The 243,793-nt window shown below is 42.4% G+C and overlaps 2 protein-coding genes across 2 annotated transcripts; one reads left to right on the top strand and one right to left on the bottom strand.

Annotated features, from left to right (window-relative positions):
- The first annotated feature begins 1,336 nt into the window (after positions 1-1,336).
- Positions 1,337-124,927, top strand: KCNK10 (potassium two pore domain channel subfamily K member 10). Its single transcript, XM_063091092.1, has 7 exons — positions 1,337-1,388; positions 52,021-52,355; positions 71,706-71,823; positions 80,228-80,388; positions 118,286-118,472; positions 122,247-122,389; positions 124,307-124,927. The coding sequence occupies exons 1-7, from the start codon at positions 1,337-1,339 to the stop codon at positions 124,925-124,927; spliced, it is 1,617 nt and encodes a 538-aa protein (XP_062947162.1).
- A 42,818-nt stretch (positions 124,928-167,745) lies between these two features.
- LOC134372791 (patched domain-containing protein 3) lies at positions 167,746-177,382 on the bottom strand. The gene is given in 6 exon segments (XM_063090154.1): positions 167,746-167,760; positions 168,938-169,026; positions 169,029-169,625; positions 170,454-170,852; positions 171,796-171,868; positions 177,254-177,382. Coding segments are annotated over 6 exon segments (1,302 nt in total).
- Between the last annotated feature and the right edge of the window lie 66,411 nt (positions 177,383-243,793).

Raw genomic sequence — 243,793 nt, 5'->3', positions numbered from 1 at the left:
GGAGAGGGGTGCTCCAGGTTTAGCCTCTTTCGGGGAACATGGCTGGGATCCCTTCGCACTTGCCCGTGCTGGGTCCCCGGGCTCCCAGGGCCGCCGCTTCCCGGAGTCGCCGGATCTTGGCAACTCCGCTTTCCTGCGCCTCTCTCCAGCCTCCAAGCAGCGTCCCCAGTAGGGCTGCAGGTAGCTGGGGAAGGGACCAGGCTGTGCCTGGGGAGCGAGCTTCCCCGGGCTAGGAGAGCGCAGCCGACGCGGAGCGGTCCCAGAACAAAAGGCTCATGGCTGGCACCGGCCTCCTCGGGGTGCGGTGCAGACGTGGGTTCGGGGCTCAGGCGGGAGAGCCAGGCGCGGGAGGGGACTGTAGAGAAAAAATGAAGTGAGTAAAGAAGGGGAGGGGGCGCGCAGGGTGGGCGCGGTGAGAAGAGGTCACCCCCGAGGCAGAGGTCTGCGGCGGGGCCGCAGCGGCCCTTCCTCCGCCTCCTGCAGCGCCTTCCAGGCAGCCAAGCGTGTCTCCGGCTGCAACTCCACGGAGCGCGCCGCGGCCGCCTCCACGCCGGCCGCCCGAACCAGTAAGTAGCGGCGCGCCCGCCGCTCGCTCCTCCGCCCCGCCTTGGCTTCCCTGCCGCCGCGCCCACCGCCGCCGCCGCCCGCTGCCCGGGGGCTCAGCGCGCCTCCCCGGCCGGGAGGCTCGGTCCGCAGCGCGCCCTGCGCGGGGCGTCTGCGGCGCGCGGCGGGGAGGGAAGCCCTAGCCGCGCGCTCCCCGGGCGCCGCGCCACCCCTACGTCCAATGGCTTTCGGGGGGTGGGGAGTTGGGGGGCGTCGCCCGGGGGCCAGGCACCGCGGCCGGGGTGGGGCGTGTGCGCCCTGCGCGGCCGAGCGAGGCTGACGTGCCAGCCCAAGCGCGCGCCCGGGAGTGTGTGTGCGGGAGTGTGTGCGCACACGCCTTAGGGGGCCGGAGGGACACCGCAGTGGGCTTCTCCCTAGCCCCGGCCTTCGGGCTGCTCAGACCCCAACCTGCCGGCAGCGCCTTTGGGAAGCAGCCTACCTCTCCATCCTTTCATCCACCCCTCGCCGCCGGTCATACTTTTCCTTTCACCTACCGGGCCGCGGCCGGCCACCCCCCCCCCAACCGGTGCAAACACCCAAACCGTCTCCAGTGCTCTCCTAAGCCAGCATTTTCCCATCTGTCTTTCCTTGGGGCTCCTCCACGAGCCAGTCTAAGGCTTCCCCCCATCCTTGGAAATTGTTTTGTTGGACTGCTGTACCGAGGCGTGTAAAGCTTGAGGACTTTATTATCATTTTATTCTTTTCATTTCCTCCCCTTCTGGGCAACGGAGCAATGAAATTTCCAATCGAGACGCCAAGAAAACAGGTGAACTGGGATCCTAAAGGTTGGTATCTCCGACTTTCGGCCGCCCCCGCCCTGCCTCCGTCTCCGTCTCCGTCTGCTGGTGTGCGCGCTTCCTGGAGGAAGCACTCTTGCTCCCGGCAGCGTGTGTCCTGAGGCTGGGGAAGGCGCCTGGGGACTGCAGCGCGGGTGGGACGAGGGTGGAGGCAGTGTGGGTTCCGAACCCAGATAGTGCCTGCCATTATCATGTAATCATTGTCCCTCCTGGATTGTTTCTAAATCTATTTAAAGATATGATACACCAAGCCGGCTGTTGGGCTTGAAATTGCATCAAGTGTCGGCGTTTGCTTTTGACTTTGTGTGTGCGAGTGTGTCTATATGTGTGTGTCCTTTGTTTCTGGTGATCTTTGTCTCTCTGGCAGATGGGTGGGGTGCCTCCCCCTGGACCCGGAGCTGCGCCACATGCCCAAGGTGTCCTCAGTGGGAAAGGTTTCCTGGCAGCAAGTGTGGCTGGGATCTGCAGCAACGGTCCCTAGGGGTGGCCCTTCTCATAGGGCATGCAGAATAATGGAGCCCACAGGGCCTCCCAGTCTTCTTTCAATCTTATTACCAAACCAGGGAGCTAGTTTGGCTCAGGTCAGAGTAGAAGCGGGAGTGGGGAATGGTTTGTAAGAAGGGTGGGGCTGGCAAGGGCCCAGGGAGGGGGCACACTGTGTGTCTGCCAGAGTAGTGCTGGTTCACATGCATTTTTGAATGTTGAGTGATGTTCCCTTGGTGCAGAAGGGTGTGATTAAGACAGATTTCTGTGTGCCTACATAGGCCACCAGTGTCTGTAATTAGCATACAGATGTTAAGGCTGCTCTAGAGTGATCAGTATAGGAGCAGAACAAGTTAAAACAGGGTGTCCAGTTGTGACAAGAATGTTCTTTAGCATTTCTCTTAGCTCATCCAAAGGCTGAGTCTGGCTAGGCAACGCCTCTGTTTAAGTACTGGTGTTGAAATTTATTTGGTGTGTGTATGTGTGTGAAATGTTCTTTATAAGCACATTTCTTTTTCTCCAGACTGGAAAGAGGAAACTCATTCATTTGTTGAGTAAATGTTTTATGAATTACCTGGCTGTTGAAGAGTGAGTGAAAGGGTCTTGCCCTTTTTAGACTGAGGTGTTTTTAAACACCTTAAATACAACCCGAACTGCCTATTTTGTCTCTAAATCTCTGGAAATATGAAAGGGTGCCTTGCTTTTTTTTTTTTTTTTTTTTTTGTATTCCTGCAAAACATATTTATCTAATACCTGCTACATACCAAGCACTGTCCTAGGCACTGGAGGTACAGTCATAACAGGAAGACAAAAATCCCTGCCTTCTTGGAGTTTACAGTGAGGGAAATAGATCTAAATCAATTAGTGCTTGGAGGAGTGCATAATTAGAAGCTTATGTATGTTCCATGGAGGAGAGCATCAGGGTTTTAAGAAAATATCTGATAGAAGATATTGACAAGGACCAGGGAAGGAGGGTGGTCAGGGAAGGCTTCCTTGAGGAGGTGACACTTGTACTGAGACCTGGAGGATGTGTAGGAGTTAACTGGCTAAGGAGGAGGGGAACTGCTGCAGAAGAGGGAACAGCAAGTGCAAAGGTCCTGAGGCAGAAGAAACCTGTGTCTTTGAGGAACTGAAAGAAGGTTCCCATGGCTAGAGCAAAGAGCAAGGGAGCTTGTGTTTTGAGAAGTGACTGGAGGATCCAAAGGATAGAGACCCCAAAGCCCTATGTTGGAGGTGGGGTAGGGTTGTGGGATGGGAAAAGGAGGGTAGTCTTTACCTTAAGCCACTGAAGAGTTTCAAGCTGAGGACTGACATGATCTGAACTGTTTCAAAACAAGTGCTTTGTGGCTCTTGTGGATGTGGGGGGCCAGATATGATGGTGGCATGGACCAGGGGTGTTGCTGTGGGCATGGAGAAGTAGGTGGAGTAGAGAGCTATGGGGGATGTGAAATCCACAGACTTGGCGTGAATAATGTGTGGATGTAGAAGAACTGGAATGGCTGGGATGGCAGCCAGAGCAGCACCAGTCTTGAGGGAAAGCTCCTGAGTTCAGTCTAGGACTTGTTGAATGGGAGATGTTCTTTAGACATCCAAAGGGTGTGTCAAGTGGGCAGTTGTCTAAAGGCTGGGGCTGGGATCTTCAAGGAACTCTGTCAGAGAAAGACTCCTACCAGACTGATTTTGTGCAGCTGGCCATGGCTTTTAAAATACATTTCTATATGATTGTCATTCTGTATATTCATGTCACAGTGATAAACACAATGAATTTTACACAGTGAAGAAAAGCATGCAAGTAGCATCTACAATTACAACCAATGCTGCTAAAAAATGTAAAGACCTCAATAAAAATAATAACATTTAACAAGCAATCAATGCATGCCAGGAATTTTATGTACATTATTTTATACCTTTATTTACACATTATTTTTCTGATGGTATAAGTGTTCTTATCACACTTGACACTTGATTGCCATCATGACACCACTAAGCTGTCTTCTGGTGAGGTGCTCTGACTTCATGCACGGTTTTCTCTAAAGGTGGGAGTGATAATAATCTTCCTTAGCCAGGGGGTTGGAGGTAGGAGGAGAGTGGGGAGCGAGGGTGGCATATGTCACATCTGTATAGGATTATATGCCAAGCACTGGTCTAATGCTTTAAGTAAATTAATTATTTTTTTGATGGTTGGCTGGCATGGGGAATACATATATTAATTTAACTTTCACAAAAACCTTAGGAGGAAAGTATTGTGCTAATTCTACAGATGAGGGGAATAAGGAACAGAGAGGTTTAGTAACTTGCCCCAGGTTGCACAGCTAGTGGGTGGTGGGACTGGACTAGAATCTGGGCTCTTAAGCACTCTTCCAGGCTGTGTCTCTTGTCACTGGGACCTCTCTGGCTCTTGCCTGGTGAGACTCCCAAAGTTCAAGGACTGGAGAAGCCTGTTGGGAAGAGGAAGAGGAGAAGAGAGAGGATGAGGAGGAAGAGGGATTGGAAGAGAAGGAGGAATGAGAAAGAGTGAGGCAGTGAATCAGCCTTTCCCCACTCGTTCCTTTCTCCTCTAACCCATCTCACATCTTGACTTCTTGTGACTGGTGGATAAGTCACTGGCCACTGGACAGACTTTGGGTCTGTTTTTTGAAGTTCAGGTTTATGCAGACCAAGTGTGTTTAGGAGGGCAAAGAGGAACATGAAAGATGAAGGGGACCTTAGTGTTCTAATGGAAAAGTGGAGGGACAGTTCATGTTACGTGGACTGTAGGATTTGGCTGTTAACAACAGACTTGAGCCTTCAGGCAGAAGTGCTCGTGAGTTGCGGAAGGAGGTTGTAATTATGATGTTTTGCTGACAGCCCCATTACCTACAATTTAATAACACAAAATGAAGGTGGTTTGAGAATAGATTGGTTTTGATTGCACTTGGGTGAGTTAAGCAAAGCACTGTGAAGAGGTGGACGTGCAAAAATAAGATCTAGATGTAAAATGATTAGTTTCTGGTCAGCTGTGGCCTTCCTCTATATTCACAGAACAGAGCCTTCTGCAAAGGGAGTTACTGTTTGTGTAGGACCTACACAGCATTAGATTGGCACTACGTATTAGCTTTCATAGCAGACTTTATGTGCATTTTAAATCACCAGGATTACTTGTTGATGATTCTCTGCCTAAAATTGAGATTAGCTTGCTGCTTATGTATGTTAAAAGCTTTTAAAAACTAGTAAGAAAAGCAAACAGTATTCCAATGGCTTGAGGCAAGTAGATCAATATGGTGTAAAAAATTTTGGATTTTGGGTCAAAAGAACTAGGTTTTAGAATCAGCCACACAGCAATAATTAGCTGTGTGGCTTTGGGCTGCTCTTTTAGCCTCTCTGGGCTTCACTTTCCTCCCATGAGGAAAGGGCCCATTGACATTGCCTCTGTCTACCTCTTTGACTTTATTTCTACAGCTCCCCCCTTGATCTGATCTTTGGGCCACTTGGCTTCTTTTTTTTTCTCAAATAGATCACACTTGGTCCTGTCTCAGGGCCTTTGTACTTGTGGTTTCCACTGCTTATAATGCAGAAGGTTGGCTTTTTTCCATCATTTGGATCTCAGTTCAGATGTCTCCTTGTTAGCAAGGGCTTCCCTGTCCCATCTGAAGACCTCTCCTCCTGTTCCCCAGGCTTGTCACTATTATGTCATCTCTCATTGTCTTCCTGGCACTTCTCATGATCTGAAATCATCTTACTCATGTGCCACCTTTGATGCCAGCCTCTGAGCTCCATGAGCAGGGACTTTCCCCATCTTGTTCATTGTCACCCCCCCAGTGCCCTGGGAAATGCCTGACACATGGGAGACACTCATTAACCTTTTGTTGAATGAATGGGTGGGTGGTGGGATGGATCAGAGAGGATCAAAGGCTTTATGCATCACAGAAATTCCAGGACTCCTCTAAACTACAAACGGTGAGATACAAATAAGGAGAAAAGAAGATATCCTCAAATAATGGGATATCAGAAATGACACTGACATTCTCACTTCCTTGCAGGCTCCCAGCTCTCTAAAGCCTCCAGCAACTGTTTTCCTTCTTTTCTTCCCTTTCATTAGGAGCAAAAAGGCTGAATGGGAGTGGGGTGGGTGTGGGTAGGTGGGCTGATCTAGCCTGGCAAATATATGGTCAGTGTCTAATTAATAATTTGGCTCATATTAGGTATCAAAGAGTGGCTATCTGCAAAACTGGAGCTGGATTTTTTTAATAAAAGCTTCACTTTTACTGCATACTTTAGTGCAAAATTCCTGAGAGGCCCGTACCGTACGTGTGTAGCACCTTTCAGTTTACAGAACACTTTTTGCAAATGATTTCATATGTTCTTTAAACAACACTATTTTTGTAGATATAAGAGTCTCAGATTTACCGATGGGTAAACAAAGATGTAGAAAAGATAAATGATTTATTTGGGGACCCAAAGCTGCAGGCAGGCAGAGCTGGGGCCAACACAGGCCTTTCAGTGCTTACATCCAGGGCAATTTCTCTCAAACTTTTCTTCCTTCTAGGGTTTTTGTTCAGTCCACACTCTCCTACTCCTTCATCTTTAAAAGTGTATTTAAAGGTTTCACTGAGTTGTTTAGAGGACACAGTCTCTGCATTGATGAGTGAGTCCTTGGTCAATGGCTGTTTTCAGCAGGTCATACTTACTTGCTCAGGCCAAAACTTTTTGTTCTCCCACGCATGCAGGTGAAGACCCTTGTATCCCACTTCTGCTGTCCTGGCTAAAAGGAGATTCTGGTCTCTTGTAAATGAATTTCTATCTCATATTCCACTTGCTAGGTCACTTAAGTGCTGTCTTTATTAATGTGTTTCCAAACACACATTTGCATAGCTTAGATTTTCTGGAAAGAAATAATCCATTTTTGATTTAATATCCAACTTTCAGGAGATCAGCATTCCAAATGGGATTAATAACGTGCCAAAATCACCACAATTATACTAGAAAGTACAGAGCAATGATGTTCCAATGCCTGGGCCAACATTTGCTTCAACTTCTTTTCTGGCAATGTCTAAGGAAGGTTTATCATCCTTTTGCCAATCCCAGTGATCACTGGGTAAGAATTAAGACTGCATAGGTTGACTTTGCTACTCTTTCCTGTTTCCAAAGTATCTGTGCTTTGGTTTCATAGGAGCCTCACCTTAAATCAGAAGTATTTAAAAATATAACATGGTCTTGCCCCAAGTTGGGAGCAAGTCTAGGTTAAATGGCCATAACATGCATTTAATCTTCTATCAGGTTATTGAAAGAATGTATATGCTGAACCAGATCTACCATAACTACTTCCCATATGACCTCAAATTCCATCATGAGAAACAAATACCTTGGCCTAAAGAACATTCTCAACTGGTAGAATCCAGGAGCTGACCCAGGTTGTTCCATGGTTAAATTGAGTAACGATGGACTGTCCCCAATTTTCAGAGAAAAAAATAAATTAATGAATATACTCTTTTCATCTCTAAGCTTCTGTCTTATCAATTTTTCTTAAACATTTGGTGCCTGACTTCTTGTCTCATGTGACAAAGTGAGTGAATGTTTCATTGTCAAATATCACACCTGATATGGAGCATATCTATTCAGCCTGTCAGGCTCACATCACATTAAATTCAGTAAGTTATACTATTTCTCTTTATTCTGCTAAAATATTCGATGTGTTATTTATTTTGGGGACCTCCGAGTCTGCTTTCACACAAGAAACTCATTTTCCTGGTAGTAAAATTGTTGCTAACTTGTATGTCAGAATGACAAATATTGTCATTTTAGGCCTATCTGCAAAGGTCACTGTGACTTCTAGTGACTTCAAATCTTCATTGTTTCTTCAAGCATCTCTTTTTAAACTGCAAACACCACTGCCTTCTCTCCCCAAGTCCCCCTACATTGAGTAGTTGAATAAGAAAAATGAGGGTCCTTTGCAGAACAGATAGCAGTTGAGATCAGAAGTCTGTAGGAGTGAGGGGGTGGAGAGAAATGAAGGGAGAAAGGAAGGAAAGGAGAAATGAAGGAGGAATTCCCTGTGATTACCTGGTTTACATAGGGCAGCAAATCCTGTTTCCCTCTTGCCAATCCTATGTTTTCCCAACCATTCACTCTGCTTCACATTGACCTCTATGGAAAGGGGAAGTGACGGGATGGAAAGTTATTAGTAGTATGAAAACTAGAATCCCCTGAAATTCTACCCAGCCCCACCCCACTCTGATGCCCATCCCTCCCCTCCTCCCCAGCTCTGGGAATGGCAGAGGATGAGGATGTAATTCCCCTCTTGACCTGTCTTGCCAATGGTTCTGGCGCTCACCTCCCACCCAACCTTAAAAGGAGGATTAGAAAGTCAGGTTTCATTTTCAGTTCATAGTACTCAGTCCCAGACACTTAGAAAGGAGAGAAAAAAAAAAAAAAAAACAAAAAACTCAAAGTGTGTCCGCAAACCACAAATGAATGTTCTAGGCAGTAAATATGAGGTCTTCATTTCCCTTTTCTGGATGACAGTGATCAGCCTGACACTGATAAACTGTCCACTGACAGTACCCCTAGGACCAGAGCCCGTCAGCGGATGGCCCCTTTGACCTCCGTAATGCTTATGGAGGGACATCTGCCAGGTGGGTGGAACCAACACGATGACCTCACTTCTGGTGCCACATTTAAGTAGATTCCATAACCAAGCCATGCAGAGCTGACCTCCTAACCAACTCTAACCTTCTCTGGGTCATCCAGTAAGTGCCCTTCATAACAGCATCTGAGCACAGAAAGAGACGGTCACTTTCATTCACCTTTCTGCTTCAGCCAAGGGAGCTGTTGGTAAAAACAGCTTCTTTCTGTTTTATCATTAAACTCTTTCTCTAATTCCCTACGGGCTAAACGTAAAAAGGAATCCAGTAGCTCACTGTGCCAGTGTTAAACATACTTCACGCCATATCTCAGTTGTGGTTGAAGTTTCCCAATTTGGGACAAGACTGTATTGTATTTTTTAAATGCTTCTGAATTAAAGTGAGGCTGATATGGAGCCAAAGCACAGATGTTTTGGAAATAGAGTGAAATAGCAAAGTCAACCTGCTCAGTCTTAATTCCACACAGTCATAACTGAGATTGGCAAAAGGATGATAAAGCTCCCTTAGACACTGCTGGAAAAGACGTCACCCACCGTACAGTGTAGGAGCTTGGGGCAGGGGTTGGGGGAGGACCGGGGTTCTGGGGCTGGCTCTGCCACTTTCATGGAGAGGGAGGGAGTTGGGTTGCTGATTGTTAAGATTCCTTCCATCCCTCACAGTCTTAGATCGCCTGGGTCCTTATTTGAGCTACACCATTTGATAGTGGCTGATTTGGGCAAGTTGCTTCATTTCTCTGTGACTTAGTCTCCTCATCTGTAAGACAGAGATCATTATAGCCAATACTTCTTGGCTTGTTATGCAGATTAAATAAAGTGATTCATACAAAGCTCTTAGAAGAGAGCTAGAGCATCATAAGGGCTCTGTGAGTGGTACCTGCATCATGCTGTTATCGTGGTTGCAGGGGACAACCTGTGAGGTCAGGTAGGCTTTAGCTTAGCCTCTTGAGAAGCATCTGGTTCACTATCCAGATTATCTGGGCAGCTGGCCCGTAGCAGAGCCCACTCATCCTGGGAGTCTCTTAGGTTTCCAGTACTCTCAGTCTATGTTTTAAAAAACCTAAGCGGTTCTGGTTAAACCAGAGAAAATGCCAGGGGAAGAACATGGTTTGAAATCTCAATAGGTGAGTCTGAGTTATTGTTCTACTAATTTTATTAGCTGTGTAGGTGTCTTAGTCCATTTGGACTGCTATAACAAAATGCCATAATCTTGGTAGCTTATAAGCAACAGAAATTTATTTCCCACTGTCTGGAGGCTGGGAAGTACAAGATCAAGGCACTGGTAGATTCAGCATCTGGTGAGGACCCATTTCCAGCTCATACATGACATCTTCTTGCTGTGTCCTCATATGGCAGAAGGAGCGAGGGGTCTCTCATGGGCTTCTTTCATAAGGGCACTAATCCCAATCATGAGGGCTGCACCCCCATGACCTAACCACTTCCCAAAGGCCCCACCTCCTAATACCATTATCACTTTTGGGGTAGGATTTCAGCATATGGATTTGTGACTTGGTCTCCTCAACTGTAAGACAGAGATCATTGCAGCCAGTACTTCCTTGGTACACAGACATTCAGATCAAAGCACTGTGTAAACTCGGGCAGGTCATTTAACCATTCTGAGCCCTAGTTTTCACAGTAACACCTACTTCACAGTTGCTGAGATGATCAGATGAGATAAATGTGAACAAGCTTTATAAACTGTTAAAATTCTGGACCAGCATTTCCCAAGGTGTGTTCTATGAGACACAGACTAGTAACAGATGCTTTGAGAAAAAAAAAAAAAAAGTTCCATGGTCAAGTCAGTTTGCAGGAGGATGGGTCTGAGTCCTTCCTGGAGAGTCATCATGCACATTAGCTTGTTCCTGTATTACTGTGTAACAAATAACACCAACATGTAGTGGCTTAAACCACTGACAAATGTTTATTATCTCATAGGTTCTGTGGCTCAGGAATTGGGGAGAATTGAGCTGGGTGGCCTGGCTAAAGGCTCCACCTGGTATGCCTCCCCTGATAAACCTGCAGCACAGAAATCTGTTTAATTTTATTTAATGCTGCTATTTCTCAGTTAACCAGAGAATCATGATTCATTTAATTCTGTTTATCCTTTCCTTCACCCACTGCTTGAAACATTTGAGAAAGACAAGGAGCATGATGATGATTTACAGACAATATATGGTTTTATAATTGATCCCAATACCTACCAGTCCAAACTTTTTGTATTATTCAGATACAAAAAACATCTATCTTGTGTGGGCACCATGCTAGGTGTCAATATGTAAAACATTACCAAAAAATGACCACATGATATACTCTATTTTTTCTCACTGCGAAACCAGATGTTAAGTGTGAAAACTCATGGTCCCAACGTCTCTTACACGTTCCTCTTCTTTACAACCTCCCTTCTTTGTATAGATTCAGTGGCTGAAAACCTAACCTCCTTGGACAAAGCCGGAAAAAAGCAGGATGGCCTCCAGGCTGAGCAGTAGAAACGCTGGAGAATAGGGTGTCTGCTGTGTGTCTGGTGTGTGCCTGCAATGACCGCAGGCCACGTGTCCGTATGGTGTGATGGAAACGCCAGTCAGAATCTAGCCAAGAGGGCAGGGACAGTGTGCCTGGGGTGACGGGCACACATGCAGATAAAAGCCACTGATAGAGGGAGGGCTGTGAGCTCTCCCTGTCATATTTTGAGTCAACATTTTTTTGATGATGTTTTTCTGTACATTCTTGAGAAAATAAATTTCAGGAAGCGGGATGCATTCGATGCTGTAGAGGTCCCCCGTTTTCCAAACACTCTGCGCCTGGCTTTTTCCTGAGGCGACTTTATATTCTGAAAAAAGTTTTGGAGCTTCTGTGTTCTGAGCAGAGGAGAGTGAATATGGTTTCTTTTGAGTACTGCTGTGAACTGGAGAATGGTCAGGAGCTAGACATTGTTGAATATGTCACTTCTCACACAAATACAGGGCCTAGGACAGGGTGAGAGTGGGTTGAATGAGGCTGCCTGAGACCCCAGTCACGTTCAGGAGCCAGTGCTTGTGGCGTCTGTAACCATAGTAACCAAGGACTGAAAAGTCTCAGTGCACTAGTATGCCATTGTGCCCACCTTCTGGTTCTGTTGCTTCCTCTGTTCCTTCCAGGAACTCCCCCTGTCCCTCCCCCCACATAGCAACTGACTTTTGGTTGGTTTCCACACTGGTGAGTTTAACTTTGAACTAACTATACTTCCTGTGGACCCGTTGTTAATTCCTGGATCTGCAATGGATTCATTATGACCTAGACTAAGCCACATGCACGTAATTTCCTCAGCTTTTCCATTTTTACTATGAAAAAATTGCCATAATTCATACTGTAGATTTACTTGCAACTCTGCATAACAGTAGTGGCTCCTGGTGCTCCCAGTAATGTTCCTGTACTCACGGTCTGGCTTAGATCTTGCAATTTTGGGGTGTGTTCTAAAAGAGCAGAGAAAGCCAGTGAGTGAGGCGTGGTAAAGAGAAGCCTGGCTCTGGTCAGGAGGTGTGGATTTTGGTAGTGGCTGCAGAGAGGTGTGGCGTGGCACATGACGGTGGGGAGGTGGGTGGTGGGGTTACCCTGATGATGCGGGGTGTAGAAGGTCCCAGTAAGGAGTTTTGTTTTTTCCTGAGAATAACGGGAAGGCCTTGAATGATGTGAATCAGGAAGATGACACAATCAGATTTCCGTTTTAAAGATTATTTAAATTATTTACAAATCAGATGATTAATTCAGTGAATATTTATGGGGGACACTGTGTGCCAGGCATGGTGCTGAGTGCCGGACTTATCTGTGTCTTCTTGTAGAAATCACAGGAATTGGTGAAAAAAATTGGGGCAGGGAAAAGCTTTTCTTGACATCTTTGTTTTATGACAACTTATTTCAAACTTCCAGTTGCAAATGGGGGGTGTAACTTAAAGCAATGTCTATTGCCTTTTCAATTTTCCGTTAATTAAAATAATCTTTTCACGGCTTTGTTACATAGCCCTTGATTCTGTGCTAATTTACATATCTGGAGTCCACGAATCAATAAACCAGACGCTATGGTGCCCCCATATTCTCTTGTACTTCAAACGCCTTTTGGAAGCATGTGGCTATCAGTTTAGCACAATGGGCCTAGTAAAAATGGCCAGTGTCCCCTGCTTACCCGCTATCACTTTGTTCCTGGTATGTCTGGAGGTATTGTGACATTGGGGTATTTCTCCCTTGACTACAATGGGACCGCCTGCTAGTTGTGCCCTTGTAGCCTCAGCTGGGAAGGCCTCCCAAAAGCCTGAATTAATGAGAGGCTATGATGTGCTGATCCCTTTCTCTGGCAGGGTGAGAACACAGTTTCTAAAGGAGCATGAATGCCTACTTGTCAGGCAGTAATCTCCTCATTCAGCCTCAGTTCTAAAGCCAGGCGGATCGGATAGCCATAGGGGGGTGGGATTCGAGGAGCCCTATAAGTCCTTCTCTACAACCGACTCGTGTCACTCTTTCCCATGACACTTGGGATGCCCACAGTCTATCAGGTGCTTTATTCATCAGCTCCTGTCACTCATCCATCTGTTTATTTCATAAACATTTATTGAGTGAGTGCTCACAGAAATGGGACTAGGCACTAGACACAGAAAGAGGAAAAAGACCTGAGACTGTGCACCCAGAGAAGCCATAGTCTGGCCACTGAGACAGGTGCATAATCATGTAATTATGATATACCATGATGAATGCATTGATGGAGATAGGATTAAAACATCATCTCCAGAACACATCTTGTTAAAATGCAAATATAGTTCCTCAGGGTAACATATTAACTCTCAATTACCCACTGGTACAGCCAAGTTAATTGTTTCCGTGAGAAAGTTGGGCCAAGAGGAAATGGAACAGGACCCACATGTATGGATGGGTTGGCATAAAGTCAGGGAGGGAAAAGTCAGAAGCATGGATGACAGGCTTTGGGGAGGTGCCTGGTAGGGAGCAGACGGATGGCCCTGGAGGGCAGAAGGACACTGAAGGCACCTTCCACTTGCATGAATGTTGCTCACATTAAACTCACTTGAGGAAGTAGAAGGGTTTGAAGACATTTAAGCCCACTGAGGCTTCTCAGAGGCCAGTTCCGAGACTGGTCAAGAATCTTGCCCTTGCCCACACAGCAGAGGGGACAAAGCACTGTTTGAACCCTTGTCTGCTAACCTGCATTATTCCACAGGGCCTTTTGTGGCAATGCCAACAGCTGCTGGGCCTTTTTTCTCTTCCCCCTCCTTTGGGAAAAATAATTAATAGGGCTCCACTGTAGCCTGGGGCATATTGGTTCTGAGATTTTGAACTAAATTCTCTGTAAGTCTATAGCAAATACTAATGAGTGTGTACCCAGCCTCTTGGAGAAGACATCCATTCATTTATTCAGTGAGTATTTATTGAGTGCTTTCTTGGTGCAGGGCACTGTTCTAGGCCCTGGAGGTGCAGCAATGACCAAGACAAAGTTTCTGCCCTCAAGAGACTTACCATCCAGCCAAGGCTTAGCCCTGCTTACAGATACTCAGGTCAACTTCTGCGTTTCAGAAATCTGTTTCAGACACACATTCGACAAGTAAAGTGGTTCAAAACATTATACCAAGGATGAAAATGAGGCCATTCTGATCTTACCATCCTCTGGAAAAAATATTTAGTTTGATAATTTAGCAAGGAATGAGTGTTGATCCTGCCAAAGGCAGCAATACTCTGTTAGAAAATTCAGTGATTTCACAGAAGGCTTCAGAACTTCCTAGTTTGTATTCAAGTTTTAAGAACTTTTGTTAATTAGGACTCCGTGTCTTGTGCGTGTATACTGGGGTGAGAGGAGAGTTTGAGTCTCCTCCGTGATGACGGCCTTAAATTAATCTATGAGGAATTGCAAGAGGCCAAAATGTGAGGCGCTTAAACACACACACGTGCACACACACACACGCACACTCACACTGTTGGATGGGAACTTTTTGCTATGCGTGATTTCCAAAGTGTTTTAATTTACATGTCTTCTGAATCAGGGGATACTTGGGGCTTCTGATTGTTATGTGCCTGCCAGTCTCTTGGAGCTGCATCTGGGCTTCAGGGGCAGACTGAGGCACAACAGGAAGTCAAGGATGCCAGCCTGAGTTGCTGGAGCTTAAGGAGGCAGCAGACAGTTCGACTGGGTAGGGGTCCACTAGGAATCCAGGGGTAGGGAGAGTCTTAACTGGAGTTTGAGGCAGGTTGGCTGGGGCCACGCTTCCACTGCTAGGACTCTCAGCTGAGGCGCAGAAGAGACCTGTAGGGGCCATCCTGCCAGTAAATACAGAGATTGCTGCTGTATTTCAAACCGGTCTTAGTGATCCAGGGAACCCTGTCTGGTGGTACTGATGGTGATAACAGTGGCCGTACTGCTACAGCTGCCACTGGAGAGGAGGCAGCTCTCCAGTGTGATGGGAAGGCATATAGATGTGTCCCCAGCCATGCCATTCCCATGCTGCTGGTCTTAGGTGACAACTTACCTCTCTTTTCCTAAGTTTCCCCTCCTGAGAACCAGAACTGATAACAGTCCCCACCCCCTAGAGGTGGTAAACTCAAAGGAAACCTAGAGGAAACTATGCACACAAAGAGCAGAGCACAGTGTCTGGCACACAGCAGGCACCTGATAAACATGATGATGTTACTGTAGCACTCAGTAACTGAGGGTCTTCTGTGCATCAGACACTGTGCTCAGTGCTTAACACATAAGATACAATTTACTCTTCACAACAGCCAGAGTCATTTTGCTTGTTTTTCCAGTTAATATCCTCATGTTTAGCCAACCCACCTAGATGCTCATGGCTTCTAAGGAACTTACACGTGGTGAGGGCTTCACACCTATCTTAAAAAATATCACAGCTTTATTAAGATATAATTTATATACCATAAAACTTAACTATTTAAAATGTACAATCCAGTGGTTTTTGGTATATTCACAGTATTGTGCAACCATCATCAGTATCTAATTTTAGAAAATCTTCATGACTCCTGAAAGCAACCCCATTAGCTGTCACTCCCTGTTTTTGCCCAGTCTCTCCCAGTCCCAGGCAACCACTCATCTACTTTCTGTCTCTACAGATTTGCCTATTCTGGACATTTCATATACATGGAAATATCCAATGTGTGGCTTTTTGTGATTGACTTCTTTCATTTAGCATACTGTTTTCAAGGTTTATTCACATTGCAGCATTCCTACGTTTTAAATGAAGAAATGGACAATCATTGGAGACAGTAGTATTAGTTCCATTTTGAAGACATGGAAACTGAGGCTGAGAGTGTATGTGGAAACTGAGGCTGAGAGTGTGTATGTAACTTGCTTAGGGCCACCCCACTTGAAAGCTCTTGAGTTCTGATTTGCACCCAGGTCTGCCGTGGCTCTTTTCATGTACTTACTGGTCTCTGGCAAGACCTCTGCAGTGGATCCCCCTAGGTGTGGATGCCCTGGGCTTTAGGCCCAACCCCTCCTCATTGCTGTGGTTGTGGGGGTTCCTCCTCACAGGACTCTGATGTTTTCCATCCACCTCACGGAGGATGTGGTTTCATGGCTGTATACCATGTGCTGGCCTCTGAGACATGTGTTGGCCAGTCTAGTTCTTTTGTCCATTTCCCAAGAGTTATGATGTGAACTGGGAAAGTTATAGAAATACAAACAATGGGAGAAATATACTTTCTGGGTTCAAAGCCCAGCAATCCGGTCACCCAGTGTGATGGAGGAAATGTCATCTTTTTTGCCTTGTCTTCAACAGTAGGTTATGATGAAACACTGCAGAGGGTAAGGTGGCTCCCTTCCTCCCCCCAAGCCCCAGGACTTTTCTTGAGACATGAGACAGAGTGTCCTTTCCTCAGTTGCTGTGACATCAGTGGGCACAGGTGTTTGTGAAAGGAACAGGCCTACGACCAGCAGGCTCTTGGGCAGGGATGTGTGTCTTTGTTGACCTTGGGAGAACTAACTAGCCTATGGGGGTGAGACAGCACGTCCTATAAAGTCTTGTCTTCCTCCATGTTTTCCAAAAGCTGCTTCTTCCTGCTCTGTCCCCTTACATCCTATTCTTTGGAAAAGGCCCCTTTTGATTATTAAAAAGGCAAATGATTACATTGTATAATGTTGATTGTACTAATTATCCTGAATTGAGTATCACATATTGCACACAGGTATTGATATTCAACTCTGTGCCCCACAGATATGTACTACAATCAATGATGTTACAGTAAAAAAAACCCTAAAAAACCTAAAAGTGCAAATGAGCTTTGCATCCTGCTTCTGCCAAAGAAGGAAAATAACCTTGTGTACTTCCAGATTCTTCTAAAAACACTATGAAATCTTACTTTGACTTAACACTAGTGGGAATTGGATTAGCTAATTAGCTGAAAGCACATCAGGACTCCAGGACTTTGGTAGCAGGTGTGTGCTTGTCGTATAGGAATTTCATCAATTGTAGATTTCTCATGGAAGGGGCCCCCTTCTTGGTCTCAGTTTATGTCAGATTTTCAGCATCAGTCCTGTATAACACAGCAGATGTGATGGTGTCTGTCCTCATCCACTCATTCTTGCCACTTCAGTGCACGCTGGCTGACTTCTGACTGCCAATTCTTGCACTTTTTTTCTTCTTTTCTTTTTTGCCTTTTTCTTGATGAAGCCTACTTTGCTGCTCCCATGGGAGGCAGGAAGTGCTGGGGAGTTAGTGCAGCCAAGAGCAGTGCTCAACCAGTGATCGATGGGAGATGGTGCAGAAATGCCCTAGTTCCCTCAGCCTTGCTAGGAGAACTCAGGAATAAGTTTTGCATGGGGTCCTAGTTTCCCCGGTAGGAAATACTGCATATTTTATTGGATTTCTTGGCTGCCTTCCTTCTCCAACCCCCTACTGGTGCTTTCTTCACCTCCCAAACAAACTTCTTATGCTCATCCTTATTGTAGGATCAGCTTCTGGGGGAACCCAAATTAAGACATATGGCAAAGCTTCACGCTTCCCTTGTTTCTCTGCCTTATGCCCCAGCCAGCTAGCTTTGATGGTGGGAGTAAGGAGATAGGGTACAATGCCCCAAGATGCTTGACTTCTCAGGCAGGCCACATGGCTCTCAGGGGATATAATCTGCAGCTAATCAGCAGCTCTCTCCCCAAGACATCTTTAGTACAAATCCTGGTGCTGGTGAGTGATCCATAAAGCATGAAAAGAGAGATTAAGGCTTGATGAGGCATGTCCCAGCCTCATTAAACCATTTTGTTTTCATAATTCTCCTTCTCAGAAGAGGGCAAAATGAAGTACAGTTGATTCTCATTATTGACGATAATTATTATGTTCCATAAAGTTGCTGCAAATACTGAATTAGCAAATTTTGAACCATCGCTTCTAAGGGAAATGCAGGGTTAGGTTCCTGCGAGCCTCTGGTTACAACATGTCGCATCAGCTGATCGGTACATAAACTTGTTTTATGTGTGTTTCTGTTTAAAGACATCTTATTTAATATATATTGTTGATTCATTGACATTGAACTCATGCTTGAACAAAGCTTATTAATGCATGCATTTTCTCTGTAATGCACCCTCACATCTTCTTGCACTTAGGAACAGTAGACAGCTCTTCAGCACTGCCCTTGGGGGCGACTTTAAATACTGAGATCACTAACAAAAAGCACAGATATGTGAAAAATGTGGCAAAAATAGATCATGGAAAGGACACTTGTCTATATTATGAGAACTGACACAGAAGGATAGCACATCCCCTTGTTCAACCTCAGCTGGGGACGTGCATGTCAGGTGACTCAGAGTTTTTTTGCTGCTGTGTGCATGCCTGTGAATGACTGCAAAAGTGCCCTGAATATTGATTTTGGAGATACAAATACATTTTATCAAGTAGAAGAATTTGAAAATATGGAATCTGGGGATAATGAGAATCAACTGTCTTTCTTACCCTACCACAGTAAGACTCTATTTTAATTCGGTATGTTTATTAGACATGAGTGCCAATCTCTGTGGTAGATACTGAGATGCTAATCACATGGTCTCTGCTTGCCGTGAGGCCCCCTCCTACAAGAAATGCACTTACACGCCACTCGTGCAGAAAAGGGCAGTTTATTCACTCCAGCTGGCCAGCGTCCGTCTCCCAAGGAGCAACCAAGGAAGAGTGGCCTCGGGCCTTGGTCTTGTGGGGTTTTTAAAGGCAAAAACTACATCCCATTGGCACATGGGTTTGTCCAGGTGCACAAAGCAAGCTGGGAGCTAGGTCACGGAGGCTGAGAATGAGCCATTCGAGCAGTCAAGTATACAAGTTTTCATTGTGTATGGTTCCTGTTCCCATGTAATAGTTCACTGTGTATGGCTCCTGTTTCTATGCAATTGTTTTTTGTTTCTATGAGAAGGTCAGCGGTTTCTCATGCAGAAGATGAGGCAGTCTGCAGGCCAGACAGGGGGCAAAATGGAGTCACTTAGGTTAAGCAAGCAATTCGACAGAAGCAGACAGCGTACGTTATGAGGGTGTAGGGAGCTCTATTTCATGCTCTTAAGGAATATCCATTCTGGTGGCTCAGGAGACTGAAATTATGACACAAGACACAATGAACACTCCAGAGGAGAGAGAACCAGTTCTGTGGGAGTTTGCAGAAGGGAACGACTTCACACTGGAGGGAGAGTTTTGAACAGATCTGGAGAAACATTTTACATTTTGAGCACCTCATACACCATTGGGAAAAAGGAAGCGATTGGTCAGAACGACCTCATTCCTCCGTTGAGGCTGCCAGGCTGGGTGCCTGTTCCCACCAGTCCTGCCCTGTTCCTCTTTGGGTGAAGTGTTTCTGCTCCTCTCTGAGGCCACTGCCTTGCTTATGCTGGGCTCCTCTTTGCTGCTACAGACATCCTCTCTTGTCCTGAGCCACCCCTCCCTCCCCCACTACTTTGACATTCCCACTAGTGTATAAGCAGGTCTCAGTATCTCCCCGCATCCCCCGTGACCTCACATCTCCTGCAGCCACCACCTAATTCCTTTATGCCCTTCACAGCAAAACTGCTGAGAAAAGTGGCCTGACATCGCCGTCTCCACTTCCTCACTGCACATTCGTTCTAAGCCACCACCACGTCTCAGGGCTGTTCTTATCGAGGTCACCAGTGGCCCTTGCATCACCTTTCTCTTCTTTTGTCTTAAGTATCAGTCAGGATGCTTTCAGCTGCATGTTGCAGAATGCCCTGCAAAAAGTGGCTTATGCAATACAGATGTTGACTGTTGAGAGAGTTACTTCTCACTGAACAGGGCTGTTCCAGGGCGCTCAGCTGTTCTGAATGCCATCGAAGACCTGGGCTTGTCCCAATGCCTGCCCTGCCTTCCTCCATCATGTGGGCAAAGGCTCTGGAGGCTGGCGAGAGGCTCCAGCAGCTGTAGCACCTGCGGCACGTGAAGTGGCTTTCTTCCTTACGTGTCTCTTTTTATCGTGGAGGACTTTTTTCCTGGAAGCCCCATGCATCCTTCTTACATATCAACCCCTAAGACAATCCCTAGAAAAGGGGAATGGTATTATCCTTCTTGCCTTGAACCAATTCAGATTCATTCCCCAAGTCTGTGAGTGGGGCCCACTTTCTTTGAAATTTCGCCATTTAACCAACATTTAAGTAACACAATTTAAGTAATATTGGGTCTGTTAGTAAGGAGGGGGAGGGGCGACAGTGAGAGCCCCAGGCAGCATCTGCCCTTCTCCCTTGACATGTTGCAGCAGTTGTGGCAGGGGACCACCCCGGCCTTCTGGAAGCACTTCACTTCCGTCGCTTGCTTTGTGACATTATTTCCTCTGTGTTTCCTTCAACCTTCCAGGCCACTCCTCAGCTTCCTGTTGGCTCTTCCCTGTTGCTCTGCCTCTACTTGGTTGCATGCCCAAGCGCTTAGCCCGAGGCCCTTATTGTCTCTGTCTGCAGGTTCTCCCTAGGTGTTCTCAGCAGCCCCTCAGTACCACGTCTGTGCCATGACTTCTAGGGGTGGATCCCCAGCTGCCTCCTGACGTTTGCGCTTGGGCGTCTCATGGCCCTCTCTCTCTACAAAGACTGAAGCCAAGCTGTGGGTTTTCCATCCCAAACCTGCTCCTCCCCAAGATTTCCTCATCTCAGTGAATGACACCATCGTACGTATATACAGTTGCTTAAACTAAAATCTGGGCATGATGCGTGAGTCCCCTCTTTCCTGCCCCTTGCCATTTCACACTCCATTCACCAGCGAGTCTTGTCCACTATGACCTCTAAACCATATACAGCATCTGTTTGTTTCTATCCCTTTCTGCTCTCACCACCCTGGTTCCAAGCATCTTCCTAGTTGGATGGCTGCCATAGACTATTGATCTTGTTACTTCTACTCCTGCTCCTAGTAATTGACTCTCCATGGAGAAGCCAAAATGATCTCTTAAAAATAAAAATAAGAATTCTGTCAGGCTCTCAGCTTAAGAGTCTGTCATGGTGCCTCTGTCCACTTGGCAGAAATCTGTTTTTGGTGCTGGTCTGAAGTTGCTCACCTCCTTTCCAAACCTTATCTTGTGCTACCTTCTCCCAGCCCTGTCTGGACTTCTTTCTGTTCCCTGGATAATCCAAACTCCTTCTTATCTGAGAGTCTTTGCAGGACCTGTTTTTTCCCTTCTGGAATTCTCTTCTACCCAATCTTCATATGATTGTCTCATCTTCACCTCTGAAATCTCAGCCCAAATGCCATGTTCTCGGAGGAGCATTTTCTAACCACCCAGTCCTGTTGGATACCCTCTGTCATAGCACACTGTTATGCCTGTAACTCCCTGAAAAAAATTTCTATTTGTTAATTTAATGAACAAAAACTAAAAAGCTAATAAACTAAAAACACTACAATGATATCTCCGTGAAGTCAAGGGAGGAGAGAGTTTTAAGAAGGGGAACTTAATTAGCAGCATTAAATGCTCTGTAAAGACTGAAGATGATGATGATAGTGACAGCTAACGTTTATTTGTACTGTGAACCTGGAAGAGTGCCAGGCATGTTGCATACATTGTTATCTTGCTTAAATCGGACAGTGTCTCTTTTGCCAGGGAATGCTATCATTCCCATCTTACAGAGGACAGCAATGAGACAGGGAGGTCAGGCACAGTGCCTGGCACATGGTAGCTTTTGGTTAATGTTTGCTGTGTGAGCAAATGAATTTCCCAAGGTTCTGGAGCTGGTGAATGGTAGAGTTGAGAGTCCAGCTTAGGTCTGGGTTAATCTAAAGTTCATTTTTATAACCACTGGTATATGATTGCTCAGATGAGGACTGAAAAACTCTTAACAAATTGGAAAAGAGAAATGTAATACAGGAAAAGTGATTTCCTATTTATTTAAAAAATATGATAAATAAAATTAATTTTCAAGCCCGAACTGTCTGAAACTTTGGCATTTTGGACTACATCTAATTCATTTGAAAGCATAATTGAGTTCTGTAAAAATATTAGGGATGAATCCAGATTGAATGATTTCCTTATTAAAATACCCTGAAGATGCACTCTTCTGATGAGCCCAGGTGTGCTGTGCAGGGAAACTATTAAAACTCAGACGTTGTGATGTGTGCAGTGAGAGTCCCACTTGGGTGATGTAGTGACTGGGTGCATCCTAAACCGAGTGCCATGTGTGACAAGTTAGCGGGGCACCCAGTGTTAGATCTTTTCTGATATGTTGGCTTTTGGTTTATTTTATTATGAGGCATATATTTAGTGCTTGTGGTATGCTCAGCACTCTTGTAGGCTGATCGAGACCTCGCACAACATTGAGGACTTAGTCTTTGCCCTTGCTGAGTTCATAGACTAATTGGGGTGATGAAACATCCATGTGGATAAATGGAACATCACAAGTAAAAACTGTTGATGTAATTGATGAAGAGCATGTGGTACAAGATGGACAAGAATGAGAAGTGAAAGACGTGGGTGGTTTTGAACTTCCATTGCTCAGAGGAAGGAATGTATGTGGACTGGTGGAGAAGAAAGGGGCGGGAGAATGGTTTAAGCACAGGCAAGACGGTGCACATTTGCAAGATTTGCCCAAGGGACAGAAAGGACTGAGACCCACCGGGGAGGAATCAGAGGGGAGTCTGGAAAAGAGGATTAGGGAAATGAGAACTGTCACTAGAATAAGAGAGATTAGGCTGGTTGGGGAGCTCTTTGGGGTTTCTGAGACCTGATGTGAATGAATATTTGTGAAGAATAAATCTTGCAGTGGGTACATTTGGGAGCAAAACCAGATTCAAACTGGAAATACTAGTTAGGGCAGGTTTTCTTAAACTTTAGCCTTTTCTATACCTCCTTCCCTTTTTAACTTTTTGGAGACCATATTTAAATATCTCCTGTACCACTGTTTACTTAATATTTTTCTTTTAGTTGGTTTCACTTTTAAAAACTTAAATACATTTAGCTTTGCCCTAAGGAATCATATCTACCACTACTTAATACTTTAAAAAAATATTTATTCTCCATTAGTAAAACTTAAATAAATGTGGCCTTACCCCAAATCATAGGTATTCTGTGCTAGTTCTATTTTTAACTAGTGCACGTTAAAATAAACCCATGGCCATTAAAAAAGGTTTGCATCTCTGTGTCACTTGATGTTATCTTGTATACCACCAATGAGTTCGCCTGCTGCACTTTTGGGAACAGTCAAGGCACTGTTACAACTCTCTAGTTGTGACATGATAGAATTGAATGACTAGGATTCAGCCTACATTAATTAGATACTTATTATGTACAAACCACTATGCTGGAGGAAGTAAAAGTATGAATTAGATGCGGTCTTTACTCTTCATGGTTTTGGAGCAAAGCAGGGAGAAAATCACACACCAATAAGAAGGTGAGATGTTGACTGGATGAGCCTAATCCCAACCTTGTGGGGCAGTTTCTAACTATGCCATCTGACATCAGCTCTGCCAGCTGAGCAGCTGAGTGAGCTCCCATTATGGAACCAGGGATGGGTAAGCTCTCCTCAAATTCAATTCACTTCAGCAAGTATTTGCCAGACACCATATGATGCTTTTGCAAATTTGAGGCAGATTACAGTGTTTTAGGAAGTGATAAATCAGAAACCAAAGATGAACAGGGAGGAAGAGTGGGATAAAGACCACAAGAGAAGACCAATGGGTGCATGCTTACGGCTTATGAGAGGAAGAGTTCATAGCCAGCTCAGGACCAGTAAGGCTCCCTAGAAGACGTGACATTTCAGATGAACTTTGAAGGATGACATGATGTAAAAGGCAGTGATGGGGGGTGTTCAGCAGAGGCAAGGACATCAACAAGACACTAAAGGGGGAAACTGAGGCACCTGTTTGGGGACGAGCAGGTCTCCAGTCATTTGGAAGGGATATGGGGAGATGAAGGTGCAAAGGAAAGTTGAGGTCTTGCAGGCACCTTAGACGCTAGGTTGAGCATGGATTTATTTTTATGGGAGATCAGGAGCCACGGACGGCTATGACATGGTGCAAGCTGCACGTCAAGAAACAACTGGGCGGGTGTACATAATATGAATCAGAGAGAGGAATAACTGCAAGCTGGAGACTCTTAGAAACTGCAGCCATCTGGGTGAGAAATAATGAGGTTGTGAATGGTCACCACCACAGAAGTCTGAGCTAGAGGGACCACTAGGAGGGTGGAGAAGAAAGGTCTAAATCACCAGTGCAGAGGGCTGGGGACCAACTGGCTGCCAGCACAGTGAAGTCAATTATTTCTCTTGAATTACAAGAAGGAGAGTGGTGCCATCCATGAGGCATGGAAGAGCAGAGAGTGTTGATTGTGTGGTAATGGAAAGAAGCTACTGATTGTAGTTCAAGTGCATGATGGGTGAGAAGGCGGAGGTGAAAATTAGGGAGAAGATTATTTTTCGCTGTGAAAGAATGGAGGCAGTCCATTCTGAATTTAGTTCCTTCTATTGTGCCTTTAAGTACACTCGAGGATAAATAGCCATATAATTTCTGTGTGGGTTTCATGCCCGTGAGGCATGGAGATCGCACTGAAAATGGACATTATTGCTCTTGACTTGTGCAAGGGTAATGTGTCCCAGGAAAATGGCCCACAATCTTCTGTGAAAAGTCATTTGAGTGACTCATTTTTATCCTTAAAGTAGATATTTCTTCCTCAATTTCCTTATATTTAGAGATGCTCACATGACAGGGTTTTTCTATTTCATTCCTTTTGTTTTCCACCTGAAAAGATTATGGTTGGTGTCTGTGGACGCAGTTCTCCCTTGACACAGAAAGGACTCAAATGTGAATATGTTTAAATAAAGAGCAGACAAAGGCTTAACAAGAGCGGGGTCTGGGATTTGATATTCCCACTGCAGAACACACAGAAGCATGGGCCACTGGAAATTTCCCCAGAGGACCATTTAAATTTATGAATCTCCAAAATCCATCCATTTTCATTTATCATTCTTTCACCTATAGTTCTTGTTCTTTGATCTATTTTATATAGTGCCTATCTCTGTAGTACCTGGGATGAATAGCACCAATTTTAATTGCAGAGAATAGGGTAAAGCAACTCTCGGGAGCCACTTTGGGCAGGAAGCGGAGGCAGAATTCTTCTAACTTCTTTGGGGACCGTGACTTACTGGCTTTCACCCCCATCCCTGAGTTGAGTTCCAGGCAATGGCTGGACGTCTACAGCCAATTTAGTGGTACGAAAGAAAGGAGAAGGCACTGTTAGACAGGTCTGTATTCTCAGCTATCAAAGACGCCAACGCTGTCTCCTAGCTAATAGGAACTCAAAGTGTGCCCTGAGGATGCTGCCTGATACTTCTGAAGAGGCACCTTTCATTTTATGGTCCCAGATACTGCACACTTAAAAATAGTGTCTACTTTGAAAGTGGCTATTAAGTAGACGCCAAACTTTTGGAATGTATTACTGGATCTGTGTCTCCAACCTAGCGGCAACAAACTGAAGTGAAGTTTGTTTATTTTTGTAAATGAATTTTTAATAAGAGGTTTGGTGAAATGATGAGTATTTAACTTTAATTTTTAGCATGATTTTCCTCTTGCATCAAATTTTCTTTTTAAATGATGGAAACTCATTATAATGTAGCTGATAGGAAATTCGTTTATTCATGCATATATTTATTCATCTAACAACTATTTATTTACTGTCTGCCAGGCTCTGTGCAGGACTGTGAGAAATAAGTATAAGAATACATATTCTGTACTTTCTGTTTCTACGAGCAAAATGTTCTATTGCACTACATTAATTCTAAGATGAATTTTTTATTATTTAATACTTCTAAAATCGGAATATCTTACTAACAATGATATGTCATACTTTAATTGGCAATTTAAATATTTTAGAGGTATACAAAATAATGATGCATCTTGCAATTGATGGTGTACTAAGTTTGATAGGAGATATTTGCACAAAACTACAGTGATGCAATGCTTTGACCAATATAATGGCCCCACTTGGAGTGCAGCACTAATGTTAAGTCTCTAGTTTTAGGCATTGAGATTGGTCCAGAGATGCCAGGACTGAGATGTTCATATGTCCAGGGCTAGGAGAGAAGCAGAAGGTGAATGAAGAGCCAGTGGGTTCAAGCTTTTGTAGGCAGTAACAGCAAAGTGGAGAGAAATTCGAAGCATCTTCTCTCCCTTCCTGGCCTGCTGCATAAATTCATTGCAGTGTGACTCTGCCAGGTAACAGAATAGAGCAGGAGGAATGAGAAATGGCACTGAGAGCTGTAGTATGGGAGAGGGGGACTCACACCAAGAGAGATTAGGGTCTATGTGTGTACCTCATGATGGTAAAGTGAATAATGAAGTCATGATGATAGCAGCGATATCCACTTATCGATGTTGCTGTCCTACCATTGCCCATTTCAAATACACCTTTAATAATAACAATCCTGTAAGATATGTATTCATCGAGCAGCATTATTATCCTTGTTTCATGTGTAAAACTGGAGTAAGTGACTTGCCCAATCTCTTACAGTCAGTAAGTGGTAGAACCAGGATCCAGGCTTTGGTCTCTGGGGCATCAAAGTCTGCTCCACCTCCACCATGCTGCTCAGTATCCCCAAATCTCAGAACATGCATTAATGTTATGTCCCGTCATATGAGGTGTCAGAATCCAAGCAGGATCAGAATATGGAGAGTTACACAAAGTAGCCTCAGAATCTAAAAGTAGGGCCACTGAGCAAGATTCTACCAATGTCTTGTGTAACTTCCCTGTATATTGTAGCCCAGATGCATGGACTGGACCAGACTGGGAGGAAGCAGATGTCCAGCAGTCCCAGGGAAGTACTTAGTAGTCTGGTGAGTTAAGTGCTGAGGTCCAAGAATTTGTTACTTTAATCAGCCCTCCAAAGAGCAGACGTGTTGTAGCTAAGATTCCAGAACTCAATGATAGGATATTTTAATAAAGCCCATCATCCCAAGAGGAGTGGGTGTAGGGATGAACTCACATTCCATAGTTGGGAGCTGATGGACAATTTTAATTATGCTTCTAGTATTTGTGGAGATTTTCTCCTGTCAATGGATTCCCTTTAGATTTTGATTCCATTTAGATTTCAGGGGAATGCAGAATGTTTTGGTTCCTTATTTAAAATCACTATGTTGTTTGCTCAGAGCCAAGAAGAATTATACAAATTACAAGAAAGAGTCCAAGCTTTCAAATACCAAAGGTCGCTGTTCAAATCTGGAAACTAGGAAGAATTCTAGGTTGTTCATGTAAGCCTATTTCTAATTTCTTCTCATGGGGGTGACAGAACAAAGTAGATTTTATTAATCTAGAGGAAATTTCTCCAATGAATGGTCAGGACAATCGTCTTTTAATGATGCATGCAACAGGACCACTATTACCATAGTCACTGCTGTCTTTGTCATCAATAAGCATTTGTTAAGTACGTAACTACTTGTTGCCTTGCTGGAGGTGTCTCACAAAGGGGCTTAAAGTCCTGTTTCCTGTCTTTTAGAGTTTCCCATAAAGGAACAAATAGATGAAGAAATACGGATAAGAAATACATTTAAGAGGATTAGAATATTCCAAATTAGAATATTAGTGAATATGCAGTGAAACATTTATAACTTATACAAGGGTCTCCAGCTAAGTGTTTTCTAAGGGTAGAAAGCAACATAATTAGAGTACATGAGAGGGGAAGGTTGGGACAGTATCCTTGAAGTTGCATGTGAAATTTAAGTGGGGAAGGAGAAAGCTGGCAATGTTTCAGGCTAGGAATTGATCGTGAAGGCAATGCTTTGCTGCTGGAACTGGTGCTCTGAAGACTAATCACTGTATCTTGTGGGAATTGCCCATGCAGCCCTATGAGGACGTTTTGTGTTTGGACTAATTGAGACCTGAGCCTCATGGACATAAACACAGTCACCGGATCCGCCAATGTATCTATTGCAAGTGACCGAGAACTTTATTATTATTATTATTTATTACTATTAATTTTATTTTATTTTGTCAATATACAATGTGGCTGATTATTGTGGCCCATTACCGAAACCTCCGTCCCACCTCCGTCTCCCCGCGCCCTCCCAACAACCTCATATCTGTTCGCTTGTCGTATCAACGTCAAGGAATTGTGATTGTTGTGTCTTCTTCCCTCCCCCATTATTATTTTTAAGCCAGTTGAGCTGTTCTGGCTTGTGGGATTTGAGAAGCTTGCTCAATATCTGAGTGGAAATTTCAATGAGGCAGTTGGAGATGGGAGTATAGAACTTAGAGGGTAGGAAATATATACTCACGAACACGAGTACACATCCATAAAAAGACAGGGATGGCAGCAGCAGTTTTTACTTATTTTTAAAGCCGTGTAACTGTTTTGTTAAACCAGCTGGGCTTGCTGAGAGTCCCAACAGAAAAAGGCTTCACTATCTTCACCTGCTACCTTCACTCTTGCTCTGTTAGGCCAATCCTGGATGATATCCCAGAAATCTCTCTCAGCTTTCCCAGGCACTTTAAAAGTAAAATAAAATAGAAATAAAGCTTTACTTTTTATGTTCGGGTATTCAAAAGTCCAGTTCTGTCTAAAGCAAAACATCAACGTTCCATTCAATTCAAAGCTCTCCTTCCCCGTAGGTCAGGCCGGGCCTGAGATGTCACAGATCAGTAGTGGAAAAGGGGGACATGTCTGTTCTCTTTCCCACCTTGTCCAGACTCCTCTCCTGCTTCCTGTGCTGCTCTGGCTCCTCCAGAGTCACGTGGCATGGACAGGATTGCAAAGACGTTTTACTTGGCTGGTGCCCTTTGTAGTTCTAGACGCTAGCCATGGAAAACCCTCTGTCTTGCAGGTGGTTAGCTTTTTTGAGTTCTTGGTGACCCCTGGTGAATGAATGCCTGGCACAGAGCAAGCGCCCAGAACATGTCACTGATGGTATCAGTTTCTTGCTGCTGCTGTCACAAGTTACCATGGACTGGATGGCTTATAATAATACAAATTTATCACCACATTGTTTTGCAGGTTAGACTTCCAAAGTGGGTCTTACAGGGCTAAAATCAAAGTGTCCATAGGGCTCTGTTCCTTCTGGAGGATCTCAGGAAGATCCCTTTCTTTGCCTTATCCAGTGTCTCAAGGCCACCCATATTTCTTGGCTTGTGGCTCCATCACTTCAACCTTTGCTTTCATCCTCCCATCCTCTTCACCGCCTCTGGCCCTCCTGTGTCCCTCTGATAGAGATCCTTGTGATTACATGGGGCTCACTCAGATAGTCCAGAATAACACCCCCATCTCCAGATCCTTAACTCGTGGGAGGTAACATATTCTCAGGTTCCAGGGATTAGAACAAGGACATCTTTTATCTTTTGGGGGCCATTATTCTACCTGCCATCTCAATTCTTTAAAAAATTATCTTTTAAGTGTCTACAGTGTGTGAGACACTCTGCTTTGTGCTGGGCATACAGAGTAAATAAGATACAACGCTTGTGTGTAAATAGATACATGATGATGATGATATTAGTAATAATCATAGTAGTTGACATTTATTGAGTGTTTACCATATGCTGGGTATTGTTTCAGGCACTTTGAGTGAATTAGCTTGCTGAAGTCTCCCCATGGCACTAAGACAAAGGTATTGTTTCCCTTTTGAGGATAAGAACACTGAGGCTTAGAGAGCTTATGTTTTTTTCTGAAGGCTACATAGCTAATGACATGAGCTCAAGTCTGATTCTAAGCTTCTGCAATAAATCACTACACTACATACTGCCCCTTAAAGGATGGGTGAGTATACCTCGGATTCTCTTCTTAACAGTGTGTGTACATAAAGACTGACCAGCTTCAATAGAGTAGATCACACAATGGCCATGATTGAGGGGCAGTGAGCAGAGCTCTGAATGCTGCATTGCTCCCATCTCTGTGGTCCAAAGCTGCAAGTTCATGGCAAATATTGCCTTGTCTTCATGTGAATCTAATAGAACGTGTTCATCATTCCACCCAACTGGATTCTCCCCAAGATCATTTATCATTGTGCTAATGGGGCCATGCTTCAACCCAAGGGAGTGTGTGAACAAAAGAAGAGCCCAGTGAAATTTCTTTCATGATTAATATGAAACCAACTGGTGATTTAAAAAGGCAATAAACAAGGAACATGAGGTGCCGGAAGGGAAAGGCAGCATTTGAATCCTAAAGGCCACATTTCTTTGGATCTTTATCAGGATTCCTTTAATGAAGATGGAAATTTCACATGGAGGGCAAAGGTTGGACTATAGACTGAGTGGTGTTAAAATGAGGCTCACCCAGCTGCTGGGTGCAGGGGGCTGGCCAGCTCCAGCTCACCCGGGGAATGTTAGATGCTGGTAGGACCAGGTGAGGAGCGGGAGGGCTACAGAGGGACTCTGCCCAGAGTGTGCAATGGGGCTGGTGAAGTGGAGGGAGAAATGCTGAATGGGGCAGGCTGTTTGCAGGGTGGGGTTTGGATTTGTACTTTCTCGGTTTCTTCTGGGACTGCCTCTCTCTCCATTCCTTTCGTTACACCCACCCTTAGGAAACATTGCATTTTAGACATGGTCACAAACCATCTACTAGAAAAATATTGTTAAATTATGGCACATGTTATTAGGGTGTTCATACATCCTGGACATTTTAGGATAGCCTTGATTTTGAGTCATTAATTTTTCAATAACGAAAAAAATTTTTTCAATAATGATGATTGATTAAATGCATAATAGGTGTAATTTAATTTTAGATATTCTTAAGACTTTACATCTATAAAATCCACAAATCAGAAAAATTCAGCAGCACACCATGGCTGTCTTTCTTTGCTTCCTTTCTCTCTCCCTCCCTCAACCTTCTCTTCCTTCCCTCCTTCCCTCTTTCTTTCACTTTCTTTGTATCTTTCTTTCTTTCTATCTCTCTCTTTCTTTCTGCTTGTCACTCTCCCTTACTTTTTCTTTCTCTCTTTCTTTCTTTTACTAGTTACGATGGTATAGATATTGGGCTCAGAATTTGGGATATAAAGATGAGAAATTACTAGTCCCTGACTGAGGGATTTGTAGTCTAGGAAGAGGATTCATTAATTTTACTCGACAGATGTTTATTGAGCATCTATTATGTAGCAGGCGTTAATCTACATGCTGGGATGCAGCAATGAGCCAAACAGATCAAATCTGGTACTCTTTGTGAGAAGTTTATATGCTAATGGGGGGTGACACACAGTCAACAAGCAAGTAGGCATCGAATACAATTTCAGCTGGTGATAAGTTGTGGTGAGGAAAATCAAGCCAGGCAACGAGCTAGGGAGTGACTAGGGGGGAGAGTGGCCTTTTTGCCATGGGATGGTAAGGAAGGAAGGCCACTCTGAGAGGTCACATTGAGCAGAGCCCTGAGCATTGAGAAGGAGCTACCCTGCAAGGATCTGGGCACCAGGTAGAGGGAACAACAAATGTGAAATCCCAGAAATTGGAGCTAACATGGACAAGCGGGAAGATCGGTGTGGCTGAAGGGTGTTGAGGGACAGATGGAGGGAGACTAAGGTGGAGAGGTAGGCAGTGGCCAGCATGTGGGGAGCTAGGGCAGCAGCTTGGATGCTCTTTAGAGTGTAACAGGAATCCTTTGAAGGGTTCTCAGCAATGCAGTGGAGGGGCTGAATTTACATTTTGGCTGGCTGGTTAGGATGCTGTTGTGCAGAAACAGCAATGGCTTAGGTGGGGGCGGGTGAGGTGAAATTGGAAGGAAGTGGTGGAAATCACGACATATTTGGAAGGCGGAGTTGGCTGGATGGGCTGTGGGGGTCAGGGCAGAGTGGAATCCCAGGAAACTCCACACTTCTTGGCTGAACCCCTGGATGAACGGCAGTACCGTCAGCAGAGATGCACAAGGCTAGGGGAAGAGGCAGATTTGGGTGTGTGTACGTATGAGTGAAAACAAGATTTCTCTTTAAGTCATGTTCAGTGTGAGCAGCTAATTGGACGTCTAAGTGGATTTATTGTATAGACAGTGAACAATGAGTGAAACAAAATGTTAGAGGTATACGTTTTGCTTTAGGAATGGCCTACTTTTTGCTTTAGAAATTGTGGCAGTTTAAATTATAATGTCACTATTAGGGAAGGAAAGAAACAATATTCACTGAGTATTGACCCCGTGCCAAGCACTGAGCTAGCTGCTTCACATGTGTTATTTTTCACGGGGCATAAGGCTTGAGAAGCATCCTGGTGTACTGTGTCAGGTTACCCACTCTGGAGCCAGATTGCTAGGTTCAAATCCCAGCCCTGCCTCTTACTAGTGGCATGTTCAAAATGGGGTACTAATGGTACCTACCACATGAAGTTATTTTGGCACTTAAATGAACTGAGTATGTAAAGAACTTGGAATAGTGCCTGGCGTATAATAAGCACTCACTAAATGATAGCAATTTTAATGCTACTATTATATGTGCTCCATGTGGTACACCTCAGTAGATGGAAGAGTGAAGTGTGTTATAACAAGAGTGTTTCTTTAGAACACTCACATTCTTGGGCTCTGTTCCTGGTTTTTGTCATGATTCAATTTTATGAGCAATTCCTATTATTATAATATAGATTAAAGCCTGTTTTGTTCCTATTGCTGCGTAGCAAACCACCCCAACTTACTGGCATAAAATAAGCATTTTATTATGCTCCTAGATTCTGTGCTTCAGGAATTTAGGCAAGACACAGAGAGGTTGCCTTGTCTCTCTTCTGTGATGTCGGGGGCCTCGCCTGTGAAGGTTTGAAAGCTACCAGCGTTGATGGTGTGCGGGGTGGGGGGTGGGGATGGAATCAACTGTAGGCATCTTGGCTCATGTGACTGGTGGTTGATGCTGGCTCTCAGCTGTCTCAGCTGGGCTGTTGGCTGGAACATCTACACGTGGATCATTTAATTGGATCTGTCCACATGAGCTAGTTTGGGCTTCCTTACAGCATGGCAGCTGGATTCCAAGAATGAGTGTCCCAAGGGAACCTGGCAGAAGCGGTGTGGTCTTTTGCAGTTTAGCTTTGGAGGTCACATAGTGTTGCTTCTGCCTTAGCCAAGTCCTGTCCAGCTTCAAGGACAGGGGGCGTAGACTCCACATTCTCATGGGAAGAGTATCAAAATCATGTAGTAAGAAGAGAATGTGTGATGGGAGATATTGTTGTGGTCAGTTTTGGAAAAATACAGTCTATCAGGAGGATTAACCAGGAGGTCATTTATGAGGCTAAGTGGCTTAAAGGATCCAATATACTTTTAAATTTTGGACATGCTCTGAAATCAGGGTCTCTTTTATGTATTAAAGGGCTTGAATGCTCTTAACCTAGGTCATATTAGAATTCAAAGACTGACTTATTAGAACTTTTTATTCATTTAATGAACATCAGTTAAATACTGACTCTGTGCCAGTCCTGTGCTAATTGCTGTGGGGGTGTATTGAGATGCTGCAAGAAGTCAACAAGCAAAAAGGTAAAGACAAATACAATTGGCTTTAAATGAACTGGTCTCTGGAGAGACAGAGGCCACTGACAATCCCTAATGATAGTTAGAATAAAACTGGTCAAAACAAGATACAAAATAAATTTAATGTAAATTTATTCAGTTAGCATTGCATTCAATGTTCAGAACAAATTTCCCATACTATAGACTTTATCTATGAGTTCATCATTATTACAGCTAGCAATTGTCAAGTTCTTACTATAGCTGTTCAAGATACTGAGATCCTATGAGTATTACATATTTAACTTGCAGCATAATTCAGTGAGGCAGATACTTTATTGTGCCCATTTCATAGGTATAGAAGTGAGCAGTAGAGAGGTGAAGTCACACAGGCTGGCATTCATACCCAGGTCTTCTGGTCCCACAGTGTGTGCTGAAGGGGACAAAGCAGGGATTAGAATCCAAGTCCTGGAGTTTTTCTTTGGGGTTCTTTCCTCCAGACTTGAGGTTTCTAACTGCATTCCTTGAATGTTGTGGATCCCAGGGAGGTCTTGGAACATGGTGCAGGGGTTGAGAAGGAGACAAAGCTCACTGGACCAGAATCAGACAAAGACTCTGGGCCCCTACCCTAAATTCCAACCATGTTGCTGACTTTCAGATATATTAATTATATTATATTATGGTCAATATATGATATAATGCAATATATGATATATAAATATATATTTAACATATTTGTTATATATACTATACAATATCCAAGACCAGTTTAGAACACCAAAATTTGTTCAGACTTTTAGAACAAAACCCTTTCTTCAAATGGAATTTTATGTCTATATCTATAGTTTCTGCTTAAAGTTTGCATTTTGTTCAATTCAATTGAATTTCCACTTAAAATGAAAACTTAAAATCCATTGAAGGAAGCATTTTTTTTCTCAAAAGTCTGAACCCCTCTGATCTATTTCACATTGCTCTTGGGTACTTTTAGTTTAAAGATTTGGCCTGTAAAGCAATGTCAGTGTCATTATTCTAACTTCAGTCTCAAGTTCTCAGTAGCTAGCTAATGTCTCTTCTAGTGACAAAACCTGCACTGCCATCTACTGTAACCTTTAAAGTGCCCATGCAAACATAAATCCATAAAACGAAAAGTCATAGAAAAAGGAGAAAGTTCATTTAATTTTTCAGAAATCCAGTTTGATTTAAATCCTATGTCTGTTAGCTTTTCCTGACTGATTTTGTACGTAAATACATCCTAGCAAGAGTGATCATATTGTGATCTTTGTTTTCAGTTTTCCTTTTTCATTTGAAGTTTTCTTGATGGAAAGTGATTAAAAAGTAACCTTAAGTGTGATAATCACTCTCTTCTTTAGTAGACAGTGGAGTTTGATAGATACATACAGCAGTTGTTCACTTGAAATAAAATGTGAATTTTCTGGTACAAGGACATTTCTAGCTCATGCCCAAGTTGTAGAGAGATCAAAAACCTGACATAGGGCTAAATCAGGCCTTAAGAGGTAGGGGTGGCAAGGATGACTGTGCAGGTTGTGCACTGTGCAACTGTAAATGGCATCTCCTGGAGTTCTGTTGATTCATAAGCATGAGAGGGTTCGATACCAAGCCTCGAGGTATTGAGAACAAAAAGGCACTACATGCTGTTATTTCCAAGGCAGTGCCATTCTGTACTTACTTTGCTTTTAGTTTAGGGCATTTCTTCTGGAATCTTTGGTGGGTGCCTAGGAATAAAAAGTAGTTGGTTTGAGACAGTGTGCAGTTGTTCTGAAATGCAAGATCTTGAGGATAGATGTAGTTCCCCTTTATGCCAGTAGCTAACTGGTTTAGCTTGCTGATTTGTTCTGGGATATTCCCCCAAAGTACGTGTCTTTTAAGACTAAGCTTTTGGGCTTTGAGGTGTGGCATGGCTACCTTCTTTCTGCTCCCACTGAGCTAAATAGGGTCCTGAATGCCAAAGATTGAGATTTGGGATTTTTAGTACCAAATTGAGATACTCAAGATAAATTTGCAGATTAATACAAAATCATGGCTTGAGCTTCTCTTTCAAAGAATTTCTTATAACAGAACTTGAAGGTGGCAGGATGTCTTGATCGAGCATGGACTTTAGAGCTGGATGGACGGACACTGAGCTTGTATCCTGATTCCAGCATTTGCCTTGGGCAAGTTACTTATAGCCTCTGGCTGAGGGGGTTGGACTAGTTGGTATCCAGGACCTTGTTTAAGTAAATAATTATATTATTAGTTTTTTGGTATAATATAATGATTATACAATAATTCTCTTCTTTTTTGGTTTCATTCATTCACTTAAAGTATTTATTGAATGTCCAGCTTATGCCAGGTGCCATGCTAGGCACTGGGTGTGTAAGAGTGAACAAATAGCCAAGGTCACTGCCCTCGGGGACTTGATAGTCTAGTGGGGAAGGTGTTGGGGATGATGACTAACCAATGGTAAACCAGCAAATAATATAATTACAATCATAATACCTACTCTGGAAGAGAATAATGGGTCAGATCTATATATTAGTCTGGGTTCTCCAGAGAAACAGAACCAATAGGATATATAAATATACTGACAATATTTGTCATATATAAATATACTGACAATATTTGTCTCTTAATATATATTAAGAGATTTGTATATGTACAAAGAGATTTATTATAAGGAATTGGCTCACACAATTATAGAGGTGGGCTGGTCCCAAGATCTGTAGGGTGAATCAGCAGGCTCGAGACCCATGAAGAACTGATGTTTTGAGTCCAAAGGTAGGAAGAATTCTCTCTTTCTTGGGGGAGGGTCAGCCTTTTTGTTCTACTTAGGTCTCCAATTGATTGGATGTTGGCCACGCACTTTATGGAGGGCAATCTGCTTTACTCAGTCTACTGATTTAAATGTTAATCTCATCCAAAAGCAACCTCACAGAAACACTCAGAATAATGTTTGACCAACCTTCTGGGCATCCTGTGGCCTAGTCAAGTTGACACATAAAATTAACCATAGTGGGCTATTTGAGAGTGGTCAGAAAAGACCTCTTGAGGTGGTAACTTTTAAATTGAGACCCAAAGGATGGGAAGGTGGTAGTCATGAAAAACTAGGGGCAGGGCCTTCCAGACAGTAAGAAACTGAATGGAAACTGAATGGGAACAGAGTGAAGGCTGGAATGTGCAGGGTAAGGGGGCATATTGTGAGATGAATTTAGAGAGGTGGGCAGAGGCCCTGTTATCAGACATTAGAAGCCATGGTAAGGGGCTTGCATTTTTTTCTAGATGCAATGGTGGGAGGCACTGAAAGGTTTGAGCAGGGAGGGATGTGAGATGATTTTATGTTTTGGAAAGATTTTTTTTTTTACTGCAGTGTGGAGAATGTATGGGGAGGGAGTGAGAGTGAAAGTAAGGGGACTCGTGAGGACACGATGGCTGAGGACTAGGAGAGAGATGGTGACCTGGACCTAGGGTGAGAGTAGGGAGATAAGGGGAAGTTTCTAGATCTATTTTGGAGGTAGAAATAACAGAACTGTCAGGGAGGAAAAGGGGAGGGACACCAGAAAGTAAGGCCGCCTCTCAGGATCGTGCCTTTTGGGCTTGAGTAAATTGGGTGCATTTAACATCATTCTGGGAGATGAGCCTTCTTTGTTGGTTGGGCTGGTCATCAAGTACAATTTAGACTGACTGAACTTGAGATACAATTGAGATATCCAAATGAAACCGAACACTAGGGTATGGGAAATTGGGTATGGGAAACTGGAGGTCCGAGGACATTTTAGGTCTGGGCATCTAGATCTGAGCATCACCAGTAAGGGGGAGGTATCTCTAACTATGGCCCAGGAAGAGATGACCCAGGGAGAGAATACAGAGCCAAAGGGGTCCAGGAAGGAACCCATGAAAGTCCAATATTTAGGTAGAAAAAGAAGAATTTGCAGAGTGGATTTAAAAGGCCCAACCAGAAAGGGTAGGGGAAAATCTTGAGAGTGTGATGTCACAGAGGTCATAAGTGTGGAGCATTTTAAGAAGGAGCAAGGTCTTCTGTGTTTCCACTTATGTGTTGCTGAGAGGGGAAGAAATGGGTGGCCGTGATGGTGTCCCTGGATGTGGCAATGTGGGGTAGCGAAGATCCTGAGAAGAGCAGTTTTGGTGGAGTGACAGGGTGGGAGCCTGGTGGTGGTTCTACAGTTTTAGAATTGGTGTAACCCAAGGGCCAGCCCATGGCTCACTCGGGAGAGTGTGGTGCTGATAACACCAAGGCCACGGGTTCGGATCCCTATATAGGGATGGCCGGTTAGCTCACTTGGGAGAGCGTGGTGCTGACAACACCAAGTCAAGGGTTAAGATCCCCTTACTGGTCATCTTTAACAACAACAACAAAAGAATTGGCATAACCCCATTTAGTACTTCACTACAGTTTTGCCTGGTTGTCTTGAGTGAGTGATGGTTGTGTTCTTCCTTTCCCTAACTTAGGGTTAAAATAAAATAGCAGATAACTAGTTAAATTTGAATTTTAGGGAAAAAAAATTGTTTTAAAGTATATCTCCAATATTGCATGGGATATGTTTATCCTAAAAATTTTGTTTTGTTGTTTTTTAATCAGAAATTCAAATTTAACTAGGTGTGCTATATTTTTGTTTGCTGAATCTGGCAGCCCACATTGAATTATACACTTTAAAATGGTTAAAATGGTGAATTTTATGTTATGTGAACTTTACTACGCATAAACATCTGAGAACTCTAACTAGACTACCATGTAGAAGCTACCATACGGTCTACTGCTGGGTTTAGCCACCTGGGTCAATAAGGAAAGCCAACCTTGTTATTTCTGGTGATATTAATTAATGCCTCCACTAAATTCCCTTGGAGCACTTCAAATGCTGATTTGATAGAAACTGCATTATGTGCTGTGTGGACAGTTAGCTGATAATATCTGAATGGAAAGAAACTACCCCTGTACCCATGGTACAACTTAGAGAATGTCATGGAATGGGCCTCCCATGGAAGTTCTCAATGAATTGAGTGAGGTAGCACTTTGGCTATGTTTGTAAAACCAGTTATTTACCCCATGTGCCTGTGGTCCAAAAGGCTTTGCTTATATCGGTGCCTCTCAGTTATGGCAGCATAAGTGCAACTGGCTTCCTAGGGACCATTAAAAATCTTTAAGTGGCAGGGAACTCTTGGAAATACCCACAAATTTCAAGACAGCTGGACTGAGTCATTCACTATTTTAATTGTTCATACCAATTTCTATGCCTTTCTTTCTACTCTGTTCTATGAATTGGAGGAGATGTAACCACAAGACTATTTCAAATGACCTCTTCAGAGGCAATTTCAAAGCAATTAAGTATGGGTTGAATCCAAACTGTATGATGAATTAGATATCAGCTAGGATTTTCTATGAAGATTCTGATCCTTGGCTAAAACCTGAGAACCCAAAGGTTAGATTTAACTGTCTATTAAAATGTTTTTTTCTCTTGTGGTTTCCCCCAAGCTTTCCTATTTACAAGAATCTTGCATCAATAGTTAATCATTTACATGGCAAGCTGAGTGTTGTATTTTCCTTCTACACTAATTTATGGAACTTTACTATGTGCCAGTATTCAATATCTAATTTGTCTTAGATATTCCAATAATGTCTCATGGTTCTTATAACTGGGGAGTTCTTTGAAAGGAAATATGTTGCAACTAGCCCATCACATAGAGATTTTGTCTGGCTAACAGATTTGGGTCTGAGGGTCTATGAGAAGGGACCGTTCTGATAGTGGGGAAGAGGGGTTTAACCCTTGAAAATGATGCTCAAGCAAATTTCTGTACAGCCCTGCTTTATGTTCTGTCACTTGGGGAGCAGCTTAAAGACCCGCATAGCAGCTCAGCAGACTTCCATAAGATCCGTGCAAGGATCTGTTTGCTTTCTGAAATTTTGGATGCCCTTTTTAGACCTTGAGTGCTGGGCCTTTCCTGAATTACGTGGAGGTGGAAGTGAAGGTCCCATCCCCTCTCCCCCACACCCAATCCATACATTCTTTTACCTTGGTTAGCTCCTGGACATCAGGAATTCTGCTTGTCACCTTTGTGCCCCCTGGTGCCCAAAGCCCAGTAGGCACTCAGCAAACATTTGTTGAATTCATTCTATGAACATTAATTGAGCCCTTATTATAAACTGTGCACTGGGATTGGGACTATGGAAGATTCAGAGATGAAAGGGTCCACCTCCAAGTGGCATCTGGAGGAAACTACTCTCAAGTGGGAGGAATAGTTAGCAAGAAAGAATATTTTGGGGTGGAGTGAGGTGTTGGTCTAGCTAGCAAGCCCAGCCTGGCTCAGCAGCTCTCTGGTGTGGAAAGTTCCCCAAGATGCTGGCTCAGCCCTGAGATTTTCCCTGGCAATGCTGACTTGCCTTCATCAGATCCTATTTTATACCCCAAACTAGGTGTTGCTAGGAACATACCAAGCTGTTTTATTGAAGGGAATCCACTTTCCCAATTTTTGAGTGAGTCTTTTGGTTACTTGAAGACTTCATTAATCAGAGCTATTAATATTTCCAAACTCTGAGTTGTCAGATGAATGGATTTGTACTTTTACTACATTGCTGTCTTCTTAGGCTCTTGAAGGATAGTGTGGCTATTCTTTTCCCTTTTAGGTTTCTCTCTTCCTCTACCCCACTCCCACTCCCAACCTTCTATAGCTGCATTTGCAGTCAATCACAGAAATGTTGCTGATGTCATCAGTACTGGTATGCATTAGAGGAGCCAGTTTAGAGAAAATTACCCAGAGGGTGATGCTGAAATGCAAAGCTGTTTTGTTGGGTATTTTGTAGAAATGGTTTTTGCCCTTTGACAGATCTTGTTCATTTTTGCTACTTAGTAGGCACAGTGAAGGAAGAACCATCTAAAATTTTTATTCCACTTAAGTTTTTTTTTTGTAGGAGATTTTAGTGACTATGAAATGAGCCAGGAGCACTGAGCAGCTACGTTGGCAAATAGAGAAGCTGAGGCTGCTTGCAAAGCAGAATGTGCTGGGGTGCTGAGCCTCTGTCCCAGTGACCTGGGGACAGGAGCAAAGAGAGGTCACACCTCATTCTACAGGAATGTTTTTCCTTAAAAATATGCAAATATAAACGAAAGCCCATTTCAGATGCACGCTGAGTGTGCTGTTTAGATGCTTTCTGCAGAAAATCCTTTTGCAAAGTGAATACCTATCTTGCAGAGTAGGATTTCTATATAGGATCCGCTGCTTCCTTCCATGGTGGAAGGGATGAGGGATCTCTCTGGTTTCTATTTTATAAGGGCACTAATCCCTTTCATGGGGGCTCACCTTTATGGCCAAATCACTCCCCAAAAGCCCCATCTCCTAATACCACCATGTTAGTGATTTGATATCAATATATGAATTTTGGAGGGGACAGAAACATTCAGATGATAGCAGTCACGGTCTCCTTAATTGAGTATTTCTGAGACAGGGGCATTTCTTGTGATGACGAGGTTCAGGACATGGTCATAGGGGGAGGCAGTTGTGGTGGATGCTGTTGGTGCTGCACGGGGATCCCCCCAGATCTGTTTTGCTTTGTGCACCCCTTCTGCAGCTTCCATGGGCTTCTGCCCTTCTAGCTTGCACTTACCTTTTCAGAGGACTTTCCTTGGATATCTTTTCAGGATGCTGTAAGGAGTTTATATATCCTCCAGGGGTTTTCTGTAGTCAATGACTGGTTGAGTAGGACTGTGAAAGCCTAGCTCACTTGTGTCAAGGTGAGACAAACTCTGAGATGGAATTTATGCTCCAGAGCTCCTTGTGTGCTCAGGTAGAGCCTGAGACTTCACCTGGAATTGCTTCCTTGCTTGGTTTCTTGCCCTTGCCTGCTTCCCCCATTCCTTATGGGTTTCTCCTGGAAGCACCCCTAAATGAATCACTTGCAAACCAATCTTCATCTCAGGATCTGCTTCTGGGGAACCCAACCTAAGTCAATGGTTGAAATGTATTGAACACGATGGTAGTGGTAATGGTGATGAATTCAAGGAAATGGGAGGCTCAGGCGTTGGTTGCAGTGTATGTGGGATGCTGAAATCATTCAGGAGGAAAGCAGGACCTGGATGGAAGGCTCTGGGGAATCAGGGGGAGAAGTCAGGTCTACCATTGATGGGCACAAGGAAGAGCAGGCAGTAGAGGTGCCAGAGGGCTTGAGTCTTAAAGGAACAGGTGTTTGACACAAGACTGTGGAGTGCTGGTTCTCTGGGGCAGTGTGGCCATGACATTGTGGGTGAGGGAGATTGAACAGCCTCTGTCTGAGAGCCACACTGAGAGCACAGTGTCCTCAGGGAGAGCCCAGATGTCAGGGAAAAAGGTGCAGGAAGGTGCCCTGAAGAGGCCGAGGAGGAGGGGGAGGTTGTTAGTTCTGCAGCGGGGATTCCTGAGGCTTCTCTGGACTGGTTTGGGATAGGAAGCATGGGGAAGGTTGGATGAGAGAAGAAGAGAGCAGAAAAGAGATCAGAGGTACATCTAGTGTCTTCACTGGCCTCGTACTTCTCAGAAGAATTGTTCCCTTCAGTCTCTTGGTGAATGGTGGCCTGGACATGGGGTGTAGAGTTTGGTTCTATTCCTGGCATATAGTAGGCATGCATTGATTGAACAAGTGAATGAATGAATAAGTGAAGTTTCTAGATGCCCCCTCCTTTTCATCATTGTAGACCGTTAATGCACTTGTCACTTCAATGTATTTTATGCTCTGATAAATACGGAATTTATCAAAGTTCCTCTAGCCACTTGTATCACTATTATTGGAGGGAGGGGATGCAATGGACAGATTTCCTAAGGTTAGGGAATTAGGCAAGAGGATGGGTGATGAACATAAGTTATAGGATCTTTCTAGTAGGTTAAAAAATATTTTTCAGTTTTGCCTTCTACTGTGCATCTGTAAGAAGAATTGAGATCAGTATGATTACTTGTGATCTATTTGTCTGTGATTACAGAGACTGAAGGGAGTTTGTTGGTGGGGAAGGACAGTGTGTGCAGAGGAGGGAGGGTTGGAGAAGTAAGACAGGTTCAGCACATGGGACATTGGAGTAGCCATGTGAGTAGCTGAGGGGTTTTAAGCAGAAACAAGATGGGTGTTTTATAAGAACCACCTGGCTGCTGTGTGGAGCCGGGTGGGAGGAGACCACTGCAGAAGTCCAGTGAGGAGAGGTAACTGCTTTTGACAAGATGCTTGGGAAAGGCAAAGTTCTATGTTGAAGGAATGGCCCTGATAATAGGAGTAAAACACTTGGCCCCAGGGGAAAAGAAATATTTTTGCAACTGCATATATTATTTTTAATCCCAAAGGAAATGAAAAGATCTTTCCTTCTAAAAGTGCTCTTTAGTTGATTTAAATTGTGGAGGAAATGGGCCAGCCCATGGCTCACTCAGGAGAGTGTGGTGCTGATAACACCAAGGCCACGGGTTTGGATCCCGTATAGGGATGGCTGGTTATCTCACTGGGTGAGCGTGGTGCTGACAACACCAAGACAAGGGTTAAAATCCCCTTACTGGCCATCTTTTAAAACAAACAAACAAACAAACAAACAAGCAAACAAATTGTGGAGGAAAAAACCTTAGGGCAGGAAACAAAATATGTTATTCAGGAAGCATTTTGGAAGAAGACACAAGAACCCCAGCTGTGGCTGTTTGCCTTTAGGGCCTTGACCAGGGAATCAGAACAAGTGAGTCCATCTCGCCAACATGGTGGAGTCTGGGGTGTACTGGGAGAACCACGGGGTAGGCAGCCCCAGGTCCTGAGAGACAAGTGGTGCAGTGGGAGATAGCTGGGCTGTGCTGACCAGCTCAGCACACACAAGGAAAGCTCTGGCCTGCCCTTTTTGTGCCCTGGGTGGAAGGGTGAGGTTTTAATTCATTTCACCTGCTGCCCGGAGCAACCTATGATGCCCATAAGTTCTAGAATAGGGATTCTGTTGAAAAGGGTTTCCTGGCAGCCAGAGAGAGAAAATGCTGAAGGCCACAAAATGATACTGTAGGACAGTAATGGATTCATCAAGGACACACTGGGACCTCCTGTGGGCCAGGCCTTGTGAATGGTGCTGGAGACAGAGACTGGAATAAGAGCTCCCATCTCTGACTCCCAGGAAGCCACATCCTGGTTCTCCTCTTTTCCTCTCTAGTTCTTTCTTGTTCTCCTTTGTGCATTCGGTCCCACGTTCCCCCCCGCCCACGTTCGTTGTCCCTTAAATGTTGCTCCCTTGGGGTCCATCTTTCCCTCTCTTCTCCTTTTACATCTCCCTCCCGACGACTTCATCCAGTCCTGTGACTTCAATACCACTTACATACGCATCACTGTCAAACCTAGGGACCCAGATCCATTTTCCCCCTGAGTTCCAGTCCCTTATGCCTAATGTCTACTAGATAGCTCCACCTGGATGTGCTACAGGAACTGCACACCTAAGTCTCCTGCATTTTTTGTCTTGGAGAATACCAGGCTCTAACAAGCTAGTCACCTGGGAGTCATCCCAAACCCATCTCTCCACACTTCTCACTTCCCACAATCACTGAGACCTGTAGATTTTACTTCCTCCACACCCCTCTTCTCTGACCTCTGCTGTTCCTCCCCTCTGCTACCGCGTGAGTTGAGGTCCTCATAATCTGTTCTGGCAAACTCCTACCCACGCTCCCTGCTGACGGTCTCTCACTTTGCCAATCTCCTCTTTGCGCTGCTGCCAGAGTCAGCTTGCTAAACCCACATCTGATCCCACAGCTCCTCTCTCCGTGTTAGTCTTGATGGCTTCCCACATGGACTAATAAGACAAGACAGGCTGTCCCATGCCTGTTTCTCCAGCTTTATTTCAGTGAAGCCATTTACACACCCTCTAGTCCCAACACACAGCCGTGGTGTAATTTCCCAAATGCCCCAGGCTGATTCTTGGCTGAGTGTCTTTATACCCCTTGCCCCTCTCGCTGGTCTGCCTTCCTGTCTGCCCCCTTGCCTTCTGGCAGGCACCTACTTCTCCTTCTATGCCAGTGGGCATCTCGTCTTTGAAGTCTTTTCTGTTCTCCTTCTTGGCAGAATTGACCGCTTCCTCATCATGTCTCTCTGTACCCCGTACCTATCTCTAGCACTTTGCACTTTGCAAATACACTTTGCACTTCACAAACGCACTTTGCAAATGTGCTTTGTTGTATTTGTTTGCCTAGATCACATAATTCTGTCCACCTCCTAATAACAGGGATAGCTCATGTTGATTGAGTGCTTGATTTGAACTAAGCATTGAGCCACATGCCCTACATTACTGTGTTGAATCTTAACAACAGTGCTATTACTCCTGTACCTTTCCAGTCTGGAGCCCTTAGGGGTCCTGCCTAGTGTTTTCTGGGGCGGGTAGGGCTGCAATGGGACTTAAACCAGTGGTAGAGGGTAGCCCAGATGACCACTGAAGTCCTTCCCTTCTCCTGTTTTCCCCAATCCTAAGGTCCTAATTCTCTGGGCCCCCATCTGCTGGTAGAGAAGGCCCCTGGGACTTTGTGCCATCCCTTTGCTTTATAAATAACAGGAAGAGATTTGGGGAGAGATCAGGAGAAACCATTTGCTTACTAGTCCTGTGAAGGAAGTCGCTGGTCCTTTGAAATCCGAATGAGCCCAGCTCCCTTTGTATTTTCAGGTTGGGGCACACGTTAACGGGGCAGGGCAAGAAAAGCCCTTGTCTTTGGGGTCCTCAAATTCAAGTTTATGCAGTTTGGTCCTAGCCAGAGGGACCCCAGGAAGGCAGACAGGAGGGAAATTTTGCCGGTCTGGTACCTCAACAAGGGTGATTCATACAATTTAATAGATTTTTTTCTTTTATTACAAGTATTTTGTACCCATGAGTAAAACAGAACCTTCTAGCCCTCATGAAGAAAACAAGAAAGTCCAGAACTGAGTGTCTGGAGCACAGTGAAGCGAATTATTGCTCTGTTTTCTTTCTAATCCTTCCTAGCGATTGTACCAACCATAAAGAACTCTCCTTGGACCATTTGCCTTCTGAGAACTTTAACACCTTGACTTTGGATGTCTGTCTGTGGAACAGAACACAGTAGTACTGGAACTGCTTCTATCTGCTAGATTGACTGTGCAGTCAAATTTTCTTTGGGGGATGTGTGTGAACTTGTATCATGAATATTGTCCCTAGGTAAATTTCTGGATGAATGAGTAGATGAATTCAGGAATGGAACACTCTGTAATTAGAAATCTCCTAGTTGTAGGCAGTCTACTAATTTCTGCATTGAGACATAGAGGAAAGACATCTGCTCATACTAGGGCATGGGCAGGTGGGCAGTCAGGGAGGACTTCTTGGAGGTAGTGACACAGGAGGTGAGTTTTGAAGTAGGTGGAAGAGTTAGCTAAAAAAAGAGTCAGGAGGAGAAAGGAATCTGGGTCAAGACCTGTTTCTCTGGGACAGCCCAGAGGATGGCATCAGTGGGCAGCTCAGCCTGAACGAGCCTGAATGCTGCTGGGTGTGACTCGGGTAAAGGTAGCCATGGGGGCGTGGAAGCAGGTAAGGCTGGGGAGATAGGCAGGTGCCAGGTCCTGGAAAGGAGAGTCTTGGAGCAAGCCACGAGCCTGCACTTTACTCTGATCTCTGTGGTGCCTCCAGGGGCTCTTAAGCAGGGAGTCAATGTGATCAGATTCACACCTGACTGAGAGCTCCACGTGGTGGGATGTGGAGGATGGATTTAAGGGGGACAGGATTGGAAGCTGTCACAGTGATTCAGGTGAGAGAAGACGAGGGTCTGGACAAGTGAGAGAGGAGAGGACAGATGTGAGACAAGGTGGCAGCCTCTTCTAGCCTCCTCTTCATCCCCCTTCAGCCTTTTTTCTCTTTTCTGGGCTCCATAGGGTGCTAGTTGTCCATGATATGTTGGTGTCTTCCATCTGGAAGCAAAGCCTGAAGTTTTAAAGAGAGCTAGAGTGAGGGGGCACTGCTTACCCCAAAGGGAGAGCTTCTCCTCGGGTGGCACTTTGGGAATGTGGCTCCTCATTTGGTGTGTATGGACTGAGCGTTAGTGCCATTCTTATTGGAACTGGCTGATCGACTTTAAGGTATGGCTGTCCCATGGAGACAGGAAAAACAAGATGTGGCTATTGGGGTATCTGGAGTCAGAGGGAGCACACACACTTTCTCTGCTCTGACAGCTGCTGTGACAACTGCGGGCAGGTGTGGTTGGAGCACATGAGGTGGAATCTTGGCTTCTGATCTGTCCGAACCCCTTATTCCCCACCGGCCTGAAGTCTGCCTAGTCCAGGGAAACCTTTGAGGGACTCCAGGCTGAGCTTTGCCCTGGGGCTCTTTGAAAGCTCTGAGCTGTCAGTGTGGGTGGTGGCCCTGGAATGATTCCAGACCTGGGGGTGGGGGTGGGGGAAACGAGAGGAGGGTGTTCTCTGCCTCCCGCCAGTGCATCTGCAGTCACAGTCGTACTTTGCTTGGGTCAATAGGCAGAGTCATATTGCTGTGTGACAGTGGCACCTCTGAGGTGGCTGCATTTAGGTTTCCGAGAGACTCTGAATCCTTAGGATGCCATTTGTCTCAGGCAGTGTGGAGGAGTGGAGCCGCTCAGGGTTAGGAGTCTGAAGTCAGATTCAAGGATGTCACTGCATGCTAGCCTGTGATAGGCTGCTCAGTGTCACCTCTCTCGCCTCAGTTTCCTCATCTGTCAAGGAGGGCAGATAATGATCACTGCCCTTTACAGAAGGCTCTGTGAAGATAAAATAGTTTCACACATGCATAAGATCTTTGTCAATTCTCCCGTTAACTCTGAAGGCAGGGATATGTCTTATTCATTTATGTATCCCCAGTGCCAAGCATGGTGCCCAGCAAATTAGGATGTTTGTTGATTGAATGCATGAATGGATGATATGATAAAGTCTATGGGGCATGGGAGAGACTGAGAAATATAATATTACCAAGAACTTGCTCAACCGCGAAAAAACACATACCCCCGTATCCATCCACATTTAGGTAGAAATGAAATGTGCTAACGTTAGAGAGGAAACATTTAAAAATGAACATTAACTGAAGGGATGTTGTCTTCCAACATTTCCTTCTCATCAATTCTTGGTAGCATTTTTGCTGCCACACACTTTTCTCTTGGAGTCATGCAGTATGATATGTTGCTACTTTATATGATCCATCGTTATTGATACATTATATGGGAAAGAGCTCCAGCACTGCTAGGAGACTGAAGTAGTCAATCTCATAGACTGGGAAATAATTTTATGCCTGTCTGAAAAAAATGATTTTCCCATTTATGGATAAAAGCTCCCTTTCCACCTGGAATTGCTTTGTTTCCTATTTTCTTGTTCCTACGTTCCACAGGAGGAGCTGACTTTGAAGTCAGGTTATTCTAGTTTTAATCCTGGTTTCTTCACTTTCTGTCCACTTTACCTTAGCTTAGTCATTTTTGCCTGTCTGGGACTCTTTATCTGTGAAGTGGGGCCCTTGTGGGCCCTTAGCTGGGGGAGTGTAATTGGCCAAGAGCCCCAGCTGCTTCTCTGAATCCACTGCTGGGCTTGCAGTGCAGGCGCATTTCTCATGGGCTGCTTCCAGCCGGTGACTAAATGCGGCGAGGATGCGATGGCAGCATTGTTCCTGGGAGACACAGGACTCCTCCGATGGCTGGCTTTGGCTCAAGGACTCTGTGACTACCTTGCTGAACCTTCCTTAGACTGCAGGTTGTCTAGGATGCTTACATCCATCCTTCTTTCCTTCTCTCCTTCCCTCAGGGTCAGACTTACATAGCACCTGAGCTGTTCTGGTCCCCCTGACTCCCTCTCATTTTCCCTCGCACATGCGTATCCCCTAATAAAATCCATGCACCTCTCATCCTCTCTTGGCGTTTGCTTTTGGGAGGACCCAGACCCACACAGTGTGATAATTCCTCATAGTGGGGACCTAAGGCAACCATGCAAGCCAGTGTTTATCAGAGTGGCGGGCACAGTGTAAGTGCTCAGTGAGTGGTCGGGGCTCCTGTCACCTTTACCACCATCACTGCCAGCCACCATCATCAACACTATTTGGCCAGTTTTGCTTCTGTGCTGGCTCCAGGCCCAGAGACCTCTGGTGGCTCATCCCAGGTCACAAGGCAATTTTGTTAAAGTGAGAGCAACTGTATTAGTCCATTTCTGTTGCTTATAACAGAATACCTGAAACTGCGTAATTTATAAAAAACAGAGGTTTATTTGGCTCACGATTCTGGGACAGCTGCATCTGGCACGGGCCTCAGGCTGCTTCTACTAATGGTGGAGCAGGGCAGCCAGTGGGTGCACGATCACATGGCAAGAGGAAGCAAGAGAGAGAGAGCAAGACGGGATGTGCTAGGGTCCTTTAAACAACCAGCTCCCGCGGGATCTAATAGAGCGAGAACTCACTCACTACCCCCCTAACCCCCTCCCCCAGGGAGGGCATTAATCTATTCACGAGGGATCTGACCCCATGACCAAACACCTCCCAACTCTACCACATTGGAGGTTAGATTTCAACATGGGCTTTGAGGTGACAACATATCCAAACTCTATCAGCGACTATAGTTTTGGAGGAGAGGAAATGGATTAATTAAAACATCCTTTGGAAATGTATCCACCTTAAGGGAAAAGCACAGTCCAAATCCTTTTCCAACCATCCAAATGAGCAATCATATTACTAAAGCTACCAACTCCATTTTTAGTCAAATGCACGAAAGTTTTTGTAACATTCTGTGGTCCCTGCCAGTACTCCTGACATCTTCAAATATGCTCCAGTCAGCAAACCAGGGCCACTCATTTCCAATTCCTGAGAACCCTGTGGGGGGTTTTAAAAAGAGTGCTGTTATTATTCACATTTTACAGGTAAGCAAACAGAGAAACTAAGTGACAGTTTCAAGGTCACCCAGTCACTGACGGGTTTGGGACTGAAACTGGTTTTTGCTCTGGTGAGTTGGTGGATTCTGTTCAAACTCTGCTCCAGGTGACAGTCTCTTAGCAAACTGGCACCAAGAACTGGCCTGAAAAGACCTTTCTCAAGCCCAAGTCTGCCCAGCCTCAGGGATTCTAGCAGCTCTGTTATCATCCATGATGCAGGTCAGGGAAGGGGACCCAGCTCCCACTACCCTCTGTGCTCAGACCATCATTTGTCACCTGCTGGGGCTTTATCCTAATGCTAGTTACCTGGTGCTGTGGAGTATGTGACTTAAGTGGACTGTCAATCCCCCAGAGCTGGGAGGGACCATAGCACAGCCCCTCGTGCCCATTTAGTGTGAAATAAATGCTTGTTATTGAGGGTGGTATTGAGTCTGATAGGGCTTTTGTGTGTAGTCCGAAGGAATTATCAACATCAAGGGCTGGCTGGTTAGCTCAGCTGGTTAGAGTGTGGCATTATAACAGCAAGGTCAAGGGTTTGGATCCCTGTACCGGACAACTGCCAAAAAACAGCAACAGAAACCAACTGTTTGCTCTATGCCAGGCACTGTGCTAAGAAAGATCCAATGATTAAAAGATGAGCTTTCTGACTCCAAGAGATTTATGGGCTAGTGGTGGAGATCAGCATTCTGAGTCTGCCCAGAGTCCAGGAGGACTTCATGGAGGAGGCAGCTTGGGGCTGAGACTGAGGAGGATAGGAGTTTGTAGGCAGATGAAGGTGGGGACTGGCTGAGGAAACACCTGTGAAGGTATGGGGGCCTGAACAGAGCGTTGCCGTGTTTGAGCACCTGCTGTTCAGTATTGCTGGAATGTCAAGTTGTCCTCCATTTGGCACTGCTCATCCACGTTGTGTGTGTGGCTTGGATGTGCTAACATTCCCTCTGTCCTTCCATTCTTCATTCATCTGATCAGGAGAAGGGAAGAGGTGCTTCCAGAGGTGGTATTTAGCCTGAGATTCACGGGTCAGAAGCTGGGGGTAAACAGAAGCAGGGAGGTCACTTAGGAGGCTGCTGGATTGGTCCAGGCAAGACGTGATGGTGGCCTGGATGAGACTGGTGGCCACAGGGATGGTGAGAGGCACAAGGAATTGACACACCGAGGAGGCAGAATGAACGGGAAACACTGGCAGTGTTGAAAGAAAGCCGCCCTAGATCAGCCTCAGTTTCCCGGTATGAACAAGGGCAAGAAGGAACCTGAATGTCATGTCTTTAGGGAAGGGTTAGCAAGAACATAATGCCCAGGTGGCTGATTCTAATTTCTAGGTCTTTCAGTCAGAGATTCCAGAGAATATTGTGTTCATGTAAGTCCCAGGGAAATTTAACATTGAATGACTTTATTGGATAGAATAATATATCTCAAAAGGCTTGGTTTCCAAAGAGAAAAGCCGAATTCAAGGGTCTAGAAGGAGAGGCCAGTGTTTACAAACTTAGACTCAGAATCTAAGTGGCCACCCCTATGGCCAGGCATTGTCAGGGTCATCGGTATTTTGAACAAGGAATGACAGTCCCCCTCTTTGATCCACTTTGACTTTTCCAATGCAGCAATTGAGCAGTTTAGCCCCTAACTAGAGTGGGACTGTTTGCCCCGCTTAGGTAATTAGGTTTGTCATCTCCTAGTACCTTATTTACACAACATCCAGGCTGCACAGCTACAGAGGCCATAGTAAGAATTACAGTAATAAAGGGAGACAAAACTGAAGTGCAGTGGCCGTTCATTTCTGCAATGCATGATAGCATCAGATGTGCGATACTGCCTCAAACTTCCTGCTGTTGCAGAAGAGCCTTCACTTAATTTAGTTATTTCCAAGGTAATGAGACTGCCCTTATAGGGAACAGGGACCTTAGAGAATTCCATGTATTCCAAAAACCAGGGGAAATTTTCTTTCCAGTGGCTTTGTATTGCAATAAAATAAAAGAAAAATTCTATTACTAATAGATCAGAAGTGGTTACATCTAAGTTATCGCATTTTCTATTGAGAAACACATTTAAGATCTGTTTCATTATTATTTTTATTTTCAGGAAACTAGGCTAATTGGCATAAAACATCATTCACTGTTTTTTTCCCTCATAGCCACCTTTCTTTTTCTTTCTTTGTCTTTCCTGCTAATAGTCTTCAAGAACCCAAACCTTCTTTACTGTGTCTAATTTTTGACTCTTTTCCCCTTATAACAAGTGCATCCTTCTTTTCTTTGTTTTGTGTCCAGGGACTTTTTGCGTAGCTAGATGCTCATCTCTTCTCTGCTCTTGGTCTTACCTCGTCCTCAGTTCTCGGACAGGGTAGCTGGGTACCCCTCTCCGATTTATTTTCTCTCCACGTTGAACAGTATGTGAAACATGGTGATTTGTCGTGTTTCTTACACATCGTTTGAACAAGGAAACTAAGGGAGGAGATGAATTATAAATAACAGAGAGATGGCTTTCCAATTTGGACCCTTGTAGAAAAATACAGTCATTTCAACTCATTTAATACATTATTGTTCAAAAAGCTAGGAGTCCTGGTGCTCATTTTTTAGAATTCAAACAGGCACTTAGCAACTGATCAAATTCCCTATCAGCACAGGCTTGGTGAACCTATTTTTATTATTTATTTATTTATTTATTATTTTAACATTTGCTCGTGCATTTGGGGGACTGTGTTGTTTCAATATACGCTTATACTGCACAATGATTCACTGAGGGACGAACCCATTTTTAATCCTCGCATTTGAAAATTGGCTTAAGGAGGACATCTGTGCTTTGTTTTCTGACAAGTTTTGCGTTTTGCATTGATAAACAAACTCTCTTCTCTCTCCCCACCCTGACTCCTCAGTGGCTGTCCCCGCAGCATCGCCGGCGGTGTGTCAGCCCAAGAGCGCCACTAACGGGCACCCCCCGGCTCCACGCCTCTCCATTTCCTCCCGAGCCACGGTGGTAGCCAGGATGGAAGGTGCCTCCCAGGGGGGCCTGCAGACCGTCATGAAGTGGAAGACAGTGGTTGCCATCTTTGTGGTCGTGGTGGTCTACCTTGTCACCGGTGGGCTCGTCTTCCGGGCCTTGGAGCAGCCGTTTGAGAGCAGCCAGAAGAACACCATTGCCTTGGAGAAGGCGGAATTCCTGCGGGATCACATCTGCGTGAGCCCTCAAGAGCTGGAGACATTGATCCAGGTGAGCCAAGGCGAGTCAACCATAGACCAACCTGTGGGAAGGGACGACAGCATTGATTTTGTCTTTCTGGGTCAGGGAGATCTTCTCTGGGGAGCTGAGACCTCAAATAAGCCAGAGAGCGAGGCACGTGACGATGTGGGGGAAGAGGGATCATGAAGGCGATGGCCTTGACGTCAGGGCAGGCTGTGCTGTGCAGCACCTGGGTTTGGGTGTGGTGCTCAGAGGTGGCAGCAAGTTCTGAACTGTCTGTGGAACGCTGGGATAAGAAGGTGCCCGGGAAGCCAAAGAAAGAAGGAATTTTGAGCAAGATGGATGTATTAACCTGTCCAAGGTCAGTGAGCCTGGAATAGAGAAAAGCCACCAGATATGTGGGTGAAGAGGCTGTTGGTGGCTTCAGTGAGCTGTTTTAGTAAATTAGTGGGGATGAAATAATAGGATAATAATGATAGTAATAATCAAGATTACTGTTTTTGAACAATTAGACTATGTATCAGGCATTGTACTAAGGCCTTTACATACTCGGGATATTAATGAAAAAAGAGCCATGAAGGAAAGGAGGCACAGAACTTGGGATGCCACCTAAAGAAGCAAGACCACACAAGGCCAAGGGTGGTGGGCGTGGCAGGGCTGGACTGTGGCAGAAGGGCTGTAGGAGAGCGGAGAGTCACCTAAGGTGGAGTGATGGGAGGGTGTGGAACAGGAAGCTCGAGACACCTGGGGAGCCGGAGAGAGAGCCAAATCCCACGAGGAGGAAAGGGAAAGGGTTGAGAACCGAGGCGGAGGGCTTCGCCTTGGTGGTGATGGAGGAAGGCTACCTTCCTGTCCTAGACAAGCTCCTGAACCATGAAGAGGGGTCCTGGTGGAAGGCGGTGACATTTATGGAGCCTCATCTTTCTTAGGGTTCTAATGTTTGGAAGGCAGAGGGATGGAAAAGACGGCTCCTGCAATTCCTTCTGGCTCTGTAGTCACGTGCATTAAATTCTAATGGCTGCTACAGTCCAGGATTGAGTAGGATTCACAAGTACAGGCTGGCTTTTTATTTATTTATTTCAAATGACACGGATAGAGTGGGGGAATTCTGATGCTATTCATGATCTAGCACCTTCATAGTAATCACATTCTTTTAAATTTGTTTTGATAATCTGACTTGACTCTTAAATAAATAGAAATAGAAATCCCCCCTGAATAAATATGATTTTATAACTATGTCCTAAATTTTTTTTTATTGAAGCATACATATTTGTGGGATACAGAGTTGAGTATCAATACCTGTGTACAATGTTTCATGATCAAATCAGGATACTTAGTGTGTTCATTATTACAAAACGTCATCATTCCTTGTGTGCATTAACCAGTTTCTTGATAACCTCCCTCTCCCTTATCCCACCTCTAGTAACTGTCCGGTTCTCTCCTGCTGAAAATTCAACCTATTATTGTGATTGTTGTCTCTTTTATTTATTGTTTGTTTGTTTATTTATTTCTTAGCTCCCAGTCATGAGTGAGGACATGCAGTATTTCTCTTTCTATGCCTGGCTTGTTTCACTTAACATAATTTTCTCCAAGCTCAGCAATGTTGCTGCGAATGGCCGAATTTCATTCTTCTTTTGGCTGAGTAGTAGTTCATTGTGTGTATATACCACATTTTCCTTATCCAGTCATTTGTTGATGACTGGTTGCTTCCATATCTTGGCTATTGTAAATAGAGCTGCGATAAACACGAGAGTGCAGGTATCCTTTTGACATGATGATGCCTTACAATTTTTATTAAAAAAAATTTTTTTTAATGTTAAAATCCAAGGGCAGTATTTCATATTACTCTTTCATAAGAAGTCAATTCTTTAGATGGCCTTGTCTTTTTTTTTTAAATTTTAATTTTATGGGAAAATGCTACCAAATTTGTGATCATGAGAGTGTTGTACTAATCAGTGCCAGATATGAGTCCTAGCATGCCATAGAGAATGAAAGAAATAATTCTGGAGTAGTTTTAAGTAAGATTGTAATTGTATTTACACATGTTGTTCTAAAAAAATGTATGATCTTTTTTATTTAGTTGTAGTGTGTATAATAACCTAAAAGGTAATCTGCACTGAATCTAGCATCATGCTAGAATTTCCTTCCTTAGATGGTGAGATCTTGAGGGAAGGGACTATGTCTTACTGTCTTTGCATCCATGCCTACGCATTGCTTTGCATCTAATTATTGCCCAATAGATAAATGCTTTTGGAGCAAGATATCTAAGTTAATCTATACCATTGGTGATGCCATGATATCTGAGCTTATCCATGCATTTGTTGATTAATATTCCTTTATTGTCCGTTCTTTGACCCTCTCCTAAGAAGGGGTTCAGAGTCAGAGTGGAGGACAGCATGGAAGAGTATGTAGGTTCTAATTCTGGTGCTGCCATTAAGACCTGTCCCCTGTTTTCACTTCAAAAATTTCTCTGTGATATGAGGTGTGTGTGTGTGCACACGTGTGTTTGCACTTAAGATAATTGTATAACAATTGAAAAAGCTACCTTTTCTTAGGCACCTGTTGTGAGTGGGGCACCTTACAGCCATTATCTCATTTAATATGTCCAACAACACTCTAAGTTGATATCATGATCCCCATTGTACAGGTGAGGAAACTGATGCTAAAAGAGGTTGAGTAACTTTCCAACCACCACTGTGGCAGAGCTGGAATTCAAAGTGAGATCTGTCTGACTCTTCACTGCCTTGCGCAGTGAGTCTACAAGCCCTTTACGCAGGTCTTGCTTTATAATAAGCTCAACTCTCTCTTAAACATTTGCTTTATGTTTAACACTTTCCAGAATTTTAGCAGTCAAAAGTCACTGGAGTTTGTTACTCCCTAACAGGAAACATTTCTCTGTTTCTTCTCCCTATATCAATCCATTGAGTATCGGTCCTGAACCTGGGATGCTTCCAGATCTGCATCTACCATGATATAAAGATTTATACTTGTGTCTATCTACAGTTTTTCCCATAGTAGAAGTAAAGCAGGTTTAACTGCTGAATCTGCATCCCAAGAACTGAGTCATTATTTTTTGTTTTTCAGTTCACCGATACCTTCATGAGGATGGAAGGGTCCACACTTGTGGACCAGGGGAATATTCTCACAGATTATGCCTCTGAGCAGCACTGTATATAGTGCTCGTAGGAAACAGTATTTAAAAAATAGTTTGTCTTTGCACTTGGAAGAGTTTTCATTGTACTGTGTTCTAAGCTGGAAAAATAGTACTATGGTCTCTCGCCAAAGTCTGAAAGGAGTGATGAGTGGGTAGAGAATTAGATCAACGACATTTGATCATGTCTCTTGGCTAGGCTGAGTGAGCCCCTCATAAGGCTAGGCTGGAAGTTGTGATTTATATTATTAATAACAAAAACAAAGTACTGAGAACAGCATAACCCCCACGAAATGCCTGGATAGCTTAGAACAGCCATAAGTAGGGAGGGATTTTCTGACAGATTAAACTCCTTTATGGGGTACCGTGGGACTCCAGAGGAGACCAATTGGTCACTGTCCCTGAAAGGTGAAGAAAGATGGATTGCTGTTATGGAGGAGACTGTCTCAATGTTGATTCATCCATCTGTCCATCCATCCATCTATTCTTTACATTGCTATTGAACTCCTGTTGTATCAGGTCACATGCTGGGTGTTGGGGATAGAAAAGATGAGAGTAAGACACACCTCAAGCAAGTTCCTAACTGTGCTCCAGTTTCATTATCAATAAAATGTGACTAAAATCCCCTGCCCTGAGGGTGTTGAGAGGATTGAATGCAATAATTCATGAGAAGGTCTTTGAACTGGGCTCGGCGCTTGGCGAGTGCTCAGGAAGGGACAGCTATTGGTGCTGGGCTGCTGCTGTTAGTATTATTCAAGGAGCTCAGAGTTTCAAGTAGTGTCTCTTAATGGGGGGAGAAGTTTGCCTCCAGGGGGCGTTTGATAATGTCTGGAGACATTTTTGGTTGTCACCACTGGGGAAGTGCTACAGACATCTAGTGGGTAGAGGTCAGGGATGTTGCTAAACATCCTACAATACACAGCATAGCCCCCCATTGGGAAGAATTATCCCATCCAACATATCAATAGGTTGAGAAGCCCTGAAGAAACAGGCATGTCAACTGATAATTAGAATTTACTGCAACAGAACTATTGGGACTATGTGCCTAAATGGGAATCCCTTTTAGGCAAGCAGAGGTCGGGAAAGATTTTGTGGTTATTTATCCCCTTTAGTCTGCACAACTATTCTGTGAGGATGGTCTTTGGTGCTTGTTGACATAAGGGGGGGCAGCAGGAGGTAAAGTTACATGCTCAAGGTCACCTGGTTAGTAAGTGGAGGATCTCGGATTTACTGTCAGGCAATCTGACCACATGTCCCAGGCTCTTAACACCACACATTCGAACAGAAGCATGGAATATGGGAGGGGGTTCATTAGGTAGGCCACGGTTGAAGGGCATCCTGGTGGCTTGTGTGTGGTCCATTGAGGGAGCTGCAAATGGTCAGTGTGGCTTGAACTGAGAGTATGGGGAGAGGTGGTAGGAAATGAGTCTGGGAACTCAGGGGAGGGGGACTGGATTTGGGAGGTGCCTGGAGAGCCTTGCTGAGGAGTTGGGGTTTTGTGTTGTGGGATGTGGGGAGACACTGACAGATTTAAATAAGCTACTGACATCATGGGAATTTCCTGTTGGAAAATTAATCTTTTAGCATTGAGGAAGTTGGACTGGAAGAACAAGAAATTGGAAGAAGGGAGACCAGTTAGAAGAATATTGCAAGGTCATAGGTGAGACATGCTAAGAGACAGAGAAAAGGCTACATTTAAGAGAGTTGACAAAGAAAACTTGAAAATTTCTTGCTCCCATTCAGCAAAGATTCCTGGAGTGCCGGCCATGTGCTCTGTATCCCTGCTGGATTAAGCAGAGGCCGTGTAGGAAAGGCCTAGCCTGTCAATAAGCACCTGGACTCTGGAGTTAACCTTCTTGTGTTAAATCCTTTACCTCTTATGGGCTGTGTGACTTGGGTGGGTATCATAGTCACCCCGGGCCTCAGCACCCTTTCTGTAAAGTAGAGATGTGACAATAATGTCCATCTGTTAGACCAAAAAGCTCAGAAACTTTTAGCTATTGTTATTGCTACTACTTATTTGTTAGGGAAGGAAGAAAAAAAGAAACCAGAAAGCTCCTGGAGTTCTGCTAAGGGAAAAGAGAAGAAGGCTCCTGAAATACACTTTGGGGCTTTAAATCCTAAATTTTCTAGGTAACAAATTTTGCTCATTTGCTTCTCCTGTTCAAGTGCAAAGTCCCCTTCACAAAAGTTTCTCCCCCTCTGCTGGACTGGGCTGCTTACACAATGGTTCTCTGTCTTTGTGGCTTGAGCCCAGCAATTTTCTATTTCATTTAGAGCTTGCCTTAGCCACCTAGATAATCATCTTTATCTCAAACTCTGGTGGGAGACCCAGCCTCACATTCATTAAACAGATCCTAGGGCTGGCTTCCTTGATCTCTGTTCCCCCTGGTGGTTCTCTTTGTGGTTTCAGTCATAGTTTTAGAGAGCCTCAAAGACCCAGCAGGCTCAAGCAGCCCCAAGAGAGCAGGTCACCTGACCCATGGGGTGACCATCTATTCCAAGGTGTGATTGAATGCCAGGGCTTATAAGAATCCTCAATGCCTGATTGCTATTTAACCCCTACTGAGGCGTGTGGATCTTCTAGGGTCAGGCCCTTTTAAAATAAACCCTTATGGGAAAAGGAGACAATGACATTAATTCAAGTTCTACTAGGACCAAGTTTGGTGTCTGTATTAGTCTGTTTGTGTTGCTATAACAGAATACCTGAGACTGGGTAATTTATGAAGAACAGAGGTTTATTTGGCTTATGATTCTGGGACAGTTGCATCTGGTACGGGCCTCAGGCTGCTTCTACTCACAGCAGAAAGCAGCAGGCAGCCAGTGGGTACAAGATCACATGGCCAGAGGAAGCAAGAGAGAGAGAGAGTTGAGGTGCCAGGGTCTTTTAAACAACCAGCTCTTGCAGGAACTAATACAGCGAGATCTCACTCAGGTCTCCTTCCTCCAGGGAGAGCACTAATCCATTCACGAGGGATCTGCCCAGTAACTCAAACAGCTCCCAACGCTGCCACATTGGGGATCAGATTTCCATATGAGTTTTGGTGGTAACAACACATCCAAACTCTATCAGTGTCCTAGGGCAAGCCACTGAACCTGTGCTGGGGTCAGTGGTTCAGCCCACAGAGGATATACAAGATCCATCTACCTCTAGAATTTTACTTGTGAGACATGAGGGAGTGCAGATGACTGTAATAGGGAGACTTCTTGCAGAGCTGGTGTAATAATGAAAAATAGCTTCCACTTCTCAGTTGTTTACTTTCCTCTAGGCACTAAGTGCTTCTATCCTTTAACTCATTTAACTCTTGCAACTAGATTCTGTCATCATCATCCCATTTGATGGATGAGCAAATAAATTCCAAGAAATTAAGTAACTAGTCCAAGGCCACACAGAAAATAAGTGGTTAAACTGGGATTCAAGCCTTGGGAAGTTGGAGCCCATAGCCCAACCACGTGCCACACTGCTCACTTGTGTTTATGGTCAGCATCCCTTGCACGATGTTATGGCCTCTTCTTCCTCTTCTTAAAGCTTTTATTCCAAGGAAAAGACTGGAAGGAGAAGCAGAAATGATTTGGGGGAACTGGGCTGTCTGACATGGTGGTATAGCACTGTACGTGTGGAAAGTTGTATTTTCAAAGAATGGAGGAGTCAAGGATGGAAGAGCACAGGTGCCAGAGTCGGATGGTCTTGGTCCCTTATCCCCACTGATCCTAAGGTTCCTCCTCATGTTAAAGAGACTGGACAGTCCTTCTCATTCGGATCACTGGGAGGACTGGGTGAGTTAACCCACATGCAGTGTCTAGCAGAGTGCCTGGCGTGTCGCTAGCGTTCAGGAAATGCTGTTTCCTTCCCGGGTTCCTCTTTCTTTAAAGTGACTTGCAGGGAATGCAGTTGAATAGACACGGATGGGCATACCTGGAGCGCTTGCATTTCTTTGGCAGTGGAATAAAGTAAATTAAATGTATTTTTGAAGTTACAGCGTCCATGAACTTGATTTGACAGTCACTGTATTCCAAGAACTTCCTTATCCTCGATACTCTCTCATGTCACAACTGCTTATCTCCCTGTTCCCAGGACTGCTGTCTTAGTGCTTCTGTACTGACCAGTGTTGGAGAAAGCCATAAAACATTCATCTTCTGCGATCCTCCAAGAACACAATCGTGAGGAGGCTGCGCTGACTGACGGGGAAGGGAGGAATGCCTCAGCCTGCATGGGGATGATTTGTAACACTTTGGGGATGATTTGTGACACTCGTTTCTCAGGGCGTGAATTCTTGGACGTTTTAACACTTACAACGTCTCAGTGGAGCTCACGTGGTCACCTGGCTCTCGTTTCTCCCAGGACTAGCTTCGCTGAAGGAAGGGATGTTTCATGGGAGTGGGTTTAGTGTTGGGTGAGGACGTGGGGTTTTCCATTCTAAGTGTTTAGATATAAAGCAAGCAAGAAGGATTCGTTCCTCTCGCAGGAGAGCGTTTCTGGGGCAGCCTGGTCTGATCCCCTCAGAGTGAGCAGCTTCCCTCACTGCCTGGAAGGCTGACTTTTCCCCTGGCATACTTCAGTCCTTACCTCTAGCAAGTTACTTAGCTTCTCAGAAGACTCTTGACCTTGAAATGGGCACCTTCTGTTTGTGGGAGTCTCTCTGTCTGAAGAAAGTGCCCAAGCTTTCATCTGCCTGGCATGGGCTACTTCTGGAATGTCCTGGAGGATGAGCCTGGTTGGGGGAGGGAAGTCTCTGCTCACCCTCTGTGTCTCCCCCACCCTGACTGGTTCAGTTGGTGAACTGGAGCTTTGCCATTGGTTTTCACTTCCTGACCTCTTAAGGGTTTTATTCTTTCCATATGGAGTCTCAGGTAGTTTGCTCAGTACTTGGGCCATAGCTGAGTTTGATGAATACTCTTTGGCACCGTTTATTACGCTCTGACTGTGTGCAGGGTGGGTGCTAGGTAGTTTACACGTGTTACTGAGCCTCATTGGACTCTCCCCATTACAGCAAGAGGTGGCCATCGTTACTGCCCCATTTTATGGAGGCTAAAGTTCTTGCAGCTAGCTCGTGGCATAAGTAGGACATGAATCTAGCTAGAGCTCTCCAACTCCAGAGCCCATGCTGTCGTAATCATACTCTCTCCTTGGCTTGACACGATGGAGCTAGAGAGTGCCTCACTGGATCAAGACAGATTCCTCCCGACTATGGGAAAATCCACTCAAATGACATAATGGAAAGCTCCTTTGTGAGAGTTCCTGCTTGCCCTCTGACACAGAGACCCCGCCCCTTCCCTCCCTGGATTTGTAACCTTCCTGATGTACAGAGAGCATGCGTGAGAAGACCAGGGTGCTGGATTGTCAGCCTCTGGCATACTGACTCCTTTCATTGGCTGTGCTCATTGGGCCCAACTCCACCACGCTTTGGTCAAGGAGGATTTAATGCAAGATATGGACAGCTGTTTGTGAGGACTTGGTTCCATGCTGTGGTCCTGGTCTCATGGACCTTGGATGTTGTCATGGCAGCCAAAGCTGCCATTCTGCAATTAAGGAGAGGGCTAGAGATCATGAGCTGCCAGAAAGTTCTCTCCAGAAGCAGGAGAGGTTGGGTAATTTTCATGACCCATGAACGTTTCCCAAGGCTGTAGCTTTGCTCTCTGCCATGACCCAAATCAGTCACTCACTCATTCACTCACTCATTCATTCATTCAAAAAATTGAATGCACTTTTTTGTCCCCAGTGCTAGGTGCTGGGGACATAATGGTGAATAAAAGACAGATGTAGTCCCTGCAACATCCCAGTTTTCATGGTTTTGGAATTACTGTCAGTAGTGCGCCCTTCTCTCTTAAAGTGTCCTGGTTTGAAAGATAAATTATGTGGTGACCCCACTTATTGGTGGTGGCAGAGGCAAACCTTATGCATATAATCACACAGATAAATGTAAATAATACCAGGATGAAAACTGCAAAGGAGAGAGAGCTGCAGCTGTGGGACACCTGAGCAGGACAGCTGACACATGGCAGGATGGGGACTCCAGGCAGAGGGGGCTGTGTGCCAAGGCCCTGTGGTGGCAGGAGGCTACATGGAATGTCTGAGGACTTGAGAGAAGTGAATGGATGTGGCCAGAGGCCACAGCAGAGGGAACTTGGTAGGCAATTTGGCTGGAAACAGACAGGGGCCAAACCGTGTAGGGCCCGATTTTAGATTTTATCCAAGAGCACTGTGAAGCTACAGGTATGTTTTCAGCAGCAGGGTGACATGATCTGGCCAATCAGTACATTGCTGTTTTGGTCCCTCATGTACACCCAAAAGGTAGCAATGGTAGTTTTGAGCTGGTTTTAAGTTATTCATTCGTTCAACAACTGAACATTTATGTAGAGCCAGCTGTGATACCTTGCTACGTGTTTTGATTTCTGAACTGATTTATCCTTGGTGGTGCCAGCTGTCACCTCCTGGTGGAAGCCTTCGTGGGCTCACCATTTTGGGTCATGCCCTGCATGGCCCCATAGCACCAAGCACTCACATTTGCCACTACAGTCTTTAGATTCTACGGGGCTATTATCACTTTTCTGTTTTCTTCCCACTGCTGTGAACTGGGTTTTTTTTTGGCTGCTGGCTGGTACAGGGATCGAATCCTGGACCTTGGTGTTATACCACCATGCTCTAACCAACTGAGCTAACCAGCTAGCCTGACTGTGAGCTGTTTGAGGTTGAGTCCATGTCTTTTATATATCCTTCATGCCTGGCACAGTGTTTGGTCAAAGAAGGTGCTTAAAGTTGAGGAATGAAGGAATGGTGCTTTTTATTTCTGTTTTGGAGACTAAGAACCCTTCATTTATAACATTCACAGAAGCAAAGCAGAAAGTTCCTTTGTTTCTATGTAATACAAATCCTTTCTTTTTGGTCAGATTGTCAATAATCCTTCTCTCAAATCATCTTTTTGTCTTGTTTATGCATGAACTGATTCTCTTGACCATCCAAACTTTCCATATTTAGGAAAGCAAGGATTTTTAGGAAAGCAGTCTGCTGGAAAGCTTGGCACTTCAGTTGTTCATGCATCAGCCTATGGAAATCCTTGCTGTGAGCTCAGAGTGCAGAGCCAGATCAGCCTTCTCTCTCCCTGCCTGGCTATTCCAAGCAGACTTTTCTCCAGGAAGTTTAGGCAGCAGCCCAGGCAGCAGGTGACCTCTGGTGAGGGCAAGTTTGGGTTCTTTGTGCCCAAGGACACAGCTCCGAGGAGTTGAAGTGACTCTTGGCTTCTGCCCTGACGTCAGAGGCGCTGCCCTTTGACCAGTGAATTAGTCACACAGAAGGTTGTTTGATGCATGCAAGATCGGGCCAGCAGTGCCCAGCCTGTCTCTACAGGCCTTACTTCATTATTATTATTGCTTTTATCCCTGAGGCTGCTGATTCCATCACTGTTTAGTGAAGAAGATCTAAAGCTTTTAAGCCAGAAATTAAAGAGCTAACGAAAATTGGTATGCCTCTGGAAAAGGAATTTGCAAATGAACATTCAATGTTCCAAAAAAAGAAAACTCCCATAAAGATAAAACCAAAATCTAGAAATGAGAAAATTTTCCAAAGTGAAACAATGCAGGGACAGAAACAGAAATACGGCATGTTCTCACTCATAACTGGGAGCTGAATCCATGAATAAACAAATAAACAGTAAAGAGAGACAGAGAGAGAGAGAAAGAAAGAAACAATAATCACAGTAATACGTTGAACTTTTAGAAAGAGAGAAAAGAACCGTGGTGACTAGAGGTGGAAAAGGGAAGGTGGGGGAGTGGGAAGGGGGTTAACGAGAAATTAGTTAATGGACACAAAGAATGATTGCGTATTGTAATGATGAATAAGCTAACTATCCTGATCTAACCACCACAGATTGTACACGACTACAGAAAATCAACGTTGTACCCCACATGTATGTAAAATAAATTATCTTAAAAAACTAAAAAAAACCCCCAAAAAACCAAAACCTAGAAGCGAATGTGACTATGTCCACATTTCTAAGCAAACGTGTATGTGTTTGCTCTTGTTTAAAATGTTGTTGTATATGTTATGGAATAATGAGATTTTGATGGTATGTGGCTTGTACAAGTATAATCATTACTTATAATCAACTGTGTTCATGTAGGTAACTAATATTTACTGAATACCGTTTATGAAGCAGGTGCTGTGTTAGGTCTAGTGATTAAAAAAAATAACAAAGAATGCAAGATTCCCACGCCCTGTTCTCCAGCACCCTGTGCTTGCTGTCTAGTATTACTCATATCAGTAGCTAACACTTGCATGGTGCTTACTATGGCCAGACATTGCTCTAAATGCTTTATGTACTTATGAAACATTTAATCTGTACAGTGATTCTTTGAGGTAGGGTAAGCAACGGAGGAACAGAGAAGTTGAATAACTTGCCCAAGCTTAAGTGAAAGGTAGAACTGAGATCTGGACAGGGCAGTCTGGCTCGAGAACCCGTGCTTTTTAACAGTAATGCTCTACTCCTGGGTCAGGGAAGCCGACTTGACTTGGATAGTTACAGTCTGGTGACTGGTCCTAGAAAACGAGAAAGTACTCAGGCGCCTATCCACAGAGTCTCTGACTCAACCTATAGGACCCCTAAGAGGACCACTTTCACCTGTGAATAGACTACAGAGAGTAATGATTACCTTCTAGTTTGTCCTCTAGAGGGACATGGCTTCGTGTCCTAATATAAGGTATTGAGACTGGGTCAATATTTCTATCTAAAACCAAAGTATATGAGTTATTCAGGTCTATAATTAAGAGTAATTTATCAGATTATATAGAGAACATTTATTTTCCCTTCTTCTCAATGGAAATAGGCAAAGAGATGAAAAGCTTGCTGGTGCAGGTTAACTTTACTGGGTAAGTGGAGGACCTTTTGTCCTTTTTAAAATGAGGACCAGAAAATACAAATTCTGACTTCTCTATATTGCCCTTTTTCAGGTGGAAGAAGGTGAAATAATAAATGAGCTTTAGAAAAATGTTTACAAGCTGGACAGAGAGCTATCTGTGGTAGATAGAAGACCCGAGTTAAAAGAAAGGACTTTAACCAGTCTCGGCTCTGCTAGTTGTTGACTACTATAACCATGGGCAAGTTACTTCTGTTTTCTGTTGTCTCATTTATAAAGCTGGAATAGTAATAGGATCTACAGGGTTTTGAAGACTGAATAAGATAGTAAGGTAGAGTGTGGTACATTGTAAATGCTGGCTGCGATGATTATTTCTATGTGTATTCTAGAACATTCTACAGTTGTCTCCACTTCCTTGTCTGCTCCCTTATCAAACTGTGCTCATTAGAGACATGCTAGTAGTAGGTGGAGACTCATTCTCTAGGGGGCACAGGAAATGAAATATTAATTTGGGATTAATATTGAGCACTCAAGAGCAATAAGATGTGCTAAGTAAATAGCTACAATCAAAACAAGATAGCAGATAATAACCTCTTTTTTATGAGGTTATTAATCATTTATTAGATTTCAGGTGCTACAATGCAGTGACATGGAAGGAAAGTGATCTTTCATTTAGCTCACACTGCAATGAATCAGAATTCCTGAAGCTGCTTTTGTAGCCCAAGAAAAAAATTTTTTTGATAGAAATTGGACAGACTCTTCTTTGATGGGAATAATCTCAAGTACAGAGATAGCTGGATATACATCAAACATTCTCTTCAGGGCCAGGGTGGGTTTTCAATATCACTTGGCAAATTTGTTATTCGGTCTGTAAAGGCTGAGTCCAAACTGAGATGAAAGGATGACAGTTAGTGAGTCTGAAGGTTTATTGATCGTACCAAAGTATATACGTATATCCCGGCTTCTCTAGTGGACTTGATGCTTTCCTCATGGTTTAAAATGTATTTTATTTCATCCTTCCATATAGTCAAAGAGAGAGAAAATTAATTCTATGTTGTAAGGCACAATTTGGAAGGTAAAGACTCCCCCTCCAATATGACCTGGTCCCACATGACAGTATTTAGATCGATTAGTCATTAGTGTATACCCAAGGTGCTAATGAATTGAGCTTTAGAATACCTCTTTTGCCTCCTGCCAAGGACTAATTTATGGTAGTAAGGAAAGCTGGTTTGCCTCAGACTACAGGCTGTGGACATGCAGGCTGGCTCATCTCGGGTTTCTTTCTCTGAATTTCCAAACAGATTCCCCGCTCATCCTGTCCATTCTGCTGGTGGCCTTCGCTTTAGATTTATAAGCAGGTTGTTAACGTTCTGATGAAAGCCTGCGGCCTGGCTCCCTGGGAACCTGAGGAAAGGCTAATATTTGCACATAACTGGATACTTAGGGCAGCAGGAAAATAAACACCACTGTCATATTCCCATGGCACTGAAGGTGCCTCTCTCTCTTTGCCTTTTTATGGTCTGGCCTGGTTTTGTGGGCATCTATTCGTGGGAGATTTGGAGGTGGCAGTTAGGATAGCACAGGCCTGACTGCCACCTTGGCTGTACCTCAGTCCCCTCTTCCTTCCCCCTCGTCCCCTCGCAGACAGTTGAGGTGTCTGAGACTGGGAGAAAGCAGAATTTGGGGAGGAGAGAAGCCGCCTTTCCAGAGTTTAGCATGACGAGCTTCCTTTTGACAATTCTAGCACTGCTGGCTGGCTTTGCTTGTGCCAGGTGTGTGCCGGTGGACAACGTTCTTCACTATTCCAAGTCCCACGTGGTCCATGGGGACAGATGGTAGAGATGCCCATCGCATAAGGTCACCGTGAGGGCTGAGTTAATCTATGCTCTAGTAAGTGCTCAGAAAGGATTCTTAATATTATTTATATGACTTGATAAGAAACGACAGGGCTCAGTGCCCCAAGTCTTAGATGCATTTTTTAAAAATCCTGACAACAGCCCTGCGAGGAAGGGATTAATTCCTCATTTAGTCGATGAGGAAACTGCGGCTCAGAGAAGCTGAGGAGCTTGCACAGGCTGCACATTTTTCTGCTTTATCCGAGAACTTTCTCTGCTGTGGGAGGGAGGTCTGAGGGGCTTACACTCTCTAGCTCTGTGTGCTGAAGCAAGCACTTCTTTAAAGGGCCCGCAGAATTGCCTTGCTGGGTGTGGCTCCAGACGCCCTCTCCCACCCACACGTGAAATGTTGCCAAGTGGCCTTGAACTTGGAGTAGAGCTGCCCCTCCCCCAGCCCCCGCACGTTCACTTCCGTGGCCGTCAACTATTTATATGTGAAATCCTTCCGAGGCGGGAGAAAGGAAAAGCCATCCTGCCAAACAAATTAATGTCGTCTTTCCATTTTGCACCGGAAGCTCTTCTGCCACAAATTTGTGAGCAGGTGGAGAGGTGTTGCTATTCCGCTGTTGGGGTTTGGGAGGCATCATGAGGGGCATTTTTGATTTGTCATGAATGTGGGCTGCCATTGCCTTTCTCACGGGGTTTGTGGCTTCTGTCCTCTTACTGGCTGAAGGTGTGCTCACTTTAATACACTTATGAAGCCACTTTCCACATCCACGTACTTACCCAGCCTCAATTTCTGGCTAAATATCTAATTCATAAATCCCTTTGCTGACCATGCCCTCTATGGACTAAGAACGTGGTGGACACAGAGCCACCATTGTGCCTTCAGATGAAGTCCTTTCCTTTTGTCCCAGTGGTATAAGCTATTTGTAGAAAGGACTGTGTGTCCTGGGTTACACCTGTGCTGCGGTCCCGGCATCATTATTAATGGAGCCACCTTTCACCCTGCAAGTGTCCAGCTTTGGACAATACAGCAAATGGTCCGTAGGTATTAGTGTCCATGCACATGGCACGAATCGGTCGTTTTCTTCAGCCGATCTGAGACAAGCTGAGTAATTATTGCTCTGCCCGTGCTTGTCTTTCTTTTGGGGAAAGAGAGAAACAGATGATCTCACAGAGTACACAGATCATGGGAGAAAAGCCACAGGCAGTTAGTGGTCCCCTGTGGGCCGTCATTCATCCCGGTGTAGCACTAACGCTCACGATGGCATCTCACACTGTTGGAACGGTGATTTATGCAGCCTGGCATGGCCTTTGGGAGGAACCTGCTGGGGGTGTCCTGTGAGGGGAAGAATGACCTACCACCCCTCTCTTCCTTCAGGTCAGCCTCAGACCTCCCTCACTTTGTGAAAGGTGGTCCTAATGCATGGTGTGGGGGAGGGAGGAGGTGGGAGAGCGAAATACAGATTCTTGTAGATCTTATGCCCTTTTATTTTTTTTAAAATAAATGTCATTATATTTCTTTTTGTTGGGTTACTTTCTTGTGTTTGTTTGATATTCTGATTTTACAAAAAAGTGAAATGCTTTTCTCTCATATACCTCTGGGAAGATCATGTCCCTACATTGACTATTTTAGTTTATTCATTCATTTATTGTTTGACTTAAGCATTTACTCCTGAGTCATTTACTAGATAGCTGGGTGGGTGCTGAAAATTCTGACTTAGAGGCTAAAAAGGAAATTCAAGAAGGGGAGGAATTAAAATTGAAAGTAATGCTCTCTTATCTACAGTATGCTTCTATCTATCTGTCTGTCTCTCTGTCTGTCTTTTTTGATTCTCATAAGACCTCTCTGAACTTTATAATGGTGGAACTTGTAAGGAAACAAACGATGCTAGTGGAGTCTGAGATTGTGGCCTAAAATGATGCTGACGTTGGTTGATCCTCTCCCCAATAACACCTTTTGAGCTAAACTGTACATGGCTCGGTAGTGTCATTTCGTTATCTGTGTGCTCTGACCATGCTCACGGGCTGGCTTATCCTCACTTTTGCAGACTGAAGGCAGAGAAATAAAACTTCCAAACAAATGCATTTAATTTTTAAATGTTTTACTTGATTCAAACAATTAAGATCCTTAGAAAACACTTTCGAAAATTAATAGAAGTTAGAACTTTGAACTCAATTAGAATGATTATTGAGTTAACAATGATGCTACTCATTCAGGTGGTAACAGCCACTTGTAACGCGAGTTTGCTTGATTCATTTTAATTCTGGTTGTTTGCTAGAGTCTTGCTGATCCATAAGATCTAGATAGAATCAAACCTCATTCCAAGGACTGGGGTTTATCCAAAGCCTTACCAATAGTTTGGTGACTTGCTGGAGAGCGTATTTTTCTCCTTCTCTCTTCTAGTTCTAAGCCTTGCTCTCAGTGAATTAGTTCAGATCATCAGTGGTCCTGCTATTCCATAACAACCCTTATATTTAATTTCTGCAGAACTGCTTTCCCAAGGTGTTCAGCTGGGGAGAGAGGAGTTTGCATCACAGGTATAAGCCGGTTAAAATTGGGTACTAGAGGGAGCTGCTCTTTGAGAGTCCTGGGCGTTTCTGCTCCTGAGCTTCAACCTCCCATGGGTGTCAGTTCACATGCCTTTCTCTCTTTTTCTTTTTTTTCTTCTTTTATCTCTCTCTCAGGATATAAAATCAACCTTTTCCCATTTTAATTGATTTATTTTTAAATTTTCTTTTTAATGCGGAGCATTTAACAGCCAAATGAAGTTTGGTCTCTCCACTTGCATGTTCAAGGAAGTGGTCTAATTAGAAACGATCCCTTGTAAGATCCCTTCTGCCTAAATTGTTGGACAATGACCTCATCTCTGTCTAGAGGTGAGGACGGAGGTGGGGGAGGTGGAGTGTGTTCTGGGTACCATGTATAAAGGAAAGGGCAAAACCACCTGCTTTGTGCCAGATAGGGTTTGAGTCCTATCTTTTCCATTTCCTAGGACCTAGGGCAAAGTTACTTAATTTTCCTGAGCCTGTTTCCTCATCTCTAAAATGGGGATAATACCACTTTTTTGCAAGTTGTGGAAAGGATAAAACAGAATAACACTTCTAACACACCTGGCTAAATACAGGCACTTAACAAATGTTAGTTTTCTTTTCCTTTCAACTCATAAGCACTTTCCTTGAGAGTTATATATGTAAACATCAAATATTTATAAATTGCATAATTCAAGAAAAATGAAACTTGAAAGGGAAACTTACTTTGGATTTTTTGATGAAATGAACAATCATCTCCATTTGTCTTCCCTACAGATCTGTATTTTTATGTGCTTTGTTGGGTCTGCTGATGATATTTGTGTGCAGTTCTCAGCTCTGTGAGACTTAACCTAAACTCTCTACGCAGCCTCCTAGAAGTTGTAAATGTGTGATTTGAGGCAACTTAAGTGACTGAGGCCTAGAGCTGTCCTTGAGAAATTATTTCCAAGTGGGCCGATCAGAACTGAACACATAATGAAGATATAAACACTGGTTAAGGCTTTGTGGTTTGGTCTGATGTTGCTTACGCAGTACAGGGAAAATGGATATTTTACCATATTTGACCAGCGGAAAGGACTCACCATCTGTCTCCCTTCTAAAGCAGAGCAGAACATAGCCCCGATGAGCACGTGATTGTTGTCAATTATGCTGATTTAAACCATTGGCAAAGACAATCTGTATATATCCCATGCAGCCGATTTTAAATTCTCAACTACCAGAGTTTATGTTAGCAGCAGTAGCCGGCTTCAGCCTTGCGTAATATTTCATGTTCTTAGAGGCAGGAAAAGATAGACTAATGACTTAAACAAAAGATATTTTTTCTATCATCCAGTCAGTTGTCTACGGGTCTGCCAAATCTAGCCAACAGTCCATTTTTTTTTTTTTTAACAACTTGTGAGCTAAGAATAGTTTTTGCATATCTAAAGAGTTTTTCAAAAAGCAAAGAAAAAATTTGCAACAGAAACCAGCTGTGGCCAGCCAAGGCTAACATATTTACTACCTGGTCCTTTATGGAAAAGGCTGCTGATCTTTGGTTTAGATAGTTTGAAATATCTCAAATGAATGAAGGCAAAATGTAACAATGATTGACTTGTTCAGTTGTAATCTGATTTGTGACAACATTTTATGCCTGTTTTAACAAAGCCTAATGGGCATTACTTAGGATGATTTAATCACTTTTCAATATTTGTGTCTTGCTGTCTTTACATAGGGTTATTCCAAACTTGCCCAGTGAACGGAGTCTCTCTCTGTTGTTTTAGAAGTAGATCATATGTCTGTCACCTCCTCTCTGAAGCCTCCACCTGGCACTTCCTCGCCACAGCTCACCTGTGTGAACAGCATGCGTCTGAGCTGCTATGATAGTACTGTTTACCTTCTCCTTGGCCTGAAAGAGGATGGCAGGGGCCAGCCAGCTTAGGAAGGGCTGCTGGGGAGTTTTACCCCTTATTCTGCTCATCATGAAGCTAGGGAGGATTTTTGCAGTATATTTAACTGATGCAGAAGTATGATCCCAGGAAGGGGGCCATCGTGGGGCCGCAGTGCACACACTGAGTCTCCTGAAAGAATCCCGGCCTGAATTTGACCCTGAAGGATGGGTACAGTTTGTGGGAGGGCTTAAGCAAAGCTACAGGCCTATGAGGGAACATCTCATGGGATGTCTTGCCCAGAGTGGAGACTCCTCTAGTGGTGTTAGATGAGAATGGGTTATCATTGTGGCCAATTTATTGGAAGTATAAGGTGTATGGAATTCCAAACCCAGTAGTCATCAAGGAGTCATTGTAGTTTATTTAAAAAAAGAGCAATGTGTTGGGGGTGGAGGGGTGGGGAGGGGAGTTGGGGGAGTGAAATGACAATCATGAAATCGGTGACTATTTACTAAACCCTAACTGAGTGCTGGGACATTGGGCTAAGGGCATTACAGGGACCATCTCATTTAGTCCTCACAGCTACTTTGTAGGGGAAGGTATTGTCCCCAGTTTGCAAATGAGGAAACTAGGCATAGAGAGGCTAAAATAACTTGCCCAAGGTCCTGAAGTTAATAACAGGCAGAGCCAGGAGCCTGGGAGCCCAAGCTCTTAAATCCTGTGCTCTTGAAACAAGCCCAATGCAAAACATTCTAACAAGACAGGAAAGAGAAGAGAGAAAAACAGCGGCAATCCTGCCTTCCAGAAATGACCACTTTGGGGTGAACATCCTTCTGGACATCTTTCTGTGTAAATGTACAGCAACATGTGTTCATTTTGTATAACCGGGGCCGTCCTGTGCCTGCAACTTTTATCTAAATGGTACCATACTCTATATCCTAGTTTTGTTTTCCCTCATTTAAAACTAGTTTTCTAATTTTCATAAATGGGTGCCTAGTATTCACTTTATCACTGTACCCTCATCCACTTAACCAGTCCTTCTAGATCATTGCAGGTTCTTGAGTAGGAGAATAATTTCTTGGAAGCTTCCCCCCCCCCCCTAAAATTTTTAACTGAGTCTTGTGCTTTTTCCTTTTCTTTGCAGCATGCCCTTGATGCTGACAATGCAGGGGTCAGTCCCATAGGAAACTCTTCCAACAACAGCAGTCACTGGGACCTTGGAAGTGCCTTTTTCTTTGCTGGAACTGTCATCACCACCATAGGTATCCATTTGTTTGCTAATATATTTTCTGCTCTAGGCCATCCTGAGTAATGGCATTTATTCAGTGTTGTATCCTCATAGACTACATGGTAGTTTGAGGTTCAAAAGAGGCTTATGAAACACTGTTGAATTAAGGCAGTAATTGTGGTGGCTTTCAATAAAAGGCCAAGCAGAAAGAAGAATCCTTTTATCAGAATGAAAGGCTGGGGAGCCTTTACTTTGAAAGAACCTAATGAAAAGTTTAGAGTAGAAAATGTGAATTGGTCAGTTGTACTCAGATTGCTTATTTGAACTCAAATTCCTTTTTAAAGATTGTACTTCTTAAGATTATATATGAAAGACTCAAATACTCTATAAAGTTTGTTGTGAAAAACAGCAGTCTTTGCCCCTCTCCCCTTTTTTCATTTTCTTAGAAACAACCACTTTCATCTGTTTCCATTGATGATTTTAATATTCATCTCCTTGTCTTTAAATATCATGCTTGTGTGGCTACTTCTGGAATTTTCAGTTTTAGTAATTATTTCTTCCCATTGCGGAAGATGAGGAATTAGTTCTCTTTCTTTCTCCCACCCACTGCAGAAGGGCTCTCTTCCTGTCCTCCTATCTTCCCAATATGGCTTTATTAGATAAAAATTGAACATTTGCATTATTTGTGACTAGGTAAATGCTCCTTGCAGCTGATCCCGTGGTGAACTATGATTACTTTTCTCCTGCACCGATTTTTGTTTTATTTTATTTGTGTATCTATTTATTTATTTTTTTATACTTGGGGAGTTTTGTATTTTTGTCTTGGGATTAACTTTATAATTGTAATAGTATATAATAACCTTAGTGTTCTATTTGTTAACTAGTATGTATTAGATCCCTATTATGGGTGATGACATCTCTCTCTCTTCCATCACACAATTTTAGTTGACACGATCTTTTTAATGTTTACTCTTCAATGACTAAATATGCTTATGCTTCTCTTCTGTGATTTGCCAGCTTTAAATGGTAGCTCTTGGCTCTCAGCGATTACATGCAATGCTGTTAGTGAACTTATTCAGCATCTCAACCTCCTTCCCTCTTCCCCTATCAGCTGTTACTCATTGTATCATTCTATAAGTTACATCAGGTATATAATTTGCATTCTGTCCTGTTACCCTGATGCTCTCATTTGTTTTAGTGATGGCTCTGCAGTTAAATACCATCATTGTTCGTCTCTAGTCCTTTTTCTGTGGTTTTCCTCATTATCACTTGCTTGGCTGAAAGTCATCTTCAAGTAGTTGCCTTAAGAGTGGCTCAGGGGAGCGATATTCCCTGAGGTCGTGCACTGTGCAAAACGATAGCTTTACACTTGAAGCAGAGTTTGGCTGGAAATGAAATCTGTTTCACTGACTCACGTTTCTCTGTCATGGGTCTTGTAGCTGTTGCTCTTCTGATGTTTCTGCTGCTGCAGACAAACCTGATGCAAGCTCAGGTTTTCCCCCTTTCATAAGTGACCGGATCTATTTGTTCAGATACTTAAAAGACTATTTCTTTATTTTTCATTTGATATTACTGCTTGGTTGGGTCCCTTCTGTTTCAGGAAAGTCTTTTTGATTGTCATTTCTGAACATATTCTCTGCCATGTGGTTTTGGTTTTGTTCTTTGGGGGATTCCGACCTGTTGATTTCTCACTTTTTAACTCCTAAAATTTATTTGCATTTTGTTAGTTGTATCCTCTCTGTTTCTTCTTCGTATGTGTGTTTTTCACTGTGCCTCTGCTGCCATGTGCTCCTCTCAATTTGATTTTCATTTTTGTGGTCCTTAGGGGATTTCTTTTCCCTTCCTGTTTCTTTTCTGAATTTCATAGCTCACATTTCATCGTTGCTTGTTATCTCACCATCTCTTTCCTGATTTCTTGCATTTCTGCTTTGTGGTTTCTCTGTGAAGATTCTCTGAGGTGATTACCTCATGGTTGGTTCCAATTTTTGTGTGGTTTGAACAACATTTTTCTGGTGAGTGTTTTTCATTCATTGGTAACTTTTTGCTACCCTTTTCACATTTCTTTCCTTATGGAAGCTTCATATTTGTGCTGGGCCTTTAAAAATACTTAATATCAGTGTATATTAAAGAAGATAGAAAAAGGAAAATTCTAATTTTCTTGTTTAATGACATGGCTAAATTAGCGGTCTGTCTGATGCATTGAAAACACTATAGCTGCCTTGGACTGCACACTAATGTTATTTATTGTGTTGACTTGTTAGGAAACTGGGGATTTGGTTTATTGAACAACTGTCTTCATTGACCCACATGATCTCAGGTGGTTGAGAAATAGTGGCTCCATCTGCCTAATGAGAACATTGATATGTAGCATTTTTCTGCCCTTTTTTATGTGCGTACATTGGAATCTTTAGTTTGTGCAAATCACTTAGTCCTTGGTTTCTGCTGCCTGGCATCCATTCATTTATTCACCCTTGTCCTGATAACCATATCCCAATGGTCCCCTTCCTCTTTCTTGGCCCCCAGCCCTCAGGGGAAGAATCACCATATCTAGACTAAGAAATCCAGTGCCTGGCCACAGTCAGTGGTTCGGAGATGGCCATATATCTGGATTAGGCCAATAAGAAACTCCTGGACTTTTGCTTGAGTTTTGGAGTAAATGATTCCTCTCTTTCTTCCTGGAGAGTAATTTGGAAAGAGATAGGCCCAGGGCAGTGCCAGTCATTTTCTTCTTTTGATGGGCTGCTCTGCCTAGAATTCAGCTAATACTAAGAAGCAGGGTAAGAAAAAGTGGGTGGGAAATGCGTCCTGCTCATATCCTTTGAGCGCGGATTGGAGCTACCCCTGAAGTGTTGAGAAATAAAAATTAAATCTCCTGTTCACTGGAGTCAATGTATTTCCTTTTTTTGCTTAAGCCAGTCTGTGTTGGGTTTTCTATTACCTGCAACTGACAAAATCCTAACAAATACACACTATGGGTCAGAGCTCATGGAGGGCCAGTAAGTATCCTCTCACCTCTGCTGGCCACTGCAGCTGTCACCTCCTACCGTCTTTGGGCCACGTCTTGGGCAGTGCCATCCTACTGGGTGAACCTCTAGGTTCATGTGCTCATGTCTTGGCTACCTGGGAGGCTGTTGCCTCATACCAACTATGCACAGGATAGGAACCTTTTCCAAAAATCAGAAGGAAGATGGATGTCAACAGGAAACTACTATGAAACAAGCATGCAAACAAAAACAAATGAAAATAAACTCCAACCTAAAAAAGTCCACTTTAGTATCAAGGTGCCGTGTTAGCACTAGAGATTGGGTGCTTGTTCTATTCAGTTTAGAAAATGCTATTTTCTCTCTCACTTTCTTTTAGCTGAGAAATAATGTATTGCAAATTTAAGATCACTTAGCTGGCCAAATTTAACTCCAGAGTGGAGGGTCTTTGTGGAGTCATACATTTAGAGAATTCCAAAGAAAACCTCAATACAATGTTAAGTAAGAATAATGAGGTGCAGAATTACAGTTTTTCTAATTACTTAGTGGTAAATTCATTCATTGTGTGTATCAAGGCTTATAAGAAAACTCAGAACTCAATAATTCTTCCAGGTCTTCCCGAGAAATTCTTCCTTCCCATTATGTAGGAGTCAGGAAAAGAGAGCAGCTAGAGCTGAGGAGCTGTGTTTTCATTAATTATGAAATAGACAAACATTAGCCTGCTTGCTTGAGTTCATATAACTTGTGACATAGTATTGTACATATTTTCTCATATTATTAGTAATATTAGAACTTTAGAGTTCTTCGAGAAACATAATCTTTGATGGTTTCCTGTGGATCCACTATCTACATCATTATCCCATGTGTTGGACGCTTAAGCTGTTCTACTTTTTGTAATAGTGTTAACATCATGATGAAAATCTTTGTGCATGAAGTGGAGTCTTTATCTGTGGTTATTTCCTTGGAAAGATTCCCAAGGGATTGCTCTGTCAAAGGATATGGACCTTTTAAAAGCTCACCAAATTTCTTTCTGGAAAGACTCTCATGAGCAGCCTGAGGTTATGTACTTTTCATTATGTGCTCATTATTTAGAATGTGTATAGAGACAGCTTAGAAATAATAGTCTTTTTTGAAAAGCAAAGATACTACTCAGTGTCAGAGGTCCCTTTCATCTGAGGCTATCAAAGCACTTCCTTTTAAAAAAGATTTTCTCGTGCTGAGATGTACGGAAAGATTTACACAGGTATAGCAAAGAAAATACATTCAGGCACTTTTGCAAACCAGTAGCCACACCAAAAAGAAGTCCAGATTCTGCTCAATCTTTGTTGAGGCCCCCCCGCACCCTGTCTCCTTTCTCAGAACTAATTCTGATGTGAGAAAGTCCCACTTGTCTTTGATTATTGACTTTGCTGGTGGGCCCCCAGCAACTAGCTTTTGTAAGCTGGAGGAATGATGCTCACTCCTGCGTGCAGATGCTTTTCCACAAACCATGATTTGCAGAAGGGCAGCAAAGGATCACGTTCTTATCAACACCAATGAAATGCAATTAGATTTTAGTCATTGAGGCATTTTCAGACTGAGTCACCTGGCTCTACCGACATCAGAGAGAGCGCCCTTGCTCAGGTCCCAAGTTGTAGCCAGTGACTGTGTCATTAGCCTGGGTTCCTCAATTAAGGGCTGAACCTGCCAAGGTATGGAGGCAGCTGTTTGTACTTACCCAGCGCTTAGATTGGATGTTTAACCCAAGGCTTTGGAAACAGCAATCACTGTGGCTAACTTTTACTGAGTGCTTACTAGGTACCAGGCACTGTGCTCTACATATAATATTGTAATTAATCCTGCAGTAACCACATGAAGTAGGTACTGGAACCAGCTACATAATTTGTGAGCCCCAGTACAAAATGATAATGCAGTCCCTTGTTGAAAAATGATTAAGAACATCAAAATGGCAACAGCAGAGCATGAAACTAAGCATGGGGCCCTTCTTCGTGTGGGGTTCTGTGCTCCTGCCCAGGTTGCACATCCCAGAATCAGCCCTGCATGCATAAACAAGCTGGTTCTAGAATGCATACCACACTCTTAACCAAACAAGCAGGGCTGAACAACACACAGTGTGGAAAAGATTTGACTTTGGCACGTAAATAGCAAATGGAAGCTTATATGTGTGCTCCTTGGATGTAAGTCCTCTTTAAATGCCAGCTTTCTCTCCATAAAGGACTTGGACCTGTTTTCTAGCCAGGGGTGAACAGAGCTGAGCCCTTTGTCCTGCTCATTAATAACAGGTTTCTGTGTTTGTCTCTGCTGAGCTGGTCGTCTTCTGCTGAAAGTCACCAGAAGCCAGTGGATGGAGATGCTCCTTGGACTCCTTTTGCGACACTGAAATCCAGTTCTAGTGTTGTAGGCTAGTGCTACCAAACAATTGCTGCCCTAAGAGATACCCACACCTCAAATCCAGCATGGGCCCTCCCAAGTCGTTGAGTCAACCTAGTGCGAGGTACAGACATTTTGTCCCTTGTCCTGGTGCTGTGTGTAACAGTGGAGTTTCTGGATGGAAAATAGGAACCAACCATCTGTTTTCTCCTGGGACTTAGTATTCCTGGAGACGTATTGCTCAGAAGTGATTTCTTCCCACAGAAAAGCAAGGGCAAGATGATAATTGCTAATGCTTACTCAGTGCTGACTTTGCGTCATGCTTCACATGTAGTTAATCTTCAGTGTAACTCATGTTTCACATGGAATTCATTTAATCCTTAATAGCTATAAGGTGGGTGATTTAATAGCTCCACCTTTCAGTTGAAGAAAGTGAGAAGAGGTTAAGTAATGTGTTCAAAATCTGAGAGTTAGTAAGTAGAAGAATCAGAACAGGAATTTTTGAAGTCTCTAGTTCTAGAGCCTACCTACAACCATCACACCTTACTTTAAAGTTCTGTGAAGCCTTCTGGAAGGATACGCAGAGCAGTCTAACAGGCCTAGTATAAATAACCATGGCCCCAAATCCAGAAGTGTGGCCCTCCCATTGCCTCAGAGAAAACTTTCAAAGCTTAGGTGCTGGAATTTTCCTAGAGTAACAGGGTTGAGGGTCAGACAGTTCACCAGAGGCAGAGAACACAAACACACATGTGTCCATGCACAGGCTATAGCATTACTCAAGGATGGCGATTACTTTCTGTCCATTAGGAAGTGAGTCAGCAAAGAAAGATGGCCTTAAATATATTTAAAGACTTATTTGAATATTCCATCATGAATTCCCTTACTGTCAAACTTTGCTTTAATTTTATTTTAGTGATCTGATCAGAAAAACACTGAACAAAGAGGCCTTTGTAACAATGATGATGATGATGATGGTGATGGCGATAATACTTTGCATTGGTATAGTACTTTACAGTTCACTGATTTTTTAAAAAAAATATTTTCCTTGAATCCCTCCAACCCTAGAATTTGGAGAGGTACAGTGGGTCTAATAACCAAGTAGTATGAGGTAGAATTGGATCTGGAGCCTCCAGCTCCTCATTTCTCTCTGATGTTCCTTGGATGACACCAGAGATGTTCTGTGAGCACAGTACCTTACCTGGGTGGGGTGTGGGGGGGTCCTCTCTGAAAGCTGGAGGAAGGGTGTGCAGCACTTGTCCAGGCTAGTAAGATGCCTGTTCAGCAGGTGCAAAGCCTCTATACGTTTGCCTGTGCCTGCAATATGTTTCTTTTTGAGACACTCAGACTGAAAGAAAACCTATATTCCCTGAAATCAGGCAATTGTGAGAGAGTTGAGTGAATCTTCAATGTTTCTACAAGGTACTAGAATGTTTCCAAGAGTCATCATAAACCTGCATAAAGTGAAGCTGTAGAGGTAGATTTATTATGTCTTCAATAGGGCTATGTTAATGTAAATCAGATTATTCTAGAGGGGAATATTTGGAAAATTTTTTTTATCCAGGTTCCTGAAAGCATCTGAGAAAGTTCCCAGAGTTCTTTTGCACATTTAACCAAAATAGTAGTGAGTAACAGAAATACAAGATTAGGAAGGCTTGCCTGAATATTCTCGTAAGAAAGGGAAGCTGTAATTTAGATAATTCATGATAAGAGGTTTGAATGATTCTGAACAGAAAATTGAAAACAAAAATAGCCAAGTGATTCATCCCCAAAGGCAGAAATCAACACTGAGTTCTCCAGGCGCATAGGATGATGAACGATGGGCCAACCATCAACATATTCTTTACTGTGCTACCTTCCTGACGTGCGCATAACCCTGGACCCAACAACACACCCATTGCATGCATTCAGAAACAGGCCCACATGAGTTATTCGAATTTGGGTGAATGGTTAGGTGACCATCTAGACATCACTTAGCATAAGATTGTCATACTAACAGGCATGAAAATGAATATGAGCTCACTTGGACTCTCATCTCTATATAAATTGTGCTGATGCTATAAGCCTTTTTCTTCCAGCATTACTTTATATAGACTAGGCCCAATACTATACATAAGTTACTTATGTAATTGCAAAACTCTTAAGAATGTAGATGTTGGTGTTTTCAAAGCACTATGTAAGTACATATTAATAGATCTGACTACAAAAGGGCCCCCTTGTATTCAAACACCTGTTCCTCCGATAAATATTTATTTCTCACCTGATTATCCTTGGTGCAAGAGGTAGGGGGTAAGAGAGAAAGTACTCAGAGATGGTGTGTAGTTCCCAAGAAAGAGAAAAAGAGAGCCAGGCACTGCTAAACTTCACTGTCAGTGGGGGAAAGAGACACAAAGTCTTTCCTTTCCTGCTTTGTACTGTTTTCAGACTTCCCAACGTAGGGCTATAGTCATGGGTCCTTTCTGAATTTGTACTAGACCCCATTTCCTCTTCAATGTAGCTCACTCATCACCCACAAAGGCAAGTGATGAAGACAGCGGTAGTCTGTCCAGGTCCACCTGGGGATGGCCACAGATAAGACTGCATAGGAGAAGCTCTTGGCAAATCTACAAAAGGCAATGGTGGATCCTTCCCAGATATTCAGGGCTCCCTAAACAGACATGTCCATGATGTTTGGTATTTCTGAAAAGGAGAGTACCATTTTACATCAGAAATGTAATTCTGGGATGCTGGCCACTTAGCTCAGTTGGTTAGGGTGCAGTGTTAAAACACCAAGATCAAGGGTTCAAATCCCCTTACTGGCCAGCTGCAAAAAAAAAAGAAAAGAAAAAAGAAAAATGCAATTTGAGTGACTGCAGACTTCCTAAAGTATATTAAGATCCAGGAAACCTTAAAACTGTTAACAAGGAGAGAAGCAAGAGGAACAGTGGAGCAATGTTCTGAATTGTATAGAGCCTTTAAAACGAAGTTCTACTCCCTAAGGCTCATGAAGTAGGAGGAATGTACAAACCTTTCTAAAAGTCTGTGGATCCTTTGGTCAATGCTCTAATTTCTCTGCCACTCTCCCTTTCTCTTTTTAATATTTCTCACCAGGGTATGGGAATATTGCTCCAAGCACTGAAGGAGGAAAGATCTTTTGTATTTTATATGCCATCTTTGGAATTCCACTCTTTGGTTTTTTATTGGCTGGAATTGGAGACCAACTTGGAACCATCTTTGGGAAGAGCATTACAAGAGTGGAGAAAGTCTTTCGAGTGAGTACTGCGTCATATTTAAACCCTGACTGCTGTGATCCAGTCGGCGTTAGCCTGTCAGGATCCAGAGGCATTATCAGGGGCATCATCTGCTTTCAATGGAATGGTTAATGTTACGATCCTGTTTTCTATTTTGGCCAATGGCAGTCAGAGATATTGTGCCTAAACTCCCTTCTCTTGAATAGCTTCCTACTTTAGAGTGGTATTTCTGGAATCACAACACAAGAGGGTTAAGTACGTATGGATTTGCCAACACAGACTTTATGAAAAGGTGAGACAAACTGAGTTTCTCCTTAAAAATGGAAGATGAGTTCCTTATTGTGTTTGCAATGAAGTAGAAAATTGTGAATCCATCCATTTTGTTATTGAAATTCCTTCACTCCATTTTATTTCCTAACACAGTGTCTTCAGGCTGATCCTGGCTTCTTCTAGAATCCTACCTTCTGCAGACACTGCTCTGTATTTTGCACGTCTCCTAATGGCCCCTTCCTTTACCCCCTGCCATGCCAAGTGCTTTCTCAGCAGTAGTACCCTGATGTACTACTTCATACTAAGGTGTTGATGACTGATATTGCCTTAGTGGGTTTTTCCTTCTGGTTATATTTATCTTTAAACAAGGGACAAAAATCTCAACTTAAGGACTTTATTTACTAAAGTCGGCAATCCTGATATCACTGACAGGCATGTGAAGTAGATGCGTGATTGGACTGGGGCTCCCAATGCCCTTTATCTCACACCCATTTCTATGATTTAACAGAACACTTGTTTTGCTTAAGTGTAAGGTCATTTCTGCTGTTTTATTCAGTATTGACCTAATTCTTAAGTCTTTCAAACCTTTTTCAGAGACTTCTTTCTTTTGATGACTTTGTTTTTAAAAATGGCATATTGAGATCTTTTGCAGAATCTAGCAATAACAGGCAAAGAAAGATCAGTGGTAAGCTCTCCAGCTCCACTTTTCTCCCTCTAATATAAGAACTCTCAAATTGTGAGTCCAAGGCTCTCTGTTTCTGAGATCATGGCTTATACTTCTCTTTAGAAGAATGCAAGGGAGTGCCCCAGATGAGCAGTTTCAGGAGTTTACTTTATTTTTTTATTTCAAAAAATTTTTATACTATGGTGGGAGGAATAATAATGCACTACAGCACTGTAACTGGGTTAGGGCCACCATTTATTTATTTATTTATATTAGCATATTCATTATTACAAATTGTAATTATTCTTTATGCCCCTTACCCGACCAATCATTCCCCAATCCCCCTCCCTACCTCCCCCCATCTCTAGTATCCTAGGGTTTGTTCTCTCCTTCTGAAAGTTCAAAGTATTATTGTGATCCATTCTTCCTTCCTTCCTTCCTTCCTTCCCACTTATGAGTGAGGGCATACAGTATTTCTCTTTCTGTGTATGTCTTATTTCACTTAACATAATTTTCTCCAATTGAGAAACAATTGTTGCTGAGAACAGCAGAATTTCATTCTTTTTTATGGCTGAGTAGTATTACATTATGTATATATACCACATTTTCCTTATCCAGTTGTCTGTCGATGGACACTTAGGTTTGTTCCATATCTTGGCTATTGTAAACAGAGCTGTGATGAACATGGCAGTGCAGGTATCCCTTTGACATGATGATCTCCATTCCTTTGGGTGTATACCCAGTAGTGGGATTGCTGGATCGTATGGCCGTTCTATCTGTAGTTGTTTGAGAAACCTCTATACTGTTTTCCATGATGGCTGTACTAATTTACAGTCCCACCAACAGTGTAGAAGAATTCTCTTTTTCTTGCATCCTCACCAGTATTTTTTATTCTTGATCTTTCTAATAGTAGCCAGTCTAATTGGGTGAGATGATATCTCAGTGTGGTTTTGATTTGCATTTCTCTGATGATTAGTGATGTTGAGCACTTTTTCATGTACCTGTTGGCCATTTGTATGTCTGTCTTCCTTTGAAAAATGTCTTTATCTCCTTTGCCCATTTTAAAATTGGATTTTTTTTATTGTGTAGTTTTTTGAGTTCCTTATATATTCTGGATATTAATCCCTTGTCAAATGTACAGTTTGCAAATATTTTCTCCCATTCTATAGGTTGTCTTTCCACTCTGTTGATTGTTTCCTTTGCTGTGCAGAAGCTTTTTAGTTTGATATAATCTCATTTGTTTATTTTTTCTTTTGTTGCTTGTGCTTGTGGGGTTTATTCGTAAGGTCTTTGCCCAGTCCTACTTCCTGGAATGTTCCCCGTATGTTTTCTTTTAGTGATTTTATGGTTTCGGTCTTATATTTAAGTCTTTAATCCATTTTGAGTTGATTTTGATACACGGTGAAAGTTACAGGTCCACTTTCATTCTTCTGCATATGGGTGTCCAATTTTCCCAGCACCACTTACTGAAGAGGCTGTCTTTTCCCCAATGTATGTTCTTGTTGCCTTTGTCAAAGATCAGTTGGCTGTATGGGTTGATTCCTGGGTTTTCTATTCTGTTCCATTGGTCTGTGTGTCTGTTTTTATGCCAGTATCATGCTGTTTTGGTTATAATAGTTTTGTAATATAATTTGAAGTCAGGTAGTGTTATGCCTCTGTTAGAGCCAGCATTTATAAGCTCATTGATCTTGGGTAAGAGATGCCTCAGTTTACTCACTGGCAGTAGAGGATAGCACTTGAATTTACTTTATGAGGTTTAGGTTGTGACTAAATGAAACAATATGTGGAAAAGAACTTGGCACAGGGTAGACACATAGAGTTCAGAGCTACTGTGTGTCTGTCTCCAAGAAAAGCCCTCAATAGCAGGCTAGCCACTCATTCAGGTTTCATCTGAGCAGCTCCATGGTGTGTGAATTTTTCTGGAAAGTCCTACAACCTTTGTTCTATCATTGTTGGCTGGCCAGCACTCGTTAAAACATACACCTGGCTCCTCAGTGGTCACTGTGGAAACCATCGGTGCTCAGTGTCTCGGCTTCTCAGGTGTTTAGGTCCCCCTATACCAGCCCTGATGACCCTGACTCCCAGAGCTGTTTGAACTTTTCAGAGGTGCACTCTTAGCCATTGTCTGCTGGCACCTGAGTTAGAAAAAAAATGAATTTGGTGGTTTGAACACTCAGGCAAACAGAATTCAAGTGGAGAAATGATTGATCTGGGATTTTTATTTTTATGTAGCTTCTCTAGATCTCAGTTTCCTTATTTGTAGAAGGGAAGATTGGACTAAAAGCTTTTGGAATCCCCCTTTAGCAAAAAAAAAAATTCTTGTTATTGTATTCTAAATGAGGGAAGAGGTTGCAATCCTTTTGACTGCATCTGCAACTAAATTTGGGGGCTTAGTCTCCCCTAATCAATTTCAGACTCCCAGTAGAGTGTACTATTTTCCCTCCCCTTAAAGCTGCCTCTCAGACAGATCATTCAGCAGATTCTGGGGCAGAGCCTTAAAAATCTCACATTTCATTTTTATGCTGATTGCCCACTCAGTTCCTTGCAGCACCATCAAAGACCGGGAGTCTTTTTTTAGGAAGGCGAGACGGATGTATATCATTGAATTGGCAGCACATAATGGATGCATTTGCCGAATGTTGGAAGGTGCTACTGGGAGGGGTGACCAAACTCCAGGAGGAATATAAGCACACTTCCTGAGTATGCAAATAAATGATTCTGGAGCAGTTTGCTTGCTGCATGTAAAGTTTTGGTAGAAAATCTCAGAGCTCTGCCATTTATTTAAACTACATTTAAAAGGCCAGTTACTCTTAGGTTATTATTTGAGAAATGAAAATTGTTTAAACCAACAAAGCTTGTCACCTGCTCAGTGATTATTGAGCCTTTCTCTTTATCTGTTATGTTTTCTATCAGCTCTTAGGAAGAGAGGATTATTTGTGGAGTAGAAATAAAGTATAAAGTCAGCCTTCTAGGTGCCTGTATCCTGACGTGACTCTGGTTTGAGTAGCTGAGGACTGAGTACTAAGTATTGCTAAGTACTTTATTACTTAGGAAGGCTTTTGTCTGCAAAGTAATAAAATGCCTTACTGTTGGGGTTTTTATGGGGTGAGTAAATAAAAATGATTTCTTCCCCTCTGGAGTTCAGAACTAATTAAGAAATTGAGAAATCAGATGGAGATCAAAATGTTGGTTTTATTGCTGATCAACTGTCCAGAGAATGTAGCTTTAGTTCTGTTGAAGAAAGGACTTGCTAACCACTTCGTCTTGAATTAGGACTTTCCTGCTGTGTGAGTTTACCCTGGCTGTGTAACAAATCACCGTAAAGGTAGAAGCTTAAAACAACACCCGTTTTTTATGTCACAGTTTATGCAGGTCAGAGGTCTGGAGGGCTTGGCTGGTGGTGTGCTCAGAATACCACAAAGCCAAAATCAAGGTGTCTGCCGGACTGGGCTCTGGATCTGCGGGAGGATGTGCTTCTAAGCTATTCAGGTTCTGGCAAAAGACAGTTCCCTGTGGTTGTAGGACTGAGATGCCTGTTTCCCTGCTGGTTTTCAGCTGGGGACAATTCGCAGTCTCTGGAGGTTGGAGCATGGTCTTCTCTGTCTTCGAAGCCCTCAGTGGTGTGTCGAATGCATCTCATGCTTTGTGTCTCTCCGACTTCCCCCTGCCCCTCTGCTGCCGGCTGGAGAAAGCTCTCTGTTTTTAAGGGCTGATGTGGTTAGATCAGGCCCACAAGGACATTCTCCCTACCTTAAGGTCGATGGTTCCTTATCATGTAACATAGTCATGGCTGTGATAGCTCATCCTATCACAGGTTCTGGAGATTGGGTGGGACATCTTTGGGAGCCATTGAAAAAATTCTGTCTCCCACGTCCTCTCAGTCATAGAGTCGTAAGCAGCACAGGCCTCATTAACAAGGACAGAGTTTGCCCCGTTAACCTTGCTATGCCATGGAGAGCAAAACAGAGTGCACCTTTTTGCAGGCAGATGATTCCAAACAGCCAAAGAAAAGGGCTGAGTCGAAGGTGCCCAGATGCTTCTAAGTCCACCAGGTAAGTCACTTGTCTGGTTGAGCAGTGGGAATAGAGGCCCGGGGCGTTTCTGTAGATAAAGTTCCTCTATGTGGAACATGAAGTCAGGTAACCTATCAGATATGCCCAGATTTGTTTTCTCTTTCTGCTCTGTTCTCCTTGGCATGTTGGCTTTTCATTCCTCAGGCTGGTCACCTCATGGCTGCAAGATGGCTGCTTCATGGCCAAATATCACATTTTCACCCACCCTCATTTAAGGCAAGATAAAAGTGACATTTCAAAAAAAATTTTTTTAGATAATTTTACATTCACAGCAACACTGAGAGGAAAGTACAGAGATATCCCATATACCCCAGTCCCCATACTACATACATAGCCTCTCCCATTATCAACATCCCCTACCAGAGTAGTACATTTGTTACAATCAACAAATCTACATTGATACATGATTTATCACCCAGAGTCAATAACTTACATCAGGATTCACTCCTGGTATTGTACATTCTATGGGTTTGGACAAATTTATAATGACATGTATCTACCATTATAGTATCATGCAGAGTATTTCACTCTCCTAAAAATCCTCTGTGCTCCTTCTATTCATCTCTCCCTCTCCTCTAACCCTTGGCAAACACTGTTCTTTTTATTGTCTTTGCAGGTTTACCTTTTCTAGTGTATCGTATAGTTGGAATCATACTACATGTAGGCTTTCAGATTGTCTTCTTTCACTTAGTAATATGCATTTAAGTTTCCTCCGTGTCTTTTCATGGCTTGATAGCTCATTCATTTTTAGCACTGAATAATATTTCATTGTACCACAGTTTATTTATCTATTCATTTACTGGAGATCATCTTAGTTGCTTCCAGATTTTGGCAATTATGAACAAAGCTGCTACAAACATACATGTGCAGGTTTTTGTGTGGACATAAATTTTCAACTCCTTTGGTTAAATACCAAGGAGTGCGATTGTTGGATTATATGGTAACAATATGTTTAGTTTTGTAAGAAACTGCCACACTTTGTTCCAAAGGAGCTGCACCATTTTGCATTCCCACCAGCAATGAATGGAAGTTCCTGTTCCTCTGTATCCTCATCAGCATTTGCTGTTGTCAGTGTTCTAGACGTTGGCTATTTCTAAGTGTGCGGTTGTATCTGGTTGGTTTAATTTTCATTTCCCTGATGACATAGGACGTGAAGCATTTTTTCATATGCATATTGCCATCTGTATGTCTTCTTTTGTGAAGTGTCTAAATCTTTTGCCTATTTTTTAATTGGGTTGTTTGTTGTCTTACTGTTGAGTTTTAAGAGTTCTTTGTGTATTTTGAATAATAGTCCTTTATTAGATATATCTTTTGCAGGTATTTTCTCCCAGTCTGTTGATTGTCTTTTCATTCTCTTAACAGTGTCTTCAATAGAGCAGAAAAATTCAATTTTAATGAAGTCCAGCTTATCAGTTATTTTTTTCATGGATGATGCCTGTTGTCTTATCTAAAAAGTCATTGCCAAACCCAAGGTCATCTAGATTTTTCCCTATTTATATTCTAGGAGTTTCATTGTTTGGCATTTTACATTTAGGTCTGTGATCCATTTAAAATTAATTTCTGCGAAAGGTGTAAGATCTGTATCTACAGATACTTCTTCCATATGGATGTCTAGTTGTTCCAGCACCCTTTGTTGAAAAATCTATCTTTCCTCAATTGTGTTGCCTTTGCTCCATTGTCAAAGTTGACTATATTTATGTGGATATATTTGGGTGCTTTCTATTTCATTGATCTATTTGTCTATTCTTTCTCCAGTACTTCGCTGTCTTGATTACTTTAGCTTTATAGGAAGTCTTGAAGTCAGTTAGTGTCAGTCCTCTGACTTTGTTCTCTTTTGTGTTGACAGGGATTCCTTTTATGGGTGAAAAATCTTTGGCTACCGAGTTGACTGTCAATACTTGTGTATAATGTGATGATCAGATCAGGATAATTAGCATATTCATCATTACAAAACATAATCATTCTTTGTGTCCATTAACCAATTTTTCACTAACCTCCCCCCTTCCCACTTCTAGTAGCCACAGTTCTGTTCTCTCCTTCTGAAAGTTCAACATATTATTGTGATTTCTTTCCCTCCCTCTCTCTTTCTTTCTATTTTCATGTACCTGTTGGCCATTCGTATGTCTTCTTTTGAAAAATGTCTATTCATCTCCTTTGCCCATTTTTAAATTGGATTATTTGATTGTTTTCTTGTTGTTTGCATTCCTTGTATATTCTGGATAATAATCCCTTGGTGGACGTAGAGTTTACAAATATTTTCTCCTATTCTGTAGGTTGTCTTTTCACTCTATTGATTGTTTCCTTTGCTGTGCAGAAGCATTTTAGTTTGTTATAATTCCATTTGTTTGTTTTTTCTTTTGTTGCTTGTGCTTTGGGGTCTTATTTATAAAGTCTTTGCCCAGTACTACTTCCCGGAGTGTTTCTCTTATGTTTTCTTTGAGGAGTTTTATAATTTCAGGCCTTATATTAAGTCTCTAATCCATTTTGAATTGCTTTTGGTATATGGTGAGAGATATGGGTCTAGTTTCATTCTTCTACAGATGGATATCCAGTTTTCTCAGCACCATTTATTGAAGAGACTGTTTTTCTCCAGCATATGTTCTTGTTGCCTTTGTTAAAGATCAATTTGCTGTGAGTACTTGGATTAATTTCTGCATTCTCTATTCTGTTCTGTTGGTCCATGAGTCTGTTTTTATGCCAGTATCATGCTGTTTTGGTTAAGATAGTTTTGCAGTATAATTTGAAATCAGGTAGTACAATGCCTCTAGCTTTATTTATTTTTGTTCAGCATAGCATAAAAATAGCATTGGTTATTTGGGGTCTTTTGTTGTTCCACATGAATGCTAGGATTGTTTTTTCTATTTCTGTGAAGAATGTCATTGGTATTTTGATGGGGATTACATGGAATCTGTAAATCACTTTGGGAAGTAGGTACATTTTCACAATGTTAATTCTTCCAATCCAGGAACATGGGATGTTCTTCCATCTTTTTGTGTCCTTGTCAACTTCTTTCAGCAGTGATTTGTAGTTCTCATCATACAGATCTTTCACCTCCTAGGCATCTTATTTTTTTAGTGGCTATTGTAAATGGGCTTTCATTTTTTCCACAAACTTTTTATTTTAATATTTTATTTATTTTTTATTGTAACATAGTTGATTGTACATATCTGTGGGATACAGAGTTGAATACCAATACCTGTGTGCAATATGTGATGCTCAAATCAGAATAATTAGTATATTCAACATTATACAGTGTAACCATTTTTCATGTCCCTTCACCAATTCCTCCCTTACCCCTCCTTCCCTTCCCCCTTTCTCACCTCTGCTAACCTCAGTTCCATTCTCTCCTTTAGAAAGTTCAGTGTATTATTGTGATTATTGTATCTTTCTTTCTTGCTTCTTTTATTATTTGTTTATTTTTTAGCTCCCACTTATGAGTGAGGACATGCAGTATTTCTCTTTCTGTGCCTGGCTTATTTCGCTTAATATGATTTTGTCTAAGTTCATCCATGTTGCTGTGAATAGCAGTATTTCATTCTTTTTTATGGCAGAATAGTATTCCATTGTGTATATACCACATTTCTTTATCCCGTTGTCTGATGATGGACATTTAGGTTGGTTCCTACCCTTGACTATTGTAAATAGAGCTGCAATAAACATGTGAGTGCAGGTATCCCTTTGACGTGATGATTTCCATTCCTTTGGGTATATATCCAGTAGTGGAATTGCTGGATCATATGGCAGCTCTATCTGTAGTTGTTGAGGAAACTCCATACTGTTTCCATAATGGCTGCACCAATTTGCAGTCCCACGAACAGTGTAAGAGGGTTCCCCTTTCTCCACATTCTTGCCAGCATTTGTTATTCTCTGTCTTTTTGATAATAGCCAGTCAAACTGGGTGAGATGCTGTCTCAATGTAGTTTTGATTTGCATTTCCCTGATGCTTAGTGATGTTGAGTATTTTTTCATGTGTCTTTTTGCCATTCATTATCTTCCTTTGAGAAATGCCTATTCAGCTCCTTTGCCCATTTTTCAATTGGGTTATTTGTCTTTTTACTGCTAAGCTGTCTGAGTTCCTTGTATATTCTGGATATTAGTCCTTTGTCAGATGCATATTTTGCAAATATCTTTTCTCCCATTCTGTAAGTTGTCTTTTCACTCTGTTGTTTTTTATGCTGTGAAGAAGCTTTCTAGTTTGATATAATCCCATATATTTATTTTTCCTTTTGTAGCCTGTGCTTTTGGGATCATATTCATAAAGTCTTTGCTCATTCCTGTGTCCTGAAGTGTTTCCTTTATGTTTTCTTTTAGGAGTTTTATAGTTTCAGGACTTATATTTAAGTCTTTAATCCATTTTTAGTTGATTTTGGTATATGGCAAGAGGTACAGATCTAGTTTCATTCTTCTACATGAGGATGTCCAGTTTTCTCAGGACCATTTATTGAACAGGCAGTCTTTTCCCCAATGTATGTTATTGGTGCCTTTGTCAAAGATCAGTTAGTTGGCTGTAAGTTTGTGGGTTGATTTCTGGTTTTTCTCCTCTATTTCATTGGTCTAAGTGTCTGTTTTTATGCCAGTACTATGCTGTTTTGGTTAGCTTTGTAATATAATTTGGAGTCAAGTAGTGTTATGCTTCTGGCTTTATTTCTTTTGCTCGGGATTGTTTTGGCTATTTGGGGTCTTTTGTTCTTCCATATGAATTTTAAGATTGTTTTTTCTATTTCTGTGAAGAATGTCATTGGTATTTTGATGGGCATTGTATTGAATCTGTAGATCAGTTTGAGTAGTATGGATATTTTCACAATGTTAATTCTTCCAATCCAAGAGCATAGAACATCTTTCCATCTTTTTGTGTCCTCTTTAATTTCTTTCAGCAGTGATATGTATTTCTTGTTGTAGACATCTTTCACTTTCTTGGTTAAATTTAGTCCTAGGTATTTTACTTTTTTTGGTAACTATTGTAAATGGGCTAGCTTTTTTGATTTCATTTTCTGCTGGTTTGTTATTGGAGCATAAAAATGCTACTTATTTTTGCATATTGATTTTGTAACATGCAACTTTACCAAAATTGTTTATCAGCTCTAAGAATTTTTTTGTAGAGTCTTCAGATTTTTCTATATATAGAATCATGTCATCTGCAAACGGGGACAATTTGATTTTGTGTTTTCCAATCTGGATGCCCTTTATTTCTTTCTCTTGCCTGATTTTTCTGGCTAGTACTTTCAAAACTATGTTAAATAGGAGAGGTTAGAGTGGGCATGCTTGTCTTATTCTTGCTTTTAAAGGAGAAGCTTTCAGTTTTTCCCCATTCAGGATGATGTTGGTGGTGGGTTTGTCATGTATGCCTTTTATTGTGTTGAGATACTTTCCTTCTATACCTAATTTGTTGAGAGTTTTTATCATGAAGGGATGTGGAATTTTGTCAAACACTTTTTCTGTGTCTATATCTCAATATATGGTTTTTGTCTTTGATTTTGTTGATGTGGTGTATCACATTTGTTGACTTGCATATGTTGAACCATCCTTGCATCTCTGGGATGAATCCCACTTGATCATTATGTATAATCTTTTGGATGTGTTGCTGTATTCTGTTTGCTAATATTTTGTTAAATACTTTTGTGTCTATGTTCATCAAGGATATTGGCCTGTAATTTTCTTTTTTTGTTGCATCTTTCCTTCTCTGGTTTTGGTATCAGGGTGATGCTGGCCTCACAGAATGAGTTTGGGAGAATGGTCTCCATTTCAATTTTATGGAATAGCTTGAAAGGATTGGTTTTAATTCTTCTTCAAAGGTTTGGTAGAATTCAACAGTGAAGCCATGCTGTCCTGGGCTTTTCTTTGTTGGGAGACTGCTGATTACTCCTTCAATCTCATTGCTTTTTATTGGTGTGTTCAAGTTTTGTGTTTTCTCTTGGTTCAGTCTTGGTAATTTGAATGTGTCCAGAAACTTATCCATTCCCTCCAGATTTTCAAATTTATTGTTGTATAGTTGTTCATAATCATCTCTAAGGTGTTTCTGTGGTATCAGGTGTACTGTATCATTTTTCATTTCTGATTTTTATTTGGGTCTTCTCTCTTTTTTAGTTAGACTAGCTAATGGTTTGTCTATTTTGTTTATCTTCTCAAAAAAACCAACTTTTTGTTTCATTGATCTGTTGTATCTTTTTTTGGTCTCTATTTCATTTAGTTCTGTTCTGATCTTAATTATTTCTTTCTGTCTGCTAATTTTGGGATTGGATTGTTCTTGTTTTTCTAGTTCTTTTAAGTTGTTTATTTGGAGTCTTCCTATTCTTTTGATGTAAGCATTTATTGCAATAAACTCCCCTCTTAGTACTGCTTTTGCAATATCCTGTAGATTTTGGTATGATGAGTCTTTATTTTCATTTGTTTCAAGAAATTTTTTGAATTTCTGTTTAATTTCTTTTTTGAGCCATAGGTCATTCAGGAACATATTGTTTAATTTTTATGTATTTGTGTAGTTTTCAAAGTTTCACTTACTATTGATTTCTAGCTTTAATCCATTGTGGTCTGACGAGATACTTGAAATTATTTCAATTTTTGAAAATTTGTTGAGACTTCATTGGTGACCTAACATGTGTTCTATCTTGGAGAATGTTTCATGTGCTGATGAGAAGAATGTATATTCTGTAGTTGTTGGATGAAATGTTCTGTAGATGTCTACCAAATTTATGGAAGAAAAATCTTTTCCAGAATTTATGCTGCAGACTTCCCTTTCTGTCTCATGGACCAGAACTGGGTCACATGACAATTCCCACCTACAAAGGAGGTTAGGAAAGCAAGTATCTGACAAAGAACAATTATATTGCCATTGACTTAGAGCAGTGATTCTCAAAGATTGGTCCCTCAACCATCAGCATCAACATCCCCTGGACCGTCAGCATCAGTATCCCTTGGACCAACAGCATCATCCTCCTGTGGATTATCAACATCAGTATCCCCTGGATCAATAGCATCAGCATTCCTGGACTAACAGCACCAGTACCCCTTGTATTATCAGAACCAGTATCTTGTAGACTAACAGCATCGACCTCCCTTAGACCAACAGCATCACCATGCCATGGACCAGCAGCACCAGCATCCCCTGGACCCTCAGCATCAGCATCCCCTGGAAACTTGTTTGAGATGAAAATTCTTGGAGGGGTTGGAGCCCAGCAACCTGTGCTTACCAAGCTTTCCAGGTGATTCAGTGCTTGCTAAAGTTTGAGAACCCTTGGAGTATAGGAATTATGTTTCATTTCTTGGGGCTGTACACATTGCTGTGATGAACAGAATTAGAATTCTGTGGGTTAAGCAAATGACAGAATCTGCCACAGGTGTCAATTAACTGCTAGCCACAGAGACCACTCATAGGGAAGCTGTCTTCTCTCTCTCTTGTCATAAGTTAGGTGGCCTTTGGCATCCTTGAATCGGTCAGGAGAGGCTAGCTTAATCTATGGTAACAAATAAAGCACTCATTCTCACCCCTGGCAGGGCTGCTGCAGCTCAGGCAACTCTCCAGGCTCAACGGTTTGCTATGAGGAAAGGGGCAAGCTGTGTATAGCACGCTGGCTCTTCAGAGTTCTGGCTTGAACTAGTCACATGGTCCTCCAATGGCAAAGGGAGCCCAGAATGCATTCTTTGATCTCCAGGAAGTGGAGGGGATGGGAAAATTGGCGATTACTAGTATTGTCATGTGCATATTCCCTGAGATGTACCTCTGGGCCCTACTCTAGGGTGAGGGTGACAAGCATCCTGGGAATCTAGATGGCCTCTTCATAGCTCTTTGGAGAACACTACTATTGTGAGACTCATTTATTTCACATCTGAAAAAATGGATTTGTTAAGCAACTTGCATGGAGCTACATAGTGAGTTGGTGGCAGGGCCTGGATTAGAATCAGAAATCCTGCCTTAACTTCTTCCAGATGGGCTGAAAATATTTGATGTCAGATGTATTAATCCACAGCAGGAAACCAATGTGGTGTTTAGGATTCTTTTAACATACCATGCTAATTAAAGTAAAAATAATTCTTCCTAGGTTTCCAGGGGAAAATCTGGGCAGTTAGCAAGGAAAGATAATTATTTGGGATTAAGCAGGGTTGACACCAGATTCCAAAGCAGGTTTGGAAGTGGGCATCCTCTCTCCCCCCTGCTGGGGGCTGGCTGTTTTGTGGGGCCAGGCTGACTGTCATTTGATAGGATTCTGTAGGAAAACTGGCCAGATTTTGGACTGGATCCCATTTTCTTGCTCAGAGCTGGCCTTTGGTAGGAAGCAGTCATCTCTCTTTATCTGGCTGACCAGAAGGCTTTCTGATGTTTCCTCTGAAACCAAGGGACCTACTTTTTCTTTTTTGGCCTTTTCCCCCAAGGATATGGCAGAACTGTTTATTTGCCTTTGGAGCCAAAGGAGGCTGGATGTAGCTGACAAATAATAATGTATTACCTTAGACTTATCAGTGCCACGATTGCTTGGGGACTTTAGAGCCTGCCAAATGTTTAAGACGGGGCGATGCCAATCTCAATCTGCTAATGATGTTCAATTAGTGGGCTAATCAATCACTTTGGATTACAGGAAGGGACAGGTGGTGGAAGCCAAAGACTCCTGCAGGCCTCTGCCACATGTTTGGCATGGATCAAAGAAAGACTTTAAAGAACACACTTGGAAGGAGGCTTCCGTTTCTCAGAAGGTGTCTTTCAGCTAGCACCCAGAAGCAAAGGGGTTAACTTAAAATAATTATTATTTCAAGCAGATGAAAATCCCTAGTTTGGAAACTGGGTGTTATTTTCAGCTCTGTGGGTTCAACTACAATTCCAATTTCTATTAGTAGTGAAAATGTTCACTCAGTATTAGTTATGCACACCAGTATTGTACCCAAATAGGCACGGGAGGAGGCCAAGGTGGGAGGCTGAGTTTTTAGTCTAAGAAATGACTGCTTTTCAGTAGTGTGGAAAAGATGTAACATTGATGAAATTTAATTTACAACTTTGTGAGAGTACCCATGTATCTGGGTGGGTGTATGTGTGTCTGTCTGACTGTATAACATGCCTGTACTAGCGTATATCATATTATAAACTCCTGATAAATAACTCAGTGGGATTAATGTTACATGGATAATATGAGTTTATTTTTATCAGAGAAAACACCCTGATTTTAATGTAAACAATTGCTTCTTACTTTCCCTAAGGGGCTGGAGGGAAGTGGGAGATAATTGTTTTAAAATGCAAAAAGGCAAATAATTTCAAAGCTTTATCAACCAGATCTCTTCCACATTAGTTTAGGGATATTGTCTAGCTTTAATGATAGGCCCAGAACGTACATTTGGGATGATCTGCATAACTGACATCCACAAAACAGACTATAATCATCCATAGAACAGACTATAGCCATAAAACACCTCCTAATGACAACTTATGACGCAGTTTTCCCATGGATGCCCCTTTTCTCTTTCTGTAATGCAGGATTGCTCAGCTTTGGGACTATTGACATTTTGATCTGGATCATTCTTTGTCACGGGGTTGTCCTGTACATTGTAGGATATTTAGCAGTATCCCAGGCCTCTGCTCACTAATTCCTATCATCACAGCCCACAGTTATGGCAGCCAAAAATGTTTCCAGACATTTCTAAATGTCCCCTTGGAAGTGAAATTGCCCCAGGTAAGAACCACAGCTCCACTGGGAGGTAAGAGGTCAATTGCTCCACAAGCCCCAAGGTGCACGCCCTGGTCCCCTGCCTGAATCTTCCACATGAGCTATTGTCTCCACTAATGGTCCTAATCAGTTCTTCATGGCCAGCGCCATTCCTACCCAGAACTTGCCTCTCTCAGATGGGTCCTTAAAGAGGGCTTTGGAGATTTTATACTCTGGGAGTAAGACTATTTCTTGCCAGTAAGGGCAAATGCCTGGAGACTTGACTCTGATGAGTGCACATAAAGATGGATCGTTGTGCTGTTATTCTCCAGCTGGCCCTAGCTCTAGATGACCCAGCAGGGACTAATCTAGTGGATGATCCTTTCTTTTCCAGTTTAGCTTTCATAACTGTCTGGGGTCTCTTCGGTGTTTCTTGTTCTTTTCTAAAATCATGATAGAAGATTTTCATGGCCTTTAAAGTGTATCATTGCTCTTTCCTATAAACAGTAAAGTTATCAAACTTTGCCTAAAATATAACTACATCAAATACTGCCTGTATAGTGTTCAGCATTCAAACATTTTTCAGGTAGCTTTAACAGTTTCTCTTTTTAATTTCCGGCAGGTAACTTCTGGGAATCTGATTGTTACTTTGGGGTGGGAAATTACTCATGAACTTCTATGCATAGGGATCTTTGTAGAGAACCTTGGATGTATCTTTTGTTTAATAAGATTTTGTTGATGTGAGACTGAGTATTATGACACCTCAGGATCCAAGTCTAGAGATAAATTGCTAACCTGTTTTGAGGGTTTACTTCGTGCCAGTCACTGGGCTATTGGCCTTACCTAGCGTAAGGTGTACAGCAACCCTCTAAAGGACACCATTTTTGTTTTTTAATTTTATGAGATTGAAATGCTTCTGTGACCTGTCCCAGACTGGTTCTATGACCTGTCTAAGGTCACCCAGCATATAAGTGACAGCGCAGGGATTCTAGACCAGGTCTCCTTATCCCTGGGTGCATGCATAGACATAGTTATTCCGCTATCCTTCCTTCTTTCTCTTTTAATGTAGGAACAGCATCTGATGGTTCAGAAGAGTCTTCATAAAAGGTTTAGTAAGACCTGGGCACAGATAAAGATAGCCAGTTGAGAGTAAGTTGATATTAGCCCTGTCTTTATTTGCCTTCAAAAGGTTTTAGTCTTCCAACTTTGTACTTTGTATCAGTATGTTGAATAGGATCAGAGCCTCTGAATCTTCTTCATGTACCTGCTCTACTCCCTAATACCAGTGCATTATTAGCAAATATCTCTTTCTTGGTGTTCTCTATTCCTGGAGATTAATCTAGGATTTAGATGGCTCCTTGTTCAAGTTTAATACTACTATGTGATTAAAACAAAGGTGGGTTTATAGAAGAGGAGCCTATTCTGTCCCAACAGCTGGCTCGTTTTTGTCCACCTCTGCAAGAGCAGTTGTCAGGCAGTGTTACTCTCCATTCTCTGTCCTGCTACCCCATCGCTCCACTTTGTACTACCCACTCAACCTTGAAAACAAGAGGGAACACACAGCTCAGAGCTGAGCCTCCTGGTAAGTGGAAGCAGGTGGCCCTGCCCTCAACCGTTCTTCTTTCTCTGGATTCACTGGATTGCTTTGACACTGTGCTTCAGTGGCTTTGAGAACACGGAGCTTGAGGGCGTCAACAACAGGACTTTAGTTCTCATTGGGGATTTAACTCAGTCCTAAATTCAAAGTCTACTTTGGCAATAGTCTTGAATGTCTTTTCCTTTTGAAAACCATTTAGCTATTTCAGCTTGTCTTTCAGATTTTGCTAGTTTTCCCTGAGGCTTCTGAAATTCTTAAGACATCTCCATTCTCTAACAGCTGCTGCAGCCTTCTTTACCTTTTCTGAGAGAAAAGAGGGAGCATGTGGATGACGTGTTGGAAAAAGTGGCTGCAGTAGCGTGTTTTATAACAGGCAGTGGGTGACTGTGCTGTTTGTCCCTGTGGCCTTTAATCCCTGTGCCTTGGTCCTCATTCTTGGAATAGTGTTGTAAACTCCTTACCAACAGTTAATAGGTGTTGCAGACCATACAAAAACCATCAAACTCAAAGACTTTTTGGAATATTAAGGAGAGAACCTACTATGTCTGAAGTTTAATTTAGGTATTTCGGTATGCTGACTGGTATCAGCGATGATAACATCCATGTTAAGGGACCCACCAACACCGTCAGCAGAACATACGTGCCTGTTGGATACATAGGGCGCTTGGAGCGAGGTTTAATGTGCTTTCCTTTCCTGCTGACAGAGCACAGACTTGAGTCAGAGACATGAGTTTATATCCTGGCTGCTCTCCTTACAATCTATTTGACCTTGAGCAGGCTACTTACTCTCTCTCAACCACACCTTTGTGGTCTGGATAATAAGATAATAATGTCCTCCTCTCAGGAGAGTTGTGAAAGCACCTAGTACAATACCTAGCACACACTAAGTGCTCAATAAATACCAGTTTTCTTCTTCCTTTCTTCTTTTGTGTCTAGATTCAAATCCTTTACGAGTGAACCCAAGACAAGTCAAGGAACATTTCCCTTATTCAGTGAGAGAAGATGTGGAAGATCACAGCAAGGCCTTTTGTCTTTTTTTCATTTTCTCTGAAACAGTTTTCAGTAACTGTTCAGTTGCTTAATCCGGTTGAGAATTGTGTTGGAAGATAGCTACAAGCGAGGAGTGAGGGGAAATAGATTTGTGTAAGACAAAAAGGGCTAAAGCTCTGCTTTGTTTCAACAATGAAGAGTCACCAGTAACTATGCTCGAAAATAATAATAGCTAACATTTATTGAGCATTTACTATGGGCCAGGCCCTGTGATAACTGCTTTATATTGGGGATCCAATATCACCCCCCAAAACAGCCTTGTGAGGTGGGTCATACTATCATCCCATTCTACCTATGAAGAAATTGGGGTGCAGTGAGGTTAAGTAACTTGCCTATGGTCATGCCTCAAGAGCCCAATGGGAATTCTAACCCTCATGCTGTGCCTGTTTGCTCTAAAGCACCGTGCCACATGGCCTATTGGCTCTATAAAGTCTTCAAGCACTGTGTTCAATTTTTCATGATTTGTTACTAAATCTCACTGATTTAGGCCAGCTTTGTTTCCATGCTTTGATCCAAGTTCCCAAGCCATTTGGACAAAAGGAATTTGGTGACCTGATTCATTGATATATTTTTTCTTTCTCTGTGTTAGCCCAGCCCTAAAGGAAAGTTGTGGAAGAAGTTTTTCCTAAATTGTCATCCAATAGAGGAAACTACCTAGAAAATTTTATGGCTATTCATTATGTACTAGGTCTTGCCCACTGGAGAGATGATCATTTCCTAGAATCTCAAGGGTTTTATTTATTAGAACATTTTATATCTTTGTACTTTGAGGCTACCAAAAACCCAATGATGCTTTAGGTCTACCACATGGTAACTTGTATCTAAAACTTCCAGTTACAGTACTTTTGAATTATGAATTTAATGCACTTACATTTTTATTAGCATCATAAAATCAGCTTAATAGGTGGATGGTTTTTCATGGTCACCCTTTTATCACCAATTTTCACAGATTAGTTTGGTTCCTCTGGAAGGCACTGATTTAACAGAATAATAATCCTTTGTTCTTTTAGAGAACTCTTTACTTTTAAGTTATGTTTATCAATGTAAAAAATTCTTTTTTTTTTAACATTTTATCTTCATGCTAACTCTGTGAGCCAGCAACAGCAAGAAATAACCCACTCTAGTGTAGCTTCCAACAAATTAGGTTCCTGAAAATTGAGAGATGCCCTTGTTGAGTTAAGCCTGTCCATCACTGAGCTGGGCATATAATCTGTGTGTTTATACTAGGGTGGCACCGAGGACGATTTCTTCATCCTCAGTAGTCAGTAGACTGGCATGTCAGTAGTCATCAGAAAATTCTGGGTAGCTTTAGGACTTTTTGTTTCAGGGAAAGGAAAATGTTTAGAACACATGTCATTATTGAGAGGTGTGCCAATGTTCTGAACCACCACCCCAAAGATGCAACTCCAACTGTGGTAGAACAGAAGAGGGACAAGTCCCAGGGAGGCCACTCATAAATATTCAGACTAGATTGGCACTACCCACCTTGCCTGGCAGTTAATTGACCCCTAATGAGCTGACAATAGCTTAACCACTCTCCCAGTCAGCATGCTACATCTAGAACTTTGCAGATTACAAAAACTGCTGTACTTGTGCACTAGGAGGAACAAAACAGAAGACAACCACCATACAGCCTTCCACCTGTGAAGTTAGACCAGAAAGGACAAAGTTAAGAGAAAAATAACTCCAGTGCACATGATGAGAAACTTCAGAAACTCAGGGATGCATGACAGGCAGCTGATGCAATCTCGCATTGGCCTATTAGGCCTCGATTACCCTAGATCCTCCCCTATGACTGAGTATTTGTCCCCTTACTTAGGATAGAGAAACACCCCTGTCCCAGAACAACATATAAACCCTCCCCTTAGGAATCCGGAATCCATGATGTGCTTCACTTTTGAGGTCGCCCCCACACACTTCTGTGTGTACTTTCGCTGCACAATAAAGTTCTGTTGTTTGAATGTTCCATCTGTCTGTCCCCCTCTTCCTTTTTCTTTCCCTGCATGAGTGCTCACTGTGATGTGGACTCCACTCGGTCCCATGAAAGGTTCTCCTTCCTGGCTTGACCAAGAACCTGGAACTGCTGTCCAGTATCACTGTGGGAGGTGACAGCATGACACTCTTCAGTGGCTCTGATGGCTTCACATGGCGAGAGGCAGTGACAAACTGAACTCTCCTGAATTGAATCCAGCCTAGGAAATGTGCATTCCTGTTAGAGGAAATGCACTTTGCGTTTCTGGAGGGGGGAATGCATTGCTTTTTATTTTCTGAGAAAAGCTGCATCTGCGCATCATAGTTTGAATGGTTTTGCACTGTGTCTTGGAAGTTGACAGCTGAGTTCTAGGCTCCTGTTAATGTAGAGCTGTAGTTCTCACCCTGTGGGTGGTGGCTCCCCTGGGGTGTGAGGTGCTATTTTAAAGGATCAGAGAATCCTTTTGTACATCACGCATTGCTGGTAGACAAAATAAACAATATGTCTCCTTCACATCTGTGCTGCTCTTTTTCAAATGTGTGTAGAGGGGGTGTCATCAATAATTCATTTAAAGATATTTTAAAGGAAGATTCCCAAATTTATAGTATCTCTTTATATATGTATGTTTTTACCATCAGTTGATACCAAAAGTTCTACTGTTATGTGGGGATCGAGGAATTAACTTTTAATCTTCAAAAGGGATTCCTGTACTCTGAAAAGTTGAGTACACTGACTTTTCAGATTAGCACACAGTTTCCCTGTCATTCTGGGTTTCCTTTTTTCCATGGAATGAACACTCTGGCCATAGTCATTGTTACAAAGAGGTTCTCTTTTCCTGTAAGATAACCCAGGAGTTAGTTGGATACTTTAGAACTGCTCCAACTTTTTCTTTATGCCAGTTTTTTTTTTATTGTGGTAAAATATGCACAACACAGAGTATAACATCTTAACCATTTTTAAGTGTACAGTTCAGTGACTTTAAGTACATTTACATTGCTGTGCAGCCATCACCACCATTTGTCTCCAGAGCCTTTTCATCTTCCCAGCAGTTTTTGTAATCTGCAAAGCTGGTACCCGTTAAACAGTAACTCCCCTCCTCACCAGCCCCTGGCAACCACTATTCTATTTTCTGTCTATGCATTTGGCTGCTCTAGAAACCTCATGTCAGTGGAATCATAGAGTATTCGTCCTTTTATATCTGGCTTATTACACTCAGCATCATGTCTTTAAGGATTCATGCATGTTGTAACTTGTGTCAGAATTTCTTCCCTTTGCAAGGTTGAATAATGTTCCACTATATGTATATACCACATTTTATTTAGCTGTTCATCTGTTGATGTACATTTGGTTTTTTTCTACCTTTTGGCTATTGTGAATAATGCTGGTATGAACATGGGTGTATAACTGTCTGTTTCCTGTTCCTGTTTTCAATTGTTTTGGTTATATACCCAGCAGCAGGATTACTGAATCACATGGTAATTCTATTTTTAATTTTATGAGGTACTGCCATGCTGGTTTACGTAGTGGCTTCCCCATTTTATATTCCCACCAGCGATGCACAAGGGGTCCCATTTCTCCACTTTCTCGCCATCAACACTTATTATTTTCTGTTTTTTTTCCCCCCAGCTTCTATAAGCCGTAAAGAGAGTGTTTGGAAAATTGCTGTCTGACTGCCCCTAAGTCCTGGCTGCTCCAACAGCCGTTCTCTTTCATTGGGTGCAAAGTGGAGAGGCTGCGTCTTATGCCTGCCTCCCTCTTGCACCTGCCCTCCCGCCCTGCCCTCCCCTCCAGTTGTGTCCCTGTGCTTCTTCCCATCCCTGCTTCCTCAGCTCCTGCCCTGCAGCAGAGCTGGTGGGACGGTGGGCGCTTCCATGCTGGGCAGACTTGAGCCTCTGCATGCTGGTGACATTCATTTTCTACCAGGGCTTTTTTCTACTCCAAAATCCTTTTATTCACCTCTTAATGATTCAGTGTCTAGTTCCCCACTGTGGCTGCTCCTTCATACCTTCATCCACAGGTCAACTTGATATGCAATGATCAAATGGCACCTTCTGGATTCTCAATGACGTGGGGGTATGGGGCAACAAACAAGAGACAGTCCTTTCTCCCAAGGAGAAAACAGACATGTATAAAGACCAGCGTCTGTACTATTGTGCAGAATGATACCAGGGCGCTGAAGTCACACTGTCCGAAGGCTGAAGCCTTGATCTACTTCTTACCAGCCCTGGGACATGGGCTGTGCCTCAGTTTCCTCATCTGAAAAATGGGAAAAATGAAGAACCTGCCTCTTTTGGCACTTGGTTGATGCATGAGAGAAATGCCTGGCACATAGTTAGCACTTGGTAAGTGCCATTTCCTATTATTATAGCATGCTCTCAGCTATGAGAGCCCAGAGGAGGGACTCATGAATTCTAGCTGTGTATTTGACCTCTCATAAGCACTTGTCTATCTTGCTAATGGATTGTTCTGTTCAAGTAAAGCATAAGGGCCTTGAAGCTAAGTGCTACTGTGCCTTTCTTGTCCTGTGCCCTTGCAGCACCCACTCAGTGCTAAGCACTTTGGAGGTGTTCAGTACTTATCAATTGCAGATTGATTGGAGGGGAGAGAAACATGAACTGGCACTTTCTGCGCACCTGGAGTGTGTATGCTATGTGGCACCCCCGACACAGCTGAATGAAGAAGAGATGCTCACGGATGCCTCCTCTGTCCTGCCCTTCCTGGGCAAGGGCTGGGAGGAGGGTGGGGCTGGCGAATTCGGGGGGATCCACAGAGAGGGCAGGAACCTGTGAGCAGCAGGGCTTAGGCCTGGGACAGAACTTCAGTGATCAGTCATTGCCCTGGAGGAGAAGATGCGTGGGCCATGACTCAGTGAGCCCCTTTGAAAGTAAAAAAAAAAAAAAAAAAGAAGGGAAGAATACAGTACAGGTTGGTGGCTTCTGCGGGGCCACACTGAGCTGCCATTCTGTCTGCGCAAAGGCAGAAGGTTGTGCTCTGTCTCCATCCTCCACCCTTGGCTGCTCTTCACCAGCTGCAACTGTTTACACGGATATGTGCATAATATTCTCCCACGTAGGCAGATAAAAAAAGAAGAAAAAAATTCAAAGAATGAAAAGGAATGTATTTTAGATGCATGCTGACTGCCTGTCAGCTGGCCTGCACTCTACTAGATCTTGGACACAGAGACCAGTTCGTATTTTCATAAAGCATCAAATGTTAGTAAAAAGTACTAAAGGAAGACTCAAGTCTCCTCCCCTAAGATACCTGGCTCTTCAAATATCAACAGGGGCCTCTCAGAAGATGGACTTTGCTGAGCTCAAATGCTGTCTCTCTGTTTACATACGTGTTATTTCCACTACTTCTTCACTTAGATGGAGCAGTGTCAGTGTCCCCTCTGTTAGTTTTTTCATTCCTTGGCAGAAACGAATCTCACTGTGAACAACATCAATGGTCTTTCTACATAAGCCTGCGGGATGGTTGAAAGGACTCACACTAAATTACTTTTATTAATATTGGGCCATCTACCAATCCACCCCCCAGCCCCCAGGTCCCCTCTAACTATGGAGTAGGCACAAATGAAGACAATTGGGCATCTCCTAACAGTTGTCCGGACTTTCCCTTCTAATTCCGACACTGCTTTGCAGATTAGTTTGAGCAATTAGAAACAGGGATATATATCATGCAGTTAAAAAAAAGAAATTCACGTCTGATTTTAAGGATAGAGCTTCTGTGTGATTTTTTAAAAAATGAATTTTACTAAGTACTGTAACAGAATTGGCATCAGAGCCAACAAGAAAGCAAATATCAACATTTAAAATGAAATGCGACATATAAATGCCATATGGTGTTCTTGCAATGTTATTACCACTTTATTTTTGGCTCTCATCCTCTCCCTGACATTGCTGTTTGCTTCTTGCTGCTGCTGCTCTTTAAAAACATCTCAGTTGTCCTTAGCCCTTTGATTCTGTATTTATATTAGGTGCATCTCTCTCTTACCCACCCTTTGGAGGCCTGTCCAACCTTCTCCCCAAGGAAGCGGAGGAAGAGGACCTGTCCAGATGGTTGTTTAAATATGTGACACCTGCTTCTGTGAGCCACTATTGGAGGAGCATAAGAGTTGACGGGCTTGTCCCCTGCCTAGAAAATGGGCACACATTGCTTTCCATCTCCTTTCTACTTTTTTAAAAATCATGTTTTTAATTTTAGTGATATTTCTAGAAATGGCTTTAAAAAAAAAAAAAGATGACCAGTAAGGGGATCTCAACCCTTGACTTGGTGTTGTCAGCACCACACTCTTCCAAGTGAGCCACAGGCCAACCCTCTAGAAATGTCTTGAATTTAAAATCTCTCTTATCATTAAGGAAATAACAAAAATGAACCCACCTACCAGATTTTGTGGAAAGTTCATATTGATCAAAATTTTTAAAGTTTTTCACAGTTAACGTTCTTTCCTGGACTAAGATTCTCGACGATCATGTTTGGGGAGAAATCTCTGCTTCCCATGGGCAATTCAAAGGGCACGTGCATTTGCACCGAATGTGCTACACTCTTTCATCTCCAGACGTTTGTGTGTGGTATTAATGGTGCCTCAAACGATGTCCCCAGCCTCCTCCTGGTCGTGGCACAAATGTCACTTCCTCAGGGAGGTTTTGCTGACTTCTAAATGAGGTCAGCACCCTCATAGCTCTTTGTACACACCTAGAATAACATTCATCTCACAGTCTTGGAATTACGTGCCTGACGCCTGCCGTCCTCATCTGCCTAAGTGCAGTGTGAGATCGGTCCTGTCTGCCCATTCACCACTTACCTCCAGCCACTAGCACAGGGCCAGAGAGCACTTTAATCCAGACCTGATGAATGAATGAATGAACACTGCTAGACATAACCTCCTACATCTTGATAGAGAGAATGACCTTGAAACCAAAAGAAGTATCCTATGCAAATAAATGTCAATTTAAAAAAAAGGTCTCAACCTTTGAAGTGCAATTATTTTGATGAAAAGATGGTTTAGTAGGGGAACTGTCCCTGATAATGCTTATTGCAAATGGTATGTATGTGCAGGGACTTTTATCTCATCAGGCAACACCTAGAAATGTAATTTTACAGACTTCTCAAGTCAACCTTCTTAAATACAATATGCAATTTACTTTCACCCAGTGGTTCTGAACCTGTAATATCCAACACCTTCTCTTATAGCAAATATTTATTAATGCTCCTTTACTACATTGAAATGAATTTCATAGATAGTGCAACTTACCTACACATGTAATTTTGAAAAATGCGGTACTGTGTTTCTGGCCACAATATGAAAGAGAAAGAAAATGGGAATAATTTATAAAAAATAATTTACATTTCAATAATAGGAGCTTGGTCATGAAACCCTAGGAGACCTGCTGAAGCGGAGAGTCTTTGCATCTGTATGTAGACTGCAGTAGCTCCGAATGCAGACTGGTTTAGATGTGTTGAATTGGTGGCTAAGATGCCACCCACAAGGGACGTTTCCTCCAGTGATTGGTTTTCCAAAATAGAGAACAACTCTCAGCAAGGTTCCAACTAATCAATTTACGTTTGAGTCACAGTCTTGTAAAATTCAGTTTATATCGACATGCTGCAAAAATTTTTGTGTGTATTTATATGTAAAAGGGAGTTAGATTGTTGGCTCAGATAATTACAAACATGAATTTTTCTCAGTGGGATGTTCAAAACTCGCACTAAATGTGGGATAATTCTCTGATTTGTGGCACTCACTCTTGTATTTCAGGACATCTGAACATTCTTGCCCCCCCCCCCCCCCCACTACATGCCGGGAGAGTGCTTCAATTGTTGTGACAATTTGACACCCTGACAGATGTATAGATCACTTCCTAGGGTGTTATAATCTCAATGCAGTTATTGAAAACTTCCAAGAAGCGCCTGTGTAACTTTCAAGAATTCACGTATATAATTTCTGTTTTATGTAAATAGCCATGCTCAAGTCATTAAGCCTCTTCCCGTGAGGTAGCTTCAACACTAATAATATTTGACTCGGTTCAACAAATATTTATTATGTGTGTGCGTGTGTGCCTATGTCCATCTCCCTGTGCCCTTTATAATATATACTTTTACTAGCGTTCCATATTATAAAATCTTGACAATTTATCTCTTGCTGAATGAAGTTTTATTTCCCTCGTAGGATAGGTTACCTTAAACATTTACTCTCATATTTTCTCTAGGTGCTAAAATAGAGGGGGCAAGTGTAGGAAAACACACTATGCTGGGCACCCGAGATGCAAAATGAAGGAGTGTCCTGTGTGACAGGGAGACACACAGACGGACAGACAGTGATGCAGGTTGAGCTGCTCCATCGACAGGGGACCATGCAGAGAGGAAGAAAGATGGGAGGGCTTCCTGCAGGAGGTGATGGCAGAATTGTGTTCTGAGGGGCGAATAGGTGTTTGACAAGCATTAAAACTCAGGTAGAACATCCTAGCAGATGGGACAGCCTTTACGAAGTCCCAGAAGCTAAAAAGAAATGAGCCATCCGTCCATGAGAAGACATGGAGGAAACTTAAATGCACAGTACTAAGTGAAAGAAGCCAATCTGGTTCCAGCTATGTGATATTCTGGAAAAGGCAGAACTGGAGACAGTAGAAGGATCAGTGATTGCCAGGGGTTGGGGGAAGGGAGGGATGAGCAGGCGGAGCACGGAGGATGTTTAGGGCAGCAAAAGTACCCTGTATGATACTCCAGTGGTGGACACATGTCCTTAAGCATTTGTCCAACCCTGCAGAAAGTACACCACCAGGAGCAAACCGTAATGTAAACTATGGCCTTTGCCCGATACTGATGTGTCAACGAAGGTTCATCAGTTGTAAGAAATGCACCACTCTGACGGGGGATGTTGGTAGCGGGGGAGGCTTTGCATGTGTGGGGGCAGGGAGTATATGGGAAATCTCTGTACCTTCTGCTCAATTTTGCCATGAAGCTAAACCTGCTCTAAAACAATAAAGTCTTAAAAAAAAAAAAAAAGCATAGGAGCATGGAATGTCAATAAACAATCCAGTCCTTCCAGAGAGCAAACTGCAAAATAACTGGCATTCTGGACAAGAGAGCGAGGGACAGCCAGGGCTTGCCAGCAGCGGGGCTCAGGGAGGGGGTTACGGATTCTGCAGGAAGGTGGCGTGGGGCACAGGCAGGATGCAATTACTGAATTGGGACAAGGCCAGGTGCTCACGGCTTCTGCTGCCACCTTTGGCAAATGTTCCCCGGGATTCTGAAGGCTCAGACACGGCCCATCTCTCTTACTTGACCATGGGGAGTAGCTCCTCTTCCTTCTCTCTTCTAGTTTTCCCTCAAGAGCATGGTTGTCACCTCTTTTCCCAAGGAAAGAAAGACAAAGTGAATGATTTCCAAGGGCACCGCGATGTTCTCTCTCGAGGGAAGCACTGCAACATTCGTGAGCATGTTCGTCGTGCTCTCTCCCTTTTCTTCTTATCCCTCTCCCTCTTGCTCTCTCTTCCTCTCCCCTTTTGCTTTTCTTACATTACAAAGATTGCAAAGAGAGTACGTGCTCATTGTAGAAATTTTGGAAAATGCAGAGGAGCACAAAGAAGGAAATAAAATTACATGAATATCCATTGTCCAAAGAGATCCACTATAAACATATCGATCAATGAACTTCTGAGTCTTTTCTCTTTGCATCTACATCTACACTGAATGCCTCGTGCTCCACTGGCACCGCAGCATCCCCTGTCCCTGAACTCCCCTTTGCAAGAGTCTCTGCTATCTGGTACTTGCAGGGGTGGTCCCCCTGTGCTCCCATGTCTGTCCTGGACACAGCTTGTGCCTTCTCTGGTGTTATTCCATCAGATCCTTCTGGATTACCCATCTCTGCTCTAACCACTGACATTTCTCAGCAGGTGGAAGACCCTTCTGCATCAGAGGGTGGTGTTACTGCCCTGCTGGCCTCAGGGAGGAGACTGACACCGCTCTGTCCTGTAGTGCTAGATCCCAGGAACACATACAACCCCTTCCACACTGCAGTTGGGACCAGCTGTGCTTTTTAATAGGACTTCTTAAGATTTAGGAATGCTGGAGAGATATGCCCAGTTCTGGCTAACCTTGGAGCCCGGAATTCCAGGCCTGTCATCGGGGGGTCCAGTTGGGCTGTGTCCCTGTCCTGCCTCCAAGTGGCTGTAGCCAGCTTATCCTGACCTCCGGGAGAGGCTGTTGCCTGCAGACAGCTTAGCTCAAAATGAGAGAAACCAACCATAGATAATTTAAGCAGAAAAGAAAATTAAAACAAAAAAAGCATATTGGATAGCTACCGAATCCCCAGAATGGTTGGAGAACCAAACTTGGAAGGTACCCAGCTAAGAACAATGACCCCAGTCATGCCATAGACCTGGAAGAAGCCACTGCTGTGTCTACCTGGCACAGAGTGCTGCTGGCCCTGTGTGCTCCTGCTGGAGCCGCCCTTGTGATTGCCCCTGAAATAAATGGGATATGATACTGCCATTGCTGCCACCAGCTCCAGAATGGCATCCACATGGTCCCTGTATCTTTGTGTAACTCCAGTGGTGTGTCCACTGCTGCCCCCAACCCTCTCCTCTCATGGAAGTGCCTACAGGTGTTTTCAATACCACCTTTATCAAGAGTAAGGTTACGTTCCACGTCCACCCCACTCAGGTGTTCAAGTCTCTCACCCTCTGTTCAAGGGACCTACAAGGATGCAGGACTGTGCAGAGGTGAGCTATGCACAGGTGATGAATCATCTGGTGCCCACATTAGAAGAGAGCTCTGCCTCTGATTCCTGCCTCTTAGCCCTCTGGTCCTCTAGACTGGAGGTTGGCTAGTCCCACTGGAAGACCCTAGGAAGACCTCACCTCTGCCACCATCCTTCCTCACCAGGCTGAGTGGCCACTCAGCCTTCTCTGTCTCTGTCCTTGGAGGAAATGCTTTGCAAGTGTGCCTCTGAGAATCTTCACTCCTCACAGAGGAACAGTCCTTGGGGCATCCGTGAGAGAGGAGAGGAGGAGGAGATCACACAGAAAACCCCCCAACGCATGCTCTGATATCAAACCCTGTCCCATCAGCGTGTGTGTGGCCAAAAGTCTGGCTTGTGTCTTTCTGGCTGGGGGAGCCTGGGTCACGTGCTTGTGTCCTCAGAGCAAGAGAGGCTGGGAAAATGAGTAGCTAGTATTTTTCAGTTTTTATACTGGGAGGAGGTCTCTGTCTTTCACCAAAGTAAAGACAGGTGTTCAAATGATTGGTGGGAAAAAGAATCACCCATATCCTCTCACGTGGTCATGCCCTGGGTCACATTAGCAGGGTTCTATCACAATGTGGTAGGAGTGGCTTAGGTGACCTGTCACAGTGTCATTGATGGTCATTCGCAGGACACTCTGGCTGAGCATCAGCAAGGTTGGTCCAATTCCACTTTCTAATCTTTCTTCCAACATCAGGTGAACATCAGAAGGCCTGGATGTCATTTTTTTTGTCTTTAGGGTCTCAGTTTCTGGTCCTCTGTGAAGAGCAGTTCAAAGTAGATCATGCATAGTCTGCTAAACACCACAGGAACAATGCAATCTAAAACTAAAATTTAAGGGGATTACTTTTCTAGAGAAAATATTATTTGCAGAGACGCAACCCCACTACCTCAGGGTGTGTCATTGTTCACACTATATCTTATGGTGGCTGTGTCGCTGGGTCACAGCCTTGGGATGCTCATGCCTGCTTTCATTTGCATAGTTAAGCAGCCCAGTCACTTCATGAAAGGTAAGGATACTCTTTGTTCATTACATAAAGCTCCATTGAAGGGTTTGTATATAACTCAACCCTTTTAAAAGGAAAAAAATGTACTAATTAACTAAAAACAGTGACATCTATCATGTGTGTTTAGTAATCCAAATAGGTTTCTGTGTAATCAGGTTTCTGTGTAATCATTCTAACAAAATCCATTCTAATCAAATTCAAGACCAGTGATACTCTTTGATAATTGTAGTTTGAGTGATAGATGAATACACAGATGAATTGTGTACTCGTGTCCTTATTCACAATTTATGCAAATGTGGAAACTGGAACTTGCTTGAGGCATTTGTGTAAAACAAAGAGGACAAGTCTCTCAGGATGTCAAGGTACCCACCTTGGATGGTCCCACCCTGAGGCCGTCAATGGAAACTTCGTCAGGAGCAGAAAGCAGCCGATATACCTACAGTCCAAGTTCGTCAGAACCTCCTTGGCCCTGCTTGCAGGGTTACCTCTCTCCAGCTTTAATCCTCTGTTGTGACTCATTTGCAAATTTCCTTTACTACAATGGGGGAGTCTTGAGGTATGGATAATAAATATGGGGGACAGTGAGAGGCAGACATTTCAACAGTGTCATTAGGTCTGCTGTTATTCTCTCTCACTCTTCATAATGCATCTGACTTGTCAAAGCTGTGATTATGTATTTTCCTGTGTGATTGATCAATGTTTGTCTCGCCCCCGCTAGCTGTCTGAGACTGGGGGCCTTCTGTTTTGCTCACCAATGAAGTCAGCTCAGTACCTGACAGACAGCTGGTGCATGATAAATATTTATTGAAGGAAAGAGTAGAAAAGTTATAGACTTCAACTTCATTCATAGCTTGGAAAATATCCTGCTAAATTTTTTTCTCAGTTCTGGGTGTTTCCATTGAGTTCCCTTAATGCACTGCTTCCCAGTTTAGGATTTATTCCTGCATGACTTTCTACATAGCTCTATTCCTTTCTTATCTAACCTTTTCTGTTCGTGGTCTAACTGGAGAGTTCACACATACCTCTTTCTTCTCTCCATTTTTTTTCTGTTTTTGAAACAATTAGGTTCAAGCCCAGACAAGAAGACTTCTTATACCTCCAGGAAAATTCTAGATCCTTCAAATCATTGTTACATCTCTGCTTCCTATACCTCAAAGTCGTTTTCTCAATTATGTTCTTAAGTTATCCTTCTTAAAGACTTTCTGAATATTTCTTGCATCTCATTGCCTTTTTCGCTTTTAGTTTGCACATCTTTTCCCTATAAGATTTCTTAATGCTTATTTCATTATTCTCTTTCTTTCTTTTTTTTAAAATTTAATTTTATTTTGTCAATATACAATGTGGTTGATTATTTTGGCCCATTACCAAAACCTCCCTCCCTCCTTCCTCTCCCCTCTCCCTCCCAACAATCTCCTTTCTGTTCTCTGGTCGTATCAACTTCAAGGAACTGTAATTGTTGTGTCTTCTTCCCTCACCCCACCAGGTTATTTGTGTATTTATTTATTTATTTTTAGCTCCCACAAATAAGTGAGAAGATGTGATATTTATCTTTCCGTACCTGACTTGTTTCACTTAATTATAATTCTCTCTAGGTCCATCCATGTTGTTGCAAATGGCAGTATTTCATTCGTTTTTATAGCTGAGTAGTATTCTATTGTGTAGATATACCACATTTTCCATATCCACTCATCTGATGGTGGACATTTGGGCTGGTTCCAACTCTTAGCTGTTGTAAAGAGTGCTGCGATGAACATTGGAGAACAGGCATACCTTCGACTTGATGATTTCCATTCCTCTGGGTATATTCCCAGCAGTGGGATAGCTGGGTCATATGGTAGATCTATCTGCAATTGTTTGAGGAACCTCCATACCATTTTGCATAGAGGCTGCACCATTTTGCAGTCTCACCAACAATGTATGAAGGTTCCTTTTTCTCTGCAACTTCTCCAGCACTTATCATTTTCAGTCTTTTGGATATTAGCCATCATAACTGGATTGAGATGGTATCTCAGTGTGGTTTTGATTTGCAATTCCCGAATGCTGAGTGATGTTGAGCATTTTTTCATGTGTCTGTTGGCCATTTGTGTATCTTCCTTTGAGAAATGCCTATTTAGCTCTTTAGCCCATTTTTTAATTGGGTTACTTGTTTTTTTGTTGTAAAGTTGTTTCAGTTCCTTGTGTATTCTGGATATTAATTCTTTGTCAGATGTATATTTTGCAAATATTTTCTCCCACTCTGTTGGTTGTCTTTTAACTCTGTTAATTGTTTCTCTTGCTGTGCAGAAACTTTTTAATTTGATATAATCCCATTTGTTTATTTTTCCTTCGGTTGCCTGTGCTTTTGGGGTCATATTCATGAAGTCTGTGCCCAGTCCTACTTCCTAGAGTGCTTCTCCTATGTTTTCTTTAAGAAGTTTTATTGTTGCAGGGTGTATATTTAATTCTTTAATCCATTATGAGTTGGTTTTAGTATGTAGTGAGAGGTATGGGTCTAGTTTCATTCTCCTGCATATGGATATCCAGTTATCCCAGCACCATTTGCTGAGGAGGCAGTCTCTTCCCCAGTGTATAGGCTTGGTGCCTTTGTCAAAGATCAGATGGCTGTAGGTTTGTGGGTTGATTCTGGATTCTCTATTCTATTCCATTGATCAGTGTGTCTGCTTTTATGCCAGTACCATACTGTTTTGGGTATTATAGCTTTGTAGTATCATTTAAAATCAGGTAGTGTTATGCCTCCGGCTTTATTTTTTTTGCTCAGAATTGCTTTGTCTATGCATGGTCTTTTGTTATTCCATATAAATGTCTGGATAGTTTTTTCCATTTCTGAGAAAAATGTCATTGGAATTTTGATGGGGATTGCATTGAATTTGTATATCACTTTGGACTGTATGGACATTTTCACAATGTTGGTTCTTCTAATCCAAGAACATGGGATATCTTTCCATCTTCTTGTGTCCTCTCTAATTTCTCTCAGCAGTGGTTTGTAGTTCTCATTATAGAGATTTTTCACATCCTTGGTTAACTCTATTCCTAAGTATTTTATTTTTTTGGTGGCTATTGTAAATGGGCAAGCTTTCTTGATTTCTCTTTCCGCATGTTCACTATTGGAGAATAGAAATGCTACTGATTTTTGTGTGTTGATTTTGAATCCTGCAACTTTGCTGAAATCATTTATCAACTCCAAGAGTTTTTTTGTAGAGGCTTTAGGCTGTTCAATATATAGGATCATGTCATCTACAAACAGGGACAGTTTGACTTCATCTTTTCCAATCTGGATTTCATTATTCTTTATATGTGTTTGCATTAAAAGGTATTCACCTGAAAAGAAAGGAAAAAAGGAAGGAAGATAGGAAGAAAGGAACTTTCCTTCCTTCCTTCCTCTCTCTCTCTCTCTCTCATTCTCTTTCTTTTTTTCTTTCTTTCTTCTTTTCTGCCTTTCTCCCTCTCTGTCTCTTTTCTGCCAAATAGAACAGTCCCTAACATATAAACGTCCTTAATAATCATGTGCTGAATAAACGAACCAGTTGAACTTTGAATGCAAAATCTTGTGTTCCAATAGTGTATTATTTTCAAATCTTAGCAGCCACCCAATTTCAGACCAGAAAACTTTCAAAGATTTTAATTGAAGTCATCCTGGAGTGGAACAGCTAAAAGTCTTTATTATTTGTTAATTTTAATTTTTCTATTCCAGAGGCACCTACATTGTCAGTCCAGTGATAAAAACAATTTGTGTATACCAAAATCTTTTTCAAAAACTTTGCATGGTGAAACCAGCAAAGTACTGAATCGGCCAATTTCTTATATGTTACAATGTCACTCCAGAGTCAGATGCTGGATATAATTCTTTTTTTTGGTATAGATAGGATCCACTTGTGTATTCAGCTTTCGAGTAGGACATTTTCAGTAGGCTCATGGAGATTTTACTATGTCATTCTCACTAATGTGTGTTTAGACTATCTCTGCCATGAAGATTATATGCAAATGGTGTTTCAAAGCTCTCCTTGATGTTTGTAAAATTGTTGGTGCTATATGGCTATTTGTTGTGATGTTGAAACTATTAGTTATAAGTGGACCTTTTAAAATAAATCTTTGAAGAAAACTTAATAATATAGGAAAATAAAGTCCATCCTTTTGTAAGGCAGTTTCTATTAGCTTTCCTTTTTGAGAGATTCAGATTTTCAGTTCAATTGTATTACCATGGTGATGTGTTTGCATTTCAAAACCCAAACTATACTGAAGACTAGAGTTCTGCCTGTCTAGCTCCTGTCCTGGGATTTTTATTGCAGTATCTTTATTATTAAATAAAATCCCAGACATGCTGGCTAAAAATCACCACAAAGAAACAATTTCTCAGCCAGACAAAACAACCTGGATTGTTAATTTCAGAATTCTAAGAAAGTACATAAAGATGAAAAGAAAAATGTAGATTAGCAAGGGGTAAAAATCAAATGAAAAAATAGCCCACAAAGGAATAGAAATATATGTATTCTCTAAGTTAACATCGTGTGTAAACAAAAACAGGCAGGGAATTATGCTTAATGAGGACTGGACATGTGGCTTAGCCCTCTGAGATCTGAAACCAATAAACACTTCCAGAATTGCCGGCACACACGTCCCTTTCTTGAAGGAGAGCTTTTAGAGCTGGCTCCTCCTCTTGTTTATGAAGCTTATTTGCTCTTTGGAATAATTGCACATATAGTTCTGATAATTACACGAGCTCTACAGGAGATGGGTTTTGAGTCTTCAAAAATTCCTATAGTTAGTGCCAGCCAGATGCAGAAGATAGTTTTGCATAATACTGTTTTTATCAGGAGAAGGGAGAACGCATCATCTCTTCTAACCAATCACTAAAGTGTGAAAATAAGATTTGGACAGAAATTCACAGCCATCCTATCACTTTCATCCAAATATATCAAACCATCTCTTCCCAGGTAACAATTTTGTTAGCCTAAGGACACATTAGCTGTTAGATCTGGGTTCTCCCAAGGCTTTCTGTTAGCTTCTCAGCTTACTGGTACATAAGCAATGCGATTTTGCCTAGCAACTGGCCATGGAAACACAGCTCTATTCTGTTAAGTGGTGGGGACGTGGGGAGGAGGCAGGGAGAGCGAGGTTTCTGCCTCTTCGGGTCCCTCTGCAGCTGGTTCCTGACATCGCAGACGTTATTTGCAATTCTTGGCAGTTTCAAAAGGATGATGAAAAACGAGGGGGAAATTAACTGAAAGGCAGATAAAAAAGCTTCCAAGATTCTGAGCTGAAACTGTCTGAGAGCTTAACCTGGAGTTGGCACGGAAGAACCAAGAGAGAATGAGGACTTCTTTTCTCGTTGAAAATGAGGTAATTATATGAGAGAATGTACCCAGGAAGGGACAATCAACAGTGACTTCAGATCTTAAGCACATGAGAGGGAACATTTCTCAACAGCAAAGAGAAGCATTGAATCTGGAACTGTCTGCATCTAAGGAAAGACTGGAACATTTGCATTAAAAATTCCTGTTAATCATTGAGCACGCTGCTCAGCTTGTACACATTTATTTAATTTCCAAACAATCCTATGAGCAGGGCTTCTCTTATTTCCATTTTATAGAGGAAGAAACTAATGCACAGAGAGGTTGAGAAACTTGGCTGAGGTCACTCAGCTATTTAGCAGCAGGGATGAGATATGTCTCGTGCCGTCTGCCCTTAGACCCAATGTTCTCAAACACCATTTAACAGTAGTAGTGAACAGTTGCATGACTAATGGAGATAAGAAGCCTGCAGATCACCACATGACACGTGAGATGGTTTGTGGTCCCATCCTGAAAGCTACAGTTTAAAATGTTCAATTAAGGCAACCTTTTTTTTTTTTTTCTCTAATATCTAGAGGGCAGCAAAAACATGAATATCCAGAAAACAACTATTGCTAAAACCATACGCCCACACCTATTCTTTTTATAGTGAAGCATGGGTATACACATCTTTTCATACACCTACACACACACACACACACACACACACACACACACACACACACACACACACACACACACACACACACACACACACACGACACTTACTTCCTAAGTCACTAAAATACCCTGATAATTACATGCTCCAAGCATTCTCTGAGCATCACCCTTGGATGTTGGAGGGAAGCAGCCTGGGGACACACTGGTTGGCTTGGGCCGTCAGTAGTGGTGAAATGTTTCCCTGGCCGATAAACTCTCTAGTAGAGAATGCAATTAAGACATCACGATCTGGCCTCTGTGATACATCTCCTTCTCTGCCACCAAACAAATTGACTCCTTCCCTCTCCTCCTCTGCTCCTCTCCTGAAGCCCTGGAATGTCTCCAGCTTCCCACATCCTCGTAGCCCTCCTTTGGTACCCTGAGCCTCATTTAGATTGCAATAGAATTTGCATCCTAATTGATGATTTAACAAGCATCTCACAAACATTTAATTCACTTTAATTTCATTAGATACTTGAGGAGGACGATTTAGAGATGGGGAAATGACGTTCCCATTGCCAGCAGTCACATTAACTTCATGATTTCTGGGGAAGTCTCCTTTGGGGTTTTGGACTTTTCCTACATGTCTACAAACAAAACTAGGCCAAATAAGTTCCTGGATTCTCAGAGGGACGCAACTGCCGCCACAAATTCCTCTAAAATATCCAACATGGAAATTCATAAAATGGACAAGACCTCCCCTATATCTCGTTCTCAGGTCACTTATCTTGTCATGATACCTTTATGTGTGGAAAAAACTGGTATTTTCATACACAGTTTCAACAATATCAATAAGTTGTAATTTTCTTCATATAGCTTTTCTGAGGAGATGGGGAGGAGACTATTTAAGAGTATTGATCAAATTATGTCTCCCTGTTTCCACGTTATACTCTGACTACCTCTTAGGAGTAGATCACACAACTCCTTTTTATAAGGAAGGATGGTATTTCTTTAGCTTTTCTTATGAGTGTTGTTTAGGGAATATTTTGACCTGGGAATTGGGGTGTAGTCTGATCTCCATTTGTGCAAATAAATATTTTCCACCTGTTCTTAGTTATTCATTTAATTGCCCAACCCATTTTCCTGTATTGAACATACCTGGGACTTTCGATGCCAGTCAGGTGAGATTGATGGGGTTGAGGTATGATTATGGAGGGGAGAAATTTTTTTCAACTTGGAGCTTTCCAGTGAAGGATCAGCTGACGCTTCTCCCCACAAATGAGGGAAGAATAGAAGGAAAAGAAACAAGACCATGATCGACGTTGTATCTCTGAGACCTGGCCACTTTCCTGACCAGCATTTCCATGGCTGAGCCGAACGGATGGTTGTAGGAGGGAGAATTCTCTCTGGAGCACGTCTGTCCTGGGACACCTGGCCCAGATGTCACTACTATGGCTGAAGCTTTTGAATTCCTAGAGAGATCACCCAGTGACTATTTTTGATTCTCAGTCTTCTTTTCCAGAGGAACACAGGATAACCTATTCTTCAGTGGGGCTTAGTCTGGCTTCTTTTGTTAGGGAAAGACAACTTCATCTGACAACTTTGTTTGAGCTGCTAAATTGTTGAATAACTTGAAAAGCTGTTTCTAGCATTAGCCACTGGACTGAGAGTTCATTACATCAGAATTCTAATCTTGGCTCTGCCCCCAGTTAACTGCATCATTTTATGCAAGTCTCTTAACCCCTCTTGGCTTCTGTTTTGCATCTGTGAAATGAAGTACATGAATGCAAAGATATCTCTGTGTTTTGAGATTCTCTGACTTCTGACTCACCGGAGGGCAATGAAAGGAAGCAGACTGCACAGTGAAGATCTCCTGTACGGATTGCCGCAAATGTGGTGTCCTTTGGTGGGGAATCAGCATAGGCAATGAAGAAAGGCCATGCATTCTGGTGTTAAGCATATTTCATGTATTTATACCAGTATATGGAACCAAGGTCTCCTGATGATAATCTCCAGTACCAGTTGTGGGAGTTTTGAGAAGACCTAGAGGATTGTTTAGTTTAGAGGGGGCAATGCCGGGATTATCTTTTGTGCGTTCAAAGAAAATACCAGTGATGCTACCAGTTCACCTCTACACTCCGCTGGCAGGATTCCTTTGTCCTGATATCAGTCTAATTCTCAATGTATTTTTACTACCTAATTACCAACTCCTTCAGAACGAGCATGAGATGAAGCTCTTACTACCCGTATTACACAGTGACCCTGCCATTCTGATGCCTGTCCTGTCTCTTGTGGACAATAGAGCCAAACAAACCTGACAACCACAGCACTAGCTCACACAAGTGTGTTTAAATACCAAAGTATGTTGTAGATGTATAACCTTAGCAGGGGGAAGGGAGGTAAAGACCCAAATGGATACTTGGCAAGAGTCCATCACAAATGAGGATGGGGTGGCTAGGTTCTCCTTTTCATGCAAACATTTTGGCCTGACTCGGGTCATTTTTTTCCAGCATATTCCCTTTGACACAGGGAAACTAGGTGCAAAGCCCTCACTGGCATTCTGGAAAGAGTTCTAAGCCATGTCCCCTTCATGGAGAGGCAGTAATAGCACATGGAAAATGGCAGCAAGGCCTTCTTGGGAAAGAATTACATTTGCACTAGTGAGGAAGTTAGAATCAGAATTTGGGCTGCAGTCTCGGAACCAGGCCAAGGACATTCAAAGTTTGGGTGAAGGAGGGTTTTTTGACCTGGTGTCCGTGAACAGGTTCCAAGGGGTGTGGCAAACTCCTCAACCACCTAAAAACTTCCATATGTACATTTTCCCAGGAGAGAGTCCACAGCTTTCATCAGATTTCCACAAAGCAGTCTATGACCGAAGAAAGATGAAAAGCCATGGACCTAAGCCACATAGTACCCTTTTCCACGCATCTGTCTCTGAATCCAGGGTGATGCTGCTGACCTGCCTATCTTTCTTCTTTGCTCCTCCTAGAAAAAGCAAGTGAGTCAGACCAAAATCCGGGTCATCTCAACCATCCTGTTCATCTTGGCTGGCTGCATTGTGTTTGTGACGATCCCTGCTGTCATCTTTAAATACATCGAGGGATGGACAGCCTTGGAGTCTATTTACTTTGTGGTGGTCACTCTGACTACGGTGGGCTTTGGTGATTTTGTGGCAGGTAAGCACCCTGGATATCCCAGTCACCGGGCCCTGTTGGGAAGAATAATCCTTTAGCTGGGCTTTTCCAAATCACAATAAAAGACGTTGCGGGAGATGCAAATAAAAATGACTCACTGATGTGGCTGCTGTGCAGGGGCCCATTTCAAACCCTTGTCCTGTGTCATGTAAACAGCAGCAGGTTTTTGCCATGAAAGAAAATCCAGCTCCTTGTCCTGTGTCATGTAAACAGCAGCAGGTTTTTGCCATGAAAGAAAATCCAGCTCCTTGTCCTGTGTCATGTAAACAGCAGCAGGTTTTTGCCATGAAAGAAAATCCAGCTCCTTCCCCAACAGGATGCTTAATGCCCTTATCATCACACAAATTATGCAAGAGTGAAATAAATTTCTCATTGAATCCTGGACTTCTGAATTGTGTTAAGGCTCTTTGAATCAGCCAGTGAAGGCTGTATTGGCAGGTGGCAAGTATGAAACTTGGGGGAGATTAGGACAGAGGTTGACCTGCCGTGACTTGCAGGTTAAACTTACTGACACAGTACTGGCCCTGGAAAAGTTGTCCTGGACATGCCCAGATGTAAGACTTAGGACTCTGGTGACTCCTGGGAGCTGAGAACTGCCCAGAGGGAATATAATCTAATGGGTTCTGCATGAATGTATATAGAAGCAATAGTCTTTATTGTAAAATGAAATGTCAATGAGTTATGTTCAAGGAAATGAAAGAAAACCACTATCCACTTCATCTAGGGACAGGGAGCTTGAAAATGAAAGATTTGGCTTTATACCTATACTGCTTTCCCAGAGTGTGGCAGAAAGGCAGGGATGGGAGGAAGAGGCCATCCGTCTCTTTTCTTAATGGGATAGTTCGAGGGGTTCAGACAATTGATTATTTTCTACTCCAGGAAGTAAACACTTTAATCAAACTCTGATCTTAAGTTTGAAATGTTTGGGTGGATCGTGTGTGTGTGTGTGTGTGTGTGTGTGTGTGTTCATGTGTGCATGTAAGTGTGTGTGTGTTCACGTGTGCATGTGTATTTACGCGTGTGTGTGTTTGTGTGTTTCCCTGACCAGTTCCTGGTTAAGCAGGAGCCTGGACGTTACTGAGCTCCCAGGCAGACTGGTCTTTCTTTGGCCTGTTATCTATGGAGTATGGTGAACATTGGAGGATGGGGATCTGGTCTCTGGGAATCTGGTAAAAAGGAAATTCTGGAAGGCATGCTGAAGGCTCATCCACAGGAGCACGGCTGCCTCCATATTAATTCCAGAACACAGATAACTGGCAGAGTGGTTTTGTAGCTATTCCAACTGGGCAGATGAAGACTGAAGTTCACTGTGTAGGAATGGTAGTTTTTTCCCTTCTTCCTTTACCTTGACTAAGGACTGAGAATTGCAAAGTCAAATTGTTTGATTAAAAATTGTTTATAGAAAGCCTGGGGCCTAGGACCCCTCCGGTCTTTCCTTGTGCATGGTGCTCAACCGTGCTGTCTGATTAGAGGTCTCAAGCTCTGGTGAGAAACCACACAGAAAAACAGAGAAGTAAGAGGAATAACTGTAGATGTGTTCTGGTTAATCCCTTCATATCATCCACAGCTGATCTGTGAGTAAACTTAGCGGAGGTTCCAATCGAAGATGAATACGTGCAATAGCAGCTGGAGTTTAGAACTATTTCACAAACATCTTTAAGTGCCCCACAGGAAAATTTGCAGGGGGTTGTGCTAGCACTGGGCTGGCCTGAGAACTCTCTAGTATAAGACACTTGTGATGGACCCTGCTCTGTAACCGATTGCTCAGTTCAATCTGTTAATCTGTTCATCTGAGCCACCATGGGCCAAGCACTTATTACATACCAGTACTTTACCCTATCTTTTCTTACCCAGTAAAGCCATGACCTGCACAGTCCCAGGCATCCACACTGTTTAAATGTCCTTACTTACCAGTGATTACAGAGCCATATTTCCTTTGTCATTACGTTTCTGCAGACCAGGCTCTCTTATAATTCACAGTGCTGACTGCAGTTAGACCAGGCCCTTCTAAGCTCCAGTTTCCAGAGCTTACACAGATCAATCCGTAGAATGCGTGGCTTAAAAGATTGGAAGTTTGTCACTTCCCCTTGGTAATACTCGAAGAGTAATAAGGAAAGTTGATCAATCATAAAAAGAAACATTAACGAGTGCTGATGGTTGCTGTGATTTGACCTGGTATCAACTCTATTAGAAATGTAATCAGAACATGGATCAGACAGGATTGATTGCTGGTGTATTTTGTAGCTGACTCACTTTAGGACAGCCTAATGACATTACAGCATTTCACAACCCTGACTGGGAGCACATACAGAGCTCCAAACTCCAGACAAGTGGTTGATAAAGGGAGCCTCAGAAGGGTGTTCACTGTGTTGCTTGCTAGTGCACCCTAGTGGCAGTATTTGTTGGGTGACAAGTGACTTGCAAAAGTAGTGAATTATTTACTCTGTGCCAAAAGAGAAAGCTACAGAGTCCTCTGGCCTAGTACAGAAACGAAGTAAACCTCAAAATCCACATAATGTTGCAGGCACTCGAATTGTGTCCTAGACAAGGCTGCCTAAGGGGAAAAACAGAGGCAGCTGAACCACACTGAAGGGGGCTTGACACAGAGCAATGTTTGTAATCCTGACTTCAAGAAGTGGCAATAGCTGTCAAGACCTTGTGGGCTGCATTGCAAAGGGGGCTCAGGCATGCTGAGAAGAGCCACAGGCCACAGTGCCTGCCCAGCTACCCTTGGGAGGTATTAGTGATGCCATAGGAGCTTGTGGTGCTAGGTGTGGTTACAACCACCACCCGGTGGGAAAGTCTAGGAATCACTCATCATATGATACTGTAATTACCAATCCATTGCTAACGTCAGTGGTCTTAGAAACGGCCACTGCCTGCTTCATCGGGCAATGGCATCTCACAGAGTGAGAGCAAGGCTGATGTCCATTATCTTATGGAGCTTCCTCACTTCTTTAAGGGAGTGGGCTGAGCTTGGAAGCTGCTTTGCATTGGTGCCCTCAGCAGGGCCTGCAGGAAGGCTGGAATAAATAGGCTAATTATTCAGAATACACGTCCGGTCCTTTTAGTGGAACAGCCAGTCAATACAATCAGGCAACTGGACAATTTGCTTGGATGGATTTTTACTGTAATTCCTATTTATAAAATAGATGGATTGGACTACCTGGCCTCAAAGGTCCCTTTCAGTTCTAGCTTATGGTGATTCTAATTAGTCAGGCTAATTGACCCTTTGGATTAGCATCATGGAAACACCATCCCTCAGTTAGCATTAAACCACTATTCCATAGATCAAAGTCTCAGCAATGCCATTATGCCTAACTTTACTTGTACAAATTCACTCATCTCTTGGTAAATATCTGTGTGCTTAAGATGGACATGGTTTTAAGAATTCCAAACCATTTGGGATGATTTAAGAAAAAGAAATGACAGCTGGACCTGATCTGTTGTCCTCTAGCTCAAAGTCATTCACCGTCAGTGCTCAGGCTGACAATAGGTGGGTCGAAGTTTTTGTTATGGGTATTAAGGTTAAAGGTCAAGAATCAAAGTAAGTTGAGCCACAAGTCAGGCTCTTTTAGGGAAGGGACACATCTTTCTCTTGCCCTCCAACCTCTGTCACATCTTATATACAGCAAGCCTGACCGCCAAGTGTTAGATGAGGTTGGAATGACATCGCTGCTATATGGACCAGAATATGTTTGCTCTGCAAAGACTCTCTGCCAGATCATGGTTAAAGTAACGTTTGGTTGTTTTCAGGGGGAAACGCTGGCATCAATTACCGGGAGTGGTATAAGCCCCTAGTGTGGTTTTGGATCCTTGTTGGCCTTGCCTACTTTGCAGCTGTCCTCAGTATGATCGGAGATTGGCTACGGGTTCTGTCCAAAAAGACAAAAGAAGAGGTAGGACCCCTTCCAACTCTACGAATGTTCCTGAGATCAGATTAGCTCGTGGCGAAAACTGCCTGTCTCTGCTCTGTGGGATAGAGTGTTTCTGACTCTGTGGAGGGCTCATAAGATTTTCTCATTTTGAATCATGACCTCAAAGCCAAGTGGAATGCAATAGCAGTTATTTCTGGACCTTTTTTCCTAGCAGGTGAGAAAATATAGTGATACACTTACCAGCCCATAAACCCTGGAAAGACTAGTTACACAACAACCGATTTTAAAAAATGAAAAGAAAAAAATAAATAAATAGAAATAGTCCACAGAGGTAAACTATGGCTGAGGGAGGTGGCAATTGCCCCTTATCGGCAAATATGTGGGGAGGTTTAGAAATCTCGTAAAGAGCCCGGGAAACCTGGCCTGTCCTTCAGGTCTCATGGTCTGTATGGAAATGCAGTTGAACATCATGAGTCTTTCTAGATGCAGTATGAGACCGAAACCATGGAACCGTGGCCAGACACAGGGATGTGAACTCAAGGGGTCTCTTTCTGGGGGTCAGATCCATAGAGACAACTATGTCCCTGTGGCCAGGAGTACACAGCCTTTACTCCCTCATATAAATTTACATGAAGACCTACACGAAGGCAAGACAAAGATATAAGAAGGAAGGATAGATTTTTTGATTTAAAAAAATGTTCATATAGTTTTTCTAGGAAGAGAGGAAAAGAAATAAGAAATCAGGAGGGCAAGAGAAGGAGAAAGAAAGAGTTAAAGAAAGGAAAGGAGATAAGAAAAACAAATAAAGAAGGAGAGGGGAAGCCTCTTTAAGGGCAACTGTTTACTTTGTTCTCTATAAAAGGCCCCAGGAGAAAGTTGCTGAACGGAGAAATTTCCCATATCATTACTGGGCCTAAGAGTTAATTTTGTGGCTTACATTAGCAGTGCACGTGCAATTTCCAGTCTGATTCCCCAGATAGCTAAGTGAGCTGCTGAAAACCAGCTGTAACAAAAGAGAAAGGGGCAATATGAACACTGACATTCATAAATGCAAGAATTTGAGTTACTCATCTGTATAGGGAAGCACAGGACTCATGCCCTGTCAATTAAGAGCCAAGAAATTTGGTGCTGGTCCTCAGGCAAAACATCACTCTAAGCAAGTACGTTCTGTGGCTTTTGGCAGAATATGCCTTCTTCCTGCACCCTGACCAGGGACATTCAGTTACCAGATGCCTGTAGGGTCTTCTTAAATCAGGGCAAGCCTGATCGTACAGGACCATAGCATGGCCCAGATATAGTGTGAACAACTGTCTCAGTTTGCCCAGGATTGAAAAGATTCCTAGGACCTGGGACTTCCTGTTTTAAAAGCAGGACCACCCTAGGCAAACTGGGACAGGTTGGTCACCCTACCCAGATAAAGATATTAGGGGGACAGGGAAGGGCAAAGGGGCTGCTGAACATCTGTTTTGTGGCCAAGACTGAGCTAAGTGCATTTCCTCATCTCACATAATACTAGAAACTCCGTGAGCTGGATACGATCATCCCCATTTATGTCAGAGGAACGAGGCCCAGCAATTCAAAAAAGAGCGGAAACGTAACTGGAACCCAATCCTGTCCCATTCCAAATATTGATCTTTCCCCCAGAGTGCTGTCCGCCCCTCATTCAGTCACCATCCCCCAACCTCAGGCTTCCTTCGAGTTCTCCGGCATGTGTGCCTCCCCCGGCCACATTAGTCACTCGCCAATTTGAGCTGGGGATCCGGGCAGCTAGAAGGACTGGGGCAGAAGCAGTCTTGGGCCCCTCTCCCAGGGCATCTCCTCCACCACCCCCCTGAGCCAACCTCCCCCTGGGGACCCCCATGGGCTGTGGGTGCTGGGGGGGGCCCGAGGCAGAGAGGAATTCCTCAGCATGTCGTTGCTGTTCCATCTCCTGGCCAGGTTGGTGAGATCAAGGCCCACGCGGCCGAGTGGAAGGCCAATGTGACAGCCGAGTTCCGGGAGACGCGGCGGCGACTCAGCGTGGAGATCCACGACAAGCTGCAGCGGGCGGCCACCATCCGCAGCATGGAGCGCCGGCGCCTGGGCCTGGACCAGCGGGCCCACTCCCTCGACATGCTGTCCCCCGAGAAGCGCTCTGTCTTCGCGGCGCTGGACACGGGCCGCTGCAAGGCCTCGTCCCAGGACAGCATCAACAACCGGCCCAACAACCTGCGCCTGCAGGGGCCGGAGCAGCTGAGCAAGCACGGGCAGGGCGCCTCCGAGGACAACATCGTCAACAAGCTCGGGTCCACCTCCAGGCTCACCAAGAGGAAAAACAGGGACCTCAAGAAGACCTTGCCCGAGGACGTGCAGAAAATCTACAAGACGTTCCGGAATTACTCCCTGGATGAAGAGAAGAAGGAGGAGGAGACGGAAAAGATGTGTCACTCGGACAACTCCAGCACAGCCATGCTGACGGACTGTGGCCCGCAGCCCAGCGGGATGGAGAACGGGATGGTCCTCACCGACACCAAAGACAGGGACCTCGAGGACAACTCGTTACTCGAAGACAGAAACTAAATGGGAAGGACGTTGGACTAAGCGTCGTGGTTTTTTTATAGTCACACGGAGACACGTGCCTTAAACAGACTTCTTGTTCGTCCAAAATTACATAGCACCGAAGAATATGTTTCACTGTGCCATAAACGACTGAGCGCTTGCTCTGCCCGAAGGAGTCAGAGAATAAGAATGTCGCTTCAGAGAGCCACTGCAGGACACGCAGGGAGTGTTCGCACATGCAGCAGGTGGTGGCCGTCCACACGAGGGGTGTCGTGGGCAATGCTGTGCCACCGTGCAGGGCCGCCCTGGCTCGGCGTGTGGAAAAGGGCAGCTATTCCTTAGACCAGCCTGAGAGGAACAGGTGTGTCTTTTAAATGGAGTCTCGTTTCCCGCACATGCCATTAGTGATATGTGCACACACAGAAGGGGACCTGATTGGGGGTGAACTGGGAACTGTGACTGGGGTTAGGGTTGACTTTTTGGCAGGTGCTCTGAGCTTGAATTTTGATATAAACCATTCAGCGCATAACACCTTGTCTTTCTAAGCTCCGAAGGAATGGCCTGAGCGCACCTGGAATGTGTTGGGAGCAGATCAGAGCACATGTAAAAAAGGTGCAGTTGCTTTTCTCGTGACAAAAGAAAAAATAATCACAGACATATCTCACTGTGGATTTCACCGTGACCCATGACAGAAGCCTACTGGGTTTTGTCCTTCTCACAGCGGGAGGTAGTCCAAATGGACTTGGGAGCACTGGTGAAAACTCAACCTCAGCTGCTGCATGGTTAAAGGCAAATCATGCATTTTCCTTAGTGGGTGCGATGGTGAAAATAAACTGATTTCGAAATGTCCATGTTCACTTTTCTAGTGAGACCTCGGTTACAACCTGTTTTGATAAAAGTGGGAAAAATACCAAAACTATTGCCTTGCATGATGCCAGTGGCTTGCTGTTCTGTCTAGCTGATCCTATGTTTTTATAAAAATAGACATCCTGCATTTCTGAGACATACCGAGGAGGACCATGGCATCTTTCCATCTCAGGGCTTTCTGTCCCTTTGGGTGTCTTAGGGTAGACATAGTTATGAGACCCAATCTTGCTATCTCCAAACAAAAGGAAAATCAGTCCCTCAACCAACCCTTGTACAGTACAATTGAAATGTTTTAATTGCTTGCAGCTTAAGTGCCATTAATGCCATTTGAAAAATAGTACTTAAAAGAAATATTTAAATATTTTATTTTACTTTTATGTTTGGGCATTCCTTTATTCTGAAAGCCTCACTTTTTTAAATGGGTTTTTATTAGGAAGGGACAAATATATACTAGGCCATCATCATGTGTGTGCCTCCATCTTTGTCATAACTGGCTGGCCGTCATACTGGATCAAAGTTAGCAATTTGGGCCATGCACTTAAGCATTTGGGCCTGGCAACACCCAGAAGTTGCTGGTTATGGGCCTTCCAGGCTTTGTGACACCCTTTGGAGATTTTGTGGGATTTTATGCAACTAATCCACATAGCTGATTTACCAAAAAATCACAGCACTAGAGGAGACTTCCAGAAATGGTCTAGTCCTTTCTGATTTCTAGGGAAAATTATACCCACAACATCCTTGAACACTGGTACCATGGAAGACCTATCTTTGCCCATTTCTCAAAAATGCACAGCTTTCTCCTGCTGGGAGCACACGCAGTCTCCCTCCCCCCACCCCCAAACCTTTAGGCTCTAGTTAAAAGTTCTAGCATTGATTTAAAGAAGGAGCCAACTAAGAATCAACTTTGATGAGGCCCTTGTTGTCTAAGGAAGGTCTGGGTTAACTCCTCCACTGGGCTGGAGCTGTGGCTCACTGGTGACATCCTGTGTCAATAGAGTAATACTCAGACACCTGGGAAATGATGCTTATATAGGTGTGGATGTTGGTTTTTACTATGGGAATCGTTCCAGCCTGACAAAGTGTTTTAAGGAATTGGTAGTTAGCTGGGGCTTTCTCTCTTATTCTGACAAGTTAAAGTTTCCTGATTAAACTGTCTGTAGATCACACTCATTTGGGTTTCCTTGGGTACCTATTTACCTTGGTATTCTAGGCTCTACAGCCAAATCTGGCAAAGAGGTTTCCTTATCAGTTATCTGGGGTCTTCCATGAACCAGGCACTGGACTGGGCACTTCATGGACATTAGCTCACTGAAACCTCACAGCACTAAGTGGAAAACATTTGCAAACCTATTATGCAGATGAGGACGTGGAGGCTTAGGAAACTAAATAGCTTACCCAGTGGCACACAGCAAGAAAGTGGTGGAGCTGGTATTCAAAGTCTGACCAAAGTCTGCTTTCCACTCTGCTGCAGTGTCAGTGTCATACACCCTCCTGAGTGTGTGTGTGTATTTGTGTGCATATGTGTCTTTCTAGGTTCACAGACACAGCTTTCAGAGGTGGGGAGAAGATATGGAGGAATCTTTACCACCAAGAGGGCATGAGGTCTTTGTGCAAACATGGCCTAACAGGTTGCCTTTGCAGACACCTACTGTACATCTTTTCTGTTTTTGTTTTTGTTTTGGAAATGCTGTACCTGGCACCCTTTTCATATTGTTAAAACACCCTTTGTAGGCACTCTTTTGCACTTTACTTGATTAGTTTGCAGAAACTCTGCATACAGCAGGAATAAAACAGCTCAAAGCACTAAGCTGCATGGGTCTACCAAATAGAACAGGTGCATGGTGCTGTGTGCACGTAGACGCTTCCCCAAATGAATCAGATCACGGTAATATGGTGGGATTGCAAATAGCCTTGGCTGGGAGTGGAGAAATCTTTGACATTACTTGCTTCCTGAGTACAGTGCGGTCAAAGCCCTGACAAATAAAATCAAAGATGACCCTCTATGGAGGTTGATCCATTAAATATATGGGCCAAGGCTTTAGAAAACTATGAAGAACTCTCCAAAGGAGAAGTTGAGAGAGAAGTAAGAGGTTGGATTCCTCTTTGTATATGCTAAGATGTGGGGAGAGGCCAGTTGTTTTGAAGTTACTTGAATGTCACCTTTTTAGATGGGGCTATTGCATGTAGAATGCATGTGATAAGGCAAAGCTGCTCCTATGGTAGATATGCATCAGCACAGCCTTCTCCTTCCGATCTGCACTGCCACCCTCTGCCTCCATAAACCTGGATAAACATTTTGATTTTGCACACGCAAAGAGCACATGTTCAGTATCTTCAGTGGGCAGTGTCTTTTGCTTCACCTGGCAATTGGGTACTGAATTTTTCTTCCATAGCAAAGCTGGAGGTTTACTGGTGAGAGTTTAGGGACAGTTTGGAGCTACTACAGCTCAATAACCCAAAAATGATTCCAGGAATTTCCCACTTTTGGGGTAGGGCTGTAGAGTGTGTATAGGTGGGGTGTGGGGTGTGTGTGTGTGGGGTAGGTGTGTCCCTGCCCTGTAACTAAGGCAGCTGGGACTACCACCTGTGTTCCACCAGTCACAGCCTGTGATCGTGGGCCCATCGGTTCCTGGCCTAGACCTCTATTACCTCACGTGCACATCAAGGGAGTTAAGCACAGGTAATCAGCAAGGTCCCTTTTAGTTGTGCAGTTCTCTGATGAAATATTCTCCAGTCCATGAGTTGATTACAATTTTTAAGAAAGTTGTGTTGGATTTGAGACTACTGACTAATGGTTCCACCCGTTTTAGATTAGGGTGAAAGCTTAGTGTCCTGCCCTTTGGGATTTGTTTTCCAGGTGATTGATGGAGACCAGCTTTACTTGGGAGTCTGGTGTCCAAATTAGGATCCTGCCCTGTGTAGGCTCTCTCTAGCCTTCTTTACAGTTCTTTAGCACACTGTCACCCACAGGGCTTGTGCTATTTGGGCATTTTTTGCATGGTGTTAAGACTAGATAAAGCATTTTAAGCTGTTGCTATTTGCAGTCAATTGTACTAAAGGTTCCTTCCCTTTGATTACTTCATGAATTCTTGAACTATGTTCAGACAGACATCACGGACACACACACACACACACACACACACACACACACACACAGAGGAAATGGTTGCTTTGGGTTCTATGGGGACCATCCTGTGTTGAAAGTCCTAGTTGTGCTAAACATTAGCAGACCGCCCCCTTGCCTCCTTCTGAAATGATATCATTTCCTGGCTAAGTCAATGCTGCCCCTTTATTTGTATGTTTGGTTTAGGGGTTTAGTGAGAATATTGCCAGAGTTTGGGCAGAGCAGGTTTTTTACTCACTAGATGGATAAGAATGTGGACCATCCCATGTGTACCATGGCCTCTGAAACATAGGAAAGGCACAGGAAAATAAACAAACAAGCACAGCCTCTCCGAAATAAGGAAAATAAACCCAGCTAGTATTGCATTCCATATCTCTGCTTTCTGCACTCTGCTAATGTTTCAAGTGAGGGTTATTCTTTCTGTCTGTTATGATGTATGTAATCGTGTGAAGAGACAGTGGCTGAGTGAACAGAGGGAGCTTTTGGTGATAAAGTGTGAATTAATTAGAAAGGCCTTAAAGAAGAAAAATGGAAACTCTGAAACAGAGGTCACTTTAATTTGGCATTGTGGATGCTGGAAATTTTGGAATAGAGTGCTAATTACATGGCTATAAATAAGGCCCCGCACTCTATCCCTGCATGATAGCTGCGATAGCCGCATTGGACTTTGCCAACCTGCCCATACTCCATGTAAACCTCAGTCCTCCTGTGGCAGTCTGTAAGTCACAGGACATCAGCGCAGTGGCATTGAGGGGAAATGAGAGGTGTCTCTGATTTATTGAAAGTGATTATCATTTTCACAGGTGCCTGAGATTTGTGTTCTTGGTTCTTAAGTGAAAAATCTCAAATAGTTCCCTGTGCATTTAAAACCAGTTCCTTGAGAGGATGAGCGGTCCATCGACCTAGCAGACCTATGCTGCAGAGGATACCTGCAGAACCTCTCCTGTGCCACCAGGGTTCCGAGCTTGAAGGGAAAAAGTGCAGTGGTGCCCAGAAGCGATATGCAAACCACCCACATACCAGCTTCCGGCCTCTTTCCCATCCCAGAGTCACAGGCAGGGGACACAGTGACAATGATGATAAATCCATGTGTGGAGGTGTTTTACCTATTTTTCTCTCTGTAGGGTTTCTTGGTGCTTTTAAAAAAAAAGGCATTTTACAGAAAATAATGTGGGGGGGGGGATTTCATAATGTTCTTAGGAAAAGTACAAAAGCAAATTTGCTTGTAACATTTCAACATGCTGTGCTGCTATTGTCTTTATTTGATGATGTAATTTTTTTTTTCAATGATGGAGAAAATTGCAACAAAGACCTGGAAGATCCAATCCACTGTCTCTCATGTTTTCCTTTCTTTTGTGGGGTCTAAGTGTGGTGCACAGCAGCTGGGTTGGAAGCCCTGATGTGGACCACAGGATGGGCTCCTTTCCTGGCTTCCACCCACTGCTTGCAGGCACTCACCAGCACGGAGCTTGTGGCGACTCACTGTCCTGTAGGACGAGGAGCCCAATGATACCCAAGGAGAGGGAGCTTAAGTAATCCAGTATTACTGCTGCACATTAAATGTCATTTCCCTATTTTTACCTGACGATGATTGCATGTTGCTTGGGGTTGAACAGCATGATAAATCACATTTTCTAGGTGAAAAACTATGTTTGGACATTGTGACTTTGGGTGCCGACATTTCAAGCTGTGCTAGGTTTTGCCCTTGCTGTGCGTCTGCCATCCATGGGCTTGTGAATAACCAGATAAAATGGCAATCATTATTGAGCACTTATTATGTACCAGCTACTCTGCTGGGCAGTTTACAAACATCCCATTTCATCTTCCAAATGAAACCCTAAGTTGGGTGTCGTCATTCTGTAGATAAAATGTTGAGGCTTGGGGAGAGTCAGAAACCCCCAACCCAAGCTAATGCACTCCAAACCTGAGTCTCTCACCTGGTCATGCAGAAGCATGGGAAAGGTGCTCTGATCACCTTTCCAGTAAAGGTGACGTGGCTCTCTTGGACTTGTGTTCACTGTCTCTCCCCTCCTGTGTGTGAGGGAGGCATGCCATGATGTCCAAGGTTCATTCCTGACTATGGGACAGAGCAAGGCCAAGAGGCTGGCATGGTGGTTGAAGCCAAGACTTTAGCCCAGGCTAACCCATTGTGACTGCTAGTCATGGGCTGGGCAGGGACAGATATGACTCATAGTTTTATTGTTTTCCTGGGCCTGCCACAGTGGATGGCATATGGTAGGAGCTCAAAGTGGTCTTCCTAAAGTGCAAATAGGTCAGTGCATCTCCTCGGCCCCAATGCTGACAGCATTGGCCTATCAGGCCCTGCGTGCATTCCTCATCATGCACCAGTCTCTGCTGCCACCATTCTGAGTTACTAGCAAGCTCCCCCAGTGCTCCATGTGCTCTCCCTCTATCTCCAGGTCTGTGCACCTGCTGTCCCTTAAGGATGTCCTCCTCACTTATGAGCCCCCTCTCCCACTCTGCTACTGGGCTCATTCAAGTCCTTCAAATCAGTGGAAGAGGCACATCCAGGAAGCCTTTCCTTACTCCTCTCCACGCCCTCAGAGTGAGTTAGCCTTCAGCACAGCTTGAGTTCCCCTCGACCGTGGCGCTTGTTAGCACTGGCTTTTAACTGCTGGTTTCTTTGTCTGTTTCATGCAGATTATAAGCTTCTCAGGACAGGAGTTGTACATTTCATTTCCATCCTCAGCACGGAACGAGGTACCTGATACAATATAGACACTCAAATTGTTGGTGGAATAATTTTAATACCCTTGTTGATAGCACATTTGCATCCTTCAAGGCAGATTTACTTTTTTTCATGAGTTGGAAGTCATTTGGAGCCAAGATGGGTGGAATAAGTAATTGATCCAATTCCTAAGTACCATTTTGGCCGAAACCAAGTTTATTTGCAAAATAATGAGTTTGATTTGTATTTTGGGTTTACAAAGAGCTCCAAAATTTAAATCACAGTGATAGTTGTTGAAATAGCTAGATTCTGAAGATGACTACCTCATATGGAAGTTCTCATTTAGATGGACAGATGATGGAGTGTTTATTTCAAAACCAATCTTATTACTATAGATAGGGTTTGAATTTCTATGTACTTAGGAAATATGAGATTATGCTTTGTGGAGATGTTAAATACATAGAAGTGTGCTGCCACTGGCACGCCTGTGCCCAGGGCGGACATCATTTATCAATCACAGAATTCCTTCCCTATTAATCCAGACGCATTCTTAGAATCCATTTGAAGATTATACTCCAGGTTTAGTAGTTCTCAAAATATGGTTCAGTGACCTTGTATGTCCCTGAGTTTCTTTCAGGGGGTGCATGAGGTCAGAACAATACCAGGACATTATTTGCCTTTCTCTCTCTCTCTCGCTCTCTCTCTCTCTCTCATGAGGCTACAGCATTTAGAATTAAATAGCAGCCACTCAGAACAGAGGCAAGGTAATCTGATACCTTTTGTTGAATATCAAAAGTTTTCCAAAATGATAGTAAACGGGCCTGTATTTCTTAGAGAACTCAAAAGTACCTAGATCTAATAATTGTACTGGACAGGGCAGGAATGGGTCACAGCAATGGCCATAAAACTGTTTGTCTCTGGCCCTGCCCCCGCTGCTCTGGGGGGCTCCAGACCCTCCAGTTCCTCTCTGGTTATTCCCAGAGTCCTTCGAGTGGTCTCACATGTGCTCTCTCTCAGCCTCCATGCTGTGGGGACTGGATTTCTAGAAGCCTTTCTATCATTTCAGGATGTGATTAGATGGCCTTCCAATGATCCCCTGGGACAGCAGTCACCTGGGTTTTGGTATTGTCCATATCAAGAGCTCCTAGATTCCTAGCTCATGGCCTGGCAGTGTGCATGGCACACGTAAAAGCTCAAAAGGTATTTATTGAGTAAATAAAAATCCTAAAACCATGGTTATAAGCAAAGGAGAAGGGGAGCAGAAGAGAGCCCAGTTGGAGGTGAGCTGGAGGGGAGGTTGGAAGGATGCAGTGTGTGAGAGGAGCCCAGGACGAAGGGTAGTGAGCCAGGCAAAGTAACTCGGAAGATTTCTGGACACAGAACACTGACCACAATGACAGCTTTATACCTGGTCACTCCCATGAAATTGCATGAGCCAGAAGAGTCAGAGTGGTGCAAACACACTCAAGACAAAACTATCCCAGTTTTAAAAAGCTAGTGCATGCCTGGCTCTATGACTTTGAGATGGTATCAAGTCAGCCTCCATCTGTTGCCTCCATGTGAAATATTTCAAATTTTTGATGACTTGTTCTTAGAAATAAATTTAAAAAGACATTATAAGAGTCAAACTAAAAAAAAAGAAAATTCGCATGCAACCTATGTGGAAGAGTCATGTTGATTAAATGAATTTTAAAGGTCATTATTCATTATTTGGAGTCATTCAGGATAAATAAGCATTTTTCCTCACTTGGAATGTGATAATGTTAAAATATTTTCCAACCATACTCTATGTTGTTATCTATAAGCTGCCTGCATCAATGGCTCTTTTGAATTATTTACAAATGCCTGCGGCAAAGAACAACTACAGGACCTCCGTAAGACACGAATTTATTTTGAAATGAAGAACCTTGGAAAACTCTCTTTAACATGGAATCAACAGCATTAGTTGCAAATGTAAGAAATGGAAATACACGTAATGCTACTGTAATTCATGGATGTACATTTTCAATATTTTATGTAGAACATTAATTGTAGAACATTAATTTATGCCTTAAAGAACATTCTGTTCTTCAGTTGTTTAATTTCATAGGAAGAAGAAAAGTAATGGGCCATTTCATTATTTTCATGAGTGAATATTAATCTAAAACAATTTCTTCACTGAATTTTTGCTGAGGGGGTTAAAAAAAAAAGAAAAATAGCCAACGGCAATGGTAATCAGTTAAGACTGTACAACCTGTCCATTCATTGAACAAACATTTATGAAGCCCTACTATGTATGTATGAGGCCCTGGGAGAGTGATAGAGTCACCTGGGCCATGGTCCCTGCCCTTGACAATCTCACATTGTAGAGTTAGATAGCCCTGTGCAATGTGCTCTGGGTAGGTAAAAAGCTGGCAATAGGACAGTACGTGATTAGGCTCAAAAGCACAAAGAATCTTCACGAGAGTGAGGAATTAAGAAAGCGTGAGGATCAGGAGGTACCGCGGCAGTCAAGGCAGGCTTCCTGTAAGAGGGGACATCTTTAAGATGGTGTAGGACTTGTTAAGGATGCAGAGGAACTTGCATGGCTGCAGAGCATAATTCTGTGTTATAATATTTAAGACTGATCAGTTTGTGCTGAGAATACTGCAGGTACATACTCATTTGAAATTATCTTGTTGTGAGACATTTTCTGTGAAGGGAGGAATACTTTAAAATGACTGAAATGAATCACAAACTTCAAGCCAAACTTAAAAGATAAAAGATCAGCTCTATCGGTCACCAATCACAACAGGAATTGCAACTCCTTCTGAAAGCAGGTGTGATTGAATAACATACAGTATATTCTCTTTTCTCCCTTCTCCCTGTATTTTCCCCTTTCTCTTGTCTCGCATCAAGAAGATCCCAGGCTCTGGCTTCACTTCCTCCAGGGAGGAATACAGTGGCAGGGGTGTTCCTGGTTCTGGGTGTCTAAAGACAGCCCATAGGAGGACTTCATCTGACGGGGAGCAGAGTGACTTAGAATGTGCTGATGGGAAAGAGAGGCTTCCCCTTTAGGTTAGGGGCAGGGCAGAGAGAAGTCAGGGGTCCCACACAGAGGAGGGCCTGTGTGCAGCCCCCTGAAGAGAAAGGACAGCATGGGGGTGGTGGGCAGGGCGTCAGCAGAGGAGACCTGGGGCTGCCCTGCCCATGCAGTGTGGGCATGTGCAGGGCCCCAGGGTCTCCTCCAAAACCATCAGTAGAAGTAGAATTTCCTAGCCCCTGGTAGGATGGGTCTTGAAACTGAAGTCATGTTGATTTACAGAAAATAAAGAACTTCACCATTTCTTGCATACCTGAACATTTTTTTTTTTGTTCTTTTCTGTCCAAAATGGTTCTTCTTCTTGGCTTGAAACCGTATCTTCTTGTTTTGTAGGCAGGAACAGAAGATCATTTTTCTCCCTGATTTGTGGAACATTCATACCCTAGAAACATTTCCTATCCATGCATTTTGCCATGGACTGGACGATCTCTTTTTCGAATGGGGGTTTTTGAGGCAGTTTCCTGTAATTACAGTCCAGGAACACCCCCAGCTGAGCTCCTGCTTTCTAACCCCTTTCTGCTTTGGCTGGGTGGGTGTGGTGGTGGGGAGGTGGGCAGAGAAGAGAGTCTCCTGAATGCTGAGCAGAGTCTACCACTCTCTCTCAGGCAAAGAGGAGGGGGATGGGGACAGAATTGGGGGATCCTTGTGGCAGTGCATTGGGATCTAGTCAGCCCCAGGCCCAAATCAGGTCATAGACCCTGGCTCCAGACCCACCTGGGCCTGGATACCCTTTGGGAAGCCAGACACGTATCTGAGGCCTGCTCTTGGGCTAGCTCCCCACACCCGCTCAGCAGGGTGGGAGCTGGGAGGCAGGACCAATTTCCTGCCCACTTGTCGAAGGACCTAGTCCAGAAAATAGTCACTTGTGCCTCAGGGAGGGGAATGGAAAACTCCCTGCCTTCCCCTCCCTTCTCTCCCTCTTTCCTCCCCAGGCCTCACCTCGGAGGAGCTCTTGGAAGAAAAAACTTCCAGTTTATCACAATAATTTGACTGCACATTGTGAATGCGGCTAGATAATATTGTGAGGCATAAAATCTTTTCTCAGTCCTTGGACTTTCCTCTTTCCTTTCTTCATGGTCCCCACCGTCCTGTCCCCCGCCCCCACCCCAACTCAAGCACGGGAAGAATGTGTGACCTGGTGGAAAGCAGGAGTAGCCTAACATTTCTCTGGCTTTTTTTAAAAAAAATTTTCTCAGAAGTCAGACGCCTTGAGGGACTTCAGTAGAATAATGGAAAAAGGTAAAGAAACAAGATATGAGATAGAGGCCAAAATGTCTTCCGGAAACACAAAGGCACAGGAATTTAGTTGTGGGGGTGGGGAGGGGTGGTCCCCAGCCAGGGAGGAGGAAAGGGAAGTGGAAAGCCCCTGAGGGGGACACCTGCATGGGATATCTGAGCAGATGGGACCAGAGGCCCTGCTTGCCAGTCTGGGCACAGACACTGCAAGGAGCGGAGGGTCTTATTCCAGGGTGTCAGGGTGGGGGTTGGGTGAATTAAACCCACTGGAAAACAGGGTTAAGGGGATCCCCACACAAACAGCTCCATCCTGAGGCACGGAGGAGGCATGTCAGGAAACTAAAGGTGGGGGAGGGTCAGGCCCTGAGCAGGTGAGAAGTTTGGGAAAAAATGATTTCAGAGAAGAGGTGTCCTGAGGTGATTCAGGGCCAGAAAATGAACCTGGAGGGAACTGAGCTGAGTGGACGAGGGAAGGCCTTCAGGGAGAGAGTGGGCAGAGGGCACGGGATCCTGTGTGCTGGCTCCGGGAGGCTCCATTTCTTCCCAGGATTTCTGGCAGCTGCCCCTGTGCTGTGTGGTGCCACGAGAGGAAAAAAGGATTCTGGGACAGAGAGGGAGGCCTCTCTGGAGGGACCAGCCCCTCCAAGGGCCCAACCATGTGCTCAACACAAAACAATTCATGCATCGACATCTGAAAACATGTGCGATGCCCACTTGACTTTGACCAGGGGATCTTCGAAGATTTGAGGCCAGACACTTGAAGAAGCATGGCTTCAATCTCTCAAGCCAGCGTGAGGCCAGAGGGGGCCAGTTAGCGCTAAATCATATGCCAAGCCCAAGCAACACGTCAGGTTTTGTACTTCTGCACAAACGGCTCCTATCTGTTGAAAGTGAGGTGGACAGTTTTGTCCGCGGTTACCGAATGGGGGGTAAACGTATGAAAATGTCCCGTGACTTTGCTAAAGTTACCAAGCAGGCCCTCTGCCTCCTGTGCCTCCCTGGGAGGTAGTTTATTGTGTTCTAACATGTAGAGAACTGGCAGATAAATGGAGCAGGAGGTACAATGTGACTCCCATTAAATTAAAAACAACTCTCACTGCTCACGGTGGTGGGGGACTGCTCCTACTTCTGAACCTTTAAGCCCACGCTTCTGAGCCTTTTCTGACAGGAGACCCAGAAAGCGGCCCACAGTTATGGAACGCCAAAAGGTGGCCTCTTATAAAAGAAGATTAAAAAGAAAATCAAGAGGTTAGAATTTTCTGGGTTGGAATCCCCCAGAAATACTGTATATGAGAGCCCCTTAGTATGTACTCAAGGCACGTGCACACACACCCCCCCGTGATATTTCTATTACTTTTCTCATTATTATTTTTATCCTGTCCGATAATCTGTACAGAAGAATATAATTGATCCAGTGGAAAAATAGACGACTCATTACTTGACTACCGTAGACAAGTCTACTTCATCAGAGAGTACGCTTTACTTTTCAACTTGTTTTGTTTCCTGTTTTATTCACTTGTTTTAGCCCTAATAGAAACTGAAAAAGCCTTTCAGCAGTTACTGGCTTGTCAGACACATCGAGAAGTTCAAGCTCAATGGTCTCTCTTGTGCTTAAAAATAGAAGTGCGATTTATGTTTGCTGTGGGGGCATCCTAGGCACGAGGCAACTTCAGTGGCTTGCCCAAGGTCACACCCACCACCGTGAAGTCAAGACATGCTTAGCTCCAGATCTTGCATTCTTCCCGTTGGTGTTTCACTGCCGTGCAGCCTCTAATCCAAACACGACAACCCTACGTAGTAGAATAGAGACGCCACCTTTTGTTATCAATGGCACTAGATGGGCCAGGGTGTCTCATCTCTTCCCGAAGTCACTTGGATGAGTTTCTTATGACTGGCCAGGCTGTGGACCCCCCCGAGTCAGGAGTTCTTTACCCTCAGCTGGGAGATGAACAGTGAACCAGATACGCACCATGTGCAGGTGAGCCTCCTTCCAAGCTCCCCTTTCGCTTTGTCTCGGCTAAAACCCTGAATTAGCAGTAAGGCTCAAGCAGTAGTCATGCATTGTAGTGACTCATGCCCGAGTGCAAGCAGCACCCGCCCACCTTCCTGCCCTGTGCATCTCAGGTGAGCAAGGCGAAGCCCACAGAAGCAAAAAGAAAGGAAAAGTACACTTTTCCATAAAAGAAAAGTGCACTTTTTTCTGTCTCCCTCTGTGGTTCCCTAAGACCCATCATTTTAGAAGCAGCTAACAGTAAAGTTCTGGTGGAGGGAAGTGGGTGGACTTACCCCTTATAATGAGGTATAAAATACTGCCCCTAGGCTCCACAGAACCTCTCTACCCCGGATGGCATCTCTTCACCCCATGTGGCTTCTGGAGAGAGAAAAGGGAGGCTCCCTCTCCCCCGTCCTTGTTCTCCTAACTTGCATGTTCTGCCTGAGCTCTATGCTTACTCTCCAGCGTGCACAGTGACTGGCCTTTAGCACTCTTGCAGGGTCCCTCTCTTGCAGTCATGAGGGTTCAGCTGCAGTCAGTACTGCTGCATCTGTCCTTGTCATATGCTGCACATGCACCCTGGTAAGTATTGTATGGTTCTGTTCAAAAGTACCTCTTGGAGTTCAGAAATCATTTCACATTGGGAGAGCCTGCTTCCCTCTGGTGTTCAGGAGGTTGGGAAGGCCAGCTTGGGGGAGGTTTGGGAGCTGGGGATATTATTAGTATTTGTGTGTGCTTAGGAGTTCAGTCTCCCTCTGTTGTGAGAAGTTTCCAGTTTTTCTTTCTTTCTTGTTTTTTAAGGTCTATCCCATGGGCCTTGCAGGGTCTGGGAGGGGCGGGTGGTGACGACTATGCAGAAACGAGCATGACATAGGATGGGACTGGAGGGGGTACCCTTCTGTGGCCAGGGCTCTGATAAGCAGCCACACTGCATTGCATCACACCTTATACAGACCTGGCGCTGCCGCCGCCCCACCATTCCGGGTAAAGTACTCAGAGGTCCCCTATCCTGGGTCCAGGTGGGCCAGGAAAACCTTCCCTGCTAGCTGTTGGGCAATTACAATAAAAAATGGTTTGCTTCCCTCACCCCCACCGTTGTCATTTCCTTTGTCACTGCTGTCAAGCAGCAGGTTCCCCTTGGCTGCCCTGACATGCCAGCGAGAGCCCTACGTGCACAGCAGCAGGTGTCTGTTGCCACCTCTACTGAGTGGGTATCTTAGTGAATCCTGAATCCTCACTCCTCTTCCTTTTCAAACTCTTCCTCATGACTCTGCTGTCTTAGTCCAGTTGCTCTGAATGCAACAGAACTAGGTGGGGAGACCACCACTGTCACTGTAGGTGAGAATGGTCACAATGTCCACAAGACAGTATTTCTCTGGTGATGCCGCCTGCTGCTCTGAGGAGCTCCAGCCCCTCTGGTTCCTCTCCGATAGTCCTGAGAGTCCCCTGAGAGTGACTCCCTCAGGCAGTACTCATCAATGGACTCTTTGGCTGCTCGTCTGCTCATGTTCAAACTGACGGGCAGGCCATGGAAAATGCCAGAAGATTCTCTGGCTGGAGTTCACCTATGGGCGCCCACAGCAGTGCCGGAGCCAAAGGCATCGATCGGCAGCATCACCACGGAACTGTAGTGGCTGCTGTCCACATGCCCTGAGTAACCAAGGAGGTGACACTTATTTCATGCACGTGTGTAAGTGGGACCTAGGGGTGGATCTTTCTAGTCACTTAAGTTTTGGTAACTGTCTTTGACACTCTGATTTTCACTTTTCTTTTCCTAGGCTGGACCTTGGAAGAATCCAGGGGAGGAGAAGTCTCTACCCTTCCCTAGGGCAGGGCCGGGAGAAGGAATCTCCTGGTGTGGAGCCCTTGCAGTCCCTACTGGAGAGGGCAGGAGAGGGAGTGAGATCATTGGGTCTGAATCCCAGCCCTAGTCAAAAACTCACTGCCGTTTCTCCAAATTCAACTCAAAAGACCGAGACCTGTCAATACAGGGGCAGAGAATGTTGAGGTCACGTGTTTTAACCTTCCACAGAGGGCCCAAATTGCCTCTGTAGTCACACTGGTAGATGACCCCTCCAGCTGCCATGTCACATTTCCAGCATGAGTGGGGAAAGGTCCAGAAGAGAATACAATATTCCCAATGTGGCACCCATTCTTGCATGCCAGGGTCTCCTCAGTTTACTCCAGACAGAATCCATTGTCTCTGAGCACACACTTTGAGTCCCCAGAAACACATTTCAGGAAGTTCTCTACCGCACGAGTCCCCCCCCCCCCCCGCCCCAGCTAACCATGGCTATCTCTGGGAGTTGATACACTCTCATGGCATCACTAGTGCCAGGCTTCTGGCCTTCTCAGTGTGGGGGCTGGCATACCCTTAAAGTGACGAAGGGGAGTAAGAGGGTATGATAGAGGGCACAGGAGAAAAAGGTATGAAATATGCACCTTCCAAGAGGCAGGAGGAAGCGAGAGGCAAAGAGAGCGGTTTTAGTCTTCTAATGAACATCTGGGTTTCAAGTGCAGGGAGAAGATGATCATTCATTCATTCACATCTTCACCCAACAAGCATTTGCTGGACACCAACTATATACTGGGCATGGTGCTTCAAGGTGGCAATTCTGAAGCAGAAGTGAAATATTGTTTCTGCCCAAAGCACCTCACTGGCTAGTGGGGGTGAAACCATGATGCTGACCAGTGTCAAAGAACGTGGCCCGTGCAATGAAAGGCATGCTCAGGTTGTGGGGGGTCGCCTACACCACCCAGCTGCGGGGGGAAGGAGGCAGGGGCCACGGCAGGCTTCAGAAAAAGGCTGAGCAGCATCTGGCCTTGGAGTGGGGGTGGCTGAGCGTTCCAGGCAGAGCAGAACCATGAGCAAGGGAGGGCACAGAGATGCTCCAGGTTGGCCACGGGGTGCTGTTGGAATGGAAAGACCATGGCAGCCTCAAATACCATGTAGAGGAACTTGGACTTTATCATCCAGGCCATGGGGCAGCACCCAAAGTTTGTGAGCAAGGACAGGGCCCAAACCCAGAACCACGTGGAAAGTACCGCAAATGCACGAAGGCCTTCCAGTGCCATTGGGAGGGGAGGTAAAAGGGGCGTGTTTGCCCAGACAGAAAACAGCAGCACTGAGACCCAAACCTAGCCGTCTAGAACTTCGACTCAGTGGCTTGTCCTGTCTCAGAAACTAATTCCACAAAATTTTCTGGGGTTTTTTTTTTTCGGCTGTGGACTTGAGACAGGAGCAGCAAGTTCATTCCTGTTCTGGTAACCTCGGCTATGCCACAGCAGCCCTCTCTCTCTCTCCCTTCCTGCCTCTGGCCCTCCCTCCTTCCTCCCTACCCATCCCTCGCTCCTGCCCTCCCTTTCCATACTGATTGACTTCCCATTCATAAACTCAGTCAGAAGCTCACTGGTAATTGTCACTGTGGGGACCCCTGACCTGCATGCCTGTTGGTAAGGCACAGAGAAGTTTCCCTGCCCTACATCATTCATCCTTAGGCCAGGCCCACAATGCTAGACTGGAGCGAAGAGAAGAAATAAACCTGAAGTTGGGAGCTTGCCCTCCTCTTTACAGAATTAGGGTTTGGAGGGCTCCAGTGTGGGGAAAACGTGGAACAGGGCACTGCAGTGTAATCAAGTAGATACTCAGGAGGCAGACACTGAATCTTGGCTCTTCTCCCAACACAGTGTCCACCGCCATTAATCGGCAGAATGGTCTTTGGCAGAGAACACATCAGCTTGGTCCGCAGTAGCAGCCCTCCCCGCCGAACTGGACACTGAGTTTGATCCTCAAAGTCAAGCTTTCAGTTTGCCTCTCTCTACCCTCCAAATTGCAGTTGATCCTTCTCTGTTGTGTCAGGTCCATGCACGGGGGATCAGAGAGACTTGCCTGTCACAGGAGATCCTGAAAGGCACAGTCCCATAATGTCAGAGCTGGAAAGGGCCTTCGAGGTGAGCTTTGCAGTCATTCAGCATGTTATCAGGGGTTACCTGTTTGCCAGGCTCTGTGGTCATTTTTGTTCCTGGCCCTCAGAATAGGGTTCTGTGCCCCCTTCCTCAGGCTCGCCCTGTTTGTCTTGACCACAAGGGACATTGGAGACCTCTTCTCCACTGAGCTGAGCCCACTGAATTTTTCAGAAATTCGATAACATGTTCTGGGTCTTTCGGCTGTCTACTTGAGACAGGACCGGCTGCTCATTTAGTGCTTGTGTGATCGGCGTCTGTGTACACACCTTCCAGTTGCTCTTCTCTCCCTCCCTTTCCTCCCTCCCTCCGTCCCATATTCATTGACTGCCTACTCTGTGCCAGGCTCAGCTGGGGCACTGAGATAAATCAACTGGCGTATAATCAACTGGGAGATGAACAAGAAAATGAGTCGTGATTATGGACGAAGAGTCATGTGTTCACTTGGAATATGAGAGCAACGTCTGAAATCCCGGAAGCCAGTCCCCAAGGTTTGGGGGTTGCTGTGGTATCTTGCCTTTGCCAAGGTTCTATTCAGTTAAACTGCCCTTTGGGCTGTTGCTCTTAACACTTAGCACTTGTATCCCCTCAGAGACCCAGCACCAGTTTCTCTCTGTACGTGTCTGATGACACCTTGAATCTCATTTCTCCAACTCTCATCATTTTTTATTTTCTTTGTCTGTATGGGGTTTTCATGGAATTTGTTCCATCCTTCAGTGTGAATTTCATGATGACCTGAGGCCATAGGTTTTCCAGGGGGACAGGTGGCCTGTTCTCACATAACATTAAGTGGAAAGATGCTTTGAGGAGTTGGCACAAATGTGGATTTTCTAGGAAATTTGTGAGTGGCTGAGCAGAGCTTGGAGGGATACAGGAATCATAGTTCTTGCCCTGTATGTCGTCGAAAATCTTGAGGTGGAGTTGCATCCATTTATCAGGCAAGGAGAAAAACAGTGGGACATCAACATGGTGTGTCAGTGACATATTTTTTAAAACTGCTCTTGCACAGAAGTGTATCAAGTAGCTAACAGAAGCTACGTTTAGAAGTAAACTTTAAGCAATTGGACTAACATTTTGATTTTGATATTATTGGTCAGAATCACTTTCCCTTTCTCACTATAATATTTAAAGGAAGTACCTGGCTTCTTAGCTTTTAATTCTCCTAGGTGGAAGGTAGCCTTGGAGAAGTGAGTTTGCAGGGTTTGTTCTGTCAATGTACACACGACTTCAGCACAACCTCAATACACACACATACACACAAACCAGCCATTCCTGACCCATTCAATATAGTATTTGCTGGCCTTTGCAATCTACTTTTGAAGCTAAAAGTAAAAGAGGAAGAGATTACCCTCTTCACTGATGGGAAATCACAGTAAGTTTAGAGAGAAAGCCAAAGAAATAATTTCATGAAGTTCTTACTTTATCCTCCACCACCTCCCTGCACACTAGAACCCAATCAAATTATAGAAATGGTTAGGATTTTTAATTTAAAAAGCCTGTGATACAAGTGAAAGGGAGTGACCAAGATTAAACCTCAGGAAGTGTCTCCAAGCTTGCGGGGAGCAGCTGTTGTGGGTGCTGTGTGCCTGTGGCACCAGCACTGGAAGGCACCATTGGAGTGCACAGAATTCCCTCATCACCAGAGGTGGTGGGGAAGGGAACCGGAGCGGGGGAGAGAAGACAGTCAGAAGTTACCAGATGGAGGCACAAAGGCTTTCCTTTTCTCTTTTATCTTTCCACTCAAAATTCAATAAAATAATAAAGACTACAAATGAGAGTTAGCATATGTATTTTTAAAAACATCATTTGGAAGGGAAATACTGTTGAGCCAGATGCCTATTGAATTCTGTGGCTTCTAAAAAGGAAAGGGAGATTGGGTATAGAAAAACATCCCCCAAGCTTTTACGTTCATTACATTTTGTGACCCTTCTTTCCTTCCATTTATATTCATATTCAGAAGCTTGTCAGATGTCTCAGTTTCCCTTCTCTCCATGTGATTCTGGTTTTATTTCCCTCATGCCTGAGGGACATTGACTTGGGAGTGAGCTGGTTTGGGTCTGAGTCTTGACTTCGGCACTTAATAACTTTGTGACCTTGGACAAATTACCCGTGTGTTGCATGTAAACAAGGCATATTCCTGATCTGTAAAACAGGAATGATAATCCCTACTTGACACCATTATTCTGAGTATAAGCCAAGCTAATAATATATGCCTAGTGCTTAGCACTTGTTAGCATCTACAGGCACTCAAAGAAATACTAGTTTCCTTCCTTAGAAGAACTTTTAAAAAAAAGTGTCCAAATCTCTATTCTCTGAGTCCTCAATGATGTCATTCTTTCCTGATTTTGCAAAGACCTTTCTTCTCTGTCTTACATCTTCAACTTTCTGACTTCTTGAATCCCTTTCCTATATGAAGGCACTGAGATTTAGTGAGTCCCTCTTTGTGCCTTGGAAGTTACAGGAAAGAATTAGTCAGGAGATGATGGATTTGTGGGTTCTTTAGAAAACTCAAATGGGGAGATGGTTAGAAACGGACTTGGTTACTCTGGGTCCATTTATCTCTCTCTGACATACAGCCGTGAGAATAAGAAGAGTCCTCTCCCTGAGCATGAGAACTGAAAAGACTAGAATGGTGAGGTATGCAGCCAAAGAGACTTAGAGGAAGTTAATAAAGCAGGGCCGGGGGAAGAGGAGCAGAAGAAGTGGGATCACAAGAGCCCAAACCAGGACTCGAATGGGGCGAGGGATTTTTGAGAAAGGACTAGCAGAGCATTCACGTAAGATAGGGTCTGTAAGGTGTCCATCGAGACTGGGTTTGTTATTTCGAAAGTGGCCTGTATGTAGCCTTTGCCAGAACACTGTCAGTGGTGAAGAAGCGAGAACCTTGACTGCAGGGCACAGAAGGAGGCCGTGAGGGGAGCAAGTGTAGTTAGTTGGTTTCTTTGACAAGCTTGGCCAGGAGGATGGAGCAGTTGCTGGAGAAGATAAAAGATCGAGGGAGACCTTTGCTGTTTTCTCAAAGATGGTAGGCGCTGGGTCACATTTATAAGCTGCACAAAGGGAGGCTGATGGGAGAGGCTGAGACTCCAGAAGAGAAGCAGCACTGGGGAGAGCACAGGGTCTCGGGCTGGGAAGTGGGGTGCCTGCTGGTGAGATTGCATCTCTGGAGGAGATGGGGTGAGGATGGGTGGCAACGTAGGTTCATAACACACGTGCTGTCGTCTGACACTTTTGAGGGCTTTATTTTCCTCAGTGAAGTGGGAGGCAAGGTCAACTTCTTGAGGTCAGGAAGCTGGAGATGGGATAGGGACTTGGTAAGAGTGCTGAAGGTTTGGAATAGCTGTGGTGGGACATGGGAGAGGGTTGTTATGGGACACTGTGATCGCAGGAGAGGCTGGAGGCTCTGTAGTGACTTTCTCAAGCAGTGCTCAGCAGCATAGGAGCAGAAGCTTAGGAGGCAGAGAATGTTTGGACCGATCAAAAGTTGGCAACAGGCCAGGTGGGGCTGGAAGAGAAGGGGCTGGGGCTCTGAGGATGTCGGGAGGAGCAGGAAAGGGATTCACTGTGACTTTCACTATGAGTCCTTCCACAGTAGGAAGGGAAGCCACAGAGAGGATGTTGGCTGGGAGGGAGGGAGGCTGAAGAGCTGGTGTAAGGTGAGGAAAGTAGTAAGACTTGGAAGGATAACAAGAGATGGTGACCAGGTCTTAGAATTGAGCATTTCAAAGATGGTGTTTTAGGGGGTGGCAAAGTCCACACAGAGAGTCTGACTGTTGGAAGAATAGAGTTTAGACGTTTCCAGCATACTTTTATTGAGCTTGCTTATTGTTCACGTCAATACTATCACTACACTTCTCTGCATCTTGATGGAAAGTAACCCACGTCCCCAGGAAATTACTGATAGTGGAGGTGAGGGCCTCCAAAACACTTTTTCCTTCTCTAGCAGTTAGGGATTCTGAATATGAGTCCCTTAATTTGTCCTTCTCTCTTCACTTCCATTTGTGATATTGAATAATTTTTTAAAAAGGTGGCCCACACAATTACAGGACGTTCCAGACCTTGAATATATGGTGATACTGTAGTCACCTCTATCCTAATCCTTAGGTTCTTACCCAGCTGGGCAGGTCAAAGGTTTTTTTGCTTCTAGTGATGGTAATCTGGACAAATAAAAAGAATATGCTTCCAGTGAAAGCACAACCTCTCATCCAGATGCAGAAGTAGGGTCCTTACCTGCCACCGAGATGAGTTGTTTTGTCCTTGGTTGGCCACCCATCCTGTCCCTGGGACTGTGTAGCCAGATTGGGTTTGCACCTCTTTCAGAGAATCTGCTATTTTCTATAAGCAATCACAGCAGGGAAAGTATACATTTTTGGCAAAATTTCTCCTTTTGGCCTTTTGCTCTTTCCCTGAAGCTTACAATTTGGGAAGACAAAGGAATTGAAAATGAGTTCTGAATTTGGGCCAAGCTGAGTCCATACATCCAGACTGTATAGAGCCCTGTGGTTCTTCCATAAATAACTTCCCCTTCCTGGGATGGTGGAACATTCCCTCACGTGGGAGTAGAATTTGGACAAGTCATTGCGGGCCTCAGAGTCCTCTGTAATCTGAGAGTATGGGCATATGATCCCTTTTAACCTTGCAAGGCTATGGTGTGGGGATACCTGAGCACACATATGCACTCTTACCCATTTCGTACAAATGGAAATATAATATACATGGAAATTGTGGAAGTCTGGGCATCTTTGATAGACTCAGGAAACGAGTGAGTGCAAATGCTTCCTTTAGGAAGGAAGTGGATGTATCTCTCCAGGAGTACTTAATTCATGTATGTCCTCTAATAACAAAACACTGAAAATTAAAAATGAAAGAGTCCGATTACCATCGCCTATTTAATTAATTTGCCACGTAGTACGTTTGTTCTATTGCATTTGTAGTGTTGAATGCAGGGAGATCCTGGTTAGTTAACTGGTTTCCTAATGCCTTCGGTCGGCATAAATCACCTACAGAGGCCATGGCAATATGATCCCCTTTTCTATTCCTGCAAATCCTCTTTTTCCCAACATTGTGGGTTCCAAGAGAAAGTAGTTAAGAAAATCAATAGCTCTGTTTCAGTTTTGTTCTGGTCCTGTTCCTGGGGTTGTTTTGGTGCCTGATTTTCTTTTGGTTTCAATAAAGAATGTGATGGGCCAATTTTTTTTTTTAGCCCTTTTAGCTTCTAGAGTGACTTTGGATATGTTCTCCAACTAAAGGTCGCTTCCTGTCTCTGTTGTGCTCTTCTCCCTCTTTCTCCCACATTTTGCTGAGTTTTCAAGGCACAAAGGTACTGGACTTCCTTCATAATATTCCCTGGTCAGGGGTGAGCTCTTCACCACAAGACTAAATTTTGCTTACCTTGGATCGCCACTAGGGATAACTGGTTTTAATGAATTATCTCAAAAAAAAAATGGGATCTAGAAGATGCCAAAGCTGGAAAGGTCAAGGTCTTTGCTACCCAAAGTATGGACTGTGGACCAACCTTCTCATGAGCATCGTCTGGGAGCTTGTTAAATATCCCAAATCCTAGGCCCCAGGCCTGACTTAAGGACCTGCATTTTACCAAGATCCCCAGGTGATTCATATGCACATTAAAGTTTGAAAAGCACTGGTTCAGGTGACAATTGTGTGGAACAGCTTCATGTGAACAGATGGAGAGAACATGAAGAAACCCAATGACTCAAATATTTAGTTCTATCCTTTACCCTGTTTGGTTTATGATTACCAGGGTTGGACTACCTCAGAGGCTGGTTTTTCTTTTAAAGTCTTTCAGAGAGGGAGAGAAGTGGAGACCATTGGAAATTTGTTGAGGACAAAGGGACACCCTATTGGAGTTACTGGCACTGTGGGAATTCATCCCATCTACTTGGTGTGGAGTCTGCCATCCTGCTGCCAATCTCTTGTGAACTTAGATGGCACTGCTTTCCAAGAAAAGAAAAACACGTAACTAGGAAACATGCATGATAGCTCTAGTTTCCATCCTAAGACTTACAGATGCAATATGCAGCCTCATAATGGTAATTAACCAATGCGTTTTCAGGATAAGGAATAAGGAAGAAGCAGAAACCTGCATTGATAACTTCTATTACATATTAGCAAGTTCATTTTGGACAGCAGAGTAAGGAAGCCATCAAGAGAAATAATAATAGCGTGTTTTGTGGCATTCTGGCTGCACAAAGGAACTTACCTGTTTGTGGTCTCCTCCTGAGGGCCCAGGCAGGTGATGACCCATGATGGAAACAGAATTACCTTTTGCCAGGAAGTCCTTCTCTTGTGCATTGCCTTGTAGTGTGCTGTGGATGCATGGATTGCACCTGCTTCTGATTTGGAAGATGAGGAAACAGGTGATTCATCACTTATATGAAACCCACATCACTTTGGCAGCCATAAACTTAGATAGTGCTTAGAAGTGACTGTTTGGGGGCATGTGAGACCATACAAAAAGCTTGGGTTAAATCTTTTGAATTTTTATTTTATTTTTAAATTATCTATTTTCATTTCACGGGCCTTCATCACACTCCCTCCCACTCCAGCTGGATAAGGTTAACACTTGCAGAAATGCCTGGATTCTTTATCTCTCAGAGCTACGCTCTAGAAAATGCCCACAGTGGCAGTAGTGGAAGACTGGTAACAGGTTTAAATCAACCAGGGGCTTCTTTTGACTCTCTATTGTCAAATTTCTTCGAAGAACAAGGGAAAAGGACTCAGGAATCTCCTGTAATCAGAATTATAATTCCCGGGTGTTATCCCAAATTCCTATGCAGTTAAAAAAAAACCCCCAAACCCCACAGTTCTTTATTAGTTTAAAAATATATGTGCAATATTAAATGTCAGTAGTATTAAAGGGGAGAAAAGCAACAAAAAGTCACCTGTGGTCCCCTCTTTCCAAAAATAACAATATTTTGATTTATATTTAGCTTCCCCCCACAAGTTAAAAACCATATAAATGCACATATTTCTAGATATTATTTTTTCAAAAATGTTACCTACCGTACTCTGTTGCCTGCTTCTGCAGTTAGTAATGTGTTCTACTTTCTCACATTAATAAATGCCCTTTTCTATATGATTTTTCATGGCTGCACACAATGTGGTTTAGATCCTTTAAAAAATGGAGATAACTATAGGTGGGGGTCTAATTAAAATAAGGAACAAAAACAAAACATCCCCCTTAGTTCCTGCTACATTGAAATTTGCTAAATCAATTTAATTTCCATTGGGAAATCATATGACTGGGTGGCAATTTGATTTCTTGTGTTCGTATCTGGTTGTGACTGCACTTGCAAACCTGCACACACTTGACTCTTAGTAGGGGCTTTGTGTGGCCTCTTTACTATCACCTCTTGCTGATTGCACTCATCATTTTTAAAAATGACTTGGGCTCTAGAAGTTTTCTTCTTCCAAGATTCTCAGATGTCTCGGCTTCCAGTCCCCTTCTGGCTCTAGAATTACCTGATGGATGCATGAGCAAAGCCTGAATTAAGTTAATGTGGAGTAGGGGGAGAAACTAGCCAAGGGAAAAAGAATTAGTTCTTATCTCAGTTTGTAAAAATGGGTTGCCATTTCTTACTGTCTGCATTCAATTTGAATAATGGTCTATCAGTGATTCTGAATGCTGGGGATTGTTTGACTGTGAGATAATGCCAGATAACCTTCCAGAAGCACAGCTGCTGTCATGAATCTGCCCTGCTGAACATTTGAATGTGGCAGCTAGCTTCCCATTGGAGAAAAAAAAGTATGTGGCCCTGCACATCACGGTCCCCGTCCTACCTGTCCACCCTTACTTCATGGTGCTTGCCTTCATTAATCTTGCATTCAAATGGGTCCATTTACATCCCTGAGACAAACTCCTTTGGGTCTGCAGAAATCTTTGTCAGGATTTCTTTTCCAACATGAAACTTCTTCCTTTTCTTTGCGTTGTGAATACCATCTATCCTTACTCAAGACTCGTCTCCTTCATGCAGCCATGCAACCTTCCAGGGAGCATCTGTAGAGCTAAACTGCAAGACCCTAATAACAGGGCCATTCTGTTTATTTCCTTTGTGCCCAGTAGAGCCTGGTACCAGCTCAGGAAGCTTCCTGCCACAAATGGGATTCTTCCACTTAGTATTCCTTGTATGCCTAAGTCACTTGATTATGTGTTTGTGTGTGTATACTTGGTTATATGCCTATGTGTACAGACATATCCCCCCTTGAAGCAGTAAGTCCTTTCATGTACAAGTCAGATTTCACATACGTTGATGAAAGGGCTTTAGGATATATCTGTTTTGCTTTCATTTCATAGAAGCCCAAAAGCTTCCCAAATCACTCTGACATCATAAAGATGGATGTGCATTTTAAGTTTCACATATTAGCTATGGCTGGCTGCGAAATGACTTAGGGTCTCTGTATTTTCTCTTTTCTGTCCTCAGAGAAACTTGTACATTTTGCCTGTAGTTTCCAATCCAATGAAAATATAGTGACATTGTGCATGGGGGTAGGTGGAGGGCAATAACACACAAAATGCAGAAATGATGTGAGCCGATGAAGGAAGAATCCAGATGATTCAGAAACATGGGGCTGCAGCAAAAGCCTCCCTCTTTTCCACTTCTCTTGTGTTCTCTTTCTCTTCAGTTTTTAATCTATGCTAAAGACTGCTTTATGTCTACTGAGTAATGTATAATTTTACACATCTCTTAAATTGTAGGTAGTGCCTTTGAGAACAATTTGTGTAAGGGGAAATTTGCCCATGGCTGTTTCCTAAACCAGGGAGCATCTGTAGAGCTCAGCTGTAAGACCTTAATAACAGGGCCGTTTTGTTTATTTCCTGTGTACCCAGTAGCACCTGGTACTAAGTCCTTACCCAATAGTAGCTGCCCATTGAAATGGACTGAGGTATCCGGAGCGATAGGATGTGAGGGAATCTGTTTGCAGTAAGCTGTACAGGTACAGTCATCCTTAAAGTCCTGCCAGACACAAAATTAAGACCACACGTTTCCATTAGGAGGTCTGCCTTTGGGGGGATGGTGGGCTTGGAGGCAGCTCATTGGAAGACCCTTGCCAATAGAGGCTCCATTATAGGAGGAGGAACACAGAGCCAAGACCCCTTAGCAACCATGGTGAGTTCCATCTTGTGGTATTGCTCGCTGTCAAGATTAGCTGGAAATAGCCCTTGTTGAGATGGATGGGTTGTCAGATACGGACGGTTTGCTGGGCCCTCCTCTCCCTGAAAAGGGGCAAAAGGAATTAGTGTTGAGGGTATAGAAAATCCGCTATAGATAGTGGAGGAGGAGAGAAACCCAGAAGCCCAGACAAGCCCTTTGGGTTTAGGGAGGGGGAAATTCTTTGCTGCCTTCCAAGTACTGACATCCTCAAACCCTCCTCCGCTTCTTGTCAGCATCAATATTCCACTTTAAAGTAAAATCAGTGGATGTAAAGGAATTGGCGCCTGCATTTAAGATTCTATCTCCTCTATCCAAGCCTCTTCCTGTCTAAGCACTTGGATTCCTGTCTCGTTCCAAGCTTCCTCCCGCCCCATTTCTTAGCAGACAGCACTTCTCAATGAGAACCATGTCTGTTAATTTGAAATCACTCTCTGGCTTCTCCACATGCACGCAGATTGATAATAAACCTTGCTAATAGAGCTTCCTATTTCTCTGGTCCACTCTTCTGATCTTAGAGATGTTCAGTGCCTCCATCAATTTTACACATCGTACTGGCACACCTGGGAGGCCAGGCCTCTCTCCCTACTGCCCGAACACATTGGGACAAGTGCTGCCTCAGTCGATTTCTTTGGACTGACCTTGGACTGAAGTTAGACAGATGGGTAACATACTGATCTTGCCAATATGGGCATCATCTGAATGGTTCAGATGTTAGTTTAACCAAATTACTTGGAACACTCCCAGACAAAGCTTTGATTTGAAGACACCACATATATGCCTCCTCCCACCGCCTCTAGCAATTCTTCCAGGTTAAGAGTAGTCAGCAAAGTAGACTCCCCTTACTTTCCAAGTAAGACAGTGTCAGTGCCGCAAAGCAGGGTAATCGTGGGCATTCATTCTCCAGCTTTCCTTTTCTAAAGCATGAACCTCCCTTCCAGCACCCGGGTCCCCACCCTTCCCCAGGTCATGCCTCACGCTGCTGCTAGAGTGGAAGTGGCCTGTCTAAGTGCTGCTGTCCATGCGGCTCTCCAGCATTCACGGCTTTGAGTCTTTGCTCCTGGGTACAGCTCCTGGTGCCCAAGCTCCCACTCCTCTTGGCTCCTGGTCTTTGGCTGTAGGAAAGCTCTTACTTTTTTTGAAGTTGTACGTCTGCTTTACCTCCTGGGACTTTGTACTTGCTTTCCTTTTGCTTGAAATGACGGGCCTAAATTTCTGCCTCTGGAAAACCCCTTTTCCGCTTTCATGGGTGTACTCAGAAGTTCTCCCTCTGGGAGGCCCTCTCTAATTCTATTTTCTGCTACTGAATGAATGTATTTAGTTCTGTTGGTACCATTGTTTGCTTATGTGTTTGTCTCTTGTAAGGGCCTACAAACTCCATGAGAATAGGTACATTGTTTGATTCATTTTTTCATACCCCCCCCCCGGCCCAAGGAAAAAGCAGGCACTCAGTAAATACTTGTTGAATTGACCCAAATAAGCTACAGAGAGTGTTTCCTTTCAGTTTGGGTTTATGTTAATTCATGACATATTTGTCTAGGAAAACCCTAGTCCAGGATCTCTCATTATGTGATGGGTTAATTACTCTAACAATTTCACTCTTCCAGGGCTTCGCAGGGGTCTACATTGTATTCCTTCTCTGTCCGCCAGAAGGCCTACTGTCAAATGGTTTGAGAAAGGAGTTGGTGTTTTGGTTAACTTACTTTCTTTCTAGGAGGAAGAGACAGACAAAGCGTCATGGTGGTAGGAAGCCAGGGCATGCTGATGATATTAGAGCTGATTGGAAACCCAAGTGCTACAGACAGTATTGCCAGTGAAGGATATACATGCACATCTTCCATTGCTAGGAGACAAGGCCATTTATTGATTGTCAGATGTTTGAAGGCCTAAAGTCATCTTTTTACATTGCTGTCCAAGGATGGCATTGAATGTTACAGGTTGGAGAGGAAAAGAAAAGAATAACACATTCCCAATCATTCTCTCCCCCAAGTTAGGAAATGTTCCTCATATCAAAGGATAAAAGGAGGCTGTCTGGTTAGCAAAAAGGAAGGAGGGAGGACAGGACAGTCACCTTCAATAAGGACCTAGTCCTTGCTTGACACTCAGCTAAGTACTTGACATACATTATGTAATTTAATTTTTATAAGAAACTTGCCAGATAATTATTTCCATTTTACAAATGCAGAAACTGATGCTCAGAATAGACTTTCCCAAGGTAAACATGGCCAGTATGTGGCAGAGTCCTGATCTGCGTGACACCAGAACATTTTTTTTTACACATTCTCATGTTGCTTCTGTGTCTTGATTAAGGAAGAAAAACTAACATGCCAGGCTGTGAGGCTGGGGAAGCAAATGGGTATTTTGGAGAGAGAAACGGATTTTACGCAGACCAATACATACTGGGCTTTCAGCTTTTCCCAACACTTACGATCATATCATTTTCTGCCCTGAATCCTGTGGAGTCTAGCTGGATCAGAATATTTAGAAATGACAACCTTAGGAAACTAATTCAGAGCACAGCCATGGTAGGCTGGTTAAAAAAAAAAAAAAATGTATCAAGCCTTCAGGAACAAAGGTAGTATCTATTTCCTGGGAAAAAGTAAAAAAAATTGCCTTGAATGGGTGACCTTTTGCCTCAGCCAGTCTGTACAGTCATTACACAGCGGGAGTGTCAGATATTTAGTGGACAGAGCTGTAGAATGACTACTATGGTTGAAAGAAAGTTGGCATTGGATGGTAGATCTTTTGTGTTTTCACCATTTAATAAGTCTGTGGGAAGACATAAGGTACATGTCAATGACAGTCTTTATAATCAAACTGGAAAGCCATACGAAAGGATGTGTGTTCTATGCTTTGATTCTGATTAGCAACAGGATAGTGCGATGAAAGAAGAAAGGAAGAAAAGGGGATATTCTTCAAGTTAACCAGAGAGTCAAGTACAGAGTCTTGGGGGGGTGGTGGGGAGTGCTTCACCAAGACAGGTGAGAATATGAGAATGTCTGGATTTGAAAGGTTCCAAGGACAGTGCTGGGGAAGGCAGGGAAGATGAATTTAATGTTAGAAGCATTATGTTACCCACAATGCTCTCAGTGTAGGGTAAAAATGAGCCTTCTATGTGCTTAGGCATTGAGTACATGGCTTTGTTTTTATATTCATTTAAAAAATTATGATAGCATAATGATGGATACTTGTCACTATACATTTGTTAAAACCCATATGACACAAAGGCTAGTAATGTAACCTAATTAAGCTATAGGCTTTGGTTCAATGACCGTCACAAACGTATCACTCTGGTGCTGGGAGGTTGATGGTTGGGGAGGCTGTGTGTGGTAGGTGAAGGGAGTATTTGGGAACTCTACTTTCTGATCAGTTTTGCTGTGAATCTAAAAGTGCTCTAAAAATGCAGTATTAATTTAAAAAAGGCTGAAAAGAAGAATGGAGTAAACAAAGCAGGCCTCTGGCTAAGTTGAGCACAAGCGACTGGTTGGAGGCAGGGGAGGTGACATCTAGATGAAGGAGCAGATACGCCCCAGGGTGAGATGAGCAGGGAGACAGCCGACCCCACAGAGCAACTTCATCCTCTCCTAACTCAGGCCCTGAGGCTCCCGTCTCCCCAGATCAGGGGCTCTTTCCTTCAGTAACCAGATTGCCTGGCTGAATCCCCATTCTTGGACCTTGAGAGATCTATTGTCCTCCCAAATATATCTAGGGATTTTCCATGAGCTCTGAATTTCTCTAGTTCTTTCATTTCTTCACTTTGCTGATCCTACTGGATTCCCTCTTTCACTTTCCTGGCCTCTTACAACTCCTCTCTCTCTCTCTTTTTTTTCCCCCTTGTCACCCCAGATTGAAACAGCTACCTCTCTTTGTGTAGTGGTTTTGGGTTAACAGAAGAGATTTTATTTTAACATGGCATAGAATAGGAAACAAGATTTACTAATTATTCCAGGCTATGCTCACAGATCACATCTCTCCCTAGGTCCCTGGCTGCTGCTGTCTTCACTACCTGTCCATTTTTTCCAAGCTACAGTTCTACTCCCTCCCCCAGCCCCCACAACTGGTGGCATCTTCAGACAGCTTCAAAGTTCTGGCTGCTTTACTAAGCACAGCGATTTAACTCTCTCTGGCTTGATCCACACCCATCTGGACTAGCTCACTTCTTACATTCATCAAGGCCCCTCAAAATAAGCAAGACCCACGAAAGTGATGTCTGAACAAGAAAATCACCTACAGGGAGACAGCTCATGCCACTTCCCTTGAAGGCAGAAGCAGTTGTAACCCCTGATTATTTTAAACAGCATTTTTTCATTCCTCGAATGTTGAGTGGGTATGAGAGAATTAAAAGAATGTAGGGGCTAGAGGAAGGTGCACTCAGATCCCAGCTCAGCTAGTGCCCGAGGAGCCTGTGAATTTCTCCTGTTAGAATTTCTGCAGACCTGGGAGGGACGAGTGGGTTGGTGGTGGATAAGCTGCTTCAGTACACAACTTGGGAAATTTCATGGAACTGGCGATTCAAGACTTCAGTTCAACATGACCTTGGGTGAGTCCTTAACAAAAAGGACAATGGTCCGGTCTTTCAAACACAGTAGCCTTCCCTTTGCCAGCATGGCCCTTTCTACTAGAGGTTCCACGCATTTTCAGGGTCTCAGATGGCACCGCCCCATCCCTGCTTCCTCTCTGACTCTTGTTTCATGGGTTACAAGCAGTGGTCAGGCACTGAAATGTCTTCTCACATAGAGGGTGTGCTCTGTGCAGGCAGAAGGGCTGGGCACACAGGTGACAGTACCTCTTCCTGAGTGAGCAACTAGGAGAATGAAAGGCCACTTTGAAGTTCTGGCTTTGCTTTTCCTTCTTGTGGCCTCATCTGACTCTGCATCCACTGTCAGCCTTCCTTTCGGGTAACCTTTCTTTACCTGCTATTCTATAACATGCCACTGGAAGTTAGGTCCTACCGTCCCCCCATCCCCGCTCTCCAGGGTGAATGGGCTGCTAATTTGCCTCCAGAACAGAATTCTGCTGCAGTTTATTGAGATGTTCAGTTCTTAGAGACAGTGATAACTAACCCCTGCTGGAAAACTACCAGGTACTGACCAAGAAGAGCCCAAATCAAGTGGCATCCTTTCATGGTAAGATATTGACAAGCCCTTCCTCCGAGAGGGGACAGAATTTGTGATAGACCCAATTTCATTTGCAGAACAAAGGGCTAAAAATCAAAATTTGAGGCTCAGGTACAGATTAACTAACTGAAGCCCCTCTGTCTCTGTGCCAAATGTCACAAGTGGTATTTATTCAGCATCAGCTCATTGAACTATATACACAGTTCCTTTCCTGAGAAACAGTACATGAGTTGAATGCCTGGCTGCTCACAGCTTAAACAGACCAATTTGTTGCAGGAGACTCCCAAGTCCGGCTGGCTAGGTCTGGGTTCTTGGTGTCTCAAAGAATTGGATGAGACACACCAGAAATAAAAGGTAAAGGCAGTTTTATTTAGCAAACAGGGAACAGTACACTCTGGAGAAGATGGAGTGGGCCCGAGAGAGAGAGAAGTGTGCTCAAGAGCCCTGACAGTTACACTCCTGGGGTTTTAAGTCCTCTTAGTTGGATTCATGCCATTTGGTCATTGTTTGAACCCTGAATGCAATCTCTCTGTTGTATTGGTTAAAGAGATTGGTGCCCTAGCTGTTGGAAACTCACTGGTCTAACTGAATGGTGCCCATGGTGGGGAGGGCTCACTGCCTGGAATTGTCTTTTTCTCTGCTTCTGTTCAGGGAACTGGTTTGTCTCGTTTGCAAATAACCAGTTTTTCCTTCTCCCGCTCTTATCTCTAGCTTCCTGCCTCTGTACGCTTTTCCAGAGCCCTTTAAAGGCTGCTATTTTTAATAAATATCTCTATTTTCATTTGCGCTGCACAGACTATCCCCCACAGTGGTCTCATTCAGGAAGGTGTTTCATAATTGTTTGCTAAGTTTTAAAGGGGCAAGCACAGCTTATTTAGGTTTATAAAAAGTAAAGAAAATCATCCAATAGCAGGGCCTAGCAAAAGGCTGCTTGGATTTCTGCTGGTCTCTGGGTGATGAAGGACTCTGTCATCTTTCAGGGAACTCTTGTCTTTTTGTTACTGCAGCTTTCCCACCCATAAAACGTCGGGGGCACTGGAGCACAGATCTTTGGAACGTACCACATCAATTCGAATATGTCTAAGTTTGGATTCAGATTAATTTTTTAGAATTTGTCACCTCTCACAGGGTGAGGAAGATGCAAACGATGACTCAGAGCCCGTGTATTTAGAGCAACGGGAAGCTCGAAGGGACTGCAGCAAGGGAAAACTCTTTCAAGACAGCAGAGCCCAGGCACAGCCCCGAGTCAGTTTTGTCTTCAGTTTTTATTGTAAAGACAAGAAAGTTACAGAAGAAAAACAGAGGGTTAATCAATCATGGTGAAAACATAAAGAAACTGGCTATGTGACAATCTTCATTAACAGGTGTAGTTTAAAATAGTTCAAGCAATTTACTATCTAAAGGAGTCATAAAACTAAGCTGTGTGATGCACAAAAAGAAGCAATGAAATAATCACTGAAGCACTTAACTCCCCAAGAAACTCAGAGAAACAGCTTAGGGCAAGATGTGGAATGCCCCCTAGGTGCTAACTAATCTAGCAGAATATCCTTGAAGATTTTAGGTTCCATACTTTCTCATCCCTTAGGTTTCGCTGCACTAAGGGCAACTGCTCCCAGAGCAATCACTTTTCCCTGTGCTTCAATTCTCTTATCGACATCAAAGGCTTTAGTCCTGTGAAAGTTTTCTGGTCTTTCTTAATCTTAGCATTTCTATGTGTTTTCCTAAAAGGTTGGGTTTTGGCTTCCCAAACTAGAGGCTTTGGCCTCCTAAACTACAGGACTTTGGTCCTCTAAACTACAGGCTTTATTTCTATCTCATTAATAACTTCTTAGTCAATATCCTCAGCAAGAATTTACATTTTAACATACTTGGGGGCCCACTGGGATTGTGGTAGGTCTGGGGGATACTGTGGTTATTACTGTCCTTGTTATCCGGAAGTCGAAACTGAGGATCTGAGTTTTGGCAACTCAGATTTGCACAGCTAGGTCCCAACCTCAGGTCCTGTGATTCTAGATGTTGTTCCTCCCTCCCCCTCTGCCTCTTTGATAAAACAACAAAGCGGGTTTTGCGTGTCTCTCCTGTTGAGTGAAAGATGATCAATGTCGGCCTCCTGGTCTAAAGGTCGGCAGCCTTGATTAGCATATATCTTTGTCACTTTCATTCTATAAAAGCCGAAAGAGTGCCAGTGTTTCTAGCAGTGGAGTAAAGAGTTAGAATAAGTAATCTTCTACACTCTCCCATCCCTTCCCTAGCATTTGCATTTGCCTCATTTCCTTCACAAACTTCCCAGACTCTGTACTTGGATTTTGACTGAGAAGGAGGGGAAGAGAATTGAACCACAAGGTGCCATCCAGAGAGGAGTGGCAGAGATGGGGGTGCTGAAAGCAGCCTATGATATAGCCTGTGCTGCCCTCCCCTTGTCAGATATTGGCCTCCCTGGGGAACAGGGCAGTCAGGACCCAACGTCATCACTCCACGGAGTGGGTGGATCCTTCAATGGAAGGCCAAGAGGAACTTAGACAGAAAGGTTATTTTCCTGTCCAATTACCAACAATACTTGCTAGTTAACCTGAGAACTCCCATCTACACAGACCTCGTCTTGATTGGCTCCCAAGGAAGGAAAGAAGGACTGTGTCTTGCCTCAAGGGAATTTGCAGATCAGGACCACGGACAGCACTCCCAGGGTCTTCCTTGCTCTGTGGGAAGGGGCAGGCAGTCATGTGGGATAGTGCTACAGGGCCAGAAAACATCTCTCTGTGAGTGTCCTACCAGCCATCCTGAGCTTCTAAGGCCATCTGGGAAAGAAATGATTATCAGGTGCGAAGTCTGGCTATTCAGGGAAGAGCAAGTCCTTCTCTAGATATCGTGTCACTCAGGATGAAAGGAGGCATCTGAACATCCACCCATGAGGGCCAGGCCCCACCTTCCATCATGGCAAAGGGGAAAATAATGCTTCAACATACTACTCGGTGTCTTTGCTTTGAGAAATCTCAAATAGCAAAATGTGGGCACATTTATTGCCTGGAGTGATGCTTGAAATGCCCTTCTTTCACCCTAAAGAGACCTAGTATGTGAAAAACTTAAATAAATAGGACAACTCTTCTAGAGACATTCACAGGCAGGTCTGAGGAGGTGGGAGGTGGAAAGTGAGGGAGTCTTCCTGGACTGGGTGGAGAAGCTCCCTATGGTCGAAGTGTTGAACAGAGTATTCTTTACAAGGGCCTGAACTGAGGGGATATGCAAAGCGGGAGTTGAATGAGTTGTTGATCTAGAGAAGGTGATTCAAATGTGTCCCTGCATGAGATCAAGAGCCACAGGAAGAAGGGGAAAACATTTAGTCAATTAGGTCTTAGCAGGAAGAAGCAAGAGGGTAGTCGTGGATGAATCGACTAGCGGGGTGTTCTCGCATGCAGTGGTCTTCTATATGGACTCTGCAGAGGAACGCATAGGTACAACTGGCTGTATTTAAATGCTCAGGGAGAGGGTAAACACCTCCCCAACCTATGGGATACCCTCCTACCCCCTGATCACAACAGGCCACTCTTGGAACCCCTGATGAAAGAGTGTGCTGGAGGTGGGAAAGGGGACACCCAGAAACCGCTCTTCTGCCTATGCCCCTCCTAGAGGAAGTAGGTACCAAAGTTGGCCATAGCGCCCATGGAGACAGATGCTTCCCAGTGATGAACTCTGGGACCCTAAGCTGAGTCAACAGAATGTGTGGGCAGTGAGCCAGGGACTAGGTAAATCAGGTACGGCAGGACCCAGGGAGGGACACATCCCTGTGAAGGGAGATTGACAGAACTGGAAGGCTATGGGGTTATGGCCTTGTTCACCTCAAAAGGCTCCTGGCAGCAGTTTTCCAGTTTTGGCACATGAAAATGGTTTATTTCCCATTTTCCACGGAAAGCCAGATGATCACTCCTGCTTGACTGGAATATACCTTAAGCAGTGGAGCATAACATCGCTTGGGTCATGGATTTCTACGGAGCTGATGGAAGCTATAGACCATTTTTGCAAGAAAGAAAAACATGGCACATAACTTCAGTGTGTTTGTGGACCCCTTGATGCCCACCCAGGGGTCCTGATGTGAGAACCACTGCCTTTGACTTTTATTTATTTATTTTTGCACACCAGAGGTTATTTAGGATCCCTTAAGGTTGCCGAAGTGTTGATGGGAATACAGGGATATGACTGAGCCGATGTCAGAAGGGATGTTGCAGGTGGAGAAGTGCAGTGAGTTGTGTGAAAAGCCTAGTTGTGGGAAGACCAGGTTTGTTGTTTGTGGGACATGTTGCAAGATTCTGCTATTTTTTTCAGAACATGTGCCATCTGTCCTCTGTCTGTACCCTAAGGACAATGGATGGATGGATGCTTTCAGTAGCTCCTTAAAAACTATGATCCCTATTGAATGCTGGGGTTGAAAGATGTGGTAGCTGTGTGATGAGAGGGGCTGGAGGATTCCTTCTCAGACTAGGTGGTGGGGGTGGTGTGACCTTAACAGCAGAGTGAACAACAAAAATGGGCAGAAGGAGGCGCATCTCTTGCTGGGCCCTGTGGCTGCTGAGCCAATCAGGGAGGACCGCAAAGCTAAGACAAGTGAATTGATATGATGTTGATGGGTGGGAGGGGGGAGGGGCTGGGGGGAAGGAGGAATCATAAAGGGACATGAAAATCAAATACATTGTATATTGATTGAACAAAACCCCCCCCCCCAAAAAGCAAAAAGAGGACAAAAGATACAACGATCACAATAATTCACTGAACTTTCAAAAGAAAAGAATGGAACTGAGGCCAGCAGAGGTGGGAAAGGGGGAGGGGGGAGCAAGAAATTGGTAAAGGGCCACAAAAAATGATTATATTGCATAATGATAAATATAGCAATTATCCTGATTTGAGGATCATGTATTGCACACAGATATTGATATTCAACACGGTACCCCACAGACATGTGCAATCAATTATGTTGCACTTAAAAGTAAATAAATAGAAAAAAAAAAAGAGGAGCACTTCCAAAAATGAAGGTTATGCTCAGACCCAGAATGATAAAATTCATGATATCAAATTCATGACTCAGAAGGATGAGAGGCGATAACACAGATAATGCCAAGATCAAGGGCTTTGGTGACTGGTCAGCAAAGGAAGAGCCAGGGCAGTCTCATCCTTCTACATGGTGCTCTTAGTGTCCTGTGTGTCTGGGGAGCTAATTCAGAGACTCCCTATTAGACAGTTTAGTACTTCACACTTGAAGTGATTTGATCCCAATTGATCAAAAAGAGGCTCTTAGTGGCCCTAGAAGGCAGCCCTACATAGGTCGTCAGTGATTGCAGCTTTCCAAAGTTCAAAGTCTCCTCCAGCTTCCTGTTCTTTTGGATAAGTTATGCCTCATGGCTTACATCCTCTGCCCACCTCCTGCTGGTGTGCATACTCTCTAGTCCTTCTGCTGGGGTGGGAGTTTTCTGCATACTCTGAGGATTCTCAGAAAAGCTTGAGAATCGCCTTTCTGATCAATCTAGTGAAGGGCTTTATACAGAGTATGCAGCTCTAGCTATAGCTATAAAAATCCCCCCGTCTTAGAGGACATCTCTACCAGGATCGATCAGTGGGCACCAGATTTGTCCCAACCCTCTAAATCTGAGCACATGGACTCCTATATGTGCGAGATGGTCAGGAGATACGGTTTGGATGTGAAAGTGCTGGCTTTCATTTGGCTGTACAACAGGACTGAATATTTGAAATCAGGACTGTTCTGGAAAATCCAGGATGAAGGGAAGGGTCCCATACTTCAGCCCTTCCAAATCTCCCCGAAGTGGAACAGGCTCTCCTAAACTGAGTCCACTGGTTATTTATCTGTCTACCATCATGAGGCTCTGAGACACACCAAAATACACCAAAACCTGTCTGCACTCATGGTTAAATGCAACATGTTGTTAGTGTTCATCGATTAAGAATTTTAAAAGGTTTTCAGTGGGGAGAGTGAGGAAAGGCATCCAGAAGAGGGGGTTTCTGCTCTGGATCTGGATCTCGATCTGGTTCGAGGGAGTGCGGGCAGAAGGGAGTGGAGCTCAGCTTCTCAGGAGAGGGCACGCACTGCTGGACTGCACATCCCTGAACTACGTGGTTAGGGGTCAGGGCTTCTGTCCTCTGGGGGACTGGAAAATCAGAGCAAGCAATCTGGAGAATCAGACCAGGACCTTGGAACTAAGTGTATAAGGCAGGAACCCAGTTCTGGGACCTGGGGCACACAGAGACTATCTGAGCTTGAGAACCCTGGAGTGCAAGAGCTCTGCTTGCAAATGGACATACAAGAGCTAGAAAACTGCCCTCGGGGAATGTTGGGAGCTCAGGGGTCATTCCTGGGGCCCAGAGGTCCAGATGGCAGCCAGGATGGCTCTAGGCACGGTGCCTTAGCCCGGGCACCCCTCCCTTGTCAGTTTGCAGGCAAAGGACCTAAAGCTAAGCCCTGACAGATGGGCAGTGGGGTCTGAGGGGACAGGAGCAGGGATCTGAAGCAACTGAGGCACCTCCTTCTTCATGCCAGGCCTGGTTTGGAACTAGACTAGGATGAGGCGCTGGCCTCAGAGAGGCCCGGCTGTGGCAGGGGACATGGAGAGCATGGGTGTGTGGATGCACTGGGAGATGAGTTACACGGAGGCTCTGTAAAGCTGTGGGCTTTTCTGGTTGAGAGTTGGGCTGTATGAAAATGGTCGTGTATGAATAAATTCTTAATGTTTCTGTAGAGATTGATAATTGAGTGGAGCAGGAGCAGAAGGAAGAAGACTTGTCAGGATTTATCCTAATCAAACTTGGACCAGAGGCAAACCCTCTGTCCAGTCTGACACCAGGATGTCCCCGACCCTTGCTGTATGCCTCTCTCTACTCAGGATGCCTCCTACGAGCCACTGGGCTATCTTTGGACCCACAACTGTCTGGCCCTCTGTCTTGATTCCTCCTACCCTGCCCCACTCAGGCAGTCCATTTGAACCTTTTCTTTGTGTATCTTGCATTCTGGCCCTGGCCTGACAAGCTGGCCCCAGAGCTTTGCCTTAAGAGAATTAAGCCTTTGAATCCTTGTTTCATACCCTGACTGCTCTTTAATCTGCCTCTATATCCATGCTTCTCCAAGACACTTGATCCTGGACCCCAGCTTGGCCAAACCTGTCTCTGATCCAAACTGTGCTCCTGGTTATAGCTTCATCAATGGCATATCCCAAAGCCAAAGTCAAACTTCCGCCAGAGGAAAATATACCTCTTCAGAGCAAAATATTGTTACCTAGCCTACATAAGCAACTTAGGAGGAAAAGAGAATTTTAAGAATAATAACTGTGTTTTGTGTTGACGCTTGGAACTCAGGGCCAGAGCATTACAAAACCTTCGATACATTTTCTAAGCATAAAGTGACAAACAGCTTGTTAGGAGCCGCATCATGTTCTTGAAGTCTGTATAAAATTTGACCCACCCGTCCAAACAAAACTGGTGTGGAATGGCATTCCTTTTCCTGGTGCCAGACTTCGGTGGTAGTTGGCTTCATTCTTGTTTCTTGCCATGTGTGGCCATGTCCTTTTTCAGCCTCAGATGACGTGCTTACGTGTTTTCCAAAAAATCAAAACCCTGCCCAATTCTCTTGTCACATGATTGTTCCATTATTCTTATTCTTTTTTTTTTTTTTTTTTGTCTTTTTCGTGACCGGCACTCAGCCAGTGAGTGCACCGGCCATTCCTATATAGGATCCGAACCCGCGGCGGGAGCGTCGCTGCGCTCCCAGCACCACACTCTCCCGAGTGTGCCACGGGCTCGGCCCCCATTATTCTTATTCTTTAATTGACTCAACTGCTCGCCTCTCAGACCAGGTTGTTTCTATTATACCCCAGAGATGCCTATGAAATACTAAATTAAATGAACAAGGCCATTTCACTGTGCAGTTCTTACGAATCATTTCTCTCCATCGGCAGTCCCTGGTCTTTTGGGTTATTTGGTTACTTTGACTAAATGTATACGTATATACAAGTATATATTTCAGTCCAAAGCTTCCAAAGTGATAAAATGTTATGGCAGAAACAGAGAAGTTTATAACTGAAGTTTTACAATTAACATCAGTGCCCTGATTTATATATACTTTGCTATACCAATTCTCTGGTAAAAAGGATTCAAGAAATTCATGGATTTTGGGGGTGAGGAGGGAAGGGAAATTCATGTTTTTTAAATGTGCAGCAGTACCCTGCCTCCACGGCCACCTTGTCATGCCAAGCACTGTGGAGCTGATCCTGGTCTTAGGCGGGCAGCCTCAAGGAATGTGAGGCATAGATAGCATGTCTATATTTAAATTGCATTTAGGGTATATTTAGCCTGTCACAGAGATTCATGAAGAAGTGCTTTCCCTAGAGATTAATTGCCCGCTGGTGTTGATGATACTTTGGGCTCCCAAACACCTCCGGGTGGGCTTTTATTTCCAGGAAATGTCTGGTGTCTTAATCATGACTACTGAAATGCAAAGCCTTTGCCCACTAAAATAGAATTTGTATTTCTGATCTTTATTTGATGGGAGATTCTTCCTTGGATGCCAATTGGACTATCACACTTGGAGGGGAATAAAACAGCTGGCACCGTCCCCTGGGGGTGGTAAAGAGGACAGCTCGTGAGGGCTAGTGTAGTTCTTCTTGACCTGCTGAATGTAGAAGAAGCCCCGATTCAGAGCGGTTGGTTCCCTTGGAACTTTCTAGTAGCTTTATGGTAGGATGGCAATGTGGAAAGGTTTGTCCTTTGGAAGGAAAGTTGCTTAGAAATGGAAATTTCTATGTGGAGATGCATATTTATGAGTGATGCCACCCCCCACCCCCCAAAAAAAATCCAAACAAAAAACCCACATGAAAACCAAAAAAAATAAAAAATAAAAAATCTAAAAATATAAGCATGATGCTTTTTCTTCCTACAGAGTCAAGATTTCACCTCCGTGAATAATATGCTCGGTCAAGTTAGCTGTAACTGTAAACCTTCATGGGACACTTGAAGAAGCCTCTGGCCTTAAACACAGGCCTAAGTTCCTTCCTCCTTTCTTTGGGGTTCATATTTGATGGGTGTGCACCAGCCCTTCCCTGCTGTTTACTGTTGGGATGCGTTCTGGTTGGTTGGTGCCTGTACCGTACACCAGCTATTAAATATTTTGAACATGGGCTCTGCCTATCTTAGGATAGATAGAACTGGGAAAGGAAGAGCATTTTTAAAAGATGTGAATGGGGCAGAGGTGACACTCCCAGATGGGAATGGTGAGGGGGCATTGACTGGACCACCCGAGTTTGGCATCAGTGAGTTTTAGCCTTTAAAGGCCTCAAAAGGTCCACTTGTGGAGAACACATTGGCCTGTGAAATGTGGTGAATGGGAATGTGCTAAAAAGTGAGACAAGGCCAGGGTTCAGGAGCCCCTGGGGACAGTGAGGCTGGGAGGCCAGGCGGGTTACCCATGTGAGCACTGCGAACAGAGAGGGAGTGCAGATGGCTTGTCACCATCGGTCACCAGATATGTAGCGGGCAGAGCTGGCTGCTTTGGAGGCACCGGGTGATGGTGGAGGCAGCCTGGGTGTCCTGCCCCTCAGCTGTTTCTCCTCCTCCTGTCTGGTACCAATATCAGGGAGCTGGCCCAGCCTGGAAAGTGCCCTGTGGCTGCCCTGGTGGAGGCTTAGCTCCTCTCCCCTCTCCTGCTCACCACACCCTTTTCACGACCCCCATTCCTTGTAAGAGTGCTCAGAACAGACCCCAGCTGATAATTCATGTGTGCACTTGTTCTGTCAGTGCTTGGAACCTCTGAAAGAGAAAAGGTCAAAGTTGCCTTAAATTGGGGTTATGGTAGATCATTATTTTCCAACTAACTTTCAACGGCTTTGCTCTGTAAAAAAATTCAAGCTTATGAATGCTTTGGTTTTTCCTATCATATTCACTATACTACCGACAGACAATGTAACAAGATTTCTAGAAATAAGAGATGTTAGGTTTTAGGATGCTTTATGTGGCATTATCCTTGAGCCACATATCAACCATCTGCCTGTTTTTGAGGTGTAGTATTATTAGATTTTTTATTCCTTGATGTCACACAACACAAGGGGCAGGTGAGCCAGGAACAAACTAAGCTTGGATAACATGAACATTTTCCTCTCAATAAATCATTTGGGGGTAACTGAGAGCAGATGCTACTCACAGAGTTCCACATTGTCCCTTATCTTTTGGTACACCTAAACTGACTGCTTCTGATGATGCTTTCTGGGATTAGAAGAAACATTTTGTGTTTAATGAGCCGATGTACGCTACTGGTTACGGATTTTCAATTTCTAGTATGTATGTGGCCAATTTTCATAATGTAATGCTCCAGTGCCTTATGGAAGTAAAGCCTTGAAGACTCACCCAATTGGTCTGAAAGTCCCCTGAAAATTGGTTGGTATTCCTTTGGGGAAAGGAAACACAACCTCCTATAGAGAGATCAGAATACATAGGGCTGGGGCTAGACACATCACTCTGAGCACAGAGTCAGAACAAAGGACACCTTGGCATTAGCCAAAGAAAAGTTCAGTAGAGATGGGGAGATCACTGTTGAATTATCAAGTGGAGTCCATTCTGAGGACTCCATCACCTCATTTTGTGATTTTTCTACCCTGGTTGGGGTAAACCTCATTCACAAAGAGGCAGAATCTGTGCAATGGCATATGGAAAGTGACTATTCTCTCCTTACTGTGACGTCAGCTAAAGCCTTAAAGCTGAGGGCAATGGGCAAAAATTAACTCGACACTTATTCAGAACTTTCCAGGAGGAACTAGACTTGTTTTTGGAACACCTGAACCCATAATCCAAGTCTATCTCATAAATTGGAAGATTGGAGTTCATTGGGTAAATTATTTTGAAAGGAAATTTGTAGGCGTTTCCCCCCAAAACAAAAGCCAGTTGTGGGTCTACCCTTTAGGGAGGAGAAAAGAGCCAAGGACAGGTTGTTGCTTCTTTTTTGTTCTCATTCATTAGCCAAACAAAGAGGATGGAATACAGACACGATAGCTTCTCATAGACTTTGGGGTTGTCTGCTTGAAGGGGAGAACATGTCACATTCCCTAGTTGAATTTCTTCTGGGGTTGAGAAACTCATTAGCTTGCTGCGGGCTGCTGTAAGAGCACAGAGTTCACTAGAAAGGTTGATAGGTGTACGCTGGAGAAGTGTAAAGGTGGGAGGTGGGCAGGGACAGCTCACAGTAGCAGGGCAAGAAGAGCAGAGGCAGTGGCTGAGCTAGCTGCACTTGCATTGTTTGGAGGGGCAAGAATGTACCCCCAAGGCATCAGGCATGTATGTGAATGGATTCAGGGTCAAGTTGTCTTGAAAGACTGACTATCTGCTGGGGTAACAGATCCCCAAGAGGTACACTGCAAGGGCAGGAGTCGGTGGGGTTGGGGTCACAAGAGCTCAGTCAGAGGGAAGCATTGCTTGGGTTAAGAGATGGTGCCATGGGAGGTACCCCGAGTGGTCTTCAAGATACCCATAACCGTCCCTCACAAAATAAAGCCAGTATTTATAAGACAGAGGCTCCTCAAGAGCCAAGAGAGCACTGCAAACAGCACCAATTGAGTAAAAATTCCTTTAATCTTTTTCCTCTCATCCCTCTTTTACCTGGAGAACCCAGAGGCAGGCTTTGAGTGGAGTGAGGAAAGAGGGAGAAACAGACCACTCCTCCCCAGATGCTGATTCCTAAACCTGAAATCAAGACTGAGATGGGTGGACAAAATAATTTTAATTGGATGCAAGGTTAAAGATTTGATTTAGGATGGTCTGGACTAGATTTTTTAATTTCTGAAGATGGAACTATTTCTTTGGTGGCTAAAATTGATTCACATGTGATGGAATCTGTCCCAGGCATTGGTGGGAGGAAACAAAACCATTTCCTGATTATATTATACCTGCCTAAATCCTGTACAAACCTGATAAAAATCTGCATTCCAAATGTACTAACGCAGCCTGCTTGCTTCTCTTAGCTACATTAGCTTTATTTTGACGATCTACCAAGTGAATGGTAGTTTCAGGCACAACATGTCTATCTCCACTCTGGATAGTTAAGCGTAGGCAAGAATTCATCTGAGCGAGCAGAGGTATAATGCTTTCCAAGGCAAGAGTATCATGGAGAAGACTCATTCCACACTATCTTGTTCTCTCCAAATCCAGGAGAAGGCGCTTTGGGCTTTGGCTGTATTTTTTCCAAGATAGTTTTCATCCCTTCTCCATGGACCCATATAGCTCCCTTTCTCTCCATTGGGGTGACCAATCCAATGCTTGCTGAGCCTGATTTCTCCACAGGAAGGACTCCTCTTAAAGAATCAAAGGGATCAAATTGAGCTGGTAGGAAGATGGACAGCCATAAGCCAATTATGCCTTGGGGAACTTTTCTGACACCTTCCACTTAAAACTCCCAAGAAGAATCTAGAAGCTCTCTTTTATTATCTATATTCGTACCAAGAATCAAAAGCAGGCAAGGTTTGGTTTCGTCTGCTCCAAGAACATTTTCTTTCTTCACAGAGTTCACTTCAGCAGATTTATGATTAAGTCCAAACAGGAACTACGGAAGCCTAAACAGCTTCCTTTATGAATGACAGATGAGCAATAATTTATGCTGATTGTTCTGGTTGGGTCTCTTCTTTTCCCACAAACTGCTCTACTTAACCATATATCTCAGCCTGAAGGCCATTTTCTTTGATTGTATGCTGGCAGCTCCATGTTAAATGTCTCAAGAGAATATTTTCCAAAGAACAGTAAGGCACTGCTAAGATCCCCAAGGAGATGTTCTTTGACAGACCTTTGTTTTGTAGATGCTAAGATGCTGCTTGAAGATTGCAGCATACTGATCAAAATATACAAATGCCTGGTTATGCACCATTAGGGGACTTCAAACCCTTCAGCTATGCCTTGTAATTGGAATAACATCATCATCTTCTCATTGGTTGACAGAACACCACTAGTCTGGATGAAGCTCTGGGAAGACACAATTTCATTTGATGATGAAATATTAACACCATGAGTAAAAACTGGAAAAATATTAAAAAACCCAGAAATACTGCTTTTAAAACTATTCTTATCATGAAGATCTCGTCTGTTATCTTTCATATATTGCACATATGCTGTTAACCAAAACTCTGTGAGATTTTTAACTACATGGTCATTTTCTTCAAAATTTACCGTATATTTTTCCTGTTTTTGCCTAACATCTTCATGACAGCAGTCAACAGTTTTAGTAACGATAACCATAACCCTGGGACCACAGTATGAAAAATAATCCTCTGTGTGAAAATGTGGTCTGATGTAGGAATCGCCACTTGCCAGACTTCAAAGGTCTAAACCTTTCTGCACTTGGAAATACCCATAGATACTGCTTACTATGGACAAAGTTTACATCAGCACTACAAAAAGCTTGGACTCAGTGCTCATGAGAAAAGGCCCAAAATAGTCTCTAAAGAAACAAAATCATTGTGATGTCAGAGATAGGGTCTGGGGAGGCTGGATAGCAGGCCTCAACCCACCCCACTTTCTCACCAGGTTCTTGACTCTGCCACAGGAAAGAATTCAAGAGCAGAGGCACAGTAGAAAGTGAGAACAGGTTTAATATACCAGACAAGAGATACAGGTTCCACAGAGAGAGTGCGGCCTAGCTCCAGAGACTGAGCAGGGCCCACACCAACTTTTACACAAAAGTAAGAAATACACACTTAAGGTTTAGTGCAGAGTGCAGGCTGGCCCAAGAGAGCGAGCAGCCACCCGCTAAAAGTAAGTTTAACCCAAAAGGAAAGCATACACACCTCAGCTGGCGAGGTATATGTTGGCCTCAGGAAAGGGAGCGACAACAATGCCTTCTGCTGGGATTCGGCCTCCACAGTTTCACTAACTAGTGAATGCTCAGTGAAGGGGGTGGTTCCCAGTTATGTAACACAGTCTTGCACATGCTCGGTTGGTCTCTTTTCAGAGCATGTTCATTGGTCAGATCTTATCACATGCACCAGACCTATTCAGGAATATTCTCTGCTCTTTAGCACCTCTCGTGAAAGGTCATTCATAGGATTAACTCCCTTCCACTGAGATGCTTGGTCACTGGTGTCATATAAGCCCATATAAATTCTTTTTACTGAGCATGCTCAGCTGCTGGATTTGTGGTCTCAGTCTCCCCAGTTGATGCCCAAAATAGGTCCACTAAGCAGCAGTAACTCTCCTCTAGGGGAGGGCTTAGAGGAAGGGCCTGAAATCTTGAGGAATGGCTTGAAACTCAGAGGTGTGCCCTGTAACCTGAACCCATGGAAACTGAGCACCTCCTGTCTCAATGAGGTGGGTGTTAGTTCCATGTTCATCTGGGACAGAACCAAAAAGGAAACAGCAGAACTTTTAAAATGAGGGACATATGTGGTCAGGAGTCTCTGGCTTTCTCAATCAGCATAAGCAGAGTACTTCTATTTTACCACCCAAGGCTATAAATGCTCCAAAACAGGTGATGTTGTAAAAATAATAAAAGAGCAGGGTTGTTCTTATATAGAGGTAAAAGTATTGTATGGACCTAAAAGAGCTCATAATCCCTGTAGAGAAGGCCAGGATGCTGGTGATGGTGGTGATTGTAATGGACACTGACACCTTTGAATAGGCACTGGACATCTGCTGTCTTATACTATCCATGAGGCTGGTCTTCTGCCAGGCAGAAATCATGAAAAACATGTCATTTATCCCATTGCCTATAAAACAAAGAAACATAATCTTCATATTGACTTCTATTAAAAATTTTAAAAGACCCAAAAAACAAAGAACACGAGTTCTGGTCAAGATGGTGGAATAGGCAGTCCCCAGCATCACTCTCTGTCACAAATTAACCAATTTACATCTATAAAAATGTAACATCAGCCAAGCTGGGGCTGCTAGAGCTCAGGGGAAGAGGAGGAGAGACCTACAGAGTTCATGAAGGCGGGAGAAACCACGATGATAGAAAGAAAAAACTGCTCTGAGCGTTTCGGGCTGTGGCTGCTTTAAGGCTCGAGCCGCTGAGTTCACGGAGCAGGAACCAGCAGAAGCTGCAGCTGTGCCCTTCAGTTGGATTTACTTGGAGGTGGCAGGGGAGAAGAGGGCCTTGGTGGCCCCCAGGACAGCAAGACCACTAATAGGGTTCCTGTGGACACACGCAGGAATGAGGAGCCAGAACAAGCTGAGAAAGGGGAGCCATTCAGAGGCTGGTGAGTCATCTCAAGGGACCGGCGCAGGGCCCATCCCATGGGAAGTATTTTGAGCATGGGCGGTAGGAGAGACAGGCCCACCAGCAGAACACTGGGACACCGCAAAGACAGCCGATCTGCCCCCAATCAATGCAGGACCACTCAGAGGAGACTGGTTGGGAATGCAGAATTGCATGGGGTGCGGTTTGTTGAAAAAACTCAGGCCCAGATCAGTTTCTACACAACCCACGTGCACCAAATCTCTGGAGAGCTGGAAGTAACTATAAGGTCAACGATTAAACCCTGAGCCGCACAAAAAGCCTTTGCTAGGGAAACAGCAGCAAAGCAGCAATTTAGTGCAACCACACAGCTCAAGTACTGGTCCCCACAGGAAGTTCCCCCATTTTAGAAGTAAGCAAAGGACAAAAAATTAGTTCTGGCCCAGGCACACCACTAGAGCCTTGAGGCCCACCAGGGGACATGAGGCGTGGAGCTGGGGACCGGACCCCCATCCACAACCACTCATACCACCAGTGTCTCAGGGCCTGTCTGGGGACCCGAAGCATGGAGAGGGGACTGGACCCCTCTCCCATACCCAGGCACACCGCCAGCACAAAGGAGCATGCCAGAAACATCACCTCCATGTGGGTGGTCCACCACAGCCACCACAATAAACAATAGCTGCTGTGAAAGTGGCTAGATGCCACAACCACCACGCAGATGGTCCGTCAGCCATTGGAGTGCATTGACACAGGAGAGTCACCAGCAGACACAAAGAAAAGAAGAGGATGTCTGTCTCCACAAAGCCCATTTCAGAGTGACAGAAGAAGCATCTGCTGTATGATAATACTGGGGGAACTGAACACACCTCTCAGCATTGGACAGATCATCTAGGCAACAAATCAACAGAGTAACCATTATTCTTTCAGAAGGAGAGAAGAAATCTAGGATAATTGGGGGGGGGAGGGATTGGACAAGGGGCATAAAGAATAATTACTATTCATAACAATATATATGCTAGTAATATTGATTTGATCAACGTATCTCAATGTTGAACCCCCAAAATATATATAATCAATTTTGATTCAATAAAAATTTTAAAAAACCCACAAAAATAGAGTGTTGCTTGAGTCATACTTCCTCTTGGCAGAGGCGGGAGAAAGAGATGAGCAGGGTTTCAGAAATGAGGAATCCTGGGTTCTTGTTCCAACTCTGCCATGGGCTTTCAATAAAACCCAAGGCTCAAAGCCCAATATAATGTTGAGTAATCTAAAGCTAGAGGGAGCTATTGCATAGAGGTCATTCTGAACCTTTCTGGAAGCTATGCTTAGTTTTGGATGAAGTCAGCTCCTAACACCCACATTCTGGTCTGTAAGGTCTTAATTTCAACCCCAAGCCCTAAAATCCAGCTTTTGTTCATTTCATTTTTTCTCTGGATCTAGTCAGATTTCTCATTATCAATGCAGTATTTTAAATTGCTTGCAGGTCGAGTCACTTTTTTTTTTTTGATGGTATAAGAAAAAGCCTGGGGAACATGTTCCCAGCTCCCAACAGTAGAAAAAGTTAGCAATTGAGGAAGCTTCGGCAATATGTGTCCAGAGAAGACAGTGGTTGAGGACATCTTGATTGGGAGTTCTTGGTTTTGCAGGAACCATAGGATAAAACCTGTAAGCTCCCTGCCCCCCACTTTTTTTTAAGTGGAATTTCTTGACTGAGGACTGAGATCTGTTTTTCCCTCATCCTGCTGAAAGATCACCCTTGGTTTAAAAGGCTGAGTTGGCTAATTCATACCTAGATTTGGCTGAAAATTCCTACAGCAAATGTCTCCTGTTTGACCCAAATTAATACGTCTTTCTTTATTTTTACAGGCAGGGTGTTGGGACTTTTGCTTTTGTTTTAAGCAACTGAGATTGAGGGGGATGTCAAAACACATGGACTTAGTGAGGAAGTGAGTCTTTGGAATAGAGATCTTTCAGACAGCCCAGAAACCACAGCAAAGGTGGTTGAAGGCAGAAGTCAGCCTGCATTTATGATGAGCTCCCACAGTCTCCTTGCTGGGATCAGAATCTTGCACTTTCTTGGCCAGCTGAATAATTTTCTTAGATGTTTTTATTCTTCTGGGAGAACGGACACATCCACATGTCCCCAAATGCTCAGTGGAGTAGTTGATGTCACACAATAGATGGCCTAGATTCATTACAGTGCTGGTTTTCTGAATTCGAATTGTCAGGCTCTCTGGGATCTTCTTCCCATGATTGACCTAAGAGGTCTGACAGTTCTGATTATTAATGCTGGTTGAAAGCATTCCTGGATCTATCATGTCCTGATGGGGGCTGTAGCTTAGCTGCTGGCTGCAGCTTCTCTTCTCTTTTGTTAGGGGTTTCTTAACCTCTGAAACCGAGTCTGTTCCTCTAGCTCTCACAGTGCCAGCTTCTTCTCTGTCCTCACTAGCCCACAGCTGAAGGTACACGGGATGCCTCAATGTCACTTCCGTCACAGTAGTAACACATAAGGACACATTCAGAGGAAAATATTTTGAGAACAGTAATTTTCGAGAACTTCAGAAATTATCTTATCAGATGGTCCTCACCCCCGGGAATCACAAGAAGTCTGGGTAAAGGCAGAATTTCCGCTCTCTATTATGTACTTTTGAGACTATCCTGCACAATTCTGAGACAGCCACTAAGTACAATTAACCACTCATTTGGCAGAGGGCAAATATGACCATGCCTAAATAATCAAGTTATGTCAGTGACATACAAACAATGTCCCTTGGCACAGATTTTAAGAATTTACAATTTAATGCAGTGCAGTTGAACAAATATAATTTGGGTTTTTACTATGAGCAAGGAATTATGCTAAACATTGCATGGAACCCAAGGATGAATAAGGCAGGATGATAAGATACAGTGAAAAGAAATTAGAGGACCTTAAAAATTTCAGAGAAAATTGAATTGACCCAAGGGGGGAAAAATATATATATATATGGAAAAAAATATATATGGGAGGAAAAACTGCAGAAGTGTTCTCGTGCAAAAACACAGGAATAAATATTTCTCATGAATCTCCTTTGTGCATACTACTGTGAGCAGAAGTGATGCTGACAGTGACAAAAACAGAAAGAACTAAAAGGAGAAAAGAAGCCATAGCAGCTGTGGAAGTGTCAGGTACCATGGAAAGGTCACAAGTGCAAAGTGAAGCAGGGGCCCTTTTTGTTCAAGACGATGGATTAGACAAACATGTCTAATTTTGCTCTCTCCTGAAACACTTCTAAAAACTGACAGTAAAATTATTTTTCAAGGGTATAAAGCTATACAGATGGGGAGCAGGCCATCTCTAATATTTGCAGAGTCCCTGAGTAAGAGTGTAGATGGCCATGCCATATGCCTAAATATTTACAAGTTGTAAAGGAAGCCAACAAACTGTTATAGTCTATTCTTCTGCCTTGACAAATATGCCCTAGTAATGGCAGAATTGAAATACGTGTGTATCGTCGTACCAGTCGATACCAAATAACTGCAGAGGGTGTAATTTCAAGATTAATCTTACTTTTGTTAAAGCTGTGATTGGCTTTGGGAAGAGGCGGGAGGTGCACACATATGGGCACCCCAACTGCAGCACAGGTACAGCCTCATTCTTTTCTCTTGCAAAGAGCCCTTTCTTGGCCATCCCTTAGGCCTAGGGTATACAACACTGGCAAGGTGATCTGCTGGATTGAACCAAGAAGAAATCCTTTCAGGCTCTGGATGTCCTGAGAACTACTTGGAAAGGGAATTTGGGGATCCTGTATAACTAGAGGGTGACCCCAGAGGGGATGGTAAAGACTTTGGGTGGGTATACTCTTGGATCCAAGAAATTTTTACCTCCTTAAAATGGTAGCAGCTCAGAGCCAGGCCCCTCTTGCCCAGATCTGAGGCAATACCGAAGGGATAAACTGGAGCCCAGAGTAAGCAAAATTTCTGAAACTGGGAAACAAATGGATTAGCGGTAACTGACTTAACTGACAGTCTCCATTCTCAGACAGCAGTGGAGAAGGGACGAAGCAACCTGCTTTACACTACAAAATCCTCAAAAGTCTCTGGAATTAGGAGGAAGGCTGTTGGTTCAAAGACTTCCAAGAGTGAGAATCTACAATAAAAAAGAAAAAAGAGTGTTGCAAGCTGCTTAAGAAGTGATGAGACCTCTAGATCCTCTCCCCTACTCCATACCTGTAGGGCAACCACTCTTCTCCCACTTAGGAATGAAACTAAGCTTTTTATCCAGAAAGGGAAAAAGAGGGTCTCTGTACCAGGAACAGCCACGCATGACTGAAGACAGGGTGCCAAACTGAAAACTGGATGGCTAAACCAAGATATGTCTATGGAAAATAGAAACCCCACTCCTACCTCCAGCCACCTTCCATTATGTTGCAGAATACTGGCATCCAGGCAGAACCCTGGAAGGTCTTCTCTCAAAGAAATGACCAAATCTTCATAGTCAGCAAGGTCTCATCATCTAATTTTTAGTGTTCCATGAGAGAAGACAGCCAATGATTAGCAGAGGTCTGAAGAAGGCTTCTAATAGGAAAATCAACAAGAAGAAAACATTCTGGAGGAAACCAATTGTGCATTAAAAACTTCAGATAAATAATACCCTCAATTTTTTTTTTTTTTTTTTGCAAAAGATCGCACCTGTGAATGAAGAACAGGCTGCCTTAAAAAGAAATATTTGGAAAATATAAAAGAGCTCTTGGAAATTAAAAACTTGATGGTAAAAATCAGAACCCAGAAAGAATAAAAAGGTAACATTGAGGAAATATCTTCAGAAAGTAGAACAAAATGGCAAACATAACAAATAGGACAGAAAACAATTATAAAAGTAGTTCACATGGTCTAATATGTTAATATCATGCATTAAGAAAGGACAATAACAACAAAAAATGGATAATATAATCCACTGAATAACTTCAAGAAAAATTCCTACAATGGAACAGTTCTCAATAGTAACACTGGAGACAAGAAGGTACTGGTGCAATGGCTACAAAATTCTGAAGGAAATAAAAGTTTTCAGCCAGGAATCTTATTAACATGCTATTAATAAATGTGAGGCTAGAATAAAGACATTTAAAGACATGTGAGGTCCCCAAATTTAACCTCTCTCTGTAACCCTTCTCAAGAAGCTACTGGAGGAAGAGCACCATCAAAAAAAGGAGCCAAATGACAAGAAGACATGGTGTGACAGAGATAATTCTCTGTGTTCACCACCCTGTTTCACCTTCGCAGCATGTACATATCCCTTGTAGTTGTGATGAAACTGTATACCTGAATCCTGGGCAATGGAATGTGGGAAGAAGTGATGTAACCCCTTTCAGATCTGGCTCTTAAAAATGTCCAGGATGGTCTTCTGGTCTCTCATTCCCTTCCATGGTAACTATAGGCCTCATGTTGCAGATGGCTTTCTATAAAATGGAGAGCCACCTGACCCACTTTGGACTGTGAGATGAATAAGAAATAAACACTTGTTAAGTTAAGCCATATTTAGTTTTTGTCTGTTGTAGCAGCTAATGTTGCTTTCTCATGCCCATAGAAAGCGGGTGCTGATTTAACAGAAACTTGAACTACGTGGCATTTGCTTAGTGTCTCGGTGGTAGGCAGTGAAGGAACAAATATCACCAATGGAAACATGAGACATAAGTTATACAGTGGCAAGCCTTTGATAAAACTTTCACTTGCAGTGATGTGGGAACCAGCAACCCAAGAACTGGTTTGAAACAAAGTGTGGGTGGATGGTGGCCACTCTGGAATTCATTTGGCAAATTGTTAGAAGAAAAAATAGCCTTACGAAATAATTAATTGGTCTGCAAGGAGAAATAAAAGGGGATTAGAAGGGCACAGAGACTTGAGTCCAGATAGCCATCTGCTTGCAAACCACAAAGGTAAGAGAGATAAAACTTCCAGCAAAACTTCTTGGCTCAGTACAGTGTCTTGGGTGTGATGGTCCCATTGAAGCCTAACAGCCTCAGAGAAGTTGTCATTAAATTGGGAGAAAGATGCAGAGGGAGGAAGAGTCAAAGAAAGCATTCTGTGTCTATAAAGAAGAGCTATGTCTAGAAAAGGACTTTGGGTCTAGTTGCTGCATGTGAGTCTGACTAAAAGAAAATATATCATAAATGTAGGGTTTTGAAGGAATTGTGTTACCAAAGAAACCATGAGACTAGTTCAAAAACCCTCAAACTGTTTGAGGCCTAAACCAATTCCTGTGTCCCAACCTTCACAAGCATAAAAGAGGCTTCAAAGGCTCTATAAACTTTCCTGTCAATGGGGCATGTTTGCCAACACTCAGATCAGATGCAACCAAGGAGAATAAAAACCACAGTCTCCCAGAGAGCAGAGAAAGGGGCCACAGAGCATAACAGCCTAAAGAGTTACTCCCACAGACCAGGATTGGGGCCAATCCAGGAGCCACACCTGCCCCCAGGTTGGGAGGCTTCTTAGTGTCCAGTTGGATTTCAGAAGTTTTTGTCTGAGGTCTCCTGCTCTTTAATTTTTTTGGTAGACCTATTTATCATTCCTAAGCTACTCTTTTACTTTGGTGTTCGCACAACCAAAGATTTTGGTTCATAGGTTGCCATACAAAGATGGTCAGGACCAATGTAGATTATTGCCCATAAGCTGGTGACAAGGTGGGGCCTTTGACTCAACTGCAGGAAGCAAGGACCAGGAGGAGCCTATTCTGGTAGGTACAAGGAAAGAGAAACCCCATCCAGGGTCATCCATTCAACCTGAGGACTTCCAATATACCACAAAGCACCTATCAGGGTCAGAGGACACTTGCTGGGGTGTCAACAAGCCCTCCCAGGGCAACCCACCCCAGCCAAAGAGTGATAGTGCATCCAAGCACTTCTTCTGAGAACACAAGAGCTCATCCACATTCTTGATGACCCAACACAGTTTTACTAACCTCAGCAGGGAACCACTAAATGCCCTAGTGCCCAGGCCATAGAGGTACTCACATGCAACTCTGACACTGAACATGACTGAAGTAACCATATAGAAACTACACTACTGTGTCTACCTGGAATCAATACTAAAACACCCTATTCAACAGTCAATATAAAACACACCTACAAGAGAGTCTCTCTCCTTAAAGCCACTCAAAAGTAATAGAAGAAGCAACTGCTCTAACAGATGACCAGACATCAACATAGGAATACTAGAAACATGAAAATACAAAATATGATACCACCAAAGGAATACAATAATTCTCAAGTACCAGACCCTATACGGCAGGAAACACTTGAAATGACTGAAAAGGAATTCTGAGCAACAATCTTAAGGAAACTCAAAGAGATACATGAAGACTCAAATGACACAATGAAATGAGAAAAACTATCTAGGATATGAAGGACGAAATATACAAAGAGATAGACACCTTAAAAAAGAGTGTATCAGAACTCCTGGAACTGAAGGATTCATTCAACGAAATAAAAACACACAACTGAGCTGAGAGCTTAAGCAGCAGACTAGAGCAAACAGAGGAAAGGACAGTCTTTTTGAATACTTCTCAGATGGACCAAAAAAAAAAAAAAAAAAAAAAAAAAAAAGAAAAGAAAAAAGAATTTTGAAAAAAATGAAGAAACTCTATGAGAGCTATCAGACAATCTTAAGTGCAAAAACATCTGAATCACAGTGTTCCAGAATGGGAGGAGAAAGGTAAGGCATTGAAAACCTATTCAACTAAATAATAGTGGAATACTAAAACTTCCCAGGTTTTGGGAGAGATGTGGACTCTCAGATCCAAGAGGTTTGAAGAGCCCCAAACAGATTCATCCCCAAAAGGTCCTCTCCAAGACACATTATAGTCAAATTGGGAAAACTCAAAGACAAACACGGAATCCTAAAAACAGCAAGAGAAAAGCATCAAGTCACATATAAGGGAGTTACTTTCAGACTAATGGCAGATTTCTCAACAGAAACCTTACAGGCCAGAAGAGAATGGGATGGTATATTCAAAGTACTAAAAGAAAAAAACTGCCAGCCAAGAATACTATACCTAGCAAGGCTATCATTCAAAAATGAAGGACAAGTAGTGTATTTCTTTTTTTAAAGTTTATTTATTATCATTTTTTTACATTCTAAGATGCTGTTGCAGAGAAGTTGGAGGGGAAGGGAAGAGGGAAATGGGGAAGGAAATAGGGTGGGAGAAGGAGGAAGGAGTGGGGCATGGTTGAGGCCCATGGTGCACCCCTCATTCCTGCAGGGGAGATCAGGGGGCTTCCAGGAGTGGCTTGGTCATTGCTGGGCTGAATGCAGATGTCAAGGGGGTGTGACTAAAGCTCTTGGCCCTCCACTGCCAAAGCTTGGGAGACCAGGGGGCTTCCAGTGTTGGTTTGGTGGTCATCACTGGGCTGGTTAGCGGTGTCGGGGGTGTGAGCCCAAGGTCTTCAGCCCCCACACTGGTTCTTCTAGGATCTGGTTGTGGGCAGCAGTGGGGCTGTCCCAGCCCCCATCTCTCAGAATGCTGGGCATAGGGCTGGCTCCATTGCTGGCCTGGATATGTAGTGACGGTGGTGGTGGCGGGGGCTAGGGCCCATGGCCCCTGTCTTCCAGGACCTCCTATGCATTGAGCTGGCTTCTGTCACTGGCCTGGATGTGCAGTTGTAGTGGTGGGGGTGGGGTGGGGGCGGGGCTAGGGAGATACAATTTATAAGCCATAAAATTCAATCATTCAAATGTACCATTCAATGGTCTTTAGTACATTCATAGAACTGTGTAACCATAGTCAGCAAAATCAATTTTAGAATATTTCATAACCCCCAAAAGAAACTCTGTACTCTTTAGTTATTATCCTCCAACCCCCTATTCCTTCTGTACCCCACTTTAGGCAATCACCAGATTTGATTTTTCTGGACATTTCATATAAATGGAATCACACAATGTGTGGCCTTTTGTCTTGACTTCTTTCAGTTAACATAATGTTTTTAAGGTTTATCCGTGTTGTAGCATGAATCAGTACTTTGAACTTTGTATGGTTGAGAGATATTTCATCATATATATACCACATTTTGTTTATCCAGTCATCAGTTAAAGAACATTTGAATTGTTTCCATTTTTTGCTATTATGAATAATGCTGCTATTAATATCTGTATACAAGTTTTTGTGTGAACATAGGTTTTCATTTCCCTTGGGCGTGTGCCTAGAAGTCGAACTGCTAGGTCAAACTACAACTGTTTGTTCAACATTTTGAGGAACTGCTGAATTGTTTTCCAAAATGGTTCCACTAATTTACATTCCTATCTGTAAAATATGATGACTCCAATTTCTCCACATCCCCACCAATACTTGTTACTGTCTGTCTTTTTTATTGTAGCCATCACACTTCATCCCAGTGTGAAGTGGTATCTCATTGTGACTTTGATCTGTGTTTTCCTGATGGATAATAATGTTGAACATCTTTTCATATGCTCATTGGCCACATGTATATCTTCTTTGGACCTCCATCTGTTTTTTTTAAATAAAGATTTGTTGGAATACAACCATGCCTATTTGTTTACACATTGTTTATGGCTGCTTTGTGCTACAACAGCAAAGTAGAATAGTTGCAAGAGAGACCTTCTGGACCACGGAGTTTAAATGCTTCCATTTGGCCCCTTTACCATAGGCATTAGATATTCTAGGGTTTGATAACACCCCAGTTTTCCAGAGACTGAGGTATTTTCTGGGATGCATGACTTTCAGTGCTGAAAACTGGAAAGTCTTAGATAAACTAGGATGGTTTGTCACCCTGTCCATTGCACAATTAATGTTTGCTGAATGAATAAAAAAAACAACTGCTTGCCACATTGAAAGCAAGAATCATGGAAAGGATAAACAAAAGTCAGGTATTTATAAAACAAGAGAAAGATTTTGTCTATGGTTATCCCTTCCTAAGAGTGGGGTGGAGGGATCTGCAAAAGCACCAAGACGAAAGCAATTTCTCCTAAAGAAAAAAAGAAAGAGGCAAACCAGAGGTAACCTAGGAGATACACAATAGCCCTTTGCATATCTGAAGCTCTGATCCCAGGTCTGTGGTTTAATCTTGTCATTGGCCTTGACCCATGGATTAGCTTTCTATTGCTATATAAAAAACTTGCCACAAACTCAGCAGCTTAAAATAACACTCAGGGGAAAGTACTCCTGGAATGATGAAGTAACGACCTTTGCAAATCCACTCCTCCATAAAAGCAATGAAAAATTGGCAAAAATTGTCAAAATTAACTTTTTCAGAACTCTGTATAATAACCAAAGCATTTATTCTAGAATACCAGTTGAATATCTGTACAAACAGTGAGCATTTTGGCATTTTAAATTGCTTTAGTCCCATTTCCTGTTGCCAAGCTCCTATGGTAGCCTTGAAAACCGACAGCCTTACAACCACTGTAACTAGGAACACTAACAGCCTAGCCTGCACTGAAAAAGTTAGAAAAGGGTTGGAGGTTTCCAAAAAAGATCCCATCTCCAGAGAGTTGTCATTATTTGACCTATCTGACAGCTTCCTGGTAAAACCTCCTTTACAGGGCATGTCTTTATTTAATCTGACTCAGAGATCACCCAGTGAGAGAAATCCATTCCACAGGGTATTTATTTAAAATAATCAGCAGAAATTGCTTAACATTGCAGGTGCGTGAAGCTGTGAAACAAGTTGGGGCAAACGAGGCTGGCCAAAAAGCCTTAAAAGGAAAATCCTGGGAATGAGGTTTCCACAAGGGGCCTTGAAAAGCTCCAAAATATTACTGGGGATCTACAGGGCTACACAAAAATTCAGGGCTGTGTGCTTGCCCCAGAAAGAATGGAGAAGTAACTAATATCTCACCTCTGGTTGACCTTAAAGCTCTACTCAAGTGGGAAATGAGGTTAAGGCAGAGTCAAAAAATATCTCCAGCATTGGAGGTATGCCCCAACACACACACAGAGACACTTGGCAAAGGGTGGAAAACTTATTTGTCTCAGGCATTTAAGAAAATCTCCATATAATTATTAGCAAACCACTAAGCTAATTAACCTGCCCTAAAATAAATACTAAAGGGAATCCTTCAGGCTGAAATGGAAGGACACGAGATAGTAACTGGAATACACATGGAGAAATAAAGAGCGTCAGTAAAAGTAAGTACAAGGTAAATATAAAAGACATTATAAATGTATATTTTCTTTGTAACTTTCCCCTCCTATTATTGCACAAAGCAATAATTGTAAATCTGTGCTAATGGGCATATAATACATAAATATGTAATTTGTATAATAATAGCACAAAGTAAGAAGAGGAAGTGGAGCGATATAGGAGCAAAGTTTTGCAAACTAATAAGATCAAGTTGGTATGATTCTAAACTAGATTGTTATAAATTAAGATATTAAGTAAAAATATTAGGGTAACCACTAAGAAAATTTTGTATATAAATATACAATTAAAAAAAAACATTTTACATATGTATGGAACTACATGTATGGCAAAGGAACTAAAATGGTACACTACAAAATTCCTCTTTAACACAAAAGAAGGATGGAATGAAGGAATAAAAGACTGCAAAATTAAGATATACAGAAAACAAATAACAAAATGGTAGATGTGAATTCTACCTTATAAATAATTAATTAATGTGAATGGATTAACATTCAATCAAAATGCTGAGACTGGCAGAATGGATAAGCTAACATAGTCCAACTATATATTGTGTATATGAGATACACTTTAGATCCAAAGACAAGGATAGGCTGAGAGTGAAAGAGTGAAAAAAAAAAAAAAGATATTCCATGCAGACAGCACGCAAAAGAATGGTTATATTACATCAGAAAAAATAGACCTTAAGTCAAAAATTGTTAGAGGAATAAAAAAAAGGACTTTATATATTGATGAAATGATGAAAGGATCAATTCATGTAGAAGATAAAAAAATAAGTAACATGTATATACCTAACAACAAAACTCTGAAAAGTATGAAGTAAAAATGAACAGAATTGAAGAGAAAAATGCATCTTTGTACAATAATAGCTGGAGACTTTAATATTCCACATTCAATAATAAATCGAACAACCAGACAGAAGATCAATAAGGAAACAGAAATTAAAAAACACTACACTGTATAGTTGTTTGAGTTCTTTGCATATTATGAATATTAAAACCTTGTTGGATGTATAGTTTGCCATTCCATAGGCTGTCTTTCTACTCTGTTGATTGTTTCCTTTGCTGTGCAGAAACTTTTTAGTTTAATACAATCCCATTTATTTATTTTTTCTTTTGTTGCTTGTGCTTTTGGGGTCTTATTCATAAAGTCTTTGCCCAGTCTTATTATGTGATGTGTTTCCCCTTTATTTTCCTTTAGTGATTTTATGGTTTCAGGTCTTATATTTTACTCTTTAATCCATCTTGAGTTGATTTTGGTATATGGTGAGGGGTACAGGTCCAGTTTCATTTTCCTACATATGGATGTCCAATTTTCCCAGCACCATTTATTGAAGAGGCTGTCTTTTCCCCAGTGTATGTTCTTGCTGCCTTTGTCAAACTTCAGTTGGCTGTTAAGTATGTGGGTTGATTTCTGGGTTTTCTATTCTGTTCCATTGATCCAAGTGTCTATTTTTATGCCAGTACCATGCTGTTTTTGTTACAATAGCTTTGTAAAGTAATTTGAAGTAAGGTAGTGTTATGCCTCTGGCTTTATTTTTCATTTTTTGCTTAGGATTGCTTTGGCTATATGGGATCTTCTGTTGTTCCATATGAATGTTTGGATTCTTTTTTCTACTTCTGTGAAGAATGTCATTGTTATTTTGATGAGGATTGCATTGAATCTGTATATTGCTTTGGGTAGAATGGACATTTTCACAATGTTAATTCTTTCCATCCAAGAGCATGCTATGTCTTTCCACCTTTTCATGTCCTGTTTAATTCCTTTTAGCAGTGTTTTGTAGCTCTCATTGCATAGATCTTTCACCTCCAAACAACTACACAGTAAAACACTCAAATAATCCGATTAGAAAATAGGCAAAGGAGATGAATAGACATTTTTCAGAGGAAGACACACAAATGGCCACAGGTACATGAAAAAATGCTCTGCAGCACTAGTCACCAGAGAAATGCAAATCAAAACCACACTGAGATATTATCGCACCCAAGTTAGTCTGGCCATTATTAAAAAGACCGAGAATAACAAATGCTGGCGAGGATGCAGAGGAAGGGAAATCTTCCTACTGTTGGCAGGACAGTAAATTAGTGCAGCCATTATGGAAAACAGTATGGAGGTTTTTCAAACAACTATAGATAGAGCTACCATATGATCCAGCAATCCCACTGCTGGGTATATATCCAAAGGAATGGAGATCATCATGTTGAAGGGATACCTGCACTCCGAAGTTCATCACAGCTCTATTTACAATAACCAAATATGGAACCATCCTAAGTGTCCATCGATGGATGACTGGATAAAGAAAATGTGATATATATACACAATGGAATACTTCTCAGTCATAAAAATGAATGAAATTCTGCCATTTGCAGTAATATGGATGACTCTGGAGAAAATTATATTAAGTGAAATTAGCCAGACAAAGAAACAAATATTGCATGTTCTCACTCATAACTGCATGCTAGGAAGGAAGGAAGGGAGGGATAGATGGAGGGAGAGGGGGAGGAAAGGAGGGAAGAAAAGAAAGAAAGAAAAGACTACAACAATATGTTGAACTTTCAGAAGGAGAGAACACACCTAAGGATACTAGGGATGGCAGGGAGGGAGAGGGTTTGGGAAGTGATAAGTCAGGCAAAGGGCATAAAGAAATATCAAGATTTGCAAAAATGAATATTGGAATAATAAATAAAAATTAAAACAAACAAACAAACAAAACACTATAAACCAACTAGACTTAATAGTCACATAAAAAACACCCCAAACAATAAAATACATTTCTCTGCAAGTGCACATGGAACATTCTCCAGGATAGACTGTATGTTAGGAAAGACCGTAAAATTAACCTCAATAAAATTTTAAAATATTGAAATAATAGTAAGTTTTTTCTCCAACAAAAATGGAATAAAGCTATGAATAAATTTTGGAAGTTAATAATACGTGAAAATTAAGCAATGCATTCCTAAATATTCAATGGGTCAAAGAATAAATCAACAGAGAGGCTAAAAAATACTTTGAAATGAATGAAAATGCAAACACAACATACCAAAACATACTTGATGCAGCTGACTCAGTTCTCAGAGGAAAATTTACAGTTGTAAATGCCTATATTAGAAAAGAATAAAGATTTCAAATAAATAACCTAATGTTCCACTTTAACAAACTAGAAGAAGAGAAAACTAAACCAAAATGAAGAGAAGATGTAATAAAGACTAGAACAAAAGTAAATGAAATAAAGAATAGAAAAACAATAGAGAAAAATCAAAAACCCTAAAGTTAGGTCATTGAAAAGATCCATGAAATTGACAAACGTTAGCTAACCTTACCAAAAGAAAAAACCAAAAAGAAAAAAAAAAAAAAAAGAGAAAAGACTCAAATTACTAAAATCAGAAATAAAAAAGGAAACATCATGACTGACCTTACAGAAATAAAAATGATTTTAAGGAAATGCTATGAACAACTGTATGCCTACAATTATATGGTTACATATGATTATGTATATATGATTATATGGTTATAATATATATGGTTATATACATGATTATATGGTTTTATATATATATGCTTATATGATTTGGGTCTTTAATGTAATTAGTATATTGTATTACATTGGTTGACCTTTGTGTGCTGAAGTCTATTTTATCTGTCTATTTTTAATTTTTTAATCTAATTTGTCTATTTTATCTAAGATGATAAAATATACAAATTCCTAGGAAGACTCAAACTACCAAAACTGAGTCAAGTTGAAACAGAACATCTGAATAGACTTACAACAAATGATAAGATTGAGTTAGTAATAATAATACACAACTACCCCCAAAGAAAAGACCAGACCCAGATGGCTTGACTGGTAAATTCCGCCAAACATTTTAAGAAGAATTAATACTAATTCTTTACAGATGCCTCTAAAAATCAGAAGAGAAGAAAACATTTCCCGTCTCATTCTATGAGTTCGATATTATCCCCACACTAAAAACAAATAAAGACACCAATATCTCTTATGAATATAGACACAAAAAGTCTCAGCAAAATATTACTAGCAAACTGACGTCAGCAATTTATAAAAAGGATCATACATGACCAAGTGGGATTTACTTCAGGAATGCAAGTTTGGTTTAACACACAAAGATCGACCAACGTGTTATAGCATATTAACTGCATTAAGGACCCAAACCATATAATCATCCCAATAGACACAGAAAGATAATTGACAAAATATTACCCTTTAATGATAAAAGCACTCAACAAACTAGGAATGAATGGGAACTCCCTCAATGTGGTCAAGGGGCTCTATGGGAAACCCACAGCTAACATCATACGTAATGGTGAAAGAGTGAGAACTTTTCCCCAAAGATCAGTAAAAAGACAAGCATGTGTACTCTCACCACTTCTATTCAACATTGTGCCAGAAGCAAAGAAAAGAAATAGAAGACATACAGATTGAAAAAGAAGAGTAAAACTATCTCCATTTGTAGATGACATGATGTTATACATAGAAAATCCCAAGGAGTCTACCAAAAGAACAATTCATGCTAATAAGTGAGTACAGCAGGGTTGTGGGATACAAGATCAAAATACAATATCAATTGCATTTCTATACACTAGCAATAAACAATCTGAAAATGAAGTTAGAAACATAATTCTATTTATAGTAGCATTGAAAAAATGAAATAGAAATAAATTTAACAAAAGAAGTGTGTTTTTAGTTCTTTGGGGCTGCCATAACAAAATACCATAGACAGGGTGGTTTATAAACAACAGAAATTTATTTCTTACAGTTATAGGGACTGGGAAGTCCAGGACTAAACATTGGCAGATTTGGTGTCTGGTGAGGACCTGCTCCCCCATAGACAGCTGTCTTTTCTAATGCCACATAATGGAGGTGAAGAGGGGTATGTCTCAGGCATCTTTTATAAGGGTAGTAATCCCATTAATAAAAGCTCCACCCCCATGGCCTAATAACCCTCCAAAACCCCATATCCTAATGCCATCACCTTGAGGGTGATGATTTCAACTTAATGAATTTTGGGGAGAAATAAATAGACCATAGCAAAGTGCTAAATGTGTATACTGAAAACTATAAAGCATTGTTGAAAGAAGTTAAAGCAGCCCTAAATAACTGGAAAGATGTCTTACGCTCATATTTTGGAAGACCTAATATTGGGTTTTTTTTGTTGATCCAAATTTATGTTTTATTATTGATAGTTAGGATGTATAAACCATACAACTTCAGATACAGACACACTCACTGGAGTACTGCCACAGGACTGTGCTTTTCAAACAGGAAATCTGAAAAGTCATATCTCACTAAAGTCATATCTCATTACATTATATTCTTGAATATCTTCTTGAGAGTAGGGAACTTCCATTCTCTCTCAATGTCTGTGAGAATGCTAGCTTCTATACTGTCTATACTTGATGACTTGAAGACTTTTTCACAGATTAACTTCTGGCTCTGTTTATTTTGAACCTTCTTTCTCCTCCATTGCCCATTTACTTGTGGTGCCAGGTGCAGTAGTAGCACATGTTCCTGGGGCAATAGAACTGGTGGTCCTATACCTCCACGAGAGGACGTCAAATGAGTCAGCGTGGTGAGTGTTCCTGGAAGCCATTGCTGCACTCTTGCCTTCTCCAAAGCTATGCCCCAAATCAGGGCCGAGGATCAATTGTTGCTGCTTCAGGATTTCCGCCTGCAGGTGGCAGTGCAGGCCACTGGCTACGGCCGAGCAAGACTTTGGTCTTCCCCAGGAAAGCTTCCAAGGAGGGTGTGCGTGACTGGAAAAACATCTTTCACTGTTTTATTTTTTATTCACTTGTCCCAAGCTGGCTCAAACCTTAATATTATTCCTGTCCTATCTGATGTATTTTTTGTTTCCATTTACTGCTTTTCTTTTCTTTTCTTTCTTTTTTTTTTTTTAAGGAAAACTTGTGTTTGTTTCTCATTTATTTATTTTATTTAATGTTTAGATAGAAAATTATTTCCTCAACATAGAAATGAAGGAAAACATCAAAAATTAAATTTAAACTCAATTGACAAGAAACAAATTTAACACACAGAGATTAACATCCTTAATGCAAAAATAACTCTTAAAAGTGAATTAGAAAAATCTAAGCAGAAATTTGATGAAGGATATGAACAAATAAGTCACACACCCCAAACAAACACATGTGGCTAATAAGTATATTCTAAGATGTTGTTGGGGGCTGGGGGGGAAAACGGGGCTGGCCCTCTGGCTCCCATGTCAAGACCCCGGGCAGCTGGCTCTGTTGCTCGCCTGGGTGCAGGTGTGGGTGGGGCTGAGGCCCTTGGCCCCCATCTCAGGACCCTGGGGGTGGGTGGGGTGCAGTTGGCTTCGTGGCTTATTTGGTTGCAGGCAGGGCTGGGGTTGAGGCAGCTGGCTCTGTTGCCCAGTATTGTTAATGTGACAATCCCCTCCAAACTGATCTATTGATTCAACACAATCTCTGTAAAAATCCTAGCCTTTTATTTGCAGAAATTAACATGCTCATTCTAAAATTCATATGGATAAGTCAGGGATCCAGAATAGCTAAAATAATCTTGAAAACAAAGAACAAAGTGAAAAACTCACCCTTCCTGAATTAAAAACTTATTACAAAGCTTACAGTGTGATACTGGCACAGGATAGACATCTATCAGTGGGATAGAATTGAGAGTTCAGAAATATGCCTTTACATTTACAGTCAATCTCATGTTGAATAAGAGTAGGAAAAGTGGGCATCCTTGTCTTGTTCCAGATCGTAGAGGAAAAGCCTCCAGTTTTTGTCCGTTCAGAATGATATTAGCTGTGGGTTTGTCGTATTTGACCTTTATCGTGTGGAGGTACATTCCTTCCACACTCCTGGGGTTTCTCAACTGGTGAAGAGGGAGTCGGGGAGGAGCAGCTCTGTCAATACTGACTTGACTGAGTGTCTTGTGAGAGCCATTCAAGGAGGCCCTGACATCACCTCTCCCTGTTTTCCTCCTTAGGATCACTGCCATTTCAGGCTGGTGAAGTCTCTGGCTAAATCTTTATGACACTAAATGTTCTGTGTGGGGTGGTGGTTGTTTAGGGGTTCTTGAGGGTGGCAGTGAGAGGTGAGTAGTAATTTATGATAAGAAGCTTCATATGGAAACAGAAAAAAGAGAAGTAACATATTCCAGTACAGAACTGAATGAGAGTGAACCAAACTCCTATGTACTCTGCTCTTATTTATTTATTTACTTATTTAATCTTTCAATAAACAGACAGGTACTGGCAATATACAATAATTACCAGTGGGATGCAAAACCTGAATGAAGCTATTTCAGATGTTTTAATATGCCCGGTCTATGAAAATGTTTAAAGCCTATTTCCTTCTAAATTGTTTTCTTGGAGTCAAAATACAAACTGTCTTCTCCAATTTATGACTATTAGTGGATCTCACTATTCATGGGCTAATTCTGCAGAGGAAGGTTACGGAACCAGGTACACATCAATTCTGCTCAATTTGGAGTCTGAGAAAGATGATTGATGGCAGGCAGCTCCTCTCTGGGCCCTCAATCCCGAAGCTTAACATTTACATACGGATGCTAAACAGTCCTTGTGCAATCCTGGTGAGCCTCCCAATGATTATTTTCTTACTGGGAATAATCAAATTTTGAGGATGTGCTACAGGAAAAAGCTGTCACATTGTATTAGGTTAGCACTGTGACTTACATGGAAATTGTCAGGTAATGCAATTGCCAAGGCCCAATCATTTGCAGGCATAATTTAGTTCACTTAGAGTTAAGAGAATGAATTAATAAAGTGTCCTATTTAGGAGGGTTGGAGGCAAGCAAGGAACTAGGGTGCATTGGACAGTTCAAAGGAGTTATAGGAGCCTGACTGCTAAGATTAGAATAGGCATTGAAATACTGTGTATTACCATAGGGATGCTTACGATTAATTTAAATTATACGATGCTCTAGAGTTTACAAAGCTCTCCCACTTATAGTCTCTTTTGATTCTTAGGGCAATTCTATATGGAAGTATGATCAACCCCATTTATAAATGAAGATAGTGAGGATCAGAGGCTGTGCCTCACTGAAGGTCTCTTGGCTGGTTTGTGACGGAGTGGGAAGAGACACCGAGGGAAGATGACCATGTGAAGACACAGAGACACGGGCAGAAGACCATGTGAAGATGGAAGCAGAGACTGGAGTGATGCATCTATAAGCCAAGGAATGCCAGGGATTTCTGGCCATCACCAGAAGCTAGGAGAGGCATGGAACAGACTCGCCCTCAGAGCCCTCAGACAGAACCAGCACTGCTGACACCTTGATTTTGGACTGCTAGCCTCCAGAACTGTGAGAAATAAATTTCTGTCCTTTTATGCCAACCAGTTGTGGCACTTCGTTATGGTAGTCCTAGGAAACATATAGCTCCTAAGAATAATAAAAGTTTCCGTTTGTAGTGCCCTGGCTGTGGGTCAGGTACTTTACACACATGATCATGAAACCTTTTAGAAATGCTTCAAGGTGCATTATTATTAACAACATTTTCATAACTTACCTTATGTTAAATAACTAATAAATGCTGGGATTCTGACCCTAGGTCTGAGATGAAACCTGTGCCACATCCACTATGTCCCTAAGCTGTGGTGCTGTTCCAATGTATGTGCCATGTTATGCAGGGCAACCTCCAACCTTCTTGGGTTGCTGCTTAATTCTAGGTCTCCCAGGCAACTATGAACGCAGTTTGCACTCCACCATGCTGACTTCCGTGCATTTATTATTAATAATCACAAAAGAGTACCTGACACAGAAAAACCTCAGTAACCCCTTACCTGTTACAGCACTTCAAAATTTACAAAATAGTTTTGCATAGATTCTTACTAGGTTGTTTAAAAATTAATTCGAAGGCTACTTTAAGCACGTTCCTGTCTTTTTCCTTTCTAATTTTCATTTTTTTAGGTTTTGTCATCTTATACCTAACCCGATAGTAAGCTCCTAGAAGGTAATGAGTAGGTCGTATTTTCTTTTCTCTTTCCTTGCATGAGTTTGTTTTTCCATGACTTTCATTTGATGTAGACTTATGGTCGTGAAATGATCGCCCACATCAGCATGAAAATGATTATATGGAATAAATGGAATGATCTACACATAAAAAGAAAGAATATAATTTTCAGGTTTTATCTTTCAAATCATAGAAATCATTGCCAATGTTTCCTAAGTGTTGCTATGAGCCATTTCCAATTCTTTCCCTCCTTTAACACACTGTGAGGTGAGCACTAAGACTCCCTTTACTCTATCAGACTCCGGGTTAGGGAGGGACCAGTCTTCCTGCTCAGCCCTCCATAGCTCTTGGGGTCCAGGAAGATGAGAAAGGCCTCCACAGGATGTTCACATAGGCTAGGACTGCCGTTGCAGGATCCAAGATGTGCCATAGCCATATTCTCACCTGTTATGGTGTTTGGCCCTCTTGGGTGATCACTAAATTCCCTGCTGGGTTTCAACAGGTTATGGTTCATTTTTGTTTTCTCCAATATTAGTTTTCAAGATATTTTTGTCTTATGTAGATTCCCTAGGCAGATTATTCAAAGTTGAGATAGGCAAACCTAAATTGATACTCGCAGATTTTTGGTGATATGGGAAATGTCCATGATAATATCATTAAGTAAAAATAGCAGATAAAAAATATGTGCAATATGATCCCAGTTCTCTATCTTTATGCTACTTGTAGCTGTGGGACTTTGGTTAACTTACTTATCCTCTGCAAGCCTCAGTTTCCTTAAATGTGCGTAATGATATGTACCTCACAGGTTAATGTGAAGGTTAAGAGTGATACCTTTGGAGCTGAATAGGTGTGTATCTTAACCTCAAAGGAAGATACACAAATGGCCAACGGTCACATGAAAAAATACTCAACATCACTCAGCATCAGGGAGATGCAAATCAAAACCATGCTGAGATATCATCTCACCCCAGTTAGACAGGCTATTACCAAGAAGACAGAGAATAACAAATGCTGGCGAGGATGCAGAGGAAGGGAAATCTTCCTACTGTTGGCGGGACTGTAAATTAGTGAAGTCATTATGGAAAACAGTATTGGAGATTTCTCAAACAACTACAGACAGAACTGCCATATGATCTAGCAATCCCACTGCTGGGTATACACCCAAAGGAATGGAAATCATCATGTTGAAGAGATACCTGCACTCCCATGTTTATTGCAGCTTTATTTACAATGCCAAGAGTCCATCATCAAATGACTAAATGCCCATCATCAGACGACTGAATAAGGAAAATGTGGTATATTTACACAACGGAATACTACTCTGCCATAAAAAAGAATGAAATACTACCATTTGCAGCAACATGGATGAACTTAGAGAAAATTATGTTGAGTGAAATAAGCCAGTCACAGAAAGAGAAATACCATATGTCCTCACTCATAAGCGGGAGCTAAAAAAATCAGTTAACAAATTTTAAAAAAGAAAGAAAGATACAACCATCACAATAATACCTTGAACTTTCAAAAGGAGAGAACAGGGCTGAGGCTACCAGAGGTGGTGGGAGAAGGGGAAGGGAAGGAACGGTAAGGGAGGAATTGGTAAAAGGCTGCAAAAAATGATTACATTGTAAAATGGTGAATATACTAATTATCCTGATTTCAGCATCACACTTTGAACACAGGTATTGATATTCAAGTCTGTACCCCACAGATATGTGAAATCTACTATGTTACAATAAAAAACCAAACCAAACCAAAACAAAGAGTGATGGCTTTGATAGTCCTTCAAAAATGTTGGTGGGTTATATCTTGTTATAGTTTGCTAGGCTGCCATTATAAAGTACCACAGACTGGGTTGTTTGAACAACAGAAATTAATTTTCTCAAAGATCTAGAGACTAGAGGTCTGAGATCAAGGTGTCGGCAGGGTCGTTTTTTCTGAGACCTCTCTCCTTGGCTTGTAGATGGCATCTTAGCTCTGTGCCTCATGTGGTCTTTTCTATGTGTGTTTGTGTCCTACTCTCCTCTTCTCATAAGTGGACAAATTACACTGGATTAGGGCTCACACCAATGACCTCATTTCATCTTAATTACCTCTTTAAAGACACTATTTCCTAAGGGGTCATGAAAATCAACTACAATATATATTGAGAAGTTAAAATTTAAAAAAATTTAAAAATTAAATTAAATTAAAAAAAAATAAAGAGACTATTTCCAAATACAGTCACATTCTGAGGTATTAGGGGTTTGCACTTCATCATATGAATTTTGGGGGACACAATTCAGCCCATAAGAATACCTCCTTCACGTCTTACTGCCCACTCCCACTGGGCTCTGTACTGTTCTTCCAAGAACCATGGAAACTAGTCTGCTCTGCCTGGAATGTTCCTACCTTCTGGGAAGGGCCAGCCCTTCCTCCTTTCCAAAGTCCAGCTCAAACGTAGGCATCTTTAGGATGCATTTTTTTTTAACCCTGATCATAAGGCATTCATCTCTCTTTTCAGGCTCTTTTTAAAAAATTTTAACTTCTCAATATATATTGTAGTTGATTTTCATGACCCCTTAGGAAATAGTGTCTTTAAAGAGGTAATTAAGATTAAATGAGGTCATTGGTGTGAGCCCTAATCCAGGGTGACTTTTTGCTTGCATCTGTGTCAGAGAAACATTACATTTTATACACTCTCCATAGGCCTCAGACAGGATCTGGCATAGTCGGTGCTCAGTAAATAACCCATTGCATTGAATGCCAGTTAAACCAATGCTTTTCCTTTGTCTGACTTAGCTAGAAAATACCTTCACTTGTCCTAGCAGTGAAGCACCCTGAGCGAAGCAGAGACCAGGAGGAGTTAACATGATCCACAATTCATTAGGAAACTAAGAAAAAATAAGTTTGTTCATTTGATTTTCCTTTGTGTCTATTTCATGTGTAAGAAGGGTATTTGCTTTTTATTTATTTGAGGATATACTTGAGGTAGCCTAACATTTGTTAAGTGACTTTTCTGATTTATAGATGTATTTTAAGATTATTATTTAAACTGCTTATGCAGGAGGATAAATAGTGCAAAAAGAAAGTCTGCTGTGATAATGTGCAGAGATGATTTAAAAAGGGCTGTGTTTAAAAATGTATGGAATGTACATATACGTGGGTACTTCATAAAGTTCATGGAAAGATAGAATTAAAATATAATACGACTCTTTCCATGTCACTTTCCCTCTCTAGCTTCAGTGTTCTCATCCATAACACTGTTGGGGTTGGCTCAATAATCCCTAAATTTCTTCCAGATCTAAAAGTCAGCAATTTTCTTACTTTTCTAATATAGCAATTTGAAATGCAACCCTCCTCCACACCAATATGCTACATTCACACAGCTGTGATTTTTCTAAAAATGGACACTTTCTAAATGTTAAAACAATACACATTAGAGAATAGCCAGTTTGGATCTAAAAAACCAAAACCGCCCCCCCCCCCAAAAAAAACCAACCAAAAAACAAACAAACAAACAAAAAAACCATCCCACTCAGCTAAAGGATAAACACTAAAGCTCAGTCTCACTTAGGATGACAATGTGAAATGGCATTGTTTAAAAGATCACATCCAAATATATTTAGCCACCAAGTAAATTTTGGATCTGAAAGTATTATAATCAAAATGCAGTCACAAATGCACCCTGGATTCTGTCTATGACATGAGTCCACAATGTGGGGAATTCTATGCAACTCCCGTGTGTGCTGACACATTCCATGGGGTCTTTTCTTTATTGAGTTACACTGGGAATCTTGAAGGTTCTCAATAATGCCACCCATCTTCTCCACCTTACTTCTGAGACAATTGAAAAGAAGACAAAGTTGTTCAGCAGATGGAGATAAATATACCACCTTTGTTGGTGCTAAAGATGATATTGGTGAATATGGCTTATATTTATGGTCAAGGCAGCTTCCTAATTCTGAGCCCTAGAATTAGACAGACATCCACCCATCTCTGCTTGATTAAGATGAGCAAGTGTATGAATTAAGTAAACATGCTAGCTTCTTCTTACAAACTCACCATGGCAGACTGCTTGTTATCAACCCCAAATCTCTTCTCCCCTTCTATTTTGGGAATACAGTCCCCACTTTTTAATGCAGCATAGTGACTCCTCAGAATAAAGACTACCTCTCCCAGTCTCTCTTGCAGCTACGTGTGGCCATTTGTCTCAGTTTGGGGGGACTGGAGTACGGGGAAGTGCTGTGCCCAATTTCTAGGAAGAGTGGAGGTCTGAGCTTTTCTCCTGAGTTTTCCTCCTCCTTTCTGGCAAGAATGAGGACCTGGTGTAACCATTTTGGACCATGAAATGAAGTTTTGAGGATGGCAAACACACTGGAAAGAGCCTGGAGCCCTGGAAATATCATACTAACCCTGGACTGCTTACCTAGGATTTTATTTATGGGAGAGGGATGGCCTTTATCTTGTTGAAGCCACTAGTATTTTAGATTTCCTGTCACTTAAGGTTGAGCCCTGTTCTAACAGATATACTCTCCAATCAGATAAATCATTCCATCTCTTTGAGGTCTGTGTGAGGGATAGAGTGATTGAGGGGTGGGAGCATCTAGGCGCATTATGCTGATTGATGTCCCTCCACACAGAAGGGAGCGTTAGGGAGTAGGGAAGGAGAGTTCCCCTCCTGACAAGTTTATTCATTCAACACATAATTACATACTACTTACTATATGCCAAGTACTGCTCTAAGCACTTTACAACTATTAATTAATTTAATCCTCCTAAAAATCCTGTAAGGTAAGTGCTAATAATATGCCCATTTCATAGATGAGGAAACAGAGGCACAAACAGGTTAGGTGACTTGCCCCAGGTCTCATTGCTTGCAAGTTATGGAGCTTGGATGAAAACCCAGGCGGTCTAGCTCCAGAGCTCATGCTCTTCATCACCACACTGTATAGTTGGTTTCTTATGGGGAACAGGAAAGAAGACACTCTCATGTTACTTCAAGTAAGGGAAGATTGTGTTTAGAATCAATGGAGATATCAGAAAATAAGGGAATATCTTAGTGGTTACCCGAGACGCCGTGGTGTCTGGTCATCCTCTTAGCAGCATGGGTCCTTCTCTATTATGCCTCTGTTATGGTGACTCAGTTGCTCTCTACTGCTTCTAGTCACTATTTCTCAGGCTTCTGCCCTCCCATTGCATTTAACTACTGATCGTTTCCACTCAGTTTCTTTCTACTGCATGGCATCTTCTTATACACGTCCCCTACTACTTTTGGTTTCCTTATTTTTCCTTCTCTCTGTGTACACAATTCTGGCTGCCTTATTGTCCATTAACAATATTGTCTTCTCCAAACAGAATTGCTGAGGGCTGCTGGTTATCTTCCACTACTAAATGCTCAGTTAAGTAGGGATTTTGTACCAGTTACTGTCTTTGGATAGTCTGACCGACCCCTCAGGTTCACCAAGAGTGCAGCAGGATATGCCACACCCTTTAAAGACTATTTTCTATATGGTTCCTCTCTCTGTTTCTTTAAGCAAGAGACATGCACAGCAGGAAGTTTGGGCATGCCGTTCCTGTTAATTTCTCCTTGTTATTTTATTACAAAATGAGTGTGAGAGGAAGTCTAAATTGTTACAATAGCCGAAGACACACATAGGCTATTCAACTTTTGCTCTTTCTTTTCCAATTTCTTTCTCATCAAAAGAAAATGCAATAAGCTTTGGACATGCACCCAGAGATATCTTCCAACTCTCCTGCTTGTTTTTTCTAGTCCTACCATTGCACCAGGCTTCTTCACTGGTTGTTGGCTAGCCTATCAATGGGGGCCTTTAAATCAATGACCAGCCTGGTTCAATCGGCGGTGAACAGAGTAGGTGTTTATGAACAGGGAGGGAGACTGTAGTCCTGACTGCCTCTTGAAGCATCATAAACTCTTCTTCATAGACTCTTCTCTAAGAATAGTAGCAGAAGACAAGGCATAGCTAGGCAGGTTTGGCTTGGGGAAAGATGGATAGATTCACTCAAGGTTTCATAGGCGGCGCAGAATTTTTGTATAACCACTTATTTCTGAATTCTTCATAAGGACTCTTGGTGTTTAGAATTTGAATCAGGAGGCAACCTATTGTAGTAGAAAAGAGCACTGGACTGGAAGTTCTAACTCAAGCTCCATGCCCAAGGAAGAGAGCAGGTCCCAGACTTTTGGTCTTTTCTTTCATTCTCTTCACCTCCTTCGTTTTTTTTTTTTTTTTTTTTTTCATTATTTTTATTTTTATTTATTTATTTATTTATTTATTTATTTTTAAATTTTATTTTGTCGATATACATTGTGGCTGATTATTGCTCCCCATCATCAAAACCTCCCTCCCTTCTCCCTCCCCCCCCTCCCACCTCCTTCGTTTTTATTGCAAGTGCTCAGAAATGGATTAATTATAATCCTTGGTTCATGACATACTCTTATTACTAATTTGTGAATGGCTTGTTTTTATTTGTTCAGTTACTTATTACTAACTTAATACTGGTAAACTACATTTTAAAGCAAAATCTAAGATTTTGACAATAATCTATATCTACCTATATTAGTTTTTACTACTGCATAACAAATTACCACAAACTTAGCAGTTAAAACAATACTCATATGTTTTCTCACAGGTTCTGTGGGTCAGGAGTCTGGGTGTAACTAAACTAGCTCTTCTGCTCCGGATCTCACAAGGCTTAAATTATGGCATCAGACAGACTCTGATCTCATCTTGAGGCTCAACAAGGGAAAATCCCTCAGGTGGTTGGCTGAATTTATTTCCTTGAGGCTGCAGAATGCACAGACACTTGCATCCTTGAATCTAGCAATGGAGAAACAGAGTCTGCTGTTTTGAGTCTCTGACCTCTAAACCCTCTTTAAAGACTCACCTGATTAGGTCAGGCCCACCCAATACAATCTCCTTTTTGTTTTTTGTTTTTTTGTTTTTTTTTTTTTCAAAATTAGTAGTTTTTATTCTTAGTCATATGACATTTAATTTACATTTCATTTTTTTTTGTTATTTTTTATTTTTTTTATTTTTTTAAATTTTATTTTGTCGATATACATTGTAGCTGATTATTGCTCCCCATCACCAAAACCTCCCTCCCTTCTCCCTCCCCCCCTCCCCCCCAACAATGTCCTTTCTGTTTGCTTGTTGTATCAACTTCAAATAATTGTGGTTGTTATATCTTCTTCGCCCCCCCCCCCGGTTTGTGTGTGTGTGTGTGTATGTGTGTGTGTGAATTTATATATTAATTTTTAGCTCCCTCCAATAAGTGAGAACATGTGGTATTTCTCTTTCTGTGCCTGACTTGTTTCACTTAATATAATTCTCTCAAGGTCCATCCATGTTGTTGCAAATGGCAGTATTTCATTCGTTTTTATAGCTGAGTAGTATTCCATTGTGTAGATGTACCACATTTTCCGTATCCACTCATCTGATGATGGGCATTTGGGCTGGTTCCAACTCTTGGCTATTGTAAAGAGTGCTGCGATGAACATTGGGGAACAGGTATACCTTCGACTTGATGATTTCCATTCCTCTGGGTATATTCCCAACAGTGGGATGGCTGGGTCGTATGGTAGATCTATCTGCAATTGTTTAAGGAACCTCTATACCATTTTCCATAGAGGCTGCACCATTTTGCAGTCCCACCAACAATGTATGAGAGTTCCTTTTTCTCCGCAGCCTCGCCAGCATTTATCGTTCATAATCTTTTGGATTTTAGCCATCCTAACTGGGGTTAGATGGTATCTCAATGTGGTTTTGATTTGCATTTCCCGGATGCTGAGTGATGTTGAGCATTTTTTCATATGTCTGTTGGCCATTTGGATATCTTCCTTAGAGAAATGCCTACTTAGCTCTTTTGCCCATTTTTTAATTGGGTTGCTTGTTTTCTTCTTGTAAAGTTGTTTGAGTTCCTTATATATTCTGGATATTAATCCTTTGTCAGATGTATATTTTGCAAATATTTTCTCCCACTCTGTTGGTTGTCTTTTAACTCTTTTAATTGTTTCTTTTGCTGTGCAGAAGCTTTTTAGTTTGATATAATCCCATTTGTTTATTTTTCCTTTGGTTGCCCGTGCTTTTGGGGTCGTATTCATGAAGTCTGTGCCCAGTCCTATTTCCTGAAGTGTTTCTCCTATGTTTTCTTTAAGAAGTTTTATTGTCTCAGGGTGTATATTTAAATCCTTAATCCATTTTGAGTTGATTTTAGTAAATGGTGAGAGGTATGGATCTAGTTTCATTCTCCTGCATATCGATATCCAGTTATCCCAGCACCACTTGCTGAAGAGGCAGTCCCTTCCCCAGTGAATAGGCTTGGTGCCTTTGTCAAAGATCAGATGGCAGTAAGTGTGTGGGTTGATTTCTGGATTCTCTATTCTATTCCATTGGTCAGTGTGTCTGTTTTTATGCCAGTACCATACTGTTTTGGTTATTATAGCTTTGTAGTATAGCTTAAAGTCAGGTAGTGTTATGCCTCCAGCTTTATTTTTTTTGCTCAGCATTGCTTTGGCTATTCGTGGTCTTTTATTGTTCCATATAAATGTCTGAATAGTTTTTTCCATTTCTGAGAAAAATGTCTTTGGAATTTTGATGGGGATTGCATTGAATTTGTATATCACTTTGGGTAGTATGGACATTTTCACTATGTTGATTCTTCCAATCCAAGAGCATGGAATATCTTTCCATCTTCTTGTATCCTCTCTAATTTCTCTCAGCAGTGGTTTTTAGTTCTCATTATAGAGATTTTTCACCTCCTTGGTTAACTCAATTCCTAAGTATTTTATTTTTTTGGTGGCTATTGTAAATGGGCAGGCTTTCTTGATTTCTCCTTCTGCATGTTCACTATTGGAGAAAAGAAATGCTACTGATTTTTGTGTGTTGATTTTGTATCCTGCTACTGTGCTGAAATCATTTATCAATTCCAAGAGTTTTTTTGTAGAGGTTTTAGGCTGTTCGATATATAGGATCATGTCATCTGCAAACAGGGACAGTTTGACTTCATCTTTTCCAATCTGGATGCCCTTTATTTCCTTCTCTTCTCTGATTGCTCTGGCTAGTACTTCCAACACTATGTTGAATAGGAGTGGTGAGAGTGGGCATCCTTGTCTAGTGCCTGTTCTTAAAGGAAAAGCTTTCAGCTTTTCCCCATTCAGGATGATATTGGCAGTGGGTTTGTCATATATGGCTTTAATTATGTTGAGATACTTTCCCTCTATACCTAACTTATAGAGGGTCTTTGTCATGAATGAGTGCTGAACTTTATCAAATGCTTTTTCAGCATCTATAGAGATGATGATATGGTCCTTGTGTTTGAGTTTATTAATATGGTGTATCACATTTATTGATTTGCGTATGTTGAACCAACCTTGCATCCCTGGGATGAATCCCACTTGATCGTGATGAATAATTTTTCGTATGTGTTGCTGTATTCTGTTTGCTAGTATTTTAGTGAGGATTTTTGCATCTATATTCATCAAGGATATCGGCCTGTAGTTTTCTTTTTTGGTTATATCTTTACCTGGTTTTGGTATCAGGATGATGTTTGCTTCATAGAATGAGTTTGGGAGATTTGCGTCTGTTTCAATCTTTTGGAATAGTTTGTAAAGAATCGGTGTCAATTCCTCTTTGAATGTTTGGTAAAATTCTGCTGTGAATCCATCTGGTCCTGGGCTTTTCTTTGTTGGGAGCCTTCTGATAACAGCTTCAATCTCCTTTATTGTTATTGGTCTGTTCAAGTTTTCTACGTCTTCACGGTTCGGTTTTGGGAGCTTGTGTGTGTCCAGAAATTTATCCATTTCCTCCAGATTTTCAAATTTGTTGGCGTATAGTTGTTTATAGTAGTCTCGAATGATTCCTTGTATTTCAGATGAATCAGTTGTAATATCGCCTTTTTCATTTCTAATTTTTGTTATTTGAGTCTTCTCTCTTCTTTTTTTTGTTAGCCATGCTAATGGTTTGTCAATTTTATTTATCTTTTCAAAAAACCAACTTTTTGATTCGTTGATCTTTTGAATTGTTTTTTGGTTTTCAATTTCATTCAGTTCTGCTCTGATTTTAATGATTTCTTTCCCTCTGCTAACTTTGGGTTTGGATTGTTCTTGTTTTTCTAGTTCTTTAAGGTGAAGTGTTAGGTTGTTCACTTGCCATCTTTCCATTCTTCTGAAGTGAGCATTTAATGCAATAAATTTTCCCCTCAATACTGCTTTTGCAGTATCCCACAGGTTTTGGTATGATGTATCATTGTTTTCATTAGTTTCAATAAATTTTTTGATTTCCTGCTTGATTTCTTCTTGGACCCATATGTCATTAAGTAGAATGCTGTTTAATTTCCATGTGTTTGTATAGTTTCCAGAGTTTCGTTTGTTATTAATTTCTAGTTTTAATCCATTGTGGTCTGAGAAGATACATGGGATAATTCCAATTTTTTTGAATTTATTGAGACTTGATTTGTGACCTAATATGTGATCTATCCTGGAGAATGATCCATGTGCTGCTGAGAAGAATGAATATTCTGAGGTTGTTGGGTGGAATGTTCTGTAGATATCTGCCAATTCCAATTGGTCTAGAGTCTTGTTTAGATCTTGTGTTTCTCTACTGATTCTTTGCCTAGATGATCTGTCTAATATTGACAGTGGAGTGTTCAGGTCCCCTGCTATTATGGTATTAGTGTCTATTTCCTTCTTTAGGTCTAATAGAGTTTGTTTTATAAATCTGGCTGCTCCAACATTGGGTACGTACATGTTTATGATTGTTATGTCTTCTTGATGGATCAGTCCTTTTATCATTAAGTAGTGTCCCTCATTGTCTCTTTTTATGGTTTTTAGTTTAAAGTCTATTTTGTCAGATATAAGAATAGCCACTCCAGCTCGTTTTTCTTTTCTGTTTGCATGGTAAATCTTTTTCCATCCTTTCACTCTTAGTCTGTGTGAATCTTTATGGGTGAGGTGGGTCTCTTGTAGGCAGCATATAGTTGGGTCCTCCTTTTTGATCCAGTCAGCCAGTCTGTGTCTTTTAAGTGGGGAATTTAAGCCTTTAACATTAAGAGTTGTTATTGAAAGGTGTTGATTTATTCCTAGCATTTTATTGGTTGTTTGGTTGTCTTAGGTGTCTTTTGTTCCTTGCTTTCTGATTTACTGTTTGGTTTCTTTGTTTGTTGGTTCCTTAGGCTGTAGATAGTGTTTTTGTTAGCTTGTTTTCTCTTCATGAATGCCATTTTTATTGTACTAGCGGGTTTAGATTTTTCTTAGGTTTTTATGGCAGTGGTAGTTATTTTTCAGGAACCAAACCCAGTACTCCCTTGAGGATTTCTTGTAAGGGTGGTCTTGTGGTAGTGAACTCCTGCAGTTTTTGTTTGTCTGAGAAATATACTATTTGCCCCTCATTTCGGAAGGATAGCCTTGCAGGGTAGAGTATTCTTGGCTGGCAATCTTTGTCTTTTAGTATTTTGAAAATATCATCCCATTCCTTTCTAGCTTTTAGGGTTTGTGATGAAAAGTCTGATGTTAACCTGATTGGGGCTCCCTTATAGGTGATTTGACGCTTCTCTCTTGCAGCTTTTAAGATTCTCTCTTTGTCTCTGAGTTTTGCCAATTTGACTATGACATGTCTTGGAGAAGGCCTTTTTGGGTTGAATACGTTTGGAGATCGTTGAGCTTCCTGGATCTGAAGATCTGTGATTTTTCCTATACCTGGGAAGTTTTCTGCCACTATTTTGTTGAATATGTTTTCAATGGAATCTCCATTTTCCTCCCCTTCTGGAATACCCATGACTCGGATATTTGAGCGCTTGAGGTTGTCTGATATCTCTCTCAGATTTTCTTCCATGTCCTTGATTCTTTTTTCTTTCTTTTTGTCTGCTTGTGTTATTTCAAACAGCCCTTCTTCAAGTTCAGAGGTTCTCTCTTCAACTTCGACAAGCCTGCTGGTTAAACTCTCCGTTGTGTTTTTTATTTCGCTGAATAACTTCTTCAGTTCAGCAAGTTCTGCTACATTTTTTTTCAGGACATTGATTTCCTTGTATATTTCCTCTTTCAGATCCTGTATACTTTTCCTCATTTCATCATGATGTCTAGCTGAGTTTTCTTGTATCTCATTCAGTTTCCTTAGAATTATCACTCGAAATTCCTTGTCAGTTATTTCAAGGGCTTCTTGTTCTATAGGATCTACAGTATGAGATTTATTAACTTTTGGTGGTGTACTTTCTTGATTTTTTGTATTTCTGGTGTCTTTTTTTTGGTGTTTATTCATTGTGGCAGGGGGTTTCACAGTCCACCGGTTTGAGACTAATGACTAACTAGGATGTTGCTGTGGTTGCCAATTTGGTATGGCTCCCGCCGTGACTGCTCAGTTGGCCTCTAGTGTCTTGTGTGTGTGGTTGCCTCGGGTCTTGGGCTTCTCCGGGGATCCACCTTTCTGGTCAGCTTGGACTCTGCTGGGCTGGTGGATCACGTACCACAGGGTGTGTGATCTCTGTTGAGCTTTCACTTTCTGTACAGGACTTCTCCCCGTTCCGTGTGCTCTGGCCCAGGCTGTTAGATCGTGCAGTGGCGACCCCACTGGGTGTGTGGTTTCTGTCGAGACTCCGCCTCCCTGGCCGCACGTCTCCCCCCTCTGTGCACACTGTGCTGGGCTGGGGTGTGTCTTCTGCACCCCTCGTCTATCAGCTGGGCCTTCAAGACCCTGCTCAGCACCGCCTCGCCCAGGAAGTCTACCAGGTTTCTGCTGGGCACAGACGACCGGTCTCTCTGGGTGCCTTTGTAGCACTGTGTAGATCTTTCTCGGGTCTTGTTCACCTTTGTATCCCCCCGGTATAAACCGAGTCTAGTGCCCGCCTGCAGCCTGCTCTCCAGCAGGTTCAAACGGACCTGGGAACTCTCCTACCACACTATTCCCAGCCAGAAATTCGTTAGGCTTTTTTCCAAACTGGTGGTCGCAGAGATGGAATCTGCCTCCCAGTAACAGGAAGTTTACCGGGGCCGGAGTCCAGGGTGTGGTGGAGTGACAGTCGGCCCGCCAGTACTTCCTAGCCCTCCCAACACTGGTCGGGACGCCCCACACCCCCAGCCCCGCCAGAGAACCGCGGAGGGAGTGGGAGAGGAGGCCGGCCCGCAGGGTCCGGAAAGCCCTGCGCCAGGCCAAGCAAATGGGCTCAGTGATGGCCGAGCAGGGCGGAGCTGCCCGCACCTGGGAAAATGGAGGCAGCACCGGGGCAGTGAGTGGCCTGGTGGTGCAGGCGGGAGCCGCGTGGGCATCCACCCCCCGAACAGAGCTGTGCCAGGGATCACTCACAGTGCTGTGCCAGGTCGGGCGCTCGCTCTGTCTCTGGTTTGTTGCCTTCCGTGTTCTCGGCGCTGCCGCCTCGGGCTGTTCAGTCGCGGCGCCGCTCGGCGCTCCCAGGAATCTTCTTTAATGCCGGCCTGAAACCTCGAATCCTGAATAGGGCAGCTGGCCGCCTTCAGTGCGGCCCCAGCCTCCGGGATCCTGGCTGCATCCACAGCAGCCCTGGCGCCGTGTTCCCTGTTTCAAGACTCGCTTTTGCAGCTAAGAATCAGTTCTTTTCCTGCTCCACACTTCAAAGCTGTTGCCTGTAAATGAGGCAGCCTCTCCTGCCGGGGGCAAAGTGGCGTTGAGCCCCCACGACCGGCCAGCAGCAGCAGTCCTCCCTTAAGAGATGGCCAGAGGAAGGTCCACAAGTTTCCCGGCTGCCTGAGGCCCAGTGGCCGCCTTTTCCACCTCAGCTACTCCGCACCAGCCGCGCAGCCGCCGCCATCTTGAAACTCCTAATTTACATTTCAAATGGACCACTCACAATGTCCTTTTTGAATAGCCAATGGTTGGAGACTTTAATTACATCTGCAAAATTCCTTCACCTTTGCCATATGACATAACTTCATCATAAAGTGATATTCCATCACCTTTGCCATATTGTATTGGTTAGAGCAAGTTATAGGTCCAACCCACACTTGAGGGGAGAGGATTATACAAGAGTTTGGGTTATTGGGGATCATTTCAGAATGTTGCCTACTACACCCCCTCGATGCAATCTCTCCAATGTCCCATGCACCTGGCTCTCTCTCTCCCTAATTTCTTATTGTCATTCCCTTACGGTCCTTTTACTGTAGGTTTATTTACCTTGAGATTTGCTTTTTTCTCACTTAGTATTATACTGCTAAGATTCACCCATGTTGGTATATGTATTTATAATCCATTTAATTTTAACTTCTATTTAATATTACATTAAATGAATTTTTATATAATGCTTTCATTCACTCTCATGTTGATGGATATTTGAATTCTTTCTAGATTTTTTACTATGGTGAATAATGCTCATGCAGACATTTTTATACATGTCTCTGTTGATGTATCTGAATATATTTTAGGAATATATGTAGAAATTAAATTTCTGGGTCACAGAATACATGAATTTCAACTTTAGTGGAGAATGTCAAACTCCTCCAAATTCACATTTACATCAGCAGCGTGTAATGGATTCTATGCCTCTATTTCATCTCTAATACTTGGCATAGATAGATTTTTACATTTTTGCCTATAAAAGGCATGGAAATTGGTACCTCATTCTGGCCTCAATTTCCATTTCCCTGCTCACTGATACTGTTCAACATCTCTTTGAATGTTTGCTGGCCACATGTTTCTTCTTCTGTGAAATATTTGTCTGTGGCTTTGCCCATTTTGATTGAATTGTTTGTGTTATTTTAACATTTATTTGTAGGCATTCTTTATATACACAACTTTACTTTTCTCGTCAGGAATATAAAGCAGTTGGAAAAGATGATTGCTAAGTTTCATCTGTCAATTGGGACACTCATTCATTCCTACCATTCTTCCTTCTCAAAGCTGATGTGACGATCTAATGATAAAATGTACGTGAAAGCACTCTGCACATCAAAAAGGAAGTAATTACTTGTTTCAGGGTAAAATAAACATGATAACTGGTAAATATGGAAACACTCAACTTGAATTTAGAGGCAGCACAGTGTGGTGATTGAGCACACAGATGTTTGCACCTGATTGCCTGGGTCCAAAACTTGACTCCGGCAGTTACTAACAGTGTGACCATAGGTGATTTATTCAACCTTTATCCCTCAATTTCCTTATCTATCAAATGGACATGGTAATACTGTTTATCTCACAGGATTTTTTAAAGGATTAAATGAGTTAATATATAGATAACACTGAGAACAATGTCCAGCATGTGATAAACACTACATTAATATCTGTTGAGAGTTTTATTTGGCTTGGATTTCCACAGGTCCTGCTGGATGCTGGGGCAGTTCTGATAATCAAATTGGGGAGAGCCACTTTCATATGCCCCCCATAAGTGTACATTATTTTAATATTGACTCATTTCTAATAAGTCAAAATGGATTTTTTTTTTTCCTTCATGAATAACTTTTTCTCAAGTGCTGAATTAGCATTTGCCTTGGACTGAATGTCCCCCCAAAACTTAATCCCGACTATAACTGTTGAGAGTGGAAAATCCTATTATGGAAATTGAAAGGTGGGGCCTTACAGAGGTGATTTGATTGTAAGGACTGTACTCTCATGAATGGATTAATAATGGTGATCATGGGCATGGTTCTGAGGGCTTTAAAAGGAGAGCACACGAGAGTCTCTCTCGCTGCTCCACCATTCCGCCACGTGAGACCCCTGCATCCCTGTCACCACCACCAATAAGGCCTTCACCAGATGTGTTCCCCGGACTTTGGAATCCCCAGCCCCTGAAACTATAAGCAATATATTTCAATTTCTTATAAATTACCCAGTTTCAGGTATTTTGTTATGAGCAACAGAAACGGACTAATATTGCATCTGATGGAAAAATATGAACTCAAGCCACTGAAAAAATGTACATATAATAATATAATACAAATAGTACATATAATACATTATATAATAATAAAATACCATATAATGTACAGTTCTGCCTCTAAGCCCTCTTTCAGCTTTCATAGCTTGTGATTCTATAAGGGATGTCGAATTACATATTCCAGGCTGCCTGAAACTTGACAAAAAAGCATGACGGAACTTAAATTGCACTGCTTTGTTGAGACTGAAATCACATTTTGAGGCAATATTCACTGTCTAAGTAAAATGGGCAGCCAATTATTAAACTAAAGAGAAGCAGCATTGTCCTGTATTAGCTATCTTTTCCTCCCATTAGTGAAGTTCATTCATTCCCATTTGTCCATCTTTTCCTTTGTTCTGCAGGGTCTTTCTTAAGATTGCCAAATCCACAGATGCTTTTATGCACTCCAGACAGACAGAAGGAGCCTGATTCTTCTAGTGAATATATTTTTAGCAGCAATTAAAGCTTATGTATCCTGCTTTTCTGAGCCACTGGCACCCTGCAGCATTCCGAACCACCTGTATTCAGCCTTCAGGGAACTGGACTGCATTGCTGATGGTTTAGTTATCAACTGGAGGCGTAAACACTGCAGGTTGTGTGTAAGCTTGAGAAGGTAGCTAATTATGCTAATCAGGAATGTTAATAATGCAAGATGTGCAAACAAAAACACTCTTGTCAGTTTCAAGACTCGCTTCTTCCTTTCCTCTTCCTGCTCCCTTACTGTCTACTCTCTACTCATCTAATGGACATGAAAGTAGCAGGAGGTGGGTCTCCTCCGGCAGATGCTGGATCCTGAAAAGCAAGAAGTGAAATTCAAGGTGAATGCTGATCATAAGAAAGAGAAACACCATCTTTACCTGCCTTGGAGCTGGACTTTTATAAAGGGTTTGGAAACCACAGCAGTATAGTTAACTGGAAGAAAGTGGCAGAGCCTCTAGAGACTCAGGTCCAAGGTCAGGGTAGAGCCTTGTCAGAGACATTCTAGGTCACTCCTCTCCAGCCCAGAGCAAGAGAAATCTTGACATATGGGCAGGTGGAGGGTTGGATCCATTGGGAAACCAATCTTTTTTGTCTTTCCCTCAAAGGAAGAATACCTGAATAAATGTTGTTCTCAGGAGGCCCTGTCAGCTGATATAAGCCTACTTCTCTTAGGCTAAGCCCCCAAATGAATCTTAACATGGTCATTGGCAGATATTCTGGTTATCTATTACTGTGTAACCAACTACCCCCAAACCTGTTGGCTTAAAACAATACTTTATGATGATCTGTCATGTTTCTATGGGTTGAGGAGGCTTGGCTTGGCAATTCTTACTGGGCTCTGCCTTGCAGTTACAGTTAATAGCTGCAGGGGTTGAAGTCCTCAGAAGGCTCAAAGGGCTGGAAGTCCAGGAAAGCCGCCTCACTCACAGGGCTGCTCCTCAGAGCTCTTCCATGCATCCTCTGTCCAGCTGAATCGCCTGGACTTCTTGTATGGCAGCTCAGGGTTCCAAGAGAAAGAAAGCAGCACTGGCATAACATCACTTCAGTAACATTCTATTGGTGAAAACAGTTAAAGCCCCACCCAAATTCGAGAGAATGGAGCAGTATGTGGATACAAAGGGGGCAGGAATTGATGGTGGCTGTCTTTGGAGACAAGCTACCAGCAGGTACCCGTGCCTTGGGTTGTCTCATGTAGACCTTGAGTGCTGAGCCTAGCAGAAATTCCTTACTAGTTACTACTTTTCATCCTTTAGCTCTCAGCTGAAACGTCACTTTCTCTAGGATGTGTTTCTAAGGGCCTATCATTAAATTAGGTTCTGCATTTTTCCTTTCTAGCATTTATCACAGTTTGTAGTTATATATTTCTATGACTATTGATTTAATGTATGTCTCCAGCACTGGATGGAACTCCATGAGGGCACACAATCTGGCTTGCATACTCTTCATTGATTCCCTCTGCTTAGTGATGGTGCTGGCTCTCACTAAGAGCTCAGGTAATAGGTGTAGAGCCATGAAGGAACAGAGTCCACAGTCTATGTGGGAAGGCAGATAGTAAACACACTACTTCCCAGAGCGGAAAATGCTCAAATGGGTAGTGCAGGTTTCCATGGAAGCATTGTGTTCTCTCTCTCTCTTTACATACACACACACACACACACACACACACACACACACAGAGAGAGAGAGAGAGAGAGAGAGAGAGAGAGAGAGAGAGAGAGAGAATTTCATATACGATTTCAGAGGCCCATGGATTCCAGATGAAAAACTCCTGGTTTAGATACTGTAGCATACAACATTACTACACTCATATTTATAGTTATATTATACTGTGTTTATTTAGAATGACTTGGGGATATACTTCTTTGATGAGAAGATTTTAAGAAAACCTTCTCCACTTTAGATGTTTATAATAATGGAAAAGCCAGAGTTTGTATCAGAAGAGCTGGTATCTACAAGGAGTTGGAAAGTTCATAAAATATTCCAAGTGTCAGGGTCAGAGGTTAAGGTATTTTACCTTTGGACATGCTTGCATTTCAGATCATACAAACCAAAATTACCCTTGCATCTGCTCGGGACATATTTCACACAAGTATTTATCTAAATGTGAATAAAATTCAGAGCAATCGCAAAGTTGTCCAGCAATGGTGAAGTTTAATTGGTTTGGGTTAGTTACCCATCACACTCTGAAAGCAAAACAGTGAGATGCTAATACAGTGAGGTAAGGAGTATAAATTTTGTTTTAAATGTGAAGCTTCTGGAGGGGTTTGAGTGGGTGAGAGACATGATCATATTTACATTTTAAAGAAATATTCCAGGTGCTGAGTGGAACTATTCATATAGTTTATGAATGAAGCAAGAAGACCAGTCAAGAGACCTGCAAATGGCCAGGCTGGGACCTAGAAATAACAGTCTAGCCCAGGGGCAAGTGACTGGAATAATGAAGGGATTTAAAATCAGGTCATATTTATATTTTAAAATGTCAGGGGATGCTTCAAAGTTTCAATTGGGAATATGAGAGATGCCTTCAAATATATGACAGGTTGTCATGTAAAAGATGGATTAAAATTGTTCTGAGCTGCAAAAGGCAGAACCATGGATAGAAACCACAGGGCATGAGATCCATGCTCAAAATAAAGAAGTTTTTCTCTCTGAGCTGTGCAAAGATGGAAGGGGATGCCATCTTTTTGTGGGGAGTCTGTGAGTTCCCGTCCCCGACTGTTCCAGCAGGGGCTGAAGGACCTGTTGGAGGAGGTGTGAAGACTCCCACTAGGGATTGTGGGACCAGATGATGCCTAGACCTCACTCAAAGATCACTGATTTTGGGAACTCATAAATGTGACAGTATCAAGAGCTATGAATATTCTCATTTGAGTGTCATAGCACTAAGGTAGAGAAACTTCATTAGTTATGTTACCCATATTGGGGCTTTTTAGAGAAGAACTTGCAGGTATTTGGCACACAGCATATCCAAGGTGGGATGTTGTTACTGTGGACCTATTTAGCAGAGGTGCATGAGCTTTTCTTCTCTTTGTTATCACTTCTTAGCTACATTTCTCAGAACATTTTTCTTTAATCTTTAGAGAGATAGTGTAGGGGTACAATCTAGGCTCTGGATTAGAGAAACCTAACTTAAAATTCTCTGTCTATAGTTGTGAATTGCATGAGTAGAGGCAAATTATTTAATAATTCTAAGTCTCATCTACTCCTCTTAATTAAATGGGAATATATAAGCTATTTTCTACAGTTGTTGTAAGAACTAATCTGTACAGAGTTCCCAGCACCTTGTAGGATTTTCATACATAGGAACCATATTATCCAGAAAAACAAAACAAAACAAAACATTTTCTTGTGCAAGCAAATGGAACCTAGTCATTTGGTGTGGGAACTTGGTAGTATGAATCACGGTAACTGAAGAATTAACTGGCAAAAGGAAATGCTCACTGATTGAATTGATGGAGTCCTACCTCCAGGATATTATTCATTTTTTCCTGTAATTTGATGCATCTTTAAAGATAACCATTTGCATGTGTTCTTAAACACTCTGAAAAATTAACCTCAGTTCCAAGGCAATGATGTATGAGGACGCTCTGAGCTTTCTATAGTCTGGTTCTGGGAAGTGGGAGGGAGTAATTGAGCCTCTCAGATGAGTGAACTTCTTCCTGTGGATTCTGGGTGGGGGTGAAACTGGTCTTCTGATAAACAGGATTCATGGTTTAGTGGAAAAACTGCAAAGTTCCCTGTAAAAATTGAATAGCAAGTCAATGCATTACACAGTACTTACTGATGTTGCAATCTGCTCCCAATGAACACACTTACAAAATCCATTTAGGAAGAGTTTGATTGAGGTTTTCGTTTGCTTTCACTTAACCGTTAGATGCCTGGATAAATTTTGAAAAGGACACTCTGCCCCCCACCTTTGGGTTCTGTCCATTTTCATATGTCCAGCACTTGCCACAGTGCTTGGCACACTGATGATTTTTGCTGATATTTGCTGACAAACTGGAAATGTCTTCATTAGGAAGTGTCTGGGGCACCTACTCAACATGAGGATGTTCAGAAACTGGTTATAAAGTTACCTTTTCATGTGTATTCATTACACATGTCCCTCACCCAGCAGCCTTGGTTCTCAGCGAGTGCCAAACTTGCCACATAGCTGTCATATCTCTACATTTGCAAAGAATGACCCATTCCCACCAGCACAATGTTGTGTATGACCTGCTCATGCATGAGACTTTCTCTGTTTTCTCAGTTTCCTGAAAAGCCCCATAGCTGAGGAGAGCAGAGTACCCCCACATTCTTAAGAGAGTCCCGGGGAGCTGGCAGATGTGCCCTTTATGGCTTTCTAGAGTAATCTATTCATTCTACAACTATCACCGACTCCTGCTACACCCTAACTATCATATTAAGTGGAGATATGACATTTGAAGGGAGCTCTCCCAACAGTTTATTGATGTGGGAATTTAGGCTTAGTGAAGAGTGTTATGGCATCTCCACTTTCAGAGCCAAGGAACAGTATTCCAAGAAAACTGTCATAGAGTTTAGGGGTGGGTGTTTTAAGAAAGGGAGGCTGGGATCTCACTCCCTGCCTGGATGCTAGCTGAGCTCAGGAGCGTGGCAGCCATTCCAGCTCTGCCACCAGCGAGCGAGGGGAGAGAATTCTTGGAGGGCTTAACTTCTCAATGCTGGAGCTTGGAGTGTGTGTGTGGGGGGGTGTCCTTGGATATGGAAAATGGGGCTTAATTACAACTTGGAGAATTCTGGAGGTAAGAGGGAGATGGTACAGCCTGCAATGGCATGGAGGAGAATAAGGGAGGAAAGAAGCAGCATTTAGACTGCATTTCTCTTGCCACAGATGGTGGCCAGGCTTAAGCCATCTAGAAGGAATCTTCCCCAAACGACAGCACACATGTGAGGGGACTCAACTGTGGTAATTGCTATGGGAGGCAAGAGCTAAGAGGTGGCCCAAAGAGAGCAACTGAAGAGCACATTACCTCTTCCGGGCATGGAACAGTGACTCTGAAGAACTCACACGTCTCACAAGAAACCAGCATTTGAGTGGGGGCAACACAGAAGTAGTCACCTGGTGTCAGCCAAGGGAGAAATATACCAGTAACCATCTAAGGAAAAGAAAAAAAACCACAAAACTTTTTCTCTTTCTCTAATCCCTCTTCATACACTGTCCCTGAAAGGGCCAGAAGAGCAGGGAGAAGCTGGAGGAACAGGTCATGCTCAACCTCCACTGCAAGTCCCCAAGCCAAGGTCAGGCCTGACGGGGGCAGGAGTGGGCAGTCGAGGCAGACTGTGGGGAACAAGGAAATAGAAGGAGCTTGGAATTAGATATGAGGTTCAAGTTTTGTTTTAAAATGGACAGGAAGTTAAACTATCTGAAAATGAGTCTTTATGTCTGAAAGGAGATTGTTCATGAGAAAAAAGGAATTAGAAGATCACTGGATCTGCCTGGGATACCATCAAAAGACGGAGGAAGGAAATCCACAAGAACATGCTGGAAGCAGTGGAAAGAGAAAAAATAAAACTGTTTCTGTTTGTATTCTCAGAGTCCAGACTGTTCATTAAACTGCTTCCGCATGCAATGTAGATATTACAGAATTCATGGACGAGATGGAGGGGGAAACCTATACCACACACAGAAGACTGCTCCCAGCATCCTCATTAGATGTGACTTTCCTTTCTGAGTCTCTCCCAGATCTGCAGAGCTAGTGGTCCTTCTCTCCCTCACAGTGCTCATTCTCTCCTCTCTGGATGCCAACTTGCATACCCCACCTCGGAAGTGGGGTATGCTTAAGTGACCCCCTCGTGAAGGGTGTGGCACTGAGGTCAGGTTGGTGCGAGGGTAGCAGACATTCATGCACACTCACCCTGCGCTTCCTCTTTCCAAGAATAAAGTCTGTAGCTACGTTTATAGGTTGAGCATCTAATAGAATACACTTTCATTTAGTTAAATAAAGCAGCTATTGTGCTCAGAAAAGAAGTCAAAGACAACTTCTTAAGGTAATCCTGTTATCTCGCTCGCAGTGATGTTTGGCATGTGCTTTTTATATCCTCTTTCCAACTTTCTGGCGAATTTCCTATTCGGGGACACTGTCTCCATCTAATTGAAAATTGCTGAGCGCTTGCATTATTACCCAGATGGTCTTACAAAATGATTTTGAGTTCTCATTTGCTTTTAGTAGATGAGTTCATTTGAAAAAGAAAACTAAGAAAACAATATTAATGGACAAAAAGGATGGTGATGGGCCATTTTGTGAACATCACAACAGGAAGCTATGTGATTGGATGGAGTTAAAAGCATCCTTTAAGATGGCCCTTCCACGGTAGCATTGTGGTAGAAAATAAAGAGTGACAGTATTTTATATTTTTAAATTGTGGTGGCCTTTTGACGGTCCCTACCCTGCAGTCTGTCCAAGTGTGCAATCTTTGAAGGCAGGGAGATTCAACCCATCAACAATCCTGTTCATTGTATCTCCAAAATGTTTCCAGACAATTCCCTTCTCTCCACTTGCATGGCACTCCTTTACTCTGGGCACCTAACTGGTCTCTTTGCTTAGAATTTGCCTTTCTTCAATCCATTCCCCACACAGTAGCTGATGTGATAGCAAAAACAAATGGAGGACTCTGGATTAAGATGCTGAACTGAAACCAACTAACAGAATTTCTATTCTCCAATACCTAGTAAGTGAGGGTGGAGGAATATAAACCAGCCAAGAACATATCAACAATCTGATTGAATACATTTAAAAATAATCCTCTCATTCTGTTTGCACCTCTCCAGATTAGGAAGTATTGGTGAGAGTGCCCTGGCTTTTGCTGACTCACCAGAATGGCTTCTGGTGGATGGCTACTGGATTAGAAGCAGCTTAGGTTAAGTCCTCTGTTTCTGTCCATGATAGAACTACTCTTCCCTTTCATGGGGAGTAAAAAAAAATTTGTTTGTGGTGACCACGAGAATGTGCCTCTCAGATCTCCAACTGCAGGGACCAAGAGCTCCAGCTGTTTGGCTCTGAGTTTGCGCCAAATCCACGTTTCCCATGGGCTGCTCCTAGCCACTGGCTGTGCACAGCAGGGATACTAAGCAGACCCATTTCTGAGAGATGCAAAGCTCATTTGATGGGCACCTTTGGCTCAAGGACTCCCCAATGGCCTTACCCAACTTTTCTTAGACCACATAGCAATTTATAGCAAGCTTCTACCTAACCTTCTCTCCTTCTCTCTCTCCTTTACTCAGAGTCAGACTTGCATCACAGTCTGATAGCTCTCTTGGCCTTTCCTGGCACTTTCCCAATTTTCTCTCATACATATTTCCTCTAATAAACTTCTTGCACATTTTATCCTGTCTTGATGTCTGCTCCTTGGAGGACCCAGACTAACACACAGGCACAAGGGAGATGCTTGATAAATTTATTCAGGAAATGAATGAAAAAATGAATTTAAAAGGGTTTAATTTTAACTTTCTAAAAATTAATACACTATTTTTTTTTTAGCACAGTTTTAGGTTCATAGCACATTTGAGCAGAAAGTACAGAAATTTCCTATATACCCTCCGCCCCACATACTTACAACCTTCCCCACTGTGGACATGCCATGCCACAGTGGCACATTTGTTACCATTGATGAACCCTCATTGACGTGACATTTTCACTTAAGCCTATAGTTTACATTAGGGTTCATTTTTTGATGGCATACATTTTATGGGTTTGGACAAATGTGTTATGACATTTATCCCCCATTGCAGTATCATAGGGAATAATTTCACTGCCCTAAAAATCCTCTTTGCTCTGCCTATGCATCCCTCTTCCTCCTCTAACTCCTGGCGACTGCTAATATTTGTACAATCTCCACAGTTTTGCCTTTCACACAATGTCATACAGTTGGAATAACAGAGTATATAGCCTTTTCAGATTAGCTTCTTTCACTTAGCGATATGCATTTAAATTTCTTCCATGTCTTTTCATGGCTTCAGAGCTCATTTGTTCTTAGTGCTGTCTTGATGTATCACAGCTTATTTACTTACTCAGCTACTGAAAGACATCTTGTTGCTCCCAAGTATTGGCCATCATGAGGAAAGCTGCTATAAATATCCACGTGAAGGTTTTTGTGTACGCATAAATTTTCAACTCATTTGGGTAAATAAGCATGATAGCTGTATCTTATGGTGAGACTATGTTTAGTTTTGTAAAACACTGCTGAACTGTCTTCCAAAGTGGTTGTACCATTTTGCACTTCCACCAGCAGTGAATGAACATTCCTGTTGCTCTAGGTCCTTTCCAGCATTTGATGCTGTCAGTGCTGGATTTTGGCCATTCTAATAGATGTGTAATAGTACCTCATTGTTTTAATTAGCAATTCTCTAGTGACATATGAGGCTGAACATCTTTTCATTTGCTTATTTGGCATCTATATGAGGTGTCTGTTCAGGTCTTCTGCACATTTAAAAATCATGTTGTTTGTTTTCTTATTACTGAGTTTTAAGAGTTCTTTGCATATTTTGGATAACAGTCCTGTATCAGATGTGTCTTTCACAAATATTTTCTCCCAGTCTGGGCTTGTCTTCTCATTCTATTGACATTGTCTTTTGTAGGGCAGAAGTTTTTAATTTTCATGACATCCAGCTTATCAATTATTTCTTTCATGAATCATACCTTTGGTGTTACATCTAAGAAGTCACTGCCTTACCTAAGGTCACCTAGATTTTCCTCTGTTATCTTCCAGGAGTTTTATAGTTTTGCATTTTACATTGTGATCTTTGATCCATTTGAGTTAATTTTGTGAAGGGTGCAAAGTCTGTGTGTAGATTTACTTTTGTATGTGGATGCTCAGTTGTTCCAGCACCGCTTGTTAAAAAGAATGTCTTTGCTCTCATTGTATTGCCTTTACTCTTTTGTTAAAGATCAGTTGACTATATTTATGTGGTTCTGTTTCCGTGCTTTGTAGTATTTCTATTGATCTTTTTGTCTAATTTCTGCTCATCCCACACTGCCTCAGTTACTGTAGCTTTAGAGTAAGTGTAGAAGTTGGGTAGTGTCAGTCCTCTGACTGATCTTCAATATCAAGTGGGCGATTCTGGGTCATTTTCCTCAGTATACACTTTAGAATCAGTTTATTGATATCCACAAAATAATTTGCTGAGATTTTTTTAGGAAGATTATGCTAAGGAATTTATTTTATTATTATTATTTTTTAAATTTTATTTTATTTTGTCAATATACAATGTGGTTGATTATGGTGGCCCCTCACCAAAACCTCCCTCCCTCCTCCCTCACCCCCCTCCCTCCCAACAATCTCCTTGCTGTTCTCTTGTCATATCAACTTCAAGGAATTGTAATTGTTGTGTCTTCTCCCTCCCCCCAGTTATTTGTGTATTTGTTTATTTACTTTTAGCACCCACAAATAAGTGAGAACATGTGGTATTTCTCTTTCTGTGCCTGACTCATTTCACTTCATATAATTCTCTCTAGGTCCATCCACGTTGCTGCAAATGGCAGCATTTCATTCTTTTTTACAGCAGAGTAGTATTCCATTGTGTAGATATACCACATTTTCTGTATCCACTCATCCGATGATGGACATTTGGGCTGGTTCCAACTCTTGGCTATTGTAAAGAGTGCTGCGATGAACATTGGGGAACAGGTATCCCTTCGACTTGATGATTTCCATTCCTCTGGGTATATTCCCAGCAGTAGGATAGCTGGGTCATATGGTAGATCTATCTGCAATTGTTTGTGGAACCTCCATACCATTTTCCATAGAGGCTGCACCATTTTACAGTCCCACCAACAATGTATGAGAGTTCCTTTTCCTCTGCAACTTCGCCAGCATTTATTGTTCAGGGTCTTTTGAATTTTAGCCATCCTCACTGGGGTGAGATGGTATCTCAGTGTGGTTTTGAATTGCATTTCCTGAATGCTGAGTGATGTTGAGCATTTTTTCAAGTGTCTGTTGGCCATTTGTATATCTTCCTTTGAGAAATGCTTATTTAGCTCTTATGCCCAGTTTTTAATTTCGTTAGATGTTGTTTTGTTGAAAATTTGTTTCATTTCCTTGTATATTCTGGATATTAATCCTTTGTCAGATGTATATTTTGCAAATATTTTCTCCCACTCTGTTGGTTGTCTTTTAACTCTGTTAATTGTTTCTTTTACTGTGCAGAAGCTTTTTAGTTTGATATAATCCCATTTGTTTATTTTTCCTTTGATTGCCCATGCTTTTGGGGTTGTATTAATGAAGTCTGTGCCCAGTCCTACTTCCTGAAGTGTTTCTCCTATGTTTTCTTTAAGAAGTTTTATTGTTTCAGGGTGTATATTTAAGTCTTTAATCCATTTTGAGTTGGTTTTAGTAAATAGTGAGAGGTATGGGTCTAGTTTCATTCTCCTGCATGTGGATATCCAGTTATCCCAGCACCATTTGCTGAAGAGGCAGTCTCTTCCCCAGTATATAGGCTTGGTGCCTTTGTCAAAGATCAGACGGCTGTAGTTTTGTGGGTTGATTTCTGTTCCATTGATCAGTGTGTCTGTTTTTATGTCAGTGCCATGCTGTTTTGGTTATTATAGATTTGTAGTATAGTTTAAAGTCAGGTAGTGTTATGCCTCCAGCTTTATTTTTTTTGCTCAGAATTGCTTTGGCTATGCATGATCTTTTGTTATTCTATATACATGTCTGGATAGTGTTTTTCCATTTCTGAGAAAAATGTCAGTGGAATTTTGATGGGGATTGCATTGAATTTGTATATCACTTTGGACTGTATGGACATTTTCACAAAGTTGGTTCTTCCAGTCCAAGAACATGGGATATCTTTCCATCTTCTTGTCTCTTTTTTAATTTCTCTCAGCAGTGGTTTGTAGTTCTCATTATAGAGATTTTTCACATCCTTGGTTAAATCTATTCCTAAGTATTTTATTTTTTTGGTGGCTATTGTAAATGGGCAAGCTTTCTTGATTTCTCTTTCTGCATGTTCACTATTGGAGAATAGAAATGCTACTGATTTTTGTGTATTGATTTTGTATCCTGCAACTTTGCTGAAATCATTTATCAACTCCAAGAGTTTTTTTGTAGAGGCTTTAGGCTGTTCGATATATAGGATCATGTCATCTGCAAACAGGGACAGTTTGACTTCATCTTTTCCAATCTGGATGCCCTTTATTTCCTTCTCTTCTCTGATTGCTCTGGCCAGTACTTCCAACACTATGTTGAATAGGAGTGGTGAGAGTGGGCATCCTTGTCTAGTTCCTGTTCTTAAAGGAAAAGCTTTCAGCTTTTCCCCATTCAGGATGATATTGGCAGTGGGTTTGGCATATATGGCTTTAATTATGTTGAGATACTTTCCCTCTATACCTAACTTATAGAGGGTCTTTGTCAAGAATGAGTGCTGAACTTTATCAAATGCTTTTTCAGCATCTATAGAGATGATCATATGGTCCTTGTGTTTGAGTTTATTAATATGGTGTATCACATTTATTGATTTGCGTATGTTGAACCAACCTTGCATCCCTGGGATGAATCCCACTTGATCGTGGTGTATTATTTTGCATATGTGTTGCTGTATTCTGTTAGCTAGTATTTTAGTGAGGATTTTTGCATCTATATTCATCAAGGATATTGGCTTGTAGTTTTCTCTTTTAGTCGTATCTTTAACTGGTTTTGTTATAAGGGTGAAGTTTGCTTCATAGAATGAGTTTGGGAGAATGGCCTCTGTTTCAATCTTTTGGAATAGTTTGTAGAGAATTGGTGTCAATTCCTGTTTGAATGTTTGGTAGAATTCTGCTGTGAATCCATCTGGTCCTGGGCTTTTCTTTGTTGGGAGCCTTCTGATAACAGCTTCAATCTGTTTTATTGTTATTGGTCTGTTCAGATTTTGTACATCTTCTTGGCTCAGTTTTGGTCATTTGTGTGTGTCCAGAAATTTATCCATTTCCTCCAGATTTTCAAATGTTTTGGCATATAGTTGTTTATAATAGTCTCTAATGATTCTTTATATTTCAGAGGTATCAGTTGTAATATCACCTTTTTCATTTCTAATTTTTATTATTTGGGTCTTCTCTGTTCTTTTTTTAGTTAGCCATGCTAATGGTTTGTCAATTTTATTTATCTTTTCAAAAAACCAACTTTTTGATTCATTGATCTTTTGTATCATTTTTTTGGGTTTCAATTACATTAAGTTCTGCTCTGATCTTAATGATTTCTTTCTGTCTGCTAACCCTGGGTTTGCATTGTTCTTGTTTTTTTACTTCTTTAAGGTGAAGTATTAGGTTGTTCACTTGCATCTTTCCATTCTTCTGAAGTAAGCATTTAATGTGATAAATTTCCCCCTTAATACCTCTTTTGCAGTATCCCACAGGTTTTGGTATGATGTATCATTATTTTCATTAGTTTCAATAATTTTTTTTGATTTCCTGTTTGATTTCTTCTTGGACCCATATGTCTTTAAGTAGAATGCTGTTTAATTTCCATGTGTTTGTATAGTTTCCAGAATTTCATTTGTTATTGATTTCTAATTTTAATCCATTGTGGTCTAAAAAAATACATGGGATAATTGCAATTTTTAAAAATTTGTTGAGGCTTGACTTGTGACCTAATATATGATCTATCCTGGAGAATGATCCATGTGCTGATGAGAAGAATGAATATTCTGAGGTTGTCGGATGGAATGTTCTGTAGTTATCTGCCAAGTCCAATTGGTCTAGAGTATTGTTTAGATGTTGTGTTTCTCTGCTGATTCTTTGCCTAGATGATCTGTCCAATATTGATTGTAGGGTGTTCATGTCCCCTGCTATTATGATATTAGTGACTATTTCCTTATTTAGGTCTAATAGAGTTTGCTTTATAAATCTGGCTGCTCTGACATTGGGTGTGTATATATTTATTATTGTTATGTCTTCTTGATGGATCAATCCTTTTATCATTAGGTAGTGGCCCTCATTATCTCTTTTTATGGTGTTTAGTTTAAAGTCTATTTTATCAGATATAAGAATAGCTACTTCAGCTTGTTTTTCATTTCTGTTTGCATGGTAAATCTTTTTCTTTCCTTCACTCTTAGTCTATGTGAGTCTTTATAGGTGAGGTGGGTCTCTTGAAGGCAGCATATAGTTGGGTCCTCCTTTTTAATCCAGTCAGCCAGTCTGTGTCTTTTCATTGGGGAATTTAATCCTTTTACATTAAGAGTTGTTATTGAAAAGTGCTGATTTGCTCCTAGCATTGTATTGCTTTTTGTTTGGATGTCTTAAGTGTCTTTTGTTCCTTTCTTTCTGATTTACTGTTTATCTTCTGCATTTGTTGGTTCCTTGGGTTGTAGATAAACTTTTTCTTCCCCTTCATTGTTGGCATTTTCATTTTACTAGTGGGTTTTGATTTTTCTTGAGTTTTTATGGCAGAGGTAGTTATTTTTCAGAGACTAAACCCCGTACTCCCTTGAGAATTTCTTGTAAGGGTGGTTGTGTGGTCGTGAACTCCACAGTTGTTGTTTGTTTGAGAAATATACTGTTTGCCCTTCATTTCAGAAGGATAGCCTTCCAGGGTAGAGTATTCTTGGCTGGCAATCTCTGTCTTTTAGTATTTTGGATATATCATCCTATTCCTTTCTGGCTTTTAGTGTTTGATGAAAAGTCTGATGTTAGTCTGATTGGGGCTCCCTTATAGGTGATTTGACGCTTCTCTCTTGCAGCTTTCAAGATTCTCTCTTTGTCTTTGAGTTTTGCCAATTTGACTATAATGTGTCTTGGAGAAGACTTTTTTGGGTTGAATACAGTTGGGGATCTTTGAGCTTCCTGAATCTGAAGATCTGTGTCTTTTTCTAATCCTGGGAAGTTTTCTGCCACTATTTTGTTGAAAATGTTTTCAATGCAATCTCCTTTTTCCTCCCCTTCTGGAATACCCATGAGTTGGATAATTGAGTGCTTAGGGTTGTCTGATATCTCTCTTAGATTTTCTTCAAAGTTTCTAATTCTTTTTTCTTATTTTTGTCTGCCTGTGTTATTTCAAACAGCCCATCTTCAAGGTCAGAAGTTATCTCTTTTGCTTCTGCAAGCCTGTTGGTTAAACTCTCTGTTGTGTTTTTTATTTTGTTGAATGAATTCTTCAGCTCAGCAAGCTCTGCTACATTCTTTTTCAGGGCATTGATTTCCTTGTACATTTCCTCTTTCAGATCCTGTATTCTTTTCCTAATTTCATTGTGTTGTCTAGCTGAGTTTTCTTGTATCTCATTTAGTTTCTTTAGAATTATCACTCAAAATTCCTTGTCAGACATTTCAAGGGCTTCTTGTTCTATAGGATCTAGAGTTTGAGAGTTATTACTCTTTTGTGGTGAATATAATTGATTTTTCTTATTTCTGGTGTCTTTCCTTTGATGTTTACTCACTTTGGCAGGGGATTTCACAGTCCACTGGTTTGACAGTATTGTCTGGCTAGGATGCTGCTGGGGCTGCATATTTGGCATGGCTGCCTCAGTGTCTGCTCGGTCACCCACTGGTGCCTTGGGTGCATGGTAGCCTTGGGTCGTGGGCCTCTCCTGGGAGGCACCTCTCTGGTTGGTGTGCACTTGGCCAGGCTGGGGACGGAGTCAGGTGGTGGTGGTGAGGCCTACCTGCTTGGTCGCATGCTGGCACCATGGGCGTGTGGTCTCCACAGATCTTGGGCCTCTCTGGTGGGGCACCTCTCTGGTCAGCGTGCACTTTGCCGGGCTGGGGATGGAGTCCAGCAGCAGTGAGGCCTACTTTTGGGTCATGTCCTGGCACCGTGGGGTGTGTGGTCCCCACAGATCTTGGGCCTCTCCGGCAGGGTGCCTCTCAGATCGGTGCAAACGGAGCTGGGCTCAAATTTAATCTATTTTAATTTAGTGTTGTTATTGAAAGGTATTGTCTTACTCCTGGCATTTTTTGTTTGGACATCTTAAATATCTATTGTTCTTTTCTTACCCTTTTATTGTTTGTCTTAGACATTTGTTGGTTTTTTTGAGGTGGTGAGATATAGCTTTCTCTTTTTCCTTGTTCTCCCTGTTATTTCCTGTGTATTCATGGTCATGATTACTTTTCAGATTCTGGGTGCAGGACTCCCTTGAGGATTTGTTGCAGGGCTGGTTGTATGGTTGTGAGTGACTTGATGCTTTTCTCTTGCTTTTTTTTAGAGATTCTGTCTTTGTCTTTGAGCTTTGCCAGTTTGAGTATAATGTGTCTGAGAGAGCATCATTTTGGATTGAATCTGTTTGTTGATCTTTTTGCTCCTGGATCTGAAGTCCATGTCTCTCCCTATACCTGGGAAGTCTTTCATTATTATTTTGTTGAATATATTTTCAATGACTTTCCCTTTCTCCACTCCTTCTGGGACACCCATGATTCAGATGTTTGTATGCTTATGGTTGTCTGCTAGCTCTCTTAGACTTTCTTCATTTTATAAAATTCTTTTCTCTTTTCTTTTTATCTTCCTGGATTATTTTATAAGGCCATCTTCAAGATCAGAATTTCTTTCTGCTGCTTGCTCTCACCTGCTGCTTAAGCTCTCAGTTGTGTTTTTTATTTCATCGAATGAATTGTTCAGTTCCAGAAGTTCTGCTACATTCTTTTTAAAGATATTCATGTCTTTGTAAATTTCCTCCTTCATATCCTGGATACTTTATCTCATTTCATTGTGTTGTCTAACTGAGTCTTCTCATATCTCATTGAGTTTCCTCAAGATTATTGCTCAGAATTCTTTTTCAGTCATTTCAAGGGTGTCTTGCTCTGTAGAGTAAAGTTCTTAAGAATTACTGTATTCCTTTGGTGGTGTCATATTTTCTTGTTTTTCATATTTCTTGTATCTCTACATTGATGACTGGTCATCTGTTAGGGCAGTTGCTTCTTCTATTACTCTGGAGTGGGCTTTGAGTAGAGAGACTTTCTCCTGTAGATTTTATAATGACCATTGAGTAGGGTGTTTTAATATTGGTCTGGGTAGTCATAGTAGTGTAGTCTCCATGTGGGTACTTTTTTAAAAAAATCATGAATGTGTGTTGGATTTTGTCAAATGCTTTTTCTGCATCTATTAATATGATCATGTAATTTTTCTTCTTATGCCTGTTGATGTGTTGTATATATTAATTCATTTTCAAATGTGGAACAAGTCTGGCATACCTTGGAGAAGTTCTGTTTGTTAGTAGTGTATAATTCTTTTTAGACTGTTTTAGATTTGATAACTAATATTTTTTGAGGATTTTTGCATCTATATTCATGGGAGATATTGGTCTGTAGTTTTCTTTTATCATAATATCTTTGTCTGGTTTTTGTCTTAGGGTAATGCTGGCCTCATAGGATGAATTAGGAAATATCCCCTCTGCTTCTATCTTCTGGAAGAGATTGTATAGAATTGATATAATTTCTTCCATAAATGTTTGGTAGATTTTACCAGTGAATTCTCTGGGCCTTGTGTTTTCTATTTTGAGGGTTATTAGTTATTAATTCAATTTATTTAATAGATATAATTCTATTCAATTTGTCTATTTCTTCTTGTGTGAGTTTTGACAGATTGCGTCTTTCAAGGAATTCATTCACTTGATCTAGAAATCAAACTAGTGGACATAGAGTTATTAATAATATTCTTTTATTCTCCTTTTAATGTACATAAGTTCTGTAGTATGTCCTGTCTCTTATTTATGATATTAGTAATTTGTGTCTTCACTTTTTTATTCTTAGTGCCTGACTAGGGGCTTATCAGTGTTATTGAGCTTTTCAAAGAATCAATTTTGGTTTTATTGGTTTTCTCAATTGATTTCCTGTTTTCAGTTTCATTGATTTCTGCTCTAATTTTTATTCCTTTTCTTCTGCTTATTTTGTATTTAATTTGCTATTATTTTTCTAGTTTCCTAAGGTGGGAGCTTAAATTATTGATTATAGATCTCTCTTCTTTTCTAATATATACATTAAATGCTATAAACTTATCTCTAAGCACTAATTTTGCTGCATCCCACAAATTTTGATAAGTTGTATTTTCATTTTCATTTAGTTGAAAACTTTAAAAATTTCTCTTGATATTTCTTCTTTGACATGTGTTAATTAGAAGTGTGTTACTCAATCTAGGACTATTTGGGGATTTTCCAACTTTCCTTCTGTTATTGATTTTTAGTTTAATTCCAGTGTGGTTGGAGGGCAGATGTTGTATGATTTTTATGCTTTTAAATTTGTTAAGGTGTTTTTTATGGTCCCAAAGGTAGTCTGCTTTGGTTAATGTTCCATGTGAGCGTGAGAAAAATGTGTTATCTGCTGTTGTTGGATAAAGTAGTCTATAGATGTCAATTATGTTCAGTTGATTGATGGTGCTTTTGAATTCTAAGGTGTCTTTACTGATTTTCTGCTTACTGGATCAGTCTATCTCTGATAAAGAGTGTTAAAGTCTCCAACTATAATAGTGCATTACCCTATTTCTCCTCAAAGTTCTATTAATTTTTGCCTCACACATTTTGACACTCTATTGCTAAGTGCATACATGTTAAGGATTGTTATGTGTTCTTGGAGTACTGACCCTTTTATCATTCTGTAATGCCCTGCTTTATCCTTGATAACTTTCCTTGTTCTGAAGTCTGCTTTGTCTGAAATTAATATAGTTATTCCCTCTTTCTTTTGATTAGTGTTAGCACAGTATATCATTCTCCATCCCTTTACTTTTAATCTACATGTGTCTTTATATTTACAGTGGGTTTCTTGTAGACAACATAAAATTTGGTCTTTTGTTTTAATACACTCTGACAATCTCTGTCCTTTAATTGGTACACTTAGACCATTGACATTTAAAGTGGTTATTGATAAAGTTTGATTAACATTTACCATATTTGTTAATATTTTGTATTTGTTGCCCTTGTTCTTTGTTCCTATTTTTTCTTCCACACTTTTTCTGCCTTTTGTGGTTTTATTTAAGCATCTTATAAAATTCAGTTCTCTTTCCTTTCTTAGCATATCAATTATGCTTCTTTTTTAAGACTTTTTTTTAGTGATCTCCCTAGAGTTTGCACTATACATATACAATATACATTTACTAATCCAAGTCCACTTTCAATTTACAATATAAAACTTCACAGGTAGTGCAAGTACCTTATGATAACAAAATATTCCCAAGTCTTCATTCTTGTTTCTGTATCATTTCTATCATTCATTTCATATATACATAAGCATACGCACACACACACAAACATATATAGTCAAACATATTCTTGCTATTATTATTTTGAACAAACCATTGTCTGTTAGATCAACTAAGAATAAGAAACATAAATGTTTTTATTTTACCTTACCTTACTCCTTCTTGGATGCTCTTCCTTTTTAGTATAGATCTGAGTTTATGACATATAATTCTCCTCTCTGAAGAATTTCTAACAGTTTTTGCAAGCAGGTCTTACTGGCAACAAATTTCCTCAATTTTTCTTTGTCAGAGAAAGTCTGTATTTCTTCTTTGAAGGATAATTTCACAGGGTACAGAATCATAGGTTGGAGGGTTTTTTTCTCTCAACTCTGTAGATATTTCACTCCACTCTCTTCTTGCTTGCATATTACCTGAGGAGAAGTCAGACATAATTCTTATCTTTGCTCCTTTATAGGTAAGGTGTTTTTCCCATCTGTTTCTTTTAAGATTTTTTCCTTTATCTTTGATTTTCTGAAGTTTGAATATTTTATGCCTAGGTGTAGTTTTTTCTTTTTCTTTTTGGCATTTATCCTACTTTGTGTTCTCTGAACTTCCTGTATCTGTGGTTTGGCCTCTGACATTAATTTGTATCACCTCTCAGGCATTATTGCTTCAAATATTTCTTGTGTACATTTTTCTTTTTCTTCTCCTTCTGGTGTTCTTATTTATGTTTAGGTTACACCTTTTGTAGTTGTCTCACAGTTCTTGGATATTCTGTAATTAGAAAAAAAATTTTTTTTCTATTTTCTTTTCAGTTTTTAAAAATTATTTTATTTTTAATTAATTAATTACTGTTATTTTACATTCTAAGATGTTATTGTGGAGCAGTGGGAGGGGTGGGGGAGGAGGGTAGGGTGGGGGAAATGGAGGTGGGGGTGGGAGAGCTTATGTTATTTTATTTTTTTATTGAGACATAGTCAATTGTACATGTCTGTGGGGTGCAGCACTGAATATCAATACCATTGTGCAATATGTGATGTTCAAATCAGGATAATTACTACATTCATCATTATGTGATGTAATCAATTTTGGTGGCCCTTTACCAATTCCTCCCTTTTCCCCCTCCTTCTCCCCCTTTCCCACCTCTGGAAACCTCAGTTCTGTTCTCTTCTATTAAAATGTTCAATGTATTATTGTGATTGTTGTATCTTGTTTTTCTTTTTTATTTGTTTGTTTGTTTACTTATTTGTTTTCATTAGTTCCCACACATAAGTGAGGACATGTGGTATTTCTCTTTATGTGCCTAGCTTATTTCACTCAACATAATTTCCTCTAAGTTCATTCATGTTGCTGTGAATGACAGTATTTCATTCTTTTTTATGGCAGAGTAGTATTCCCTTGTATAAATATACCACATTTTTTCTTATCCATTTATCTGATGATGGGCATTTAGGTTGGTTCCAATTCTGGGCTATTGTAAATAGAGCTGCAATAAACATGAGAGTATAGGTGTCTCTTTGACATGATGATTTCCACACATTTGGGTATATATCCAGCAGCAGGATAGCTGGGTCTTATGGCAGTTCTATCTGTAATTGTTTGAGGAAGCGCCATACCATTTTCCACAATGGCTGCACCATTTTATATTCTCACCAACAGTGTAGGAGGGTTCCCCTTTTTCTGCATCTTCACCAGCATTTGTTATTCTCTGTCTTTTGGATGATAGCCAGTCTAAGTGGAGTGAGCTGACATTTCAGTGTGATTCCGATTTGCATTTCCCAGTTATTAAATAATGTTGAGCACTTTATCATATGACTGTTGGCAATTTGAATGTCTTCCTTTGAGAAATACTTATTTTCTTCCTTTGCCCACTTTTAAATCTGGTTGCATGTTTTTTTACTGTTAATTTGTTTCAGTTTCTTGTATATTCTTAATTTAATCCCTTGTCAGATGCATAGTTTGTAAATATTTTCCCCAGTTCTTTAGATTGTCTTTTAAAGTTTCTATTGTCATATACTTAAGCTCAAAGATTCTTTCCTCAGCTGTGTTCAGTCCATTAGTGAGCCCATCAAAGGCATTCTTCATTTTGGTTACAGTGTTTTTAATATCCAGCATTTCTTTTTAGTTCTTACAATTTCCATCTTTCTGCTTATATTATTCATATGTCCTTGCATGCTGTCTACTTTTTGCATTAAAGCTGTTAGCATGTTAATTAAAGTTATCTTAAATTCTGGGTCAGATAATGCCAGTACTTTTGATATATTTAACTCTGCTTCTGATGCTCATTATATATCTTCAAACTGTGTTCTGACTTTCAGTATGTCTTGTAATTTTTTGTTTAGAGGTGGACGTGATGATGATATACTGGATAAAAGGAAATGAGGTAAATAGGCCTTTAGTAATGTAGTGGTAAGGTATGGGGAGGGGAAACTCTATAGTCCTATGACCAGGTCTCAGTCTTTCGGTGAGGTTGTGCCTCTGGACTGTGAACTAGTACACTTTCTCTCCAGCAGGGTTGTCTGATTTTTTTCCATGCATACTCAGCTCCAAGAATGACTAGTTACAGAAATAAGAAATGAAAACTACCAGTCCATTGAGACCTGGGCTGGGAAAATGGTACAATATTACTTCCTCCATATTCTATTACATAATCATAGAGCCAACCCAGATTTAAGGGGAGGGGACACAGAACCCACCTCCCACTGGGAGAAGAATCAAATAATTTGCAACTGTTTTAATCATCCTCAGTATGTAGTGCAGACTGCATAGTTATTAGAGCTTAAGCTTTGAAGACAGAATATTTTGGCTTCACCACCTACTACCTGCATAGCAGGCACATTCCTTATACTAATCCTACATCTCAGTTTCTTGGTCTAAAAAATGGGATAAAAATTGACTGTACCTTTTAATGCTCAAACAATATATCTCTGCATTTTGTTCTTGAATTACATTACATAAAGCCTTGAAAGACCTCAGACTCCAGAATAGGGAGAACAGGGAAAAAAACCCAACTTGCTGTGTAAATAAATATATTAAGGGTTCATTGTGTTCTTCATACCAGGCTAATTATTTTGGGTGTGTTTCCTCATTAATCCTCACAATAACTCTGATAGGTACCGATTGTTTTCATTTTTGAAATGAGAAAACTCTGAGGCTCTGAGGTGTTAGAGTGAGTCTAATCTTACACAGATAGCAAGTGGTAGAGCCATAATTGAGCAAATGAGAACACATAAATGAGAAAACTCTGAGGCTCTGAGGTGTTAAAGTGAGTGTAATCTTACACAGATAGCAAGTGGTAGAGCTCTAACCAGAAATGTTTTCCTGACTTCAGGTTCTATTTGTGCAATAGCTCCCCAAGGCTTATTTTTTCCAGCTGCACATAATGAAGGGTTTCACTATCACATCTATATGTGAACAGCCAATTATCTGAGCTAGTAAGGAAAGATATTTTAATAAAACTAAAGGCAATTTTCTCTGATATCTCAATACATCATAACTTATAAGGCTGCAAGTTTATCTTGATTACTTTTGTCTTAGGCAGTGACTCAATCTTTTAAGAGTTTTGACATTGTATTATTTCATAGGCAAGGCAGTCTGGCAGAAGACAGAGTTTCACCAAATTTGGAAAGTAATCTTCTACTGGCACATGAACAGAAAATGGTTATTTTGCCCGTTATCTATAGCAAGGAATACTGGTTTCCTATTCACATTAATGATACACATGTTGTTTTAAAATAAATTTGAGTGAAAATGTGAGCTGATTTAAAGAAAACAAATAAATAATAGTAAGAGGGTGGGTCCATATGGCATAGATTGGGAATTGTAACTACTAAAACTTGGTGCAGTGGATACAGATATCTACTAAACATTGAGTATTGGGGTAGGCAAGAAGATCTAGATAGAAATAGATGTAGATAAAGAGACATATTGTGTACAGGGTCATGTTTAGTTCTGACAGCCACTGTATGATTTTGAGCAACTCACATAACAACCATTATGGACATCAGTCTTCTCATTTTCAAAATTAAGTAATTGATTTAAATTATCATGAGAATTCTTTTTTTGCTCCAAGATTTTGCGACATTGCATTTCCTCTCAACAAACCACTCTTTGTTTGGATGATATTTCATATATGTCTGAAAGAAGTGAAGATGATAAGACTTTTAACTCAGCATCTTTTCCTAAGAAAACCATTTTTAATAACTTCTAGAGAGGAGCTGGTATCTGTGGACTTCATTTTTCTTCACTGACTTTCAAATACATATCTGTCAGCATCATTAATTTATCATTGTAATTATATTTTCAGCCAACATCATAATACATGAACACTTTTATTATCTATCATCATTATTCATTGAAATACATCATCAAAGACTGTCTCAATCCTCTATAATTACACTGCCAGGAATACTGTTGTGTATATTACATTCAGGAAACTCACACCAAGTTCATGAGAAAGGATCTGAAGAAAACATCCTGAATGCAGAGACATTTCCTGTTGAAGCCAGGCAGTCACTGATGTGACCGATCAATCCTAAAGTAGTATCCTTCACCAGTCAGTGACCTTGGAGTTGATGTCTTCCAAAGTGGACAGATGCTGAGTTATTGGAAGCTTTTGCTCAACTCATTCCACAGCACTTGAACATCCTCTAAAAAGAGGCCAAGATGGGAAGACAGAAGACTAGAGGAAAGAAACTCCACCACACTCAGACTCAGTATGCTTGCCTGGCCATAGCACTAGTCTCAGAGACGGCACCTACTTCCCAGCCTTGACATTTAGAAGCAGTACAATTATGAGCTTTAGAGCTGAAAAAGGCTGCCTCACTTCTCAGATGAAGACACCCGAAAAAAAATACAAACATATAAAAAATAAACCAGAGAAGTTAAATGACTTGCTCAAGGTCACTAGGACCTAAGTTGCTTGACTACTGTTAGCCCAGTGCTTTTCAACCCTTACTCTTAGTATTGAGCAGGGATAAGGTCCTAGGAAGATACATCTAATCTCAGCTACCTGTTGTCTCTCAGCCTGCCTGGGGACACACCATTATGGCATAGGCCACAGCCAGTTCCAGAGTTTCGCTGACACTTGAGGTCTATCCAGTTGATCACAGATGTTACCCCCTTTTCATTTGCTTAAGAGTGCTTAGAGGAGCAATTGTACCCCATGCTCAGAATGACCAATGGATATGAATATGGGGCCAGTCGGAGCACTGGCTCTAATATCTGCAGAAAGTACAGAGATACTCCAGGCAACACAGCTGGCTGGCCTCCCCTGGGCTCAACAGCCCTGACTTCTCTCCTTGGGTGGCACACTGGGATCACCTTTCTAGCAGCAGCAACAGAATGTGGGTGCTTGCTAAGCTCTGATGATACTTGAGTCAGAACTGTCTCTTCATTTGGTCCCTATGGTATTTCACCTTAAAGATTCATCTTCTTGTATTTGTAACCAATTGTTACTTTTGATTTTCACAAACCTGTGCATGGCACTTAAAGGAAGAAGTAAGTCAATTGCTGAGATGCAGACCTCAGCCCTTTGTAACTGGGTAGAGGTCAGAGAGGAGCCCATGTATGGGCCTCAGGATGGGCATACTTACCTGCTTACTGGGTGTAGTAGGCTGAATAATGACCCCCAAATATGTGCATGTTCTACTCCCCAGAACCTCTGAATATGTTTCCTTACATGGCAAACAGATTTTGCAGATGTGATTAAGTTAAGGAGCCTGAGATAGGGAGACTATTTCTGCTTATCTGCATGTGCCCAATGTAATCACAAGAGTCTATATAAGAGGGACACAGGAGAAGTCAGAGCCAAAGGAAAAGCTTGATGTGATGACACAAGCAGAGACTGGAGTGATGTGTCATGAAGATGGAGGAAAGGGGTCACAAGCCAAGGAACACAGGCAGCCACTAGAAGCTGAAAAAAGGCAAGAAAATGGATTCTCTCCCCAGAGGCTCCAGAATGAATGCAACCCTGCTGACACCTTCACTTTAGCCCTGTGAAAGTGATTTTGGACTTTTGACCTCCAGAACTGGAAAAGAATAAATGTTTAAGCCACCAAGTTTGTAGTAATTGTTACAGCCACAACAAGAAAACTAATACACTGGGCTTAGCACAGTGCCTGGTACACAGTGAACCCCCACAAGGACTTGCTGAAAGCCAGTTTGAGACTTGACCTCCTTCTACTAGTTGCTAGAACTAAGGTAAGCTGCTGAAGCTGCTTTATCAGAAAAGTTAGAAACTGTCCTTCCCATCTCACAGGCCATCAAATGAAGCATTCTGAATGAAAACACACTTTGAAAGTTATGACATTCTATACACATGTAGGGCTATATGATTGTGGCAGCAAAGCACTAAATCCCCCTTCTCTCTCCCTTCTCCAGAGGAGAAAAGAATTTGATGGCCTTTTTTTCGAGAGAAAAAGTCTAAATTGTCATCTCCTGAGCCCAATCACTTATGGGCTACAATCTCTGCAATACTGGTTGTTGGGTGATGAGCAGTCCTGATTATCTCCCTACCCCAGATTTTTAAAAATTAACTTATTTTTATTAGAACATAGTTGATGGTACATATCTGTGGGGTATAGCATTGAATATCAATACCAGTGTGAATATATGCTGTTCAGATCAGGGTAATTTATATTCTTCATTATACAATGGAATCAATTTTTACCCCAGATTCTTTTAAGAGCTTCTACAACTTCCATTTATTTCACAAATAATAGCTGAAGACTCATTCACTTATTGATCCCTTACCCATTTATACATTTATTCATGCATTCAAAAGATGTTTATTGAGCACCTGATAGATGACAGCATCATGGTAAGCACTAGGTATACACCAATGAATCAGACCTGGTCACATGGTCACTGCCTTCAAGGAACTCACAGTCTATAGGGGAGGCAGCCACAGAGCAATGTTCCTGCAGGGCAGTGCCACGTGTTGTACCACAGAGGAATGTGCTGGGTACAGGGGGGTCTAGAGCAGGGAGGACTGGTTTTATTCAGGAAATCTGTCCATGTTGTTGAGGAGCAACCAGGTCGATAGTCTCAGCCACTTAAGACTCATATAGCACATGATCTCTAATAAAGCTTCGGAAAGTTCTTCACCCAGGGACAGCTGAGCGTGAGAGAGACAAACTGGCAGAAAAGCCTGCACACAGCAAGAACCATAAGGATACACTTGTCATCTAGAGATTCAGCGGTTTCGATTCTTTGCAATGACCTTCCTCACCAAGACAACTACCTACTGAAACCATAGCTTTCTCATAACTGCTGCCCAAAGCATCCTTTACAAAAGCTGTGCTATTTTAGCTGTATGAGAAAGGCATGTTCACTTGGACCAAAAGGCTACCTTTGTCCTCCTCTATTTTGGCAGCCAAGGTTTCGGGGCACCCTTGAAGTTTTCTCTTTTCCCAGCCTTTCCCTACTCCCTTCACTTTCAAACTAGTTTAAGCAAAGCATGAATTTATTGACTCATGAAATCGAGAAGAGTAGGTGTAGAGCTGGCCTCAGACATGTGGAAATAGAGCCTGGAATGCTGTTCAGGCTCCTCCCCTCTCATTCTTGCCACATTTCTCATCTCTGCTTTTCTCTGATGGTAGCTTCTTTCTTTTCTCTTGCAGATAGGTGTTCTTTCTACGGGGACGAACACAACCATGGGCAGCTTGAGTCTTGCTGTAAGGGAATCTAAGAGAAAAAGGAAATTTTTTTTCCCCATAAGTTCTACTTAAAGTTCCAAGGGAAGGATTTTGAGTGGCCCAATATGAGTCCTGTGTTCATTTATGGGCCAGTCACTGTAATCAAGGGAATGTAGCATTATGATTGGTTAGGCCAGAATCATACGTCCATTCATGTGGCTAGGAGATCGGCAGCTCTCAACAAATCCACAAGGTTGTTGTAGGAAAGGAAAAATTCTCCAAAGATATGGGGATGGGGGTGGGTGGAGGCATAGATATTGCTATCAGAAGAAGGGGGAAAGTTGATAATGAGTAGGCAAAAAGAAAGGATATGTTCTAATCTCGTCTATAAACATTTCTTACCCTGCTTCATCATGCCAAATATGCTTTTATTAGGGGACAAAGACTTGCAAAATTAGAAATAAGGTTTAAAACACATACTTTCAAAGAGCAATACCAGTGAGAACAAAAAGTTTACTATAAATTGAGGGAATGATGGATTTTTCTATAGCTATTGTGAAAAGTAACTACCAGAGCCAGTTTTAAACCTGTTCCTAGATCAAAGCAACTCACCTCAGTGAATATGTGTATTAGTCCATTTCTGTTTCTTATAACAAAATACACAGAACTGGGTGATTTATAAAGAAAACAAAATTTATTGCTTACAGTTTCTGAGGCTGGGAAATTCAAAGTTCATCTGGTGGTGGCAACAGTGACCCAGGGGTCTCACATTGCAAGATGGTGGAAGCAGAAAGAGCATAGAGAGAGACAGAGAGAGAGAGAGAGAGAGAGAGAGAGAGAGAGAGAGAGACTCTCCACTTCTTTCAAAGCCCTCAGAGGTTACGGTCAAGATGGTGGAATAGACAGTCTGCAGTGTCACTCTTTCCCACAAATCAACCAATTCACAACTATAAAAATGTAACATCAGACAAGCTGGAGCCACTGGAGTTCAGGGAAAGAGGAGGAGAGATCTACAGAGTTCATGAAGGCAGGAGAAACCACGATGAGAGAAAGAAAAAACTACTCTGAGCGTTTCATGCTGCAGCCGCTTTAAGGCTGGAGCTGCTGAACACATGGAGCAGGAGCCGGCAGAAGCTGCAGCTGTGCTCTTCAGATGGAGTTACTTGGAGGCAGCAGGGGAGAAGAGGATTATGGTGGCCCCCAGGACAGCAAGACCACTAATAGGGTTCCCATGGACTCACACAGGAGTGAGGAGCCAGAACAGCTGAAAAAGGGAGCCACTCAGAGGCCGGTGAGTCATTGCAAGTGACCAGTGCAGGGCCCGTCCCATGGGAAGCGTTTGGAACATGGGCAGTGGGGGAGACAGGCCCACCAGGAGAACACTGGGACACAGCAAGGACAGCTGATCTGCCCCCCAGTCAGCACAGGACCACTCAGAGAAGACTGGTCGGGAAGGCAGAATTGCATGGGGTGCAGTTTGATGAAACAACTCACGCCCAGATCAGAGTTTCTACACAACTCAGGTGCACCAAGTCTCTGGAGAGTCGGAAGTACCTATAAGGTCAGCCATTAAACCCTGAGCTGCACAAAAATCCTTCCCTAGGGCAACAGCAGCAAAGCAGTAATTTAGCTCAACAACATAGCTCAAGTACTGGTTCCCCCAGGAAGTTCCCCTGTGTTAGAAATAAGCAAAGGACAAAAAATTAGTTCTGGCCCAGGCACACCACCGGTGCCTTGGGGCCCACCAGGAGACATGAGGCATGGAGTGGGGACAGGACCCCTGCTCACAACCACACACACTACCAGTGCCTTGGGGCCCACCAGGGGACATGAGGCATGGAGTCAGGGATAGGACCCTGCCCACAACCACTCACACCACCAGCGCCTGCCAGGGAACCCAAGGCTTGGAGCCAGGGACTGGACCCCACTCCCAAATCCAGGCATACTGCCAGTGCCTTGGGGCCCACCTGGGTACCCAAGGCATGGAGAATTGGACCAGATCCCATCCCACAACCAGGAACACTGCACCAGTGTCTTGGAGCCTGCCCAGGGACCCAAGGCATGGAGAAGAGGACCAGACCCCCATCCCACAACCAGGCACACCATGCCAGTGCCTTGGGGCCTGCCTGGGGACCTGAGGTATGGAGAAGGGGACTGGACACCCCTCCAACAACTGGGAAACAACTGAGAACACCGCACCAGTGCCTCAGGGCCTCCTTGGGGACACAAGGCATGGAGTTGAGGACCAGACACTCCCCACAACCAGGCACACTGCCAGCACCAAGGAGCATGCTAAAAACATCATCTCCATCTGGGTGGCCCACCACAGCCACCACAATAACCATGGCTGCCGCAAAAGTGGCTAGACACCACAACCACCATGCAGGTGATCCGCCAGCCACTGCAGTGCATTGACACAAGGAGAGTCACCAGCAGAGATAAAGAAAAAAGGATGTCTCTCTCCACAAAGCCCATTTCAGAGTGACAGAAGAATCATCTGCTCTATGATAATATTGGTGGACCTGTTCACATCTCTCAGCATCGGACAGATCATCTAGGCAACAAATCAATAGAGTAACCATTGTTCTTTAAGAAGGAGAGAAGAAATCTAGGGTAATCAGAGGGGGGAGGGGGGAGGGAAAAGGGAGATGGGGAGAGATTGGACAAGGGACATTTTTAACAATATATATGCTCGTAATATTGATCTGATCAACATATCTCAACGTTGAACCCCCAAAACATGTATAATCAATTTTGATTCAATAAAAATTTTAAAAAAGAAAAAAAAAAGAAAGCCCTCAGAACCATGCCCCTGACCATCATTTTTAATCCATTCACTACTGCACGGTCCTACAATCCAATCACCTCTTCAGGGCTCCACCTTTCAATTACCATAATAGGATTTCCCACCTTCTTACAGTAACAGTGGGGGCTAATTTTCTAAAACATAAGACTTGGGAGGCACAATTCAAGCTTTAGTGAGCTTTGCGGGGTGTCAGGCTAGGGCTCAGACCCTTCAAACATGTTGCAGAGACTGGGTCACAAGCCCCTCACATACTAGGCTGGTCACAGACCCCTCATTTGCCAGGATGGGTCACAGACCCCTCACGTGCCAAGCTGGGTCATAGACCCCTCACATTCAGGTTGTGAGCTAAGTAATTGGGAAAGATCCTGGGAGCTGTTGACAGCATTGACAGGTTCATTCTAAAATTAGCTCAGTCCCCAGCTTCCTCAGCAGCAGCAGCAGCAGCTTACAGCAGCCTCCATCAGCAGCGGTGGTGGCCTCCTGGTGGCCCCTCCAGGGCTGTCCCGGGGTGTGTGTGGGGGGTGCTATAGATCACAGCTGTTCATCTTTTATACTTAAGTCCGATAACCTAGGACACCTGAGTGTGAGTCAGACAACCAAAGAACACTTGGGTGCACAGGCTCAATTACATTAGACAATAACGAAGGAACACCTGGGTGCATATTTACATCAAGTGCTCAGCAAGATTCTCAACATCTGAGGGACCCCAACCATTTATCTTCACTTTCCCTATAGGGGGACATAATTCAGTCTACTACAACACACATTTGTCAGCCAACCAATCAGTGTCAGTCTCTTGCTTCTAAAATTCAGCCAGTCAGTGAACACACCAGGGACTGCAAGCCAATTAACAAGAATCTCACCTGAGTAATCATGCCTATGCAAATTGTTCCCTTACACCTCTGAAAGTCTGCCAATTCTTAAACTCTGTATTGCCCCCAAACTCAAGATAAAATCTATATTCTTTTCGGCTCAGAGACACTGTGTCTAACCAATTTAACTCTCACTATAATGAGCAATAAATTCAGTTTTTTTTCCCTTTCTGGCTTCATGTAAGTTACTTGGACATTTTTAGAATTCCATTTTTATTTTTAGTGCTTTTAAGAGTATATCTTTGTACAGCTTTTTTAGTGGTTGCTGTAGGCATTGCACACCTAAGTTCTAGAAGTCTACTGGTGTCTACATTTTACCAGTTCAAATGAAGTGTAAAACCTTACTTCCCTTTACAACACTTTACCATCTCTCATTAATAACATAATTATTGTAACTATTTCCTGTACATACATTGGGAATCACATTAGACAGTGTTAAAGTTTTTGCTTCAGCCATCTGAGACTATCTTGACTTCCTATTCATTCTTGAAGAATATTTGCGCCCGATGTAGAATTCTGGATTGATAATTCTTTTCTTTCAGCACCTGAAAAATGTTGTACTACTTTCTTCTGGCCTCCGTGTTTTCTGGTGAGAAATTCACTACTGTTCCAATTGTTTTTTCCCTTGTTGATAATGTGTTGTTTCTCTTTGGCTACTTTCAAAATTTTTTGCTTGTTTTTAGTTTTGATAAGTTTGACTATGATGTGTCTGGGTGTGGGTTTCTCTGAGTTTATCCTGTTTGGGGTTCACTAGGCTTCTTGAATCTGTATTTTATGGGGTTTTATTTTTGCTGAATTTGGAAATTTTTCAGCCATTATTTCTTTGAATATTTTTTCAGCTCCCACCGTATTTTTTTCTCCTCTGGGATTTGTTATAGTCCCACATGTCACTGAGGATCTATTCACTTTTTAAATCTAATTTTCTCTCTATTCAAATTAGGAATTGTTAAGTTCACTGATTCTTTCCTCTGTTCCCTTTATTCCTCTGTTGAGTCCAGAAATTGATTTTTTAATATTGGTTTTTGTATTTTTTTAAGTTCTAAAATCCACATTTTTTTGGTCTTTATATCTTCTATTTCTTTGCTGAGGCTTTCTTTTTTTCATTTGTCTCAAGTGTTTTTATAATCATTTGTTGAAGAATTTTTGTGATTGCTGATTTATTACCCTATAATTCAAGCATCTGTGTCATTGTGGTGTTGACATCTGTTGATTGTCTTTTCTCATCCAGTTTGAGATCTTCCTAGTTCTTGGGATAAGTGATTTTTTATTAGAACCTGGACATTTTGCATATTATGTTGTAAGAATCTGAACCTTATTGAAATCTTATGTTTTAGCTGGCTTCCGCTTATCTGATGGTGGCACCTCATTATTGCCAGGTAAGGGTGGCAGCTCAGGTTCTTTTCTCCATCTCTGTTGACACCAAGCGGAAGGGGGTCTTAGTTGCTTTGTTATTGTAAAAGTGACACTGTGGGATTTCTGAGGCTGGGTTATAAAGGCCACTCAGCTTCTACCAATATCTGACAGCATTCACTCTGGGAACCCTCAGCCACCGGTAAGAAGCCCAGATACCCTGAAGCTGCCTTGTGGAAAGACTGTGGAAAAACCACATATATATGGAGAGATGCCCAAGGAGTTCCACCTGTTCTTAGCCCAGGCGCCACACATGTGAATGAAGAAGCCCTCCAGATGACCCCAACCCCATCACCACCTCACTGCAGCTACATGTTTTACCTCAAATGAGAAATACCTACCTCAGGGTGTCTCAACCTTGGGCTAGATAGTCCCTTGTTCTGGGGCTGCCCTGTGTATTATAGCAGGTTTAGCAGCATCTCTGACCTCTACTGACTAGATGCCAGTAGGACCTTCCCAGTTGTGACAAATAAAAATGTCTCCAGACATTTCCAAATGTCACCTGGAAAAAAATCGCCCCTAGTTGAGAACTACTGACTAGCTGATCTCAGTCAATCCCCGGATTCATGAGTAAAAAAATGATTGATTATTGTTTTTAAATCATTGGGTATGGTTTGTTGTATAACAAGATAACCAGGGGGGCATGGGAGAGGCTAGGATGCAGATCAAGTTGACCTCCTTCACAAGTTTACCTGATGTTGGCACAAGATCTGGATTAGCTCAATTGATCTGGATGAAAAGTCTGCTTCTATGATCTCTGAAATTTTTTGATGGGGTATCTTCTACATGCATCGTATATGCATACCATGCACATATGGTATCTACATCTCTAGGTGTGTGGTATCTAGGTATGTATTTATTATTTATACAAGGATTTGTAGAGACATAACAAAAAATATACAATGCAATAGAAACATATGCCTTTTATATAAAATATACACAAAGCAGTTAAATGAAAATAAGAGAAAAAATTGGAAATCATTCAGGAGAATGAGCAAATAATTGTTTTAGGAAGAAGAAAATGGTTACTGATCACATTTGCTGCCCATCTTTCTAAATTCTAAGAGAAACACTTTGGAGTTTTACTGTAAACTCATTTAGGAGTGTTAAATGTTCTCCTGTCCCTAAGTCTAAGAGAGATTTGCAACATGAACTCTTAAATGAAGGACATTGAAAACATCATCAAAAACAGTTTTACTTTAATACAAGTTGCAGAAAAATTCTCCCTATGGCCAAGAACCTTACACTAGATCATAACTCAGAACTACAAACCACTGCTGAGAGAAATTAGAGAGGATACAAGATGGAAAGATATTCCATGCTCTTGGATTGGAAGAATCAACATAGTGAAAATGTCCATACTACCCAAAGTGATATACAAATTCAATGCAATCCCCATCAAAATTCCAAAGACATTTTTCTCAGAAATGGAAAAAACTATCCAGTCATTTATATGGAACAATAAAAGACCACGCATAGCCAAAGCAATGCTGAGCAAAAAAAATAAAGCTGGAGGCATAACACTACCTGACTTTAAGCTATACTACAAAGCTATAATAACCAAAACAGTATGGTACTGGCATAAAAACAGACACACTGACCAATGGAATAGAATAGAGAATCCAGAAATCAACCCACACACTTACTGCCATCTGATCTTTGACAAAGGCACCAAGCCTATTCACTGGGGAAGGGACTGCCTCTTCAGCAAATGGTGCTGGGATAACTGGATATCCATATGCAGGAGAATGAAACTAGACCCATACCTCTCACCGTATACTAAAATCAACTCAAAATGGATTAAGGATTTAAATATACACCCTGAAACAATAAAACTTCTTAAAGAAAACATAGGAGAAACACTTCAGGAAATAGGACTGGACACAGACTTCATGAACACGACCCCAAAAGCACGGGCAACCAAAGGAAAAATAAACAAATGGGATTATATCAAACTAAAAAGCTTCTGCACAACAAAAGAAACAATTAACAGAGTTAAAAGACAACCAACAGAGTGGGAGAAAATATTTGCAAAATATACATCTGACAAAGGATTAATATCCAGAATATACAAGGAACTCAAACAACTGTACAAGAAGAAAACAAGCAACCCAATTAAAAAATGGGCAAAAGAGCTAAGTAGGCATTTCTCTAAGGAAGATATCCAAATGGCCAACAGACATATGAAAAAATGCTCAACATCACTCAGCATCCGGGAAATGCAAATCAAAACCACACTGAGATACCACCTAACCCCAGTTAGGATGGCTAAAATCCAAAAGACTCTGAACGATAAATGCTGGCGAGGTTGCGGAGAAAAAGGAACTCTCATACATTGTTGGTGGGACTGCAAAATGGTGCAGCCTCTATGGAAAATGGTATGGAGGTTCCTCAAACAACTGCAGATAGATCTACCATACGACCCAGCTATCCCACTGTTGGGAATATACCCAGAGGAATGGAAATCATCAAGTCGAAGGTATACCTGTTCCCCAATGTTCATCGCAGCACTCTTTACAATAGCCAAGAGTTGGAACCAGCCCAAATGTCCATCATCAGATGAGTGGATACGGAAAATGTGGTACATCTACACAATGGAATACTACTCAGCCATAAAAACGAATGAAATACTGCCATTTGCAACAACATGGATGGACCTCGAGAGAATTATATTAAGTGAAACAAGTCAGGCACAGAAAGAGAAATACCACATGTTCTCACTTATTGGTGGGAGCTAAAAATTAATATATAAATTCACACACACACACACACACACACACACACACAAAACGGGGGGGGGGAAGAGGATATAACAACCACAATTACTTGAAGTTGATACGACAAGCAAACAGAAAGGACATTGTTGGGGGGTAGGGGGGAGGAGGGAGAAGGGAGGGAGGTTTTGGTGATGGGGAGCAATAATCAGCCACAATGTATATCGACAAAATAAAATTAAAAAAAAAAAATAACTCAGAGGAGGTATTTCTATCAGAACAAAGCTGATGTGCTCCAGGTGTTTTTGATGATTTAGCAAGACACCAGAATAGCATTTAGAGGAAGCAATCAACCAAAGAATTTGTGTAACTTGAATAGTGGACAGCTGATCAGCAGCGCTATTTCTGGCAAACACTATCTCATGAAATCATCTGTTAGTTTAAGTCCTTCCTGTTTAAGGAACCATGTCATAAATATATGAAAGAGTGTTTGTTTTATCTTTTTTAGTTCCTTGGGAGGTAAAAAAACTATGACTGGGATCAAATTATTAATCAACAATTTAAAAAAGAAAAAGGGTGAGGGGACAAAACACTTCCTAGATTTCCATGACTACCTTGTACGTGTTTGAGGGCTCCATCCAAAGACTTTGACTCTTGCAATTGGGATTACGGAGCAAAATCTTTATTAGCATTTCTGAAGGCTGAGGGCAGGTCAACAGAGACCCTAAAAATCTTATATTGTTCATGGCAGTTTTCTCCTGAATATAAGTGGTGTAAATCTATATTGTGGTAGAAGAGTCTGGGCTAAACCTGCTGGCTCTAGAGAAAGAGGTGGTTGGAATGCCCCATGGACCATTTCTCCATGGTCTCCTACAGGACCATGGTGCTTTTAACAGGACTGTGAAGTGGACTGATTCTGGAATGCTGTTAGAAGAAAAATCAGAAATCAATTCATCTAAGTCCCTGGACTACGAGGGAGCCCTGGGAAAGGAATATACTACCTCTGCCTGAGAATAACCAGGGGAGGATCTATGGGCACACGAGGTATTATTTTGGGGTCATTTTTGAATAATGAGTAATTTGGTGTATCAGCATTGGATCTGGCTTGCATAAATCTTAGCCTGTTAATTAGTGGAACAGATTCAGTGTTAGAAATCCTTTGCTGGATTCCAACTTCTGCCTTGTAGAGTGAACTGTAGTGAGTAACTTGAGTGTCTCTTATTTTCTCTTATTGCTGAATCGGAGACAAATCCAGCCACCCCACAGGTTTATTATGGTGATTAGTAGTGATGAAGAACTTTCTACCGGTCACTTCCCCCAGGCCTCAGCTAGGCCTAGAATCATCAGTGTTTGCATGCCATGGCATTTAACAGAATTTTGAGAGGCAGACAAATATGCTCTCTGGGTAAGCAGACTGTACCATCCGATCACTTGCTGTGGCTGGCAATCTATTGCTTTCTTCACAACAAACATCCCTCAAAGCCCACAGAACTCTTGACACAGCTTTTGTTGTTGTTTTTAAACAGTCACCTCTGATCTCATTGGGTGGTGTTTTTTATGAGACTAATCCTCTGCAATAAGTAAGTAACAGCCATGAGGTGGGCAAGCTTTGTTTGGGAGATGTTTATTCACCTGTCTGATGACTCCAAAAAATCATCAGAAGTCCTCTAGTGGAAGGACCAAGGACTATTCATTTGGTGACTAAGGATGGGAGGTAGGCCCAGGAAAGGTAAATGGACAAAACTGAAATGCAGTCACTGTCATAGGATCAGGGTGAACTGAAGATCTGTATTATGAAGACACATCTGTTATGTTTCTTGTGCGTCCACTTCAAGTTCTCATTTCAGTTTTCAACAATCTACCTGGAAACAGCTGTTAGCATCTGTATGTCACACATGGACTAAGAAGATTAAGGTGTTTATGGATAAGGTGCATTCCCTAGGTTCCTTCCAAATCTAGAGCCACCTTTGATAATCAAGTTGGCTCAGGGTCACTGGGGGGCACAGGATATTTGTAATCTCATACTGTGAGAGTGAATCCTGACTCATGTCATAAATGTTTAAGCCTGTTTTGTTTTTTTTTCTTTTTCTTTCTTTTTCTTTTTTTAACTCCTGGCTCTTCTATAGTCTGACAGGAAGGCAATTTATCTGTAAATCACAGTGATGAAGAATGATCTCTCTGTGTGCCCCCTAGAGAAGATTCTTAGAGCAGTGTATTAAGATGTCACTTTAAGAAGGGCCTCTAATCTTCCTGTTCAGAACTCAGTAATACATTGGGTCACTTTTGTCCACCCTGATTTTAGCCACTTTAGAATTTAGATGCTTGGGTCCACATAGAAAGAACACTGACTGGCTGAATAATCCTTTCAAGCTATAACATTGATTAATCCTATTTTGAGTCTTGATTCCTCCATGGACTACCTGAGCGATGATGTGCAAGATTAAACCTCTTTGATCCATAGTACCCTTTTCTGTAAAATGAAGATAATAAT

The sequence above is a fragment of the Cynocephalus volans genome, chromosome 3 (genome assembly GCF_027409185.1).
Source record: "Cynocephalus volans isolate mCynVol1 chromosome 3, mCynVol1.pri, whole genome shotgun sequence".
In the NCBI taxonomy this organism is placed as follows: Eukaryota; Metazoa; Chordata; class Mammalia; order Dermoptera; family Cynocephalidae; genus Cynocephalus; species Cynocephalus volans.
Note: the sequence above shows the minus strand (reverse complement) of the source record. Positions and strands in the feature narration are given on the sequence as shown.

What these genes read in the sequence shown, in the direction of transcription:
- KCNK10 (XM_063091092.1), top strand. Translation starts at nt 1,337, where the DNA reads ATGAAATTTCCAATCGAGACGCCAAGAAAACAGGTGAACTGGGATCCT. An exon ending in GGTGAACTGGGATCCTAAAG is followed by an intron (nt 1,389 to 52,020) that starts GTTGGTATCTCC and finishes CTGACTCCTCAG; the next exon opens with TGGCTGTCCCCGCAGCATCG. An exon ending in AGCTGGAGACATTGATCCAG is followed by an intron (nt 52,356 to 71,705) that starts GTGAGCCAAGGC and finishes TTTTCTTTGCAG; the next exon opens with CATGCCCTTGATGCTGACAA.